Source organism: Canis lupus, chromosome 5 (assembly GCF_048164855.1).
Source record: "Canis lupus baileyi chromosome 5, mCanLup2.hap1, whole genome shotgun sequence".
Classification (NCBI taxonomy): Eukaryota; Metazoa; Chordata; class Mammalia; order Carnivora; family Canidae; genus Canis; species Canis lupus.
Genome location: NC_132842.1, coordinates 22,399,602 through 22,643,394, shown reverse-complemented (window position 1 = coordinate 22,643,394; position 243,793 = coordinate 22,399,602). Strand labels below are relative to the sequence as shown.

General features: G+C 41.0%; 1 protein-coding gene, 2 long non-coding RNA genes and 1 pseudogene across 7 annotated transcripts; 2 read left to right on the top strand and 2 right to left on the bottom strand.

The window, feature by feature from the left end:
• Positions 1–1,345: 1,345 nt before the first annotated feature.
• Positions 1,346–72,285, bottom strand: FAM107B (family with sequence similarity 107 member B). Of its 5 annotated transcripts, none has more exons than XM_072825730.1 (4): positions 72,139–72,285; positions 12,726–12,909; positions 5,154–5,304; positions 1,346–4,142 (listed from the first exon to the last, which is right to left on the bottom strand). In XM_072825730.1, the coding sequence occupies exons 2-4, from the start codon at positions 12,851–12,853 to the stop codon at positions 4,026–4,028; spliced, it is 396 nt and encodes a 131-aa protein (XP_072681831.1). In that variant the 5' UTR covers positions 12,854–12,909; positions 72,139–72,285; the 3' UTR covers positions 1,346–4,025. The 5 variants fall into 5 exon arrangements, with proteins under 5 accessions (XP_072681831.1, XP_072681834.1, XP_072681833.1 ...); XM_072825733.1 differs by lacking the exon at positions 72,139–72,285 and adding an exon at positions 71,476–71,622; XM_072825732.1 differs by lacking the exon at positions 72,139–72,285 and adding an exon at positions 71,480–71,498.
• A 137-nt stretch (positions 72,286–72,422) lies between these two features.
• LOC140633349 (uncharacterized) lies at positions 72,423–154,817 on the bottom strand. Its single transcript, XR_012030965.1, has 4 exons — positions 154,670–154,817; positions 131,809–131,866; positions 72,730–72,807; positions 72,423–72,558 (listed from the first exon to the last, which is right to left on the bottom strand). It is a non-coding gene; the product is annotated as an uncharacterized lncRNA (long non-coding RNA).
• On the top strand, positions 121,336–127,406 carry LOC140633350 (uncharacterized). The gene is made up of 3 exons (XR_012030966.1): positions 121,336–121,462; positions 122,460–122,685; positions 126,604–127,406. It is a non-coding gene; the product is annotated as an uncharacterized lncRNA (long non-coding RNA).
• Positions 154,818–230,911: 76,094 nt separating the features above from the next.
• On the top strand, positions 230,912–231,847 carry LOC140633345 (small ribosomal subunit protein eS6-like; annotated as a pseudogene).
• Positions 231,848–243,793: the final 11,946 nt, after the last annotated feature.

Below are 243,793 nucleotides of genomic sequence, written 5' to 3'. Positions count from 1 at the left end.
AAAGGCAGGAGGCAGGTTACTTACTGCTCCTTTCTCTCAATGCTAGAGAAAGGAGCCACAATTATGGAAACTGGAAAGTGAGAAAGTACTACTAGGTTAGACTTGAGAGTATTAATATGAACTCATGATTTTCAACAACTAGAGATATAAACCTATCAATGCAAATGTGCAGAAAGATACTTACATTGACACATACAAACATATTCCCTAACCTTGAGGGGTCTGGGAGCCTCAACATCCCAGCAGCACACTCTTTCTTAGTAAATAACCAAGGGTCCTTATTACCAGACTCTAGCTGGCCATTACCACCTTGCTAGGACACCCAGGAACAAGTGGGAAGACATTCAAAACATCCCTAGTTCATCATCATCAGACTGCATCTTCTCAAGAGCAAACAGAAAGGAAGAAATTATAATTGTGAGGCTACCTCATGAAGATTTTATTTACCCTAAGACCTTGGAAAGAAAACACTTCGCTTCTTATTATACTAGTAAATGTAAGCCTGGCAGTTTTAGTCTAAGAGTTTTTCCCTACACTTGGCATTTTAAATGTTATCAAAGACTTTAATTGCCCTCTCTTTTCAAATCTAGGAGTATTACTCTAAGTAACAAACAAGCACAGCGTGGCTCGGAGCCACAGCCTCAGAACTGCCCCCCTGGGGAAACTGGCTGCTTGCAGCCCAAGAATGCAACTCTAGCTCAGATCATCTTGGAGCCCATCTTGGGCACTGGCCTTTAGAACTCATGGCAAACCCTGAGAGGTAGGAAACCTGCGCTGCCCTGAGTAGATCTGATTATCAAAATGGAGTCCAAAAACACCAGGAGCTGGGTAATCAAATGGAGTAGTAATTAGGGGTTAGAAAATAAAGGCAGAGAGAGACCAGAACCTCTGAACTACTGTAACTAATAGTACAATGTAATCAATGTGTACAGTTTCCCAAAGTAACTTTTTGAGGCTAAGGTTCATTTCCCTTAATAAGTAGAATAATCTCATGGTCACAGTTCAGGTATGTCACACGTTCTAGGTCACAGCATTAAAAAATGGCCCCTACCAAAATATACCTCCCACTGTCCTCCCCAGCCCTGAAGATTCAGAATACTTTGAAGGAATGGCAGTGGCTAAAATACCACATTCTTTATACAAAAAGTAGATGATTTCTAAGCATGAATTTGACACAGTGAATTGTCAGCCTGAAACAAGGCAGAGGTAACTGATTTGGGGCGGGGAGGGGGTGGCGGTCACCAAAGGGAGACCCTAAAAGCACCTTCTCTGCTCCTTGAGCTGAACACAGCATCCCTACCTGTAGCGCCAGACATCCATCACCAACAGATCAGACAAACACAGCTTCATGGTCCAAGCATGTGGTGATTTTTATTAAGAATAACTTTGGTTCTAAGAATTCCACCCTCAAGTCTGTAATACTTTCCATTAAAAACAATTGTACAAGAGCAAATACAAAAAATATTAAATTATGAAAACAAATCCATTAAGGCTCCCGTTATATATATTATATACACTCAAACAAGTCAAGATTTTTCGGAGTAGAAGAATAAAGTCAACTGTTTGCTGTAGCTTAGAAAGCAACGCTACTTTACTACCAGGAGACTATAAAACAGTGAACTATTTTAAGAAAACCATAGAGTGGAAAAATGGAGCCATTCTTTGTCAAAAAGTGGCTCAAAGCACAAAACTGCTCAGATGTTCACGAGTCCTAGGAGTTTGGACTGTACAGTATCAATGTGTGGAGCGGAGACGGGCGCCCTGAAGCTCAGGCCTGTGAGCCGAGCGGAGCAGACAACTTCGCAGAGCTCCTCTACCTGTACATTCCACTGTCCGGTCCCGAGACATCACTTCACACTATTTACAAGTCTTTTGGCCAGACTTTGTACTACTCACTACATGTCACTGTGCAGTCTGGTGAGTGCGATTGGGAGGGAAATGCTTTTATAATTTTTCTTCCCGGTGAAGAACGAATTCTAGGTGAATCGTGGCAACAGAAGCAGTCCTGCTACCGGGGCCTGTCAGCACCCTTGAGAATGTTATCAAGCAGCAGAACTGCTTCAAGGGCACAGGACTTAAGATCCAACATCCAGTCGGGTGAAAGGCTATGACCAGTCCTGAATCCTCACCTCGCAAATCTCATCATGAGTCCAGATGCACAAAGAAAGCATTCCAGTCAATGTGCTATCAGAATGTATTTTCAAGATGATCATTTAACAGACTTTCTTCTTGCAAAAGCTAGAAGGATGGAAAAATAGTTACCGTTCCATCCTTCGAAAACAAACTATCATAGAGCAACATTTTATCTTAACCATCTCATATTCTCTTCAGAGATATTTACTGAGGAGAAGTCAGGTGTGACTGACCTGTCCTCTGACTAGCAGTATATTGTCATCGTGTTTACCTTTATCTAGTTCACATGAGGATTGAATATGAGCCTGTTGACTATGAAAACTAAAGCATTCTCATAGAAAGCTAATTTCTACAATGCTTATTAGGATTAAAAGCTCAGGATCCAGTTTCCTATGGAGCCTTTAAAGGAAGTTTAAGACGACTCTTCGATGTGAGAGTGACTGGCCGAATCACCTCAATGGAAACACACAGAATCCTCTTCAATTCCTCCGATCACCTCATGTAGAATATATCCCTGCCCAGACCAGCAGTAAAAAAAAAAAAAAAAAAAATGCACTCTGCATCAGGACTTTGCTGCTGGACTGGGACTTCACTTTGGACCGCGAACTGGCTAGCGTGCAAACGCCAGGCAGCCTCTTCCCTTCACCTCAGCACTTCCTGAGATGCAGTACAGTAGTCGTCACCACCAACAGAGCGGTGAGCAATCTTCCTTCACAAGAAAAAAAAAAAAAAAAAAAAAAAAGCAAAGCAGTATGTGATCCTGAATCTGGTTTCCAAAACTTGGGATTCTAATGAAAATCAAAATGTACAAATGCTACCACCGACCTTTCAGCTCGGCCTCCTGGAGACCAGCCTACGTTTGTTTCACATTAAAATACCCAAAGAAGTCCTCCTTGCCCAGCTTCTCATGGGAGCTTTCCCCACTCTGTTCTCAAAGATCTGGACCCTCTACTTTTGACACTGAAGCTGCGTTACATGGACTCATTTTTCTTCTCTGAAGGATCGGGAGATTGTTTCATGTATAAAAGGACTAGCTCAGCAAGAAATTGAAAAAGCAAACAAAATTCTTACCAGTTATCAAAACAATAAATGGATTTATATGATGTGCCTTCTCTGAACTGGAATAATCACTGTGGAGCATTCTAGTATCAGAGAACCAAAAGGAATTAAAATAAGATCAAGATTTATGTGGGGTTTTTTTTCCTATCTTTTACATATATTTGTTTCCGAATTTTTATGTATTTTTTTCCTCCAAATTTTTAAAACTTCTCACCCTCTTCCTGAATCTTAATGCCGACTAACGTTAACATCTGTGCTCAACATTAACATTGTCAGGTGTCGATCTAACACAGGTGAAAGCATAACCAAACAAGAAAATTCTAGATTCGCAAAAGGAAATTTACAAATACTGGATGTAACAGATCAAACACCTTCCTATGTGATTTAAATGATCAGATAACTAAAGGAAGAAACAAAACACATTTTCTTTAGATTTAAAAGAAAAAAGGCTCTGTGCCCCGTTAAACCTGGACTGGAAGAAAAACCAGGTAGTGCAACTCTCAAGAATTTATTCCAATGTCCTCTTTCTGTTCTGCTTTGTGGTGTTTGTGTTTTTGTTTTATGTCTTATGAACACAGGTTCATTTATCCCAACTTAAGTGCTGGTCAACGTCCTTCGTTTGGTGAATAGGAATTGCAACCATCACAGATCATTTATCCGCCTAGATTGTAGGAAAATCAAAGCCAAATCTTTTTTAAAGTAACAATTCTCTGCTGGCTGGGGTTCTCTCCAGGGGCTCTGGCCCTGAGATTAAGTGTCGAGGAGGCGCCTGCTCACGGCTTCCCCACGGAGTGAGTGGGTGTGGCGCATGTGTGGTCTCTTGTCACCAGGGCCTAGGACTCCTGCACTTGTGCCACTTCTTGGCCTGTTCTTCTGAGATTTCCTTTAACCTTCACAAACTCGGGGGCATTTTCTTGTTCTTCTTGCAATTTCTGCTTCTCAAGTTCTTGCTAAATGAAATTCAGAAACAGGAAAATTATTCACATACTGAGAGGCTTTGCAAATATTCCTCCTCTTTCCAAAGTCCCTAACACCTTCTACTTCCCAGTGGGAGAAAGTTTCCCCTGGTCTTCACCTCACATGTATATAAAAGGGCATATGTGTACAGGCCCTGGAGTCATCCTGTGCAGGAACAGCAGCTCCCTGGCTGGTACTACCAGCAATGCCAGAGATGATGAGAACCCAACATCAAGGCTAACCAAACAAGATCCTGAGACCAGGGCACAGTTGACTCTGCATGTAATCTCAGTGAAGTTCAATTTCACTCGACTGCTTGTGCTCCCAATGCTCCGTTGTGAGTTCAGTGATATTTCCCAGTCTGGGCTTTGCCTCCTGAATCTAGGTCCTCAGCAGAATCTTTGTCTTTACTTTGAATGTATTTTAGCCCCTTTGCTAACACTGTGGCTCATATTTTCCTTTTGTGCAAAAAAACATTTACATCGCCTATGTCTGGCAAATTCGGCTTGTTCCAATATCCTTATTTCTCAGGACAAAAATAATAACATTTGAGATGAGTCAAACACAGACAAATACTGCATGATCTCTCTCATAGGTAGACTCTAAAGATAACCACTAAAACTGTAAAGGAGAGTAAAGTGGTGGCTTCCAGGGGCTGGGGAAATGGGAGAGAGATTGTTTAAGGGTATGTACTTACAACCAGTAGCTATATAAGTCCTGGAGACCTGATACACACAGTACAGTTTTGTTGGCTGCAATCAACAAAACTCTACTATGAACATTCAACTTGCTAAGTGACTGGATCTCAACTGTTGCCAGCACCACAAGAAAGGGTATCTATGTGATGTGATAGAGGGGCTAGCTAAGCTTCAGGGGCAGACATACCACAACATAAATGTGCCAATTCAACATGCTGCATGCCTTAAACTTATACAATACTTGATATATATGTCAAATATAACTCATTAAAGGAAAAAGACAATCTTCATCCCCAGTACTCTCACCTGTTCCAGCTTCTGCTGCCGTTTTAATAGTTCTATTTCCAAGTCAGATTTCTTCTTCTGTGCTTCTTCTTCTTTCTGTTTTATTACTTGATCTCGTTTTCTCTTTTCCATCACCTTCTGCAGTTCCGGCTTGTTCTGAGGGGCAAGACCCCTGCAAAAAATAACAAAAAGATAACAACAAAACCTAAAAAAAAGGGGGGGTTTAATCTAATGGACACATCCTTCATAAACAGAAACTTAATTTAAGGTGTCAGCCACGGAATATGAGCCTACCAAGTTAACATTACTATGATGCCTGCTACCAGTTAGTCAATACTGGAGGTATGAGAAATTCAAACACGAAAAAAAGGGCAAGAACAACTTCCAGGAGTTAGCAAAATCCACTCACTCAATAAAAATGTATTAAGCACCCACTATGTGCCAGATACTAGCCTATGCAAAGGTTTAGAGTGGGGAAGGTTGGAATAGCATGCTCATTCAATCACTCATTCAATCACGATCACTCATGATGATGAAGACAATGGAGATAGCGGAGATGGAGAAGATAAAGATGGTGGAGATGGCAGAGAAGACAGAGATGAGGCATGCCAGGGTAGCTTAGCAGTTGAGCGTCTGCCTTTGGCTCAGGGTGTGATCCCAGAGTTCCGGGATCGAGTCCCACATAGGGCTGCCTGAGTGGAGCCTGCTTCTCCCTCTGCCAGGGTCTCGTCTATCTCTCATGAATAAATAAATAAAATCTTAAAAAAAAAAAAAAAGACAGAGATGAAGACAATGGAGATAGTGAAGAAGATAATGATAGAGATGGAGATGGTGATGATAGAGATGCCCAGAATATGAGGTGCCTCCACTTGAAGTTTTAGGGAAAGCTTCCCAAGATGGAGCCCCTGATCCCATGTACTAAAAGCAGCCTAAAGATAGGCCAGCACAGAAATTTAAACAGCAAAATGGCACTGGACCCTTCCAAAATTCTCAACTTTGTCAGAGGGTTCTTGAATATCTCCAGAGATGTCTAAAATGTCATCAATCCTGGGGATGTGTGGCAGCAGGGAACTCTGATCCCATCACCCCCAGGGCTCCTCACTATGGAACCACTTCAGATGTGTCGTTTTCTACTGATGGATGGAAACCAGGTTACAGGAAGTTCTACATTTCTAAGAGATAAATTAGGCTGCCATCTCTTTAGATGGGAGAAACAAAACCAAAACTTAGACCATTCTCTACTACCCCTCCACCCAAAATGTCTGAGGTAAGTCAAGGGCATTTCCTTAGATGGAATGTCTATGTTTAACCATTAGCAAGGACACTCCTTGTCTCAGTTTTCTACCATTTCCTTAAGACTTCTGTAGGACAGGCTTTCAAGGTGCTCGCTCAGCCAGCCTCTCTTGTCTTCCCTTTCTCTGTAGCAAGTCTCCACTAGCTTGTAAGTCATCTCAACTTGATATTAACATTTAGTAAGAACATTTAAAATGAAAATGAAACCACAAAACAGGAAGAACACTGTCAATTTCAGGCAGCACATGGTGTAAGTGATGGTGCGGGTGTTTACTCTCATGCTTCCACACACGTGCACACTTGACCTGACAGTGACTCAGGCTTTTCTGGGCAGCAACAAAAGGCCCTGCTGAATCCACCCAGAACTGAGATGAACCCGAGCACCTTCCCATGCACCTCCTGGTCCTGTTGATGGTGATTGCTAGTCTGTTAAATCAGGAATGTATACCTGGGTGGTTGTTCTCTACACTATGTCAATCAACCAATGGGTCTCAGCATCTAGGAGTCATCTAAGAAACTGTTAAATAATTACTAAAGTGTGTGCTCTGGTTGTAGAAACTTAACAACACACTCATCTCAGAGTCTTTCAAGTACACACTACCACATTTACAAATGAATTCTTAATTTCACACTGCTTCATTTATTTAACTACAGTTTTTAAAAATTCTGGCATCTCTCCTATCTACATTTTTTTCAAATCAGAAAATTTTCAAAATTGTTGTTTACAGAGTAAAGATCAGTATATTCCATCGATAAAAGATAGTCAAAATAACATATGGCTCCACTTTGCCAATTTTCACTAGAACTTTTGATAAAAAAGAAAAGTATTAAAATTCAGCCAAAAAAAGAAGCAGCAAAAGACATGTGTAACTTTTATAATTTATAGTTTGTTTTGCAGTTATTAAGATCTTATAATATCTACAGAAGTATGCAGAGATGATTCTGGAAATTAAATATGTGCAAAAAAATATTATGTGCTTATGGTACTTTGCTCACAGCAAATGTAGGAAAACTTGTTTGTAGATAATCTGAGTAAAGACCCACTCAGTTTCAGGACTATTAAAAAGCCTCAGTGTGATACCACAGACAGAATTAAGGGATTTAAATTTTAGGATTAAGAATTTAGCTATCTGTGTAATTTAAATTTCAAACATTTTCCTTTCCCTTTATTTTACTGACAAAATTAACCTCAATGGTTATTAAATTCTTCTGGATTATGCAAAGGCTGTTGAACAAACTTTGATGTATGAACACTAAGCTGACATTCTGTTGCAGCCTATGAATGGGTTTAACTAATATCCAGTATTCATTTTCTAGTCAAAGATTTTACACAATGGTGGCAGTAAGACAAAATATTTAGTCACAGAAGGCTCAGGAAAATGGTGCTTATCTGATAAATGTTCTGCACTTACAGCAGTCAAAAGTCATACAAATTTAGTTAATATTTTATCACAGCAGATCACTTCACTTTCTGGGCTGAATGGAAAAAGTCAAGCTTTGCCCATATGATTATGAGTTGAAAACTGGATCAGATTGCAGAAAGCGTGCCCAAAGACGGAAATGAGCCTCTCCAAATCTCATAAAGACTACAATGTCATTCTGTGCTTGGTTAACAGTTGATTAATGCTTTAATCAATTCTGACATATATAATTAATAAGTACTTTCAATTCCTTTATGACTGACAGGTGCTCAAGTCCTGGTGGCTTTGAACCAATCAACACCAGCAGTTATTTCTGAGTCTTTCAGTGGCCATGACATGACAGAGGCCAAGACAATTTTTAAATTAATATGTGCTCTAGGGGTATCTGCGTGGTGCAGTTGGTCAAGCATCTGACTCTTAGTTTCAGCTCAAATTGTGGTCTCAGGGTCATGAGATCGAAACCTGTGTCAGGATCCCCACTCAGCACAGAATCTGAAGTTTCTTTCTCCCTCTCCCTCTGCCCCCCCCCCGCCCCCAATAATTCCCTCAATAATTTCCCTCCTCCCCAAAATAAATAAATTAGAAAAATTAGTATGTGCTTTTTACAAAAAAATTGGTTAGGAAACATAAATATATGTGAAATAAGGAGTAAAAGCACACCCAAACTATTCCTGTTAAACCAATCTTGGGAGTACCACTTACATTGTATTCTTCTATGTGGACAGAACTGTATAAGGTACACCGTGGTGGCCCTTGTCCCACAATGCTTCCTGTTCCTACACCCAGAGATAACTAAGAGTTTGGTCTGTGCTCTTCCATACTTTCTATAGCCTTACAGAGCTCTTCCTCATTCTTCCCAACATCTGCCCAAGATACCACAGTACAGAAATGCCATAATTTTCCACTCCCTTGACAGACATTTAGGCTGTTTTCAATTGTCCCCTATTAAAGGCAATGAGGCAATGACTTTCCTTGCATGTGTATACTTACGCTCCTATGTAAGTATTTCTGTTGGCTAGATTCACAGAAGTAGAACTGCTGAATACATCCAGGGGTGGAATGAAGGGGTCTACACTCACTCTACCTCCATCCCAGATGCAGAAAGCCTATGGAGCCAGAGGCAAGGGCGGGTGCAAACCCTAACAGAACAAACCCCCTACCCACCCAGCCAAACATCTCCTGGCCTAATCTTGTTCTTAGGGTGAAGGGGGAGGGCTGCCTTTGGATTTCAAGCCCTTGACCTTTAATCTTGGAATCTCCTGGTATGGCTTGTCTTTTTTTTTTTTTTTTTTTAATATTTCATTTATTTATTCATGAGAGACACGGAGAGGGAGAGAGAAAGGCAGAGGCACAGGCAGAGGAAAAACTGATCGAAGGATTTCTTTCTTTTTTGTTTTTTAAAGATTTATTTATTCATGAGAGACAGAGAGAGAGAGAGAGAGGCAGAGACACAGGCAGAGGGAGAAGCAGGCTCCATGCAGAGGGCCCGATGTGGGACTCTATCCAGGTCTCCAGGATCAGGCCCTGAGCTGAAGGCGGCACTAAACCGCTGAGCCACTGGGGCTGCCCTGGCCTGTCTTATCTACATTTTTGGCTTGAGCCATGTCTACCTACATGGCTTATAAAAGCAAACATTTGTAATTCAACTTCCTGTTATTTTTTTCCATGTGGTACAGCAACAAGTATTTATTGAAGAACTCTATGACTAGCAAAGCATGTAAAATGATCAACTAAAAGCATAGAGAACTGGAAACCACTGACTGGAAGGTAAAGTCAAATAATTTAGGGATTTTAGGGATATGTTTAAGTGACTGGATATTCTATATTTGTGGCCAAAAGTACACTTAGTAGAGAAAACAGAACCTCTCTAGGTTATATGAGAAATATCTCTATTTAAGAGACCTCTTGAACACCCATCTGTCAACTACGAAAAATAATGCCTCTTGAAATGATGCCATTGTAACACATACAGAACCTGAGAACCTGACCAAGGGTCCTCAGAATCAGACAAAATGGCAGACTGTCACCAGTTTAAAATTTAAAGATTTTTAATCTGAAACTCAGCTAGGTCTGAGGATGCGAAGTAGAGGAGCAGAATTAGATCCTTGAAAGGGTATAGGTTTCAGAGCTAAAATACTTAGAAGTAAAAGTAGTGATGCTGCTTTTATCTTGATTTCTAAAATGTAACCTGAAAAACTCTGAACCACCTGCTCCAGGGCTGTGAGCCATATTTGTGCATATGCAAAGGTGCAGGGCTTCACAGAACACCTGTTGCATGCTGATCTCACTGCTGTCTCCACTCTTTTCTCTTTTTTTCCCAATAATATTACTTGCCTTATCTATATGAACTGCCTTTAATTCCATGTTTATTCTGAGTTTTCTCTTATTTACAGATCAAATAAGGGTGACCCCACGATAATACACGCTGGGTTACTGGAAAGATCACTGGGTAAGATAAAATACGGGAAGGCCCTTGACTAATTGTAGGAAAGTAAGCAGACTTTTGTTACGATCTGAACCGGTAATCAAGTATAATTATCCTGTATAACCAAACACACATATTATCCATGTGAAACTTCCTTTCATTTGGCACAAAAATTTAGGAAAAAAAAAAAAAAACCAAAGTCCCTAGCAAGTACATGATGGAAGGTGAATAAAGAGAAGAAACCGCTGGAGAGGTTTCTCACAAACCAGTTGTAATTTCTAATGAGAGGACCCCCACCAAACTACGATTTTTATCTTGAAAAACCTGGAAACATAGGATGAGATACATTCATTTTATTTGGAAACCTGCCTTACTGCCTTCCCCCTCCACCCCTCTTGATGTACTTCAAAAGCCATACCAGCGCCCCTCAGAGGAAAAGAGGGAGAAGCAATGGGGATTTCCTGAAGATGCTCCCTGAGAACAGACCATGGATGGCAGAGTCATCTGTTTGTTATATTTATTATACACCAGTCATCTTAGTAGGACTTTGGACCTGTTATTCTTTAAGTTTTAGAAGAAGGATCTTTTTTATTCCCCACTTTATAAATGAAGCCACATCTCAGGAAGGCGGATCTTGTCCAAGGTCATAAAGGTAGCTCAAGTCAAATGGCAAACCAGGATCTGGAGGATTTCCCTCTAACCTCAAAGCGACATCCTCTCTACACTGTGGTACTCAAGGGAACAGACTGATCTCCCAGATTACTTGAGCTGGGCCTGGCTAGAGTCACCGTGTGAACAAGGACAAGGGACCTCAGGCCAGAGAACATCAGGCAGAAGGGAGGTCCATTTTCACAAAAGTGTGTATTCTAGAAAATCTAGCAACAGATTCTCTACTTTCTAGAGATATATAACCCAGGGTGCTAAATACATTTCTGTGGAATAATTTGTAGCCTCTAATTCAGAGAACAGTTGTTCTGCCAATGTTGGTTTTACCTTTGCCTCTATTCTGACTTGGAGCCTTTATTCATAAATAGAACAGAAAAACAAACCAACCCTTGTTTGAGAGAAAATGTCCCTCAGAGATCAATGGAGTCCCCTATTCCCGTTTTACAGATAAAGGAACTGAGGTCCAAGAAGGAAAGTAGTTAGTGCTGACTGCTCTTCTTTTGGAGCATATCAAACTTGTGATCTTCGTATCAAAATGCAGGCATCATTTCCCAGACAAGACTGCCTCCAAATTCTGTGGCCTACTTAGGAATGTACATATTCTTGTTTTGCTTTGAGCATGATGATACCAAATCTGTATTTTTTTTTCCTTCTATGTGACAAAGACAGTTAGAAGCTAAGCACTTATTCAGAATGGATCAAACTTGCATTCAATTTCATCAGCATGAATCCAATGGCATACTAGTACATGCTGGTAACAAAAAGAAGGTAGTAAGTCACATTCCCAGGCTGGAGGAAGGGCGATTGACAATGAATGCCTCAGCAGGAGTTACAAATTCTGGCAGGGGTACATGAGGGAAGGAGGACTGCCCCTTCACAACCTCTTTATATTTTTTTGTTTTTAAATTAGGCCTTCTGTCTAAAACATGACCCTCTGCTTACCTTGGTCTACATATCCTTCAGTTCAATGGTTAGCTAACTAGGGCTTGCTTGGCAAAGAGTGAGGGGATGACTGACCTGTGGTCCCACAATTCAGATCGACAATTTCATTGTGAAGGTCTGAGAATAGCTCTACAGGAAGCTTAATAGGTTTTGGACAATGTAAGTAATTTTGTGTCCTAATACATAAAAAGTACCTTTGTATCTTCAGCTCGCCTAGTCAATTGGCCCTGCCCAAAATCACTTAAAAAGCAGACTACGTCAACCCAACATCCAAACATTTTTGTCATTTTATGACACATGTAGAGCTGACAAATGGTCTACAAAGAAGATAAAAGGCAAATGTTTTCTTCCCTTTAAAAAAATTAACAATAAAAATGATCATAGTAATAATTTTAATGTTACTTAAAAAAAAAGAAAGGGTTCTTGTCTATTATTAAGTTGATGTAGTTCTAGAGACTTCTTGCCACTCACAAAGGCTAAAGCAGGCAGTATTACATGTGATTCCTACATTTCCCCAAACGTAAGGAGCAAATTCAGAGTTTTTACGAATCCAAGAAATAATGTATTTCTCTTCAACTTAGGATATTATCTTTTATCCTTAATCAATCCCCTTCCATCCAAATTCTACAATATATGTCCATCTGAGAAGGCGACAGAGTCCTGTAGATCATGGAGTAAGAGTGGTAGTGGCAGCTACGCAGATGACCTTATTACATGGAGGGATGCCCTGGGTCAGACTAGAAGGAATAAGACAGCCTTAAATATAGTCAAGAAAAGAATTAAAAAAAAAATCTCTGAAGTCAAAGTCCCCAAAGTCAAACTTTGCTTGAGAAACCACTATAATACCTTTTTTGATTCATGAGAAGTTCTCTGTGAAGATCCTGATGGTTGCGGGACGTTTTGACAGGATTGACTAGTTTCTGAGGCCTAATTAGCTCAGGATTGTCATCTTCTATGTAGTCTGGCTCGGCCATGATGTTTCTTGGGATGAGATATGTATCCTTAAGGTCGGTATCCTCAGATGGGCCGTCTGAAATACAAAGGGGAGATAATCTATAAGCTCTTCTGCTGAAACATCCTGTGTAACACACTTGCCCTCAAAACAAATCTGGCCAACATGTTATCCTTGTGGGCCCACTTGGCTGCTTCATGGAAAAATATGTGAAGTTTTGTGAAAGCCATGGGAAGAAGAATGGCTTTGTTGTTTTGGGTTGCCCGTGATTAAAGCAGAGGGGTCCCATAATCTGACTCTGGTCACAACTACTCACACCTTGAGGAATTTCAGGTCACATAGGATGCTTCCCACCAACACGTCTCAAGTCCAACTTAACCCCATAACAAGCAACACCCTGGCCACCTGACTGAAGTGCTTCATTGCTTTCCACCGCCCCAAATGATTATGCACTGACAATGTACAGACACCTGATATCCATCAACATCAGGAGGTTTCTGGAACACAGAGCCCTCTGTTCCTTATGCTGCCACCGGCCGGGGTCTCCTCTCCCCTCTCATGAGCACCCTGTTCACATCTTCTCAGGTCCCTCCTCAAATGTCACCTCCTCAAAGAGGTCTGACCTCTTACCACCACACTTAAACCTGCAATCCCAACCCCCGCTCTTCCCTGCTTTGCCAATACTACAGATTTTGCTTGTTACTAGCTCTCAAAGCAAATGCTTCTGGGGGCAGTGGTTTGGTCTTACCCCCTGCCACACACACACACACACACACACACACACACACACACACACGCCCTAGAAAAGTTCCAGGAAGGAAGGAAGTTCCAGAGAGGAAGAAGGGAGGATGCCTTGTATTGAAAGCCTATCCACACAAGTTTTTTAGTAAGGAGGACAAGCAGTCACTGGAGTACAGAAGAAGAAAAATTGATGTAATGCCTAGGCAGAGACACACAGCCTTTCCGGTTTCAGATTCCTGACCAGTACGGTGAAATGAACAGATGATAATCCCTAGGGTCCCTTCCTCCATGTTCAATTTGAGCTGCTCATCCTAGGATTCAAGTGTACATGACCTCCCCAATAAGAGATGCTCCTGAACAGCAGGACACATACCCCTGTAGCTATCCGGGGGCAGTGTGCAGCACAAGGTGAGTGCTCCATGAACATATGTGATCCTTAATGAGACATAAGAACACACTCAGTGAGGGCAAGAGCTGGGAGCAAGAAGGCTAATGGGCATCCTGCTGGAAGTAGCCCACAGGTCCATCAGGCAGGCATCCCATTGCTGTAGACTCCTAGGTTCTTCTCTTGATGATGACCTCAATCCTGTTCCCTTGCCCTCAAAACAAATCTGGCCAATATTTCAAGATAACTAATGTGGCATTTTCTGCTTCCCTGTTCCTGCATGATGATTTTATTTCCCAAACCAAAAAGGAGATGCAGAGCCAGACTAAGGCAGAGTATTTGACATTGGGCCTTTCCTTGGAAGTCCAGAGAACATGCTTACTAATCCTTTGGTCAGCTTTATGACCTTAAATGAAACAGTGATCACAGAACAGGGGAAGTTTGGGAGGAAGATGTGCATGTGAATGGGCTCACACCCAATACTGCCACCTTGCCCCACCTCCCCTGGGACAGCAAGATAATCATCACCTACGTGCCTTCCCAGTCCAGCAGTGGTGGTGATGTACTTTCGTCATGAAATGCACCGACACAGGGTAACCACATGTTTCTGTCTATTCTCCCCAAGAACTAGAACCACTTCTTTTGTAGTTTTAAATCCCCGAGTTCAGCAATGTGCCTGGTACATGGTAGAAGGTGAATAAATGCTGAACCAAATAAAATCTGGTCTAAACTGAAAAAGTAGAGAGGTCCTCCAGAAATAAGCTCCTTAACGGAAGACAAGCTCCATCTTTATTTCTGCCCATGACATCAACCCACCGAGCAAACATCTAAGTAACTGTGTGCTTATTTATATGCTCACAGACTAAAGGAGGAGAAAACACATGGTATGTTTCCATGGACTCTGGACAAGGGGTGTGGGGTAGACAGTGGAAAGAATAAAGAGGTGTTTTCAACTAAAAATTTTAAAACAAAAACAAAAAATGGGTTCAGTGGTACTCAGCTACAAACAGGAGTTTTGCTTTCAAAGTCATTAAAGATGTCTTCCTGAACTATCCCAAAACACCATTGTACTCTTCCACATCCAAAGGGAAATGCGTTCCAAGTGGCAGCCAACAACTACTCAGAGCCAGTACCTAACCTAGCAACACATACAACATGCCACATCTGATCCTAGCAACAACCCAACGAGGAAAAGAATTAGAATCTTTGCTTTTCAGACAATAAAATGTAGAAACAAACATTAAATAACTTGTTTATACTAATAATTACTAGTAAGGTAAAGAACTAAAATGAATGCCCGCTGGTCTCAAAACTCATGCTCTATCATATTTGCTATTTTTATAACGAATCTTTTGAAGATTATGTGAAAATAAAGAGGTTAAAAATCCAAAGAATAAATAAATCAACTAAAATAGCAACATTGCAGATGTGTTATTCATTTATATATTTTAGGTTCAAGGTTCAGTTTAGGTTCATATATTTTAGGTTTAGGTTTATATATTTGAGCCTCAACATAATTGAGGCTCAAAATTACTAAACATTGAGACATATATAACAAATTACACCAAGTGTTCCTTGAACACTATTTGCATTGATCTTTTATTTTATTTATTTTTTAAAAGATTTTTATTTATTTATTCATGAAAGAGAGAGAGAGAGAGAGACAGACAGACAGGCAGAGGGAGAAGCAGGCTCCATGCAGGGAGCCTGACGTGGGACTCAATCTTGGGTCTCCAGGATCATGCCCTGGGCTAAAGGCAGCACTAAACCGCTGAGCCACCCGGGCTGCCCATGCATTGATCTTTTAAATAAGAACGCCTGGGATCCCTGGGTGGCGCAGCAGTTTGGCGCCTGCCTTTGGCCCAGGGTGCGATCCTGGAGACCCGGGATTGAATCCCACGTCAGGCTCCCGGTGCATGGAGTCTGCTTCTCCCTCTGCCTATGTCTCTGCCTCTCTCTCTCTCTCTCTCTCTCTCTCTCTCTCTCTCTCTGTGTGACTATCATAAATAAATAAAAATAAAAAAAAATAAATCTTTAAAAAAAAAATAATGAGAACGCCTACCACCTTCAATGATTGGAGAAACACAAACCTTGCAAATGGCGAATTAGTGAACCAATCACAGCCGGCCTGCCTTTAATGCACTGCCCCACACAAAATTGTGCTCCTTGGATGAAATGTGAAATGCACCATACACACCTCTGTGCAGTCCCAGTTGTCTTTAAAAACCAACAGTAGTTTCATTCTCATTAATCAGTAGATAAGAAGGCCTAAAGGATTCCATAAAAGAATCTGTTTCTCTGCTCTAAACCATGGGTAACCTCCATGACACCAAATCAAAACAGATTACAGCCTCCTAAGGTATTACATACAGGAGGGTGAGCCCTGTGGACTTGTGGAAAAACAGCACTCCACAGAGAGGGAAGAGCTCATGCCCAGGCCATGAGGTAGGAGTGTGCCTGGTGAGTACAAGAAGAAGCAAAGAAGCCAGTGAGGCTGGAGGCAAGGGAATGTCGGTGAGGATACAGAGGTAACAGCTGAGGGAGGGAATGGGGGTGGAAGGGCCAGATGTTGTGGGAGCATGAGGGCCACCGTGAGGACTGCTGGCCTTTACTCAGGAGATAGTGGAAAAGCCATTCAGGGTTTGAAGCAGAAAAGTGACAAGATCTGACTCCTATTTTTAAAAGACTACTCTAGTTACAGAATTTAGAATAGCAGCAGCAGGCAGGGAAAGAACTAGGCAGGAAGCTATCTCCATGATGAGGGTGACAGATGGTTTAGACCAGGGTGCTTGCAGCACAGGTGGGAGGACAGACGGTCAGGATAGACTCTGATAAGAAAGCCTCCGGGACTTCCTGGAGGACTGGATATGAAGTGTGAAAGGCACAGGAGAATCAAGGGTGACTCCGAGGTTCCTGGCCTGAGCAACAAGGAGGTCAGTCCGTGCTCTCAGGCAGGGAGGCCGGAGGGGAGCTGGACAGGAGATGAGCCCAGGAATCCCGTTTGGGAGACACAGAATTTGAGGTACTTGCCGGACAGACATCCAAGCGGTGACAGCAAGGCTGTGAAGGCAGTCAGTACTCAACCCCTGGGTGATTCTTTCCTTTGTCTCACTAATCTGACCTCCACGGTTTCTCACTTCAGCCATCCCCGCCTTGCCAGCCCCCATCCTCTGCCCCTCCATTCACCTGTTCTCACTAGCAGAGGCAACATAACTCACCCTATCTCTCCTGTCAGCACCGGGGTACAGGCATCATCTTGGTCCCTGGTGCCAAGACTCAGAGAACTTCCAGTGTGCAGAATGAAAAGGCTTCAGTTCTGAATCTAGAAAACAAGTTCCAGCTTGGAAACTTTTCTGATTCCTCTTTAGATTTAGTATCTGGGAAGTGCTCTTCTCCCAGAGGACCAGTGTAGGAAGGTGGTAGCGTGTCTCGTACTGGACTCAAGCAGACACCCTTGCAGGTGGAGGAAGGGGTGTGCAGGAGGAGTTCTGCTGCAGGCGAAGGTGCAAACACTTCCCTTCAAATTCTTTCCTCACTGACTGGCCCTTCTTCACAACCGGGACTGGGACATGAGAGACGGAAGGCTCTCAGCCTGAGTCCAGTGTAGCTCTGAGGCTTCCTTATAGCCCCTCATGAAGTAGACCAGGCCGGAGTCTGGGCAAAGGTCACTTAGGAAGAAGGGGGTGAACTGGCAGGGAGCAACCTCTATAAAAGCTCCATCCAGTACTCGTGGCAGTGGCTGCGAAGGATCTGGATTCTGGTCATCTCTCAGCGACTTCCCCCCTGGAGCCAAGACCAACACGTGGAATCTACATTCTTATTCAACTTTCTTCCCTCTGCCAACCATCTTCCTCATCGCTACCAAGACTGGAAAATGCCATCCTGATCCTAAGGGAACTCTTCCATTCAGAGATCCTATCTTCCAATTGAGCTCTACTTAAACTAAAATAAACATGCACTGCTCCCCCAAATTTTCATTTCCCTGCATTCCTCACCGGCATGCCTTTGCTAGCACCATTCCTTCCAGCAGAGATGCTGATCCTCTTCCTACCCTATCCCAGAATTGCCACAAAGCCAAATCTCACTCATCCCTTCAGATCCAGATAAATGTCACATCTTCCACACTTTTCCTAATTCCCCAGTTGCGATTAAAGTCTCTGACTTCTCGGGGATCCCTGGGTGGCGCAGCGGTTTGGCGCCTGCCTTTGGCCCAGGGCGCGATCCTGGAGACCCAGGATCGAATCCCATGTCGGGCTCCCGGTACATGGAGCCTGCTTCTCCCTCTGCCTGTGTCTCTGCCTCTCTCTCTCTTTCTCTCTCTGTGTGACTATCATGAATAAATAAAAAAAAAAATAAAATAAACTAAAGTCTCTGACTTCTCAACAACAAAAGAATTTTCTGTTTCCTCTTCCTACTACTCACCAATCCCCAAACCTACTGTTCCAGCGATACAAATATATATCGTCAACTCTTCACTGCAAAGACCATATCTGTTCTATATTCACGTTCCTCAGACTCCCAGGACTGAGTCAATAAATGTTTAAATTAGGTAACAGAGTCCTGGGTTAACTCCCAGTAGAGGGAGCCCCTGAGCTGTCTGAAGTCCTAGCAACAAGGCCTTTGTACAGGGCTGAGAATGGAGTTGAGAAACCAGGTCTCCTCACGGAGAATCAGGCAATCCAGAAGCCTGACAGACAAAAAAGATGAGACAGAACTATCTGGAAGGAAAAGTACTTGGCATTTGGGTATTATTATTACTACATGAAACACTCTTCCAGAAATAAACATGAAGACATTTTTGTCATACTCCCCTGATCAGATAAAATTTTAAAAGTTACAAATCAGTTTAAGTTTCAAGTTGATAAGGGAAAACTAGTGCTGGCTCAGTGTAGGAGAAATAAAACTGGCTTGAAATCTTGAACAGAGCTTAACTTCCCTGACTCCCCGTTCGCCCATCTGTTAAACTCACTGTTGTAAGAACTGGCTGAAATGTAGATTTAAGTACTCTGTACAATCTCTGGCATGTCTGTGGGAGCTCAACAAATAGAAGCTATTATTAAATAAACTATGTGACCAACACCATGACAGAGTTTATTTAGAGGTCTGGGAAACCTGACATGCAAAACTTCACCTCTATAAGCCTTGTTTTCTTCAAAAACATAAGAGTTTGACTAAATGACCCACAGACCTCACTGATAAGAGTCAATGGTTCTAAGGCCCATTCAGGCTACAAATATCAAGAACCTTCTGAAAAGTATAAAAAGGTTGATCACACCTTCAAGGTGCTCCATGGAGTTCTGAATGGCTCAGAGTATAGGGAACAGCAAGAAACAGGCCTGACAGAGAAAAAAGGACCTTTTATACTGCTCTGAGACAAAGGGGGTTTGCTGAAATATTTTAAGAAGTTGAATAACAACACAGAATTGCATCTTAGATACTAAGTACATCTGAGGCAGATATTTGAAGCAAACCTAAAAACTCAGTCTTAGACCAGGAAGAGGCAGGGACACCTTCTAGTACCCAAAGGCATTAGACGAGAGCCTGGAGGACCTTTGAGGCCGCAGGCCCAAATGGCATACACTGAAAAACACCACCTGATGAGACTTCGGCCTTTAATTTCTGCAAATCAACAGAAGTCGTTACTAAACTCTGCTATTCCCGAGGTCAAGAAATCCCAACATTATAATGGATTTTGAATCCTTGCTTTTCATTGTTTTCCCTACCGGAGGTTGATTCTGGGCCCACTCCATGCCTACACCAGGCATCCTGTGTTGATTGCTTTCCAGAGGTAAATAACCATTCCCACAGAAAAATTATATAGATTAATAAAACAAGTATTTCTTGGATCATATTGCAGTTTCCTCTTCATACTATTTTGGACATTAGTAGTTCATCTGCATATAAGAAAGATAAAATTTAAAACCTAATCCTATGAGATTTAAACCTCAAATTTAGAGATTATACTAAGTTTTACGTTTACCTAAATATTTAATATCAAATTCTACCTAGAAGCACTAATAATTGAAGTCTTTTAAACAACACCTGAAACATGGCAATGAATGCAGGTGTCCTACAGGTTACAGCTATACTATAACCAGTCAAAGCAAAACAATTAAACTTCTGAATCGCTACAACTACTTCTGCCAAGTTAAAAGTAATTCCAAAGCATTTTTTGGGAGTGGCTGTTTCACAGGCTGGCTCTAACAAATTCTAGTGACCCTCTGACAAAACTCTGATAGAGCCAAGTCACTTCAGATTGCAGGCAGGCCAAGTCCAGGCCCAGGTCAGCTAAGGATGGAAAGCCTGCCCTCGGCACCCACTATTCCCAGAAGGGCAGCAGCTGTGAGAAGAACGTTGTGAAGCAGAGTGAGTTAAGGCAAGAATGGTTCCCCAACAGCCAAGGGTTTCACTGACAAACTCCTGACTAGCCTGGTCCTCAGGCGAACCTGCAAATTCATCAAGAACAGTGACAACTGGTACCCTAAGGCGTTAGGACAGCCCAGGGGGCCTTAGTGGCCACAAACCTAAACTAAGGCTTAGAAATGACAGCCAACCAGAGCCATCTGCACAAGCACAGAAGCATTACTTTTTCTGCTCTGCCCACTCCACTACTGTCGCCACTTCAAACTTGCAATAAATTGGCTGCAAGTATGCTGCTGTACAAATGCCAAACGGTGACGCCCTTGGGAAAATACCAAACTCATTTTCTCATCAGTTTTTTCATTCCCTAAAAATGTATTTTTATTTTTAAAAAAAGGCACATATTTTATATTTAGAACATGGGAAGGGAGGCAAGAAACATCGGGAAAACAGAACACAGGCCCTTATCAAAGCTAAGCAGGTCTGGCTGAGGTGAGACCAACCAGAAGGTGGCGACAGCTCCACGAATAACCAGGTGTTCATCATCAAAACCACAACCCAGAGAAGAGCAGGGACGCCTCACCCTGGCCCTCAGCACTGTGAGAAGTACAGGCTGAAAGCACAGAGATATGCCACGAAAGAAATCCGTTTGGGAATCCCTGTGCATCTGCCCTAGAAGGTGTACCTAAGTTTCTCCCCATATTTTAATCCTTGATGAGGCCCTATGAGGTGAGGGGTTATTACTCCCTATAGCCTACAAAGGGGGCTCAGACAGCTTCAAGAACATGGATTCCAGATCACATGAATAGGGTCTAAATTCCAGATTTCTCACTTACTGTGTGTCTTTGGACATGTCATCTCACTACTTTTTAAAAAAAAAAAAAAAGGCAGATTATCTCCTAGGGTTGTTAGGAAGAGTAAATGCAAAATGTATACCAAAGGTAGGGACTAGAAATCGCTAACCTTCAGTAGATGTCATCTTTTATTCGCACTGTCACTGGCAATAAATAATAATTAGTAATGATAACACTGTTATTTGCTGTACTGCATCACATGGCTACTAAAGAACAGGACTAGGATTTGACCTTGGGTCTGATTCCAAAAGGATGCTCTTTGGGCACTCCATTCTTCTGGACCGGGATAATGAATAGAGAGGGAAGAACGGAGTTTCACTTTAAAACAGGATGATTTTTCTCTCTTGAGAAGATTTTGGAAGCTTCCCTACCTAACATCATAGCTTTATAACACCAAACTGAAAACATCTTGCAGAAGCTATCACATTAAAGTGAGGACAGAAGGAAGTGAAAGACACATTTTCCTTAAAACACATAAAGGCTTTTATAAGTCATTCACAGCGTGGCTATTGACAGCTCCACATCAGAAGTGATCCAAATGTCCATTATCAGTAGTATCGATAAGTAAATTATGGTACACTGACAGTGGACTACTACACAGCAAGGGAATGAATGGACAATTGCAAGGCTGAATCTCACAAGCAGAATATTAAGCAAAGGAAGCCAGACACAAAAGAGTCCATACTGGATGATTCCATATATATAATGTTCAAAAACAGGCGAAACCAATCTTTGGTGTCAGATGTCAGGATAAAGGGTATCTTTGGAGTGGGCTAGGCTTAGAAAGGGATAAAGGGGGCTTCTGGGGTGCTGATAATGTTCTGCTTCCTGATATATGTTCTGGTTATACAGGCTTGTTCATTCCGAAAATTCACCAATTACTACAGCTTTTTGGCTTATGCCCTTCTCTGTATGTACAGTATACTGGGTTCAATGCAGTACATATTAAATTGCTATTAAAATTACTATCTAGGGGTCATTTGGTTGCTGCTATGTAATTAGAACTTTGTTATTTTATACTTTGTTCAGTCTATGAGACGTAATACAGTATATAATGGAAAAAGAGACCAGGTTTCAAGACCACCTATTCTGGATTAGAATCCTGGTTTTGTTGCTCATCAGTTATGTGATTTTATATAAATTACTTACTACATTTACAGAGTGGTTATAAGCATGAAAGAAAACCTATGGAAAACATCCACCGTACACCATACCACCTACCCTGCGGCAGCCACTCAATAAGTTAGACAGTTTAATAGTTCCAACAAATTAATTCATTAATCTACCCCTCCATTAACTAATGTTTGGTCAAAGTGAAATGAATGACCATACACTACACGTATACTAGTTCAGACAAAGTTTAATGGATAAACCCAATCTTGGTCTCTGCTCTGCTCACCTTTCCAATTTGGACTTACGTGACAGAGAGGGACATGGGGGGCCAGGGGGGCAGATATGAAAATGCCAGACAGACGAGGCCAAAGCACAGAGCAGAGCCCACAGCCTGAGTCTGCCAAGGCCCTGAAAATCCTGATAATTTCCCAATCTCTATGCTTCAGTCTTCTTATCAGCAAAACTGGGTGGTCATTTATCTCCCCTTTCTTAGTAGTCTGTTGCAAATAACTTTTCTGAGCACAGAGCAATCATATGTTGTTTTGTTTTGTAGATCAAAACATAACATACAAAAACAAAACATCTAGTTTGGCCTGATATGAAGGGTAAAACTCTTCAAACATCAAGACAACCTTACTAATAAAGTTCACAATTTTGCTTAATCTCCTGTGGCCTCAGATAAGACTTGAATTCTGCACATTCCCTCCTTCTACCTCCAGGGCAGATTCTAGAACTCCCTGGTGGCCTGCAGGACTACCCTACTTCTGTGAGGTGTAAATGATGGAGGGGGAGAAATGCTCCTCAGCTCTAGCCAACAGCAACACACATCTGAAAGGACAGGGACAACCAAGCAACTGGCATCACCACCAAGGGTACTGACATGCAGCACAGCTGCATACCACAGGGCATGTCAGAGCCTGCTGTGCTTCTGGTGCCGCATGTCCCAGCTACTTAGTCCTACCCAAAGCACGAGAGCACAGAATGGTTTCTCAACCAAACAAGTACAAGTAAACAGCTGGGCTTGAGTTCTAACCCAGAGATATTTTAACCTGAGAAGGGGGCCTCCTTATCAGCTGCTATCCACAGGGCTGACGTTCAGTCAGGGTTCAGTCTAGTGTTCTTTCAGGTTAAGAGGTCCTGTGCTCCAGCCCTCAGGTCTGTTCACAAGGACAGCGATCTGTGAGGCAGCCAAGGACTCACCAGTGGATCATTAACAGGTCCCAGAGAACAAATTCTGAGCAGCGATCACTTACTGCCTGCACAGCATGGTCCTATCGGCAAGGCATCCACACACAGGGCTTCTCCTCAGGGCTCTTAGGGCTCCTGGTTTCTTCTCTTGAGCCCCTCCCTGAAATTCAAGCTGTTGTCCGTCTCCTCCTTGATGTGAAAGCCAGTCCCTTGTACAATGCTCTCCTGGTTTTCCCTTACCTGTCTGCCCAAGCAGCCTCTTCCTTCCCACTCTCTCCCACTGTTCTCCAGGAATGAGTCCCTAAGCTCTCTAAACTCTTGCCTTTGGTCACCCCACGTGGCCTTGGCCTTTCTGCTACGTGAGCCATTTCTAGAGCATATGTAGACTGTTCCCTTCTCCCCAAGCTCCAGGTCACAAACTCCAAGTGCCAACTGGTACTTCACATCTGAAGCAACATGCTTGAAGTTGAGCTCAACCTTGCTGGCTCATTCACTGAGTGCCCGTTATGGACCAGATAAGGATAGAACACTGAACAGGACAGAGCAGGCCCCTTACATTCTAGTGGAAACCAACCCAGCCAAATTTACATTGAAATTACTGTTTTCCAACAGCAACAAAGAGGACACCACACACACCATTCTTCCAGTGTCAGAAATAACCCTGTTGCCTTCCCTCAACTTCCTTATTTCGCTATCAGCCAGGCATCTTTTAAATCAATGTTATCTCTGCAATGTCCTAGCCCTCAGCCTTGATGATTGAACATTCAGTGTTTCTTTCTCATAAGTAATTGAACATTCAGTGTTTCTTTCTCATACTAAATCCTTGAGACCATCACCCATTGCCGCTGCTTTAATCCTAGTCCACGCTTTTATCCCCTAGTCTCAGGATGGAGCGCCTGGCTCTTTAGAGCCTCTGCTCCCCCTGGTCACTCTTCCCTAATCCAGCTGCAGCCTAGCCAAATCCAATACACTGTTTAATCAGATCAAGAACCACCAAGCCAAGCATCACTGAGACACCAGGATAAAATTTTACTTTCTGCCTAGTTCTTAAGGTCCCTCAAACACCTTCGCAAACCTCTGGCTCCTACACTCCAGCTTTAACCCTCTACTCTGGCAAACAAATCCACACAAACCCATACATGTTCCCATCTCCACCTCTGTTCCCGATTTCCTCCCAGGTGGAATTCCCTCATCAAAGCCAATGAAAAGCCCAGGCACTTTGCAGAGACTCAGTTCTAAGCTCACCTCACCACAAATCTTCCCATACCAATTGCTCAAGAGCCATCTTCCTCTTGTCTGGACTGATGGAGACAATTCTGCTTGTCAGCCCCCTGTACCCATGAATCTGACACTTATCATGAGATAATTTTTCCTATATATCCATGTTGTCTCCCTTCAAGAACAGATGTTCACCCCTTTGGCAGGGAAGAGACTGACTGATTTATGTCATCCCCAGAGCTCTAGCACAATACCTCAAACAGAAGGCATGAGGAGGAGAAGCAGCACACAGTGACTACATGATGCAAAAGAACCAGGAGAAGGCAGGGGCCACTGGCCCCTTGTGCCTTTGCTGCAGACCATGGGGTCAGTGACAGATCTGGGTTCACTCTCTACCGTGTGCCCAGCACCATGCTTATGTCCACTCTACAAACATATACTGAATGACGGGAGCCAACACTGAAGGATTTGAGTGTCCAAATGAAGTAGCTCCTTTCATGATGCTTTTCCTGACTCCTCATGAGGGATCCTTCCCCTCTAGCCCAACAGGACATTGTTCATGTTCTTCTTAGGCTACTGAAGTCTACTCCTATTAAAACTATACTTGGGGGCACCTGGGTCAATCAGTTGGTTGAGTGTTTCCCTCTTGGTTTTGGCTCAGGTCAGGATTTCAGTGTCATGAGACTGAGCCCCATGTCAGGCTGAGCTCAGTGGAGAGTCTGCTTGAGATTCTGTCTCTCTCTCTCTCCCTGTGCCCCTCCCCCTGACTCACAAGCATATACACTTGCACTCTCCCTCTCGTTCTCAAATAAATCTTAAGGGAAAAAAAAACAACCCTATATTTGAAGTTTTCTTATCCATCACATCAAACACACAAAGGGAAAGCCTGACTCTTATTTCTCAACTCTGGAAACATCTCAGTGTGCTTTCCACATTCTCCATCCTCATTTGATTTTGAAGGAGCCCAGAACGAGTTATTGGCAAGTCTCTTCTCTTAATACAGATCAGTATGGGGAACCAAATGTCCATTTTTCTAACTCAGAAGATTACATTCCCTCTTGAACAAGATGACCCAACAAAACACTCACCAGAAGTCCATACATTAAATGCTGAGTCTTTTGCCCCAAAAAGATAACTTAAATTGCTGTCTGGTGAGAAATACATTATTAGTCCGTTGGCTTACATAAAAATTCCCATAAAGTAATTAGTACTTCATTAATATGCTGCCTGCTAATCTGAACAAACCTCAAAGCAATTAACAGATCTCTTTAATAATTGATTACCTTAAAGTCATTGGCCTTAAAATTGCCTTAGATAGGAAAATTATACTTATCAAATAACATTTGATACATGACCATTAAGTGACTCTGAGCCTGTCTCTCTCCTACAGAAAGCAGCTTAATGAGATGTGAAGTTCAAGCACTCTTGCTTTTTCCCAGAGAAGACTGTTCTGTGATCTAACAGTGTCACCCAGTGGTAGTAGGCACAGTTTGTGTTCAGAGCAGCTGTTGTTTTTAAAAAGAAGCACTTGTCACATGTGTTTACTAAAAGGGAAAAAAGAAAACCACTTTTCTGAATTGAACAAAGGAAACTAGTATGTGTAAATTCTGGAAAACAGGGGCTGGTACAAGAAGAGAGCTACCCTATAGCCAAGGTTACTTTGAAGCCCTTTGGAACCACACAAGAGTGTACAGATCTGAAGAGAGGCACAAGTGAAGCTCCTGTGACTCAGGGGTAGTGCAGGTTTGACTTTAAATCAGTTCAGTGTTCCAAGGCTGAGCAACAGGACCGCAGTCACCCCTGCCATCTGCTTTATTGTCTATCATTTGGCCACTTCAGTTCTCAAAAGCTTAGATCTTTCAGAACAAGGAAAGAAGAACCAGCCAATTCTGTTCCAAGGCTGGCTGATTTTAAAAACTTATGAGGTGAAGTTTAATTGAAAATAATAAATTATTTAACATCCTTATCTGTAAAAAGAGAAGGCTGGACCAGATGACCCTTGAGATCCCTCACTAGTTCTAACATTCTGATAATACAGAAGAGTCCAGCTTATCTGGGGCTCTCAACCACAGAGGCTTATAGCCAAGGGCTACAGAGCTTGGCCCCATCATTCAAGCCAGATGGACTAGAGGAAGGTGCTCCCCTGATACTCCACACACATTCCACCTTGGCCTCCACTCCAACTCACCCCTGTTCCCAAGAACCATGGACTTCTCCATGTGAAATCTACAGTGAGGAGGTTTTCTGGTAGTGATACTAAATTTCCCCATAGGCAGCCACCTTTACTCCAAGTCCTCTGAAATCTCATCTGCTTGGCCTAGAGCTAGAGACATGCACATAGGAATGGAGCTTGAACCAGACTTCAATAAACCAAAACTCCAAATCCAGGGGGGGGATTTGATATCCTGATATCCTCCTTGATATCATAGTGAAGAAACACACATACACCATAGAGGGTAAATTAAAATCTATTTATTCCTCTTTGCATAAAGTCTCCTACATCAAGTATATAATTGTACCATAATTGAATATATTCAAGTCTGAATGCTAAAAATTACCCTAGGATCATGCCACAATTCATCCATTACTTCCCACCTAGTTTCTATTTACACATCTTTGTCTTCTTTATAAGTTCATAGATATTCTTCTTGCTAATTCTTGCCAAATCCCAAATACCTAGTAGTTTTATGAAGTTAATTATACTTTTCTCCTAATTCTCTTACATTCAGAAAATCACTATCTACTCTCATGGACCACTTATCAGAAGATAAATTTTTGCTGCATCCTTTCTGAAGAAATTTGTTAGCAGTCTGTGGCAAAAGGCTTTAATATGTACACACCCTGGAACTGGGTAATTTCACTTCTAAGAATTTACTCCAAGATGATAATCAGAGATTCAGACAAAAATATATTGTATAAGAACATTTATTAGGGATCGCTGGGTGACTCAGCGGTTTAGCGCCTGCCTTCAGCCCAGGGCATGATCCTGGAGTCCCTGGATAGAGTCCGACATCGGGATCCCTGCATGGAGCCTGCTTCTCCCTCTGCCTGTGTCTCTGCCTCTCTTTCTCTGTGTCTCTCATAAATAAATAAAATCTTTAGAATAAACAAATAAATAAAAATAAGAACACGTATCTATAATCTATGATAGTGAAAAAATGGAAGCCACTTAAATATTTCATACTGGGTTACGATGTGGCTTAAACATATTTTTAAACAGTAAAAGGGGAAATATTCACCATGTATCACACAGAAAAATATCAGGTTTTAAGATGGTATACCCCCTAGTTTCTAGTATGTGTGTCTGCATGTACAAAAGCTATTCAAAACACAGTACAAGGCCCAGCTGCCATCAGCACCAACAAGGAACTTGCTAAATGCAAACGCCCAGCCTCAGAGCTACTGAATCAGAACTGCTGTGGGCAGGCCCAGCAGTCCATGTTTCATGCTTACTGTGTGCCACACAATCTTTGAGGTAAGATACTGAAATTCACCCTATCAGACTGAGGCCCAGAGAAGCTGGGTAATTCAACTGAGGCCAAAAAGCTAATAAGTGGGCAGCATCACACAGCTAGCCCCAGAGTCCATACTCTTACCCACTTTGCTCTAGAGGCTCTCCAGATGAACTCATATTTCAAAGTGTGCTCCATGCTCGTTCCCTTAAATGAACAGCATGATGCATTCCACTTACTGGTTTGCCTATTTCACTGTGTTTTAGTGCTTCTGTTACAAAGCTACTGCCTGGAGTGGAGGTGTTTTGGTACGATCACTGGCACCACTGTAGACACACCTCTTGGTGAGCATCTGCTTGATATCTTTGAAGGCTATCGAAAGATCTTTAGATTGAAGTGCATGTTAAACTATCAGTCCACACTGGCAAACGCCTCAATGCCCGCCAGCAAAAGACATGGACCACGATACCAACTAAACACAGAAGGCCTGTCTACTGGCAGCTGAAATGAAGCTGTTGTGTGGCAGTCCCAGACACACACTTTACAAACTGCCTGCCTTACCAGTTTTGAAATGATGCAACTTTATATCAGTTTCTTTTACTCTTCTGGTTTCTGCATTATTTCAAAATTTGCATGTAGTACATTTTTACATTACACTATTTTATATTCACAAAATTTGAGTTTAAAAAATGACTATGCCAGATTTTATTCCCAAACTGCAAATTCCTAAGGAAAGAGGCCTCCCTCAGCACCTTTATTGCATGTTATTTTCTAGGAAGAAACACCTCAGTCATTCATGTCAGGAAACTACAAAGGGGGTGCACTGGAAGATGGGCTGATTTAGGCCTCATCACTCCTGAAAGGAAGGAAACTACACAGACTACAAAAAACATCCAGCTGGACTAGCTTTCAAAGCCCTCAAATATTCCTGCCTTCAAGAGCTGAATAATAATTCCATAAAATTTATGACTTGGCCCAACCAACCAACGAAATATTTTAAAAGAGAAGGCTATCTTTAAAAGGACTCTAGTGACAGAAACTTTAAAGGAGCACAGGGGCCATTTGTTCAACTTCCTGTTATTACAGATGAGGAAACTGAGGCCCAGGAAACTGAAAGGGCTTGGCTAAGTTCACAGAGAAAGGGACAATGCCTGGACTAGAACCAATATCTAACTGGTCCCCACTGCAGTGTTCCACACTGGCTCCTTCTCTCACTTCTGGCAACCATACTGAATTTTCTCAGTTGATGCTCTACATTTTCTACTCATTTGGCACAATCTCTAGCACCACCATTAACATTACCTCTTGATCAATAACTGAATAGCATCTTTGAAGACGCTTATATGTTTGAATTTTAAGGATACTTTAATAACAGCACCAACACTCTATCTCCTTCTATACCCTGCCAGAATTTTCTGGAAGAGTACAAATTCATTATGAGGATTTAAAAAAAAAAAAAAAAAAGCCTCAAGGCAGGAGAAAACTATTGATTTGACCTTTAAAAAGAAAAAATTTTATTTATTTAAGTAATCTCTACACCCAACTTGTGGCTCAAACTCACAACTCTATAATCATACATACACTCTTCTAAGCCAGCCAGGCACTTCTGCCCTTTTTTAAAAACCTGAGATATTAGCACTGAACAACGTTAAAAAAACAAAAAGCAAACACACAAAAAAATACCAAAAACCAGTGACTGCTCAGACACAGTAACTTCAGACATCCCCTTTAGACTCCCCACTTATGATCTTAACCCTCTGTTAAATCCTACCCTTCCTCAAGCATCAGGATTCAGGATAAAATTAAACTACTGGAGAAGTGAAAATCAGCCCTCCTGACAACTGGAGAAGACCAACATTACAAGCAGTCCCCAATGCTGCCACCAGAACATAAAGAATGCTCAGAATGAGACCCAGATGAGCCCACAATGCCGCCACCAGAAAAATGACAAGACATCCCTCTTATCTCACTAGCAGGTGTGATTGCTAACTTTTTACTAAGTGACAGCTCTAACCCTACATTCATCTCCTGCTTCCCAGATAAATATTGTTAGTATACCCCATCGCTGAACCGTGCCTGCTTCCTGACCACAGCCAACCCAGATCTGGCCCCATTCCCCCAACCCTGCCTTCAAAAGCCCCTGCTCAAGCACAATCCCAACTCTGCTTTCCAAGAGAATTTCAACGGTCTTCTGGGGTGCATTCACCTACAGCAGCAAGCTGAATGAACCACACTTGGGTCTGACCACACCTGCTCCTGGCTGTTGCTGGTGGATGGGATTCAACACACTTTTGTCTTAATAAGGTACCATTACCATGTGGCAGAGTAGAAAGAACCTCAAAAATAAAAAGCCCACAAACTGACATCACTTTTCTGGGTCGATTCCTTACTGATAAAATGACAGCCCGTAAACCTTTCACTTTCATCTCAAATCTGCTAAATTTCTGCCATATTGTGTGTCAAACAGATTTGTTTCTATGGAAGAGCGTGAGCTGGCTTCCACTCGCTCAACTTACCCTTCCACTGATAACAGTTTGTCTAGAAAATTTCATTTTTCACACTCAAAAAAAAAAAAAAAAAGTGTGTGATGGAGGAGGGGAGAACTTCATACCAAAAACAGTGGTTACAATTACGTGTTATTTTCCGAATGGTTAAAATGTCTCGTAATTATAAGAGTATCAGTTGACTTTTATTTGATTTCTGCTTTCACGATGAACATGGGGCTCTGTCTCCGTCTGGTTCTTCAGAAGACTGTGTGCCTCTAACTAAGCCCCGGAGAGCAGCCATTTACACAGCCCAGGTACTTTTAATTAAGGTTTGTTCTCCCCCTCACTCCTCTCCGGTTCCCTCCTGGGCTTTCTGTGAGCAGCAGCATCCGCCGGTCTTGTTTTGGAAGAGGCCGAAACCGAGACAGGAAGGGGCCGCCGCTGGGGGCCGCCATGTCCCCGGCTAGGGTGAGTCGGCTCAGGCCCCGAGGGTGCGGGTGCGGGTGCGTGTGCGGGGAGACGCGGTCCCCGGGGCCCAGCTCCCAGCGAGCTGAGCCCTGAGCCCTGAGCCGGTGTGATATCCAGGCCTCAGAGGCGTTCCCCGCACTCCTCCTTCCGACTCCAGGTGCTCCGTGAGAGGACGCCGAGGCACGCGGACCGCTCAAACCACAGGCCCTCGGGGTTAACTCACACAGGAAGCCGGCGCGGACCGTCCAGGGCGGCCTCGGGGCTCGGGGGTGTTACCAGGGACCGCGGCTGTCGCGGCTCGGCCCCGCCTTGGCCGCCCCATACCGCAGCTCCTCCCAGGAGTCGCCCCTGCCGTCTGGGGGAAGTCACTCCCAGGAGCCCCCGGGGCTGCCTCTTGCATCTGATTGGTCAGAACTACGTCATGTGCTCGGCGGACACACAAAGGAAGCTGGGAAAGTCAGCAGCCCGCAGCCCAGAGCAGGGGCCGTCGGGCAGAGGCCGTCCGTCTCTCCCGCCACCCCGATTCGTCCGGTAGAGCCCTAGTCCCCAGTGTAATGGCACCTGGGGCTGACTGGAGGAGGTCACCGCGGCGGGCACCCTGTGAGGCCAGTGGGCGAGAAGGCAGCCGCCTGCAAGCTGGGAAGGGCGTCGTCCTCCTCGTGGACCGCCAGCCTCTGGAACTGTGCGAGGGACACGGCTGGGCTGTCCCGTAAGGCGCCCAGCCTAGGGTACTTTGCCATGGTGGCCGGAGCGGACCGCCACGTACCCGCGAGGCACCTGCCTTCAAGGGCACTCTAGCCTCCCGACAAGAGGCTTGCTGGGCCCTCTGGGAGAGGTCCTTTAGCCACTCCGGACCCGGGCTCCAAAGCTGAACGGGAAACCCCAGCAACAATAATGTCTTGGAAGCGTATAGTCCTTGCAGCACGGGTAGTAAAGCTGCAACAAGCAACAAAGACAGGAGGCCTTTAATGGAAACCCGTTTATCCTTAGCTTTTCTTTTCCATCTACACAAAACCTCCCTTTCTACACACGGGGGGGGGGGGGGGGGGGGGAGGGGTTGGAGGGGAGAGTTTGGCAAGAGTTCAAGTGTAAACACATGTGTTGGGGATGTGGAGCCTGAAACAAGGGAGTCAACGACCCCGACTGGTTACTTTCTCGGCTTGAACTCTGCACATTTATCCAGTTCCCTCCGGACCCCTGTCATTCTAAGACCGCGGACCTTGCTATTTCTCAGAGCTGTCGTGCAGAGTCACAGGAAAACAAAACACGGTGTCCCCAGCTCCAGGATGCATCTAATTTCCCACAAGCCATTACTTCAGCCACCCATCTCACAGGCACACCCAGTCTCCGGCGGAGCTACACTGAAGCCTTGACTATCTCTCTGTATGATAACAGGCAGAGAGAAACTTTCAAAACGAGCTTGGGGGGAAAAAGAACAGCAACCAACCTGGCAAACTAGGAACACAGGAAAATGAAAGCCTAAGAACAAGCAGCCTGCATTCAAATGAGATCTCAGGTGCCATAATGTCTTAAAAAAAAAAAAAAAGTGTAATGGCCCTTATTCTTACTGGAATAGGAAGGAAGCTCGCTGATTTGGAAAATATTCAAGGTTTCAAAAATGCAAACATATTTCTGGAGTGGAGGCCTTAGAGAAATAATCACTTACTTTTAGCAGTGAGGAATAGATACGTGAGTCATAATCCAGATCCTATAGTAGTTGAGAGATTTCATTCATTCCCATTCAAACAGGATGCTTTTAAGACCGATTTATAACCATTGCAATAGTCTCCTATTTACTTTATAGCTTCCACTCTAAGTAAATTCCTTCTTAAAGTGAATCACTCCTTCTTCCTCCTATGCAAGCATGCAAGACTCAAACCATCTACCACTGTGTCTATAGCCCTCATGGCCTCAGTCATCAGGATGAGGACTTATGCCCCAAGTCTCAACATATCCTCCATCAGGCTACTTATTCTGGCATTTCAATCAGATCTGTTACTACCTAATAGTACTAGTCAAATGACGTTTTCTCCAATGTTGCCATACCATCAGGCCACTTAAATTCTATAGCTGCAATAGTGATAAAGAACAGGATAGGCTGGTAACAGTAAACACACTGCCCAATGCTTGTTCCATATAAAATGGAGAATTCTGCTTCTCTCACCCTGCAGTTACCGAAGTTTTAATGTTTTCACTTCTCTTGTTGCTAGAGGATTCATTACTCAAGAACTCGACATCCAGAAACTTCTCATCAGTTTTGACTTCTCTCATATCTCCTGTCAAAAAGTTCAGAACTTTAACAGTATCTGTTTTAAAACCCACACAAGTAGTAGCTACTGTAATTTAATTAAATGAAAAGGGGAAGGGCAAATGACTTGTCAACACATTCACAATGAAAAGTTGTCTTTTACTTACAGCTGGTTATAAAGGAAATCATTAATTGCTTCCAGAAGAACAATTATAAAATCATTCTCTAACAAGAAACTACACCATGATGGCTATTTCTCTTATTCCTTTAAAAAAAAAAATCTGAAAAGCTTAATAGGAACAGTTTTACCTATTTACATAAAGTATTCAAAATTAAAAGGCAATTATGAAAAAATGAGACAATTCTTTAAAAAAATTTTCAAGGCAATTCAGGGCTCGAAAAAATCTAGAAATAAGTATTCTTTAGTTTGTAATCTTACAAATGTCAAATTGAACAAGATTCCAAGTATTTGGGAGTGAAGTTTATCTCTGATTTAAAAATTCAGTTTATAGTACAAAATCTACAAACACAATGGTACACACGACATGGTAATTAAGTAGGACATTAACAACTTTATTTCCCTAATTTCATCCGTGACTCTTTGGAATTAAAGTCCTAAGCCTTCTTTCCTCTTTATAAAATATATTAGTTCTAGAAAAGATTTGTTGCCATTCCTAAATATCCTTATACCCATAGCAATACACACAAAAAAATGTTAAAGACGGTTATAAGTACTTTCCTTCTATGCACCATAAGACTTGCTCTAAAATTGGTAAGCTTTCTAAAATACCTCAAATCAATGGCTTTCAAACTTGTGTCTGAAATCCTCTTTGCACTCAGTGACCGAATACACACCCACACTAAAATTAGCTGAGGCAGAAGTTTCCAGAAGCAATATGCCACCTTTACTACATGCTATACACTCTAATATTTGCATTGTCTTTTTTTTTTTTTTGTAATGCTGGTCGTGACCCACTAAATTGATTTCATGACCCATTAATGGATGTAGCTTAAGAAATCATGCCCTGAATCATTTACTCATTAAACTTGCCACAATAACTTAGCAGCACTCTGAAGCAACAAGAGAAGGCACCTGAAAACTTCCAACAGCAATGTAAATTGGATGAGCTGCCGTATGCCAACTGTCATCATCTCTCCCAAATAGAAAACACTTAAAATCCGTTACCTTTTAAAAGTTTTATTTGGGTTAGTATGGGTAATACTAAAGTCATCACCTCTCTCCCACCTAATCTTTAAACTACCCTAACTACAATCATTAAAGAATAACCTCAAATCCTTCCAGCTGTGTGTGAATGAGTAAAGGAATACAAATTAAAAGATTACCTAGAGAATTCTGTTGATAGGTAAGTTTTTTCTCTCTGCTTATGGTAGAAGGTAGGGAATAGAGAAGACTGAGGAAGTATTGTATTTTCTCCTCTTAAAATATTTTTTATAGACTTTATTTTTTTAAAGATTTTATTTGAGAGAGAGTGTGTGCACACATGCGAGAGCATGAATGGACAGAGGAAGAAGCAGACTTCCCACTGAGCACAGTGCCTGACAACTTTTGCCAAACCCAGGACACTGAGATCATGAGCTAAGCTGAAGGCACACACAATTGACTGAGCCACCTAGGCACCCCTCCCCTTCTTAAAATATTGTTAAAAAGCAGTTTTCATAATTTCTCTACCCACAAATAAAATTATAGATACAGTACATCAATATTTAAAACTTGAGTGGCATTTGCCTATTTTTAAAAAAATGACAGTGCAACTCAGCTCATGTTTCTTAACACCAAAATAATAATTCTGTTTGCATAATCTTGTAAGAAGCAGAACAAAATTCCATAAGGGAAGCTAAAGTTAACAGTAAGAGGAAGGGCTCTCATCCCAGGTATCTGGAACCAAGGATAGGCCCTTTAGCCCCACCACCCAGGAAACTGTGTAGAATATGTAAGGGAGAAAATAAAATTGACCCATTTTTCTTCCTGGTCAACAGAGGTAAGGCTACAGTAAGGGCAGAATGGAACAGTAGAGGAGCTTAAGCTTTAGTACCTGAGAAACTTAAACACAGCTCTAAGCACACATTAGCTGTATGACCTTAGTTCAATCATAAAAACACTTAAAAGATAGCACTCAATAAATATTAGCTGTGGGCAAGGACCCACCAACTCACTGAATTTTCACAACACCCTGAGGTAGGTTGAGGGACACAAAGGGACTAGGAAACTCATCCAACTGCAGACAGTTAGTCATAAGAAGGCCAGAGTTCAAACACAGCCCAACTCATCCCAAAACCTTTGTGATGGTTGTCTTCTGAGCCCTGGTTTCCTTATCATTCCCTCTCAGGGCTGCTATATGGATTAACACCTTTATCTGGCCTGTCAGATAAAGACTCATCACCAGCAGGATCCAGTGACAGCTGCCACCAGCACAGGGCACAGACTGTCTCAGGTAAGCTGACTTCACCTGTTCAGTCACAAACTTTGATCTCTTCTTCTACTCTCTCACTGCCCCACCCCTCAAACACACCTCCCCCACAAATACCTTTCACTGACCTCAGGAAATATGTACCAGAGGTAGAGCAGTATAACCCCTGTGAGTATATTTACCAAAGGAAGGAAGGGAGGTATGTAATGTTTGTAAGACAGGGCAAAGTAGTCAGGCCTAACTCAAAGCCAAGACAATGAGAGCAGAGAGCTACAGAGGACTCAGCGCAGTGGCAGGAGTGTGCCAGAACGATCATCAGGGTAATGCTCATTTACCGAGCAAGGAAGATCTCTACCACCAACAGCACGAAGACAGGAGGGAGCCTCAGTGGGCAGTGCCAGAGTGGGATGGACTGGGCCAGTTGTGCAGTTGTGGCGGGGGGGGGGGGGGGGGGGGGGGTGGCGCTGGCAGAAATCCGAGGGCAGGGCCTCAAATATGCCAGGAATTCTGCTGAGGGCAATAAACCACCTTACAATGCAAAGCAGGATTGCATTAACATCAGTTTTGGAAACAGGAAGTACTAGTATCAAGTAGCTAATAAGTGTTGACAGAAGTTTTCAAAATAGAGTTACATTCTCCCTTTCTTTCCTGTCCATATGCATTGGCAAATGCCATCCGCTCCATTTCCTCACAAGAAAAGTGGGTAAACAGAGGCAGACTCACAGGCTCAATGGGCCTGTGGACCTCAATGGACCACTCAATGGACCTAACCAAAACACATCAATCAAGTTTCCAAGTTGCTGAAAGATATGCCAGTAATACACCATCACCCACTTACTGATTCAGGCCATTTTTTAACACAAAGATCGAGTAACTGTGTATGTACGCTCCTATGGTGTAACAAGGGAGCAACCAATGTCAGAACTCAATCATTAGTTGTTGTAGCAACAGCAGACAACAATGCCTGCTCAGATTGGTAGTTAGAAATTTACCTGTTTCACATTATACATCTATCACTACTTACTATAAAAACCACCTTCTGAGTATTAGGTTATCACTAGCTTGCCATACCAAGAGGGAATATAACCAAGGAGCCTGACTTGGAGGAAAAAAAAAAAAAAAAAGCACTGAAAGGTATAAATGACATAAATTGAATTTATGAATGTTCAGAAAATAAGACATTTTTACTATAAAGCCATTTAATAACCTCAAGAGATACATTGTTTTCAAACTTTGGAAAAAAATTAACGATGAAACTAACTGCCAGATTACTATTATCTAACAAAAGCAGTTTACAAATACATCTATTATGTTAATTAAATGAAGTACTGATGACACTGTGAGCTTAGAACCATTAATGTCACTCCTACTGAAATTATCATTTAATGCCTGATTATAAAATAAACACAAAGTATCCTAGACTTTATTTGTCTTTAGTTTTATTTTGCCTTTTGTGCTTTTTTTAAAAATAAATTCTGTTTCCACTTCATTAGTAAGAAACAAATTTTGTTTTCTCTTAAAATGGTTCACTGCAGAGATAAGAAAGATTTGACTCCAGGACTTGGAAAAATTGGACATTATTATCCTCATTACATCTGTTACTGACCCTTTCCTTTATAATTACCTAAACACTCTTTGTCAGAGGGCACAAGCTCAAGCAAGTGCCTGGTCCCATTCCCAAGTCTGTCACCCCAAAGGCTTGTGCATTCAGAAAATGATCATGTCCCTTTGGGTCAGTTTCCTCACCTGTGAGCCCCAACCCAGATCAGAGGTTCTCAGTAGTCAGGACAGTGTGATCTAAACCTGAGACTTACACACACACACACACACACACTCAGTGCTGGGCAACAAAGTCAGGCTCCATGAGACAGGTCTTTCAAAGCCACACACACTCCCCCATCCCCCGAAAAATGAGAAATGTGAGAAATCTGCTCTTTACCTATATCTGCAGCTATAATACAATTAATAGGGTGACCCCTAAAATACCTATGACCCATAAGGAATGCATATTAAAGCTTGAGTATGAAATGCAGCCCCTCATTGCCACCTTGGGGCTTTCAACAGTCAGAGGTGATCTGGCAGCAAGAGAAAGCAAACTGCAGTAACACAGCATTACATTCTCCTTTTTCAATACTCAATGTAAACAAACAGTAACCACAAAACACGACTTGATTAATAACAATTATTTGAAAATGGCCTTCCTAAGAGTCCTTCCCTGTCATCAGAACTGACAGATTTGAAAGTCAGTAATTTGATATCAGAGATCTACAATCAAGGAGTCCACAATTACTCCTCTCCAAGCACAGATCTACAAGTGCTGATCACAGAGTTTCTGCATTGTTCTGGCTCAGCCAGGATGCTGTGACTGAAGAAGGAAACACACCAGTCAGCGCTCTGCAGGCCAGACAGCAGCCTGAGCACAAAATTCTCACCCATCGCAGTCCTGATTCAGAGTTCTGCTCTTGACACAATGGAGCTGTACAGGACCTCTGACTTGATTAGCAACCCACCATGTGTTCTTCTCGATGGGAATCTACAGACTGTGTCTGGGCCGCAGCCACCAGCCTGGCTTCACTGGCAACAATGCAGTTTCAGGGGAAAATCTGCGAAGGCCACTCTGGCACTGCCACTTCTCAGACATACTCAGATACCAACAGTTCCATAGCTAAAAAAGCAGTGCCAACATTTTCATTATTAAAAAGAAAAACGTCAAAGCGGGACACCTGCTCTAAGAATGGACCTTCTTCCCAGGCAATTATCTTAAAAGGTAAATTAGGTCAAGTCCCTGGCACAGTAGCTTCTCTGAACCCCTGGCAGTGGCCCTCACATTCCCTACCACATTGGACATGGGCCTACGCCAAGCTCTTCCCTCACCTTGCTCCATGCACTCCAGCCACACTACCCATCCTTCATTTCTTACCCAGCTGAGTCTTCGCATAGGCCATTACCCCAACCCTAGAGAATGCCCTCTCAACCCTTCCCCAAACTCTCCTTATATGCTGGCTCATCCTTGCCCTTTTTATCTGTACCTAAACATCATCTTTCCAGAGCGCCCCACCTAACAGGTCGCTCTACCGTCAGTCTTTGCCCTAACCAATGGGGGAGCTTGCGTCTCCCTCTCACAATCTGGAACTCTTTATATATTGCTAGATATGTTATTTGATCATCTCCCCTCTAGATACAGAGCTACCTAAGGGCCACAGCCATTTCTCTTGTAACCACTGTATCTCCAGGGCTAAAAAATATACTAAATGCTCAATTATCATTTGTTAAGATGATTCAATATCTCAATAAATTTTGCATGGAGAAAAGATGCAGCCCATAAACATTTTTATTTGTTCTAAATTGGTCAGGGTGGAAAAAAAAGTTATTCACTGGTATTGAGATAAATTAATTTCTACTCTATTTCTCCCACCTGTGGTTGGGTCTGTGCTCTACTGCAATTTCCTGATTAAAATGAGATTTTGAAAAAAAAAATTTGAAATTTGTAATAGGAACTATATTATCAGTGATGGTTGGGTCTCAGGTAATCTATAGAAATACTCCTCCTACTAGCTTCCACTTATTCAGTGCTTACTATGTTCCAGGCACCGTTCAAACACTGGGTAGTTCATCTTACGTAACCTCCAAGACAGTTCCATGAGAGAGGTATTCTCATGCCTACTGACAGAGTAGGAGCAGATGCACAGAGACTTAGCAACTAGCTCAAGGTCATGCTGCAGGAAGAGGTGGGTTGGTTGGGTGGGGCGCTGTGAGACCTGGCCTCCTCACTACTGCCCCATCTTTTTTTTTTTTTTAAAGATTTTATTTATTTATTTTCGAGAGAGAGAGAGAGAGAGAGAGAGGCAGAGTCACAGGCAGAGTGAGAAGCAGGCTCCATGCAGGCAACCTGATGTGGGACTCGATCCTGGGACTCCACAATCACGCCCTGGGCAGAAGGCAGGCGCTAAACCATTGAGCCACCCAGGGATCCCTGCCCCATCTTCTATCCCTCCTAGAGCAGTCCACTCCTGGGGGAAAGAGAGACAAGGTAGAACTTTCTCTTTTCATTTTGGAACCAGGCCATTTTTTGTTGTTGTTTTCTGGGGTAAAAAAAAAACAAAAACTCATCTTGTGACCCACTTGGCCTCAGTCCAGCTGATTCTATCCTAATTCCTCCAGCTAGCCTCCCCTATTCCCAGTGTCTCCTACTTCCCTGACCTGCTCCTTCATGCATCTCTATGCTTTGGAATTCATCACACAGTCCATAACTACTTTCTGCCCCAGCCTGTGCAAGTGTGTGAGTGCTAAGTGTGCCCACAATCACATGTGCATATGCAAATCCCTTTCCAAACTCCAACTTGTTCTCTCTAGCTTTTAGAAGTCGGAAGGTAAATAAGTCACCTAAACTATTCATTCTGAGGTATAAGACGAGGTAACAAAAAACTCCTTGACCTTCCTAGAGATGCTAAAATACATAACATAAAAGGTTACGTGTTCACCAAGTACAGTTTGAATTATTACAGAGCCTGAAAATGACCAAAATTAGGTGGCAACTTCAAGAAGTGTCCAGGATGATAATTAAATCAAGTGGCCAACTGGCAACCACTCACCTGACGGTGATTTTTCCTATCTATGATTCCCTGTTTCCAAATCCAGAGTCCAGGCTGCTCATAACTATATTTCTGGAGAACACACAGGGAGGAATGGAAAATTGATGTGTGGAAAGAACACTGAACAGAGGATTCTAACTCCAGTGTTTGCAGCTGGAGGCCGCCTACACTTTGTTGCTGAATTTTTAAAAACACTTCAACACCTTAATAATATGTGTTGCCAGGTATAATAAAAGTGTACCCAAAGCGCTTGGATTCTTAAGCTGCCAAGAGCTAAACGTGAAAGGAAGCCTGAAGTAGCAGATGAAGATGTAGGAGAGAAAAAACCCTTCAACTACTGAGTTTTGTATGGCTCCCATTAGAGAGTAGCAAAATAACGCATCCCCCAATAGGCCACGCTGACTCCTTATTTACATGTGAACCACCTGAACTACCAGGACCTCCATTTTCCTTCAAACACTCCACAACTGTGGTTTACAACCCTGGCTTGCACATTAGAATCATCCCGGAACTTCAAAACACAATTCCAGGGTCTGCTCCATTAGAGAACCACGAAAGGAGAATCAACCATGATCAGCCACTCGTCGTCCAATAGGGCCTGTCCCAACATGTAACCATGTAAAGAGGGAGGGCTGGTCAGGATTCCAAGAACCAACTAGTCCTCGAGTCTCCTCTTCCTTCCCCTCCAAGACCAACCACCTGAACCTACTATCCATCCATCCATCCACCCGTCCCTGAGCACCTCTTGTGCCAGCACTGTGTACCAGAGACACGTAGCCGACTACACTGGCAGACCTGCCCTCAAGGACCTTCCATCTAGTGAAATCACACCAGGGAGATTTAAGTTAACCTATTAAAAAAAAAAAAAAAAAAAAAAAAGGGCAGCTAAAAAGGTTCCCCCGGTTTCCAGCAGTTTCATTGAACTGAAGTCCTTTTAAACCACAGCTTCTCATTCGGTCCTCAGAAAAGTGTTTTGTTGCATTGTGCTGTGCTTCAGCTGGCAGGCCAGGCACTACCCAATGGATTGCTCTACTCAATGGCTGGATCCAGACAATCAAACACTATTTCCTCAGTGCCCCTGACTGCGCCCACATCCTCAGGATGACTGGAATGTTCCGAAGTCAAGTTTGTCCCATTACCATGCTGGGTCTCATATGTTCTCTTTTTCTCATGGTCTATCACAGGCTTGGGGACATATAAAAGACCTCCAAAAATCCCTCTCAAAGAGTATTTAGTCTTTTTGTAAAAACTAAACTAAGATATATAACATATTAATATTACATACTGATTCAGAACTAAACTGTGGAAGGAGTAGGGAATATCGATTACTTAGGGTGTGAGCACTCCATTGAAGCAAGCTCTGAAAGAAGGGTTTGGCCAGGCATAGTCAGCAGTGACCAAGCAAGGTATTTTAAGGATCACCATGAGCCCAGGGATGAGATAAATAATGGAGACATCAGCCTGACTGAATCAAGGAGGACTCATCAGGTCAGCGCAGGAAAGGCTATATACAGGTAGGAACAGTTCAACACGGGGCACTGAATCAGATGCGGTCCTATGACCCTGTAAAGACATGGCCCTGAGAAGGAAAGGAGTAAAGCACAGATGGAAACTGTCTTAGGCACATGGATAAGACAGCTGTCATTAACTCTGATTCAGCCTATAATGAATATCTGACACACCAGTTATTTTCAACAAGAATGTCATCAAAGTGGTTCAGAACACTTCCATTCCTACTATTAAAAAATCAAGCCAAAGTATGCCAGAGTCCAAATATTTACAAATTAGAAAATCAAACACCGACCTCCTGAGCTTTTTCGTGCCCCATCTTCACCATCTGCAGAGCACACTTGGTGTTCTGGGAACCACTGAGAGACACAGACATGAACAAACAACTATCTGGCCATCCATGTGTAATTTTGTTCCGTGACATGTGACCATCAACTGTGTGTCAGGCACGGTGTTTGGCACAGTTCGAATCAAGGTCTAACAACAGCAAGCCTTTCATCCCGGTCTTTCAAAGGAGGTATATAATACCTGGAAAGCAAATACAATCTGTTCATAGCAGTCCACAACAGAGATTCTGGTGAGTTCATTCTTCCATTCATTCACCAAGTATTTATTTCATGTCCATGAAGTAAAACCAGACACTATTCCATACAGTGTGGAAGTGGCAGCAAAGGACACAAAGCCCCGCCCTGATGAAGCCTACATGGAACAGTGGGGTGGGCAGGCAGGCAGCCGGCAAGCAAATAGAAAGGTTGCATTTATCAGACAGGAAGTAAGTACTATGGAAAACACACACAGGTAAGGAAATAGGTAGTGTTATTCTGGATATTTGGGGAAGACTGCATTGAGAGAGCAGACACTTGAGTGATATTTGAGCAAAGAGCCAAATGAAGTGAGAGAGCAAGCCAACCTGCTCTGTGGGGCCAGAGTTCCACTCCAGGCACAGGCAGAGTTATGGGCAGGTGCAGGTGCAGAAGCTGAGATGAGACAGCCAGGAGGCCTGGGTACAGCACAGGTAGCAGGAGTGGCACAGGGTGAGTTGGGAGAGTGGTCAGGAACAAGATTATGGCAACAATACCACAGGCAGGCAGCAGTACAGCACCCCTGCAGTTTACAAAGTTTATGGTCATGGTAATACAGTAATAATAACAGTCTTCATTACTTCCTTAGAAGCTACAGATCCTTCCAAGTCTGGTCTGTTACACAAAAGATGAAGACGGATCTGAGAAATAAATTCAATGCAAAGAGCAGTTTCAATAATAAAATGAAGAAAAAAGCATTAGGTATATTTAGAGCATTCCCCAGCCTCCAAAATGTTCAACTCAAAAATCTGATGGAAATCAGAATACTTCTAATTTAATGATGGCTTTAACCATTAGGGATGCCCACAAGTAGAACATTCTCAGCTGTTTTATAGGCAGAGGATAGAATGGTCTTTTAATGTAAAACAGTATCAGAATAGGCACTGACATAGTTTCCCATCACAGTTTATACTTCAAAGTGAGCTGTGCCTTAGTAAACAGTCTTGGGAGAGATTGCAAACACTGCATGTCACTAACATATTACCTAAAGCCACAGAACTGTATGCTCAGCTGGAAATATCAAAGGGCTGTTCTCATCTTTAAGATGAGAAGTGGAGGATGCAAAGCTGCTAATTTCCTGCTTTGTGGATGTGTTGTAGCTTCTGTAGACATCTTAATAATCACTTAATTATATCATAAGGAACATAAAACAAAACAAAACAAAAATGCCAACAGGATGAGGTCTTCCATTTTCAGAAAAAAAAAAAATCAGCAGATTTGGATTCCTGTCCACAGACTGAGGACAAAAGCCTTAAAGCAGCAATATTTTAGGACAATACTATTTCAGGGACATAATAGTGAGTAAACATCCTTTCTAAATCCAGGGGTAAGCAGGGAACTAATCCCTAGACGTGGGCTGCCCTCTACATTTCTATAAAGCCACTTCAACTGCTAGCCATAAAACCATAAAGACAAATGTGACAGACACAACAGTGACAAACTACTCAGAGGCAGTAAATGAGAGGTTAATTACATGCTGATTTCTAGGATATTTCTCAACTCCGTTCTATCACCTAGGACAAGATCCTTTTGCCATTCTACTTAGATAGAAATAGAACTTGCCTGGGGTGCAACAGAAATGAGAAAAAACAAATTATGTCCCTGCTGTATAAAGTTCAACAACTAATATTTTTCTTGAATAATTCCTGAATAAAGTTTCTCTTATAAACCAATTAATTTCCACTGAAATAAAGAGGAAAAGTTCTGAGGCTTAGAACAGCCAAAGAGGTTACACTGGTCTGTTAAATAAATAAAACTTAACGGGGAGAAATAGATCCTGCTACCACTCCAACTGGAAATACCAGCGTGGTTCTTATAAAAGGTGGCTTATGAATGAGGGAAATAGCTTAATAGACGTATTTATTCTCATTTTTAAAAATCTTATTTTCCCTTGGTTTTAGAAGCAACGTGCGGATTGTAGAAAATTTGGAAAATACAGAAAAGTATAAAGAAAATGAAATATCATCCATGAACACATCCCTAAACATATCCTTATTTTGCTATATTTTCCTTTCAATTAATACAAACACACACACTCTTCATTCTTCAGCAAAATCAGGATGAGACAACTTATTCCATTGATAAACATTTTATCTGTGATAAAATACTTTTTAAATATGGTTGCATAATATTCCATTACACAGATGTGTGGTAACTGACTTAACCACCCCCCCTTCCTGTTCTATTCACAATGCAAGATAAATTAATGAATTATAAGGTAACAGATTTGGTAAAAGATCTGTATTATGGTTTCAGAATCTACATTATACCTAACCTTTAAAAAACTACTACTAGTTATGTTTTAGTGTAGTATCAAAGAAGAATACCCACAATTATCTGAAAAGGTTATTTCAAGACTCCTACCTTTCACAATTACACATCTGTGCAAGACTAAATTTTCTGCACACTTCCACCCAACTCATTTACAGACCGCAGGGCAAAGCGGACCAGAGAACCCACTTATTTTTTTTAAAGCTGTTATGAAACAGACTGCAAACAATGTGAAACAGTGCCACTCTTCTCACTAAATGTTTTTTGGGGGGTTGGAAAATACTTATTTTTCATTAAAAAAAATAATTGTTAGAGACTGCCACAAATGTAAAATGATGTCGTTCCTGTCACTACTTTTTTTGTTCCAGAAAAGTTATTTTCATTACTAATGGTCTTTTTGTTAAATGTTAACGAGTATATTGTCATTTTTAAGTACGTTTTTTAAATTTTTTGAGTTTTAAGGTCTAATATAGTAAATATCAATACACATTACAATAGAAAAAGTTCTTTGGAGGTCCTCAAACACCTTTTAACAGCACAAAAGGGTCCTGACATCAAGAAGTTTAAGAATCCAAGGGATCCCTGGGTGGTTCAGCGGTTTAGCACCTGCCTTTGGCCCAGGGCGTGATCTTGGAGTCCCGAGATCGAGTCCCGTGTTGGGCTCCCTGCATGGAGCCTGCTTCTCCCTCTGCCTGTGTCTCTGCCTGTGTGTGTGTCTTTCATGAATAAATAAACTAAAATCTTAAAAAAAAAAAAAAGAATCCAGGGCTGTAGAATGAAGGATCTCTTTAACAAGTAAGCCCATGTATTATTTTGTTTGCTTGTGACTGATTTCTGCTTAAAATGAGATTGCTCCATGACCTTTGAGAGATTCGTCGTGTCTGCACTGAGTGGAATTCTTCCTCTCCTGGCCCACATTGAGTCTCTAAATAACTAGGCTCCCAAATACTTAATCCATTTCAGCATTGTATTGCCAAATATTTTCTTAAAGCAGATAGTGCAAAGAAAACAGAACTCCAGAAAGAGATATAGATCTCTAACGACAATTACTTCTCCACTTGCTGGTTAAACACAATAAAACAAAAAATTATCAAAATACATCTGAGGTAAGAGCAGAGTGATTCAGATGATGATGCCTAAGACACAGTCATCAACTGTTTTTACTTCCTCTTACAGAATTACAAAAGCAATTCTGTGAATTGTAGAGACCAAATTATACACACATACACCCTTCTAACCAATAGTGCCCAGAACTCCATGGAAATAAGAAAATATCCACTTAGTTTCTATTACAATGTTACTTTCTAATCAACAACAATCTAAAGTCCCAAAACTATTCTAGCATTACAGATATTCCTAGTATCTAAAGAACTGCAATGCTACTCTCCCATTGTCCTGGTCTTCCATAACATTCGGTTTCTATAAAGAAAATGATCCCACTTCAAAAAATCAGGTTGAATATAAAAAAGCCTTTCATTAGAATATATATTTATCCAGTGTGTAGCAAATGCCCAGCACACATCAACACCAAGAATAAAGCAGTGAACAAAACAAAGCCCCTGGTCTCATGAGGTTAATATGCTAACTAATGAAGCAGCAGCGAAGTGCATTGGGTTTTAAGAGAAGCAGCCTGGGAAACCCTGAGAACAGGCCACCAGGATGATCTTCGGGATGAAATACAGGTCCAGCAACCAGCCCTCTGTAGACATGCGGCAGTGCAGATCTTGAGCATAAGTTTAAGATTAATCAGAAAAAGGAAAGAGCTCGAGAGCAGGGGTGTATATGTATTGAAGTCAAAACTCACCTGGGGAGACAGTGAAGCCAGACACCAAAATGGAAAACACTGAGAGGAGAAACGAATTTGGTGGATCAGAGAACATAAGAAGAGTTTTAAGATATGCTGCATTTTTGATGCTCATAATGCATGTTAGTGGACATATAAAGGAGGCACTGAGCATAAGTGCTCAAGCTGGGGAGTCAGATATAGGCTAGATACACAGACTTGGGAACCAAAAACCCACAGGATGGGTAAAGTGGAAGAGCCAATGAGGGAGACTGAAGGGGAGTATTCAGGAAAAGAAGGGAATCCAGGAGAGAGCAAGGTCTCAGAAGCTCAGAGACAGGTTGCACAGAGGCACACCTTCTCAGCAGTAGTAATCTCTGTCAAGCAAAAACTGTGAAGTGGTCAATCAAGAACACAAGGAAACACCCCCTGGACTTCACAACTGGGAGAACAGCTTTTCTGCGAGGCTGGCTCTGCATGCCTGGGCCCCAGACTTGCCTTAATGCTTTGCTGTCACCGTCTTGAAATTCTTAATAATTTTTGAACAAGGAGCCTCACATTTTCATGCTTAAAATGAGCACTGAACTCTGAACACTATATAGCTAATTTTGCCTTTGAGATCCATTTCAGTGAAGTAGTAGGGATTATAAAAAGAATATAGTAGTTTGGGGGAGTGAACAGAAGAGAGCCACCTGAGACATGTGGTGTGTGGTGGACACACTAGGGTGGCCCACACTAACCTCTCCTGGTATAATCCCTTCCCTCTGGGTGGGGGCAGGACCTGTGAGTCACCTTTAACCCACACAATACAGCGAAGGCGATGGGATATCACTTCCATGATTATGTCTTGCTGGAGTCTCTCTCTTGCCAGCTGTGAGGAGCTGCCATGAAGTCAGCGGAGCCCCAGGTGACATGGAAGTGCAAGAGAGACCTCTAGGAACAGAGGGCAACTTAATGCAACTTAATGACTGGCAAGGAAATGAATTCTGCCAACAACCTCAGTGAGCTTAAAAGCAATTCTTCCCCAGTTCAGCCTCTGATGAGACTGCAGCCCCATACACACATGGACTGCAGCCTGAGGACAGCCTGAAGCACAGGACCCAGATAGGCTGTGCCTGGATTCCTGACCCACAGAAATGGTGAGATAATAAATGCATGTCACTTTAAGGCACTAAGTTTATGATAACTTGTTATGCAGCAGTAGATAAGGTACAAGTCAGAAGAAGTTTAATCAAAGAGTAGAGAGAAAGTAGTAGCCAAAAGAGGAGGACACCAGGGAAGGGATGGGTTTCATGGTGTTTGCTCTTTCTATTTTGGTTTTAAGATAGGAGAGACTTGAGTATTCACAAATCCTTATGCGACAGAATAACACAATGAACTGGGGGGAGGCGCTAACCAAACACAAAAAGCACAGTGAGCTCACAGGTGCCAGGAGGTATGATGGTTACTCAACAGGTAAGGCCTGGGAAGGAAACCAAAGGCCCTTTGCCTCCTCGCACACGGTCCACAAACAAGCTCGCTCTCCCTGTCAATTCAAGCCCAGGTTTCATGACAGAAAATGGGACTTTGCTCTCATACCTCAAGGGTGCTTCTACAGTCCCATGACAGCCTCAGCTCAGCCCCAACCACAAGCTGGCTCATCAAAAACCAGAGCACAGAAACTGGGTCTATTTCCTACAGATGCAGTTCCCAGTCAATAAATATTTCTAAATCAGTTTTGTTAGCTACAGAAAGAGAATTCTTTTATCAACTAAAGCTTTCAAAAGTTAAGCCTGTATTACTTCAGCTGGGCATTTGTCTCTGCTACCCAAAATTTAAAGATTTTTTTTTTTTTAATTTTTTTTTATTTATTTATGATAGTCACAGAGAGAGAGAGAGAGAGGCAGAGACACAGGCAGAGGGAGAAGCAGGCTCCATGCACCAGGGAGCCCGATGTGGGATTCGATCCCGGGTCTCCAGGATCGCGCCCTGGGCCAAAGGCAGGCGCCAAACCGCTGCGCCACCCAGGGATCCCTGCTACCCAAAATTTAATTTATATATAAATAAATATGAATGTGCCCAAAGTAGATCAGGATCCTATGTTAATTAGCATAGCCCGTATTTTTTCTCAAGTAAAAACACACTGCAGGAGCACCTGGGTGGCTCAGAAGTTGAGCACCTGCCTTTGGCTCAGATTGTGATCCCAGATCCTGGGATCAAGTCCCACATCAAGTGCCCCACAGGCAGCCTGCTTCTCCCTCTGCCTTTGTCTCTGCCTCTCTCTGTGTCTCTCATAAATAAATAAATAAATAAATAAATAAATAAATAAATAAATAAAATCTAAAAAAAACAAAACAACAACAACAAAAAAACCCAAAATATACTGCAAATGCACCTATCAAAAAAAAAAGAAAACAAACCAAAAATTTGTGCGGGGGGGGAGGGGGGGGCGGATCTGTCCATCTACATCAACTTTACATTGTCACCAAATATTTGTACACACCTATGCCAGTGAAGAGTGTGGTGAAGTCGCATATAGCAAGGAAAGTCAGACCCACTGTGCAAATTACAGCACGATGAAGGAGAGCATTTGCGTCCCTTTTCTTATCAGATTGGTACTAGCAGAGACTGAAAATACTATTTCCTATTGGACACCCAAGAAACCATCCTTCCTGATCCCAACCAGGGAAGAAGCAGCAAATTAAACTCAGAGCATATCAGAGCGTTTTGTTGTTGCTGCGCACTTGTGTTTTTCACATCCACAGTTACTAGGGAGGAGGCGAAGGCAATGAACCAAACAACTTTAAATCAAGTGCTATTTTGCTAAAATGCAATACTTCAAAATACACATCAGTCCTATAATTTTCATTGGATAGTCACTTTTTTTTTTTTAACCAGAAGTATGTATCTTCAAAGAAATTGCACAATTTAGCCATCAGGATCCCAAACATGGAATAGAGGACAGATAAATACATGGAGATAAAACTTACTGGACACAAAAAAAGGTATTTTAAAAAGGTAAGCAAAGTACAACTCATCCAGAGTATGCAGAGATGGTTGGGCATCTGAAGAAATCTTAGGGGGTAAAAGTCTAGGACTCTAAGAGAGACAGCCTCTTACAGAGCTCTCTCCCTGGCAAAGATATGATATGATGTCCAGAACTATAACAAGAGGTGATTTTTTTTATTTGGCCTTGTATCATACAGGTCTGCTATTCTGTTAAACACACATATTTAAGTTTATACAGTTTCTAGTCCTTCAGGACTAGATGATTCAATAACCCGTGGGAAGATCTCAAGGTTTATTATTACTTCAGATACACATTCTCTTGTTTATGCTTTACTCATGCTCATTCAAAGCTTTGAAAAATCAACCTCTAGTAAGACAAAGTTGCCCAGGAAATTGCCCTATACTTGTCACCTAATTCAAAGCATAAGCAACAAAAGGTTATTGAGAATAAAGGTTAAACTCCGGATATTTGCAGGCTCCTCACTCAATACAACAGATTTTTTAAAAACACTTGCACTACCAGATAGCAGTAGTACCTTTAGGGGAAAGAAAAGCCCCCCAGACAAGACTTTACCACCACTACCTGTTCCCCTACCAAGAAGCCCTCCATCTGGAACTCAAAAAAGACAGAATTCAACTTCAAAGGGAGACGCTGTGGCAAATCCAGAGAGCAGGAAAGTTGGCATATCCATCTGCGTGTGCATATGAATGACCTCATGAGGCATGGAAACAAGAGCAAACAATGCAAAACAAACTGTTCCAACTCTGGTACCAGTTACTGACCTTCCAGACCAATGGAACATGCTATCTCATGCTGAACATCAGCTACTCTGCTCGAAGGCAAATACCCTCTATACCCGTTCACTGAAATCTAATAACAAAGGCAAACACTTCCACCTATGAATCAGCGTCCTCTCTGAGTGCTGTGACAATATACATTTATAAACAAGTCAATGCCTGTGCACAGTCCCCAGTCCAATATTCATACACCTTAATCATGCTCAAGTCACCTCTCCAACAGCTTATAAATACCCTCTCCAACTACAAGAGGCTGAGGTTTAATACTCATTATAACACCACGGTGATACCTGTAGCACAGATGCTTTAAGACACCTAAAACTTGCACTTCTAAGGATAATAATTCAGGACATGAGGGCCCACTTATGAAATGTGCTCGAACTTTCTATTTTGGGGGAAGTGTTTAAGATAATGGAAAAACCACAACCAGGGGAAGCAACAAAACAAATGGGATGGCCTTGCGCCATCCCAATTCTGTCCAACTACCTGCGTGAAATTCTGGGCTGGGAAGCATCCACCTCTCCAAACCAAAGAAGTTTCCTTTTAGGCCTAGGTTAAGTTATTAGGAAATATCAAATCTAGACCAAGGTGCAGGGTGTGAAAATTACAATTGCAGATGCACACACAAGACATATTTAGTGACACCTGCTCCCACACCAAGCCCAACACATAACAGTGGCACAGAGAGAACCAGCAAGGCTCCATGGACAATCCCGAAAACTGTTTATAAACCATGCTGCTTGGCTCATATCTTATTCACTAGAATTCCTTCCAAGTGCATCACTGTGGACATGAGTCAGTTGATCCTGCTCCTTCTATCTGCCTCTCCCATCACAAAGGAAACACTGCACACCTCCCCATGTGAAAAGTGTCCTAAGACCTGGTAGATATTTAGGAGTTCAACCCCACTCCACCTGTGAAAACAAGGGTTTAATATAACAGACACGTTTCAAAAAATGGTAATACCTAATACAGCATACATTTCCTATCACATTTTATGTTATAAATGTACTGATTGTGACCCACAGTATAAAACAGATCCATCAAAGGATGGATGTGTGTACAAAATGTGGTACAGACATACGGTGGAATATTATTCAGCCTTTAAAAGGAAGAAAACTCTGACAGCTGCTACAACATGGACGAACCCCAATGACCATATGCTGAGTGAAATCAGTCAGACACAAAAAGATAAATACCATATGGTTCCACTTACATGAGGTCTATAATACTCGAATTTATAGAGACGGAAGGTCAAATGGGGGTTGCCAGGGCTGGGGACAGGAGAGAATAGGGAATTTGTGTTTCAGGAGTACAGAGTTTCCATTTGGGAAATGACAAAGTTCCGGAGATTGATGGTGTGATGGTGGCACAACAATGTGAATGTACGAATGTCACTGAATTGTATGCACTTAGCTGACTGAGCCACCCTGGTGCCCCCTAAGTGCCTATTCTAATCACAAAGTATAAAATGCTTTTGTTCAGGGTGCCTGGGAGGCTCAGTGGTTGAGCATCTGCCTTTGGCTTGGGTCGTGATCCTGGGATCTTAGGATCGAGTCCCACATCGGGCTTCCCAGAGGAAGTCTGCTTCTCCCTCTGCCTACGTCTCTGCCTCTCTCTGTCTCTCTCATGAATAAGTACATAAAATCTTTAAAAAGAAATGTTTTTGTTCAGATGGGTGCTAAAAAGGACAGCCTTGTTCACAAACTTTAAGACTATGAAAATTTTAACAACAACAAAGGAAACAAAAGAAAAAACACATTTGCTTTCTATTTCTACAGGCGTCTTGGAAAAATTCTGGTACCAAACAGCAGGAAAAGACCCATTTTTTTTTATATTATACACAAAGTTCAGGTTAGTAAATAAACTGATTTTCTAAAACAGAAGATACTTCTTTCATTGCTTATGAAACAGTTACCAATTTGACACGCTAATTTTGAAAACTAATTTATTAGAATGTAAGCTTCTCAAAAGTAGGTTCTGCTATTAAGCATAAACCTAAACCTCCATAGCAACTAGTGTAAACCTTGGAACACAGGAAGGCACAGCATTACTGAGTGAAAGGACTCAAATCCTCTGGAAATAGCAATGTTTAAGAAATTGTATTTTAATATTCAGAAGCTAGTTATCTGTTTTCCCTATTACAGTGCATATTCCTTTGAAAGCCTCCTAACTGCAAAGTAACCAAAATCTTACAACTAGAATAATCCAGATAAAGCCAGAGAAATTCACCTAAAAAACCCTACCCTGATTATTTACCTCCTACCTGACTGGCCACGACCCTAAAATTGCTTCCCTGAGCTTATCAGCCAAAGAAATGCAAACTACCTAAGTAAACACAGAAATTTTTGTTAGCAGCATTGCCCAAGTAGCAACACACAGAGGTAACAGTCTCAAAACCAAGTTGGCTACTCAAAACCTCTCATTAGGAGATGAAATGGGGATAAAATTGTTTTGTCATCCCCTGGTTCCTCTCAAAGATATGGGGTACCTCAAAATAAGTCCTATGTGCAACTAAATACATAGAATTTAAAAGTTAAGGTCACACTACAGAAGGAACAGCAAAAGTATGAACAATGAACAACAATGTGAACAATATCCCTTATCCATTTGCCCAACCCCAAAAAAGCACATGGAACACATAGCTATTTTCTATTTAAAACAAAAACAAAAACAACTTGTTAAAGGCCAAAGGCAGAGGATTATGCCTGGCCTTTAATTCACTGGCCTTTAATTCATTTTAATTTACCAAAAGGAAACGCTAATGTGATCCTCATACTTGGCCTCCCAAGATCCTGACTTCATACCAAGATGGAACTTAAAGTAATGTATTCTGCAGAATTTTCTTCCCAAATATTTTCTTCCTTACTGAGAAGACAAATGATTTTTGTTATACTCCGTGATTAAAACCTCAATAACTCTTATCCTGCATTGCTCGGCAGCATGAGAAGACATCACATCCAGGGGAAGGACACCTGGGGTTACAGCAAACCAAGAACAAAGCAGAGTCCCTGTTGCTGGAAACACTGGTTTCTCAGCCTTTATGTTCTACTGGTGTTGCAAGGGGAGGGCAAGGACAGGAAACAGCGGAGCTCATGACGGAGCTCATGACGTAACTGTCTTGCATCTGGCTAAGTGGTAGCAGGACAAACAAAGCAGGGTGAGATGGTACAGGTCAGGTGCTGATTTCCTAAGGGGTGATGGAGAGGCCTCAGAGTATCTGGGATGAGCTTTCCAGAGAGCAGATCTGGAGAGCCCCATAGGCCCTGGGCAAGCGTGTGCTTGGCATGTTTAGGAAAAACAGAAAAGAAGCCAATGTGGCTGGAGCGAGGGAACGAGGAAAGTGGTTGGAAACTAGGTTAGGGGGATGGCAGCAGCCAGACCAGCTTCTGATTCACTCCAACACTTGGAGCAATGGTTGATTCAGAGATCAGAGTTCTACACCTCTGAATGCAGTGGAAATCAACCGGCCTGACAGATGCTCAAAGTGATCCACTGGCCCAGCCTTCTAAGGCCATCTGGAGGGTTCCCAGAACTGTCTCACTTCGGCTTCACCTGTAGGCATCGGCGCACGGTGGTATTTGTGAACCAATGCCCTGTTCCTGTAAGAAGACACACAGCAGGGCGCTCAGAATTAATGCTGGAGACTGTGTAGGCTCCTTGCCCTGGCGGATGGTTTCCGACCTGGCATACTGCCCACACACTCTTTGTGACAGCAGCTGAAACTCCAGGTTATGGTGTGTTAGAATAAAACTCCTGTCATCTTCATCCCACCTGTCACAGGTTATCAAAGAGATGGGGTTTTCTGGGACACCCCCAACCTCAAATACTCTTCCCTATCATCCCCATAAATGCATGTCTTATTCTCAAACAAATTACTCTGGTCATGATTAAAGAACACACAGTGACCACACCTCTAGGAGACAGATAAAAATTCTTCTAAAAACAGTACCAGAATGTTAAGGCTTGCATTATTAACATTCCCATGTTTTTTAACATTTGCCTGAATGCTTACTACATGCAGGCACACTGCTAATGCACTGGTTGTATTTCTGTAAGACTCTATCAAGCCTATACTGTTGTTATTCCTATTTTATGATAAAGCTAGTAAACTAAAGACCCAGAGGGTGGGCCCAAGCAGTCTGATCCCAGAGGATGCCAAATCACACTGCCTCTCTTTAAAGAAATCGTACAGTGAGAATTCACTCATTGACCAAAGTTACCCACATCCTTTTCCATTTAGCTAAAAATGACAGTCTTGTGTCTTCTTTAAGATCTACAGTCAGTCAAGACTCTTTAGGGAGATATATATAACCTAGAGCTAAAGAAACTACAGGGAAGAATCTACTGCTCATTAATAACAAGTGACATGAAATGCGGAACCACTGTGTGGACCACAGACCTCCACAAACAGGATGCAAGCTCACGTTCCTGGGCACCCACCTACTAGCCACCCTCCTTCTACATTTCCGCATCCTTTCATCTGGGGAAGAGCACAAGCTTGTCGTGTAGTTAGTAAGTTAGTTAGTTAAAACAAGGGGTCACAGGGCAGCCCCAGTGGCTCAGTGGTTTAGCGCTGCCTTCGGCCCAGGGCGTGATCCTGGAGACCTGGGAGCCCCACATCGGGCTCCCTGCGTGGAGCCTGCTTCTCCCTCTGTGTGTGTCTCTGCCTCTCTCTCTCTCTCTCTCTCTGATGAATAAGTAAATAAAATCTTTTAAAAAATAATAATAAATAAATAAAACAAGGGGTCACAAAGTTGTGGCCTGACACACCACCCCACCCAAAATTGCAAAGACATGGTACATGGGGGTGGAGGAAGAGGCTCAGCCCCACCAACCTGCACGTTCAGTTGCCTATACCACTGCCACGGAGGAAGGGGAAAAGTTCATAATGGAAGTAAGCAACTGATGCAAAGGGAAGGCAAACACACAAACCTGTACCATCCACTTACCAGGAGGATCATCTCTGTTATCTCAACATGGTTGAGATTCTCTGCAATTATCACAAGGCCAGTTCTTGAGATCTGGGGCCTGGGGACACAGCATCAAGTACAAGACTTTCCCCTAAAAGGATCTGTCAGAGGTGCTGTTGGTGTCAGGGAAAGAGGTGGTAGGTTTCAAGGCCAGTCCTTAGGAGGGAGGGTTTTAAGCACAGGAAATATGGGACTTAAATGACATAAAACCATATGTAAAAGGATGCCTTTGAAAAGGAACTCCTAGCACTCATGAGATCTCAATGCTGACACACAGTGAGCCTGAAACAAAGGCTGAGTAAGAGGCCACACACACTTCATGCGCTTCATGAACGGCGTGACTGAAGTTAGCCTTGGCTTCTACGCAGCCTGAAGCCCGTCCATCAGTCTGACCTGGGAACGGCACAGCAGCACATAGGAAGAAGCACTTGGAGGCCACGATTAGGATGACAGGGGCCCCATCCTCAGTTTCGGATCAGAGATGAAAATATGCAACTCGTGATAAGTGACGACAAAGAAACCTGAAGGAGGAAAGCACTTCCCAACAGGGGCAATGTGCAGTGAGCTCTGCTTTCTCATCCCAGGGCACCCAAAGGCCCGGAGCCTTTCACTCCACTTCATCATAAATGAAGCTGTCTCACAACAGGACAGTACACTGCGTGATGCTGGCATCCACATCAAATAGTGCTCAAGGAGCTTCAAGAAAAAACATCCATTCTTCTAGGGAATGAAACTCTTACCAGAAGGGACAGAGAACCCATGCCAAGGGGAACAGGAAACACACACAGGATGCCTTATCAACAGCACCAAGATGGCCCCAAGACCTGCTTACCTCACTCACCCCCACCACCCCCTCGGGGCCCCAACTGCCAGGCTGGCAAGACTTCCCAAAGCCCTTCTAATCAGGCCGACCAATAAAAGGAGGCCAAGCATCCTTTCCCTCCTCCCTTCCTCTCACTAGTCCTGCCGCTGAGGTGTTATGTGGAGCTCATGCACTGTGGGGAGCCCCACAGAAACCACAGCCCCCAAAGGAGGTGCAGCCAAAAAGGTGCAATTAGGGTACTGCCAGGTGTGATTGTATTACCAGGTACAACACTAGTAGCTCACTCCTAAAATAGATAGTCGTTGAAAACAAACCCAGAGTGAAAAGAACGCTGAAAAATGTAATGTAGAATGTTCTTCAGAATCCAAATAATAAGCAAAGAGATAGGGGCCAACCTCCCCCAATGAGGCAGGGAGACTTGGGATTCCCAGAGAACCTTATGTCAATCAACCTTTTGATCAAGGATCTTTATTCAAACACACAACAAACACTTATCTGCCACCAAGGATATATGCCCAGGGAAGCTAAATTATTTGTCAATGATAGCAGGTCACTGTGGAATCTGGATGAAGGCTCTACTATTAACTACACACGACATAAAAGACATAAACAAAGCTTAAACCAGACAAACAGATCATCCCTATGTAAGGGGTACCTGGTGGGCTGCTCTACCGCCATTAACCACTGACCCTGGACCCCTCAACTAGCAGTCAGTTCCTGCATTTACAGGAGCCCAAGACCCACAAATGAACCAGGCAACAATCCTTACTCAGCATCCCTGCCAAGTAACTCTTGGTTACTGGTGACCTAGTGACCTGATTTTCTTCTCTGGCTGAGATTCCCGACTCACTCACCACATCCTCCTCACTTACACTCCCATGCTGGAGCACTGAAATTCTACCTTCTCTGCATAACATGTCTTTGTTTCTAAAAACCTTGCCTGTTCATACATTTTAAACCTCTCTTCAGATTGGCCATTGGTATGGGCTGGATGTTTCTATCTCCCCAAAATTCTGATGTTGAAGCCCTAATGCCCAATATGATGGTACCTGGAGGTGAGGCCTTTGGGAGGTGAATGGGATTAGTGTCCTTGGAAGAAGAGACACAAGAGAGATGACTTCTCTCTCTCTGCCAAGTAAAGATATAGCAGGACCGCCATCTGCAAACCATGAAGGGGGCCCTCATCAGACACCAAACCTGTCAGCATCTTGATCTCGGCCTTCCAGCTACCAGAACTGTGAGAAATAAATGTCTGCTGTCTATGCCACCCCATCTATGGTACATGTGACAGCCCCTGGGCTGACAAAGACAGCATATCCATACCTTTGGGTTCAGTTTTCTTTCTTCCAGCCAATGTTCTCTCTTCCACTCTCCCAGGGTGGGCCCCTCACCTAGAGCTTCTTAACCCAACTCTCTTCTCTACCACGATTTATAAAACTGACTCAGCACTTCAGGTACAGAAGGTCCACTAAGACGACACAGGTGAATAGGGCACTCACCCCAAACCTCAGGGAGACTCTGAGTCTAATGGAACTGAACGGTTTTATTCCACTGGGTGGATGAAAACAGTCCTGTATAATGTCACATCCAGATACCAGCTTGAGGAGAGCAGGCAAAGTAAGAACGCTAACATCTCTTAGCACCTACATGCAGGCACAGAGCCAGGAGCTTCACCTGCATTACCTGCCTGAAATTCCCATGGTAGAAATGAGAAAACTGGAGCTCACAAAGGTAAAAGAACTTACCACACACCACCAAGTCTACCTAAAATAAGGCACATGCTCTTTCTAATATGCCAGGGTTGGAATGAATACTAACCAACACTTTAAAAAGCCTTGCAGGGGGGTGCCTGGGTGGCTCAGTTGGTTAAGCATCTGCCTTCAGCTCTGGTCATGATCCCAGGGTCCTGGGACTGAGCCCTGCATTGGGTTCCCTGCTCAGTGGGGAGCCTGCCTCTCCCTTTCCCTCTGCTGTTTCCCCAGCTATGCTCTCTGGCTCACTCCTCCTCTCTCTCTAAAATAAATAAAATCTTTAAAAAAATAAAAATAAAAAGGCTTGCAGGGAAAGGTAATGTGAAGGGCTTTCTTCCACAATCATAGAAAGAACTCATACATTTGTTCTTAGAACTATATTCTAAGTTATTCTTATTTATAAAAATACGCTCGTATATTTATTTAGAAAGAAATTATATATGTATTTACTCGTAGGAAGTTGCCTGCACTACAAGTCAAAATGTGAACAGACGAGAGTTCGCAAAGATAGTTCTCCTACATTCAAATGAGTCCCTAGGCTTTCTCAGTGTCTCAAGTAACTACACTTAATGTTTTTAAGACATTAGTCAAAACAAGAGCTAAGAATGCACACATCCCCCCCAAAAGGGCAGTTTTTTACGATGACAGAATTGTGTGAGTTGCTTTTCTTCTAACATTCTTTTTCTGCCATAAAATTGTCATCATCATCCCAGTATCTAGGAAGTTTCGATCTTGGGTTTTTGTTTCTATTCCTCAGCAGTGGCAACAGGTGCAGTAGGCAGGGTGACTCAAGGTGGGTGACACGAAGGAACCTGTATTGACTCAGGGATGGAGGAAAGATAATTCAAGTCCTATGCACACACTCAGGAGCTGTGAGATGCTGGTCTAGTCGGCACTCCCGGGCTTCTGCTTCCCAGCCAGAGCTCCACATCATGAGGCCTCATCTCCTAGTCAATCCCATGACAACATGGGCTCACGACCAGGGTGACCACACTTCCAAGAAACAGAGGGTATGTGTTTAAAGGAGATTAGGGAGTGAATCATCCATGAGTAAAAACTCATTTACCTCCATTTAGAGAGTCGTGTTCGTCAACAAGAGGTTCGTAGAGGGAACATCTAATGTTTTACAGTTCTCCTGAAGAGGCTATAAATAGGAGTGTATGAAGTCGGGCAGCTACGGCTGACTTAAGGCTCACTGAGAAGCACATGCATGCAACATGTTCCAGACTCTTATTTGTAAGCTGGTTTGTTTCTAGCAAAAATGGAAAAAAAAAAAAAATAAAAGAAAGGAAAAAAAAAAAAGCCTTGTACATCCAATCATTACAGATTTCAGCTGTGCAAATCAAACAGGAAGCTCATGAAAAATGCAATTTAGAAGCATTTAAATCAAACAAAACCCCCCCAAAAAGACCTATTTCGGGCATATATATGGACAGCTGCAAAGCTAACTGTGTTTTTGTTTAACCGCAAATTGTTTAAAGTGACCAGCGGAGCACAGTACGAGAGACATCCAAGTGGACATTTCCCTGGACGTTACCAAGGTCTCCACGTTTCCCCTCCCTATGGACTCACATAACCCAGACCAACCAGTCTAATAAATGCCTCTGTGACACCCACACCATGCTCTGTGGGGACAGCCTGGACAGAGAAAGAGGGGAGTCTTCCAGTCAGAAGCAGCAAGAGGCCAGTGCTCAGAAAACCAACACCAAACACAATCTCCCATGTCTAGTGGGCTGACTACTCACCAGCACTGCCTTCTGCCCACCACCCCTCGCACAATGGTCCCCACAAGAAGAGTCGCTTTTGATGAGATCTGTGCCATAGGACTCCTAGGGTATAACTGAAGACAAGAAACAAAGAGGAGGAACAGGAGAGGAGAAAACTTCTGCTTCTCAGACCCCACCTCCAGCCAGTGCCTCAGAGATGTTTCCAGCGCTAAAAGATGAGGGGCAACTGGTTTTAATTATCAAAGGAATTATACCTTTACAGCTTTGGGTGGGCACAGGGTATTCATCAAAAGAAAAAAGCCCTCCATTCACACCTACCCAGACCTCTTCTAAGAGTCCTGAACCATCTACCACCTAAGAGCTCCACATACTAAGGAGCCAAGTAGAACCACTTGTTAAATAAGCAAAGCAATTATTTAAATACTGATTATGGCAAGTGCTTCATTTTCCATTGACCATATTTACAATAAATTAGAGCTTATAGATTTTTAATATAGATCTTTAGAGTATATGGAAGGCTCTAGAGCGGTAATGTTATGGGCCACAAGGAATAGAGCATTCCTTGAGTGAATAATAATAAAGTTTAAAAAATAATAAAAAGAAAGAAATGAGGAAAAGAAAAAAGGGGTGAAGAGAAGGGCAATGCCCCAGGGTGGATAAGCGTGCATTGTCTGTAGCGAGTGTATGGAATTCTAGTGATCTTGGATCAGTTACTGAAGGTCTGTATATACCAATGTCCTCTTTGGCAAAATACAATTGCGGGATGGATGAGGATCCAAAAAATGATGCACATAAAACATTCAGCATGTGTGCAAGAAATTAAGTATTAGCGACCATCATTCTGGACTGAGTTCAGTTCCAACTCCACCAGTAATTAGCTGTGTGGTCTGAGGCAAGCTAGTCGCCATGTCTGAATGTTGGCTTATTCACAAAATAAGTGAGTCTGGGTTAGATGATCTCTGTGGCTTCTCCAAGCTCAAATCCTCTCTGACAACGTGATGTGCTTTACCAGGTCAAACGCCTTTATGCTTCTAGTACCCACACCTTTCTTTTGGGATTTATTGGTCCCAGCCATGACTGGATACCAAAGGTGTGGTCACAAACACAACTCCCCATTGTGTGACTGTGCTTAAGGGAATCCTGTTTTGTGATGATCCCTCTCACAAGTGGTTTCCAGGAACACACAGTGGCAAAAGGAAGGCCTGCCTGTGCTAGGAGGAATCAATAGATTTCCATTCCTGTGGCTTTCAAATGTTGGGGCTGTCCCCAAATCAGGATGTGGTGTAATGTGTCCTGGTGTGGCTTGGGAGTGAAGGAGCGTGTATGTAAATTAAATTCATTTGCTGTAACCACCCTTCTTCATAAAAGGAGCTCTCAATTATTTCCTGCTGAAAACACTGCAAGAACCTATCCTTCCTAAGCTTAACAATGAAGTCGAAAAGCAGCCACTAAAAGTCCATTTCTCTTAAATCTGGGTGGAACAGCAACTATTTCAGATTTATCATTCTCCCCTCACTGTTTTAAACTCCTCAGTGACACCTCTTCTAAGGAAAGACAGGGCTTTAACGTCCTTACGAAGCAGGAGATTTATAATGATTATTGAAAAGGATAATCTGTCATGGTGCGCACCATCACACGGGATTCTGTCTCATAAACCCACACCATAATCTCCTAATTTAGGTGGCAGGTTGTTTACACCCACATTATGTAAACAACAGGGCAGATCTTAATGCTGCTGCTAAGCAAGATTACAATACAATTAACCTGACGGAGTAACACTCGTAAAAAAAAAACAATGGTAATCAGCTGTACTGACAGGAAATATCCGAGATACCTGGAGGAAACCAGACCAATCTTTACTTCTCTATGAGTCATCTGGATGTCCCTAGGCTGCATCAACACCACTGGTATTCCCTGACCCCTGGCCCGTTTCAATTCCGCCTCACTCTCCCTAACAATGTCCATGTCCATGAAGAAAGAAGAATCAACAACCTGTCCTGAAATCCTTAGTTTGGGTAACAGTCCCCAGGGGATGTTAGCAGACATCAGGGGAGAGGAAGATAAGAAATTCACGATGAAAGGATTAAGAGGCCACCCTGTGAACTCAGTGACCTGCCTCGGTATCACCCCAAGGGAGGTACCCAGACATTCTTCTCAGATGATGCAACGTGAAGTACACACCACCACCACCAACAGATGGATCTCACCCAAACAACTGGACGTGGATCTCATCAAGCTTTAGGGCTAACTTCCAGTTTACAGACATTACAGAGACTGGTGGAACAGGTTAAAACCAGCTGCCAAGTCCAGAATGTGGGCCACTTTCCAAGACAACTGACCTGATTCTTCAACAAATCAACAGCTCTGGAGAAAAGGGTGGGGGAAGAAGAGCTGCTCCAGAGTTTAAAAGCTTCGGGAGATGTAATAATCAGATTGCAAGTCTGGACTCTATCCTGGTGCCAGTTTGAAAAAAACTTACTGTAAAAGACCTTTTTAAGCTACTAGGCATGAGGTCAACCCCGGGCAGGTGGAAGTTCTACAGACCCCTGCCCTCTCCCAGACCTTGCCATCTGATGCTCTGGAACTGTGTGTTCAGCCACTCCACAATGAAAGGGCAGGGCCCATAGGGAGACCAGGGCACCAATGGCTGGGCCTCACCAAGCCCCATGCGGAAAGGGGAGACTCGCAGGTAAGATTCGGAAGATTCACAGTTGGTAGAACAAGAGGCAGTTAGCTCCTGGGGTTACCTAGGGAGGAAATGGACAGGTTCCTCTACGAACAAGTTTTGCCAATAGGTTTCCAGCAGCCCCAAGCTCCATCTGAAACCCATCATGTAAAAAGCATAAAATCACTGCTCTGAGCAGGAAAACCAGCATCTGAAACAAGCAAGTTACCTGTGCAATGGGAGAAAACACACAAGCAACACCCAAGTGGCAACTTCACGTTTGCTTTCTTCAGCCGTTCTCCACTCCTGCCTCTACTCCTCGGAGAGTTTGGTTGAGTTTCCTTTTGTTTCTCATCTATTTTCAAATCTATCTAATGGAGGCAGAACATACATAATGCAAATGGCACACATTTCACACCATTTCCATCACTTTTCACTTGTTGCAATTTTAGTTTTATTTGATTTGTCTTTGTACTATAACATCCCCTTTCCCTAAGGCTAAAGAGCCAGCCAGAAGCCAGCCTGGGATGGACAAAGAAACAGGTTGGGGCCTGTTTCCAACTTCCAAGCTCTGCACACTGGTGGCCTCGGCAGCTGAAATGTGCCGTCCAGCCAGGGTACAAACAGTAAATGTGAACAGACGGCGATGGCAAGTGAAGATACGGCTTCTTCACCACACCTTCTGAGTCTCTAACTCCGCCCCCAAATCTGACTTTCCCAGAGTTTCTAGCTCAAGTTCTAGGGCTTTTAACCTGCTGCTGCTGCTGCCCAAACTATCCCAATGGCTGCGGAACAGGGTTTCTCTCCTTTCACCGGTTTCAAAGACCTGCCATTTTACTGGTCAATCTTCTTTTAAAACACAGCGGACTCCCCCATGGTTCTAACTGTATAGAGACTTTTTAAAGATTTGAAGGAAATCTTTTTAGATCAAAATGCAAAACTGTTCATTTGTTTCACTCTTCAAACCAGGTATTCTAAAATAAAGAGTGGCCTTTTTGTTTGCTATTTTGAACTAGTAAACTGGGTCCATAATTAAAAATCCCTAAAAATGAAAGATGTACTACACCTACAGAGTTAGCTTAACAATGCTGTAATTCCGTTTTAGAAAGTCAGGAAGCTGGGAGGCCAGTAAAAAGTGTCTCAACAGAAACCAAAGTGTAAAGTTAGTCCTATTCTAAAGAGGCTATTACTCATGAGGGTAAAATTATATAACCAGCTCTTATCAAGCTACTTAATAATCTTTAAAAAAAAAAAAAGGTAAATAGAAAAACACACAGGAGGTGTTTAAAATGCTTTGAAAATGTTCAGAATATTGGGGATACACAAAGAATTCCTCTTCGATAGGGAATACAAAATCCTCCAATATGGATTATATGTGAATAGAAAAAAACACTGTTTGAATACAGAATTGTTACAAAGAGGGGAAAAATGTATTAATGTATAATATAATTATATAAACATCTTGAAAAATGCATCATGCCTAATTAAATTCCATCCATTAATAAGGCAGTAGCCTGGGGATAGTTTGTACAAAAATGGCATTTCTGGTAAATATAATATTTAAAACACTACTCAAATATACAAGCACTGTCTTATGACATAATTATGTGTTTTTAATTTGGCACCATCCAAACATGAGACCTAAAAAAAAAAAAAAAAAAAAAGACAAAAACAAAAAAACAAACATGAGACCTAAAAGAAAGCGACTTCACAAACAAATCACGTTAAGATGCTATAATTTCCATATGGTAATGTCAAAGTAAAAATGCAGTACAAATATTCTCCTTAAAACTATGATTTTGGATTTATCTGGCAAGTGCATTACTCCCATTGGGATCCCAAACTCCTTCTAAAGTTGGGAAGTCAAACGTGTTATCCACACAGGGAATACAGACATGGTCCTGAGAGAGAAGGCCCAAGTGTGATTCCCAGCTCTCAACCATAACCTTGGACAAGTTTTTAAATCTCTTTGTCCTGGGCAGCCTGGGTGGCTGAGCGGTTTAGCGCTGCCTTCAGCCCAGGGCGTGATCCTGGAGACCCGGGATCGAGTCCCACGTCGGACTCTCTGCATGGAGCCTGCTTCTCCCTCTGCCTATGACTCTGCCTCTCTCTCCCTTTCTCTCTCTCTCATGAATAAATAAATAAAATCTTAAAAAAAAATCTCTTTATCCTTTAGTGTCTCATTTGTCAAACACTAGTAATGCTACCTGCCTCAAAGCATCACTTGGAAGATCACAGAAGACAATGAATACCACCACACCTGGCATAAGAGTAAACGCTCGGTAAATGCCAGCTATTACTATTTTTATCATCTTTAAGACCCATCTCAGTGGAAATCATTCTTATCAATACAGAGCACCTCTTTCTGACAAAGGCAAAAAAAAACACATGCCTCAAAAGCAAGATGCATGGAGCAACAGTGGGTGAACTGCAAAGACAAAGCCAGACAAAAAGGTCACGTTGTGTACAATTCTCTGTGGATGAAATGTCTAAAAAAAGCAACATTCTAGAGACAGAAGAAAGATGCGTGGTTGCCTAAGACTGCGGATGGCAACAGGAATGGACTCCAAAATCTGGGTGACAGTCGTTTAAAACTGCATAATCTACTGAGCGCTATAGAGCGGCACACTTTACTATGGGCAAGGTGTATGAATGTAAATTACACCTCGATAAAGCCACACTGATCTAAAAAAGAGAGGTTTCCAAAGCCTTGGCACAGGCATTTTCATACCACTCCGTGAAAATAGCAAATTCAGATATTTTACCAAGGACAGCAGAAATGGTGGAGAATGCAAGCTTGGGCAAGGATCAGACTTGGATCCCAATCCTAATCCAGCTTTGCTCATTTCAGGGCAAACTCTTCACTTCTCTGGGTATCAGCTTCTATATCTGTGAAACGGGAATGGGAATCCTAACAATATGACTCTCAAAGGCTGCTGTGGGCATTACATCATCCTCCCCTTACCCCTCTCCAGGGTTTCCCAGATCAATAAATGGCGCCACCCTTCATGAAGTCGCTGAGGCTAAAAGTGAGTGTGGATGTCATATCTGACTCCGTTCCCTCTCAAATATTAGCTCCAATCCATTAGCAAGTTCTGATGGCTCCATCTTCAAACTGTATCAGGTACCCAACCAGTTCCCACCAGTTCTTTCCCAGTCATCACAACATCCCCAGGGACTCACAAAAGCCGCCTACTGGTTGGTCTCTGGACTTCCATTCTGGCCCCTCTGCAGGTACCACTGCACTCCATCCCAAAGGGGTGTATGTTGAACTCAAGGCCAAGCTCTATCATTCCCTGTGCAGTCCCTCCCATGACTGACTAGACCATGGCCTCCAGGCCCCACACAATCCAGTGTCCACTCGGACTTCAGTTCATGTCCCACCCCACATCCACAACTGGCTCCATCCACCTGGGCCTTCTTGCCATTCCCCAAAAGCAAGTTCCTCCCGCTTCTGGGCTGTTATTTGTACAGAGAGATGGGGGCGAGGTTCATCCGTTCCTCCCTTAAGATCTCAAATTATCCTCCGAGATGGGCCTTGCCCTATTAAAACCACCACTTCCTGCCCTGCTAGACTCTAGCCCCTTCGCCTGATTGGTTTCTTCATTGCATTGCTGTTCCCTAGAATCACATACTGTCTTCCTGCTATAGTGAAAACTCCATGTAGGCAAGGATTTTGACAGTCTTGCCCACTGTCCTCGTCACATACCCGGAGTCTGGCACAGAGCCTGGCATAGAGGAAACTTCATGGAAGAGGAAACTTAAATACTTTCTGAATGAAGAGATCTCATAAAGCACTTAGCCTGCCAGGTAGGAAATCCTCCAGAATTGTAAGTTAGTAACAATAAAAATATTATTACACATTTATTGTTATTTTATTTCACAAAAGAATATGGAAGCCCTCCTAGGTTAACATGCCAATAATCCAGGTAGAACTCTAAGTATGCCACTTTGGTACTCAAGATGCCTTCATCCCATGAGCACAGAGTAACATGTTCTCACTCTGGCAGGAACATAAAGGATGATGCAACTGATTTTCACCATCCTTCTCTGCCTCCTCTGCCTTCAAAGATCACCCCTGTCCTAACGGGGTGACCCGGGTGCCACAGAACCACAGGGGAGTCCCTCAAATGACAACTTAAAGAGTTATGGGGCCCTCCACCAGCTATAAAGCATGCGAGCTTCACCTCACCCTCAAGACAGCTCTATGAGGTAGGCAAGGGTGATTGATTTACCTCCAGTTTACAGATGAGAAAGTAGAAAAACAGAAATAAATGACCCACTCAAAAATCATACTACTAAGAAGCTTGCATTTAGGATTCTGAAAAATTTAAAAACCTAGGTGTCTCTCTCTCTCTCTCTCTGTCCCCCCACACACTATATTACTCTGTGCATCCATTAAAAACAGCAAGAAAAATAAAGACCACAGCTTTAGCTATTTTAAATGACATTAAGTTATAAGGGAAATGAATATTGTAAAGCCTTTCTAAATATACATATCCACAATAACATTCTTAACTTCCTGGAAATTTGAATTCATCCACATGAGACATTCATAAGTAACTTCTGATTATTTACACTACAGGAAGTTTATTTTTTATTTATTTTTTATTCTTTTAGATTCTATTTATTTATTCATGAGAGACATAGAGAGGCAGAGACATAGGCAGAGGGAGAAACAGGCTCCCTGCAGGGAGCCTGATGTGGGACTCGATCCCAGAACCCTGGGATCATACCCTGAGCCGAAGGCAGACGCTCAACCATTGAGTCACCCAGGCGTCCCTAACACCGCAGTTTATAATAGAACTGTCGTTTCATAAGCTCATTAGCATGCAACAGGCCCAGGTACCTGAAAAACTTGGATAAAATGTGAGTTTTCATCTTACCTCTCATGGAGTATGCTCCATGCAGCACCCCATAGGTGCTCCAGGGCAACCCAAGTGGGCATTGACAACAAAGAGGATAATCAAGAACGCTCCAAACCACATGTACCTACGACCAGCCAGGAAGCAGACAGCTGGTCCATAACCTGCATTTTCTCAATCCTGTTTTTGGAGGAGACTTCACAACACATACTCACCCCAGAAGGCTACGTACGCTAGACATCCCCTCTATTTAAGACTTGTGGGCCTAATGACTGAACTCATGATACAGAAGCATAAGCAGGAAAAAGCACTGTGCACAGCCCAGAGGCCTCTGATGTTTCATGGCCTCTAAAGGTGGGGGAAGGGTGCTTTTTTTTTTAATAGGCGTATCCTTTTACACCGCAGAACCCCAAGACTTTGGGGTGTAGGTGGAACATGACTGTTACCAGACCATGCCTCCCTCCCACTTCCCCACCCAGCACCACCACAGAGCAGACTACGACCAGTGCTTCACAAATGCTTGGTGCCCACTGCTTCCCCTCCACTGAAATCTTTGGTAACACAGCTAACGCGGTCACCTAGTGCTAAAGCAAATTTCTTCCTTTTTCTTTTTTTTCTTTTTTTTTTTCTTCTTTACTTCCTTTTTCTGAACCTCTCCCCTTCGTTCTCCTGCCCACAGTTCACCAGACTTTGAAAAGCATGAAGTTAGAATTCCCACAACTTCCCCCACAAACCCCATCTTATCTTCTCATCTGTCCAGAACGTCTGGTGGGCACACCTGTAGCCAGCTACCCCCATCCTCCCGGATGACACCAGCCCTCGGCTCCTGGGAAGCCTTTGGAACAGCTCAGGACCAAAAGGCCCCACCACAATTGGTTTCCAAGGGCCATCAGCTGTGACGTCTATGTCCAGCAAGAACATGAGAATACCAGAGTTTCCCTCTCTCCTGGATTCCACACTACAGACTGCCCCAACCTCGAGGCAGCCACACTTGAGACAAAAATGAACAGTCCTCTTCCTGTATTCAGCCACGCCCCTGCCACCAGACTCTTAAACTGATCAGCCCTGAGCAAATGACACTCATTTCCCTCCCACGCCTCTCCAGTGCCTTCACCTTTAAATCAGAAACCCAACCCCTTAGCTTTAGCTGTGATTTACATCATACTCTCAGATACCTTAATTCACAGCCCTTACCATGACTGTCAGTAAACAACTTTTTAAGAAATTTTCTAAAAGATTTTGTTTATGGGGGGGGGGGGCATAAGCAGGTGGCAGTGGGGAGGGCAGAAGGAGAGGGAGAAACAGATTCCCCCACTGAGCAGGAGAGCCTAACCCAGGGCTCAATCCCAGGACCCCAAGCTCATGACCTGAGCTGAAGGCAGAGGCTTCACTGACCCAGGAGCCGCAGTCATTAAACAACTTTTGTGTCATTTTGTGCAGTCCTTTAAATACTGTCCACACCTACCCTGCCATGAGGACATGACCCCCCCCCCCCATCAGTCTTGTCAACTGCAATACACCCCATGCTAGGCCAATCCCCGGGCACAGAAGAGGCTCTTTGTGAATGTCTGTTAAATGAAGGAGTGAATGAAAAGCAAAAGCTCCCCCACCAGTCTTAGAAACAGCCCCTATTTACCATGGCTAAATGGCAACCTACATCAGCTTGCCAAATTATTTATTTTATTGATGCGAAATGAAATAAATAATATCAGGTGGGTAAAAGCTCCAATTCCTTTTCAGCTGAGTTCCCTAAGTATTGAGCATAAGGAAAAATTCAGATAGATAAGGCCCAGCACTTTCCGCACTAGGAAAAGGGGAGAAAAATGACTTGCCTTCACAAAGGAAAAGCAAAAATAGGCCAAGATAAGACAAGGAAATTATACAAGAAAATGAAGCCTCATCAGGACATCCCAGCACTACATGGCCCTGAGCTGTGCACACAGACTTCTCGTCAGCACCAAAGCTTCCCCAACACACACGCCCAAAATGAGTTGCAAAAATGGGCCAGTGCCCACAGCTACTTTCTCTAGACTCACTCCCCAACATATATGGGGACTTCTACCAATGCCTGAAATCTAGAGCTTACTGAACCAAATGTCCTGACCCATTTTAAAAAACATTCTGCACACAGAATCCTGGAGAGAATAAAGTGCAGACAAGACATCATGAATAACACGAAAGCCACATTACTAATCTACTGGAGTCCCTCTTTTCAGAGAAAAATCCTCCACCCCGCAACCACTCCCAAAGAAAATCAGTGTAAATCTTTTCCACCTTTACTTGTGACATTTTAAACAATTAAGAAAACAAAGATAAGGATAAGAATATCCAGCCTACCACAGCTGAGGAAGAGGACTTCTCATAGCACTTCTCTAAAACACAAACCAGGTCTACTTTTAAACACCTGAAGAATGGATTCTGCGGCCCATTGGGGCAAGAGGCTGGCCATCGCAAACAGCCATAGCCAAGTCCATGACACTGGGCCACTCCCAAACTTTTCTCTCCTCCCCACGAAGCAACATTATAGAAAAAAGGCAAAGCTACTCAACTCTGACCTCTATTCCAGGTGGGCTTACATTGCTTACAGTGTTGTCCAAGGCCACAGGATGGTTGAAAAATAATATCTAAAAATTCTGATGTTTTTTGAGTTTCTTTTGACTTTTGCATGTGGCAGGATCCCCTTGTTTCTGAAGGAACACTGATCATTACAGCCCACTACATACTTTGCACCATATACTTCACATGCTGACTTAGAAGTGTCTACTGCATGGCAAAAGCTCCCTGTATGCATGTACCCAGATTAAGGAGCCCCAAGTCAGGAACAGGAACGAAGATTGCACCTAATAGAATAAGGCCACAACTTCCTTCCTGTAAATTCTAACTTCGAAGAGTATTGCATCATCCTCATGATCAATCTACTTCCAGTTGTCTCCAAGACCTCTACACTTTGCATGGAGTAATGAAGATGTCCAAAAATTTTACAAGTGGAAACTGGAGAAATGAAATGTCCGAAGATTTTACAAGTGGAAAATAAACGTAGGTAATAACAAAAGCATTCAATGACAAATCTATGGTTGAATAATGTGTTGTTTTCTGGCTTTTTTTTTTTTTTTTTTTAACAGAACACAGGCACTTGAAACCACTCACTACTCAGGGAAATTTTTTTTTTTAATGTTCAGAAGTAAACATGTTATCTGGCTATCAAATATCTCTGTCATTCCGTGTTCTACAAAAAGGGTGCCTTTCCATCACATATTTCTCATAAATCACAGAATTTTACTTTTTAAATATTTTAAAAGCTGAAATATTTCTTTTCTTAAAAAATGATCAATCCAAAACTCCTGAATTCGAAAGGACAGTCCCTAAAACTTTTCTGCCGGTTCATTCTTCCAAATTAAGTGGAAAGTACCTGTTTTTTTCCTGTTTCTTCCCTTCTCCCTTTTATGCAGGTAGTTATTTGTTAGGCTATAAGAAAATACTATTCAGACAACTTGTTGGTATTAATCCTATGTGAAAAGTGGCAAACCACTACTGTAGACTATGGTTATTAGATGTATTTCAGTCTGATGTGAATGCTAAAGGCTAAGAATCTGTAACTCCTTCCTTTATTCACACACACACACACACACACACACTCTCTCTCTCTCTCTCTCTCTCTCTCTCTCTCTCTCTCCCTCACACAATCACACTGTGGCTGCCAAGCCATGAATCAGGCTAAGATGCCTTCAACCTCTGGGTGTGTTTGGGTGGTAGACATAAGTGACCTTCTTTTCTGTGTTCTTTTCAATTTTATAATACACATACATAATTCTGTAATTAAAAGTTTTAAACCTGAAACTACTAACACTAAGGAATCTCCAGACAGGCACCCCAAATACTATTTCAACTTAAAGCTATTTGGACAGCTAACATCTCCAAAGTAGTGGCTCGTGGAACATGGTCAAAGAAGAAAACATACCTGTAAGCAAGAATTCCTCAAGGTAAAGAATGTAAAGTCTAACAAGCCTCACTTCATTTTTCTGTTATTTCCCTTAAATATCACACTCATTCTAATCAAATAACTTTGCTCTACTGATTTTTTTTTTTTTTTTTTTTTGAGGAAGGAAGGGTATGGTGTGTTGCCTCAGAGATTAACCTCTGCAATTTATCGTCTCAAACAGGATTGCTTTTCACATTTCAGAAGGGGCTGTTACCATGCCCGAGGCAGCATGTCAAAACTTGGCCATACGCGGCCGTGCCATCCCCAAGGGACCCGAAGGGAGAAATTAACGGGAACCCAATTTTCAGGACTACTTGGGCCGCAGACGCCACCCCATATGCTGGGTTGACTGCAAGGGAAGGGAGCGTAAAGGAGTCAAAAATGGAAAAGTTACTACTTGCAGACTGTTGGGCAACAGGGCGCCGGTCACCGTTATAGCGGCGGGGCAAGCCCCCCGCGGCCCCTCCTTTGTCTGGCCAGGCCCCGGCTCGCGGCGGCCCCGCAGCCGGCTGCTTCCCCCCCGGGCGCGTCCGCAAAGCGCGGGGCCGACGGGGCGCCGGGGGCTCGGCATCTGGCCGCGCATCCCGCCGCAGGCAGGCGGGCAGGCGGGCGGGCGGGCACGCAGGCAGGCAGGCAGGCAGGCAGGCGAGCAGGGTCTCTCCATTTTCAGGGCCGACGAGGCAACAATAAGCCGAGCTGAGCGGCCGCCCGGGCTCCCCTTCCTCGCGGCGCCCCCCGCCCCCCCGCGCCCCTCGGGCCGGGGGCCACGCGCCGGCCCCGCCCCGCCCCGGCCCCGCCCCCGGGCCCCCCGCACGCCCGTCGCCCGTCGCCCGTCGCCCGGCGCGTGTCCGTCCTCCGGCGCACGCAGGGACCCCCGCCCCACCGCCCACGCCGCGCGGGCGCCGGGGAGGGGACGCGGGACGCCGGCCGCCGTCTCCGCCCGGGGTCCCTCGGGCCGGGGGTCGGGCTGCGCGGTCTCCGCGGTCTCCGCGGGGCGGGCACCCACCTCCCCCGAGCTCCCAGTCTTTGTGTGCAAAGTAAGTGCGGGCGGCGAACCTACCTCGGCGCGCTCACAAAGGCGCGCGGCTCCCTCCCCGGCGCTCGCTGCGGGCGGCCGCGGCGGCGCCCAGCGGCCCGACTTCTCTGGGCGGCCCCGAGGCGGCGCGGGCGGCGGCTCCGACGGCGGCGCGGCCCGTCCGGCGCAGGGCGGCTCTTTCACACCCCGCGGCCCCGCGCGTCCGAATTAAGCGGCGGGGCGGGGCGGGGCGGGGCGGGGCGAGGGGCGGGGCGGGGGCGGGGGCGGGGGCGGGGCGGGCGGCGGAAGGCCCGCCCCGCCGCGCTGGCTGCGGGCTCGGCGCTCGGGACTCGCGGCGGCCCCGAGGGGAGCGCGCCCCCGGCCCCGCGGGTCCTCGGAGAAAGTCCGAGGATTCGGTTCCGGGAGGTTTCCCTTCTGCTGTTTGGGTCCGGTTGGCTTCAGGCACTTGCAAAGAAGAGAGGCAATGTTGGGAGAAAAAAAAAAACCCTAAGTGTCACCAGACGAGAGAGAGAAATGGGGACTCGAAGGTGGCGGGAGTAGGGTCAGGAAGCCCACAGGGAAAGACCCTTCTCTCCCTCCCTCTCCTCCCCCTGTCTCCGTCTCTGTCTCTCTCACGTGCTGGGCTGGTGGGTGTCCGGCCTCCATCTCCAATCCATGCTTGTGAGGCTTAGCGAGGCTGTCCCCATTGAAATCCTGAAAATACGTCACAGGAGAAAACTCAAAAGGAATCGGGGAGGAAGAGGAAGCAGATCTGTACTAATTGTATAAATTTACTGTCAAACCAGGACTTCAAACCCAGTGACCAGGAAATTTACTCCTATTCCTTCCCTGTCCCCACTCATCAAAGAGTCATTGGGGATTTAATTTGTGCGCCAGGAGGAAAGGTTTGTCTCCCCTCCTTTTTACCCCCTCTCTGATTTTCCTTATTTACAGCTCTCCTACCGTAAATTGCTTCTCTGCCCAACCCTAAGACTCTCAGGTTACCATGCACCTGAATCAGGACATAGAACAAAAAAGAGAAATATCTAATTCAGAGTAGCAAAGGAGGACAGCAGGTTGGTGGATTTTAGATCAAAACCTTTTTAATTTTCTTGGCAACAGATGAATGAGGTGTTTTGTTTTGTTTTTTAATTGGGAAATTTTTCTGACTAAAACAGCTTGGGTCATTATCACAAAGAACAGTCATATCAATTACAGATTTTGGTAAACGAATAACTTAACTCCAAAGATGCTCTAAAGCCACAAGCCCTAAATGGCCTGACCAGCCCTAGATCCCTGAAGCCCACTGAGGGGTGGAATCACTTGATACAGGGTTTAGAGAGAAAGCAGTTCCTTCCCAGCCCGAGAAACTGCCCTGTGTGAACTTTATCCATAGTGTTTCCTACATATCTTTCTTTTCTCCCAGTCCTTGCATTGTATTGTTTCTGTAACTAACAAAGGGTCTACCAGTCGCCAAACCAGAACCTGGGATCCAGCCCAGGATCCTAGGACCTGGGAGCCAATCCCAAGTTCTAGGAATCCTGCAGGAGGCCTAGATGCCCACCTCTCCATCCCACTAATACTGCCATAGTTGGCCTTTGGTGTCAGTCATCACACTGGCCTCCCAACTGACCCCAGCTTCCAGTCACACACAATTTTTTCCTCCAAACTGCTTCTCAGTGAACTTCCCAAGTGCAAATCTGCTCAGGTTAAAACCCTTCAACAAATACCCAATTCCTACTACATAATCAAGTCCAAGCCCCTTGCTATAGTACCCCATAAGGTAGTATACTTTTTGATATCATGTGACCTCTCCCATGTGTCCTTCTTACATCCCCCAGACAACCACAGAGCTTCACTCAACCAGAGTGCTATATTTGCTGAATGACCCTGCTCTGTGAATATAAGGACTGAAGGAAGAGCCTGTTATGCTCTTCCACACACCTCCCCTCTGCCTAGCATACCTTCACCCCACTCCACCCCCCAAGGTTCCTCTCCTCTCTGAGGCCCAGGTTCCTCTGAAAAGACTTCCCTCATTTGTTCAAACTGGATGGACCTTCTCTCCCATCTCATGCCTGGCAGAGCCTGGTAATTATTGTGCTTTACAGTAAATATATGTCCTCCTTTTTTTAAAAAAAAGATTTTATTTATTTATTCAAAGGTTTGTCTTTGAAAAAGAGGAGACACAGAGAGAGAAGCAGAGATGTAGGCAGAGGCAGAAGCAGACTCCTCTTGGGGAGCCTGATGTAAGACTCCATCCCAAGACATTGGGATACTGCCCTGAGCCAAAGGCAGATGCTCAACCACTGAGCCACCGAGGCAACCCAATATATGTCCTCCTTGAACTGAGTTTATGCTTGATACATATATCTTTACACCCTCATGCTTAACATAGTTAGGAACTGAATTGTGTTCCCTCCCCCTCACCCCAACAAATTCATATGTTGAAACCCTAATGCTCAATGTGACTATATTTGGAGATAAGGCCTTTAGGGAAGTAATTAAGGTTAAATGAAGTCATAAAGGTAGGGACCTAATCTGTAGAACTGGTGACATTACAAGAAGAGGAAGAGACACTAGAGACTTCTCAGAGAAGAGGTCATGTGAGGACATAGCCAAAAAAAAGCAACCATGTGCAAGCCAAGAAGAAGCCTCATCAGAAACCAACCCTGCCAGCATCTTACTCATGGACATCCAGCCTCTAGAACTATGAGAAAATAAATGTTGTTTAAGCCACTATCATGGCAGCCTGAGCATGCATTAAATTCTAGATTCTAACCTTGGAAAAGCACTAACCCACCAGTGAGCCTGTAATGTCCCCTTCTAGCAGCCTGAAGCAAACTTCTAAGATGCTAGGACAGCAGGTAGAGTGTCTGGATGTGAGAAGCGACCACATAGCATTTCCTCTGCCCTCCGAGAGGAATATGTAGCTCATTCCATAGCCTGGGGTATAAATGCCCACAGATTCTTAGCCATCACTAAGATACAAGCCTACCCTTGTATCACAAAACATAATTTAAACAAAAACAGTAAGAGGAGATGAAATATATCTTTGAACTTCTTGGGTCAAACCCTTCTTAAAAGAAAAGACACCAATACCCACTTACTGAATCTACTGTTTTGGGCTGAATATTTCACATTCTGGGAACCTTAGGGGAATTTTAATCCAGGTAGGATCAAGTATCCAGTTTGGTTTGGGGCTCCTATGGATAGAGCTCAGAAGTAAGAACTTTAAGGTTAAGAACTAGAGTGATATTTATATTTGTACCCATACCATCTACCAACAGTGCCCGGAATATAGTGGGTACATGGTAGATGTTTGTAGAATGAATACATTTAGATTTTCAGGGCACTAGTAGACTTCCCAGGGTTATGCCAGGTCACACCAACTCTCAGCCCAGGTATGATGTTCTACAGATTCCACATTCTGGATGTGGACAGGACTCCAAGAAATGTCAGTGGCCTAGGCACCTCCTGTGCTCTGCTTGGGTTTCTTGCTCCTGGGATGACACGGATTATCAGGCGACAGACATCAAGGACCTTTCACTTGCTTTTTTTTTTTTTTTTTTTTTTTTTAAGATTTTATTTATGTATTCATGAGAGACAGAGAGAGGAGGCAGAGGGAGAAGCAGGCTCCATGTAGGGAGCCCGATACGGGACTCAATCCTGGGTCTCCAGGATCAGGCCCTGGGCTGAAGGCCGTGCTAAACCGCTAAGCCACCGGGGCTGCCCCACTTGCCTTCTCCAAATACAATATAAAGAAAATACTCCTCTGAAGGGTTGAGTCACTTAATATGTTGGTCATAGAGTCCCTAACCTGACATTACTAGAAAACGTGGATGATAATTTCCTATCCTATAACACTTACCCACAAGGTCGCCCATGCACTCAACTTTAACCTCATTGTTGCTTTCACATCTAGAGGCCTTTTAAAGTTATTCCTAAGGAAAACTGAAGAAAGCAGTGATGAACATCTGGGGCATGAAGTAAAACAACGCAAATCAATTTGGAATAAGATGTTCTTTAGCTCCTACTTTGGTCACTTTTCCCTATGTATACTCTTGAAATTGTTCCTTTATGCCCTACCTATTGTCCTGAAGAGCTCCAGAGAGATGAGAAAGGTTTCACAGTGCCGTGAAGGCTGGAAATTCATTTTATGTGTATACTCTCTTTTGTATCTTAAATTTTGTACTGTGTATGCGGACATTCAAATAGATAATCCATTAAAAAAGAAATAAAATTTTAGGGGCCCCTGGGTGGCCCAGTTGTAAGCATCCAACTCTTGGTTTCAGCTCAAGTTGTGATCTCCCCATTGGAAGATCAAGCCCTTGTCAGGCTCCACATTCGGCGAGGAATCTTGTTTTCCTCTCTCCCTCCGCCTCTCTCTCTCTCTCTCTCTCTTTCTCCCCCTCTTTCTCAATCTCTCCCTGAAATAAATAAATCTTTAAAAAAAATAAAATTTTAATTTTAAAATAGTATTGTAAAAGTCATGTTCTTTAATATCTGTATCAGTGAACGATTACTGTAGAATAAATTACCTCAAAACTTAGTAGATAAGAATGAATGATTTGCTCACAATGCTAGGGTCTGGCAACGGGGACCACACTCAGCTGGGATTAGCTTCTTTCTGCTCCATTTGGTTTTAGCCAGGCTCTGTCACATGTTTGACGTCCGTTGGGAGGCCTGCCAAGGCCCAGCATGTCCCCAGTGGCCTCAAAGTCCAGATGTTACCTAGAGCTGTTACATGGGTGCCTCAGAGGCCCTCCACATAGCCTCTCAGCAGGATCCCTGAGACTTCCTCACGGGGCAGCTGTGTCCAAGAGGGTGAAAGAGGAAGCAGTAGGGCCCCAGGAGGTCTAGCCACCAGGTCATTCTGTGACATTCTAGCATTCAAAAATAGCACAGAGCCAGCCCTAATCTGAGGTTCAGGGAAATAGCCCCCACCCCTTGATGGTAAAAGCAGTGGTCACATTACATAGGGACCTGAGCACCCAGATCCAAGGATAGGAGGAATTGTGGCAGTCATCCCTGCAAAGAATCTTCCCCCAAGTTGGAGTTGAGGAACCAGAGTGGAGGGTAACTGTGACAACTGAGAATGGTAGTCTCAAGGGATATCATTCTGATCTATAAACAAGCCAAAAGCCACGTGCAATTGAACATAAAGCTCATAATAACAGGTTCCATAAATTGGTACTGGCTTCATGTCCTGAATTGATAGATCAGAGTAAATACTTGATTTCTGTTTATTTGTTTTGGCTTTCAGGTAAGAATGAGACTAGAGGTAAAAATAGCGTTAGGTCTCTAAACAAGCTAAGCTTAACCAAATTCCACACCAGTGTATTAGTTTTCTCTTGCCACATAACCAATTACTACAGACTTCGCAACTTCAGACAGTACCCATAGATCAGCTCATCTTCACTTTCTTCAGGCATGGCCTGGCTGGGTTCTCTGCTCAAGGTCTCCTCCCCCCCCCCCCCCCCCCCCCGCCATGCCAAAATCAAGAACTTGGCAGAGCCCATGGCCCATCACATCTGGACCGCAAAGGTCCTCTTGGCAGAATGCAGTTCCTCGTTTGTCCAGTTTGTCCAGTCTGTATGACCAAGGTTAAGGTTTCCTTGTTGTTTCCTTTCTGGCTGTCAACTAAGATCCACTCTCAGATTCTAAAGGCTGTCCATGTGCCTTACCATGGGGCTCTTTCCATTATCAAGTTGGCAAAGACACATCAAATCCTTCTCATGCTTCCTATCTCTGCCTCCCTTAACCTCTATCTCTCTCCATCTCTGCTCCTAGACTCTTTTACAGTGCTAGTGTGATTAGGCCAGCCTGACCCAGATCGCCTCCCTATCTTAAGGTCAATGGGCTTGAGACCTTCCTTATCTCTGCAAAATCACTTCACAGCATAGCTAGATGTACGTACCTTTTAAAATTAGTAGGATCTAGGAAAGATCAGAAGAAAGACCCAAGTCAAAATGAATGTACTGTAAACAACATCATGAGGTCTTACATCAAAATAGCCTCTTTGCATGAGCATTTGTGAACAAGAGTGGAGCCACTTCATTAAATATGCTAATAGGACCAATAATAAAAATGAATTTTATCCCCTTTAGTAGTGAATCTGCTACAAAGCATTTTGCAAACTCTACAACAAAGCTATAATTTGTAATGTAACTAAACCCCTGCCCTTTCTAAGGAGTTTAAAGTTTAAGAGTTTAACTTCAAATTTTCTAATCAATGTGTTGCCTAAAACGTTTAATTTAGTTTTTACAAAACATTCGCTCTTTGCTATTGATAATTTTAAAATCAGAGGGACTTTATAAAATAGTGATTAAAATCTAACTACATATAACCTAAGAGGGGCACCTGGTGGCTCAGTCGTTTAAGCATCTGCCTTCAGCTCAGGTCATGATCCTGGGGTCCTGGGATCCAGCCCCATCTCAGGCTTCTCCCTCTCCCCCTCCCCCTGCTTGTTCATCCTCTCTCTCTCAAATAAATAAATATAATCTTTTAAAAAATATTACCTAAGAATCAAGAGAAACAGCTGTTAGCCACATAAACAACTCCTGAATGATGTGAAGATCTGAGTTTTATGTCTTTTTCCTCGCATGAATCCAGCACCAGAAAAGAGGATTTCCTGAGAGGTCTTCCTGTATTTTAAAACAAAAATCTCTAAAAAGCAAAGAGAGAGAGAAAAATCCTCAAACCCTCATCCTGTCAAAAATATGATATCTTAACAGTAGATAGTAATGAGTAAACAAACCATCTCATATTTGAGCACAATAAAGATAATTCCTATATGTTTACTAATTCAAATAACTATTGTGTAAAACAAATGGCCAATTCATTGAGAACATTCTACATTTCTCTCCAACTTTCTTTTCTTCTTTCTGAAATGCTTTTCATATACATATATTCATATACATTCACTGAAGGCTGTTTCTTCTAGATTTAATGGTTAGTGGTTTTATAGTGATTTATATCCATATCTATATCTGTCTATATCTTCTGTAAACTGGTGGTAACCAGAGGGGAGGTGGGCAAGGGGATGGGTTAAATGGGGATTAAGGAGTGCACTTAGTGTGATGAGCACCGGTTGTTGTATGTTAAGTGTTGAATCACTAAATTCTACACCTGAAACTAATATTACACTAAATGTTAACTAACTAGAATTTAAATAAAAACTTGGAGAAAATTATGGCACTTTTATATACATAGAGACGGACATCACGTTTCTCCTATATGGAAATTTTAGCATTAATGGTATTTCTGCTGCTGTCCAGGCTTTGCTAGATAGGAGACTGCTCTATCCACTTTGAGCTTACAACTAAAGTCCAAACTGCTACTAATGTTAAATCTTGCCAGAGAAGGTTTGCTTATTAACTCTGCTTAGAGAATGGTATCACTCACACATTAGAAATGCTAAGAATTACTGGGCTTTAAAAAATGCTCTTTGGGTGATAACATTCTTTTAGTTGTCCCACTACAATTTAACATGAATTAAAATTCTAACTAATGTTAGCTTTTGCTGGATAATGTTGATAGAGTTAAACTTTAGAAGGAAAAGGGCAGAGTGAATAACAGGACAGAGTCCTTTTCAGGCAACTGAAGGCAATTTCTGGAAGTGTTTTGTAATTCTGCCTTGTTCACCTCTCAGACAGCACCCTCCTTGCTCAGGACAACCTGCCCTGTCCTGGTTCCAGCTTTCCCTAATGACCACCCTTTTGCAAGTTAACAGCTGAGACACATGGCAGGAAACAGTACTTTGACACGCACTTGCTTTCCCCAGGTCATTTCTCTCTAGAACAACTGCTTGTGCCATCTGCTATCATCCATATCACAGCATAAACAACCACTTAAAAGGGAGAAAGAAAGAAGAAAGAAAGAAAGAAAGAAAGAAAGAAAGAAAGAAAGAAAGAAAGAAAGAAAGAAAGAAAGAGAAAGAGGGAGGGAGAAAGAAAGAAGAAAGAAGAAAGAAAGAAAGAAAGAAAGAAAGAAAGAAAGAAAGAAAGAAAGAAAGAAAGAAAGAAAGAAAGAAAGAAAGAGAAAGAGGACGGAAGGAAGGAAGGAAAAGAGAAAGAGTTGAACAAATAAATATAAGAAATTTTTTCTTTGCAAGACCAATACAATTGACAAATCTCTATCCAAAATGATGTAGGACAAAGACACACAGAAAACAAAAAAATATTAGGAATGAAAATGCTGAATAAAAAGTGAATACAGAAACACTATGAGCAACTTTATTTGAAAATTTAGATGAAATGGAAACATTCCAACAAAAATACAACCAACTGAGGATTAAATAGGAAATCTGGAGAGTCCCATAAATTCTCAATGAATTGGATGAGCAATTGGAATTTTCTTATGGAATGGGAGGAATCTAGGACTAAGGAAATTGGTTTTATTTACTTATTTTTTAGAAGATTTTATTTATTTATTTGAGAGAGAGAGAGTGAGACAGCATGAGCAGGATGAGGGGCAGAAAGAGAAGCAGACTCCGTGTTGAGCAGGGAGCCTGATGTGGGGCTCCATCCTAGGACTCTGGAATCATGATCTGAGCCAAAGGCAGACACTTAACCAACTGAGCCACCCAGGAGCCTCATATGGAAATTGATTTTAAGAATTATTTGCTAATGACAATTCTTAGCTCAGTTAGAGATCTTCTTAATCTCTTTGAGAGAAAGTTCATCAGTGGGACTAATGAAAAACAGAATTGGGATCCCTGGGTGGCGCAGCGGTTTGGCGCCTGCCTTTGGCCCAGAGCGCGATCCTGGAGATCCGAGATCGAATCCCAAGTCGGCTCCCGGTGCATGGAGCCTGCTTCTCCCTCTGCCTGTGTCTCTGCCTCTCTCTCTCTCTCTGTGACTATCATAAATAGATAAAAATTAAAAAGAAAAGCAGAACTGTTTTCACTCCTAACTTCCCCACTTACCATATGCCTGCCACCTTACGAAAAGGACGCTTGATGGTCTTGAACCCACAGACATTAGGAAAATCTTCATTTCCTCTCAGGCCCTACATCCACTTAGCTCACAAAACCAAGCCATTACTTTCCCTATTATTTCTCTCAATTTCCCATTTTCTTCTTCATTTCTATCAAATTCTGCCCAGACCACAGATACTTAGTACTCATTGAGTGGACACCCAAGATACTCTTCTCCTTCCATTTGCCCCACACAGTAAACACAGTAAACACTACTGTCCAAGCCATAGCTCCTCCCGTAGGCCACATCCACCAGGCTAATCCAGTGTAACAAATTATACGATGCTTTCACCCTCTAATTCAGAGCATTGGCTTTTCTTTTCTTAAAATTCAGTTACTTCTTTCTTTAAGAAATAGTTTTCTTAAAAATAGAGCTTCCTTATGATTCAGCAATCTCTCTTCTGAGTATATATGCAAAGGAAATAAAATCAGTACCTTGAAGAGATATATGTATTCCACATTCACTGCAATATTCACTTACAATATTTCTTCTTTTATGAGGTTTTTCTGATCTACTGTACTACTTTGGATGATTAATTTAGTTCCTGATTTTTCCTATCTTATCAAAATAGAACTGAATCACAAAGTAAAATTTTTAGTAATCTATAATCATGTGGTTTTAGAATTCATATTTTCTTTTATTGTCCTTATTTACTTTTGAGCAAGTTTGAACTCCCAACGATAGGAAAAAAATCAAATGTTTCACTGTCATAGAGAAGTCATCAAATGACAAAATACAAAATGCTTTGAAGAGTGGCATAGCTTGTATAAGATAAAGATGCTTACTTTGCTTACAGAGAGCCAAATATTACAGTGGTTCAGTTCACAGTCCAACAGATGTGATTATGCGTCTTAGATCCCCTGCTTACCAGCTGAGTGACTTTGGCTAAATTATTCATTTCTCTAAGACTCAGTTTTCTCACTAGTAAGGTGCAGGTTTACTCATTTATTTAACAAATATTTCTCAAGCACATTCTTTGTTCCAGGAACTGTTCTACTCCCTGAGAATACAATAGTACACAAAACATTAAAAAATCCCTCCCATTATGATATGTATATTCTAAAAGAAGGAATCAAACAGGGGGTAGAAGGAATGAAGGAAGAAAAAAGAAAAATAGAAAAGCATATAGTATATTGATAGCATTCATTATTGCTATGCTATAGAAAAACATAATAAAGCTGAGAAGGGTATAGAAAGTCATGGTGGGAATTTGTGGTTTTAAACAGAATAGCAAGGGAAGGTTTCTCTGGGACAGTGACATTTAGGCAAACACCTGAAGGACATGAGGGAGTTCCTCGTGCAGGCATTTGGAGGACAAACTCTCTAGGCAACTAGAATAACAAATGCAGAGGTCTTGAGGCTGGCACGCATGGCAGATTCCAGGCATAGCAGGAGGCCAGTGTGGCTCAAGAGCATGAGTAAGGAGGGATGATAGATGATGAGGTCAGAGAGGCAAGTGGAGGTGGGATGGATAGAGGAACAGAGGATATAAGGCCCTGTAGGCTATTGCAGAGAAAGGCTGGCTTTTTCTCTGAGTAAGCTGGGAAGCCACTGGGAGGTTCAGAGCAGAAGAGAGACCTGGTTTAATGCACATTTTAAAGGGATCACCAGGCTGCTGGGTTGAAAACAGACTGCAGGAGAGCAAATGTGGAAGAGCACTTAGAAGGCTTTCAAGGTGCCTAGGTGGCTCAGTCAGTTGGGCATCCAACTCTCGGTTTTGGCTCAGGTTGTGATCGCATGGGTCCTGAGATGGAGCCCTGCATGTAGCTCTGCAATCAGCAGGGAGTCTGCTTGGCAATTCCCTCTCTCTGCCCCTCCCCCCCACGCACATGTGCACTCTCTCTCAAATAAATAAATCTGAAGGAAGAAGAAGAAGAAAGAAGAAAGAAAGAAGAAAGAAGAAAGAAGAAGGCTTTTGTATTAATCCAAGAGAGAGAAGGTGGTGCTTTGAACCAGTAATGGGAAATAGCCACATGATAGATATTTTGAAGGTAGAGTCAACGGGATTTGTTAATGGATTAGATGTGGAAGGAGAGGGGGGAGTCATGGGTGACACCCAAATCTTGGCATGAAGACATGAAAGGATGGAATTCCCTTTCTTTAAGAAGGGGAGACTATGAGAGAAACTACTTTGGGAGAGAATATCAGGAGTTCATTTTGGGGTATGCCAAATCTGAGATGCCCTGAATGATCTAAAGATACCAACAAGTAGTTGGATATGAGATTATAGCTAAGAGTGATGGGCCAGGCCAGAGCTATGAACTTAAAAGTCATCAGCAGGCATATGATACTGAACATGAGATTTCATATATCACCTAGTAAATGACTGAGGTCTGGTCCCTGGGCCACCCCAACATTTCGGGGTCAGGGAGATGCGTGGACACAAGAAACTGAGGAGGAATGGCCAATGAAAAAAATGAAAAACAGGATAGTATGGGTCCTGGTGGACAGGTGAGGCCAGTGATTTGAGGAGGAGAGAATGCTCACCTGTCTCAAACACTGCTGGCAGATCCAGGCCCAGGGAGGTGGGGGCTGGGACTTGACTAGTAGATTTATCCACCCAAGCATCACTGGTGGAGCTGTGGGCATGGAGGCCTTACTGGAGGGATTCCAAGAGAGAGTCAAGGAGAGGAATTAGAGGCAGCTGGTATAGGCAGTGTTTTTTAGGGAGGGGAATATGGAGCCAAGAAAGGTTCTGTTTGGTTTGGTTTTTAAAAATAGAAGAAATTAGGAATCCCTGGGTGGCTCAGCGGTTTAGCGCCTGCCTTTGACCCAGGGTGTGATCCTGGGATCGAGTCCCACATCAGGCTCCCTGCATGGAGCCTGCTTCTTCCTCTGCCTTTGTCTCTGCCTCTCTCTCCTCTGTGTCTTTTATGAATAAATAAATAAATAAAATCTTAAAAAATAAAATAAAATGGAAGAAATTAGGGGTGCCTGGGTGGCTCAGATGGTAAACCATCTGCTTTTGGCTCAGGTCATGATCTTAGGGTCCTGGGATCAAGCCCTGCATGAGACTCTGCTCAGCGGGGAGTCTGCTTTGCACTCTCTTTCTCTCTCAAATAAATAAATAAAAATCTTTTTAAAAATGGATGAAATTAATGGCATATTGAGGTCTGTGTGTAATTCTTGGTATGCTCTTTATAAGCTGATGGGAATGATCCTGTATTGAGAGGATTAGTGATTATCTTTATTGGCCTTCTAACCATTAAACCTTGAGGGAACGCTCTGCTCCAGCCAATTTTCCTTGCACCTACTCAACACACTAGCCCCCACCTCTGAAACTCATCCATGTTCTTTTCTCTGACAGGAATGCTGTTTCTCTCTTTTAACAGATCCAAATTTTACCAATATATTAAGTTTTAGCTCAAGTCTTGCTTCTGTGAGACCTTCCCTAACTTTTGTAATCTGCATTAATTGTTTGCATTTTTTCCTTCTTATAACACTTAGTTTTTCTAACACAATTATTAAGTATCTCTGTGCGTCAAGGACTGAGCTAGATTTGGAAGAATAGGTTAAACGAAATAAATGGAAGGCACAGTATCTACACTCAAGAAGCTAACAAACTTATTATCTGTCATACATTACCATTTTTTGTGCATATCTTTTTTCCCTAATTCCCTTATAGATCTTGGGGGCAGGCAGCATTTTCATCCTCTTGGGGCTTAGCTCCATAAGAGAAGTTATAGATATTTGTTGAATAATATTAAAAATCACTATGATAAAATTACTTAAAGTATTATTATATCACCTCCCAATTATATGAAACAATCACACAAAAAACTTAGCTTAACAGCTTATCTCTTCAAATATTTTCATTTTTTAATTTATTTTTAGTTTTTATTTTTTTTAGAGAGAGTGCAGAGGGAATGCAGGAGGGGGGAGGAGCAGAGGGAAAGAAAAAAAATTTTTTAAGATTTTATTTATTTATTCATGAGAGACACACAAAGAGAGAGAGAGAGAGAGAGAGAGAGAGAGAGAGGCAGAGACATAGGCAGAGGGAGAAGCAGGCTCCATGCAGGGAACCTGATGCGGGACTCGATCCCTGGACTCCAGGACCATTTCCTGGGCTGAAGGCAGGCACCAAACTGCGGAGCCACCCAAGGATCCCCAGGGGGAAAAAAAAAATCTTAAACAGACTCTGTGCTGAGCATAGAGTCCAATGGGGCACTCAATCTCACAACTCTGAGATCACAACCTGAGCCAAAATCAAGAGTCAGATGCTTGACCAACTGAGCCAACCAGGTAACCCTCTTAAACATTTTTATAGTCATTATTTTAAATCTTTCTAAGATATTAGGTATTTCCCTGCTGTGTTATGCAAAGGTCCTTGGAAACATTATTTTTTTAAAAAAATGATTTCAATCTGCTTGTGGAATGCAGAACTGAGTGTCTTTATTGGGAATTTTGATAAAGCTGAACTTAGGACACATTGCACATTTGCAGAAATAACTGTTCTTAAGACTCGCTTTTATATATAGGAAAAGAATCTGGTTAGCAGTTCTATGCAGCAATTGGAAACTCGTATTTCAAAAACTATCAAGGCCAATGAAAAGACAAGGGGCATTATCTTAATTGAGATTTCCACAATTCTCCACGCTCTCCTGATGACAGAGAGTAAGCCCGGGGGACTACTAATGAGGTGGGAAATATGAATATGCATGAGCTGGAACCACCCCAAGAACCCTATATAGGGTATTGTTCCTCCCTACATCTGCCTGGCATAGAAAAGTGGAAGGCCCCAGTGAGTATACTGTGGGCAAGTTTGTGGAGATCTTTTGCAAGGCTTCTCGGAGAACACCAAGCTTTATTAAATAAGAACAGCCTTAATGAAAAATACACGTGAGTCCCTCATCACAGTCAAAGAGAGTGGGGAAAATACAAAATATAAAATTGACAGAAGATGGTCAGGTGGGCAGATGGGAGCAGGAGGGAGAAGTGAGAGAAGAAAGGACAGAGAAAAGGGAGTGAGAAGAGGGAAGAGCAGACTGGGACTCAAGTAGGGTGGGAGGGAAGAAGAGGAAATGGAGAGGCGGGGAGGAAAAGGAAATTGGCAGGGAGAGAGACATGGGATATTTTAAGATTTTTTTTTGAAGGTCAATCCCTGTTTTCACTGTGAATTAAAGCCTCAGGAAACAAACCTTCCTGTTGAGACATGTGTGTGATTCTTGTTATGTTCTTTTTCTTTTTTTAAGATTTATTTATTTATTTACTTATTTATTTATTTATTTATTTGAGAGAGAGAGAAAGAGAGCATGGGGGATGGGGGTGAGAGAGAGGCAGAGGGAGCCAGAGTCCTAAGCAGAGGAGCATGGAGCCCAACCCGGGACTCAAGCTCACCACCCCAAGATCATGAACTGAACTGAACCCAAGAGTCGGATGCTTAACCAACATCACCACCCAGGTGCCCCTTCTTATTTTCCTTTTAACCAGTTGCTGCAAATTAAGAGAAGCATATCTGTAAAGAGGGGGCAGTTGTACCTGAAGGTGGGGCCCTCTGGTTTTGATCCCTGGGAAAGACACTGGACTCTTAATCTTGAAAGACAAAATGAGAGAGAGCACTCCGGTCTTGTTCAGAAAAGGAGTCACGCACTACTGGAGACACAGACTTAAAGAAAAACCGTTGTATATCAAATATGACAACATGAAATTGTATGTTCTATCATGTGAAGCTTAACATATCACAATTTCACATTTGGTAGGAAACATGAAGTCATTTATCTATATTTGAGTGCAGACCAAAGCAGAACAATAAGCCCAGAGCAAGACAGGTGAAAACCAAAAGAAGGTTGTCCTGGTAAGGGAGAGCAGAACACAGCCACGTCCTGGGAAGGGCTGTCGGGAAAACTAAGTCGGGAACATTCAGGGAGATGCTGAGGAAAGAGCCCAAGGTGCTCTTGGAGCTGAGGCTGGCAGCCTCACTGCTGTTCAACATGACGGCTTTCCAAATCTCTGTCTTAAGGGCTGCTCCCTGAAATGATCTGAGGGCCATTTCCCCCAAAGGACAGACCCTGGCTCTTTGGAGATTTCCTTTCTTGATCTCCAGTGGTGGGAAGCAATACTGATGTTTGTCGGTTAATCCTAATATGTATAACAATCTTTGTTAGAAAACTTAATTCCTCGAATTAGAAAAGTTTATAGACAGATCACCTACAGTGAGATCTCAAAGAATCTTGGGTCCTATTTTTTAAGTACTTTTGATTTTCAAATGCAGTACCTGAGAATATTTGTAAAAATCAGTTTAATTGAGGTATAATTTACATACAGTAAAGATTACCTTTTTTTAAGATTTTATTTATTTATTCATGAGAGAGACAGATAAAGAGAGAAAAGCAGAGACAGGCAGAGGGAGAAGAAGGCAGGGAGCCTGATGTGGAACTCGATCCGGGGTCTCCAGGATCACACCCTGGGCCAAAAGCGGCGCTAAACCGCTGAGCCACCTGGGCTGCTCTAAAAATTACTCTTTTGACAGATGTATGCAGTTATATAACTACCACCACAATTTTGATGGAGAGTATTTTCATCACCTGAGAAAGTCACCTTTTGCTGCTTTAGGATCAGTACACTTTCCCTACATCTGGTTCCTCTGCTTTTTGCCTTATAGTGATGTCTTTTCCAGACTGTTGAATAAATGGTAGTTTGCAGTCTTTTCTGGGCAGCTTCTTTCACTTAACATCGTGCTTTGAGAACCACCCATGCTCTGGGATGTATCAGGAGTTTGGCCCTTTTATTGCCAAGGGGCATTCCACCAGATCAATGTACCACATTTATTCATTCACAATTGATGAAGGTATGGGTTGTTTCCTATTTTGGAAAAATAAAGCTGTTATAAACATCTCATACAGGTCTTTGTGAGGACATTGTTTTCATTTATCTTGTGTAAATACCTAAGGATGGAGGGGTGCCAGAATGGTGTACTTGGTTAAGGAACTCTTGATTTCAGCTCAAGTCATGATTTCAGGGTCTTCAGATTGAGCCCCACATTGGGCTCTGCACTCAGCAGGAGTTGGCTTCAGGATTCTCTCCCTCTTTCCTTCTCGCCTGCCTGTTTATGCACACATACGCTCCCTCTAAAATAAGTAAATAAATCTTTTTAAAAATACCTAAAGATGGAATTGTTGGGTTGAATGGTATTCTGAGTTGAATTATGTCCCCTCAAGAGAATGTTGAAATCCTGATCCCCTATACTTCAGGATGTGGCCTTATTTGGAAACAAAGTCACTGCAAATCTAATTAAGATGAGCTCATATTGGATTTGAATGGCCCTGAATCTAATGACTAGTGTCCTTGTAAGAGTAGAGGAGACATAGAAACAGAGACACAGAGAGGAAATACGGCAATGGAAGCAGAGATTGGAGCGATGCATCTATAAGCCAAAGAATGCCAAGGATTGCCAGCAAGCACCCATAGCTAGAAGATGCAAGGAAGTATACTCCCCTATAAATTTCAGGGGATCTTGGCTTTACTGACCCCCTGATTTCACCCTTCCAGCTGCCGGAAGTGTGAGACCATAAATTTCTATTGCTTTAAGCCACTCAGTTAATGATTCTTTATTACAGCAGTCCTAGGAAATTAATACATGTGTGAAGTATATATCTTGCTTGATAGGAGCTGTCAGTTGTTTTCCAAAGTGCCTGTATTTACATTCCCACCAGCAATGCACGGGAATATTGGTTGTTCTACACTGTGTTGGCACTTGGTGTTGTCAATGCTTTTTATTTTAGCCATTCTTATAGATGTGCAGTGATAGCTCACTGTGGTTTTAATTTTCATTTCCCTAATGGCTTATGATGTCAAATCTCTTTTCATGTGCTTATTTGAAACTCATATATTTTCTTTAGTGGAGCATCTGTTCAAATATTCTATCCAGTTTTTATTGGTTGTGGGTTTTCTTAGTGATCAAGATGTACGAATTTTTTTTTAAGATGTACCAATTTTTTTATCCTTTATTAAGTATATGTCTTGTGAGTGTTTTCTCCCTGTTTGTAACTTCTTTTTTTATTTCCTTAACAGTGTCTTCCAGAGAAGTAAAAACTTGAGGTTTCATGTCATATTCATTCATTTTTTTCCTTTTGTGGTTTGTGTTTTTATGTCCTAGCTAAAAAAAACCTTTGCCCAAGCCAACGCCCCAAATACTTTGTTTTCTTCTAGACATTTTTTTCGTTTTTACCTTTACATTTAGATCTATGATCTATTTTTGCATGTGTTGCTAGGTAAGGGTAAGCTTTTTGTTATTGTTTGTGTTGTTGTTTTGGCTTTTGGGTTTTTTGACCTAAGGATGTTCAATTGTTTCAGCTTCATTTGTTGAAAAAGACCGTTTTTATACACTGAATTACCTGGGTAGCTTTGTGGGAAATCAATAGACTATGTGAGTCTATTTCTGAGCTTTCTATTCTGCACCCTGTGCCTATATTTTTATTTTATATATTAAAACAAATATTTTATTTGTCTTGCCTTTGTAGTAAGTCTTAAAATCTATTGGTATGAGTCATCCAGCTTTGTTCTTCCTCAAAATTATTTTGGTTATGCTAAATCTTTTGCTTTTCCATACACATTTTAGAATCAACATGGTGATTTTTTTTCCCAAAAAACTTGCTGAGATTTTAACTGAGATTATACTAAATATATAGATCAATTTGGGAAGAACTGAGATTATCATAATATTTAGTCTTATAGTCCATAAACATGGTATATCTTTCCATTGATTTAATCTTTTCAGACTTTGCTCATCAATGTTTTATATTCTTTGGCACATGAAACTTGCACATATTTTGTTAAATTTATTCCTAAGTATTTCATGATTTTGATGCTATTGTAAATGATATTTAGTTTCAATTGTCCATTATTTGTTGCGAGTGTACAGAAATACAATTGATTTCCTTGTATCCTATGAATGTGATAAACTTTCGTATTAGTTTTCATAGCTGTTTCTGCGAATGCTTTGGGATTTGTAATGTAGATAACCATGTCATTTGCAATAAAGAGAGTTTTATTTCTTAGGTTCTCTGTGTTTTTTAACTTGCAGTTGCTTCTAGGGGACTTCAGGGGAAGGGGCATGCCTGTGGCAAATGAGTAGAATGAGATCCATTCTATATTTCTATGCTTTGAAAGCACACATTAAACTGTCGCTTACATACATAGACTCATTTTATAATTTTTCTGTTAAACTGTGCTGGTGTCATTTGTGTCTGTGACTGATTCCTACTGCAGACTCCTAGGTTCCAAGCTCTGAAATGTTCAAACTGTAATGCTCACTTTGGATGAACTATTTCCTCTGGTGGGCCACTTTTTAAAATTTATACAAAAATGGAACTTTTTGTGGCTAGACATAAGCCAAATGCCACAGGGCAAGGGGAAATTAAAGCAAGACATTTGATTAAAGAGTTAAGACCAAGGAATCAATGAATGTAAAGGACAAAAAGGAATAAAATGCTTAGCTTAATTATGCTACAAGTCTATTAAAGGAAACAGATACATGGCCTTGAGAACTCCCCTAGATTCCCAAACTAGAAGCATATGTTGATTTGAAGTTGGAGAAGAGAGAAGGAGAATAAATAAATCCTTCCTTCTGAATGGAAAGATACAGATTCTTTGAGTTTTTCTCAGCTGATATGGGGTGGCACCAGCTCTGCTCCACAAGTTAGTGCTGGAAACAATACAGCACATGAAGAGCAAAAAGAGGAGGAAAAATCACACAGGGTGAAAAATACAAAAATATCTTGTAGTTAAGTGAAGATGTGTCAAGACAATGCACACTAACAGTAAAATATATTCAAGTTGTTCTGTGATCTCCATGTAGTTTCTCTTCATGCTCATTACATTACATATCTTAAATCCCAGAGAAACAATCATCTTCTACCCACAAAATTTTTTCATAAAGTAATACCTTGGTTTTTTATCTTGGTTATTTCATAAACACCTGTAATGAAGTGTAGATTTCAACATTCATGCAACAAACATTTGTGCATCCACATAGAGGTCATGCAGTGTTTCAGGAGAATATTAAAATGAGAATATTTTAATAATATTAAGCACAAATATGGAGACATTAGAAATGAGGTCACTGCCCTCAAGAAGCTCACAGTCCAGGGGAGGAGATAAACAAGCAAACCAGTTATGAAGTAATAAAATGCTGTGATGGGCAAACAGGTAGGAACTAAGACGATATTTTTAATCCAGACTTGAGAGTCAGAGGAAGCTTTCAGAAGGATACAGCACACAGGAAGTATGTTAAAGGATCTGTACACTAGGAAACCTCTTAGTGGCTATTGGTTCAGGTAGATGGCCAATTGATCAGTGCAGGAAATCACATAAAAATAGTCTTTGCCTTCCACACTTAATTTAATGTAAACATATATTGGGTATTTGTTTACTCATTGACTTGATTATAGGGTGAAGTTTTCCTTCTAAATGTAGGTCTTCCAATGGGACTTCCCTTGACATTTTTTCCCCTGCATAAATTATACCTACAATGCATTAACAACACAATTTCCTATTTGTTTCTTCAAATGGGAGCAAGAATATGAAGAGAATTGCAAAGCAATCTAAGTAAAGAAGACTTCTTAATTTTTACTACTTTGCTTGTCTTATTTAATTCTCTTGCCCACACCTAATTTGATAGCAATTTGTCTGAAGCAGCTCATCTTTGTTCTTTTCCAAGCATTTGATTAGATTTTCATAATAATAACCCTCTTTCTTTTGGGATTCATGTTTTTTTTTACTTATTTAATGTTTAATTATATTACAGTGTTACAGTAATAAGTAATCAAGCATAAGCAAGTTTGAAGCAAATAACATCTTATTCTCAGTAAGCAAACCACTCAACCAGTAGAAGCAGAAGAGTGTGAAAAACAGTCTGTCAGCTGCAAGAGTCTAGCATGCCATGAGACTGACCCTGTGTATTTTACAGAAAGAATTTAGCGACAGTTCCTCAGTTCACCCACAAGGTACTAAGTGGAGATTCATTAAAAGGATATCTACTGGGGCACCAGGGTGGCTCAGTGGTTGAGCATCTGCCTTTGGCTTAGATTGTGATCCCAGTGCTCTGGAATCAAGTCCCACATCAAGCTCCCAGCAAGGAGCCTGCTTCTCCCTCTGCCTGTGTCTCTGCCTTTCTCTGCGTCTCTCATGAATAAATAAACAAATGAAATGTTAGAAAAAAAAAAGGATATCTAAAACAGAGAAGGCACAGACGTCCCAAGGAGATTAAGCAGCCCAGAGATACGGAGATAGGCACAAAAGCAACACAATTTCCAATTTGTGGAAATTTCACAATTTCCAATTTCCAAAAGTCATGTGAAGGATAATGATGGGCTCAGACTTCAAACTAAATATCTCACAATTGGGCTTTGCATTTTAGAGGCATATAAAACAGTCCATTTTCCTTCATACTACTATTGTTTAACAAAAATGTCAAACTCATCTTTCTCAATATTAGCACTCAACATTGCCGAGGACACTGCATTTTTAAAGAACTTGCCAACATCAGTTACAAAGCATTCTTCTGAGTAATGGAGTATTATAAAATGTCAGTTGCCCCTGTCATCAACTTCCATGGTACTTAGCCCCAAATGGTTCAAAGCAAACATAAAACAATGTAGAGGGTGGTGAAGCTGGTGCCTGATTCAGAAAACACATGGAGGATCATTAAAAAAAAAAAAAAACCAGTGGAAGTGCTGAAAGAGACCTACTAACAATCCAAACAATGTAGTGGTCCTAAGAATAATAAATACAACCATGAAGCCCATCAGAAGATGTGAGAAGTATGGAAAAATTCCAACATGGTTTGAAAAGGCTGGAGAAGAAATGGCAGAGCCAGCTCCTGCTGAGCCAACGAGTGTTTAGCCCACTTTATCTCAATTATAAAAACTATGAGGGTCAACTCCCAAGGAGCTTGAAGGTCCCTGAGTATTTTTCCATATTTGGGACAAGCTGCACTTATCAACTGTAGTAAAATAATTCAAGCAGCTGCCAACGTAGGGAGAAGAACACAGGATGGTGCAACTGTTAAACCAGTAACACAAAGGTCTTAGAAATCAAAAGCACATACATAAAAAAATTTATTAATCTTGATCAGTAAGTATTCAAGAGTAAGAAACATTTGTTCCTGGTGGCCCCTTGCCCTTGATGCATGACAATAATTCTGTTGATCAGAATGTCACTTCTGTGTGTGTGTGTGTGTGTGTGTGTGTGTGTATCTCTTCTAGCCCTGCCAATTTTCCAACTTGGCACTAAATCTCTGCCCTGTCTCAGGGTCATCCTTCATTCCTTCTTTGACCCTCCAACAAAGCCTCCTGGAGCTCCACACACCTTCCCAGGACAGCAAGCAAAACTTGGTCCCTATTCTGAAAAAAGGACTTTGTAGCCACTCCAGCCAGGGCCTGACAGTCATAAATATGACTGTTCTGGCAGCCCTGCAGGGAGCTCATAAGAACAGGCAAACAGGAGGGACCAGCCCTGCTTTGCAGCTGTGACATGATGTGCCAAAATAGGCATTAATGTCGCGTGGAAGAGAAGCAGGCGTAAGGGACAGAAAGGATTTGCTTCATATTAGAACTGAGGTGTAGTTTACAATCCAGATCAAATTTCTTGGTCATTTTTATGGTGAAATTCTAGTTTCAGGATCTAGTTGTTATTGCTTAGAATAAGAAAAAATCAGCACAGAGGAATAATTAAAGTAAATAAATATTCAGGAGTGCTTTAGCCCAGACCCACTCAGTTTGACACTACAAGCAAAATCGTCCAACCCTGCATGCAGCTGCTCATGGATAAATGAACAGCTAATTTCAACAGGGCTGCTGAATAATCAAGGCTTAAAAGGAGATGTCCTAATGGAATCTGATCTCTTGCCTACCTCATTAAAAAAACCTACAGCTGTACATCAAAGGCAAGCACATCCTCCTCTCTCATTAGGGCCAAGAGGAGGCTTGGGATACAGGGTCCCCAAAAGTACACTTGGGACTCTTTTAGGACAGCGGTTGTTTTGAAGCTGGCAAAGCAGAAGAGAAGAGAAAAGCGATCTCCTGTTATGGTGGTGATTTTATTTAGTGTTTTCAGGGCTGGTCACTGCTGGCCACTGCCAGTCTCTGGGTGGCCTTGGACTTACACAACACTCTTCTTGTAGCATGAGTTAGCCGAGATCCCTCTCCCCTCTCTTCTGTCTTCAATATACAATTCATTAGGGGAACAATAAAAACAATGCTGTTTTATATTTGAGTGGCAATTTAGAATTTCTATTGTAGTGTATTATCCAAGAGCTGGAAATCTTGAAATTTAGACACAAAAGAACATATTCTTTTCCAACACTTCTGCTATTTGGTTTCTCATTTGGGGTCACAGTTATCACTGGCCCTGACTTTCATGGAAACAGATGGTGGCATTTGGGATGGATCTTTAGGTGTCTTGTCAGTCTTCGTGTATCCCTGCAAAGCTCTTTGGGTTGTGCATGAAAAGTACCACTGAGCCCATGATCGTTGGCCTCTGAATTCATTTTTGATCACCTCCCAGATCCAATTTTGACTTTCTTTGTACCTCACTCCTTCTCTTAGCCATCACATTATAAATCCTCACTTACACATATTTTCTTTACCAATTGCCTATGCTTCCTGTTCTCATTAGCATCTCTCTCTCCATAAGACATTCTTAATTAGGTATGACCATAGCCTGAAGGTGAGCTGCAAAAATGAAATTTACCAAGAAGGCACCCATTACCACCCAGGCAATTAGATAAATTGCCATTGCTCAAACACTGTAGCCTAAATTGTGGTCCTAGGATTCAAAAGGAAAATTTCCTAAATGAATCGTGATTATTTTGTAAAGTATGGCAATCTGATTCTACCAAAAATATTTTTATCACAGTCCAAAATTTCCTACCTCCCAATGTATTTAATATTATATTTAGAATATTATAATTAGAATGACTTTAGAAATTGATCACAGAGCCAAACAGACAGCAGAGCCATGCAGAATCTGAAGGATGTCATCCAAATATCTGTTTAGAGTAGCAGCTCTGCCAGATAGAAAGAATGCACAAAGAATTCAGAGTATAAAACCACATTAAAAAGATTGGTTGAATCCAAATAGGTTGTGAAGCAAAAAGCGGGAACAGAATTGAGGTTTAGAGGAAAGTTCACATCATATCATTGGACTTAATCAAAGGACACAATTGAGAGTAATTAGTAAAGAATGAGCATGAAATCAGGGGACCTAGAGCATACATAGAGCATTAGCTTGGAGCCTGTGGTAGCAGAAGCTATTAATAAAAATGTTTCCAACTGGGGAACCTGGATAGCTCAGTGGTTGAGTGTCTGCCTTCAGCTCAGGTTGTGATCCCAGGGTCCTGGGGTTGAGTCCTGGGAGCCTGCTTTTCCCTCTGCCTGTATCTCTGCTCTCATGAATAAATAAATATATAAAATCTTTCAAAAAAAAAAGGTCTCAAACATCATTAATCATTTGAAATGCAAACCAAAACCACAATGAGACCCCTTCTCATTCACAAAGATGCTATATATATTTTTTAAATGGACATTAGCAAGTGCTGGTGAAAATACAGAGAAATTGAAACACTTGTATGTTACTAGTGGGGATGTAAAATGCTTCAGCTGCCATGGAAAAGTCTGGTGGTTCAAAAATCTAAACCATAGAGGGGCACCTGGGTGGTTTAGTGGTTGACCATCTGCCTTTGGCTCAGGTTGTCATCCCAAGGTTATGGTATCAAGTCCTGCATCGGGCCTCCCACAGGGAGCCTACTTCTCCCTCTGCCTATATCTCTGCCTCTCTGTGTGTCTCTCATGAATAAATAAGTAAAATCTTTGGGCACTTGAGTGGCTCAGTGGTTGAGGGTCTGCTTTTGGCTCAGGTCATGATCCCCGGGGTCTTGGGATCAAGTCCCATATCCGGCTTCCTGCGGGGAGCCTGCTTCTCTCTCTCCCTCTGCCTATGTCCCTGTCTCTCTCTGTCTGTGTCTCTCAAGAATAAATAAATAAAAATTTTAAAATAAATAAATAAATAAATAAATAAATAATAAATAAAATCAATCTTTTAAAAAGATCTAAACATAGAACCACCACATGACCCTGCAATTCTGCTCCTAGATATGTACCCCAAGGAAATAAAAACAGATATCCACACAAATACATGTACAGGCACATTCATTACAGCATTATTCGTAATAGTCAAAAGGGAGAAACAATCCAAATGCCTATTAGTGGAGGAATTAACACACAAATTGTGGTATCTTCACACAATAGGATATTATTCAACCATTAAAAGAAAAAAGGATGGGCACATGCTACAACGTAGATGAGCTTTAAAAACATTATGTTAAGTGAAAAAAAAATACAGACCAAAAATTCACATAGCATGTGATTCTACTTATATGAAACACCCAGAATAGGTAAATGCACAAAAATAAAGAGCAGATGGTGGTGACCTGGGGCCAAGGGTAGCAAGTAATAGGGAATAGCTGTTTGTGAATACAGGGCTTGATTTTTAGTGATGGAAATGTTTTAGAACTAAATAAAAGACATGGTTGTTCAAGAGTGGAAGTAGAAAAGTATAAGTACATCAAGTAAAGTAAATACAAATGTGTAAATATACTAAATGCATCTGATTTTTTTTAAATTTTAAAATGGTAAATTTTATGTGACATGAATTTCACTTCTTTTATTTTTTAAGGTTCAATATAGCAGTTTATTGGTGAGAAAAGTTATGCCAAATGTCTGAATTTTTTCATTTCACGCCCAGGCCAGTCTTTCTAGTTTGTGCGCAGTCAGCCTCTGAGAAGGTCACCCCACTGCACCTGGAATGGAAATCCCACTTCCTTGGAACAACATTCCCCAAAATACTCAGAAAAAAACAGTTGGAAAGAAAAATGACATCAGTGTAGGATTCTGTAATTGGTTCCTTGATGGATATGTTTGTTTTAACCCCAGACCCACGTAGAACTAAGTCTAATGATAATTATGTAAGCATAACTCATAGTATTTTTTTTTGTTAAATTGCATGTACCTTGTATTTGAAATGATTATAGTGTTTCAAAGAATAATTGGCAAAGGGATCCCTGGGTGGCGCAGTGGTTTAGCGCCTGCCTTTGGCCCAGGGCGCGATCCTGGAGACCCGGGATCGAATCCCACATCGGGCTCCCGGTGCATGGAGCCTGCTTCTCCCTCTGCCTATGTCTCTGCCTCTCTCTCTCTCTCTCTCTCTGTGACTATCATAAATTAGAAAAAAATTAAAATTAAAAAAAAAAAAAGAATAATTGGCAAGGATAATTGATTTAGACTTCGGATTTTTAAGTTGACAAGGAAATACCCAGTTTGTAAATAGTATAAAAAATTAAGGAGAGTTTAAGATTATTCATATAACTTACATATTATGATATTATATGTGTTAGATTTATATTACTGAAGTATGTTTTGGGACGATTTTGGGACAAGAGACAAGGGAAAGACTAAGAAAGCTAAATACATAAGCAGTAAAAATAGAAGTGTAATTCAAAGATTTTAAATGGGACCAAAGATTAATTGAAGAGCCTTTAAAGTGATTTTTAGAAATGTATCAGCATTGTACATGACAAAATGAGATTTTATAAACTTAAGGAAAAATCGTGACTTTTAAATTGTAGAAATGCAAATAATCTTTTTACCCAAGACACACGAAAACACAGACAATATGTTCTTTGAGGTTTCACTGTAAATGAACAATATGTATGATGGCAAAACCCTTTGATGGAGCTTTATCTCCTTCCGCAGGATGCTACATATGGATAGGGTTTTCCTTGGCTGCAGAATTTCCTGTTCTCCGTACCTCAAGCTCAGAGCAATGATCAAGACTTTTAAGAAAACATGCAAAAGGCACTTCTCCTGCTCACATCAGCAGTTTGTATTAAATTTAGCACTTTATGTCTCATATGCAAAGTTAAAGTTTGGTTGTTGAGTACAATACACTACCACTTCTTCCTCAGTGTTAGAAGACTCAGTGGGAAAAATTTATGGAAAGAACCTGAATTGTAAGACTGACCATAGTAATCATTAGAAAAATATACGATTGCTTACAAATGCCCATTGCTCCCAATGAATCCCAACAAATTATCAATAAAACAATGCACCTGGCAGCCCTGGTGGCTCAGCGGTTTAGCGCCTGCCTTCAGCCCAGGGTGTGATCCTGGAGACCCAGGATTGAGTCCCACGTCGGGCTCCCTGCATGGAGCCTGCTTCTCCCTCTGCCTGTGTCTCTGCTTCTCTCTCTCTGTGTCTCTCATGAATAAATAAATAAAATCTTTAAAAAACAAAAAACAATGCACCTAGGCAGAGCTAATTTTTACATATATGTACTTTACTCCATTCCCATTTTCAAAACTGTGTTTTGAAATGAACTCTCTTCTATGTACTCAAAGAAAGAACTTCAAGGAAAAAAAAAGAAAAAGAAAGGAAAGAGCTTCAGCAAATGGCCTTTGAACACTCTGGTTTGAAATTTAATGGGGTCTAGTCTGTCTGAAATGGCTTACCTGATGGATTTTTATTATTATTTATTATTACTATTATTATTTTTTTATTATTTTGTATTATTTAACATTTATTGAGAACCAACATAACAGTTGAACCAAAGGGCATATGCACGAATTTGCAATCTCAACTCTGCCTCTTGTCCTGTTTGTCATGCAGATTATTACAAAGACCTTTCTATTTAGATCAACACAGACCATTTTTTTCTTCTGGAATAGTTTGCAATGATCTCACACGTGTTCCTCTGTTTCCTTCTTACATATGAATCTCAGCGTTTTTCCTCTCCTGCCTCCCTGCCATCCTAGCACCTCTTCAACAGGTCCACATCAAGATCCTCTCCCAGGTAACTGTCCCAGGATTTGCTTCCTGAACCACCACCATATATCATTATAGCCAGCAAAGTACCTTTCTGCCACCTCTAATTTTTGCAGGGTAACTTTTTGCTCATGGGATAAACTGGGATAAACTTGGGGTTCCTGGGATAAACTTGTCTATGTTTTATATTCGGTTACAGTTCAGCTGAGAGATGAGCAAGCGTATAAATTCTATGGCAGGGCTTTTAGAATCAATCTACTTTTTAGAGATAAATTCCTTTCTGGAATTTGGCAGGGATTCCTCAAGAGTAGATCAGAATTGACTATGATCATGTGAATGGTTCCACCATCAATTTACAAGAGGAGGGCTCCCACTATGCCCTCCAACTCCGTCCTTGTAATTTAAGAAGATTCCCAGGGAAAGGAGCACACTACTGAAAGATGATCCGATCTTTCCTCCTTCCACAACACTCTGGGTCCCCACCCTTCTCACATCCTAAATAGCCCTGATTGTCCCTTTACTCTCCCTTGTTGAATCACACAGCTCCTGACTCACTAAGCATCTCTAACACAGGACTGGCTACATACATTGTGGCGTCCAGTGCAAAATGGAAATACGTAAAAAAAAAAAAAAAAAAAAAAAAAAAATGGAAATACGTGGTCGTGGTCCCTTATTAAACACACACACACACACACACACAGCAAAAAAACAACGATGAAGCATTTCAGGAGGGACACAGCATAGCGTGAATCCCAGTACAGGGCCCTTCTAACTTCAGGTCCCTATCCAACTATGCAGGTCATAAGTCCTTGAAGAAAAGTGCAGATTCACGACCATCAGAATCAGAAGCCCCTTCGTAGGATTCCGAAATCTTCATTTACAAATTATTGCATAAAGAAAACCCAAAAGTAACTTTTTCTTAGGGAAAGGAGGGGTATGAACAAAGGCTGTGAGAGAGAAGATAATGGGGAGAGACGCAGCAGAGGGATGGAGAGCCCGGCCAGCAGAGGATAGAGACAAGGGGGAGCAGGATAAGAAGGGCCCGAGAGGGAAGGTTCAAAGAACTGGAGGCCCATGTTCAGAAATAAACAACCGATTTGAAATCATACAGCTAGGGATGCCTGGGTGGCTCAGTGGTTGAGTGTCTGCTTTCAGCTCAAGGTGTGGTCCCGGGGTCCTGGGATTTGTTCCACATCAGGCTCCCTGCAGGGAACCTGTTTCTCCCTCTGCCAAAGTCTCTGCCTTTCTGTGTGTGTGTGTGTGTGTGTGTGTGTGTATACACACAATTATATATATATATATATATATATAATTTTTTAAATAAATAAATAAAATCTTAATATATATAATCATACAGCTAGTCAAAAGCCTCTGAGTGAATGAAGGCTCCCTTCAGGAGATCACAGATAATTTGGATAGATCTTTAATTGTGAAACTGACCAACAGACAAAAGCAGCTTTACTTTATACTGTAAGAGAATCTGTATGCATACATGTGAACTCCTGGTTCTCAAATAATAACACAAGAAGATATAATGAATCCAAAACTAGCCCAAGCAAAACAATCAACTTGCTATTTCAGAAGGGATGAAGAGATCTTGCAGAGCCTTGGAATAGGAATTCATTAGGAGTTTATTGATGAATTACATTTTTTCACTGATGGATTTATAAATTAACTCAATTAAATTTGTGAATTAACTTCTTGACAAATGAGAGTGTGAACTGGTCAGCTAGTTCCTAACATACAAATAACTAAATTAGCTTTCATTAAACAAATGCAATGAAATGATATATAAAAAGGCTCCAGCAAGTATTAGTTGAGCAAATGAATAAATGGGTAAATGCAAACAAATCCCCTATTAGCCTGCAAATCTTGGCAATTCTAATTTTCCAATCTGAAACCTGACAATGTTTTTTTCGCAAACAAGGCAACCAGAGAAAATACTGATTCAAAAGACATTCGGTTTGCAGTATTAACCCCATATTTCTTTACTTCCCACACAGCAAGAAATTTAAAATATTTCTGGCCAATCATTGTGACACTTTGTGGAGCAAAAATAAAGGCTAGGGAAAGGATGAAAATGAGTTGAAAAATTCAAAGCCTCAGCTCACACGCCTGGAAGTAAGGAAACACTGGAGTGTTTTCTCCTGGCGTTTTGAAGTGGACTGTGATTTTTTTTCTGTAATTATATTTTCAAGACATTGTTGTTGATTTTTTGTTTTTTTAAAAGATGTTATTTATTTATTCATGAGAGACACACAGAGAGAGGCAGGGCAGAGACACAGGCAGAGGGAGAAGCAGGCTCCTTACAGGGAGCCTGATGCAGAACTCTATCCCAGGACCCTAGGATCACAAGCTGAGCCAAAGGCAGACACTCAACCACTGAGACACCCAGGGGCCCCTGTTTTTGGTTTTTTAAATCATACAAAATAGCTATTAAGATTTCAAAATATATGCTCAATGTCCAAAGTTTGGATACTAGGTGGACAAGCTGGATTAATTTACACAGCAGTAGCAAGAGGAGAAGAGTGGATAGGGAGAGAGATGATAAGGCCTTCCGGAATGGTTGGAGTCACGGTTCCCAAGGAAAACAACAGTGAACTTCAAAGAAAATCCAAAACCAACTCCCTGAAGGCTTGGTCAGCGACCAAAAAGCAGGCAGAACCTGGAGAGGGGTCTACATTAGGAGAAGGAAAAGCACTAGCTGAGTTTCCCTCCTTTACAGCTTTAAGCCTGAAGTTAGATGGTGCCTTTGGGATGATGGGGAAGGGGAAGGTAGCTAAAACTGGAACAGAGACCCACAGTCTTTTTGGCCCAAAGAACCAGAGGACCAAGGACCACAGCAGCTGGAAATCTGAGAAAGGAAAGCAAGAGAGAGACCTTCTTTGCATAAATTCTGCACATAACCTCTAGGCTGACGTCCGAGCTACGCCTGAACCGTTGGACTTTTGAGGAGCCCCCACTAAGGCTAAAAGCTAATCAGAGATTTTAGCTGTTGTTCACTGCTTACAAAGACAAAAGAAAAAAGAATCAATATTCTCTGCCAGTGGTTCTCCAGTGAGTGGCTGGGATAGTATTACCTCCTGCCATGTAAGAGACAGCCACACACAGCAAGGATTGTTTCACTCAAAATGTCAGTTGCCACTTCACATCCAAAGGATGGCTATTATCAGGAAAGCAGACAATAACAAGTGTTGGGGAGGATGTGGAGAAAGTGGAACCTTTGTGCATTGCTGGAGGGAATGTGAAATGGTACAGCTGCTGCAGAAAACAGCATGATGCTTTAAAATTTAACACCAGATTTAACATATGATCCAGCAATTCCAGTTCTGGGTGTATACCGAAGAGAACTGGAAGCAGAAACTCAAACAGATATTTGTGCACCTGTGGATATAGCAGCATTATTCACAACAGTCAAAAGGTGGAGGAAACAACCTAAGTATCCATTAATGGATAAACAGATAAAGAAAATGTGGCATATACAGACAATAAATAGAATGTTCTTCAGCCTTTCAAAGTAATGAAAGTCTGACACCTGTTACAACATGGATGAACCTCGAAGACATCATGCAGAGTGAAATCAGCCAGACACAAAAGGACAGAAACTATATGATTCCATTTGCAAGAGGTATCTACACCAGTCCAATTCATAAAGACAGAAAGGGGAATGGTGGGTGGCCAGGGCCTGGGAGGAGGTGGTAATGGGGAGTTAGTATTTAGTAAGTCCAGAGTTTCAGTTGGGATAATGTCTGGAGATTGGTGGTGGTGACATTTGCACACTATGAATATACTTACTGTCACTGAACTGTACCCATAATAGTAGTTAAAATGGTAAATTTAATGGTTATGTATTTTTTTAAAGATTTTATTTATTTATTCATAAGAGACATTGAGAGGGAGAGAGAGAGAGAGAGAGAGAGAGAGGCAGAGACAGGCAGAGGGAAAAGCAGGCTCTATGCAGGGAGCCTGATGTGGAACTCGATCCCAGGACTCCAGGATCACGCCCTAGGCTGAAGGCGGAGCTAAACTTCTGAGCCACCCAGGGATCCCCTGGTTATGTATGTTTTAACACACACGCATCGGTGGTGCCACGTTAAGTGCTGCTCCAAGGTTAAGTGCTGCTCTAAGATTCAGAGACACTTCAGACCTCCCTAGGTAGAACTTGGGATGGATTTTCCTAGTGAAACATTGTTATGAAGGGTAGCTAATTCTGATTCAGGCACAAGATGGGTTAGTCTTTAAACCAGGACTAGAAATAATACTGATACTTATAATGTTGCTTTGATGTGAAAATACATTCTGATGTTCTATTTCACATGACTCACTTTGGCACATCTTAGAACATAACCGTGTAGGATATGCTGCTTCTGCTTCAAGCTCAGCTACCTTCACCAGTTCACCTGGCTGCCCCTCCCGTCCTGAGTCCTGAACACACAGGAGCAGTACTTCATGCCTAGTCAGGATAAAGTAGCTATGCTGTCAGGATTTTCCCATATTGTTATTCTCAGAAAAAGAAAACATCAGCCTAAGCACATATTTCTGATGGAGAGAGAGAGGAGAGAAGTTTACTGTTAGACGCCCACAGAATGAAACTGATAATATATTCTGCTCTTTCTCAGCATGTCTCCAGCCCTTTCGGAGGGAAAGTATGCAAACTATTTGATAACTCAAAGTAATTATGTCCAGTTTTAAGAATAAGAATCGTAGGAAAACAAAGTGTTGAATACTCTGTAAACCAAGTTTTCAGCTTAATTACCTCTCTCCCAACTCATCAGTTTCATTCTAAATAGGCAAGTGTTATTTAAATTTACCTTCATGTTTACCAATTTACTTGTTCCTCTTATTCTTTTTTAAATCTTCTTTCTTTTTAAAAAGATTTCATTCATTCATTCATTTAGAGCATGGCAGGGGGAGGGGCAGATGGAGAGGGAGAGTGAGAATCTCTAGCAGATTCCACACTGAGCACAGCCTGACACTGGGTGCAATCTCACGACAATGAGATTGTGACCTGAGCTGAAATCAAGAGTTGGATGCTTAACCAACTGAGCCACCCGGGCACCCCCCGTTCTTATTCTTACATCTCTGATCTTCCTTCCAGTTTAATTTCGGTTTCCCTGGAACCCCTCCAGTTTCTCTTTCCTTGCTTGTTTGTCAGCAGTAAACTGTCATTGTTTGCCTAAAAATGTCTCTATATTTTGTCTTCATTTTTTCCCTCACACTTAAATAACAGTTTAGTGAGATTCAAATTCCAGGTTGATAGTCGCGTTCTCTTATCCTCTTAGCTCTCTGGTGAGGTTGTTTGTTTTCTTCTTTCTTTCCTTGTAATTGATAAATCTTCTGTCACTTTAAGGGTGGCTCCTTTTTAAGTATTCTCTGCCCCCCAACCCCTGCACCAACTCTCCTCTGGTTTATTTCAAGACCTAGCCGTCTTCAGTGTTCTGCATTTTTACTAGAACATGCCTCAGCGTGGGCTTACTTTTTGTTACCTTGCTTGGGACTTCATTTGATTCCTGCATCTGAGGATCCATGTCTTTAATCAATTCTGGAAGATTCTCAGCCCTAACTCATGTGTGCTCCACTGCCCAGTACAGAATGCCTATGAGATGTACCTTCTACCTTCTCAGGTTCTGTTCACTCTTAACCTCTCTTAACCTCTCTTTCATGTTTCTGTTCTCTTAACCTCTCTTTCATGTTTCAAATCCCTTCATCTCTCAGGGCTCTATGCTGTCTGGGTAATTTCTTCAGATTTATTTTATGATGCAGTAATCCCTTAATAATAAAATCTGTTTTGCTAGCTAGAAATTCTACTTGATTCTCCAATAAATGTGCCTGTTCTTTTTTCCCTCTCATTTAATTCTTATGTTTTTATTCCTTTGTTTATGCTCTTGATCATTTTTAACGTTCTTCTTTTTTAGCCATTTCCATATTGTATTAGTTTTCTAGGGCTGCCATAATAAAATGCCACAGACTGGGTGGTGTAAACAACAGAAATTCATTTCTCACGGTTCTGGAGGCCAGAAGGCTGAAATCGAAGTGCTGACAGGGTGGGTTTCCTCTGAAGCCTCTCTTCTTGACTTGTAGATAGCCGCCTTCTCCTTGCGTCCTCATATGGTCTTTCCTCTATTTGTGTCTGTGTATTAATTTTGTCTTATAAGGATACATTCAGATTGGATCAGGGCCCACCCAAGGGGCCTCATTTTGAACCAATCACTCCTATAACGGCCCTATGTCCAAATACAGTCATATTCTTGATACTGGGGGTTAGAGCTTCAACATATGGATTTGGGAGCTGGGGGACACAATTAAGCCCACAACACATTCTCTACTCAGCTCTTGGAGACTTAATCCTGCAGTTTGAGACTACTACCTCTAACTCATAATGAATTAGCTTCTCGTAGGTTTTATGAATTGGAATTGTGATCTTTATCTTCAGCGAGGCTTTATCTGTAAGTATCCTTCCAAAAAAGGACTTGCATTTGTTTTTGCCAGGCACTCTGGGTATTTATTGATCGAGGATATTTTGTATGTTCGTTTTTCAACTTGGAGAGTCACTGGGCTCTGCTCTAAGCTTGCATCTCAAAACCATGCATCATGTAGCCTGCAATCATGAATTCCCAGGGAGATTTTTTTCCCCCCATTACAGACTGTCAGAACACAGATTTCCTTGGCATCTCCCTTGGAATGAGGGTGTGGTTCCTCAAGGTCCTAGCTTAATGAGAGGTTTCATTTCCAATACCATGCCTCTCACAGCGTCAGGTCTTGCACTGAGGTGGTCCAGTTTTTGGGGTGGTCCTTGATGATCTGTGGCTCCTATTGTTGTCACACCCTTGTGAGCTGTCTTCCCCTTAAGTATGGGCAGGACCTGTGTCTGCTGCTGGCCAACAGAATATGGCCAGGTGATGGTGATAGAGTTGGTTAGACACCAACTATAGGTCAGGGCGGTGATAAATAGGTGACATGTTAGAAGCCTGGGGGTACATTCTGGCCTTGTAGCTTCTAAGACCTCAGGGCTAACAGACCAAGAGCCACAGGTGCAGAACATGCGCTCTCCTCCTCCCCCCTCTGCCCCAGGGTAACCCCTACACTCATTATAATTCATTTGCATTGTGGTTTTGAATCCTCCCCCCACAATGGGGGACTGTGCCATGATGGTTCCAGTACAAATATTGTAGGGTGGAAAACTCCCTCTCCCAACCTGGGAAGAGCCCCCCAAGTGATTGGAAAGCAGACTCCATTAGAAACCACCCCATCCATGACCCAAGACCCCAGCAGCCTCAGGGCAGTCACATCTCTGAACCTGCCCATTCTCCCATCTTAAGAGTTACTGTCCTTAATAAACTGTATCCAGTATGCAACAGATGAATCACTAAATTCTACGTCTGAAACTAATAATACAGTATATGTTAATTAAAAACTTAAAATTAAAAATAAATTAGTAAATAAACTGTTTTTGCTTTCTATTTTTCTTCTGGCTGTCTTTATTTAAGTTCAGATCCTCACATAAATCTCACATGAGAAATCCCAGAACCAAGACCTCCATTTCCACACAGCAGAATCTCCCACCCATAACAATGGTGAACATACAAGATTAAATGTATGTGATGAGACATACATGATGACATGGGCAAGATTGTAGTACCCATCCTGCTGGAGCCAGACTCTCTCTTCCTTTGAAGAGGCAAGATGTCCTGTTGGGGTTGTCTATATCAGGAAACCTACATGGCAGATGAGGACAGCCTCTGGCTGATAATCAGGAAAAACCTGAAGCCCCTCAGTCCTACAACCATAGGAATTTAATTCTGCCAAGTGCAGCTCGCTAGGGAAGGCCCTAGTGGAGACCTCAGCCCAGCTGACACCTTGAGTGCAGCCATTGGAAGCCCTGTGCAGAGGACCAGCTCAGTTTCTTTTTTTGTTTGTTTGTTTAAGATTTATTTGTTTATTTGAGGGGTGGGACAGAGGAAGAGAGAGAGAGGGAAAGAGAGAGGAAGAGACTATCTCATGCAGACTCCATGCTGAGCAGGGAGCCCAATGCTGGGCTGAATCCCACAACCCTGAGATCATGACCTGAGCCGAAACCAAGAGTCAGATGGTTAGCCAACTGAGCCATCTCAGCATCCCAACCAGCCCAGGCTCTTGACCCAGACACTGTGAGATAACAAATGTGTGTTGTTTTTAGCCAAGTCTGTGTAATTTGTTACCCAGTGAGCCATAACTAACACACCCCACCCTCCCCAGCTCATGTAGGCATCAAACCCAAGTGCAGAGATTTCCAAGACCTCCACCCCCAGGGCAGCCACACCAATTTACAAGATTGTTATCTGATTTTCAATTGTCTCTTTGCTCTGGGCTCCTAGGGCTTTCTGCAATTTTCTCTAACAATTAGCTGTCCAGTCACACACACACACACACACACACACACACACACACACACACACGTGTGTGTGCGCGCGCGCAAAAAAAATCTTTGTTATTTTTGATGAAGCATATTTAGGTTATTTTTCAAATTTTGTTTGTTTTCAAGCTAGATGGCTTCAGGGTTATAGTCCTCCTTGTGGTTAGAAATGGAAGGACTCATTAAAGATTTCCAGTCAACTGGAAGCATCATGTTCTTTTTATATTCTTTCCACAGAAAATGCATCTACTCCCAAAATTCAAATACGACCTCTCTGGGGAAGACGCTCAAACTTTTATCTCAGATGCTAACCTTTCCCTCAGAACCCCAATCTATATTTTCCTCTGCCTTTTAGAAATACTTTTCCCTTGATAGTCTTATCTTGACATTAAGGCAATTTATTTCCTTCCCCCCCAACCCCCACACACAATCTTTCAGATGGATTATTTCTTAATCAGCTTCCAATATGTCCTTTCACTCACCCCTTTACCCAGCTGGTGGCCAAGAGCTTTTTATTTGTCTTTACAACGCTTCCCACATCCGCTTCTTCCTTTCATGGCTATCGCCAGCCCCTTACTATAGGCTCCCATGATTGCATGTCTAGACGCCTGCAGTATTTTCTTTTGCTTTCTCATTTCCTTACCTTGGCTCATGCTGGTACTTCCATCCAGTCTGCCCAGTCTGTCAATATCTTACCTCTTTAAACATCCAGCTCAAAGACAGCTTTCTCCAGGAAGCCTTCTGGAACTAACTTGAGCCCAAGCTCTCCTCCTCCTCTGCACTCAAACAGTATCTGAAACCTTAGGGTTGAGAACTGCCATGCTCTACTTCTGTGTATCTTTGCCTGGTAAAGTGCCTTCCAGAGACTAAGTGTTCAATACATTTTAAAAGACTGTGACTCTGATTTGAAAGGCTATCTGATCTCTGGCTCAGAAAAAGTAGTAGGAAGGGAGTCAGGAAATCTCATAGTAGAAAGCCACAGGGAGCTAAGATTCACAAAAGATGCAAAAAGTAACAAGATTTCTTATTGCCACCAGCCTAACTCAAAGATCCACCAGATATCCAAGCCCAACCCCACTCCTGACTTCTTTCTATTTCAAATAGCCACTCCCAGAGTGGCTCCAAACCAGAAGGCTCACAGAATATAGCTTAAAATCCCAGCTTCACTGACACTGAATACCCCCTATCATGGAGCCCTCCATAACAGCACCTACTCTTCCAACTTCACCTCCATGAGCTTTCTCCTTTCATCTACAGTCCAGCCATTCTGGATTAGCCACTGTCTAAGAGGAAGATTTGTGTCTTTCTCCATTAGCTGACACTGCACTGGAATGATCTTTCTCCTTTGTGAAAGAAAGGCTTATCTCATCACTGAGACTCAGCTGGAGTCACTTCCTCCATGCAGTTTGCCCGACTGCCACCTCCTTCCTCCCTTACCTATTGTTATCTTGTCCATTTCTCTGAGTTCTCATTTGTATCTAGCACAGAGCTTGGCCATGGTACACATAGTACTGATTGAAGGATTTCTTTCTTTTCCTTTTTTTTTTTTTAATATTTTATTTGGGGCGCCTGGGTGGCTCAGGTGGTTAAGCATCTGCCTTTGGCTCAGGTCATGATCCCAGGGTCCTGGGATTAAGCCCCGCATCAGCTCCCTGCTCAGAGGGGAGTCTGCTTCTCCTCTCCCTCTGCCCATCCCCCCACCACCTTGTCCATGCTTGCTCTGTCACTCTCTCAAATAAATAAATAAAATCTTAAAAAAAATATTTTATTTATTCATGAGAGACACACAGAGAGGGGCAGAGACACAGGCAGGAGGAGAAAGAGGCTCCATGCAGGGAGCCCGACATGGGACTGGATCCTGGGTCTCCAGGATCACACCATGGGCTGAAGGTGGCACTAAACCGCTGAGCCACGAGGGCTGCCCTGATTGAAGGATTTCTTTTTCTTTTTTAAGATTTTATTTATTTATTCATGAGAGACACAGAAAAAGAGAGAGAGGCAGAGACACAGGCAGAGGGAGAAGCAGGCTCCATGCAGAAGCCTGACGTGGGACTCAATCCCGAGACTCCAGGATCACATCCTGGGCTGAAGGCAGGCGCCAAACCACTAAGCCACCCAGGGATCCCCAATTGAAGGATTTCTAGGTGTCAGGTGCTATTCTCAATAGCTGGCATGTATTAACTCATTTTATCCCTGACAATGAGCTTTTGAGAGGATGACTGCAGATGAAGACACAGAGAAATCAGTAGTTTGCTTGAGGCCACAGGGCATGAAGTAGTGGAGCTGGGGTTTGAAGCCAGGGCATCTGACTCCAGAGCCCAAACCATTAACCATATACTATACTGCCTTTCAGTAAGCATTGACTGAATGAGTGTACAAATGAATGATTTCTCCAGAATGATTGGAGGGAATCAACAGTCCTTTTTCATTTGCCTTCATTGCTCATGTTAGCACATTCTACGTGAATTCTTCTTGGATTCACATCTCTGGGGAAGGTTCTCATCTGCTTTGGTTCTCTTGGAAATAAAGCAGAGGACTGACCAATTTACGGCCAGTAGAGCTCTCGTATAAGCCCAATATGGACCTGGCTGGATGGCAGATACTGCATAATAAAGAGGTGCTTTCCTTCAAGTGAAATAAAACTTGAGAGTTTTCTTGTTGCTTGCTGGATATCCTAGAATAGCATCCTGCATAATTCCTAGCCAGCATTATGGAATTTAAGAGCTGGAAGGGCCTTATAGTTGCTGCATTCCAATCCCTTAATTTAATAACAAAGAAATCGAGGCTCAGATCAGCAAAGTCATCAAACTTCCCTTGGCCACAGGTTAGTTAGTGATTCCCAGACCAAAGGCCAGAGGAGACAAAATACTCCACAATCTATTGGTGTATGTTTTTTCTCCAAGGAAAATGCCTGGTTCTGACATTATTTCCCCACTTTTTTTTTTTAATAGAAAACTTGCTTTAACGGAGTTGTGATCCAATTGCAAGGATTTCACCCTTTCTTTATGTAGCATAATTTGCTCACACTTCCACGTGGGCTTGGATCCAAAAGATTTATGGTGGTTCTGTAATATCCTACTAGATGAAGGTCCTTTTGCTTCATAAATGAAGAGACTACTTCGCTTTTCTTACAGCAGCTCTAGCAGAAGGGCAAATGGGCTTTAACCAAATGTGTTTCCTTAAATAATATAATTGATCATCAACCAAGTTCTACCACACTCTGTAGTTTCTTGTTAGGTAGATAACCAAGTTGTTAGAAAGTCTCAACATGGTTATTTATCTACCTAAGAAGAGATATAGACAATATATATCCAGTATGTTACTATATATAATCATTACATATTATATTGATTGTGTGTGATTATGTATTATAAATAACTACCATTAATATAATAATATTAATTTTGATAGGTAAACCGATAAGACACATTTTTGGAGTTTGTGATCCTCCATGGCATGAGATTCCTGACTAATTGAAGCCAGTAATGGTTTGGTAAAATGTTAGGTGCTCTGCTGAGCCCTATGTGTGGGTTAGACAAATAGATGTAAAGCCACGTTAAGCTGGTTTCAGATGACTGACTTTTGGGTACAGGACCTCAGCAGACATTGCAGACAGCCAGGAAATCATTCTAGAGGGCAATTCAAAGGCACTTTGGGCAAAGACATAAGAAAACAGCTGTCCAATGTAAGATTTTTTTTGAAGCTGTTGTCATATTTCTTACTTGAAAATTACCTAATGCTGCAACAAGGAGAGATCAAGTATAAGCAGGAAGAATATTTCCTCCTCTTCTTGGTCCTCTTATTCTCTCTCTCTCTCTCTCTGCCTATTCCTGTTATTGCAAAAACAGAGCTGTGAAGGGAGAAGCTAACTTATATTGGGAATCTATGATGATACAACAACAGTAATAACGATGGCTAACATTTATTGCATGCTTACTATATTCTCATTTAACTCTCTGTTGAATTCTTTCCTGTGTACCTGGCATTGTGCACTCTAGGTATTACTTTGTGTTATGCTCATACCTAGCCAATGAGATATTCCTAGCTTTCTCCCATTTTACACTGTAGGAAACTTTCCAAAGTCAAACAACAAACCAGAGGTTGAGCTTGGACCCTTATCCAGCTTGTCTGATCTGGAATCATGACCTGTGCCACTTACTCTGGCTGCCACCTCGAAGGCCCATCAGCACCACATACATTAGCAGATATAAATACTGCGAACATGGCTGATGTTTTCTTCTCTGCTAGAAGCCAGAAAATGTGAGGGTGTCATCTTGGTTTTGCTTCACATTTGCCAAGGGTCCTTAAGCAAGTCATTTACTTTCTCTGTGACTCAGTTTCTTTACCTGTACAGTGAAAATTTTATCTGTCCCACTTTGTCAAGGTATTTAATGACAGATCCAATAAAAGAATTGTGAAAGTATCATGAGGAATGTTTCCATAAGCAGGCATTGGTATGACTGTGTTTACTATAAAATGCAAAACCAAAATACAAAAACCTTTCTTTCTCTTTGACAGACAGGAGAGGTCTTTCTTATATACTTCTCTCTCATCATTTTCAAGACCAGCTATGTGAAGCTGGCAATAAATTACCCCTTACTTATAAAAAGGAATAAATGTAGAGCATCTGTCTCATAGGTACTCAATAAACATTAATTTCCTTACTTTGAGCATAGGAGGCAAAGTTTGTGCAATGGTTAATTATGTGTCAACTCAACTGGACCACAGGATGCCCAGATATTTGGTTAAATGCTATTCTGGGTGTTTCTGTGAGAATGATGGGTTGTTTTTTTTTTTTTTCAGTATTTTATTTTACTTAAAATTCCATTGTGGTTAAACTACAGTGTTATATTAGCGTCAAGCATACAATATAGTGATTGAACAATCCGTGAGGGTGTTTTTAAATGAGATTAACATTTAAATCAGTAGACAGAGCAAAGCAGATTGCCCTATTAATGTGGGTGGGCCTTGTCTAATCAGTTGAAGGTTCTAATAGACCAAAAAGTCTGACCCTCCCCTGGAATAAGAGAGAATTTTTTTTCTGCCTTTGAACTCAAACAGGAACTTCAATTCTTTATGGGTCTCTAGCCTTCTGGCCTTTGGACTGAAACTATTGGCTCTTCTGGTCTTTGGTTTGCTGTCTTACTCCACAGATCTTCCAATCTTAGGTCTTACCTCCAAAATCACATGAGCCATCTCTTTTTAATAAATCTGTCTCTCTCTCTCTCTCTCTCTCTAAAGATACAGGCATAAACATATATATATATATATATATATATATACACATATATATAATTGATTATATTATATATACAATATATACATATATATTATATGTGTGTGTATATATATATACACACACACACATACTGATTCTGTTTCTCAGAGAACCATGACTAACAGAGTCTGGTATATGCTCACTCAGTGCCACAGGAAAGATCTGTTTGCAACATCCTAAAACTAATAATCAGCCATGATTTTCCTGTAAGCAATTAGGTTCGAAATTGAAAATCCTGGGGATCCCTGGGTGGCTCAGAGGTTTGGTGCCTGCCTTTGGCCCAGGGCGCGATCCTGGAGTCCCGGGATCAAGTCCCACGACGGGCTCCCAGCATGGAGCCTGCTTCTCCCTCCTCCTGTGTCTCTGCCTCTCTCTCTCTGTGTCTATCACAAATGAATGAATGAATGAATGAATGAATGAATGAATGAATGAATAAATAAATAAATAAATAAATAAATAAATAAATAAATAAATAAGAAATTGAAAATCCTGAGTGTGGTGAGGAGGAAGAGCTGTGCCCTAGGAGTCACTTAACTACATCAGAACTCTAGCTTCATGATTCAGGACATACCCTTGGGGAGCTCACTACTTGTCATGGCTGGCACCTCAGTGTCCTTTCTGTTCTAGGGTGCAAATCACTTATTTGGCTACAAAAGACTATTTTATAGTCTGTCTCACATTCTCTACTTCATAAATCTTCAATAGGTGCCAGCTCCACAGAAGGCAGTGGCTTGATTCAATAAGTCTAAAATGGTCCCCAAAGGCTTATCACCTGGATATATGAGGAATGGCTTTTAGATTTTCACCCTCCTTTAGTCTAAGCCAGCCTGAGAAAGAACACACCATGTCTGTCTGATCTGGGGGCTTTCTTCCCCTCCTCCACATCTCCAGTGATTTATAACTCATTTTTTTTCTGACTAACCGTGACCATGGTCATGACCATGCATACTACTCTGGACGGACTCCTCAGCTTATCAAGGGGATATGGCTATTAACAAGAGAGCTTGGCTCCCAGAGGGTTTGACTCCTGAGATGTATTTTTCTTCCTTTCTCAATTACTAGTGGAAAATAAAGCCTGGGAGGAAAACAAGATAAACAGTGGCAATTCAAATTTCCCCTAAGCTAGGGCTTATTTTTTATTTTTCCCAGATCTCAGATAAACTCTCCCTGGTTTCTGTTTTATGTCACTTTGGCTGACACATGTCAAGCTCTTAACATTGATTAAAAATAGACCATTTGGATGGAAACAGACTATCACAACACAAGGGGATTTTGCTGTTTCATTTTGTAGTTTTAATAAGTGTAAGGGGAATAAAGAGACCTAGGTGAATAGTCTTGGAGACCAAATCCTGTTTATCTACAGAACACATATACCTTCTCATCTCCCCTTCCTTATACTCTACTTGATTACTCAGAAGGGTGGGTTCAACCCTACCTCTACCACTGGCCTCTCACAGAAAGAGTCAATTAAAGAGAATGTCTAGAATTGCATGGATTATCCTTGTTTAGGCTACAATCTTGCTTGATAGTTGTGTGGGTACATATCTTACTTCCTCTGTTAGATTGAGACCTATGGTTGCAGACAGTGTCGTTCATGTCCTTCCCACAAGACACAGCATAGTCTCTTGACACACGCAGGAGACAATTGATTACAAATATTTGTTGGTTAAACAAATGAGTGAATGAAACTATTTTAATAGGCGTAGATGACAAGCCTTTTAGGAGCTGTTAGGTTCAATTATAATTAGACTCATGCTGTCATTCATCACTAGCAGTCTTGGCCAGATATTCAATGCTGCCAATTGATACCAGCCAATTGGTAAGTAAGGCTGTATAACCACCTCCTAGAAGATCACGATGCTTGTCCAGATTGCTGTTTGAAGATGAAACAAGGCGTTTCCACTGTAATTCTGACTCCACGCTAGCACTATGTGGTATGGTCTCTGCAGATTTACTTTCTCAAATATGACCCTGGAGCTGGAAAAAGAATAGGATCAGTGGCCCCAGTAAGGATATCTGTTTTCTAGAACCTAGTATTTTGCTAGACTGAGGCAATGTCATAAGAAGATACTTTATCATTGCCCCTCTCATTCTTGCAGACTCAACTACAATATCGAGATGCTGACATGTATAAGGAATGAAGAATTTGTTTAGCCTTCTATGGGAAAACAAAGTGAGAATAAACCCTTTAGCAAAAAAAAAAAAAAAACCAAAACCCTACTAAACTTTTTCTTAAGAGATTTAGCACATTTGAAAAAAATGTACAGAAATGAGTATTTTTTTCCGCCAAAAAAACACCTCAGTTCACGTTTTCTTCAGGAGCCTCAAAATTTTCCATTTCTGGTCAAGATCTGAACAGCAAAAAAGGAAGTATGATCTGAAGTAATTATGGTCTGAGCAGGAGCAAAATAGGCCCCAGACCTCACGAGGAAACTTGACCAAAAGAGGAACAGTGCTCCTGACTTAGAAAACTGAACTGCTAGAGTTTAACCAACTGGCCCTAATTCAGAGCAGGTGCAATCACTCCAGCCGTTTGCTGACAGGCAACATGGAGGAGAGAAAACAAAAAGAAGGGAGAAGCACTGAGCGCTCAGAGGCTTTCAGAGGCTCCTGTTGCTAGGGAACCACTTCCTCTGTGCTCATACACAGCTAACTCAAGCTATTCAGATATCACTAGAATAATCTTTCTTAGGCTTAGGAAGAAAGGAAACAGCTCTCAAAGCTCAGACGTCATGGTAACACCAGGCAAGGCCTGGCTTTTCCAGCAGGCACCAAAGAGCCAAGGATGCTGGGAGAGGACAAGAAGTGAATGGGCATCTTGTCTTTCTTTTTTCAGAGAGTCAGAGGGCTAACACCACCCCCCCTTCTTCTCTTTCTACCCAGGTGTGTCAGTTGCAAACAGCGACAGCATGCACACACAGGAGCACACACAGTAATTTTATTATCAATTCTTTGAGAGCAGAGACAAGGCTTTATTTATCTTCAGATGCCAACATCTTCCAATCCAGCTGCTCTACACTCAGTTCTCCGTATGTATTGAATTCAACTCCTCTTTTCACAAAGATTTACTGAGGATTCGGTTCTATGTGCACTATGTGGCATGCTCTGCTGCAGACAAAAATGAGCACATATACTCCTCCCCTCAAGAAGCTTCCTGGTCTTGTAAGAGAAACACATGCAAGCATGAGGGTTGGCTACAGATGACAGCAACACACATAACAGTAGTGTAAATAAGATAGAAAGTTGTATATATAGTTTTTGTTCTTACACATAAAAGAAGTCTGCACGGAGGCAGTGCAGAGTTGGTATGGAGCCCCATGGTCACCAAGACCCAGTTTCTCCTGTGTCTTGCCCCCACTATCCTTGGATAAGAGTTTCATCCTCAAAGTCACCCTGTGATCCAAATGGTCACCATGATATCCTGCCAATGTTCCAGATGGTTAGGAGGGGAAGAGTGTTCTCTCTTGAGGGAGATTTCTAAAAGCCCCACAGTAGTATTACAGCATTTGATGGCTTTCTATGAAAAATATAAAGCCCCCTCCTCATGTTATTGCTTGAGGGGTGTGAAATCAGTCTTATTTATATATAGCTCCATTTTTGCTTTTTTTTTTTTTCTTTTTAAGATTTTATTTATGTATTCATGAGAGACAGAGAGAGAGAGAGAGTCAGAGACAGGCAGAGGGAGAAGCAGGCTCCATGCAGGGAGCCCGATGCAGCACTCATCCCAGGTGTCCAGGATCAGGTCCTGGGCTGAAGGCGGCGCTAAACCGCTGAGCCACCCAGGCTGCCCCCACGTTTTCATTATGGAAATTACAGCATCTTATTACAGCAATTTTGGAAAATGGATTAATTGGTCCTTAACACCAATACTTAACAAATATTTATTGCACGCTATCACACTAGGAGCTAGGACTGTGAGAGTAAATAACTACTATGGGCATTCTGGATTTTTTTTTTTTCTCCGTTTTGTAAAAATGCATCAGTTTTTGTGTTTTGTAGTTGTAATTACAGTAAATAATTTCATATCCTACTTTTTTTGCTTAACATTAAATCATTAGCTTTTTTCCACTTTATCATATGACTAAATTTGTAGCAAGCAAATATGTTCCCAGTAAAAATTAAATGTTATTTTTAAAAAGCCATAAAACAATGAGATACCACTACACACCTATAGAGTAACCAAAATACAGAACACTGACAATACCACATACTAGTGAGGATGCAGACCAACAATAAGTCTTACTCATTGCTGGTGGGAATGCAAAATGGCTCAGCCACTATGGAAAACATCATATTCTTACCATAGGGCCCAGCAATTGCACTCTTTGGTGTTTACTCAAAGGAGCTGAAACATTATCCACCAACTTTATCCACACAAAAACCTGCACACACATGTCTGTTGCGGTTTTTTCATAACTGCTATAACTTGAAAACAATTAAGATATCCTTCAGTTGGGACGCCTGGGTGGCTCAGAGGTTGAGCATCTGCTTTGGCTCAGGGTGTGATCCTGGAGTCTGGGGATCGAGTCCCACATCAGGCTTCCTGCATGGAGCCTGCTTCTCCCTCTGCTGTGTCTCTGCCTCTGTGTGTGTGTGTGTGTCTTTCATGAATGAATAAATAAAATCTTATAAAATAAAAAAGATATCCTTCAGTTGATGAATAAACTATGATCCATCTAGACAATGAAATATTATTCAGCACTAAAAAGAAATGAGCTATCAAGCCATAAAAAGACAAGGAGGAATCTTAAATGTATATTACTAAGTGAAAGAAACCAGTTTGAAAAGGCTACATATTGTATGATTTCAACTAGATGACATCCTGGAAAAGGCAAAACTATGGAGACAGTAAATGCATTAGTGGTTGCCAGGGGTAGGGGAGCAGGGAGGGATGAATAGGCAAAGCACAGAGGATATTTAGGACAGTGAAAATACTCTGTATGATGGATACATGTCCTTATACATTTGTCCAAACCATAGAATGTACAACACCAAGAGTGAACCCTAATGTAAACCATGGAGTTTCAGTGATAATGGTGGGTCCATGTGGGTCTGTCAATTACAACAAATGTTCCCCTCTGGTGGGGGATGTGGATAATGGGGAAGGCTATGCATGTGGGGCAGTGGGGGCGGGGGAGGGAAGGGGCATATAGGAAATCTCTACCTTTTGTTCAATTTTTTTTTAAGATTTTATTTATTTATTCATGAGAGACACACACACACATACACAGAGAGAGGCAGAGAGAGAAGCAGGCTCCATGCAGGGAGCCTGATGTGGGACTGGATCCCGGGACTCCAGGACCACACCCTGGGCCGAAGACAGGCACTAAACTGCTGAGCCATCCAGGGATCTCCCCTTTTGTTCAATTTTGTGTGAACCTAAAACTAGTCTAGAAAAAACTGAAGTCTATTAAAAATAAATCTCAGCCACATTCCCTTGCTCTTGCCATCTTACACACTGTCCCAACTTGAAACTGCCAGTACCTAAGGTACATCCCATAGTTCCCTGGTAGGATGAAACTCCAGACACTAAAAGTGATTATTTTCTTAATAATCAACCCTTGATCGACTGCCTGTCTTATGCTGTCTCACTTCCCCTCCTTACCACATGTGCATCCTGGGATCTCCTCCAAACAAGCTGTACTAGAATCCTTGTCCCAGGATCTACTTCTGGGGGAACCACATTAAGGTATCTCCTGACAACTTGGCTTATATCCCATTGGCCAGACCTATCTGTAAGGGAGGCTCGAAAACATACTTTTATAGCTGGGCTTACACTGCACCCAACAAAATCAGAATCCTGTGGCTAAAGAAGAGAAGATGAATATTGGATAAACAATTGGCAGAGATAAGACATATCCACACATAATTGTAAATTATGGGCCATAAGAGAGGTATTAGAGTAATTCCTTCTCTGTAGGTATTCTATCACTTCATTAAAAGTACAGAATTTGACTTGGACCTTCAAACCCATGTATAATAGCTGAATAGATCTGACAGTGATATGTAGAGTGGGTAAGAGCAGGTAAGGTCTAGATGCAGAAAGACCAGATAGGAAACTATTAAAATAGTTTGGTCATGGGGGAATAATCAACTAACCTGGAATGTGACAACAGGACTGGAAAAGTTGGAATTGATACAAGAAATATTGCAAAGAAACCCAATGTAGAGTTTAAGCGGAAAATAGCAATGAAACATGACTTTGAAGCTGAAAGCCAAGATGAAAGGTGACAGCATAAACAGGAGTCATACAGTTGGAAAGAAGAGCCAGATCTGGGGGCGTTCATTTTTGTCTTAGATGCTGCAGGATTTCAACCTAGTATCCTAGAGCGAAGCAGATTAAAAACAAAGATACTAAATTTCACCAATCTTGGGGAAAAAAGTAAAGACTCATTTCTTTACTTCATCTCAATCATCTCAATGACTTTATATGCCTAGGGCCAATTCCAGGAACTCGCCCCACCCCAGTGTGCCCTCTTTACAGAAAACCAGGATGGTTAGCCTTTCTAAAAGGCACCAGATCTAAGATCCCTGCTGATAAATGTCCTCAAATCAGAGGCAAATAGAATCTACCCTCTCCACGTGTGGTACTGCTCAGAAATTCTCAACTCTGTCCAGAAGATATACTAGTGTTTTGTTTTGTTTTTAAAGATTTTATTTATTTATGAGAGACACGGAGAGAGGCAGAGACACAGGCAGAAGCAGGCTCCATGCAGGGAGCCTGACTCGGGACTCAATCCCAGGACTCCAGGAACATGCCCTGGGCTGAAGGTGGCACTAAACTGCTGAGCCACCCGGGCTGCCCTATACCAGTCTTTAAAGAGTTGCTGAGATGGCTAAGAGTATAGAGCATTGGACTCAACTGGGCCTCTGTTGGGATGAATTAACTTTTTAACGCTGAGTTTCCTTATTTGCAAAGTGGGGATAATATAGACCCCAGAGGGCTGTTAAGAGGATTAAATAAGAAACTCACAAAAGCACTTAGCATAGCGCCTAATGCATTGCAAGTACTTAATAAATGTTAGCTGGTGTTATTGTTGAGTATCCGGCAAGCATGCTTACCAGACACTTTGTGTTCAGTTGTTAGAAAAGGACAATTCAGCTAATGTGATGCTGAATACACTCAAATCAAAAACGGCAGCTGGACCAGGTGAACCCCGAATCCAATCAATGGGGTGTAGCTTGGTATGGAGCAGAGAAAGTCATAGTTACCTGAAGAAAGTAAAACATTTTCTTCAAGGCTTTCCAAATGGTTGGAGAGAACTCCACCCTGTGAACCCACTTAGAGCAGGGCAGGCATAAAAAGAATGCGGGCACAGAGAAAATGGCTGGAAACACAGCTATTGGGGTTGAGTGCATAAAACCAACAAGGCGAGACTTGAAGCCCTATATCTCAGTGCCCAGCAGAGAGGGCAGTCTCCACAAACACTTGTTGAACTCACCAGACAAGTTAACTGTGTAAGTAACCAAACGAACTGATCTGATGCCTCTGTGTTTATAATGACAGCCAGGCTAGCAATGGGCCTCCGCCAAATGCGCCCTGGCTCTTGAGTCCTTGGTCTGGTTCTGCTTCTATGGCTTGGAAAAAGCCAAGGGCTGTTTGTCCCTTTTGTCAGTTTCTCCTTGGATAGGAAAGCTGAAATTTTCCATGATTACTATACACACTGGAGTCATGCTTGATCAAAATCCATCTAAAAGGTGCCAGGCACACAGCCAGACGGGCAAATGCACACAAAGGAAATTTTACATCAGCCTTGCTGAGCCAGAGCAGAAACAGAAGTCCATCAGGGCAGCCCTCTCGGTGAGAACACAATGACCCCTTAGTTCCCATGAAAGGAAAAGACCCAGAGAAGCAGCTGTGCCCTATTGCCATCCTGAGTCCTCCACCGTCCTGTGTCGTTAAGGTGGGAGCTGCAACTACACTTCTAGCTGTTCAGTCACACCCATCCATTAAATGTTTCCCTTTCCTAGGGTACCCTTCATAGTTGTTATTGTCCATTACTGAAACCACGAGAAGCCTCTGAATGGTGTAGCATTAGCCTGTGACACAGAAGAAAATGTAACTGTGGGGAGCTTCAGAGAACGGGGTAAAGATCACTGGCCTGAGGTCAGCGCGCACCAGCTTGACGCAAGCTAGTGCATCTCGTTTCCACAGCAACGGCCCCCACGCCATCTCACCTGCTCCTCCGACACAGGCATGTTGGGGAGGTAACCTGGCAGGGATGTGATGTCACCCCACTTCTATTGTTTTATCACTTGGGCATGCAGGCCTGCTCTGTCAGTTTGTACAATTTCTCAAGAACAGATAGAACCTAGATTTTTACAGGAAGTTTTCCAGATTTTAAACATTGGGAACCGAATTTTTAATTTTGAAGAAGACTGCAGGCCAAACAAAATGTATCTGAGTTTGCCCTGTTGGTAACATCAGTCCTAAAATATTAGAAGTCACTTTTCAGGGTTTCAGAATTACTCTGTTTTTTTTTTACTATCTGTGTGGAACATGGACTACATACCAATCCTTAGCCATAATTCGTTAGAAAACTCATTAACATTTTGCTCTCATACTTTGTTGTCTCTTTTTCTCATCATCTCTCTGTGATGAAGGATAAAGATCCAGAGGCATTGTTTTCTAAGCTGTTTTTAAAAACAGGCTCAAAATAGGGTAAATGATGATTCAAGTTTCACACCGATCCAATCAGTAACTCAGCCAAACATTAGGGCTCATGTTTGGGGCTTGGAAAGAAATGATTCTGTGACTCAGATCCACTCCTCAATTCATATCAAGTAAGTTCAAAATGAGTCACAATATAGCAGTATCTAAGCAAATATGCTTTGTGATGGTCAACATCAAGTTGGAAGAGTCTCCTTCCTTCTTAATAATCATTTAACTTCCCCCAATTAACAGGTAAGTACAGAATGCTGCATTCAGAAAAGGTTGGAGAATTTTTAAGAAGCTGAGGAATGCCACCATTTTAACAAGTTAATAATTTAGTGATCAGAGCAGCTATTTCGCATTGAGGTTTTAAAACACTTTTGTCAAAAGGTTTTTAGTTTTTCTTTTTTGAGATCTCAGGTTCATTGATTCTTTTGAATATATTACACTGTGTTGAATGCTCTGATGGTGCCAGGGTACCCTCTCTGATTATGGGTCCCCCCCCCCCGAAAGCTGTTTCTGTGGAAGGTGAGGGAAATAGCAGGTGGGGTGGGGTGATAAGCCAGGAGGAGAGCTATCAGCTACTTCTGTGGCTTAACCCCTGGGAGCAACTCTGGGCATCAGTGCAGAACATGTGGCCCACGGCTGGCCACCCCAAGGGGTCAATGAGTGGAGGTATTTATTCATCAGGTCCCAGCAGTGTTTGCTTGAGGGCTACTCCTGAGGGGGTCAGAGCAGGTTCTGGAAGAGAAAGCCCAAGGCAGACACCTGTAGGTGTAGGAAGTGGAGCCAAGGTCTATAGAAGCAGAAGCTGGGGTATGGTGGCCACCCTGCTCCCCCAAGCTTCATCAGTCCTGCCTCCCCTAATCTGGAATCACGAGAAGCCTCTGAATGGTGTAGCATTCAGAGTAGTGACATTTTCTCAATGAAGTATAAATAACTTAGGAGAAGTCCTGGTTTGTCTTTTCAACCACATTGCTTGAGCTATGCTCCTCCTGTACAGATTCTAGAGCAGTGGCTCACCCACTGGGAGTCACCTAAATGGGTAGTAGGGCATGACTGCCACAAAGCCATGTTGAACTGAGGTGTGGGAGTGAGGGGAATAACGATGCTGACTTCAGGGGACCCCTAGGATCAAAAAGCCACTTCATTTAAATGTTTGCAGGGAAACATGGGTAAACAGCAACAAGAGAAACACCACCACCAATCTTTGAGATTCCAAAACTTTCCATTTTCTATCTCACCTAAGGGCTTTGGTGACAATGACCAGCTGGAACCTCTACATGATGATTTCCGCTATCTGTGTCCCGAGAACGGGAGGAAGGGTACAGTCCAGGGAAAGAGTGTGCTGGGCATCCAGAAGCACAGTATGCAGCGCAAGCTCCTGCTTTCCATTCACGTGCGGGGACGGGAAGTGAGAAGTGGAAGTGGGTAGAGGGATTCCTCCAGAATGGAGACACCCAAAGACCATCCGTGTATGGTTTCACTTACTTAACCTTAGAGTTGTTCATCACTGCTGCTCTTGTATATTAGTGCTGCCTTCATGATTCTTTCTGCTCTGAGGGATTTTTACAAAGGCTGGATAAGAAATTTTAAACAGGGAAATAATAGAAGAAAATAAAATAGCATTGAAACATCGTGTGGGGGACACACACACCCCACACATTAGAAAATTCTGCTCCAAGTATTGCCAACACTGAGCATTTCATTCCTAGTAACTGATTCATTTTTATGACCTGGATAAACTTCTAGGAAGCCCTGTGCCTCCAGGGTGCTAAGGGGACTCAGGATTGGATAAAGAGTAGTATCCGATAAAGCTACCAAGGTGTCTCATGTGGTGCATGGGCACAATATCTAAACCAAACATTTGATGTGCAGGTGCATTTCTGCTCCTCTTCGAGAAACAGGTGCCTGGTTAGTCGACAACACATCAGGTGTACCTTGATTGCAGAGGACTAAATCAAACTCCTTTTTATTTATTTGTGTTTTTTCATTTACAAACAATAAGTGGTCTATTGAATTTCCTGAATAAAAAAATCTGGAAATGATTAGCTCTCTGTCCATGGGGAGAGGAGAAAAACCAGAAACTGCTCCCTCAGTGACCCTGAGGAGTATGGATATTGTGGTTTCAAAGCTGTGGGTGGTATTATTGCTTAATAGATGTTACTAAGACAGTGCTGAGAACCTGGAAACCGGATTCATTAGTCTGACACCTTCTCAACATGAAATAATACTGAGTTAGGAGCAGACTGGTACAACTTAAGCGGGCAGGCCAGGAAGTTTCCCTTCCTGCTTGAAAGAACACTCTTGCTGCCCTGCCCTGCCGAAAACAAACATTACACTCACTCCCACCCCAAGCATCTCCTTGGATTCAAGGGCAGGGCCAGCTGATTTAACAGTGAAGAAAATCTAGCTGTGCTCTCCCCCACCCCATGACTTCCTCCTATGTACACTAATATCTATAAAAGCCCATGCATGGTATCCCATCCAGTGGTGTTTTAGTTCTTGGGATGGGGAATATATCACTTTCATAGGTGCATATTCCTCTGGTAGACCTTCACTTTGTGGGAAGAATTTACATGATAGTGAACATCCAATCAATTATCATTTGAAGTAGAGACTAAGATTAAATAAAATCTCCTTAGACTAAAATAAAAGCATGGTAGCCAAGTCCCATACAGGAGTTTGGGGATCAGCACTTTGCTAGAAGTCATGTGCAACCTCAGCATCATTTTCTCTAATAAAAGTCCCCTAGAACCCAGAGACTGTCCTATAGCCAAGGGAATGGGAAGAAGGTAAAGGAAGTACATTTAGTTCCTTGAAGACAAGCCCTGTGTCTCCCTCATCTTTGACTTCCCAGGGATTAGCGTGGTCGTCTTCATGTTTGTTAAAGCCCCTACTGAACAAGTCTTCAATATCAAAAGTTGTACTGTAAACCACACTTGGTCATTCACGCATTCATTTATACTTCAGTCAAACAGCCATCTATTTTGAACTCTTCCATACTCCAGAACATTATGCTGGGAACTGGAGAAAAAAAAATAGAAAAAGATTCTGTGTATTCAGCTTCTGGTAGAGCCAACTGCTTTAGTAGCAAGAGTTTAAAAGAGAAGAGCAATCATTCCTTCTTTGTCCAACAAATCTTTATTGAGCATCTACTTTACATAGGGCTCTGTTCTGGGCATTCATTATTTACAGAGCAGCATAACATATGCTCAAACACCAGAGCTTATGGAGCTTACATTCTAGACGATGAAGACTCATAAAGAACAAGGAAAGGACATAGTGCATCAGAGAGTCATAAGTGGTTTTCAGACAAGTAAGATGGGGCAAGGAGGTAAGAGTTATAGACAGATTACAGTTCTGGTCAGGGTGGTCAGAGAAAGACTTACTGAGGGCAGAGACCAGTTAGGAGGTAGGGATGGAAGCCATGCAGACCAACATATTCATCCCATATGGAAATTTAGGGATCAGGTCTTTGCTGGAAGACATCTCCAGCCCCCAGCAGCATTTTCTGTAATAAAAGACCTCCTAGGACCTCAGATGGTCTGTCCTAAGGTTAAGGGGATGGAAAGAAAGTAAACTCAGGATACAGGAAGCACACCACCTTCTGTTTTCCAATGTCCCTACCTGAACAGTTTTCTATTCATTCTTTAGCCAGGGCCTTAGAAAAATCGGTAAGGAAGATAAATCACCTTTTTTTTTTTTTTTTTTGCACAAAGTGAGGCATGACTGAAATACAGTTGGCATGGGGTAGAGACCTCATTTTGACTGTTCTACTATGACATGACAGTAAAAGCAAACATTTTAGTTATCTGAATTACCAGAGAATAGGTCATTCTCTCACCTCCCATGGCTCCCAGCCAGAAGTGCCACCTTCCTGCAGGGGGCCAGCCTCACACACACACACACACACACACACACAGCAACATCACATCTCTTAAGAAGCTGCTCAATGGAACCCTGGTCTCACTTCCTCACAAAGGTTACAAAAATACATATATTTTTTTCTTTATTGCTTTCATTTTTAGTTGAAGAATTTTAACTGTTTGGGGTTTACTTCACACATAAGAAACGTTACAAACCACAGGAAATGAAAGCTTGACTAAATGCAGATGACACAGAAGGCCAACTCTGAAAGTGTGCTGGGCCTCCCTCAGCCTTAGGTGACCTTTAGCAAAAAGAATGTTCCAGTGAAATGTTCTGTCATAAAACAACATTGACTTATAAGATTCTCCCCCATTATGATCAGAGTGTAGCAATCTTGAGGCCACAACAGCACACAGGCTGATAGCAACCAAAAAGATAATAAGGATTCTACAAAGTCTTCTTGGATTTTAAACACATTTGAAAGTTGTTTCAGCATTCAAAAATACTTGGCCTGCATCTAAAGCAATACACGGGCAACAAAAAAGGCAAGATCCGGCCAACATTTTAAAAACACATTTTACTTTCTTTTGAAACATAGCCACCAGAAAGGGTGCAATTCATTAAAAAAAAAAAAAAAAAATTCTCTCAAGAAAATATAGCTGGCCCATCCATTCATCTGTCTCCCTGTCCACAAGGGAATGAATGAATAAATGAAGATATGATGTGCTAACTCCCTCTCACAGGGATCCCTGGGTGGCTCAGCAGTTTAACCCCTACCTTCGGCCCAGGGCATGATCCTGGAGTCCCAGGATCAAGTCCCACATTGGGCTCCCTGCGTGGAGCCTGCTTCTCCCTCTGCACCCCCCCCACTCTGTCTCTCATTAATAAATAAATAAATCTTCCTCTCACTCTCCCAAAACTGATACTACATAATTTCTATTCATTTGGCTAGAGATAAGATTAGTTTGGGCAAGATCTGTAGTTTCTTTATGTCAACTCATAAATCTGAGTCTCTGTACTAAAAAGGTAACGCTCACTTTTAACCTTATTCAGTATTGATGCCTTTTATAGGCTGTTGTATTTGTGGTGCTTGGCTTGTTCCAAGGACCCTACAGTGAAACAGAGATTAAAGGAAGCCTCATCACAAAACTTCTCTAAAATGACAAGTCATGGAAACCACAAAAGGCTCTAGGAAAGGAACATATCCTATGGCAATACAAAAAGGAAAGACATGCCACAGAAAGACAGACCTGGGAGCAGGTGGCCAAGTGAGCCATGCAAACCAAAATGTCTGCCAACTTAGATGTAGCAGCTGCTGAGAAATGAGGTATAAATCCAGGTGAGAACATGTAAACTCTTCTCCTGTCCTCAGCTACTTCTAATAACTGGCTTATCTCAGACGGTCATATTGCCAGGCTTTGAATTGTGCCTTCTTGCTGACTTAGAGATTCTTCTGTTTGGAACTATGGCCTCCTTCTTGCTACTATTATTAAAGTATTGTTGTTTTTTTCTCTATTTTTCAGACAACATCATGGTACCTCAAGGAAACTCTTATGTCTGGAAATCTTTCCTTCACACCTCCATTCCTATCACCATTTTTCATGGGTCTATTACCTCATTATTCCTTCTCCCTGTGCAATGATAATGATGTTATACAAGAAGGATGCAAGATGTCTCCAAAATGGCACCTTTGGATAAAAGATCTAACCAAAATGACACCTTTTTGGATAAAAGATCTAACCTTACTTCCAAAGAGATATAACCCCTGTTTTTAAGGAACACATAGCCTGATGGAATCTTCATTGAGTGTCCTCATGATTCAGAGCCTTATTCAGGTCAAGAAAGTAGCTAACCACACGTGTGACTACAGCCAGAAAGGCCTCCTCTTCTTCACCTGCTTGCTAATGTTTAAAATCCCTTTAGCAGCCACTACATTTTTTCATTCTGTAGGCAGATTTGCAGCTTAAAATACTAATAGGCTAAAGAGTCTTTTTTTATTAAAAGATTTTATTCATTTATTCATGAGAGACACACCGAGAGAGGCAGAGACACAGGCAGTGGGAAGCCCGATGCAGGACTCAATCCCAAGACCCTGGGGTCACAATCTGAGCCAAAGGCAGACAGACGTTCAATCACTGAGCCACCCAGGTGCCCCTACATGTTCTTTTGATGGTAGCAAAGCTGGGGATGGAAGGTAGTGAGGAGGGAATCCCACTGAGGGGGCAGGGCATGGAAACGGCAGGCTGGAGGCAAAAATAAACTTTATCTTATGATGAACCTACCCAGCAATGGTCTTGATGAAATGAAGCACCAGCTGACAGCAACTCACAATGTATCACATTAAAAGGGATTTATTATAAATGGGTTACCCTGTCCACTCAGTTAATATATCCATGAAGCCAAGGGGAAGTGCCACCTGATTCTGAGTAAGCAATAGGGTTCTGTCTATTACAGGCAGATCACTTAATTAGAAAAAAAAAACCCTCAAATGTACAGACACTAAATTATTAGACAGCAAAGGACAGGTAATGATGGTAGTAAAGTTTAAACATACTCCCAATTAACCTGTCATAGCCCCTGGGTAGACCCTGCAAGTAGAAATTACAGATCTCAGGATAAAGTGACAAATGCTTAAGGATTAGGTCATCAGCCACAAAAGGGGCCGGATACCGAATAAGTATCACTTTAGATTCAATTTGCAGTATTTGGTTTTCACTTTATAAATAGCCTGGCTAATGTGTCTTTCTTCACAAAAGGATTTCATATCTATCCTTTGAGACCCAGCCTATATGCCACAAATCCTTGGATAACTTCCAGGATCCCCCAAACTGAATTTCTCTCACCTCTTTGGATCTCCATCCTCCCAATCCTGCCTGCGTTCCAGCACATACCATATCCTACCCGTGGTCTTAGTTCTCTGTGTTCATGTTTTAGAGACACTATTTAACTATAAGCTCTACAGGCAAGACTTTTCTAGGACCCTGCTTTCTCAATAACTTATATTTTACTTGTTTAAGCCTATAATTTCTCTATAATTTACATTTTCCTTTTATTTATTTAATGGTTGTATTTCTCATTTTCCCATAAGCTCTGTGAGACACAGAGTCACATCTGTCCTAGTTACCACTCTAAACATAGCGTAATTCCCAGCACAATGTCTAGCAATACTAGTTATTCAGTAAACATTTCTTAGTCAATGAATTATGTTCATACTTTTCAAATGACCTGGCAGACACAATTTATAACAGAATTTCAAAGAATATTTAATAAGCACAGTAGGTCTCAACTGAATGAACTAAAACTACAGGCATAAACACACTAATGCCACACGTTTGGATTATCTCGGCTGGTCCAATGTAATCACAAGGGTCCTTTCAAGAGGAAGATGAGGCGTCAGCATCAGAAAAGGCATGATAATAGAAACACAGGAAAGATATTGGAAAATACTATACTGGAGGACTTTAAAGATGAAAAATGGGACCACCAGCCAAGGAATGCAGATGACTTCTAGAAGCTAGAAAAGGTAAGGACATGGACTTTCCCCTAGAGCCTCCTGAAGGAACAATGAAAGCCCTGCCAACCCCTAGATTTTAGCCCAGTGAGACCCATTTTAGACTTCTGACCTCCAGAATTATAAGATTATCAATTTGTGTTGCAAGGAACTAAATGTGTAGTTATTTGGTAGAGCGACAAGAAAAATAGTACATAACTTTTGCATTAAGTAATTAACATAGGAGATGGCAGAGAGTGGTGGTGGCAGAAATAGTAGAGAAGTAAATAAAACTGATATGTATTTTTTCCTAGGCAGATCTGATAGCATAGGCATTAGATTGGATCCATGAGTTTTGACTCAAACAAGTAGCTAATGAAGATAAGTATTAAATTGGGAAAACAGGGCAGCCCCAGTGGCGCAGCGGTTTAACGCCGCTGCCTGCAGCCCAGGGCGTGATCCTGGAGACCCGGGATCGAGTCCCACGTTGGGCTCCCTGCATGGAGCCTGCTTCTCTCTCTGCCTCTCTCCCTCTCTCTCTCTGAATGAATAAATAAATATATAAATCTTTAAAAAAATAAATAAATAAATTGGGAAAACAGGTTGGGTGAAGAACGAGAAAGGGAAAATACAGTTTATTTTCAAAGTGTTAAGTTTTGGGATGCCTGGGTGGCTCAGCAGTTAAGCATCTGCCTTCAGCTCAGGGCGTGATCTCGGGGTCCTGGGTTCGAATCCCACATCAGGCTCCCTGCTTCTCCCTCTGCCTGTGTCTCTGCCTCTCTCTGTCTGGTGAACCCAAGTACTATTTTAGAAATAGTGAGAAATTTTTGCATTTTGTGTTTGAAATTTCTACTTAAAGAATAGGGCTATTAGGTGTTTTTGAAAAAAAAAATAGAGGAATACGCCTTTTATTCATAATCCAAAATCTAAAGCTATACTATTCAACCACAAAGAAATTGGGATTACAGATTTCTAACTCAATGATGTCCCTTTTGCTGTAGAATTCTGTTCATTGGGGTCTCTGACTCCAAATGAATTTGTGGAGGGAAATCTTTCCTACTACACTACGTTTCTAGTCACACACTCACACAGGGCTTACAGATCTAAGATGCTAGCAGACTGTTTCAGAAGTGGATTTCTGATTTCTCACTTGGAGATTTCATGGTAGGACCTGTTGGATTCAATTCATGTCTTAGAAAAGCCTTGCAGAGTAGCTGTGTCTTCACAACATGGAGGATAATCAAGGCTTTGGATATCTTCAAAATCTAGTGGGCAAATGATACTATTTATAACAGCAACCAGAAAACTCAAAATCTCTTGGCCAAATTTGCATGGACCCAGCAATGGCCATAAGTCCAGCCTCCTCTAGCTGAGGAACTGACCATCAAGAGTAAGTGTGCAAAAGTGGCACTCAGAACAATTTTCAAGGGGTATAATATGCAAGCTTCAACTCTGCCTTCCTATGTCCCTACTTTCAAACTCCAAAATTCCTAGGGCACCTGGGTGGCTCAGGCAGCTGAACATCTGATTCTTGGTTCTGGCTCAGGTCAGGAGATTGATCTCTGCGTCCAGCTCCACACTCAGTGTGGAATCTCCTTGTCCCTCTCCTTCTGCTTCTTCCTGCCCCCACTCATGCCCTCACATGCCCATGCATCTGCATGCATGCTCACTCACTTGCTATCTCTAAGATAGATAAATAAACAAATAAATAAATAATAAAATCTTTAAAGAATCAACTCCAAAACTCCTTATGAGCATCATCAACTCAAGGAGACTTCTTAGATTCTACTTCTACAATGCTCCCAGTGGTGTTTTAGTTGTGCCATCTTTTCACATTATTTCTCATGTTCCAAACACATCTATGCCTTAGACATTTACTTTCTTGAAAGGCATGGGTCCTGTCTTATTCTCCTTTATGGGTCAGAAATCTAAAATAGTCATAGAGTTTGCCACACTTAATGCATCCTACCTGCATCTCCATTACACAGGGAAATAAAATGCCTTGCATATAGTGAACACGAAGGACTCAATAAGAATTTACTGAATGACTACTAGGTGCCAACCACTATCCAAGGTGCTAAGATACCAATAAACAAGATAGGCAAAGTTTCTCTCTGGGGGACAATAAGTAACCAAATCAATCCATGGAAGGATGATTTTAGATTGTAATAAGAGTTATGAAACAAATAAAATGGGCAATGAGATAAAGAGTGATTCGAAGGAATGATAAAGTAGTCTCTGGGACTGGACATTTCAGCTAATACTTGATTGATGAGAAGGAGCCAGCCATACAAGGATCTGCAAGGGATCTGCAAGGGGAGCCATGTAAGGATCTCCTAGGGAGAGGCATCAAAGTAAAGCAATGTTTGTTACTGTGGGGGGTAGACACTTGGGAGGAGTATAGAGGGAGACTGTGGAGCTGCTTAATTGCTAACTTTCCTTTCTGCATCTACATCAGAGCAGGGTGTCACCTTTCCACCATTTTGCATATTTTTTCATTACTATTTCCATTTTCTCAATTCTGCTCCCCCATTTGCCATTAAATTACAAGAAAACGAGCCTCTGCCAGCAGCAAACACATCTGGAGCCCTCTTCTAACCCCTTAATGTCTAAAATACCAAACAAAAAGCCACTTGGATATAGAAGCAGAGAGTATTAAGATTTAGCTTTCATTATTATAGGTCCATTCAACTAATGTTTATTTTTATGGCCATTATATGTCATTATCATTATACTGATCATAGTCAGAAACTAAGTTATAAATTGACTTATCACTGTTTCTTCCCATATTATCACATAGAAAGTCCTATTATGGGGTAAATAGCTTTAGCAAAGCTGCATATTTCACTATATGCTAACATAAAAAGAAACCCAGCAAATGCATCTAAATAACATTTTCCAAGGTAATCATAAATACTTCAGCAAAAAACTACATTACTTATTTTAGTATTCCCGAATTTGAAATTTCTTCATCATTATCATCATTTACTTCACTGCAAGTGTTCATCAAGAACTGTAATCAATAAAAGAAAGAAGAGAAGCAGCTAGTTTCTGCATCATAACCAGATTGTCTAGATGTCGTGCCTGGAATCCATTACTAGTGACATTTTTAGTTGTGTTTCCAATCATTTGGAGCACACAGACTTTCTTGTGCAACATGCAAAGCTTTTGGATGCTGTAGGCCCTCCTGTCAGCAACAGCAGCCCAGAAAAGGAGGCATCTCACTGGTGTACGCTACCTGATGCCATCTTCTGTTCCAACTCGAGGCATTTAGGCTCCTCCTGGGATCCTTCTTCCTGAGTTCCAGTCCCGCAAACCAGAAAAACAGAGAGAAAATAAAAATATGCATTAATTTACAGCAACAATTTCTGCAAACCTACTGAATTAATACGAGATCGAGAACAGAAAATATTAGGGACACCTGGGTGGCTCCATGGTTGAGCATCTGCCTTTAGCTCAGGGCACGATCCCAGGGTTCTGGGATCGAGTCCCTCATCAGGTTCCCCACAGAAACCTGCCTCTCCCTCTGCCCCTGTCTCTACCTCTCTCTGTGTGTCTCTTGTGAATAAATAAATAAAATCTTAAAAAAAAAAAAGATTGAAAATATTAGACCAAGACTATGAACTGAGGCTTTGGACAAGCAACAAAGTCAACAGTAGATGTTGAGGGGGGTGCTGCATTACAAACTCCAGGGCTGTCATTCACACAGAAGTGTCTATGGATGCTGTCCCTGAAGCAGTACAATCCAGGGACTCTCTGTGACTAATACGTTTGGGAGCATCAATTATTAGATAATAGTGGTGGTGGGTTGCTCCATAAGACAAAAATTCTGCCAGTATGGTGTAACAAAGATAATTATGCTTTACTTTTCATAATTCAAAGAGCTGATTCATTGTATTTTTGAAAATTCAATCACAATTTAGTTATTTTTATCTTTGGAAAATTGAGTGAACACATTCTTCTCTGACTTCTGGGATGATATTCTTTAATGACAATCGTGACTCCTATAAGCATTGATAAAGTAGACCCAGCTAGGAGTGAGGGAAGTATATTAGGTGGAATATCTACATGGTGCCTTTCTAATTTTATCTGCAAGATAACTTTATGCTGATTCCTTCATTTAGTTTTTTCCTTCACCAAACAAATATTTGTTGAGTGCCTTGTAGGGGCTATTTCTGTGGGACCTTAATTTCTATGCAAGATCCCTTCAATTACACTGCAGACAGATGCCTACTCAGCTTCCTTCCCAGTCTGGCACACTTTCTGCACATACTTGTTCCTCGGGGGAATTTAGCCAGATAGAAGAATTTTGCACGACAATAAAGCATGTGGGTGAAGAGTTGCAAAAATGGTAAATGAAGCTACTCTGTAACCAAAGTAGAACTAACAAACTCAAAAATTGATTGTAGGAACACTCTCCAATTTGTTCTAAGTTTGCACCTCCTAAGTAATATTTCACCCAGATGAGAATCCACCAGACTCTCAAGCTTGGTTAGTAAGATAAGACATCTCTTTTCAATTCATAAAGAATAATTTCTTTAAATCATCATCAGTATCAACTCTTATAAGTTGATTTCACCTGTGTTGGGAACAAATGTTTTTCCAGAGATCAAAAATTCTCTTCAAATGTTCATCAGGGACTAGTTCCAAAAATATGTCCTACTTTTAAAACCCATGAACCAGTACTGGCATAGGCAATTTGGGTAAATAAGCCTTCAGTTCAATTAGCTCAAATGTATATGCTTTAAGAAATTTTTATGAAAATTGCTTTCAGAATTATATCTCTAAAAATGATATGAATTAATATGATGTTAAGGGACATGTAAATGATAGAAAGCTCCATAATACAGAAATTAAAATCCTCAAATAATTTCTTGTTTCATAACACCCAGCGGGACAGTATATAATGAAAACACAAGGAGTTATTTTATAATACAGCCACAAAGGAAGTCTCTTGAGATGCCCAAATAACCAAATAAAGTTGTTTCATGGATGAAAGGATTCTCCTTTGAGCCAATAAGACTGTTTACTTTTTATTGCTCTGAATTCCAGAATTGTGAAATAATGTAGCTCTTTAGCTTTCCTCCAGACATATTTATTATTTTATTTTAAATTGTCCTTCCTCCAATTTTCTCATTAAATAGTAAAAATTGCAAAGTCCTGGAATTATCTGCAGATGGAAGGATATTTGGAATCCTCTTCGCTGAAGAGCTCTCAGCATAGAATAAACAAGCATCTGTCTTTGATAGTGTAAACTATGTTCTATTTAGAGAAAAAAGACCCAGCTCCTCAGATTCTCGTGTTTCTTCTCTTCAGCGCAAGTCTGTGATTTGCTGAGTTTGTTCTTACTGGCTTTTTCCCAGCAAAGCTAGAATAAAATGACAACAGTCCAACTGTAGTAGACATCTGTTGATTTTGCTGCCTGGCATTTACTCACTCTATCTAGTAAGTGTGTCCTAATTTCCTCTTTAAAGTCATCCTTTCAGACTTTAACCAACTGTGGTTCCTATGAAACCAGCCCAGAGCCCCACGCATCTCCCTCCTCACCGCCAGGGCTGGTTATGTGACCCAGGCCCAGGCCCATCCCTCCATCTCATTTCCCTCACTGAGGGGTTTAGAGTCATCACGTGATCTGATCAGGGCTATAGAGAGATTTTCTCTGAAATTCTGGGAATTTGACTCCTATTCTAACCCACTGAAACCTGAAACAACTATGAGGGTTGGAGGCAGCTGTCCACACAAAGGAAGGTAGGACCAAGAGATGGACTGATACAGAGGCCTAGTGATGTCACGGGAGGCCCAAATCTAGGTATGTCAGAAGCAAACTTAACCTTGGACTTTTAATCCTAAGTCAGCTATTATATTCTATTTTTTAAAAATACATTGATTTTTAAAATAAAAACCCATTTGGGGGTGCCTAGGTAGCTTAGTTGGTTAAGTGTCGGACTCTTGGTTTTGGCTTAGGTCATGATCTCAGGGTTGTGAGATAGAGCCCTGTAGGCTCAGTGTAGAGTTGGGCTGTATGCTCAGTGTAGAGTCTGCTTGAGATTCTCTCTCTTCCCCTATCCCTCCACCTGGCTCTCTCTCTCTCTCTCTCTCTCAAATCAATCAATCAATCTTTAAAAAATATTTTAAAAAATCAGGTTTTCTGTCACTTCTAACAGAACCAGCTGATGTACCTCCACTCTCGGAAGCCAGAGTGGGGTGTGTTGATCATTGGCTTCTGTCCCTCACACACTATGGGGTACTTTAATTAAATGGAATGATAGGGATGATGCACTGAGGAAATGCTCAGAGGAAGTGCTAGTACAATTTGACAAGCAATTGGGCTTTTCATCTATGTCTTATGATGTCTAATGCCAGGATGTTTTACTGAGAGGCCATGAGTTTCACATTCTTCACAAGATGGTCACTCAGGTACGTCCACAAGAAAAGATAGAGGAGAGAAAAAAAAAAAAAAACAGAAAAATCAAAGTCTATCACCCTTAGGTCCTAGAGAAGGAGGTGCAGCCTGTCTCTTAGGGCCACATGAGAAATACCAGGGTAGTGGGGGGCAGAAGACAGGAGCTAGGGGAGCACTTCGGCCACAGCCTTTTTTTGGGGTTTTTGCACAGGAAAGGCAAAGTAGGTGAAAGTAAACAGTTTAAGGTTGGCTAGTTTAAATAATTTCCATGGGCTTTGAGCAATAGAAATGATCCCTAGTTGCTTTTACTTGGCCCTGAGATAATTAAAGCAGAATGATATTGCATCCTGAGACACACAGACCAAATAGAGAATGTTCAACTCCAGGTTGGTTAGTATTCCTAGCACAGGCATAGGCATTCTCCAGGCTGGAGAGGATGTCAAAACATCCTAATATGTTTAGGATGTAATAGAGAGGATGTCAAAACATCCTAATATACAGAAAATTTTAATTTTCTGCAATAAATCACGGTAAACCACAACCTGAGTATGTTTACAATGAGTGAGTTCAAGGTATGTTTTAGCACAAATAAGTTTCTTTTTTTTTTTTTTTTAATCTTTATTTTATTTTTATTTATTTATAATAGTCACAGAGAGAGAGAGGCACAGAGACACAGGCAGAGGGAGAAGCAGGCTCCATGCACCGGGAGCCCAATGTGGGATTCGATCCCGGATCTCCAGGATCGTGCCCTGGGCCAAAGGCAGGCACCAAACCGCTGCGCCACCCAGGGATCCCACAAATAAGTTTCTTTTCCCAAGATTCACCGCTTGAGCAATAGTCAAAAAACAAAACAAACAATAAAAAATTAATTAATTAAAATATTAACATAGCCTTACTGATATACTTCAAGTCATTTTAACTTGGTCTTATAGTTTTGCAACTTTGGCAGCTGGCTTTTCACTCTAGGAAAGCAAGTTTAGAAACAAAATGATAGTTTGAAAGAAAAATTGAATTCTTAAGCGAGAATTAAGGAGATCTGGTCCCATTTGTCTCTACCTGTTGCAATAAGTACATGACTGACTCTTGGCTTCAACTATTTGGAAAATATTTGGAAAATGGATCTCCATTTGGAAAATGGATCTCAAACGTAACCATTCCTCCCCAAGAAAGTTGAATTCTAATTTTAAATGACTGTTCCTGTAGCACCAAACATTTGAGGAGTCTTCAAATTTTCTCTATTATAGGCTACACTACAAAAAACATCTTTCAATGTAAGGATTTTCATTATTTCAAATTATTTTGGATTAAAGTTTCAAGGAGAGGATTCTGGATCAAAGGTCATGAATGTTTTTGAGACTATAAAACTCCCCCCAAAAATATTGCAGCAAATTAATTTTAAATTAATTTAATGTAAAAATAATTAATTAATTTAATGTTAAAATGTGACAGTTTCATTACACCTTCTCTAGAAACATCTAAGTTCACATTTTGATGGATATGAAAAGTCACCTATTGGAGGTTATTTTATTTTTTTAAGATTTTATTTATTTATTCATGAGAGACACAGAGAGAGAGAGAGAGGCAGACACACAGGCAGAGGGAGAAGCAGGCTCCATGCAGGGAGCCCGATGTGGGACTCGATCCCGTGACTCCAGGATCACGCCCTTGAACCAAAGGCAGGAGCTAAACCGCTGAGCCATCCAGGGATCCCCTGGAGGTTATTTTAGAAACTGATATCCAACATTCACCACAATCCAGTGCCAAGAGTCTCTCCTACTGCACTGCATTGCTACTAATAAATATGTTTAATTTCTCATGGAATCCAGCATTAAAGCCTTGTCTATCCCACTACAGTGCAGGATCTTTCAGAGCAAAAACTATACTTCCTCTTCAAGTTTCATTCAGGCTCTACCCTTTTTGTCAACAGATGCTTGTTAAACAATTGTTGAATGGATTCAATTGTTCACCTACTTTACATTTTTGTTTAATGTCTAACCTCATAACACATCCCACAATAAAAAGTCAAGCATTGTCCCTCCTAATAACAAAGATCAGGTGGCAGTTTCTTCAAGAAGACCTTCCTGAAGCAGTCCCCATCTCCATTCCAAACTCTACCCCATTCAAACTTTAGGATGTATAGTTAGCAACAATTTCTTGGGTGCTTGCAATGTGTCAAACTGTACTGTATGTGTAGAGCTCATTAGTCCTCAACAGCTCCCTGAGATAGGTGACCTTATTATTCTCAGTCCTGGTTTATGGATAGAGAAACAGAGGCTCAGAGGGGCTCATTCATCCTATAGTGGACACTATGATGTGCTGCCTGGAGGCCCCTTCAGGACTGAAAGATTTATTGTCACAGCTACAGGAAATGTGGTTAAGAGACAACACTCAGCTGTCAGCATCCTGGGAGAGAGCTGCAGTGCAGGTGGCACTCAGAGTTGTGGACTTGAGGGCAGAGAGGCCTTGCCCCCTCACTCCATCTCAAGACAACTCTGAAGGGCCCTCCTCCCTTCAGAGCTGCCTATGACATTGGTAAGGCCTTCATTGAGAAACTTCATTGTAGCATATTATCCTCTTCTCCTCAAGTCACACAGCTAATAAGTGAGTCTGAAGACAAACCCAATAGAGGAGTGCCTGGGTGGCAGTAGGTTAAGCGTCTGCCTTCAGCTCAGGTCATGATCTCAGGGTCCTGGGATTGAGCCCCTTTTTGGACTCCCTGCTCAGTGGGGAATCTGTTTCTCCCTCTACCTCTGCTCCTCCTCACCCCCGCTTGTGTTCTTCCTTTTTCTCTCTCTCTCAAATAAATTAACAAAATCTTAAAAAAAAAAAAAAACTATTGTGTCTAGAGTCTATGCTCATAATCACCTCTCCATACTGCACTCCAGATGACTTGTTCTCTCTAAATTTCCTAGTGTGGAGATGGAGATAATAATGGTATCTATGTCCATGGGTTGTTGTGGCGATAATATATGTAAAGCATCTATTTAATACCTGCTGCAGAGGAAATATATAGGTAATGCACCTTCCCTCTTCCCCCAGTGGAAACACATAATTGGCTTTTATGTCCTTTTTTTGTCCATAGGACCACTAAGATGAAGATTAGAGGTCATCCACCAAAAGCTCTTTCCTGACTATATGTAGAACCTTGCAAAATTCACTTTAAATCAGTATGCATTTACTGAGAAATTTCCATGTTCATGGCATTATGCCAGAAAACATGAGGAATAGTACAGTGAAATAGGACATAATCTTGTACCTCCAGAAACTCATAACCACAGGAGAGAAATTCAAAATTTCCCTCATTTTCTTAGGGAAAGTAAAATCTTAATTCTAATAAATAACTTTCTCAGCCCCTCCCCTCCTCTTCATGTGGTGTAGTGTGTAGCTCCTGGAGAAGACAAAGAGTTTCAATATTAGAACCTGAGAGAAAGAGCTCGATTGGCACTTACAGGAGAGGAAAGAGTACTATAAATAAAGTAGGCTCACCCGTGTCCCTAGCTTCCTCTTTCTGAGGGAGCAAACCCACAATTTCAAAGCAAGCTCTAAACAAGCCTTCGAGCTTTCAGAGAACTGACTCTGGACCCCAGTACACAGGTTAGAAGCATCTGGTCAATTTTAAGACATGCCATGTAGTTGTCATTTTAAAGAATTAAGGCAGCAGATACAACTATCCTGAAATGTGCCAAGAACTATAGCAAGTGGGCGGGGATAGAAGGAAAGCCCACTGGCTTCCCACAGGGTGGCGAAAGGATGTGGGCCCTGGAGTTAGGGAGTTCAGACTTCAAATCCTGGCTCTGCCTTGTAGGAACTCTGTGAGCCTCTGTTTCCTCATCAAAATGTAAAGGTCATCACTTGATGTCCTCACAGGATAGATGCAAAGATTAAACAAGGTGACAGATGCAAGAATGTCACACTAGTCACTATTAATGTGAAATGGAGTGGTCTCCACTCCTCTAGCAGCCCTTCTGATAAGAATTGCCACCACCTGGCCACAAGGATTAATCCAGGCAAGGGGATATAGCCTAATTTAGGCTAGATATCCTGACTTAGCTGAGACTTCTCAGTTTGGAAGGAGTCTCAGAGCTAGTGACACATCCCCTGACAGAGCTCAAGCGAATGAACCCAACATTCGATGAGAAGCAAAGGCAAAAGTCAAAGAAGGAGCTATGATGAATGGTCCATGTGTCCTATTCTGTGGTTTATTATTAATTTCTATGTTCCTCTGCCAAATTTCTATTAGTTTAGGCTGCCTCTAACTTCTTGCAGCTCAGGGAATGTCCTTCAGATAACTGCAGATGCAGGGGAGCCCAAGAAAATTGAAGGTGTCAATTCTCAACTATTTCAGTAGCATGCTCCAGCCACTGTTGGATCCATAGAGGATACTTAGGAGCAAACATGCAATTCACTAAGTGACCCAAGATCGGGGAGGCTCTGGGACCTTGATCAAAGACCTAGTTCATTGATCAGAGACTTGGCTCATCATGGCCTATATAGTGCTTAGTGCTAAGTGCTTTTCTTCATCCCTACTTATAGGAAAACAAAGTAGTTACAGCAACAACAACAATCAAAAAAAAAAAAAAAAAAGGAGAAGTATTAGATTCCATGCTTGTAAAGCTAGTAGATCTCAGACCTGGGTATATATCCAAATTACTTGGAGGACATGGCAAAAATACAGAAGAGGAGCCAGCCCTTGTCCACTTGGACAAGATTGGGCCTCTGGATTCCTATTTTTTTTTAATGCTTTATTTACAGTGTTTTATTGCAGTGGAAAAGCACATATATTGGAGTCAAATGAATGAGGTCAAATCCTAGCTCTCCCATTTACCAGCTGTGGGATTTTACTTATTTACTTATTTGAGAAAGAGAGAGTGAGAGCACACAAGAGAGCACACAAGGGGGAAAAGAGGCAGAGGTAGAGGGAGGAGGCTCACCACTGAGCAGGGAGCCCAATGCGGGACTTGATCCTAAGACCCTGAGATCATGACCAGAGCCGCAGGCAGACACTTTGACCAACTGAGTCACCCAGGATCCCCTGACAAATATTTTTTTTAAAATCTGTTGTTTTGCTTCCTTTTGTTGTCCTTAAAGAAATCCTTGAGAGATGGTAGTTACAGATGAAAAGATGTCAGGAGTCATCTGACTTCCCTAAGTGAGCCTGTTTTCTTTTCTTGCATATTTGCCAGTTTCTAAAATGTCATATACAAAGGACTTTCATTAATTTATTTTAGGCACATGGTTACAGTTCAGTTCATTTCACTGTCTGGGAAGTTCCCTAACAATCAGACTAAAATTTCTCATGTTAGTGACTCATCAGTTTTTTTATTTTAACATATCATAAATTTTTTTATCAAGTTTTAAATTTTAATTATAGTTAACACACAGTGCTATATTAGTTTCAAGTGTACAATATAGTGATTCAACACTTCTAGGCATCACTCAGTGCTCATCACGACTAGTGCACTTTTAATCCTCTTCACCTCTTTTCCCATCCCCCTACTTTCCTTCCCTCTGGCAAGCATCTGTTCTCTGTAGTTAGAAGTCTGTTTCTTGTTTTGTCAGTCTCTATCTTTTTTTCCTTTGCTTGTTTTTTTTCCTTCTTAAATTTCACATATGAGTGAAATCATATGGTATTTATCTCTCTGACTTATTTTGCTTAGCATTATACTCTCTAGCTCCACCCATGTTGTTAGAAATGGCAAGATTTCATTCTTTATGGATGAGTAATATTCCATATATATATAAACATATATATATTCCATATGTATATAATACACACACACATCACCTCTTTACTCACTCATTTATCAATGGGCACTTGGGCTGCTTCCATATCTTGCTACTATAAATACTGCTGCTATAAACATAGAGGTGCTTGTGTATCCCTTTGAATTAATGTATTTATATTTTTTGAGCAAATACTCAGTAGTGTGATTCCTGGATCATAGGATAGTTCTACTTTTAACTTTTTGAGGAACCTCCATACTGTTTTCCAGTGGCTGCACCAGTTTGCATTCCCACCAGCAGTGCACGGGCTTCTTTTCCCGCATGTCTTTGCCAACACTTGTTTCTTGTATTGTTAATTTTAGCCATTCTGACAGGTGTGAGGTGACATCTCATCGTAGTTTGTATTTGCATTTCCCTGATGATGAGTGATGTTGACCACCTTTTCATGTGTCTGTTGGTCATCTGTATGTCTTCTATGGAGGAATGTCTATTCATGTCTTTTGCCCATTTTTTAATTGGATCATTTGTTTTTTAGGTGTTGAATTATATCAGGTCTTCACACATTTTGGATACTAACTCTTTATCGGATATGTCATTTGCAAATATCTTCTCCCATTCCATATATTGTCTTTTTTTTATCATTTTATTTTTCATCATGATAAGTGGACCTGATTAGCTCTCCTGGTGATGCTGATACACACCCAAGTGTAAAAATCACTATTGTAAAGGATGGGAATTTGGCCTGGTGCTCAGACAATATCATAAGAGCCCTCTCTTTTTCTGTCTCTCCATATGCCTGTTTCTGCCCATAAGTCTCTTCTCAGCTGACTTCATTGCAGAGCCAACACCACTGGAAGTCCTGAGGCCACATCCTTTCAGCTCATGTTTCAAAGGAGGGACAAGGAGTGTTTTAGACTCTGCATTCAGAGTGTAGGGGACGATCCTGATTGGTCCATCTTGGTTCACACACTCATCCCAAGTTTCAGCATCTGCCTATCAGAGAATGGAGACTATGATTTTTCAGACTCATATTATTGCCCATCTTAAGAGCTGCTGGAGAGAAGGTTACTGTAATTGGATTGGAAGGCTCACCAGAACCTCAGAAAGCGGAAAGGCACAGTTCCCTAAAGGAAGGAAGGCTGTGTCCTGAAGTGGGGGAGGTAGAGATACTGGCCACATTGCAGTTGAAAATATATACTCCCAGGCTGAATTCTCCAAAGCCACAGGACTAAAAATACCTACTGCTTTCTTAGGGTCTAGCATATGCTAGGAGCATCATGTATGCTACATGTGTATGAGATGATATCCAAAATATTTAACAGCATGGATTAGCTACCAGCTAATCAGAATGGGGAGGGTCTTGGAGGTCCTGGGGGACAGGCTTTAACCCTTTAGTTCCTGGACCAAGCAGAGTTCAGGGGTGATGTGGGAGATGGATGCCACTTAGAGATTGTAGAGAAATTACATACCAGTCAATACAAAGGTATTTTGATATTTGAATAGTCAACATATTCTTACTGATGTATACTTGCTGAATATATTCAGCCCTCAGTATCATCTTATAAAACACACTTCTAAATTAGAGGTACATCCTGGAAGTATGTTGTAATATGCTAGAGGTATGCAAACCTCTCTCTGGAACATCATTTCATTCAAAGACTTGGGAAAGAAAAGCATTTGCATATTAGTTTTTAAAAGATTTTATTTATTTATTTAAGAGAGAAAAAGAGCACGAGCAGGAGGGAGGGGAAGAAGGAGAGGGAGAAGAAGACTCCCCACTGAGCACGGAGCCTGATGCGAGACTAGATCCCAAGACACTGGGATCATGGCCTGAGCCAAAGGCAGACACTTAACCAAATGAGTCACCCAGGCACTCCATTATTTGTATATTAAAACTCCATTATTTGTATATTAAATATGACTACATTGCAGAAGGGTGTGTAGAACAGACAAATATTTAGGATGGCCATTGAATGTCAAAAGAATTTGGACACAGGGTCCCTGACATGGGGGTACTTCTGTAGACAAGACTGGAAAGCATTGGCAATGATACTGCAGTGTTGATACTTGTGTCCCCATTATACAGAAAGGGCCCTAACAGGTTGAGGACTTTGTCTAAGAATACATGTTTTAAATGGGGGTAAGAGTCCACACCATCTGTCTGAGTCAGAGCCCTGGGTATCTCAGCAGTACCACAGGTTTACTCCTAGAGGGTGTTATTTTTACAAACTTTAATCTTAAGTGGAAAGAACAGCTAGTTATTGAATAGCTATACTTGAAAGGACTAACTGAAGAGCACTTTGGGTAGGGAAGAACTTAAGGAGGAGCATTGCAAAGGAATGAGCAATTGTTCCTCATGATTAAGGAAGGCCATTTCAAAGATGCGCCATTGTGTGTTTCAAGGTTTAGGGAGCTCCAGGCCAAGAAAACCACAGAACAAAACAACATTTGTCACATGGTGGAAATTTCAGAGCTGGAAGCATAGGAAAGTTTGACACAATCTTTATGGCTGTAATTCAGTATGCTTGTCCAAAATTTAAAGTTGCATAATGACTGCAAAAATATTTGAAATAAAGTAAACTGTCAGACTCCTGGGGGAAAGTAAGAGGTAAAACCAGTGGCCTGTACATGTGGCTAGAGACTTACCATTTGAGACACCCTCAAATTTAGATGTTGAAATCCTAACCCCCAAGATGATGGTATTTGGAGGTGAGGCCTTTAGGGGTGATTAGGTCATGACCCCAGGGAGCTCCTGCAAGGAGCTGTGTGGATATAGTAAGAAGAAGGCCACCTATGTACCAGAAAGCAGGCTGTCATCAGATACCAAATATGCTGGTATCCTGATCTTGGACTTTCAGACTCCCTGTAAAAATACATGGTTATTGTTTAAGCCATCCAGTCCATGATGGTCTATTATAGCTGCCTGAACAGACTAAAACCCTGATTAATTTATTAACTTAACCATTATACATCCTGCATATAGATTTGTATTACACATTTTTTTAGAAAGATTTATTTATTTATTCAGAGAGAGAGAGAGAGAGGCAGAGACATAAGCAGAGGGGAGAAGCAGGCTCCATGCAGGAAGCCTGACACGGGACTCGATCCCGGGTCTCCAGGATCACACCCCAGGCTGCAGGCGGCGCTAAACCGCTGCACCACCAGGACTGCCCTGTATTACAGATCTTGGATGAGTGACAGGCGAATCATAGAACTCTTCAGCTACTTAAGCATCTAATTCTACTTCAGAGGCACAATATAAACATTTGTTGAATGAATGAGTATATAAGTGAATACTTTAAGTTTTTCCAAAATATCTTTTCTTTTTCCTGTAAAACTCAAGCTCCAGGAAACTATGTGTGGATATCATGTGGCTTCAAGCACTGGAAGATGATATAAGTTTGAGAGACACTGTATACCAAAAGGATTTCATACACACATTGCAAATGACAGAAGGAGAGTTTTTGTTGGAAATCAGGACATGAGTTTTTATTCTGTCTCCACATTGGTTCACAAAATTAGTAGTATCTCATATCTGCTTAGTACCTCTCACAATTTATAAAGAGGTGTACAATACATGGTTTATTTGACTACTTCAACACCTCATGTGGTGGGCAGAGCATTGTCTCCCTGTTTAGGGAAAATGCATGGTTTCCTCTGCTCACACTTACAATACTTCTGACCCAGATGTGTGCATTTTTTCCCCAGAATAATTCTCTGACACCAGCTCAGTGTTCACAATTTATTTCCACACTAATCAGAGTTAGTGTAGACCTCACAGGTTAAGGGCTCAGAACCCCCAAGACTGGGTCCACTTGAGATGCCAATCACTAGTAGGTCACCAGGTTACCCACAAATTCTGTCCCATTTGGCTACAAATTGCAGGTCACCCAATATCCTCCTTGGGCTTAATAATTTGCTATAGACCCCAGAACACAGGAAAACAGTTTACTTACTAATGTTGATTTATTACAAAGGATATTTTAAAGGATATACATGAACAACCAGATGAAGTGGTACATAGGATAAAGTTAGGGCAGGAATTTCTGTCTCCATGGAGCTGGGGTATACCACCCTCCCAGTAGGTAGAGGTGTTCACCAACCCAGAAGCTTTCCAAAACCTGTACTTTGGGGATTTTTATGAAGACTTCATTATACAGGCACAGTAAGTTATTAACTCCATTTCTAGCCCCTCTCCTCTCTCTAGAGAATTGGGGGTTGGGGGAGCTGAAATTTCCTTGCTTCTAATCATGGCTTAGTCTTTCTGATGACCAGTCCTTGGCTATTGTTGCCTCATTAGAACAAAAGGACCTCCTATCAGCTAAGAAATCCAGGGATTTAGGAGTTCTATGCCAGATGTTCCTACCACTTCAGAAAGTACATTAATTAAGAGTTCTGTCTCAAGAACTCAGGTCAAAGACTAAATATTAGAACAAAAATTCTTCTAGCATCCTTATCTACAAGGTTTTTAGGAGCTCTGGGTCAGGAACCAGGGGCAGAGACCAATATTATATATCTCTTTCTTACTATTTCATACTCCCATTTTCCACATGAGGAATTTGGACCCCATGGTCGCACAACTATAAAGAAAGGCAAGACCAGACACTTTGCTCACTAGCCACTAAAGGAACACTTTCCAGTACTCCTGTCCATCCCTCAGATTTGAGGCAGAGGGATCAGAATATAGAAGGTCTCCTAGGATCAGAATATAGAAGGTCTCCTAGCAGGGATCAAAAAGTAGAGAAGGAGGAACAGTGCTGCCAGAGATCTATGCTGCACCAGTGAGAATACATTCTTAGAGCTGTCTTGAGAATTCTGGAGTGACTTCTGAGCCTTGGTTCCATGTTCCAATCAGCCTCACTTTCAGAATTTATTCTAAGCCAAGACATTTGTGAATGCTGGAATTATGTCTGTGAGCAGAGGTTACACCCTAGGAAGTGACACCCAGCAACTCTTTCGATTTTCTGTAGAACCTTCCAGAATAAGTAGACATTTGATGGTGGGCTTTTTTGGGCAAACCTAAATTTTTCTAGTCCTATCTGAAGCTAAAGCTGTGGTAAGGAAATTTAGACTCAATGTCCGGCACCCAACCTCTTTTCCTGAAGTTCAAATTGACATGGAGTACTATTTATAAATTGTGCAAATGAGCTTAAAATATTGTTTAGACTCATCTTGGAGGGAAAATGCTAAATTGGGGTTGCTTGACACCCATTAAAGAATGCAAGAGAGGGAGAGAAGGAGAGAGCCAGTGACCTGCTGTCCTGTCCTCTTCTGGGCTCTAGCACTATGCAGGGTCCTGTTGAAGCATACCTCTTAAAGCACTTTTAAACATGATTTTTTAAATACAATTGCACCAGCTTTATTTTTTTAATTTTTTAAAAAGATTTTATTTGAGAGAGAGCATGTACACACTAGTATACACGAGTGCACCTGCATGCATGGGAGGGGCCGGAAAGAGGGGCAGAGAGAGAGGATCTCAAGCCAACTCTGCCCTGAGCTTGATCAATTGGGGCTAGACGTGGGGCTCAACAGGGGGCTTGACACAGGGCAACAGGGGCTCCACATGGGGCTGGATCCCACCACCCTGAGATCAGGACCTCAGCCAAAATCAAGAGTCTAACACTCAACCAACAGAGCCACCCAGGTCTGCATCAGCTTTTTTCATTACAGCAGTGTCATGGAAACTCATAGCTTTTCAATTTCCCTCACAGAAGCTTTATGCTCAGGGGATCCCTGGGTGGCAGTGGTTTAGCGCCTGCCTTCGGCCCAGGGCATAATCCTGGAGTCCTGGGATCGAGTCCCACATCAGGCTCCCTGCATGGAGCCTGCTTCTCCCTCTGCCTGTGTCTCTGCCTCTCTCTCTCTCTCTCTCTCATGAGTAAAAAAATAAAATCTTAAAAAAAAAAAAAAGAAGCTTTATGCTCAAAAAGACCTGTATAGCCAGAGGGGATTGAGTATTTCCCTGAGTCAGTATATACCTCTCATCTTTCCCACTGTGGTCCCAATAAGAAAATTTGGGGGAAAAAATAATGGTCATCCACTAGTTCTCATGAACATCATTTTAGAAAGACAGTGACATCAGATGGGAAATCAGAGTGAGAAGAGCCACCTGGCAGTCCTACATAACTGTGTGAAGCTGACCAGGTTCACACTGCCCTGGGCCTTAACAAAATGGACAGAAAGGCAGCCCTTCTTCACATCATAGCAATACTTCCAGAAGTATCCAGAAAAGCATCTTGAGCTTTCTTAACAGAAGTTTTCAACATTCTTGTTATTTGGAAAGAGAGAATTAAAAAGGTGTCTTTTTGCTTCACCAAAACCCAGGCACTGCTGTGTAAATACAGAATCAACACAAATGGATATAATTCTGTCACCTTGCACTCAGTGGTCCCCCGGCCAGTATTTATGGTTTGTGGGTTAACCTCACCACACAGATAACTGCAGTTGTGCTTGGAATGTACAGAAAGCTCAGCAAGAGAAGGAACAGCTTGGAGGAGGCAGGTTATAACAAAAAGTGCTGCAAGAGTTCTTTTCTTCCATTTTCATACCCTTCCTGCCTATAAATGTTTCTCTGCCCAATTCTCACGCATGGATAGAACCTGATAGATCCACTCCTAGACCATAAGGGTCAAGGTCATACATACACAGACACTCAAACACACACACACACACACACACACACAAACACATAAACACATCAATGAACACACAAACACAAATACATACAATACATACACTCCAATGCACACATACGTACACAACTCAAACACACACATATACACATGCACATAAACACACATACACAATTAAGTACACTTACAAAAACACACACAAACACAAATGCATATATACACACAAAGACATACATACACATACATACAAATACATATGGACATACTACTCAAACACAAATATAAACACACATACAAACATAAACATTTATACATAAACAGACACAGATGTACAATATACATGTGCACACACCATACATGCATGTACATACACAAACAAGCACACATATAAAAATGCACACAACCTACACAGAGTGAACAACACAACAAGGAATAAGCCTGGTAAATGAGATGCTTCAGTTGCTCAGCCTCCCCACACCTCCTGTCCATGCCTTTAGGCTTTCTATCAGGATCCATGCTGTTTCAGCACCTCTATTGTCAGAGCTTCCAGAAAGAGAAGAGGAGTTACTGGAAATCTGAGTGTTAACTTAAGCAATGCCCAAAGTTCCTTCACAAGGAATTCATAACCAGAGTTCCCTTCTTCCAGATGTTGCTCCACAGTCTGAGCGCCCCTCCCCCCACCTTCCTGCTGGCGGATGCTTCCCGCAGCCCCTGCAGACCTGCTCCAGATGTACTCTGACCAGTTTCTGCTGGTCTTCACTTGTCTACTCCTCTATGGATAGATATGAGATACGCTTACCGGGAAAGGGTCAATACTGAGCTTTAATCTAGAAAACCAAGGGAAGAAGTATTATCATCAAAGGGCAAGCATTCTTTCATTTCATGGGAAACTTAGTCATTCAACAAACAGGGACTGAGCACCCACTGTGTGCTTGTTGCTGGGCTAGGTGTGGAAGAGACAAGGAGGACCAATATGTAGCCCTAGCCCACAAGGGCCCCCTGGAGGAGGAAACCAACCATTAGAACAGGATAAGTGCTAGGGAGGGTAAAGAGAAAGGGGCTCAGGAGTCTGCAGGTGACAAGAGGGAAGAAGCAGGAAGACTTCTCAGGGGAGATGACACTAAGTACCAGAGGAGGATGTGGTTTTCCTACTAGGGAACCGCTTCAAAAAACAAAACCCTTGGGTACCTGGGTAGCTTGGTAGGCTTAGCATCTGCCTTTGGCTCAGGTCATGATCCCAGGGTCCTGGGATTAAGTCCTGCATCGGGCTCCCTGCTCAGTGTGGAGTCTGCTTCTCCTTCTCTCTCTGCCCCTCCCCTCTGCTCGCGTGCATGGGTGCGTGCTCTCTCTCTCAAGTAAATAAATAAAATTGTTAAAGAAAACCCCCCTCTGATGTTATTTTTTCAGTTTCAATTTCTTCTTAAAAATTTTAAGGTATGCTTATACCTTGTATTTCAGAGATAGCCCATGTGCCCCATCATTCTCTGGCTGCCTGCTGATAAATCACAGGTTCCCTTGCCCTGTGGCCTCCCATGGGGCTCAGCCCATAGGACTGAGAGAGGGAGGAGAGTCAGGTCAAGGCTTTTATTCCACTCTCCCATCCAGGCAGTCTTCTCTAGGAAATGCTCTTTTTTTCTCAGTTCCTGTTGCAGCTTCCTCTCCACCCTCATCCCTTGGGTTTAGAAGTAGTAACAGCTCTTGCTCTGATATTAGTATCCCTTGTGGTTCCTCTACATCCCACCCACACTTTACAAAAGTTGCCTTATTAAACTCTCCTTGAATTATTCTAACTGGACGGCCATCTGTTTCCTGCTGGGATCTTGAATGATAGAGCAAATAGCAAATATATTAGGGAGGGCAGGATGCAAAAATTATATAAATATGTGTGTGTGTGTGCGTGCATGTGCACATGCGCACATATATGCCAGGGATAGTAATGATGCTATCTGATTTATTCATTTATTCCACAGACATTTATCGATGGCCAACTCTGTGAAAAATACAATGAGTGAGGAAATCACACTTCCTGTATTTTATGAGACACTGTCAGTTACAACATTTTTTGTTATGGTCAGATTATATATTTTAATTTGGAGCTCATAAAATATGACCTCAATAGCTATGGGCAAGGGGAAGATGAGTACAATGTAATCTGTACTCTTAGAGCTTATACTCTAGTCTAGCTTAATTCTCCAACGTCCAAGTCAATAAAAGAAAAAAGCACGTGGAGACAGTCCAAGGTATGATCAAGTACTGGATCTACATTTTGCAGGTCACACTATGGGTAACACTCCCTTGCCTGCTGAGAGGTGAGACTGCTGCTTTGGGGTCAAAGGCCTCAATGGTGACGATGAAGGCTCACCATGAGCCAGGCAGTGGAAGAACAGATTTAATATCTCTTCTTTGTGAAAACCTCTATAAAACAGGCATGGTTTTTTTCATTTTGCAGAAAGCCAAGTCTTAAAACATTAAGCAGTTAGCAGTGTTAGTTAGCATCTGGATAACCCAAGTTTATATCCAAGGTCTATTCCCTCTTAACTACTCGGCTCCATCATCTCTTCCAGGAATAGACAACTCATGGCCAAGACCAGAGGATGTTTGGTGAAGAAGACACAATTACAGGTTTGAAGACAAAGGGCTATCTTGCAATTTTGGCTTACTCTCTGTTATTATATCTGCACAGTGAGAAATGGGCTGGAGAACCAACGTTACTGGAATCTCCTTTTGATTCTGTATGCTAGAATCAGATCTCAGCTAACAATTTACTCTGGGATTAGAAAGAAGGTCAAGGGACAAACTAAACCAGTTGTACCCAGGGGCATGCCAGGATTTGCTTCTGTAGAGGCTATGGCTTCCTCTAATAGGATCTAATAATTATTAGTTTATGGAGGTAGTAGAGATCAGCATGTCAGTGGGAGGGGTGGTGAGGGACACATTTAAGGCTGTGCTCCCTGTAATTAGCTACACTGGGGCTAGGGGTGAGCAGCTTTGACCTATGCTTCCTTTGGGAATAGGAGCAGCCAACCTAACCACACAAGAGGGTTTTTATGAGTGGTGAGCAATACAAATGCTTATACAAATTTAAAGTAACCCATAAATTTTGAAGAATTCAAGTTTAAGACCTGTTGATGCCCTTATAAAAGCCTACCTACTTTCCCCCTATACCTTAAGTACCTATATATCATGGTTTATGCCTGTTGTCCCAGAACAATTATAATAGTGTCCCCTTTCACTCTCAAAAGTGTTGTTTTAGATGATAAATTATCACTTTACCTCTGCTATACGTTACTGATCAATAAAAGAAAGTGAGGCAGTGGAATCCTGAGCTTCAAATACCCCAAGTTTGGTTTCAAAATAAGTGTTGTCTTGCTGCATGGGTCTAGATTACTCAATTAACCTCTCTGATCCTTTATGTCCCAAGTGAGAATAAAACATGTGGCTAGTGACTTTTATGACCAATAACAAATAGAAATAGTTCATAAAGTTATAGAATTTTGGAGCCAGAAACAATCTGAAGAGATAGTTTAGTACACAAAGGCTATGAAGAGCTGTAAGAAAGTCACAATGATGCAGTCAGTCGTCCCCCAACAGATCCTCTGTTGTTTTGGAGAAATCTAGCAACACAACCCAGCCGAGATGGGGCAGAGGGAGAGAAACTCTGTCCCTGAAACAAAGAGCTGATGATGGCTTGGAGACTCAAGCCTTTTGTCAAGTGAAATTCTAACAACTGATCAGTCAGTGTCTGTTTGCCTGCAGTTATCATAAAACATCCAGTGGTCCCAGTGACCTATTAACAGACCTCAGAAAGGTGTCCCTCCTCGATTCAGTAGCTGGTTCTGAATGGGACTGCAACTCATCAGTAGACTTCAATAGAGAAAGGTGGGATGGGGGGGACCCCAACCCAAGGGCCTGTCAGCTCTAACCAGAGGCACCATGACTGGATCCAGGGATGTGTTTCATTTTAGTGTCTCTAAGGATTGTCACAGTCTGCTCCTCTGTCTTGTTTACCCTTGCCACAAATCAACTGTGTCTCAAATGCCCACTCCTCCACCAGGCCGAACAATTTTACTCAGATCATGTCTGAAAATTATCAGTCTAGAGGGAAGAAGGGGTGGAGAGGTACAGAAAGAAAAAATAAGTCACCAAAGCCTAGAAAGTCTAGAAAGCCAAAGCCTAGAAGGGGAGCTGATCCTGTTCTTAGGCCTCTACTGAGGCTGCAGACAGAAAGGATATGATACCTCAGCCACTTAATGGACAAACTAGAAAAGGCTGCCTTGGTTCCTCTGTTCCTTCTTCTGCTTGTGACCTTTCCTTGTCTTTACTCCACCCTAGACCCCCCCAACCCTGCCGCCTGCAAGCCCAACTGAGTCCCAGAGATGACAGTGACAAGTTCCTTCAGAAGAAGTTGCCGTGGCTGGAATCTGGAATCATTTCCAAGGAAAGAACCATAGGTTTTTTTGTTTTTTGTTTTTTGTTTTAATAATGCAGGGCTTGGCACTCATGGAATTGGAAAGTCTGCCATGCCTGCCCAAGAATTATTCATAGACCAAATTCAAATTTGGGTGCCAAAAATTTTATAAAGTACTGCATTCCAGAATCTGTTTTTCTCCCTCTTACAACAGCTTTAGAGGAACTGAGGAGGGGCACATAAAAATAGCTACTTTCCAATGTGTTCAGTTCACTTCTAGGCAAAAATGTAAGGGTATCCTTGAAAGCTATTTCACTCCTCCGCAAAAAGAGGTGCCTGTGGGCTTCAGTGTGAGCAACCGCTATTTGTACGCACAGTTTGTGCCATCCGTTGCAATGTACTTTCATCTAGACTGTTTCTACAATTTTGTACCTTTGTTGCTATGGGGCCATTTGCCACACATTGGCTCAGCCCCAATTCAACTTTTGATCTTAAACACAAATACCAAGATTAAAAATAATGTCCATAGTCATTTTAAAAACCATGAAAACAAATCATTCCTGTGGTAGTACTCCTAAGCCAAGTTAAATCATGGTGGATTTGCTAGGAGGGAGACAGAAACCTACTGTGGGTAGTTCCTTGTGTCTTTCTAATTTAGCAATTGAAGGCCCAATTAAAAGTTGTTTGAGTAAAAGGAGAAAAAAAAGTGATCATTTTAAGTGCAGAGGATGCTAATACAATTCCTAGTGAGAAGGATATTCCTAGAAGGATTCCTAGTGATTCTGATAACCCCTGTTGTGGAGAATTTTGGAAACAATTTGCAAACTTATATATTTAATTCATCAAATTCTTACTGTTTATACTTACATGTGTATCGTACTTTATAAAAGATAATTCAGGAAGGAGCCTCGGTGCCCATCGAAAGATGAATGGATAAAGAAGATGTGGTTTATGTATACAATGGAATATTCCTCAGCCATAAGAAATGACAAATACCCACCATTTGCTTTGATGTGGATGGAACTGGAGGGTATTATGCTGAGTGAAATAAGTCAATCGGAGAAGGACAAACATTATATGGTCTAATTCATTTGGGGAATATAAAAAATAGTGAAAGGGGATAAAGGGAAAGGAGAGAAAATGAATGAAAATATCAGTGAGGGTGACAGAACATGAGAGCCACCTAACTCTGGGAAATGAACAAGGGGTAGTGGAAAGGGAGGTGAGTGGGGGGTTGGGGTGACTAGGTGATGGGCACTGAGGGAGGCACTTGGCGGGATGAGCACTGGGTGTTATGCTATATGTTGGCAAATCGAACTCCAATAAAAAAAAAAGATAATTCACGTATGTCATCATCTTACATGAGCTATGTAATGGCCCTTCAAGGAAAATACAGTCATACTCATTTTACACTTGGGCATGCTAAGGCTCAAAAGTTATTATGTGACATGACCAAGATCATAGAGCTAATACTCAACTCCAGATTTGTCTGTTTTTCAACATGGGGTTTATTTCACTATATCCCTGCTGACTTGCTTCTGCATACTGTATACAAACCGGTATGCCAGCTTTCAGGGAATTACAGATTAGAAAGCATTGCCCTGCCCTCTTTGAGGCTAAGACATAAACATGAATAACTTTAATACAAAGCAGATGTGATCACTGTACAAGTGGCATGAGTACAGGCTGTGGAGATTTTGAAAATGATATAATCTTAACTTTTGGGGTGACCGGGAAAATCTTGATGACAGAAATAGGTGTGCATTGGAGCATGGAAACGGGGGACACTGTGAGCAGGTAAAGTGGGTACCTTGCAGACTAATGGGAGAACATGAGGAACAGCAGGGAAACTACGTGAGTGATGAGAATAATAAGACATGCGTTCTGGCCAGAGAGCATTTGTACGGGAGGCTGAACCACATGGTAGAGTGTTTGAGTACTTTTTATTTAATAAGGCTTTTTATTTAATTCTCCAGGTTGTGAGAGGCCCACATTGGAGCAGAAACATTGTCCATCCAGGTTAGTCTGGAAACAGTGTGCGCAGACTAGATTGGCACGAGGAGAGTCTGTAAGTGGGGAAGGCAGTGAAGAGTCCATTAAACAAAACAAAACAAAAATGCAGTAATGGCCACTGTGATGCAGAGAGAGTAGCAGACTAAATGAGGTCAAGCAAAATCTAAGAGAAAATCAACCAAGAGTCAAGAAATAATCCCCAGTGGAAAAGATTATTCTCTGACGGCGAGCCATCTCTTTAGGCAATTTGTGAAGCTGGAGGGAAGCATCGGCACAATGAACGGCCATTAAGCCTGGCATCCCCTAGGGCACCTTGGGAGATAAAGGAGCGCCTGGCTCCCTGACTTCCAACTTTCAGAGCTCCAGAAAAATGGAGTGGATGGCTTCCTTCCATATGGAAGCCTTGGGGGCATTTCAGCGTCTGCACAGAATTTCATGTGGGGAGAGTAATTAGGGCCGACATCAGAGGAGAGCCAATAAAAAAGATGAATGTCCTGATTCTGAAATGACAATAAAAATGAAGGTAAGGGGGATCCCTGGGTGGCGCAGCGGTTTGGCGCCTGCCTTTGGCCCAGGGCGCGATCCTGGAGACCCGGGATCGAGTCCCACGTCGGGCTCCCGGTGCATGGAGCCTGCTTCTCCCTCTCCCTCTGCCTATGTCTCTGCCTCTCTCTCTCTGTGACTATCATAAATAAATAAAAATTAAAAAAAAAAAATGAAGGTAAGGACGGGGGTGGAAGCTAAAAAATAAAAATAAAAATAACCCTTCATCCTGAGCTTATGTCTGTAGCCTGAGCTAGATCCACGATGCACAATCTGCTGCGGTTCCCAGCGCATCCATTTCCTGCCGTGAACAGCAAGGACCTTCTCCTTCCCAGACGTCGAAACAGGCTACATAACCTCCGACAGCCCAAGTTACCTGAGATCGCACCAGTCCTGGGTGGACTCGAGGCCCAGCCGGTCCCTTGGACGCTGCGAGGAGGCGGGAAACAAACCGCCGCGGGAGCGGTGCCACTGACCTTCGCCCGGATTACAGGCTCACGCGGGGCACGCGGGCCCACGCACGCCGGACGTGCACGCAGACGCACCACGCACGCAGACGCACCCACGCACGCACGTGTTCACGTCGGCGTCTCACCTCGCTCGGGACGTGGGCTTTGTCACGTGCTCTAAAGCAGCAGGACTTCCTGTCCGTGCCGGGCGGCAACCGGAAGCGGAACCCAGTCGTATTTTCTGTGGAAACCTGCCTTCCCCCGCTTCTGGAGGTAAGCACCGAGCGCCTCTCATTTGAAGCCCCTGCTATGAAGACATTCTTTAAGGGGCGCCTGGGTGGCCCTGGGGTTGAGCAACTGCCTTTGGCTTGGGTTGTGGTCCTGCATGAGGTCGAGTCCCGCATGGGGCCCCCGGGAGGGAGCCTACTTCTCCCCCTGCCTATGTCTCTCTCTGTCTGTGTGTCTCTCATGAACAAATAAAATCTAAAATAAATAAATAAAAAAAAAATTAAAACAAAACATTCTTCAATGTCTTAACTTGACCTCCGGTTCCCTGACGTTCCGCTGATCTGGTTCAGCTCTAACAAACTTGTTTCTAAACATCCTCATGCGGGGCCAAATCCTCAGTTGTAAGTGGTAACAACCGCCCAATGGTACTTTCTGCCTCTCGCAGAATCCTTGAATGTGGGAGCAGAGAAGAAGGCAAAGGCTTTCCAGTCTGTCGGCATCAGGAAACGGAAGCCAGACGGCATGGCTGACCCCAGGCAAGTAATTTTTTTGTTGTTATTATTTCAAACAGGATGTGTGAGGGAAGAGGGACTCGTGTGGTGCTGTAATGGTGACCGTCAGTAACACTAGCCCGTTAACAGACTTGTCCTCTGGTGGCCCTTCGAAGGCACACAGTGCAGCGGTCCTTAAGGAAGGAGGGCTGAAGGGGTGTCAGGAATAGGTAAGCACACCCAAATGCACTTCTCAGCAGACGAAACAGAATGAAAGCAATGGTACCATCAGCAGCACTTTGAAGCCTACTTTCAGAGGGCCAGGGTTCCTGCGCCTGGCAAGAGCAGGCCACCCGAAACAAATGTGGCAGAAGTAAAAATTCTTCTCTAGAATAGAGAATACGCTGATAAATGCAAGAATTACGACAGTTGGTCCTACAAAAAGTGCATCTAATGAAATATTCTTTATTTACTTATTTATTTATTTACGATAGTCACACACAGAGAGAGAGAAAGGCAGAGACACAGGCAGAGGGAGAAGCAGGCTCCACGCACCGGGAGCCCGACGTGGGACTCGATCCCGGGTCTCCAGGATCGCGCCCTGGGCCAAAGGCAGGCGCCAAACCGCTGCGCCACCCAGGGATCCCCTAATGAAATATTCTTAAGCGAACAAAGAAATACATAGTTTACTAAGGTACATACACAATACTGTATGTACATTTAAGATACATAAATGTGTGCATATCTAAAGAGCCTCTCTTATGCTCAGCACTTTTCCTAGGCCACATGTAATAAACTTCTGTTGTAGATCCTCAGAGAACGTTCAATGATTAAATGAAGTTCACCTCCCCAAATTAGGACTTAAGAGATATTAAGACTTAGAAGGAATCCAATCACTTTATTTTCTCCAAAGTTGTAAACATTATAAGAGACTTAATAGTAAAGGTTTCAGTAAACTGCTGTGCAAAATAAGTTTAATAAATGATTAATCCAAACAAAGTAGCAGGTTTGAACTGATACCTAACAAGGTGTTAAAAATTGTGGGAGAATCTGCCTGTGTCTCTGTGCCTCTCTCTCTCTGTCACTATCATAAATAAATAAAAAAAAAAATTGTGGGAGAATCTGCTAACAAGTGGTTTTGTACTATTTGCTCTAAAAAATGTTGAGATGTTATAACCTATCCTCAGAAAAGTGGGTCTACCTAGAGACAGGTCCCTGACAAAATCAGGAAAAAAATACAGGGGACACCTGGCCTAGTTGGGTGGTTAAAAATTAAACTGGACACATCTGAGGCAAAATCAAAACAGTACAACCCATTGAATGGGAGAAAGTATTTACAAATCATATATCTCATCAGAGCTTAATATCCCGGACATATAAAGAAGTTCTACAACTCAATGACAACAGCAAAACGAAGAACAACCCAAAACGGGATCCTTGGGTGGCTCAGCGGTTTAGCGCCTGCCTTCGGCCCAGGGCATGATCCTGGAGACCCCGGATCGAGTCCCACATCGGTCTCCCTGCATGGAGCCTGCTCCTCCCTCTGCCTATGTCTCTGCCTCTCTCTCTCTCTGAGTCTCTAATGAATAAATAAATAAAATGTTCAAAAAAATGGACAAAGCTGTTTAATAGATATTTCTCTAAAGAGATATACAAATGTCCAATAAACACATGAAAAGATGCTCAGCATCATGTGATTAGAGAAATGCGAATCAAACCAGTGAGGTACTGCTTCACATTCATTAGGATGGCCATAATAAAAAAAAAAGCATTGATGTGAATGTAAAGAAATTGAACATTTGTGCATTATTGGTGAGAATGTAAAATGGTGCAGTCACTCTGAAAAAACAATATGGTGAGTCCTCAGAAGGCCAAATATAGAATTACTATATTCCCCAAAAATTCCACTCTTAGGTATATACCTAAAGGAATTGAAAGCAGGGACTCAAACAGTTATTTGTACACCCATGTTTGTAGCAGCATTATCACAATAGTCAAATGTCCATCAATGGATAAGTGAATAAATAAAATGTGATATATACATACAATGGAATATTACTCAGCATTAAAAGGAAATGAAATTCTAGCACCCGGCATGAGACTCTTAAAAAGAAATGAAACTTTGGCATATGGTACAGATGAATTCTGAAGACATTATGCTAAGTGAAATAAGCCAAACAGAAGGGCAAATACTGTATGATTTCTCTTTATGTGAGGTACCTAGAATAGCCAAATTCAGAGAGCAGAATCGTGGTTGCTAGGGACTAAGGAGGGAGGGGAAATAATGTTTAATGGGTAAGGAGTTTCAGTTTAGGATGATGAAGAAGGTCTGGAGGTGGATGATAGCTATGGTTGCAAAACAATGTGATTGCACTTAATGGCACTGAACTATACACCTATGAGTGGTTTAAATGGTAGATTTTAAGTTGGCTATAATTTGCCACAATAAAAGAGCTTGAGGGACGCCTGGGTGGCTCAGCGGTTGAGTGCCTGCCTTTGGCCCAGGGAGTGATCCTGGGGTCTGGGATCGAGTCCCATATCGGACTCCCAGCATGGGGGCCTGCTTCTCCCTCTGCCTATGTCTCTGCCTCTCTCTGTGTGTGTCTCTCATGAATAAATAAATTAAATATTTTTAAAAAATAGAAGAGTTTGAAAAAATGACTTTAAACAGTCTAGTTCTGATCCTGTCACAGCCACTTCATAAGTGAGTTCATAAGCTATCAGAGCTACCTTTCATCTGTTTCCCTTAATTGTTCCCACAATTCTCCTGAAGGATAGAGAGACTGGACTTCTGGGTCAGGTGCTCATCACATGGAGCAGCTCAGAGAGTTTGTGCTTCCAGGTTACTTATTGGAGATGTTTACTTGGAACCAGGATAAAAAGAGCAATGATCACCAGCAGAGTGTCCCTGAGATTGAAGAGAAGTGAGCCCATTACTGCAGAGGAAAATGCTCTGCCCTCAGGGCTGTGATTTTCAAGGGCTGCTATTGCAACTCACAGAACTCCAGTTTCCCACGACAAATAACTCCCCTCTCTTCTGTGAGCTGTGGCAGCTGGGATAGATTAAGGAGCTACATTACTGCTGTAAGTAGGAGGCCCACATATTTGTTTTACTTTGCTTTTTCATTTTTCATTCCATTAAAATCACTTTACTTTTTCCATCCTTAAACATGGTTCCTAATCCTCACTTTACTATAATAATGAGATATTAATACAGTTTGGATTTTTAAAAGATTCATGAGGCTGTCAGTGAATCCCATCTTGTGGAGGAGACAGAAAGCTTATGAGGAAAAAAACAAAAAACAAAAAACAAATTCAGACCAGGCTATGGAAAGCATAGCACATATTAATGGCTATGAATAACAGGACTTCAGTCCCTGGCATGGCCGACAGACATTCCAGCTGAGGCACAGTGTGTCCCATTCTCCCTTCCATTTCCCATCTGGCCGTCACTTTTTATGACTGCCCAGTCTCTTCACCTTAGAAAGTTTGAACCCAGATCAGGGTGACCATTTCCCTTTCTTATGACTTCATGGGCATTTCAGGCAGAAAGGATATGATAGATGATTCCCACCTATATCATGATCTATGGAGCTGAATTTCCCAAGGAAACAGCCTTTCAGATCAGAGGTGAAGCCAATAGGCAGCCAGGCCATATTTACTCTTTTCTTTGGGCATTGAATCTCATCACTGGCAGTATGTTTGAAAAAAAAAAATGGGTAAGTTGGACTTTATCGAAATTTAAAATGTCTGAAAAAGATACTTCAAGAGAATGAAAAGACAAGCAATAGCCTGGGAGAAAATACTTGCAACACACATATCTGATAAAGGACTGGTATCCAGAATATACAAAGTTCTCTTAAAGCTCAACAATAAGAAAACAACCCAATTTAAAAATAGGCTAAAGATCTGAATGGAAACTTTTCCAAAGAAAATATCCAGATGGCAAATAAGCACATGAAAAGATACTTAGCATATATTATCAGGGAATTGCAAATTAAAACAATAGTTCAATACCACTGTACACCTATTAGAATGGCCAAAACCCAAAACACTGACATCATCAAATGCTGGTGGGGATGTGGAGGAACAGAAACTCTCATTCATTACTTGAGGGAATGTAAAATGTTACAGCCATTTTGGAAGACGTTTTGGCAGTTTCTTAGAAAACTGAACAAACTCTTTCCCCCTGATCCAGCAGTTGTACTCTATAACATTTAAACAAATGAGTTGGAAACATGTCCACTTAGAAACCTATACATAAATGTCTACAGTGTTTTTAATCATGATTGCTAGAACTTGGAAGCAACCAAGAGATTTCAATAAATGAGTGGATAAACAAATTGTGGCACATCCAGACAACAGAATATTATCCAGGTGTAAAAAGAAATGAGCTGGGCAGCCCAGGTGGCTCAGCGGTTTAGCACCGCCTTCGGCCCACGGCCGGATCCTGGGGACCCAGGATCGAGTCCCACATCAGGCTCCCTGCATGGAGCCTGCTTCTCCCTCTGCCTGTGTCTCTCGTGAATAAATAAATAAAATCTTAAAAAAAAAAAAAGATATGAGCTACCAACCCATGACGTGGAGGAATCCTAAATGCAAATTACTAAGTGAAAGAAGCTAATTTGAAAAGGTTACATGTTGTATGTTTCACTTCATGATATTTTGGAAAAGGCAAAACTCTGAAGATAGTAAAAAAGATCCATGGTTGCCAGGGTTTCAAAAGAAGGAGGGAGAAATAGGCCAAGTACAGTGAATTTTTAGGACAGAAAACTCTTCTGTATACTACAATAGTGGGGTACACATCATTATGCATTTGTTAAAACTCATGGAATGTACAACACAGAGTGAATCTTAATGTAAAGCTATGGATTTTAGTTAACATAATGTATCAGTATTGACTTATCAGTTAACTGTAAAGTAGTACTAGGCTTAAATCTAGTTTCTTGCCAAAGAGCAAGAAATCCCTCCAAGTTACCAAATCAGGAAGATATGATTTTCCAGACCAGCATCATCACTTAAGAAAAATACACATACTTCGATACTTTTAGGACTTTTAGGAAATACACATTTATACTTTTAGGAAATCACAGAAGTAAGGGAGGCTGACTGGAAGTCAACATCATTGGTACAGTGAGTCTGAGGCTTAATGATTTCCAAATTATTGCTGGAAAAAGGTTTAAGGAACAAAATGGTCAGAGCCTTGGGTGATAAGTGGCTTTTATACTAAATTTCTTTTTCTCAGAAGTTCCTAGGAAGGGCTTTGTTTTAGAAGATGAGCCCAAAATTCCTATTTGCTTTGGGCTGCAGTTTAGAGATTTCCTTAGTGGTGACTGAGACTAGAAGTGTGCTCCCCTTTCACTTTAGGGCTTCTTGTTTCTTTGGACTTCTTTTCCTAAACTGGGTTTCTGGAGCAGCCCTGGCCTTGGCTACTGAGACTCAGTGGACACCCTGCTGCTATTTGCTCTACAGACAGGTTTAGAATCTCATCAAATCCATGGTCTCTTCTGGCTAATCAGATTAAATTTAAACTAACTACATTGTCATATTGGAGGATAAAGGGTATTATCAATAGTTACTCTGTCTCCCCAGTTGATAGTATGCATCAAAAGCCTCTATATTGTTCTTGTCCCTTGGCCCTGCAATTCCATAAATGTCAGCAAAGGTTTATCTATAAGGATGTTCTCTTTACAGCATGAATAATGTTACAGAAAAAATATTTTTTTAAGATTTTATTTATTCATGAGAGACACAGAGAGAGAGATGCAGAGACACAGGCAGAGGGAGAAGCAGGCTCCACACAGGAAGCCCGATGTGGGACTCGATCCGGGGTCTCCAGGATCAGGCTCTGGGCTGAAGGTGGCGCTAAACCACTGAGCCACCGGGCTGCCCCACAAAAAACATTTTGAAAATATTTTACAGGGGACCACTCTGCAAAAAATGTCCCTGTAACCATTTGCCTTCATGGTCCCAAGGAGAGGAGGGAGGAAATGCCACCTAGAGCTGGAGGAAATTTGTGATACAGAGAAGTCTTTGAACAGGGAAAAGTAATGCAAATCATTTGGCATTTCTGGAAAAAAGGGAAGAAGTGTAGGGAACTCTAGAGGGGAGCAGGACAGGGATAGGCATATGTGGGTGCTCTGGTTTCCCTATTCTGCACCGATGTTTTGATGCAGGGCTTGTTAAATGGGTTGAGCAGAAAGTATAGAACATCAGGGTTCATGGTTGTCTGGCTTAGAGGTTTCTGGAAGCATCTGGGGGAAGATTCTTACTCAGCCACATGCCACATGGAGCTGGAGTGCTGCCGGCTCAGCATTGGTGGTAGGAGGGGGCTGCGTGGATACCCCAATGACATATTGCTGGACTCCCTCAGTCTCTGTTAGCCCAGGGACTTTACAGGTGTCCGTGTGCTTTAATTTGGGCCCAGAGGATTGGTGGGCTGGTGGCCTTGGCTCAGGACACAGAGGTGACAGAGTGATGGGACTTTAAGATAAGATGCAAATGGCTAGTACCAGGACATTACTAAGACCAGAGTTCAGGTCTTCTCAGGGTCCCATGGCACTTAGCTGGGATGGGAAGGTATGAGTCTTCACAATCAGATGATGGCATCAGAGCAGGGTCCCTGGCCGTCTGATTTGATGTTCACTGGACAAAGCCTGCCCCAGTGACATATGCTCAGGCATGGGCCTTAGGCCTCAGTTTAGCTAAGGATGCATTCTCTCTTGCCCATTGTTTCTTGCCTCTGAAATAAGAATCCTGATCTACTTGGTTAGATTATCATCAGGAAAGAGATAAATATTTTTAAATTAGAAAAGTGTTTATAAATGTCCTAATATGACATAATAATACTTTGCCTTCAATGATGCATTTTCCTTTTGAGAACCTAAAATAGTATTTTTCCATTAACATAAATATTTCATAGAGAATGAAAGATACAAAAATGTTAGTAATTTGCTCTGGAGAACCACACAAGTCATTTGCCTTTTCAGATTCATTCTTCTGCTCTTCCCCCACCTATGTTTTTTGGGCTCCCTTACTCTCTAGGTGAGAGGGGTTAGTGGGCATGGTTTATACTCCCCTTCCACTTTGAAAGCATAGGCCAGTGCATGGTCTGGGCACCCTAACCAGCTGCCATCTCAGTAAACCCTGGGGCCTTAGCCCAGATCAGCCCTAATTGTGCCACCAAGATGGTCACAGAGTAGTGTCACTGGGACACCCCTGGTTAGAGCTCACTACAGCCCAAACCTTTGTGCCAAGGTGATGCAGACACAATATACCCAAGAACACTCCAGGACTATTTTCACTTTGGGTTTAGACAGCTTGCTAGGATTCCCTCAGTGCAGAGCACCCCCACAACATCTCAGTTGGAATCTCCTTTGGATCCACCCACCCTGTAGGGTGACACCTGTGAAGAGTGCCCCAGGAACCCCAGGCCTCTGCCTCTATAGGTTTTAGCCACCTCACAAGAGCACCCTCTGTGGGGAGTGCCCCAGACCCCTCCCTCCCATGCTGGCCTCAGCTCTAGCCACCTGGCTACCTGTTATGCTGAACACCTTGGGATACTCCAGCCTGCACCCAGTCAGTTTCAGCTGTCCTGCAAGGTCAACCTCAGTGTGGGAAGCCCAGGAAACCCTGGCATGCACTTAATTCAGCCCCAGCTGCCCTGTCAGGGTACATTTTGCATGGACAGCCCAGGGACCATATTGGCCCATGCCTATTTTAGCTTTAGCTGTCCTGCCAGGACATTCCCTGTGCAGAGTGCCCTAGGACATCCTGGCCTGAACCCCACCTCAGCTTCAGCAGCCCCTTCGGGGCACTCTCAATGTGGAGAGTCTAGGAATATCCCTATTTATATCCACTTCTGCTTCAACTATCCTGCCTAGGTGCCCTCTCTATATATGGAGTCCTGGATTTCACTGTCTTGCATCCACTTTAGTTTCAGCTATTCTGCTAGGGTACTGTCTGTGCAGAGAGCTCAAGAACTTCCTGGCCCACATACACATCAGCTCCAGCCACCCCATCAAGGCACCCCCTGCACAGAGCACCCTGGAACATCCTGGATGGCACCTATTTCAGCTTCAGCTGCCTTGCTAGGGTGCTCTCTGTGCATAGAACCCTGGGACACCCTGGTTTGCATCCAACTCACTTTTATTTTATTTTATTTTATTTTGTTTTATTTTATTTTATTTTATTTTTCCAACTCACTTTTAGCCCTGACAGGGAATGCATAATGTGGAAAGCACAGAACCCTCAGCTCATGACAGTCACAGCTCCAGCCAGCCAGCAAAAGTCACTAAGTACACACAGTCTACATAGGGGACAACCAAACATAAGACCATTCTTTGAAGTTTAGGAGAAGTAGCTATTCTGCTTAATCTATAGAAACAAGCACAGAAGGTCAAGCAAAATGGGGAGACAGGAGTATGCTGCAAAAGAAAGAACAAGAAAAAATTTCAGAAAAAGAACTAACTGAAATGGAGATTAATAATACGTCTGATTAAAAAAAGACAGTACATCTGATAAAGTAATGATCTTAAATCACAGGCTGGAGGAAAGAGTGGAAGAGCTCAGTAATACCTTCAATAGAGGGATAGAAAATATAAAAACCAATCAACATTGAAGAATACAGTAACAGAAATAAAACAAAAAAAAATACCTAGAGGGAATTAACAGCAGACCATATCAGCTATCTGGAAGATAGGGTATTGGATTGTACCCAAGCAGAACAGCAAAATAAGAAAAGAATTTTTTAAAAAGAAGATAGGTTAAGGGATCTCTTGGACAATATCAAATGAACAAACATTCATTTCATAGGGGCCCCAGAAGAAGAAGAGAGAGAAAAATGGGTAGAAAACTTACTTGAAGAAGTAATAACCAAAACCATCCTAATCTAGGGAAGGAAATACACATCCAAGTCTAAGAAGCATTGAGTTTCAGACCAGATAAACCCAAGGAGGTCCACACTGTGACACATAATAATTAAAATGTCAAAAGGTACAGATAGAATCTTAAAAGCAGCAAGAAAGAAACAAGAATACCTTGTAGGTAACTACCTAGAAGGGAAAATCTATAAACCTATCAGTTGATTGTTTAGCAGAAACTTTGCAAGCCAGAAGAAAGTAGCATAATATATTCAAAGTGCTGAAAGGCAAAAACTTACAACCAAGAATTCTCTACCCAGCAAGGTTAACATTCAGATTTGAAGGAGAGATAAATAGTTTCCCAGACAAACAAAAGATAAATGAGTTTATCACCACTAAACCAACCTTACAAGAAATGTTAAAGGCACTTTTTTAAGTGGAAAAAACTGGTCATAATTAGACATAAGAAAGTTATGACTAAAAAGATGTAAAATATGACAATAGGTACATAAAATGTGGAAGAGGAAGAGGAAAAGAAGAGGAAAAAGGAAAAGAAAAAATTCTTGAAGAAAAGGAAAAAAATGACCATCAAATTAATGCAGACTCTATTTACTTAGGATGGTTATTCATGGTAACCACCAACCCAAAACTTATGACAGATACACAAAAAAAGAAACTCAAACATAAAACAATAGAAGCTCATCAATCACAAAGAAAGAGAGCAAGAGAAGAAAAGAACAAAGAAGAATACAAAAAACAACCATAAAACAATAACAAAATGGCAATAAGTACACATCTATCGATAATTACTTTGGATATAAATGGCCTAAATGCTCCAATCAAAAGATATAAGATAACAGTAGATAAAAAGCAAAACCTGTCTATCTGCTGCCTACAAGAGACTCCCCTCAGACCTCATGACACATATAGACTGAAAGTGAAGGGATGGAAAAACATTTATCATACAAATGGAGGAGGAAAAAAGCCAAGGTATCAATACTTATATCTGACAAAATAGACTTACAATTTTTTAAGAGAGAGAGCATGTGTGCACGAGTATGGAGGGGCAGAGGGGACCAAGAAAGAATCTGAAATTGACTCTGCGCAGAGCCCAATGTGGGCCTCAATCCCATAACTATGAGATCATGACCTGAGCTGAAACCAGGAGTTGAACACTTAATCAACCCACATGCCCCTGACAAAATGGACTTTATTTTATTATTATTATTATTATTATTATTATTATTATTTATTATTATTTAAATATTTTATTCAGGAGAGACAAACAGAGAGAGGCAGAGACACAGGTTGGGGGAGAAGCAGGCTCCCCCCAGGGACCCCAGGATCACGCCCTGAGCCAAAGGCAGACACTCAACTGCTGAGCCACCCAAAATGGACTTTAAAACAAAGACTGTAACAAGAGAAAATAGGGCATTACATAATGATAAAGGGATCAGTTCAACAAAAGAATATAACAATTATAAATATCTATGACCCTACACTAGAGCACCTAAATACAGAAAGCAAATATGAATGGACATAAAAAGAGAAATTGATGGTAATGTACAATAATAGTAGGAGCCTTTAATATCTCACTTATATTAATGGATAGATCAGGCAGAAAATCAACGAGGAAATGACATCTTTGAATGACACATTGGACCAGATGGACATAACATATACATACAAAACATTCCATCCAAAACCAACAAAATATACATTCTTTTCAAAGGTACATGGAACATTCTCCAGATCACATATTAGGCCACAAAAAAAAAAAAAAGCCTCAATAAATTTAAGAAGATTGGAATTATGATATATATTAAGGGTATACAACTAGAAATAAATCACAAGAAAAAAAACAAATACATGGAGACTAAACAACATGATACTAAACCAGTGAGTCAAGAAAACACTCAAAGAAATAAAAAAAAAATAGTTGGAGACAAATAAAAATGAAAACATGATGGTCTGGAATCTTTGAGACACAACAAAAGCAGTTCTAAGAGGGAAATATATAGCGATACAGGCCTGACTCAAGAAACAGGAAAAAAAAAAAAAAAGAAACAGGAAAAATCTCAAATAAACAATCTAACCTTATACCTAAAGGAACTAGGAAAAGAACAAAGCCCAAGGTGAGTAGAAGAAAGATAATAATAAAGAGCAGAGCAGACGTAAATGACATACAGACTTAAAAAAAAGTAAAAACATCAGTGAAACTGAGAGCCAGGTCTTTGAAAAGAGAAAATTGGTAACCACACTCATAAAAAAAGGAAGGAAGGAAGGAAGGAAGGCAGGAAGGAAGGCAGGAAGGAAGGAAGGAAGGAAGGAAGGAAGGAAGGAAGGAAGGACCTAAGTAAACAAAACCAGAAATGAAAGGAGAAATAACTAACACCAGAGAAACACAGAAAATTATAAGAGAATACTATGAAAAATTCTATGTCAACAAATTGGACAACCTAGAAGGAATGAGTAAGTTCCCAGAAACATACAATCTTCCAAAACTGAACCAGGAAGAAATAGAAAATCTATATAGACTGATTATAAGTAACAAAATTGAATTGATAACCAAAAAGCTACCAAAAAATAAAAGTCCAGGACCAGGCAGATTCATTGGTGAATTCTACCAAACATTTATTTTTTTTTTTCTACCAAACATTTAAAGGAGAGTTAATACCTATTCTCAAACTATTCCAAAAAAATGGAAGAGGAAGCACAGCTTCCAAATACATTCTATAAATCCAATATTACTCTGATATGAAAACTAAACAAAGACACTACAAAAAAAGCTATAGGCCAATATCCCTAATGAACATAGATGCAAAAGTCCTCAACAAAATATTAGCAAACCAAATTCAACAATACATTAAGAAAGATCAATAAAAAAAAAAAAGATCAATCACCATGATCAAGTGGAATTTATTCTGGGGTTGCAGAATGGGTCAATATTTGCAAATCGATCAATGTGATATACCACATTAACAAAACAAAGGATAAAAATCTAATGATCATTTCAATAGATGCAGAAAAAACATTTGACAAAATTCGATATCCATTCATGATAAAACTCAACAAAGTGGGGTTAGAGGGAACATATCTCAACATAATAAAGGTTATAAGTGAAAAATCCTCAGCTAACATCATACTCAATGGGGAAAACTCAGAGCTTTTCCTTAAGATCAGGAATATGGCAAGGATGTCCACTCTTGGCACTTTTATTCAACATAATACTAGAAGTTCTAGCCATAGCAATCAGACAAGGAAAAGAAAGAGGCATCCATATTGGTAAAGAAGAAATGAAAATGTCACTATTTCCAGATGACATGATACTGTATGTAGAAAATCCCACCAAAGACCACCAAAAAAAAGACTATAAGTAATAAGTGAATTCAGTACAGTTGCAGTATATAAAGTTAATACTCAGAAATTGGTAATATTTCTATACACCAATAACAAGCAGAAAGAGAAATTAGGAAAACAACACTATTTATAATTGCACCAAAAAGAGTAAAGTACCTAGAAATAAATTTAACCAAAGAAGTGAAATATCTGTATTTCAAAATGTATAAAACATTGATGAAAGAAATTGAAGGTAGCACAAATGGAAAGATATTTCATGCTCGTGGATTAGAATTAATATTGTTAAGATGTCCATATTACCCAAAGCAATCTACAGATTCAGTGCAATACTTATAGCAATAATTGTGCTGTGGATAAACCTCATTGGCTATGATACTGTCACTGCACAAAGCTGATTCAGTGCAATCCTTATAAAAATACTAGCAGTAGAACAATTAATCCTAAAATTTATATGGAAACTGAATGGCCAAAGGAATCTTGAGAAAGAACAAAGTTGGAGGCATCACAATTCCAGTTTCAAGATATACCACAAAGTTGTTGTAAGCAAAACAGTAAGGTGCTGGCACAAAAACAGACACAAAGATGAGTGGAACAGAAAAGAGAACCCAGAAATAAACCCACAACTATGCTATGATAAAGGAGGCAAGAGTATAAATTGGAGAAAAGACAGTCTCTTCAATAAGTGGTACTGGGGAAAATAGGACAGCTATTTGTAAAAGAATGAAACTGGACCATCTTTTAACTCCATACACAAAAATAAACAAATTGATTAAAGACTTAAACGTAAGACCTGAAACTATAAAAGTCCTAGAAGAGAACGTAGGCAGTAATTTCTATGACATTGGCTATAGCAACATTTTTCTAGATATTTCTCCTAGGGTAAGGGAAACAAAAGCAAAAATAAACTCTTGGGACTACATCAAATGAAAAGCTTTTGCACAGCAAAGAAAACTATCAGTCAAACAAAAGGACAACCTACTGATTGAGAGAAGATACTTGCAAATGATATATCCAATAAGAGGTTAATATCCAAGCTATATTGAGAACTTATGGGCAGTCCGGGTGGCTCAGCAGTTAAGTGCTGCCTTCAGCCCAGGGCCTGATCCTGGAGACCTGGAATCGAGTCCCATGTCAGGCTCCCTGCATGGAGCCTGCTTCTCCCTCTGCCTGTGTCTCTGTCTTGCTCTGTCTCTGTCTCTCATGAATAAATAAAATCTTTTTTTTTTTTAAAGAACTTATACAACTCAACACTGGAAAAAAACAGTCTAATTAAAAAATGGCCAGAGGGCCTGAATAGACATTTTTCTAAGGAAGATATGCGGATAGCCAACTGACACATGTAGAGTCGCTTAACATCACTAATCACCAAAGAAATGCAAGTCACAACCACGATGAGATATTACCTTATACCTGTCAGAATGGCTAGAATAAAAAAGACATGAAACAACAAGTGTTGGAGAGGACATGAAGAAAGAGGAACCCTTGTACACTGTTGGTAGGAATGCAAATTGGTGCAGCCACTGTGGAAAACAGTATGGAGGTTCCTCAAAAAATTAGAAATAGCATTACCATATGATCAAATAATTCCAGTTTATTGTAGCATTATTTGCAATAGCCAAGATATGGGAAACAATCTATGTGTCCACAAATAGATGAATAAATAAGATGTGGTACAAATATGCAATGGAATATTACACAGCCATAAAAGGATGAGATTGTGCCATTTGAGACAACATGGATGGACCTAGAGGGTATTATGCTAAATAAAATAAGTCACACTGAGAAAGACAAACACTATATGATTTCACTCATAAGTGGAGTCTAGATTAAACCAATAAGAACAACAAATGTATAAACAAACAATGTAGAATCAGACTTATAAATACAGAGAACAAACTCATAGTTGCTGGGGGTGGGGTGGAGTGGGGTGGTTGGGGGGTTAGGCAAAACAAGTGAAGGGGAGAGAGAATAACAGGCTTTCAGTTAAGTCACAAGAATAAAGAGCAGAGCATAAGAAATATAGTCAATGATATTGTACTAGTGATATATCAGGAGAGATGGTAGCTACACTTGTGATGAACATAGCATAATGTATAAATTTGTTGAATCACTATGCTGTACTTTTGTAACTAATGTGACATTGTGTGTCAACTATACTCAAAATAAAAACAGGAAGTGTAAGCCCTCCAGCTGTATTCTTTTTTATAAAAAGATTATAGTCCAAAAACCAAAAAACAAAAACCAAAAAAAAAGATTATAGTCACTGTGAAAAACTGTATGGAGTTTCCTTAAAAAGTTAAAAATAGAACTACCCTATGACCCAGCAATTATATTAGTAGGTGTTTACCCAAAGGATACAAAATACTGATTCAGATGAGACACATGCACCTTGATGTTTATAGCAGCATTATTAACAATAGTCAAATTATTGAAAGAGCCCAACTGTCCATCGACTAATGAATGGATAAAGAAGATAGATAGATAGATAGATAGATAGATAGATAGATAGATAGATAGATAGATAGATATAGATAGATAGATATAGATAGATGATAGATAGATAATTACTCAACCGTTAAAAAGAATGAAATCTTGCCATTTGCAATGACATGGATGGAGCTAGGGTATATCCTGCTAAGTGAGGTAAGTCAGAAAAAGACCATATGATCTCATTCACATGTGGAATTTAAGAAACAAAACAGATGAGGGGTGCCTGGGTGGCTCAGTCAGTTAAGATCTGCCTTCAGCTCAGGGTATGATCTTGGGGTCCTGGGATCGTGCCCCATATCAGGCTTCCTTGCTCAGTCAGGAGTCGTCTTCTCCCTCTTCCTCTGCCCCTCCCACTGCTCCTGCTCGCCCACTCACTCTCTCTTTCAAATAAATAAAATCTAAAAAAGAAAAGAAGAAAAGAAAAGAAAGAAAAGAAAAGAAAGAAAAAGAAAACAGATGAACATAGGGAAAGGGGAAAAAAAGAGAGGGAAGCAAACCGTAAGAGACTCCTAATAATTGAGAACAAACAGGATTGATGGAGGGGCGGTAGGCAGGGGATGAGCTACATGAGTGATAGGTATTAAGGAGGGCACTTGTTCTGTTGAGCACTGGGTGTTGTGTGTAAGTAATGAATCACTAAAATTCTACTCCTGAAACCCCTGAAAATTTTTTTTTAATTTTTGAAAAAAAAAAAAAAGACAAAAAAAAATCATGTTGAAGGTCATTGTCAGAACAAAAAATAAAGTTACAAGGAATGGAAAAAACTGTTTTTGGTTATTGTGGTTCCCTTAAATTTTAAGATCAGTTTGTCAATTTCTGCAAAAAAGATGGCTGGAATTTTGAATTGTGTTGAATCCATAAACCACTACAGGAAGTATTATATACATATATTTTTTTTATTGGAGTTCAATTTGCCAACATATAGCATAACACCCAGTGCTCATCCCATCAAGTGCCCCCCTCAGTGCCTGTCACCCAGTCACCCCAATCCCCTGCCTACCTCCCTTCCACCACCCCTTGTTCGTTTCCCAGAGTTAGGAGTCTCCCATGTTCTGTCTCCCTCACTGATATTCCCCACTCATTTTCTCTCATTTTCCCTTTATTCCCTTTCATTATTTTTTATATTCCCCAAATGAATGATACCATATAATGTTTGTCCTTCTCAAATAGACTTCACTCAGCATCATACCCTTCAGTTCCATCCACATTGAAGCAAATGGTGGGTATTCGTTGTTTCTAATGGCTGAGTAATATTCCATTGTATACATAGACCACATCTTCTTTATCCATTCATCTTTTGATGGACACCAAGGCTCCTTCCACAGTTTGCCTATTGTGGACATTGCTGCTATAAACATTGGGGTGCAGGTGTCCTGCCGTTTCACTGCATCTGTATCTTTGGGGTAAATAAACCCCCAGCAGTGCAATTGCTGGGTCGTAGGGCAGTTCTATTTTTAACTCTTTGAGGAACCTCCACACAGTTTTCCAAAACGGCTACACCAGTTCACATTCCCACCAACAGTGCAAGAGGGTTCCCCTTTCTCCATATCCTCTCCAATATTTGTTGTTTCCTGTCTTGTTAATTTTCACCATTCTCACTGGTGTGAGGTGGTATCTTATTGTGGTTTTGATTTGTGTTTCCATGATTGCCAGTGATGCAGAGCATTTTCTCATGTTGGCCATGTCTGTGTCTTCCTCTGAAGTGTTTCCATCTTAATAAGTCTCAATCCATTAAAATGTCTGTCTTTCTGTTTATTTAGGTCTTTTTAAATTTTTTTCAATGATATTTTATAGTTTTCGGTGTACAAGTATTGTGCTTATTTTGTTTAATTTATTGCTAAGTATTCTTTTGATGCTCTAATAAATGGAATTATTTTCTTAGTTTCATTTTTGGAGTGTTGATTGCTAGTATATAGAAACACAATTTATTTTTATATATGTATCTTAACCTACAACCTTGTCAAACTTGTTCACAGTTTCAATAGTTTTTTTAGTGGATCATTAGATTTTTCTATATATGATATCATGTTATATGCAAATAGAGAAAATTTCACTTCTTCCTTTCCAGCCTGGATGCTTTTTATTTCTTTTTCTGGCTTAATTGCCCTGATTAGACCCACCAGTATCAGGGCATCTGGGTGGCTTAGTGGTTGAGCATCTGTCTTTGGCTCAGGTCATGATCCTGGGGTCCTGGGATTGAGTTCCATATGAGGCTCCCCATACGGAGCCCGCTTCTCCCTTGCCCTATGCCTCTCTCTGTGTGTCTTTCATGAATAAATAAATAAAATCTTTATTTAAAAAAAAAAGAACCACCAGCATCATGTTTTTTAAAAGATTTTATTTATTCATGAGAGACAGAGAGAGAGACAGGAGACAGAGAGAGGCAGAGACACAGACAGAGGGAGAAACTCTCTGCATGGAGCCTGACATGGGACTCGATCCTGAGTCTCCAGGATCACGCCCTGGGTTGAAGGTGGTGCTAAACTGCTGAGCCACCCAGGCTGACCCAGCATCATGTTTAATAGAAGTGGCAAGAGTAGACAGACATCTTGGTTTTTTCCCTGGTAGTAGAGCAGGAGCCTTCAGTCATTCACTATTAAGTATGATGTTAGCTGTGAATTTTTCATATGCTCTTTATCAAGTTGATAAAGTTCCCTCCTATTCCTAGTTTTTTTAATGTTTTATTAAAGGAATACACTTTTGTGTCTTGCCCTAACCCATAGATCTTTTAGCCTCTATTACCCTAAATGAATTTATTCTTTTAGTTCCATGGAAATGACAGCAAATAGCTACCACATTTGATCTCTTCTTCTTACTAACTAGCTTATTCCCTCAGTTCGAACAAAGCAGTTTCTTAGAATAAGTATTTAGGATGTTCTATAATGTATAAAGCATACACGGTACTAAACTTTAAAACGTAAGCAAAGAATAAAATACTGCAGTAAAACAAAATCTCTATTTTATTAATGCCACGAGTCTGTTGTTGCTTGAGCCTTTTCTTCCTGTTATCCCACAGCAATTGGCATTAGTTTGCTTGTCTCAGTCATTTGTGGGATTGAGGTCATGCTTTCTTAGCTGTGTAGCCCAGAACAAATTACTTAATCTCTCTGTACCTTAATTTCCCCATCTGTAAGATGATCCTGAATACCTAACTTATGAAGAGACATGTATCTGTGTTAAGTATTTAATTTAGTGCCTGACACTTGGCAAATACACAGTAAAAGTCAGCTCCTACCATTATTACTATTACCAAACTTAGCCATGTATGAGCTTCATGTCTCTATTTCACATTCCGCAGATAATTTAACATTGTATATGAAGAATAAGTCATTTAGGAGGCTGAGAGGAAGTCTGTTATAGTCTAATAATCATCATGACAGCCTCCACTTCCAGTTAGTATTTACTGAATATTCAGCTATATCTGAGTCTGTGGGTTTAGAGGTCTTGGACATAGAATCATTCAAAGTCATTTTCAAAATTCAGGCCTATACCATTTTTACTTTATCCTCAGAATTTTCATGAGTTTAAAAATAAAAACGTTTTCCTAAAATAAAAAGAAAGTGATGTGCTGTATAGACATTTCTTCTCATAAACAGCAGAAGCATGAGCCACTTTCCATGTCCCGGAGGGAGCAGTTCCTTCCACAAACGTACACTCCCTGCTGCTGCAGTGTGTGCAAGGCTGGGAGTGTTGGGGAGGGGAGGGTGGGCTGACCCTGGGGTTGATCTTAGATTTTCTTAACTCTGAAGGTAGGTACTTACCTTACCACCCTTTCTGGAAATTTGAGCACTGAACTTTTCTTGGCTTTTCTCGAAGAAACAGATAGTTGTTCCCCAAAACACTGCTCCCTTTCCCAAGGTGGACTTACCACTGGAAGGTAGCTACCCAGCCAGGTACCACATTTCACACAGCTGGGTGCCACCATGTAACTGAGTTCACTAATGGAGTGTCCACAGAAGTGATGCCACTTCTTGGGCTGCTCATAAAATTTTGTGGAGCTCTCCATATTCTTACTTCTTGGATGGAATATAATTAACCTCTAAAGAGTTAAAGATGGTAAAACCTCCATCAGCCTTGATCCCTGAACAACTGTGGGCTGCTCTGCTGACCTCATCTATCAGTACTGTTATAGGAGTGAGAAATAAAACTCTATTGTCTTAAACTTCTGAAAGTTGAATATTTGTTTCAGAGGCTAACATTACCCTAATTCTCTCACTTTTATAAATCCTGAGTATTTATATAATCAGGCTTGTTTTTCAAGTGAGCATTTGTCTTAGTTCATTTGGACTGCTGTAACAAAATACCACAGACTGAGCAACTTATAAACAGCAGGAATTTACTTCTTTCAACTCTGGAGGCTGGAAGTCTGAGAACAGGGTGCCAGCATGGTCAGATGAGGGCCCTCTTCCAAGTCAGACTCCTTGCTTTGTCTTTATATGGTGGAAGGATCTAGTTAGTTCTCTGGGGTGTCTTTTATAAGGGCACTAATCCTTTTCAGGAGGGCTCCACCTGCATGACCTAATATTTTCTCAAAGGTCCTTGGGCATCAAGTTGTCAATATATGAATTTGGTGAGGAGACAAATATTCAGACCATAGTAGCATTTATATGGGGAGAAAGTCTTTTTTCCTGAATAGAGAGGGAGGGAGGGAGAGGGAGAACCTGATTTATTTTAGAACCTGGGCTTATTGAAACATGTTGAGATTAACATGCATGCACATGCATGAATATGTATTTATAGTCATATATGTTTGTTTATTTTTATTTTTAGTCATATATGTTTATGTGGATTTCTCTTACCTACTGAGTAGTCATCAGTTCATTCTTTAAATATCAAATGCTTACAATATGCCAGGCAGTGTGTGGACATAGGAGAACATAAAGGTTAGTAAGATATGGTCCTTAGCCTCCAGGGGCTCATAGAGACCTAATTTTAGTTTCTAGCTACCTAGAGCCTAGTTTTGCAGCTATCCCATATAGTCAGATAGTTCACCTCCTAGAGTGACAGAATGCTAACTCCAATGGATCATTTGGATCAACTCTAAAACTGTCTGGAGCATGTGCTCACATTCCATTTTCAGGAGGAGAGTATTCTCTAGGATGGGAAGCTTAGACCAGAATCCTCTCAGAAGGAAAAATCAGCCCTCACATGGTCTTCACACAAATTCCCAGGAAGCCCAGTACTAATAAAGATAGGGAAAAGACTAAAGAAGGACCCAGGATGACAGAAACTCATCTGAAAAGTAGAGTAGTCCATCCTTGGGCCTTAAACAGAGGGACTCCAGTCTCTCCCATTCCAGGGTCACTTGCTTGAGAAAATGAAGCATGGACATTTCTAAAGTGAGTTTGAGAATGAAATCACAAAAATAAACATTTGTGGAATCCATGTATAAGGTTCTGATAACTTCAAAGGATTGCAAGGAAACAACATTGCTATGAATTTGGTGTAAGTGAAACAGAAATATATGATTTAGATTTCCGTAAAAATAAACCCAGCTCCACAGAGGGAATAAAAGCAGCACCTGAAGGGATCCCTGGGTGGCGCAGCGGTTTGGCGCCTGCCTTTGGCCCAGGGCGCGATCCTGGAGATCCGGGATCGAATCCCACGTCGGGCTCCCGGTGCATGGAGCCTGCTTCTCCCTCTGCCTGTGTCTCTGCGTGACTGTGTGACTATCTCTCTCTGTGTGACTATGATAGATAGATTAGATAGATAGATAGATAGATAGATAGATAGATAGATAGATAGATAGATTGATTGATAGATAGTACCTGAAGGCCATATGCCTTTGTATGGGCCTTTGTGTTTGTAAACCCATAAGGCTCACAGAAAGAGTAGAGATTGTCAGGCCCTAAGCAACATCCTAGCTCCCTGCAGAGCCAGTCTCACTGAGCTGGGTAATGAAGCTTGGTTGGGCTTCCTAGAGGCTAGAATCTTTACTTGGAATTTGAGATACTTAGGGAGTCACTTAAAGAAGACAGTAAGGCAGAACAGGTGGAGAAGGAGAGATTGAGATTCACTCCTTAAAATGCAAGGTTTATGACCACAGAATATCTTTTACTCTGGATTTCATATTCAATCACTGCTCTCAATCAGTTTGGGCTACCATAATGAATATACCACGGATGGGGTGGCTTAAACAACAAATACTTATTTCTCACAGTTCTGGAGACTGGGAAGTCCAAAATCAACATGCTCATAGATCCAGTGTCTGGTGAAGACCACTTCCTGGTTTGTGGGTGGCCATTTTGTCATTGTATTCTTACACAGTTGGGGTCTGGGTTGGGGAATGGGGGTAGGTGGAGAGGGAAAGTTCTCTCATGTCTCTTTTTATAAAAGCACTAACCCCCTCACGAGGGCTCTACTCTTATTAGCTAATTACCTGCCAAAGACTCTACCTCCTAATACTATCATATTGGAAGTTAAGATTTCAACACATGAATTTTGAGAGGACATAAACATTCATTCCATAATAGTTCCAAGTCAAATCTTGGGGGAAGTGAACACAGAAAAATGTTCACTGGGAGGCATCTCCTGTTACAAACCAGGTACAGTGGTTTGCTTTGCGTACTGCCTTAGAGCTGAGTAGGAAAATATAGCAGGATTGGATTAGATGTCTGCACCTTAAAGGAAGAAAGGAATGAAACCACAGCGTAGGATAACATAGAACCAAACTGAAAAGACATTGTTTGTTAGATCTTTGAGGGGTATATTTTTTGGGTAATATTCCATAATTAATGACAGTAGTGTAATACTTCCCCCTAGAAATCATGTTTACCTGCATGGCAGCTAGAAATCTGTACAACTTTTTGCAAATGGCTTGACCCTACACAGCAGGCACTTCCCAAAAGGGCCAGTGCAGCTTAAATGACTCTTCCAGGCTTCCCAAATTATTAGCTGCATATCTTGTGCCTTCCTATATAAAAGGGTTTTTAACACTCTGATCATTCTCTGATCTTCAGAAACAGATATGTATTATTTTAGAGATAGCACCATCATGCTTTGGGCTTTGGTCACTGCCAGAGCCATGTCTCTTGAGTCTTAACTATGACAGTTTGTTCCAACCTGGACTTCCAACTGTCAGTAGCTGCATCTCCATGCCGTGGCGCTTTTTCTAGGACTAAATACTGTAACGTAAGAGTCAGCACACCATAGGTACCTGGAAATTAGCACCTCTCATTAGCAGCTCTTAACTGATGACTCTTGGGTGTTGGTGTGTAAATACCCCAGTTCCCTTAATCCTCAATGGGATTATACTGAGGCATGTGTTTTACACACTTCTCAGACTCTCTGCAGTATTAAACTCCAGTTGTCCTCTGTGGTGGCTAATTTAGTGTTAGGCTTCCTTTCCTTGAATCACTTCCCCACTCTTTTCTTGAGGCTTCTGGGGAAAACCTACACTAAAATAGACACTGAAATGCTTAGCTAAATCTCCATGCTTTAGCAGCCCACCTCACTTCCTAGTTTTAAGCAAAACGTTTAGAAAGTGATTACAGCAAATTTTGGGTACATTTAAAAGCTCTAAGCAGATGTAAGAAGATGAAATACCCTCTAGCAAACTCTTTAAATTCCAAAGTATAGAGGGCTGGGCTAAGCATGGGCAACCTCTATCATCATTCTCTCTCCCTTCCTCTCTCCCTCTCTCCCAGCCCTTCTTGCTTATCCACTGCCACACTTGATCTTAGCCAAAAGGCGGAGAAGCAATTCCACTGCCACACTTTATCCTCCTATAATTATGGAGCAAGGAAGCCTTACTGAATAACCCAAAAAGTAAATGTCCAGCCAACACAACACTTTGTGAGCTGCTGGGTAGTCTGAGATCTGAGCCCAAAGCCATGGGCTGGGTTATTTATTTAAATCTTTAAGATCAATTGCATTTGCACTTTTTTTTTTTAAGCAAAGTTTTCCATTGATAAAAATCACTTCAGTGTACCAACTTTCTTAAAGAATAATCAACAATTATCTTTTCCTCTTTTTGGTTATTTATTTCTTTGATGATGTGGTTTTTAGTGTGTGCCTATATGTGTGTGTATTTTCTTTTTAACTGCCAGTGGTAGATGTCATAACGTGAAAGTAAACCAGTGAGAAATATAAAGACAGAGCACAGTAAATAGAGATGAAGGAGAAAGGAGAGGAGAACCACCCCCAGGATATCAATTCCAAAAGATATGGAAGCCCAGCTGGTCCAGCAGGGGTAATTTATGTGAGCTATCCATCACTGAGGGCCTTACGAAATATATTTCTTTTTCAACAGCTTCACCATCCTGATATATCTATATAGACTAGGATATTGGGTTGGGGATCATATTTTCCTTTCACTGCATGGTGATTTATTTGCAAAATTCTGAATCACAGACAAGTTTGCAAAGCAGTCAGCTGAGGAGGATACAAATGCTTTTAAAGTATCTAGTCATCATGTAACACTACTTATATTCACCTACAGCTTTTTTTTTTTTTTTTTTTTTTTTTTTACCATGCTCACTTGCAAGTACCCAAGAGGAAATCCAAACCGAGGCTAATATTATCCAAATACCAATCAGTTCATTTATTTATTGAGCACTTACTAGATGTCAGGCACCAAAAAAATAAGACAGAGGATGCCTATCCTTATGGGGCTCTCAACCTAGTAGGACAGAGGAATTAAGTCAATTAATTTTACCAAAAAAAATTTATTTCTCAACTCATATACTCCTTTGTTTTTACCACGTTGCTTCCCTGTATACTATTATATCAAAGATTACCAAACATCTGGTTTCCCTGGAACATTACCAATTTACTCCTGCTATCCCAATGTAATTATTAATAATGACACATTACACTCTCAAAAATTCCCCAGTTTCTATGGTAAATTATATGAAGACCTAACAATAACTACCCTGTCTATACCACCTCAATCCTACTATTGATTTTCTGTGTTCATTTTCTTACAACAGCTAGCTCTCCACACAGACATCACTGTTCAGGGGTTATTGACTACATCCTGAATACCCCATGAGCAAGAGCAAGGAAATGAGGCAAACCTATTTTTTCATTCTATAAACCAGTCTCTCCCAAAGATGGACAATTAATCAACTTGTCAGACAGGCAGTGCTGTGTAGTGGGAAAATATTGATTGCACCAGGAGTCCAAGAGCTGTTGTCAGTGATGGCTTTGCCATTTACTAGATGTTATTAAACTTGCTAGAGCCTTAATAAGTGGCCTTATCTTCAAAATGGGAATAATAACACCTGCCTGGACTATTTTAGAGAGTTGTTTTGAGAAGCAAATATATGTGAAAGTATCTCTAAACTGTAAAGTGCTATGCACATGTAAAGTATTGTAAATATGAAAGTAGAATACACTTGATATTTATAATTGACATGCTTAATCCAAATTATAATTCTTGTTAATAGAAACATATACTGTGTATAAAGTACAAATATTTTGAAGGCATGTATACTACTGATATTATTAGAATATTTAATGTTTTATATAACATTTCAAAATATTAGGAGCAAATCTGATACTCTCTTTTTTTTTTTTTTTTTTTTTAGAGGGGGAGAAAGAGTGAGCACACAGCGGGCAGGGAGATAGGGAGGGAGAGAAAGAGAGGGAGAATCTTAAGCACGCTCCATTCCCAGCACAGACTCCCATGTGGGGCTCGATCTCATGATCCTGAGATCATGACCTGAGCCAAAATCAAGAAGACTCTGATGCTTAACTGACTGAGCTACCCAGGTGCCCAGTAAATCTGATATTTAATGTGTTTTGTATAATATTCAATTTTAGATATTCAGAAGTAGAATAAATTACTGAAATTGCATATAGTATTCTAACTAATGGCAGCCATTATGCCAACTTCTTTCACATTAAGCTATAGTACTGTATAAGCTATAGTACATGTAGTTACCTTCACCCAACTTTTTGAGATAAAATAGCCTCAGAGGCCACCTAATATATCTACTTTAGTTTTGTCAGTGGACATCACATTTTCTCTCAACTTTGTCAGCCTCATGAAAAATCTCTGATTTATTTTGTTAATAAAATGCTGTCAAATTTCATACAAACCTGACTAAAGTTAAGTAAAAATATATGTCATGCAAAAATGACATTCACCAAGATAGTATTGTTTTACACATGATGACAAACTAGTTCCTGAATAAAAAGGTATAGTGACAACAGCCTGCCTGTCGTGCCAGGAAATTTACACTAGCAATGAATATATCATGGGGCTCTTGAAATATTAGAGTAGATACATATAACAGTGGGGAAAGTTTGTTCATGTGAATGATAAGGCAAACTGGTAAATTCAGCTTCTATTCGATCACTTATCTTACACTTTGAGAGGTATTTAACCATGAGAAAACTGTGGCTCAGAGAGGCTGTGCAACTTACCCAACATCAAACAGCAAGTAGCCAAGTCAAGATTCGACTCCAAGCCTTTCTGGCTCCGGAGTTTATGTTCTTTCCAGAAAACCACACTGCTTGTCAACATTTTCTTCTTCGGTAGTTGTCTAATTTGATTATATTAACTGCATATACCGTTTGGAATTAATTTCAGTGGATGTCCCTATATTAATCAGGATTTGCTAGAGATAAAATCAATAGGATATAAAGGGAAATTTATCATGAGGAATTGATTCATACAATTATGTAGGCTGAGAAGTGCCACAATCTGTCATCTGTAAGCTGGAGACACAGGAAAGCAAATGGTGTAATTTAGTCTGAGTCTTGAAGGCCTGAGACCCAAGATTGATTGAAATCTTCACCCAATAGCAGAGGATGAGATGTCCCAGCTTATGCAGTGAGGCAAAAAAAAGGGGGAAAATTCTTCCTTCCTCTGACTTTTTGTTCTGTTTGGGCCTTCAACAGATTGGATAATATTCACCCAAACTGGGGAGAGCAATAATCTACTAAATCCATTGATTCAAGTGCTAATCTCATCTACAAATATCCCCACAGACATACTAAGAAATAATGTTTAACCAGGTACTGGGACGTCCCCTAATCCAGTCAAGTTGACGCATAAAATTAACTATCATAGTCCCAGAAGTTTCTGGTCACCTGGTGTTTATAGAGAACTTTGGTAAGGACAACTGGTGCTAAACCAATGATGTCATTACTTGAGCCATTGACTCAAATAAATGGACTGCTAGCCACATCCACATAAATTTGGGACTAGATTTATTCTAGACACACACTTAAACTTATTTCAATAGAGTCTTCTTCACTGGAAACAATTTAATTTGTAATGAAATTAAAACGTTAAGATAACAGGAAGAATAAATGTCCTGCTATACATAGTCAAAGATCCATTGTTTTATTGCTTATTAAACCGTGAGGGAAAGTGAATTGAAAGGCAAGATGAAGAGTTTCCAGAGCACTCAGAGACACTAACATTGTCAGACAGAAGCTATAGCCCAAGTATATTTTTCTTACATTGGCCCTACTGGATTAATAGGGAATTAGAAGCATCTACTAAATGATTATAAAGATGATTATGAAGAATTAGCAGGGCTTATTCACCAAAGCTTAGGACACACCTTCATTGCTCAAAGCTGAGCAACATTTTGAGTCTGTAGATTTACCACTGCTCTTGGCATTTCCTTACAGTTCTGTGCTTTTAATAGTTCATTTTCTGGTACCTTAGCAGTGAAATGCAGTGGGTACAGTTTTACAAATCCTCAAAGAAAACAAATTAATATACATCATCTCCCCCTGTGGCACATGGAAGCCCATCTGTCCTAGCCTAACCTGCCAAGTCAGCTTAGTCCTGAGCCAGCCAACATAGGCTGTCATGTAGGCTAGTGTCCAGCAAGACGTCGCCCACCTGCTGTCTCGAGGCTTGTATTGCAAAATTGGGTTGTATTTCAGTGTTTGGTCATTCTAAACTGTTGTGCATGCTGCCTGGAAAAATAAGTGGAATTCTTATCCCCCCAAATCCAGTGACCTTCCATGATGGGGCCAGATACCCATCTCTTGGAGCTATGTAGGAGTGGCCTTGACTACAAGCAGGGTGATAACTGGTTAGATGGCTCCTCAGGATGTCTGTCCGCTCGGTAAAGAAGAAATAACTTGAATTCTTAATCCTTTTAAGAGAAATGAAGCATTAAAAAATAAGCAAGAAAATTTTGGGCAAAAGACCATATGCCTATGAATGATTATAGGAGGAATTCCCCCAATTGCAAGGGAGTAAGACACTGTAGTACATTATTCAGGGAAAGAAGATTGGGAAGACTTCTTTGCAAAGGATTTAAAGCAAAAGGGTGTCTAATGATCTGCCAAGCTTCTCTGAACCAGGGCATGAACTGAAATGCCATTCATACTCAACTTCCACAGATCTGTGAATATCTAGCTTAATAGGATTCTAGAATTCCTTCCTTAGAAATGTAGTAATGCTAACATCTATTTGCATATTACTCTATAATTTCCCAAAGTACTATTATACATATTACCATATTTTATTGTTATAGGAAGGCTAGGAAGAAAATAGGGCATGATTGTAGTTTAAATGTAATAAAATACCTCAAGAGGTTTTAGTTATGCCCAGAGGTGGAGCAGTATGGAGAGGGAGCAGAGACCCAAGATGGAAGTCCTCAAAAATGTCTCCTTGGCAAAGTACGTGTGTTCCTCTAAAGTATATTATGATAGCCAGCCTTAAAATGGACAACTGAAAGAGACCTGAGATATCAAGTTCATTCTCCAGCTTTCAAATGAAGAAAATGAGCCCATAAAAGGGAAGTGATCAGGCCACGTTCACATGTCAGGAGAGAGGCATAAAGGAACAAAAACGCAGGTCTCATAACTCCCAAACCCTCTGCTTTTTCCACTTGTCCACAGTCTACCTTATGATCCTCATATCTTTCGGTTTCATCCTCATTCTTACCAGAAACCTGAGTTTAAAACTGATCATAGGGCAGCCCCGGTGGCCTAGGCCTAGCGGTTTAGTGCTGCCTTCTGCCCAGGGTGTGATCCTGGAGACCCGGAATCGAGTCCCACGTCGGGCTCCCTGCATGCAGCCTGCTTCTCCCTCTGCCTGTGTCTCTCTCTGCCCCTCTCTCTCTCTCTCTCTCTGAGTCTGTCATGAATAAATGAATAAATAAATAAACAAACAAACAAACAAACAAACAAACAAAATAAATAGGGATCCCTGGGTGGCGCAGCAGTTTGGCGCCTGCCTTTGGCCCAGGGCGTGATCCTGGAGACCCAGGATCGAATCCCACGTTGGGCTCCCGGTGCATGGAGCCTGCTTCTCCCTCTGCCTGTGTCTCTGCCTCTCTCTCTCTCTCTGTGTGACTATCATAAATAAATAAATATTAAAAATAAATAAATAAATAAATAAATCATCTTTAAAAATAAATAAATAAAATTAAACTGATCGTAAATGACCAAGAAATCATTTTAACTTACTTTCTAAATGAAAAATACTGTATGCATCATTTTAACTTTTGTTAGTTTTAAAGAACAAAGAAGTAGGAAAAATTTACTGATAGTAAAAATTTTTTGAAATCCAAGAAAATTTTAAAATTAGAAGGCAAGTCCTGTACCCACATTCACTATTTTTATTTTTTATTCAATGGTAAGTCTGTAAAACTAGTTATTAAATATTTCTGAGTGCAAACCATTTGCCAGTAACTATGGAATGGAACAAGATGACAATGAACAGGATAGGCCCCACCAGAAGGAAGTATATGTGCAAAACCAAAAAAGCACAAAGGAGCAAAATACTCTTGGGTATGGTTTAGTGGTTGGTAGTGTAGCCTAGAATGTTTATGTGTGTGTGTAGCAAAAGATAGAGCTGTAGATGTGTGACCAGATGGTGGGAAACCTTACATTGCCATACTAAGGAATTTGATGTTGATTTTTAAGGAGAGACAGATATGGTCAGATTTATATTTCACAAGGAATAATACAGTGGTGTAGAAAGAATGCACTGAAAGACTGGAGACCTTTTAGAAGGCTAAGGAAATTGTCCTCTAGATTCTTCAGTCATTCCTTTTCAGTGACTTTTGGTATTCTCCTCTACCTGACCCTTAACATGTTGGGGAATTCATTGCTCTGTCCTTGCCACTTTCTCTTCTCTAGTTACACACTTCTTGGGTGATCTCATTCAGCTCTGCGATTTTTAGTATCTTAACATTTTTAATATTTAATAATATTTCTGTGCTCACAATCCTCAAATCTTTATTTTCTGTGAAGACATGTGCAATATATCACTGATCATTATGAAAGTACAAATTAAACCACAATGAGATACCAGCCTATACCCATTAGGAAGGATAACTGTAATAAAAAAGATGTACATTAACAAGTATTGGCAAGGATGTGAAGAAGTTGGAATGCTCATACATTACTGGTGTGAATAAAAAATGGTGCAACTACTTTGAAAAACAGTTTGACAGTTTCCTGAAAAGTTAAATGTAAGTTTATATGATCCAGCAATTCCACTCATAGGTATCATCAACCCAAAAGAAATGAAAACATACATTCATATAAAGATTTGTATGTGAATGTTCATAGCAGCATTATTCATAAGAGCCAAAAAGTAGAAACAAATGTCTATAAACTGCTGAATGGATAAACAATGTGGCATTTCAATGCAATAGAATACTATTCAACAATAAAAAAGAATTAAGTATTGATATTATTGTTATATGTTACAACATTAGTGAACTTCAAAAATATCATGCTAAGTGAAAGATGCCAGACACAGAAGACCACATATTATATGGAAATGTCCAGAAAAGACAAATACGTAAATAGAAAGATTAGTGGTTGCCTGAGGCTAACAGTGGGAACATAGGTTAATGTAAATGGGCATGAGGGATCTTACTGTGGTTATGGAAGTGTTCTAAAACTGGACTGCGGTTATGCAACTTGGGTAAACTTTAGAGAGAAAGACAAACCATTAGAGACTCGTAACTGCAAAACAAAGTGTTGCAGATGGGGAGGGTAAGTGGGGGAATGGGGTAATTGGGTGACAGGCACTTGAGGAGGGCACTTGATGGGATGAGCACTGGGTGGTGGCAATTTGAATTTAAATTTAAAAATATTAAAATAAATCATTAAATTGTACACTTAAAATGGGTGAGTCTTACCATATATAAATTATACCTCATTAAAGTTAACTTTACTGGAATCTGTTTCCAACCCTGCCATCTTACTGGAATACAGACTTCTACATCCAGTTGATTACTTGACATCTTTGGATGCCTAATGAGTATCTTAAACTTAACATGGCCCAAAAAGAGTATGTTTTAAAATGAAGTTTAGCTTATATAGTTATACAAATCAAGTGTGTAACTTGATGAATTATACCCCTGTAGAGCCACTACCTGGATTCAGATATTTCCATCAGACCAGAATATTCCTTCACACTTCTCCCCAGTCAGTACCTCTTTCTACCTCTCCAGAAGTAATCACTTTTATGATTTCTATCAGCATTGATTAGATTTGCCTGTTCTTGAACTTCTTATAAATTGGGTCTGGCTTCTTTCACTCAACATGTCTATGGGATTCTTTCAGGTTGTTGTATATATAAGTTGTATAATCTTTTTCATTGCTGTTTTTATTGTGCATTCTATGTATGAATATATCACAATATATTTATACATACTCCTGTTGATGGCCATTTAGTTTAACTACCATTTGGATTATTATTAATAAAGCTGCTGTGAACATTCTCATGTGTCTCTTAGTAGCTATAAGCATTCATTTCTATTGGATATTTTCATAGAAGTAGAACTGCTGTCATAAGAGATCCTTGATATTTCCCCTTAAAAGTTATCTTTCTTGAATTTCCCCATATCATAAATACCACCGCTACCTATCTAATTGTTCAAGCTCCAGATACAACTCTTATCTTACCTTTTACCCCATTACTTTTGTCCTTAATTCCTTCTCTGCATAGCAGCTAAGGTTTTAGAAAAGTCAGATCATATCATTCATTTACCTAAAACCTTTTTTCCTCCAAAATTTCCAATAAAGTCTATAAACTCCTTTCCTGAGTTACACACCCCTGTTTTTTCATCTGGCCACTACCTACCTACCTCTGAAACTTTATCTCTTGTGCATGGTGTTCCAACTGCCTCCAAACTTTCTTTTTGAGTACACAAAGCTCATTCCCAGGGCATTGGTATCAATTCTATTCCATAGCTGAGAGTACTAGTCCTCTGATCTTTGCATGATTGACTCCTTCTGTTCATTCAGATTTCAACCCAAAAGTCACTACATCTGAGAGGCCTTCTCTGAACCCTGAATTTGGTATAGCCATTTGGTCACTAGCTTTTACAGTAATGTAATATAGTTCTCTGTAGGGAAATTATGGCTATCCTATTTTTATTCTGTTTATTATTGTTTGTCTCTCCATAAGAATGTATGCTCCACAGGAACAAGGAATTCATCTGCCTTATTTATTACATGCTAGTGCTTTATAGAATGAATGTGTTACTTCATTGACAGTTACGGTCCAATTGTCACTTCCTTCAGCAGTTCTTAGAAACTCACATCCCTGGGGATCCCTGGGTGGCTCAGTGGTTTAGCACCTGCCTTCGGCCCAGGACGTGGTCCTGGAGTCCCGGGATCAAGTCCCACGTGGGACTTCTGGAAGGGAGCCTGCTTCTCCCTCTGCCTGTGTCTCTGCCGCTCTCTCTCTCTCTCTCTGTGTGTGTCTCTCATGAATAAATAAAATCTTAAAAAAAAAAAAAAGAAAGAAACATGTAGAGCTGGAGAAAATGGATAATTCAAGTTGTGGGTCTGCCAGGTGGATGGCAGGAAATGAAGATGTTGAGGGTGTTGGCAGGAGAATGCCAGATATGTTATACCCCAGAATCCAGGCTGGAAAGTAAAAGGAAGAAGCTATGTGGGAAGAAAATATGATTTAGAGGAGACTGGGAGGGGGGGTGGAATCTGACACAGCCAAAGAATATTTATATCCAGATTATATTGACATCTGAATCAGAAAGAGAGGCCAAAATAGCTGAAGAAGTAAGTATTGGGACTTACTTGCTCTGATAGTGGTTCAATAGCATGATTGAATCTTCCTATAAAAACTTATTTTATGTGGTCAGTACTTGGCGCTAGTCAATAAATATTTGTTGAATAGTTTGATAAATTAATGGAAGGATAAAGAAACAGCAAAGAGATGGTAATAGTTAAATGAATGAATGATAGAGTACAAAATTCATGTTCTACTGTGTTGCTTCTGGAAGTTAAAAGAAATAATTTCTTGCCATAAATTTGTCAACCTATTTTCAGCTCTCCAATGATATGAGTAGTCCCACTCCCCACTCCCACTCAGTCTAAGGGACAAGCCAAACTGTTTGGGAGAGCTTTCCTATAGACTCACGATTAAGACTATCCATTTGTATATTCTTCCTATTCCACTAAACTGAACAATACTTTATATAAGTACAGTAAGTTGGCTGTAAAATAAAAACCCCAAGCCCAATTATCACTCAGTTCTCCTTCACTGGCTCTATAAATCAGTGCTATTTTCTGAGTCCAAGATATACTAAAAACCTTACTAAGTACAAGCATCATAAATCATTAACTGATAATTTCCAAAAATTTATTTTAACTCCAGCCAGGAGTAACTCTTACTGGGATTTATTTTCACTCGCCGGCATGCAATATTATTTCAGGGTAGTTAATGCTGTAATGTTGAAATGATAAACTAAAAATAGATTTTAAATGAATGCAATAGGAAATGTTGGCAGTAGAATACAGGGTGAATGTTGTAGCTTAAGTCTGCAGAGGAATCCATTGGAGCCTTGATAATGTCATCCCCCAGCCCTCAAATAGGAAGGCAGCACCAGGTAGCTTTGCTGACAGCCTGGGAAAGATGTCACTCCCTGAGAGAGAGTGAAGAGAATAAAGTTCTTTGAACTCACGGTAGGACAAAGGAATAAGGAAAGGAGAAATAGAGGAGGCAGTAAAGCAATTCCCGAGGAATTCCCAGAGCACGATGGAGCCAGAGATCTTGTCAGAACTCTTGAGAAAAAACAGAGAGACTCCATTCATCTCTGCTTTACAGTAGGCCCTTTTGTTTGGCTCCTATGGTTGGTTTCTTTTTTCGTATATTACAGAGTTGGAGTCAGGATGATCTGAGGAAAATAGGAGAGAGAGGAAAGAGGACATAAGAATGAAAGAAAGCACTTCCTTTCATCAGAAAATAAAGTATTTTATTTCCACAGGGAAATGTTCTAAGATAAATTTATCTTCCCCAACCAAGAGACTTCTCTGGAAATGCTCCCCAGGCCAGTAGGCCAGTTCATCCCTGTGGATTTCTGCTCTCTCCAACTAGCTCATTGGCTTTACTTAGACTAGGTACCAGTTCAGTGCCTTAGCTTATCTTTTTTCTCCATCTGAAAATGTAATTTACACCACGGATTGATAGTGATGTTGTAAAACTTGCCTAACGTTTTGGAACATGACTTGTTCATGGACAAAAGCTTTATCTCTGGAAGCTTAATTCTCCTGACATTCAGCAGCAGCTAGTGCCACCACTGTGGAACATTTATCATGTGCTAGTATTATGAGAAACAGTTTACACATAAAACCTCACTGGAAATTAATAATATTTACACATACAAATGTAGAATGACAGGGAAGAAGTTTTCCCCATTCCGCAGCTGAAGAAGCAGAAACACAGGAAATGCAATTAACTTATTACAAAGGTAATAAGTGGCTGAATCTGGACCTGAATCTACATCTGACTCCAGAGCCCAGGTTGTTTGAAAACAGTCTTAAATTAGATGAGATAAAACAGTGAGAATAGTGAGTTTGTTGGGAGGCAGAGTTAGGGAAAGACAAAGTTATCCACACTACCACTGAGCTCATGCATTTGTACAGAGAATTGATTGTTAACTAGAAAGTGATGTGATGGTTTTCTTGGATTCCAGGCTAGGCTATTTCTCTTGACCATAGCCACACCCCTTAACCTCCTTAGTCTGCTCAGATCTTATCTATAAAATGAGATGGTCTCTCAGGGCCCTTTCAGCTTCAAAACATTCCCTTAGGATTCCCAGTGGTAGCCTATTTCTGGGTAGCCTGAAGCATGTCACACACCATTTGAAAAAAGGAGATTAGATGCAAAAATACAAAATTAGGTCAGTAGCACCCTAAGGACCGCCTGTAGGACTAGTGACTGCTGAGTGTCCGAACATTAAAACTAGCAAATGTTTGGGACTGAATGGGTTGGTGTGCTAAGTTTCAGTTGATCGTATTGTTATACTAGTTGCTGTCTATTCTGGATATTATTGCTGTGTAACAAGCAACCCCAAAGCTCATGGCTTAAAGCAACTATTTATTTTGCTCACAATTGTGGAGTCACAAATTTGGAAAGGGCTTAGAATGGGCTCTTTAGCCCTGCCCCACATGTATCAGCTGGGGTGACTGGGGCTAGTGGATACCCTTCCAAAATGGCCTTCTTACCCATATGTCTGGAGTCTCTCTCACATAGCTTCTCATCTACTTGGGCCCCTTTGTATGGCTTAGACTTCCTCCAGCATGGTGGTGTCATTATTTGTAGTTCTAACATGGCAGGTAGCTTCCAAAAGACCAAGACAAACCTGCTAGTACTCTTGGAAGCCATGCCCTAAAGTAGAATGTTACTATTATACCTATTAAAGTAATCACAGAGGAATCCAGATTCAAAGGGAGAGGAAGGGGCACCTGAGTGGCCCAGTGCGTGGAGCATCTGCCTTTGGCTCAGGTCATGATCCCAGGGACCTGGGATCGAGTCCCACATTGGGCTCCCACAGGGAATCTGCTTTTCCCTCTGCCTGTGTCTCTGCTTCTCTCTGTCTCTCATGAATAAATAAATAAATAAAATATTTAAAAGGGGGGGAGGGGAAACAGCTTCCCCCTTTCAATGGCAAAGTGTCAATCTGCCATAGTGTCCTACCTACCTCAAGATTTGGCCAGAAAGGAGCCACGTAACTATCAGATTTGGAGAAAGTGGAATGAGTCAGGGCAAAGAACTATAATCACCCACTGGGAATGGTATACTTAGCAGTTTGCCTGCCTAGCATTCATGATCCAGCCAGCTCTCTTCTGGCAATAGCACCTTGGGCAACCTGACCTCCTCAGCTCCTAACTCATATGATTTGGATAAAGGATAGATTTTATTCCTGAAATATGTGACTTGGACCTGATCAAACATCTTCAGTGCTTAGAACAGTGCCTGCCACATAGTAGGTGCTCAATATGAATGAATAAAAGAAAAAGATTGCATTCCTCTGGCCACAGGGATTATTTCAGGGATACATGATTCAAGTTATAGGACTTTTTCTAGAATGACTAGGGAAGAACTATCCTCCTTATGCTGGACTTGGAATCTTAAGTATGTAATGCAAAGTTATTGAGAGATACCACAAGGTAAATCCCTGCAAGAAAATAGGACTGGCCTAGTGGAAAGGAAAGCTGAGAGATGAAAAGAAAAAGGCAGAGTCTTGATAACATTGTTTGACATCCAGCTAGGCCTAAAGTTAGTCTGTCTCTTAGACTATTCAACTAACTAGCCAAAATCCAAAACACTGACACCAGCAAATGCTGACAAAGATGAGGAGCAACAAAAACACACTCATTGCTGAGAATGCAAACTGGTACAGCTAGCCATCTTGTAGGACAATTTGGTTGTTTCTTAAAAAGCTGAACGTAATCTTACTGTTCAATCTAGTAATTTTGTTCATTTACCCAAATGAGTTAAAAAAATGTTCACACAAAAACCTGCACATGAATGTCCATGGCAGTTTTATTCATAATTGCCCCAAATTGGAAACAAACAAGATTTTCTTTAATAGATAAATGGATAAATGAACTATGGTACATCTATTCAATGGACTATTTTTCAGATATAAAATAAATAAGCTATGGAGTCACAAAAAGTCATGGAGGAAACTTAAGTGCATATTGTTAAGTGAAAGAAGCTAATATGAAACAGCTAAAAGCTTATATCCTGTATTATTCCAACTATATCACATTTTGGAAAGGGCAAAACTATAAAAGGGCTCAAGTGGGGGGAGAAAGGAAGGTATGAATAGGTGTAGCACAGGGCATTTTTAGTGCAGTGAAAATATTCTGTGTGACATTATATTGGTGGATATGTCCCATTGTATATTTGTCAAAACCCATAGAATATACTGTACAGAGAATGAACCCTAAGATAAACTATGGACTTAGTTATTGTATCAATATTGGCTCATCAGTTGTTATAAATATACCATACTAATACAAGATATTAATAATAGAGAAAACTACTCAGGGGACAGATGGTATAAGAGATGGTATATGGAGACTCTTTGCTTTCTGCTTTGAAAACCTAAAATTGCTGTAAAAAATAAGCTACAAGTCAATACATCTTCTTTTTAGCTTAAGCAAGCTTAGGTTAGTTTTCTTTCACTTGTGATTTTAAAAAGCTCTAAGGGGTGCCTGGGTGGTTCACTTGATTAAATGTCTGGCTCTTGACTTTGGCTCAGGTCATGATCTCAGTCATGAGATGGAGTCCCATGTCAGGCTCTGTGTTGGGCTTTATACTGAGCTCCTCTCCCCCTCCCCACCCTGACTTGCTCTTTCTTTCTCTCTCTAAAGAAAAAAAAATTCTAATAGGTCTTGAGATGAATCTGGTTTAGTGGCCGGGAAATGACATGAGAAAACTGTGACAAGACTCAATTGTGCCCCAACAGCAGGCAGCATGGGATGTGATGATTTCCCAACAACAGGCAGCACTATGGTCAGGTTCCCCATGACTTTGGTGATTAGAGAAGTGCAGACAATATGCCAGAACCAGGGTGCCCAGTCAGGGGTGAGACTCTGAACTAGAGAACGGAGAATGGAAAGAGCAAGATGGGAGCCAAAGTATTGAAGAAACTGTCAAGACAGTCCCAAGGAACAAGGCAAAAGCCAGATATCAAGAAATGGAGGAGGCTTACAGTGTCAGAGTAATGATGCCTCCACCAGGCCCTGATCTGGAGGTGGAAGGAGAGTGAGCTTGTAAGAGACGATTGTCTGCCCCACCCCTAGAGGGCAGGAGGGAACAAAGGAGGAGAGGAGCTCTGTGTTTTAGGCAAGACAGCACCCAGTTTGATTGCCACACTAGCCTACAAAAAAAGTCTGTTAGGAAAAGCAAACTGAATGGAGAAAGATGTCAATCTCTTTATCTCCAGAAAAACCAGAGGGTACCCTCTGCCTCCAAACACAGACTCCATGAGAAGAGTCCCCTTTAAATATAATTCCTGAAAGCCCACTAGTTTCTTTAAACCCAGATCCCAGCACTGTTAGTTCTTTTCTTATGACAAGTTGATATTATTCTTCCTCCCTTCTTCTTTCCACACGTAACTGCCCAACTTTCTGAATAAGTTTTGTATGACCTAACAGGTGCTACAGAATCATCTATTAGCAATGTTTTAACTGTTTCTCCAAAGAAGCTTGGACAATGAAAAGAACCTGGATTTCAGCACCAGGCTCAATGTGTGTTTTGACATCAGGTAATGCTAATAAAGTACATTATTGATCTTGGTTGTAATTAAGAACTCTCCCTGTAGGCAACCAAAATGATCTCTTCTTTTTTGTTAATGACTTTAGTTTAATAAACTGATGTTTATGTTTAGAGAGATAGGTTAAAAAGCCCACCAATAGCTCTTCTCTTTCCCCCCCAAAAAGAACTGAGTCCATGAAATACAAAGATATATGCACCATAAGGATTGAGTAACGTGGGAAGGGTGTCTTTGAATGAAGACATAGTTTAATCAACAAGGAGAGGCTTGACCTGAATAGAAGCTCCTCAAATTTAGAGACCTAGCACTGTGATGCAGTTTCCCAGGGAGACTGATTGGGCAACAAGGGGAGCTTTGAATCCAAGAATGGCTGTTTTTGTATTTTATGTATTGGTGTTTCAAATAAAATTTCCATTGAAAAGGATATTTCACTAATTTCCCTTAAAAACAAAACTTTAAAGACATAAAAATCACTGCCCAAGACATATTAGTTGAATAAAGATACATTGCTGCTGAGACTTGGGAATGAAAAGGAGCACCTGTGTCAGTGGTGGTCTTCTTGAGTCAGTAGAACCACTGGCACTGTGATCTTCCATTCTTTGATTTCTGCTACCTGTCCAGGGACAGTTAAGAAGTTTTCCTGGACTTGACTCACCTTCAGGGTTTTGCTCAAATGTCACTTCTCAGTGAAGCCTACTCTGACCAGACTGTATAACATGTCAAACGCATGTTGCCCAATAGGTACTCCCAGTCACCCTTACCTGATTTTTCTTTTATTCCTTAGCACTTTATCACTAACATACTATATAATTTAATTACTTATTACACTCCCCCTGAGACCACCTTGACTAAATGAAAATAGCAGCTACTATCGATTTTGTTCATTGCTGAACCTAAAACCGTGCCTGGAATATGGTAGGTGCTCACTAAATATTTTTAAAATGCTGGATGTGTTGTTTCTCTTTTCACCCTTGGCTGAATCATGGGAGAGAAAATGAAGAGGAACAGTATACTACATGCATTCAGAGATGAGCATTTGGCCAGGTAATATAATGCTGGATTGGTTCATTGGCCAAATTTTAGCAATTCCTCTCTGGATTTTATATAACTCCTTAGCTCCTGTGTTCTCTCTCTCTCAATCTCTATCTCTTTCTCTTTCATAATCAAACTTACTGGAGAATAGTCTACATTTCTCATCTCCACTGTTTAATCATCCTTCTCTCCTACATTCATTGTAGTTCTTGCAGTGAAACAACTTTCTTGAAGATCACTAAAGATGTCTTTTACCGAAACCAATTGTACAGTTTTTAGTCCTCTGACTCTTGACCTTTCTACTCCCTCCCACTTAAAAGTGTCTCTTCTTTGGCTTTCATACTCCTCTGGTTTTCTTTCTTCCTCTGTTAGTTTGACCCCTCTCCAGTTCTTCACAGGGTCTCTTTACTCTGTTCTTGAAATGCTGGTGGTCCATGCCCATGTGGTATCCTTGGACCTCCTTCATCCATCTGCTCAGATTCTCCCTACTGATCCAGTTGCTCTATGACTTCAACAATGCCCAAGACAATAAGTTTCCAAACTCTATCTCTGGTTTAACCTACCCTCCTAAAGTTTAGATCTACACATTCCTCTGCCTCCTTAGCCATCTTTACTCTAGTGCCTCATAGGCACCTCAAACTCAACATGTCCAAATTCAGACACATCCTCTCCCTCCCAAATCTATAACATCACTTTCCCCACAATTGCCCAGCCCCTTAAGCTGCAAATCATCTATAACTTCTCCTTCTCTTATAAATACCACATTTAATCAGTTATCAAGTCCTATCAATTCTCTCTCCAAAGCATCTCCTTAATTATATCATTCATGAATCTATCATTATTTATTCCCTCAGTTTTTATAGGAACTTCCTAAGTGGTCTCCTTAACTGGCAACTAATTTCCCATGATAAAGTGATGTTTCCTTGAAATTCCCCGGTAATTCTCTATGATCTTCAGTCTAAAATGCAAACTCCTCAGTAAGGCATGCAAAGCTTGTTATAAATATACCATATTTATTGCTCTTTCAATATGAATTTATCAAATGAATTTATCAGAACATGATCTGTTCTGTCACTCCACCCCTATGCCCCACCAGGCTCCTCCATGTCACCATATGCAGCTGTAGTGAAATTTTTTTTTTCTGAAACACCCTCACTCACCTTTGCTCTGGCAGTCCCACCTGTCTTTCAAGATTTCATTTATTGTCAGATCCTCTGATTAGGTACCCCAGTGCTTACTTATATCAAACACCTATTGTTCTTTTCTTATTTTCAGTTTTGTCTGCCTTCCCAACTAGATAGGGGGCTACTTGAGAAGAACATCATTCTCATTTACCTATATATTCCCCATCCCTACCCCTAAAAAGTAGATACAGTGCCTGCTTCCTAACAAGTGCTTGATAAATGTATATTGAATGAATGAATGTCTTCAAGCTGGGAATAAGTACATGGGGGTCAAGACAAGATCTGAAAAAGGGTAGTGGACATCTGTTATTCTTTTTGGCCACCCAGTATCTGAACCTTCCTCCCACGTCTGGAGAATTTCTGACTCTTAGTGGGAGGCAGAGCCTACCTCACACTCTTGATGCTGCAGATACCAGCAACTCACTATCCATCTCTTGTAGCTGTGGCAAAGGCTCTAGTCTGACTTCCTGCAATGAAATGGACCGTCTTCTCCAAGACTTTGAATGGGAAACTTGCACTTCAGATAGATGGAACTGAAAATGGTGGCCATTAGGCAAAATTTGCATTCCAGGGCTACAACAGCAGTGGTGCAAGTAGTAGCATCTAGAGTCTGGTCCCAGAGGTTTCAAAGGTAGAGTAGCATTTAACCAAGATACAGTGCAAAAGAAGACCAGGTAAAATTCCAGGGGCATCAAAGTCTTAGCAGGACCAAGTGGGACTGCATAACCTGCTTGCTCAAGTGCCAGCTGGCCTGAATTTTACCCCTGTCCTTCCTCAAAGCAAGGTTAAGAATAGATCTGATTATACCTTTGGGATCTGGAAGTAACCTTTCTTTAAAAAAGAAAAAAATCCTGAATGCTTGTTGTAGAGTCAGAGCCTGTGTATTCCGTGGCATGCCTAGAGTTTAGGGCCAGATGAGACCTGTTAAAGGCTAAAAGAGAGCTGGAGTTTGGTTCCAGCCAGCCTTTCTGGGAAGAATGAATCGCTGAGGTAGAATGGCTATATTTGTGAGCCAGGGAACAATGCCATTTAAGAAGAAACAAAAGCCCAGACAGACCATGTGATCTGTCAGCCTCTTGGAAGCCAGTTTGTCTGAGGACTTGTCACCTGAGTGACACTTCAGTGTGGCTGGTGAGTGAAGTCTTTCCCTGCTCACATGGTCTAATGCACTGTTTACTCAGCACATCTCAATGAGATCCTTGTGTTTTGACATTCCTCTGCCAATCTCCTCTTCCCCCTTCAATCAACCTGACTTCTGAGATACTAGTGCCTCATTTCTTCCTGGTTAAAATCTACTCTGTCGATCAAAACTAGATTGTGAGCTAGTCTGTTAAGTAAGTAAAAAACACACTTCATCATACAATAATTTTCCCTGGCACCAGCACCCTCACTCCATGGTCAAATGAATAATGTAGTGGCCTTATTAGAACTGAGGCATGACCAAAGTTCATATCCTAGTCTTAGTGAGGTCTTTATAGAGATGTGAAATGAGTCAGAAGGATAGCAGTTACAATATACCAATATTTATCTGGGTAATTTATCACCATGGGCTTTTTTTTTTTTTTTTAGTATGTATGTATGTATGTATTTATTTATTTATTTATTTATTTATTTATGAGAGAGAGCAAGAGAGGCAGAGACACAGGAGGAGGGAGAAGCAGGCTCCATGCCGGGAGCCCAACGTGGGACCTGATCCCGGGACCCCAGGATCTCACCCTAGGCCAAAGGCAGGCGCTAAACCACTGAGCCACCCAGGGATCCCTCACCATGGGCTTCTAACATCCCAGGGAGCAGAGGTACCAAGGGCCCACCCTCTCCAGTAATATACTCTGTATCAATACACTGCAGTGCCTAAAATCAGTAGCAGTAATGTCTTTGAAACAATGCGTAGTTCCAAAACTACGATGACAATGCCCCATGTGTTGTGGGAGGAATCATTAACAGCCACTGACACATCCACAGTAGTAGACCTTTAGGGAATTAAATCTAAGATAAGGAAGAAGACAGCTTGGAAAAAGAAAAGTCTAATCCCATTATGGAAGCCAGTCATGGAAGCCAGTTATGGGTGAGGCACCACACTGATCATCCTGAAGAGCCAAGGTACTTGGGAACTCAGAAAGAAAGATGAGTCAATAGCTCAAATAAGGAGAACAATCTAGGAAAAGCCACCTGGGGCCAGGAGAACAATTTGAAGGCAAGGCTAGTATGAAAATCCATTGGTAGCATCTCCAAGGCCTTTCTTATGGAATTTAAATGGGTCTCATTCACAAATGTCTTCTAAATGCATCCTCCCCTGAAAACTACTCCCCTGAGCCACATCTTGGAATATAGGACATCTGAGATGTTGGAGGAGATCATCAAGAGGATATGACCATAAGCTGACCTAAGAACTGGACCTGGGCAATCAGAGGCTCCTCATCCCTCCCCTATCTTTGGAATGTGCATTCTTCCCACTGTTGCTGCACTAGGAGCCACTTCAAGGATACAACCTTGAGAGAGTAATGAGAGAGTAATGTGTTATTTAGATTATCTTGACTGTATATGTGACTGAACCCCAATTAAGGCCTTTATATAATCTCTAAAGGTGCTAGTTCATGGGTGGAAGATCTATTCTTCTTGTGGCCATCAAGACAAGCCATGTACATAAGCTCCTTTGCTTATTAAAATGGCCAACTGCCAATCTGGAAAGGTCTGCTTCTTTCTTTAGTCTCTCCTTGCCCTCCATGTATGGAGACCAGTTTTGGATGTCATTTGGGGAGCTCCCAAGGCTGTGAACCAACAGTGTAAACCAAGGGAACTGAATCAGAATGGAAAAGCATAAAAAATTTAAAATTCCATAAAAAGTAGAATTCCCTGGAAAAGCACTTTTAAAGCACTCTAAAACTATCAAAGATGACAACACTCAAGTCTAAGAAAAGTAAAAACACAGAATATGACTTTTGCTGTTATTGTCCCAGGGATATCATGAAACTGAATGTGTTACGGGAGGAATCATTGCGTGCAGAGGACCCTGAATCCAGCCCTTAGACCCAGGCATCCAGGGTCTCTGCCGGTAGCACTTTGCTCTAGAGAATTCTACTCAAGGAGTCCTAGGCCAAAAGATGTGCACACTTAGCACCTCTCCCCTTCTAGATCATGCTGCAGGTTCTTGGGACCCAGGAATTCCCTAACTAGACTATCCTAGGTGGAAAACTTTCTTCCTCAAATCTGTAGTGCTGAAGGACCAAATAGCAGATGTGTATATTTCCAGTCAGGAGGAAGGTTCAGAGGGTAACTCTTTGGGGAAGGATGGGACAGCATTGGAACCTGCAGGCTGAGAAGTACAAATGCATGTGCTAGTGACCCCTGAAGGTACAAGACAGAATCAGGAGTGGCACAAAGAGGGAACTTGGCCTCAGACTTGTTTTTATTCTTACTCCAGTCCTGCAAATATTAGGAACAAATCTGCCTAATGCATTATTTCTGTGTCAGCACATCTGCTAAGGAATGGGCCCCAAACTGTTGGACATCCGCTAGGTAATGAGAATGAGGAAGATGACAGGCCTCAGCTGGGCAGATGGGATGTGCACATCTGCTCCCTTACTTCCTCATTATGATCTCTGGGGAAAGGTTGAATCTAAACACAGAGACTCCTCCACCCCCAAGTCTTCCCAAGAGAATGTTCCAAAGCAAATCCATAAATGAGGATTTTTAAAGAAACTCTCTTTGCAATTAAAACTAGAGGACATTATGGGAAACCATTCAGTTTTTATGTAATTTCTGATACATGGCCCTTGTCCTGCAAGGGGCTGAGCATGCTATGTAGACAATTTGTCTTCTGCATCTCTTTTTGAGCTTACCAGTCAATACTGAGAAACCACTAGTGAAAAAGAAAGTCTGCAAGACTGGGATATTAAGCATTGAGTAGTTCTTAAGGGAAGAAAATCAAGTGGAGTGACCTGATACGCTAACCCTTTGAAAATGTGGAAAGTCCTAGAACATTGATAGTTCTGTAGACCATTCCCAATTACCCCCCGCCCCCAGAGTTGTCTCTGGGTATCCATATGCCCTGGCCTTTGGCTCTGAGAGTTGCAGGGACAAGAGGGCAAGGAAGGGTCAGGTTCTTCAGAGAAGTTTATAACATATTTAGACTGAAGTCTACCTGCCCTATGCTCATACCTCCACCTCCAAAGAAGGTAAAGACTTGTTAATAAGACCAGAAAGCTTTTTCCCAGTGGTTGGTAAGAGAAAGAGGTTACAAAAACAGTGAAAGGAATTAGAAGAGAGATTTAATCCACCTCATCTCTAGCTCTGGGTTCCAAATGTTTTTTTTAAATACCCACCAGTCTTCCTATTTTAATATTTACAGGGCCATGGTGGATTTTTCCATTTCAGGTTGATGTCATTCCCAGGCTGCAGGTTTCCCGATATCCCATCTGCTAATGCAGTTGACTCCTGCAGACACAGACCCATTCACTCTGGTCTGAGAGGGCATCCTTCCTTCCTGTTTTTGCTGCAGCCTGGAAAGTGATGCCTGGAAAAAGGGACTGAACTTACTGCTCATCAAATCTCCGTGACGTCAGAGTTTCTTTCCTTTGGCTCCTCACTCGTCTCTTCAAAGGTGGCCCTCTAAACCACCCTGACCCTGTGTCCCTGGAAGGAACAGAGAGTCTGGAATAGACCCAGCTTTACACTCCAAGATTTCCCTGTCCCATTCCACTTACAAAAATTTCAGAGATGAGTTTTACCTCCTCTCCAGGGACAAGTGCAGATACTGAGACATATAGCATCTAGTAAACCTTGCATTGTTAGTAATAAGAGTTTGATATAGGAGATAAACATCTAACTCCAGTGGAACTAGATTTGTGCCATATTGTATAGCCTCATCATGTGTTGGGGTACCTCCTTGTGTGTGACAGTACAATCGTCTGTTGACGATTCTAAGATGGGATGGATAAAGCTTATGAAAACTTAGCCATTCGAACAATATAATATAAAAGAAAATTTTAAGAGCAGGCAATTTTTATCAGTCCAAGTATAATTTTAATAAAGTATGAGTGCTCCCAAAGTACAAAGCTGACTCTTATTCAAAACCTACTTATGACATTATTGAAAGGGTAGCAATGAAAAGAATGGTAATAGATGTCTGCATGCATGTACACAAATACACACACACATACACAAACACATGCACACGGACAACAATCAAGTTCTACTATTTGCTACAATTGAGGATGGTGACAGAAACTAGAAGTTGGGAATGGGAGTTTAAAATCCCATTACAGGGACACCTGGGTGGCTCAACGGTTGGGTGTCTGCCTTTGGCTCAGGGCATAATCCTGGGGTTCCGGGATCCAGTCCTGCATCAGGCTTCCCGCAGGGAGCCTACTTTTCTCTATGCCTTCTCTCTGTGTCTCTCATGAATAAATAAATAAATAATTTTAAAATAAAATAAAATCCCATTACAATGTAAGTTCTTCCTCCTGATGCCCACACCTTAACTGTGGGCAGATCTTCTTCAGACTTGTTGATGCTTAGGAAAATTCACAACACATAGAAGGAACTTATGCATTTATCATAGAGAGCCATTGTAATTATTCAGTACTTATTAAAGGTAAAATAGAATGCTTTTTTAGTTTCCTCACATCCATGTTATATTTATTGTGTGGATGGATGGAAGAAAAATCAGAGGAAAGCAACGGGATGAAGGGATAAAGTTAAGTATTTAAATGACTGACTTTTTAGTTTATTCCAATTTTTTACTTCACATATACTCTTCAGTGATAAGGAGAAAATTTTATTGCTTCTCAAACAAGAAAAAAGTACATTCAACTTTTCCATTTTGATAACAAAGAAAGTATTTTGTTAGCTGTTTTCCAAATGTTCAACATTCTCCTCACCCGTATAAAATTTCAGGTACCTTGAATTCAACTAATAAATTTTTCATATCAAATATTTTAAAGGGAAAGTGAATCCAAGTAATTTCTGAAATATATATGTATTAGACATTGAGCCTCCCCTGAATTCATTGTGCCCCTGCACTGATAAACAGCAATATGTTGTGAATAGGATGGCCTCACATCCAGCCCCAGAGGTAGGATCTAACTTGTCAAGCCAAGTAGAGTAGTTCCATCTCCTTCTTTGTACATCATGGTAACAAAAGTCCAAGACTTGTTCTGATGGAAAAGAAATACTCTTTCCTCTCTGCCTCTCTCTCTCCTCCAGCTAAATGAGGATGGGAAAGTTTGAAGCCCTGGCGGCCATGTGGTGACTGGGGGAGCTAGCCTTTAAAACAAAATGACACTGTGAAAAGCAGAGAGGTGACACACAAAGAGTTGGTCTTTGGTACACCTTTGAGCAAAGCCTGCCCTGACTCCAGACTTTTCAGTAATAAAAGCTGTACTTTCTTTAGTCATTTGAGTTGGGATTTCTTCCACTAAGATGCAAATGTACTATGCCAGATACAGCACATCTACGTGTCTTCAACCATGTGGGTTATTTTATTTTTCTTATAGAAATCCATCATATACTGAAAATTATGAACTTCTTTCCTTTGAAAAATATTCAGTCAAAGATGAAATGCAGATCTGGAAAAAAATGGAAAATATTTCTTAACACCAAAGGTTGGATTAAATTCCTAATGACACGATGTAGTAAGTAAACAAGCCTGAGGTCACCCGTGCTTGCCAGGGCCAGGGCTTGAGTTAAGACCTGTTTTATGATATTTTAATTTATCAGTCAACCTTTTCACTGTCAGGGGAAAGCATATTTCAGAGGGATAGAAACTTGGAAACTGACCATCTGAACAAAGTCAGCAAATCTATAGGTTTGACAACCTGACACTTCTAAGGAGCATTTGACCTGACACTTCTAAAGAGCATTTAACACCAACCATGGTCTAAAGTAAGCATAAAATGATTTAGCGGTCCCAGAGAAATCTCTTTTGAGCAAGAACAGGTGACACTAGGTAAAAGGCCATTGTCAAGTCTAGGAGAGTAAAATTACCAGCAGTGGAATTAAAAGAACTTCAAGATCCCCAAAGCAAAGGCTCTGTAGTCAGAGCACTACAGCATTTTCCTCAATGGAAATATGTCCAATCAATTCCTGCTTTCTCCAGAAAGCATTCCATCGATTTCTTTTCCATCCATTCCATGAAGTTTTTTCTTTCTTTCTTTCTTTCTTTCTTTCTTTCTTTCTTTCTTTCTTTCTTTCTTTCTTTCTTTCTTTCTTTTTTTAAATTTATTTATTTGAAAGGGATACAGAGCAGGAGGTGGGGAGAAAGATGGAGGGCAAAGAGAGAAGCAGACTCCCCCCTGAGCCGGAAGCCGAATGCAGGCTCCATCCCCGGATCTTGGCATCATGACCTGAGTGGAAAGCAGACTTTTACTGACTGAGCCAACCAGACGCCACCATGATGTTTTTCTCCTTATCAAACTCTTTGTGATAGTCTTATGTGTCATCTTGATTAAGATGGCACCTAGGCCTTTAATCAAACACTAATCCAGGTATTGCTGCATAGATATTTTGTAGATACCCTTGATATCTACAATCAGCTGACTTTAAGTAAAGGAGATTACCCTTGGTAGGGTGAGCAGGCCTCTTCCAATTACTTAAAGGCCTTAAGAGCAAAGACTGAGGTTTCCTGGAAGAAAAGGACATTCTGCCTCAAGCCTGCAGCAAGTCCTGCCTGTTTCTAGCCTGCTGGTCTGTCCTGTGGATTTTATTTTTTTATTATTATTATTTTTTAATTAATTTTTTTAAAGATTTTATTTATTCATGAGAGACACAGAGAGAGAGAGGCAGAGACACAGGCAGAGGGAGAAGCAGGCCCCACGCAGGGAGCCTGATGTGGGACTCTATCCTGGGACTCCAGGATCACACCCTGGGCCAAAGGCAGGTGCTAAACTGCTGAGCCACCCAGGGATCCCCTGTCCTGTGGGTTTTAGACTTGTAGGTTCCCACACCTTTGTGAGCTGATTTCTTAAAATTTCTCTCTATATATAGATGATCAATGGACACATGAGAAAGAGTGATGCATAAATAGATAACATACATAGATGAGTAGATAGGTATTTAGATAAAAATACATAAATATACCCAACATACATGTATTTGTGCACATGCATGTACATGTGCATGCACACACACACACACACACACACACACATATCTTGGTTCTGTTTCTCTGGAGAGCCCTGAATTATATACACTATTCAATAAGCCAGATAGGACAAACCTAAAATTGCCCTGTTGAAAATCAAGAAATTGAGAGAGAATCCTTGGGATGTAAGAAACCACTATTCAGTGACAAAGGGAGACAGTGATGTATAAATAAGACCTCAAAAATGCCGTTTGATAGAGTGGAAACCACAGAGAAAATTTTCCACAACCAGAGAAAAGATTTTACCATTGAGACTTTCTTAAAACAGGCAGCCATTTTACTGATAATGTCCATAGATAAAGGAAAAACAACAAGCTCTCTAGTTGAAATAATTTGGAACTAGTTACATAGAAGGAAGGATAAGCTCACCCATCCTTCTTTTCCTTATTCTGTACACAAAACCATCTGGTTCCTTCTTCGTTGTTGTTATAATTTTATTACTAATCACATAGAGCATAAATTTATGGCAGGCTCCCTTAAGAGGGAAAAAGATTGCACAGAGAGTTTTAAATTACTTATATTATCCCTATAAAATTAGTTGATTAATGTGTCAGTACAGTCCAAACTCAAGTCATGTGTCCATCACTTTTTGTTGTCTATATTAAGCATTTGTTGTGTACCCCATGCTATGCCAGGCCATAGGAGCTATGGGCTTGTTTTCAAAGAGCTTATTTTCTAGTCAGGGACAAAGATGAACCTTTGAAAAGCAAAATGAATAATATGACTGAGTGTAGAACTGAATGCTAGCAGATATAAAGAAGATGCTATCTACCATTGGATTTTGATAAAGATGATTATAAAGGACTCAAATTCTCAAAGAAGATTTCATAAAGAAGACATGTACAGATCACTAGTAAAGATGTAAGATTCTTTGGCATTAAAACAAAATTCCCAGGGTGCCTGGGTGGCTCAGTAGGTTAAGCATCTGCCTTCAGCTCAGGTCATGATACCAGGGTCCTGGGATCTAGCCCCACATCGGGCTCCCTGCTCAGCAGGGAGTCTGCTTCTCCTCTTCCTCTGCTGTTCCCCCTGCTTGTGCTCTCTCACTCTCTCTGTCAAATAAATAAATAAAAATCTTTTTAAAAAATTCTCTGTGATTTAACCCAGAGTTATTTAACCCAGTTTAGCCATAGCATTCTGTCTGCAAAATGGAAACAGTGCATCTTTCTGGATCAGAAATGATGCTTTTAGCTGAAAATTACAGTGCCTAATCATATTTTATGTGCTTAACTATTTGCTAGGAAAAGAAGTGAATGGATGGGAATTATGTCTGGTTTGGGAACTATCTATATAAAGCAATCGAAAAACACAGTGGTAACAATGCTAATGCTGTGCTTGGGCGAGCTGTCAACCTTAATTTGGGACTTGTCACCATCTGTGTCCTGAAAGTGAGCCACACATTGGAAGATCCCTTAGGAATAAATAACCTAGGAGGTCATTCAACAAGGAACCTCAGAAACTTGAGAAGAAGGGTTTCACTTTTGGCCTCTGGAGAAAATGAGTATAATCCAGATGATCAAGCAAGAGAGGTGGTACCACCCAAAAGCATGAAACGTACAGAAACTCTTAAGTTGAAGAACTGGCCAGAATGACTAGATAGTGAATATCTCAAGCAAACATGGATTTAAAACTAACCTGGGACAAGATATCTTGTTTCAGAGGCCGGAAGCTGAGCAGGCATTTAGGAGATAGGTTAGTGATTGTGCCTCTCTTAGAGTGTCTGCAAGGAGTAGGAGTGGAGTGACACACAGTTTGCCCTAGGTGCTGAATTTGGGGTCCCCATCTGTAGGATATGTTAGCAGGCTGATCCCTGAGGAATTGACTGATGCAAAAACTTTCATTTGAAGCCAGAAATCTGGGCTGGGATGCTGCAGCTGCTAACATGCATTCTCAGGTTAGTTGGAGAAAAACAACAAATAGTGCCAGCAAATGGATTAAAAAAGAAAATCTGTGCTCATTCAGTTCAACACTCTCTGTATTTGTCTCATTTCCCTTAACTTCTTTTTTAAAATGTTTAAAATTTTTAATTTAAATCCAATTTAATTAACAGATAATCTATTATTAGTTTTGGGGGTAGAGTTTAGTGATTCATCAGTTGCATATAATACCCAGTGCTCATTACAAATGCCCTCCTTAATGCCCATCACCCAACTACCCCACCCCACCACCCACCTCCCCTCTAACACTCACAGTTTGTTTTTTATAGTTAGGAGTCTCTTATGGCTTTCCTCCTTCTCTATTTTCAACGTATTTTTCCTTCCCTTCCCCTCTGTTCATCTGTTTTGTTTCTTAAATTCCACATATGAGTGAAATCATATAGTATTTGTCTTTCTCTGACTTATTAGCTTAATACTCTCTAGTTCCATCCATGTGTTGCAAATGGCAAGATTTCATCCTTTTTGATGGCTAAGTAATACTCCATTGTGGGTATGTGTATGTGTGTGTATACCATATCTTCTTTACCCATTCATCTGTTAATAGACATCTGGATTCTTTCCATATTTTAGCTATTGTGGATATTGTTACTATAAACATTGGGGTAAAGGTGCCCCTACAAACCATTATTTTTGTATCCTTTGGGTAAATACCTAATAGTGCAATTGCTGGGTCATAGGGTAGTTTCATTTTTAATTTTTGAGGAACCTCCGTATTGTTTTCCAGAGTGACTGCACCAGTTTGCATTCCCACCAACAGTGCAAGAGGGTTAACCTTTCTCTACATCGTAGCCAACATCTTTTGTTTCCTGAATTGTTAATTCATCATTCTGCCTGGTGTGAAATGGTATCTCATTGTGGTTTAGATTTGTGTTTCCCTGATGCCAAGTGATGTTGAGCATTTTTTCTCATGTCTGTTGGCCATTTGTGTGTCTTATTTGGAGAAATGTCTGTTCATATCTTCTGCCTGTTTCTTGACAGTATTTTTTGTTTTTTGGGTGTTGAGTTTGATAAGTTCTTTATAGATTTTGGGTACTTGCCTTTTATCTGATATATCATTTGCAAATATCTTCTCCCATTCCATAGGTTGCCTTTTAGTTTTATTGATTGTTTCCTTTGCTGTGCAAATGTTTTTTATCCTGATGAAGTCCCAGTAATTCATTTTTGCTTTTGTTTCTCTTGCCTCTGAAGACATGTCTAGCAAGAAGTTGCTGTAGCAGAGATAAGAGGCTGCTGCCTGTGTTTTCCTCTAGGATCTTGATGGATTCCTGTCTCTCTTAACTCTTAAATACAAGTTTCACTGGAAAAAAATCTACCTATTTTGAGATAGATTAATATGCCCCAGAGTACTAACTGGGCTGTGACAGTGAGAGAGGGTCTGCCCACATACTGGGTCACAAATAGGGTCTGAACTGATAACAAAAGATTGGGATCGTCCCCTGCATATTCTCAGATCATAATGCCTTGAAATTAGAACTAAATCACAACAAGAAATTTGGAAGGACCTCAAACACGTGGAGGTTAAGGACCATCCTGCTAAAAGATGAAAGGGTCAACCAGAAAATTAAGGAAGAATTAAAAAGATTCATGGAAACTAATGAGAATGAAGATACAACCGTTCAAAATCTTTGGGATGCAGCAAAAGCAGTCCTAAGGGGGAAATACATCGCAATACAAGCATCCATTCAAAAACTGGAAAGAACTCAAATACAAAAGCTAACCTTACACGTAAAGGAGCTAGAGAAAAAACAGCAGATGGACCCTACGCCCAGTAGAAGAAGAGAGTTAATTAAGATTCGAGCAGAACTCAACGAAATCGAGACCAGAAGAACTGTGGAACAGATCAACAGAACCAGGAGTTGGTTCTTTGAAAGAATTAATAAGATAGATAAATCATTAGCCAGCCTTATTAAAAAGAAGAGAGAGAAGACTCAAATTAATAAAATCATGAATGAGAAAGGAGAGATCACTACCAACACCAAGGAAATACAAACGATTTTAAAAACATATTATGAACAGCTATACGCCAATAAATTAGGCAATCTAGAAGAAATGGACGCATTCCTGGAAAGCCACAAACTACCAAAACTGGATCAGGAAGAAATAGAAAACCTGAACAGGCCAATAACCAGGGAGGAAATTGAAGCAGTCATCAAAAACCTCCCAAGACACAAGAGTCCAGGGCCAGATGCCTTCCCTGGGGAATTCTATCAAACGTTTAAAGAAGAAATCATACCTATTCTACTAAAGCTGTTTGGAAAGATAGAAAGAGATGGAGTACTTCCAAATTCATTCTATGAGGCCAGCATCACCTTAATTCCAAAACCAGACAAAGACCCCACCAAAAAGGAGAATTACAGACCAATATCCCTGATGAACATGGATGCAAAAATTCTCAACAAGATACTAGCCAATAGGATCCAACAGCACATTAAGAAAATTATTCACCATGACCAAGTAGGATTTATCCCCGTTGAACCAAGGCTGGTTCAACACTCATAAAACAATCAATGTGATTCATCATATCAGCAAGAGAAAAACGAAAAACCATATGATCCTCTCATTAGATGCAGAGAAAGCATTTGACAAAATACAGCATCCATTCCTGATCAAAACTCTTCAGAGTGTAGGGATAGAGGGAACTTTCCTCAACATCTTAAAAGCCATCTACGAAAGGCCCACAGCAAATATCATTCTCAATGGGGAAGCACTGGGAACCTTTCCCCTAAGATTAGGAACAAGACAGGGATGTCCACTCTCACCACTGCTATTCAACATAGTATTGGAAGTCCTAGCCTCAGCAATCAGACAACAAAAAGACATTAAAGGCATTCAAATTGTCAAAGAAGAAGTCAAACTCTCCCTCTTCGCCGATGACCTGATACTCTACATAGAAAACCCAAAAGCCTCCACCCCAAGATTGCTAGAACTCATACAGCAATTTGGTAGCGTGGCAGGATACAAAATCAATGCCCAGAAATCAATGGCATTTCTATACACTAACAATGAGACTGAAGAAAGAGAAATTAAGGAGTCAATCCCATTTACAATTGCACCCAAAAGCATAAGATACCTAGGAATAAACCTAACCAAAGAGGTCAAGGATCTATACCCTCAAAACTATAGAACACTTCTGAAAGAAATTGAGGAAGACACAAAGAGATGGAAAAATATTCCATGCTCATGGATTGGCAGAATTAATATTGTGAAAATGTCAATGTTACCCAGAGCAATGTACACATTTAATGCAATCCCTATCAAAATACCATGGACTTTCTTCAGAGAGTTAGAACAAATTACTTTAAGATTTGTGTGGAATCAGAAAAGACCCCGAATAGCCAGGGGAATTTTTAAAAAAGAAAACCATATCTGGGGGGCATCACAATGCCAGATTTCAGGTTGTACTACAAAGCTATGGTCATCAAGACAGTGTGGTACTGGCACAAAAACAGACACAGAGATCAATGGAACAGAATAGAGAACCCAGAATTGGACCCTGAACTTTATGGTCAACTAATATTCAATAAAGGAGGAAAGACTATCCATTGGAAGAAAGACAGTCTCTTCAATAAATGGTCCTGGGAAAATTGGACATCCACATGCAGAAGAATGAAACTAGACCATTCTCTTACACCATACACAAAGATAAACTCAAAATGGATGAAAGATCTAAATGTGAGACAAGATTCCATCAAAATCCTAGAGGAGAACACAGGCAACACCCTTTTTGAACTTGGCCACAGTAACTTCTTGCAAGATACATCCACGAAAGCAAAAGAAACAAAAGCAAAAATGAACTATTGGGACTTCATCAAGATAAGAAGCTTTTGCACAGCAAAGGATACAGTCAACAAAACTAAAAGACAACCTACAGAATGGGAGAAGGTATTTGCAAATGACGTATCAGATAAAGGGCTAGTTTCCAAGATCTATAAAGAACTTCTTAAACTCAACACCAAAGAAACAAACACTCCAATCATGAAATGGGCAAAAGACATGAAGAGAAATCTCACAGAGGAAGACATAAACATGGCCAACATGCACACGAGAAAATGCTCTGCATCACTTGCCATCCAGGAAATACAAATCAAAACCACAATGAGATACCACCTCACACCAGTGAGAATGGGGAAAATTAACAAGGCAGGAAACAACAAATGTTGGAGAGGATGCGGAGAAAAGGGAACCCTCTTACACTGTTGGTGGGAATGTGAACTGGTGCAGCCACTCTGGAAAACTGTGTGGAGGTTCCTCAAAGAGTTAAAAATAGACCTGCCCTACGACCCAGCAATTGCACTGTTGGGGATTTACCCCAAAGATTCAGATGCAATGAAACCCCGGGACACCTGCACCCCGATGTTTATAGCAGCAATGTCCACAATAGCCAAACTGTGGAAGGAGCCTCGGTGTCCATCGAAAGATGAATGGATAAAGAAGATGTGGTTTATGTATACAATGGAATATTACTCAGCCATTAGAAACGACAAATACCCACCATTTGCTTCAACGTGGATGGAACTGGAGGGTATAATGCTGAGTGAAGTAAGTCAATCGGAGAAGGACAAACATTATATGGTCTCATTAATTTGGGGAATATAAATAATAGTGAAAGGGAATATAAGGGAAGGGAGAAGAAATGTGTGGGAAATATCAGAAAGGGAGACAGAACATAAAGACTCCTAACTCTGGGAAACGAACTAGGGCGGTGGAAGGGGAGGAGGGCGGGGGGTGGGGGTGAGTGGGTGACGGGCACTGAGGGGGACACTTGATGGGATGAGCACTGGGTGTTATTCTGTATGTTGGTAAATTGAACACCAGTAAAAATTTAATTTATTAAAAAAAAAAAGAGAGAGAGGGTCTGCTTAAGAGTCAGCTTGTGGCATCAGGATACACTGTCTTTACACCATTCTGTCCCTTCATTTCTTCTTCTTCTTTTTTAATTCATGAGAGACACCGGGAGAGAGGCAGAGACACAGGCAAAGGGAGAAGCAGGCTCCTCACAGGGAGCCTGGTGTGGGATTCGATCCCCAGACCCGGGATCACTCCCTGAGCCAAGGCCAACCCACCCAGGCATCCCCCTTTACTTCTTTCAGCAACTATGAAGGCAGCTGACCTCTGGACATATACTTCTATGGAATAAGACATATCCTTCTGTTTAAGCCAATCAGAATCGGGTTCTTGGTCACCTGCTGCTGAAAATGCCTCTGTCTTTTTCACCTGGTGAATACCTTCTCAGCTTTGAGACCCTGCTCTTGTCGCATTGAGTCACTGCCTACCTTCTTAATGCTCCAGATTTCTATCATGGCACCTCTGCTCTTAGGGTTTATTTCTATCTCTGTCAGCCAGACAGTAAGCCCCTTAAGAGAAGGAAGTTACTCATTTTCCCCCCAGAATTGAAAGAGTCCCTGGCACAACAAATGTGAATGAATGAACGAATATGTGACCTTAGAGATAGAGATTCTCTGTGACAGCAGAAATGCTGAAATGTAATTATGAGTCAAGAGAAAAGGAAGCAAGAATAATAAAGGACAGTGTGGAACAGGGAGTGAGGAGAGAGAAAAATGGGAAAAATAAGAGACTGTAATTATGAGAAACTGATATATGATCAAATTAAGGTTTATGGAAATTCCATTGGATGGGAAAGAAAAAAGTGTGTCTAACTGTATAAATGCTTTTACCAATAAGCCATAGAAATAAATATTAATGCCATTTTGGCATTTATCACCTCATTCCATAGCTGTGGATTTGCCTGACTCCTGTGCTAATAGCAAGCAACACAAAGGCAAGCCAAGCACTTGGATCTTCATGTCATGCCCAGCACCTAACACAGTGTGTGTCAGGTCCTCATTAAGATCTGTTGAATTGAGGATCGAATAAAGACTTTAAAGCTTCAAAGTTAGCTCTCACCCTGATTACTGAAAGCGCGGAAGAAATAACCTGTTGAACATTTTATTTGAAATTATTTGTTCCTTGTTAAATCGAATTACTTTTTTTCTCCTTTAACACTCTCTAACAATAACATGTAAATCATGAGCTTTTATTTCAGATTTAGAAACTTAACCATTAAGTACAAAAAGCCTGTGCTTGATACTTAAACCAGTTTAACTAATAAGGTTTAATATATATATATTGTGTGTGTGTATATATATATATATATATATATATATATATATATTTTTTTTTTTTTTTTTAGCCAAAAGCATTGTAAAGCCAGAACTAGAAAAAAAAATTAGGCCATTCTTAGCAATGTCTTTTGTACAGCTTGGTGTCTTATTAATGTGAACAGTATTATTTCTATACTTCTCCACATGCTATTAAAGTCACACAGAGTACTGAGGTGAATGTATCCCTTTGTTCTCTTCTGCTCCCATTTTAATGGTATCATTACTTGTGTTATTAATATCCTATATTTCCTCCTGTAATGCTTGAAGTTCTGTATAAATAGTCATTCTTTCCAATCTGGTACTAGAATTATAAAAGCTCTCATTATCCTCATTGTGCAAATAGGAAAACAAGCATAAAGTGGCCCATTCTTTGCATAACGTGGTCCCAAAAATAGAGTATAAGGACAGTTGAAAGGAGACTTCTGGCTGAGTTCACTTCAAAATAAATTTGTCTGGGTCTATTGTCTCTAACCTGAGTAATAAACAGCTCACTCTTCAGAGAGATACATTCTCTTAGGCCCTACTCCCTGGTGTAGTCTTAAATTATTTCCACCAATTTCTAAAATGACAAATGTGTCACAAATATACAGGCCACACTAAACAAAGTCCTCATGATAAAAATATGTGAAGGCTCATGTAACATAAAACTCTCCTCTAATTTTGATTTTATTGATTCATCTTCTATGTGCCAAGTACTGTTATAGGTGCTATGTATAATAGATAAAAAGAAAAGAGGATATAGCGCCTGCCCTAAAGTTCTTCACAGCCTAGTGGAGAGTCAGACACATAAACTTGGTACAGTTTAATAAATGCTTTAATTGAGGTAAACACCAAGTGCCAGGCTAGCCCAGGACAGAGCACCAACCGGGAACAGAGTGTTGGGGATGGTGTCAGAAAGTGGGGACAGAGAAGGGAAGAGCAGTAGGAGAATGAGCAGGATATATCCAAAGTGCATGGAGGATAATGGGGGAGGGAGGAAGCACGTGGCCCAGCTATATAATACGGTAGTTATTGTACCACCACAAAGGGAAGCACTTGTAGGGTGAAACCAGTGTTATGGATGACTGAGCAGAGAGACAGAAGAATCTAGATGCTCAGTGGCTTCACTGAACTGCTGAATCAATCAACTCTGAAGTCACCCCACCCTGAGGCTTGTTTTTAAATGAAATAATACACTTCCATGTTGTTAAATGGAATAATACACTTCCATGTTGTTAAATTTAAGTAGGGTTTTTGTCTCTTGCAGCTAAAAGTGTCCTGAGCAATATGTGGAGGAGGTTAAGGGGGAAAGATAGTTCTTTCTTGCAAACATTGAATTTGAGATGGTTGTCAGTCCACCTGGAGATTTCCCAAGGATAGGTAGGTCCAGTTACCCTTGCTGAACAGTTTGCTATTATTTTAAAATAGCCTTAGCATACATACTTTGAGTATCTATACCCTTACTATAGTATCTGTAGTATATGCATAGTATATATGCACTTGAAGTAGCTCGATGGTATCCTCAACCCAGGTGCTTTCTTGCCTTCCTGCTTTGCCATCTCTAGATGATTTGCTTTTATTTATAGCTTTGTCCTCTCCTGCTCACAAGATGGTTATAGCAGTATCAAGCATCCCATCCACACCCAGCAACATCCAAAGGCCAAGTTAGAGTACATTTTTCCTTGTTCTTTCTTGAGAGCAAACCAAGTTTTAGAGCTGACGCTTAGAGGTGGTTAGTATTTGAAAGACTCTAATCAGGAGTCTGTATTCATAGGCACCTATACCAAGTGCTTCAAATGAGGTTTAGCTAAATCTCAACAACAGAATCCACTAAGTAGGATAAGAGATTTTAGAAATCATTTTTCAATCATTTTTCACTTGTGAAGTGATTGGTATTCAAAGTATGTAACTGATCTGCATTTCTGCCTTTGCAAAATGAAATGTTTAAGAATGTGGTGAGTTCATAAGTCCAACTCCTTTATACTAGCATCCTGGATCTTGAACTTCACTTCGCCCTGGATTCTCATGAGCAGAGGGCACCTTCATCCCCTGTCTGAATAGATGGTTTGTTGGTTTTGCCAATAGAATATTGTTGCATTCCTATACATCATTTTAGTCATGCAAGGGGCCACTGTGTCAAAGACTAGAGGCTGGGGAACCTCTTCCAGCATATAGGGTCAGGGAATATGCCCTTTTTGGCCCGCTTGCCAACACTTGTACCTGTGAAAGAATTCATGTGAGGCTTTCTTTATTGCAGTGTATCACTGGGGATCAAGTTGTGAGTGTGTATGCATTCAGCCCCTACCTGCCTTGTATAGTTGGAGGACACCATTGTTTACTGGATAACTTGCAACAACACCACCACTACACCAAGTTACTTCTCCCTGCAGAGACTCAAGTGTTAATGCATTCAGGTCAGATGAGTCCTGGCAGAAACTCAGTCAAAAGAGCAATCTTTCCTGTAGACAGATCTCCCAGAATCCTAGGATAGGGACCAAGAATGAGAGCCTTCTGGGCAAGCCACTGCCTTACTCCGTACCAGAGTCTAATCAGTTGGTCTTTTTCTTCCATCACTGCTTCATGTGTGTCTCTGCTGCAACACCCAGCTCAGTCAAAAAGGAAAAGAATTCCCAGATTAGAAGAGGACTTCTTACTGGTTCAGGGTATATACATGGCTGCTCCCATTCAAGGCTTCCTTAAATAGCATCCCACACTCCCTTTATTCGGCTTCTACTGCATGACTTTCTCACACCCACTATTCACAATCAGCATCCTGAGGTTCTCTAACATCCCCCTTGAATTACTATGCCAGAAAGCAGATCAGTGAGAGTGATGTTTTCCAGCTGTATTGAAGAATGATTGACAAATAAAAATTGTGTATGTTTCAGGTATAAAATGTGAAGTTTTGATATAGGTATACATTGTGAAATGATTACCTAGTTAATTAACATATCCTTTATCTCACATCATTACCTCTTTTTTTGTGGTAAGAATGCTTGAGATCTACTGTCAGCAAATTTCAGGCATACAATATGTTGTTATTAACTGTAGTCATCATACTGTACATTAGGTCTGCAGAATTTATTCCCCTATAACTGGAAGTTTGCACCCTTTTCCTGCCACCATCCCCGGCCCTTGGCAACAATCACTGTGTTACTATAAGGGCAACATTTTTGGCTTTCACATATTAGTGAGATCATACAGTATTTGTTTTTCTGTGTCTGGCTTATTTCACTTAACGTATGTCCTCCAGGTTTATCCATGTTGTCACAAACGACAGGATTCCATTGTGTTCTATTCCACTGTGTGTGTGTATAATCACATTTTATTTATTCATTCATCCACTGACAAACACTTAGAGTGTTTCCATGTCTTGTCTACTATGAATAGGGCAACAATGACCTTGAGAGTATAAAATGTCTCTTCAAGAAAGTGATTTTATTTCCTTTGGTTATGTAGCTGGAAGTAAGACTATATGGATTATACGGTTCTTCTATTTTTGATTTTCTGAGAAACCACCATACTGTTTTCCTTAATGGCTGTACTAATTGACATTCCCATCAACAGTGTGTAAGTTGTAAGTGTTACCTTTTCTCTACATCCTTGCCAACACTTACCTTCTCACATTTTTATAATAGCCATCCTAACATGTGAAGTGATGTGTCGTTGTGCTTCTGATTTGCATTTCCTGGATGATTTGTAGTACTGAACATCTTTTCATATACCCATTGGCTATTTAATGCAATCCCTATCAAAATACCATGGACTTTCTTCAGAGAGTTGGAACAAATAATCATAAGATTTGTGTGGAATCAGACAAGACCCTGACTAGCCAGGGGAATATTGAAAGAGAAGACCAGAGCCGGGGTCATCACAATGCCGGATTTCAAGTTGTACCACAAAGCTGTGATCATCGAGACAGTATGGTACTGGCACAAAAACAGACACATAGATAATGGAACAGAATAGAGAACCCAGAAATGGGCCCTCAATTCCATGGTCAACTAATATTCGATAAAGAGGGAAGATTTTATCCACTGGAAAAAGGACAGTCTCTTCAATAAATGGTGCTGGGAAAATTGGACAACCACATGCAGAAGAATGTAACTAGACCAGGGACACCTGGGTGGCTCAGCGGTTGAGCGTCTGCCATTGGCTCAGGTGGTGATCCTGGGGTCCTGGGATCAGGTCCCACATCAGGCTCCCTGCATGGAGCCTGCTTATCCCTCTGCCTGTGTCTCTGCCTCTGTGTGTGTGTGTGTGTGTGTGTGTGTGTGTGTGTGTCTCATGAATAAATGCATAAAATCTTAAAAAGAAAAAAAAAGAAACTAGACCATTCTCTTACACCATACACAAAGAGAAACTCAAAATGGATGAAAGATCTAAATGTGAGACAAGAATCCATCAAAATCCTAGAGGAAAACACAGGCAACACCCTTTTTGAATTTGGCCACAGCAACTTCTTGCAAGATACATCTATGAAGGCAAGGGAAACAAAAGCAAAAATGAACTCTTAGGACTTAATCAAGATAAAAATGGACCCTTAGGACTTAATCAAGATAAAAAGCTTCTGCACAGCAAAAGAAACAGTCAACAAAACTAAATGACAACCTACAGAATGGGAGAAGATATTTGCAAATGACATTGATATGATAAAGGGCTAGTATCCAAGATCTATAAAGAACTTATTAAACTCAACAGCAGAAAATAAACAATCCAATCCTGAAATGGGCAAGAGACATGAACAGAAATTTCACCAAAGAAGACATAGACATGGCAAACAAGCACATGAGAAAATGCTCCGCATCACTTGCCATCAGGGAAATACAAATCAAAACCACAATGAGATACCACCTCACACCAGTGAGAATGGTGAAAATTAACAAGACAGGAAACAACAAATGTTGGAGAGGATGTGGAGAAAGGGGAACCCTCTTGCACTGTTGGTGGGAATGTGAACTGGTGCAGCCACTCTGGAAAACTGTGTGGAGGTTCCTCAAAGAGTTAAAAATAGAGCTACCCTACGACCCAGCAATTGCACTGCTGGGGGTTTACCCCAAAGATACAGATGCAGTGAAAAACCAAGACATCTGCACCCCAATGTTTATAGCAGCAATGTCCACAATAGCCAAACTGTGGAAGGAGCCTCGGTGTCCATCGAAAGATGAATGGATAAAGAAGATGTGGTCTATGTATACAATGGAATATTACTCAGCCATCAGAAATGACGAATACCCACCATTTGCTTCAACGTGGATGGAACTGGAGGGTATAATGCTGAGTGAAGTAAGTCAATCGGAGAAGGACAAACATTATATGGTCTCATTCATATGGGGAATATAAAAAATAGTGAAAGGGAATAAAGGGGAAAGAAGAGAAAATGAGTGGGAAATATCAGGGTGACAGAACATGGGAGACTCCTAACTCTGGGAAACGAACTAGGGGTAGTGGAAAGGGAGGTGGAAAAAAAAAAAAAAAAGGAAAGGGAGGTGGGCGGGGGGATGTGGTGACTGGGTGACAGGCACTGAGGCGGGCACTTGATGGGGTGAGCACTGGATGTTATGTTATATGTTGGCAAATCGAACTCCAATAAAAAAAAATATACAAAAAAAAAAAAAAAAAGAGAGAGAGAGAGCATTTTACCCATTATGTATTCCTGCTGTCTTTGGTGAAGATTACTTGAACACATATGAGTGATTTTTTTTAAATGATACAACTTTGAATTAGCTCTAATTACAAGTGTATGTATATCACATTTGAATTTTTAGAAGACTATGCATTGTTTTATGTAAGAAACAAAATATTTAAAGTTAGTTTACAATCTGCAGATTGCAGTACATTAATTACCATTAGTAATAAATAATGTATGGTACATCTTTTTGAGATTCGATGCCTTAAAGTTACAGAAACGGATCCTCTTCATGGAGGTGGCTTATTTGAGAAGTTTCTCTTTCTGTGGACAACCAAATCATGCCTATGTATTTAGGTTCTGACATTTGCCTGAGTTGTCATTTTCTGTTTAACTGAACACGAGATACCCACAGACCAGCTTCCCATAACAAAATTGTAAACACTTCCCATAGCAGTCCTGTGCCCTTTGTGGAGACTCCCCCTTCCTCTAATTCCTCAAATTTCCAAACACTCCCCTCTCTTGGTGCAGAATTACAAAACCAAGTACGTCAACCTAATATCAGAAAAAGTGTTAACTTGATGAACTCTATTTTATTTGGAAATGAGGAACTGTGAGTGTAAAACTAAAGGCAGTTCAGATCAGGTTAACACATGTCCTTGGCTGAGGAAAAAAAACAACAACCCTCTAACTTACCATGATTAATATAGCATATTCATTCAGCCAGCCCCTGTGGGTCTTGGAGCATAAGAAATTTTAGTTTCCAGCATACCCAGTGAGTAGAATAGTGGAATTTTTTTTTAACTGAAGTAAAACTGCATGTTATGTAATCAAGAGAATGGAAATTCCAACTCTACAGATGCAAGTATTTGAAGAAAAATGGGTCCAGTCAATGAATTGGCATCTTCTTGGTGGCTGTTTGGTTAGACACTCCAGGCAACTGATTACAAACAAAGTAAACCTTGCTCTTTCATTAACCACCTGTGAAAATGAGGGCAAAGGATCAACTAGGTCATGGGCAGATTGCCAGATTCTCTCTGATGAGCTAGAAGTAGAGGCTGCTCAAAAATGGTCCGACCTCTTTCTTTTGTACTTCTCTCTCTCTCCAACATATCAACACCTACTTCGATAATATTTATTATTCTTATCTAAATTGTAAATTCTAGAGTAACCTCACTTGAAAATGATGCTTTAACATTTCATGAAATTATACACTCAATTCTTATTTCTTAGCTTGGAATATATATGCCCTTCCACTCTAAATTTTCTGAAAATTTTACATTTTTTACCATCCTCTATAGTCTTTTATGGACAGTCTCCAATAGTCAAATCTGTACAATGTAAATTTTCTTGGTTTTATGAGGATAATTAATTCATTTCATTCCAAGAGAAGCCAGAAAACGATCTCTTTTCCAGTTGGGATGCAACTGAATATCTGGATTGGAAAATTCCTAAGTACACTGGGTATATCATGCAGTCTCATGCCACTATATTTAACATCTTTTGAAAGTAGAAACCTAACATAAGAAGTTATTAGGACTTAAGAGGAATGGGATGGGATTCCCCCCAGTTCATATCCCCTTGTTCAGAAATAGGGAGCATGAAAGGGGACTAGAAAATTAATATTTTCATGGATTTATAAGGGTTTTTTCCTTAAAAACATCCCTTTATATCAAGGGGTGTCTGGGTGGCTCAGTTGGTTGAGCCTCTGCCTTTGGCTTGGGTTGTGATCCCGGGGTCCTGGGATCGGGCCCCGCGTTGGGCTCCCTGCTCAGTGGGGAGCCTGTTTCTCCCTCTCCCTCACACTTGTGCTCTCTCGGTCTCTTGTCTCTCTTTAAAATAAATAAACAAAATCTTTATTAAAAAATCTTTATATCAAACCACCTATCTAGCAGAAAGCTTCCTTAATAGGATATTTGTTTTTATAGGTAGCCTGAAATTCTGTTCTCTTCTATTTAGGCCCATAAGAAAAGGAAGGAAAGATGTCATTCTAAATAAATTCAGGCAAACTGGTTTGTATCAGAAAATGGAAATGCAGCCTAGCAGCATTGCTCTCCATGATGCTTATACAAGGGGGGGAAGCAGAGTTAAGAGTGAGATGAGGGGTGATAGATGTTTACACACAAGTTTACAATATGCTCCTAAGTAGTACTGCCCTCCACAGATAGTACTCTCAAGGCTCAACTTCAAGACAACTTTAAGACATTGAAAATAAAAATAAATTTGTTGAATGAGATCAGTTGCCTATAGAGGCAAATACCTCCAAGAGCTTTTCTGTTAGTATGTACCCAGGAGTCTCTCCAACACCAAATTCCAATTAGCACGGCCTTGATGTAGCCCTGACAGAATATGGCTGGAATCTGATTCTAACAAAGGAAGCGGAAATCCAATTAATTAAACCACCCCAGGTCTCAACAAAGACTGTGCCAAGAAAAGAGGAAGGATGGGTATGGAGTCTAGACAAGAACAGCAGAATAAGTAGCTATTAGGTTATTGGTAGCATGAGTTCTACACTGCCCAAGGAAGTCATGCTTTGACGGTTGAAGTGAACTTTCTGGTCTGCTGAAAGGATTACCCTTAGAGTGGAAATTACTCAGATGCTTACCTCCACTGTGTCCTAGTTTCCCCATCAGTAAGAACAGTAAGAGATAAGTTCTGAGAAGTCATGGGGGATACTTTGTATAGGACTGATGGGCCCCTGTGAAGACCTGACTTTTAAGATTAGGGAACTGGGGAGCCATTGAAAGGTTTTGAGCAGAGGAGTGATTGAGATTATCAGGAACTAACATTGTAAAAGGATAGAAGGACCAAATTAGCTGATCCAAGTAAGGCACTTAGCACCATGCCTAGTGCATTAATAGTGCTCAATAATGAATAATCATGATTATAAATACTATACTTCAGTAAAGCTGTCAAAATAGCCCTTCTTCATCAAGAATAAATCGTGAAGAAATAGAAAATCTGAATAGACCTATAACTAGTAATGAGATTAAATCAGTAACCAAAACCTCCCAACAAAGAAAAGCCTTGGACCAGATGGCTTCACTGGTGAATTCTACTAAACATGTAAAGAATTAATACTAATCCTTCTCAAACTCTTCCAAAACAAATGGGAACACTTCCTAAATCATTCTGTGTGGCCAGCATTACTCTGACACCCAAGTTAGACAAAGATGTAACAGGAAAACTAGAGACCAATATCCCTGAGGACTATTGATGCAAAACTCAACAAAATCCTAGAAAGCAGAATGCAACCACATGTTAAGATTACATGATGACCAAGTGGGATTTATTCCTGGAATGTGAGGATAGTTCAATACACAAACTATCAATCACCATAACACATCAAATTAACAGAGTAAAGGAAAAAATGATTAGATCTATTGATGCAAAAAAAGCACTGACCAAATTTAACATTCTTTCATGATAAAAATACACAATAGAGTAGGAAGAGAAGGAAAGTACTTCAACACAATAAAGTCCATATATAAAAAACTCACACTGAAAAAACAAAACAAAACAAAACAAAAACACCTCACACTGTACTCAAAGGTAGCACCATATACAATGGTGAAAGACTGAAAGTTTATCCTCTAAGATCAGGTACAAGACAAGAATGTTAACTTTTGCCTTTCTATCCAACTAAGTATTGTTGAATAGCATTGGAGGTTCCAGCCAAAGCAATTAGAGAAGAAATAGAAATAAAGGCATCCAAATTGGAAAGGAAGAAGTAAAATTATCTATGTTCACAGATAATATATTCTTATATGTAAAAGCCATAAAGATCACACACAGACACACACACACACACCATTATAAGTAATAAATAAATTAAACAAAATTGCAAGACACAAAGCACATGGACAAAAATCATTTGCATTTCTATACACCAACAGTGAACAATCTGAAAAGGAAATTAAAAAAACAATTTTATTTACAATAGAATCAAAATTGGAGATAAACAGCCTGAAACAAAGAACTTTTATACTGAAAACTATAAAACATTGCTGAAAGTAATTAAAGAAGACACAAATAAGTAGAAAGATAAACTGTATTCATGGATTAGAAGACCCACTATTGTTAAAATGTCAATACTATCCAAAGAAATCTAAAGATTCACTGCAAATCCTAACAAAATGCAAACAATTTTTTTTGGAGAAATAGAAAAAAAAATCCATCTTGAAATTCATATGGAATTCAAGGGACCCCAAATAGCCAAAACAATCTTGAAAAAGAAGAACAAGCTTGGATGTCTCATGCTTACTAGTTTCAAAACCTACTACAAAGCTACAGAAATCAAAACAGTGTGTTACTGGCATTAAAACAAACAAATAAACCAATGAAATGTAATAAAAGAGCCCAGAAATAAACCCTCACATATATGGTGAAATGATTTTTCACAAGGGTACCAAGGCCATTCACTGTGGAAAGGACAGTCTTTTCAACAAATGGTGTTGGAAATATCAGACATCCACATGCAAAAGAATGCATTTGAACCTTTACTTTGCATCACATACAAAAATTAACTCATAATGGATTAAGACCTGAACATAAGTGCTAAAACTATAAAACTCTTAGAGGAATACATAGAAAAAAACTTGATGGTATTAGATTTGGCAATGATTTCTTGAGACAACAAAAGCACAGGAAACAAAAGAAAAAATAGATAAATTGGATTTTGTCAAAATTAAAATTTTTGTACATCAAAGGACACTAATTCAACAACAAAAAATAACTCCATTTTAAAAATAGGCAAAGGCCTTGAATAGGCATTTCTCCAAAGATCATAAACAGCCAATAAGCACATGAAAAGATGCTCAACATCACTAATCATTAGGGAAATGAAAATCAAAACCACAATAAGATATCACCTTATTCTCATTGCAATAACTATTATCAAAACAAATGAACAAAAACTTTAGAAACAAGTTGTGGCATGAATGTGGAGAACTTGGAGCCCTTACGCATTGCTGGTAGGAATATGTGGTACAACCACTGTAAAACACTGTATGTCAGTTCCTTGAAAAATTAAAGACAATTACCATATGATAGGGCAACTCCATTTCTGGGTATATTGAAAACAGAGTCTTGAAGAGATATTTGTAAACCCATGTTCATAACAGCATTATTCTCAGTTGCCAGAAGGTGGAAATGACATAAACCCCATTGACAGATGAATGTGTAAACAAAATGTGGCATATACATATGATGGAATATTATTCAGCTTTAACAAGGAAGGATATGCTGATACGTGTTTCCACATGGATGAACCTTGAGGACATTATGCTGAGTGATTTAAGCTGGATGCAAAAGTGTGATTCCACTTATACAAGGTACTGAGAATCATTAAATTTATAGAGACAGAAAGTAGAATGGTGGTTGCCAGGGGATTAGGAGAAGGGTGAATAGTGAATGGGAAGTTACTGTTTTATGAATATAGAGTCTGAGTTGCAGAAGATGAAGAGTTCTGGAGATGGATGATAGTGACAGGTGCACATTATTATGGACATACCTAATGCCACAGAACTGTATATTTTTAAATAACTAAAATTATACATTCTATGTTATATATTTTACTACAATTAAAAATGTAGCCTCCTTCCTCTGAGTCATATTTTGAGATTTTATTTATTCATGTGAGACAGAGAGAGAGAAGGGCAGAGGGAGAAGCAGGCTCCCCACTGAGCAGGGAGCCCAATGCAGGACTCAACCTAAGACCCTGGGATCATGACCTGAGCTGAAGGCAGACACTTTGCTGCTTAGCCACCCAAGTGCCCCATCTGAATCTTTACTCTCCAACCAGTTTTCTGGTTATCATTTCTCTTTATGTATAATTTTCCTGTGGCAAAAATACGTGGCTTAGTAAGCCCTACCCTGACAATTTCAAGGCTGACAACTAAACAGTTGTTCTGATTTATACATCAGGCTCTTGTAAGTATGAGTATCAAGGAACTACATCTTACAGAAGGATGACTGACAAAACTGGTATTACTCAGACCCTAAAAAGCAGTGACAGTCAAGCGTAGACTCTAGGGAAGTCTTGGTTACCACTTCTCTGTCTAATAGCAAAAATGGCCTATTATAAAAAGCAATGCAGTTGTCAACTGCAAGATAGGCCTTGTATTCCCTTCCTTTTTAGAAAACGAACTTTTAGTCAAAAATACCCAGGAATGGGCCACCTGGGTGGCTCAGTCACTTGAGCGTCCAGCTCTTGGTTTTGACTCAGGTCATGATTTCAGGGATGGAGTCCTGCGTCAGGCTCTGTGCTTAGCGAGGAGTCTGCATGAGATTCTCTCTCTCCTTCTCCCCCTGCTCCTCCCTCAGTTCGCACCTGTGCATGTGCAGTCTCTCTCTCTCTCTCTCTCTTTCTCTCTCTCTCTCAAATAAATAAATCTTTAAAAAAATACCCAGGAATGATTTCCCAACCCACAGTTACTTTCTCTTCCTGTGTCAGGCAGGCAACTTTATAGAGTAAGAACTGAATAAAAAATTAACCACTGCTGTAGAAAGTCTCTGAAACTACCAAACTCCTCTGAAGCTAGTTCATGTGGAAACCATGTCTTTCTTACGCTGCCAACATTGTGAAGGAAGAGTGAGAAAAATAGCACCATTCAACTAAGAAGCCAATTTTAAAAGAATAAAGTAGAAACCCTTCGCCTCCATATATTCTAGTCTTCCCAAGGCTAAGATAGGAGCTTCTTCCATGTGCTCTTCTGGATGTCCATTATTGAGACATAATGATTCTCATATTGCATTGACACCAACAGTTTACTCTCTCTCACTGGAATGGAAGCAACGTCACAAACTGTATCTTCAGTCTTTTTCCTTAGGGCTAGGGCTGTCCTGGCACATAAGAACACAATAACTCTTAGCCAGAAAAATAAACAGCACACTGCTGTGTTTCATTGACTCTACAATCCCAGTAATTATTAGACACTTCAATTGCAAGACCACTAAGAAAAAAAAAGTACAATCAGAAGATAGCAGGAGTTGTAAAACATTCCAGTGTTAGGGTTATTATCACCTTGATTTCAGGCCTGGAACAAGGAAGAGATGGCCACGAAAAGGTTGAAGACTAATTGGTATCACTTCGTAAATACAGATATGTGCACATACATTTATACAAACAAAAACCTTTTTTTAATTAGTTCACTTGGCCTATCTTGAGCTTTTCCTCTTAGACCAGATGTTGCTTCAGATTTTAAAGAATCACCCTCTTGTCTGAACTAGGTAACTAAAAATAGAGAGGAGGACTTGTCCCCATTTCTTAGCTATGGTTATATTGTAAGGCTGAGTCCTAAAAAAGAGTATTATTTGTTGTCTCTACCAAGCCAGTTTAAATGATGAGGATCAGTGCATTAACGGGGAAATGTTTTTGCCTCCAGGCAAGGCTGTAATAAAAGAAGCTCATTCATCTGTGGAGGGGAAACACATCACTACAAAAATTACTAGGTAATGAAAATTCTGGGCAGTCCCATGGCACTTTTAATCAGAAGATCTCTAAACAACCCCACCATGTCATCAACAAAGTCCTGTCATCAGCAGGATGCAAAGTGGAAAATCTCCCTTTCCATAATGTTAATACCATTAATCTAAGATTTTTAAGAGGTTAAGCAAATTAATAAAAAGCAAATAATAATGATGATGGTTATATACACAGATACATTTACATATAAATACATACACATACACACACAAATTTAATTTGATTGCATATGAAGTGAGATCATGTGTGACTATTTGATTGTAAATCCTCAAACACCATACAAGCAATAATAAGGAGCTGAGTTTCAATCCTGGCTCTACCACTTTCTCCCTCTGTGACCTTAGGCAAGTGTCTTACCTTATCTAAGTGTCAGGGAATCATAAGAATATGCACCTCACTGTAACCAAGGTCCACGGGATGCTCCCTATAAAGCACTTAGAAGAATGGCTGACATATGGCAAATGTTCTGTAAATATTAGCTTTCTCCATTTGAACTATAATAGGACGCCCATATACCACCCCCACAGGACCCACTTTTCCCATACAGCCTGGTCTTAGTTTTATAATGTTTTCATTTCATCACTCCCAGTTTGGTCTCACTTCCCTCCTCACGTGGTCTGAGACCCATAAAACTACTGCATTTGTTGTCCCTTGTGGTCCTTTCTTCTTTGGTCCTCCCACTTCACCTCCCTGCTATTCTTTTTTTACAATATCCTCAAGCCTAGATCATTACAATGACCTCAACTCCAAGTCTTCTCAACTCTAACCCATCCTACTTATGAAATCCTAAGCATGACCAAAAATTTGGTCTGCCCAAAATTTGGTCTGCAATTTCTCTGCCCAAAATTCTCAAAGCTTCCACACTGCCTACTAAGTTCACTTCTGACCATAGCATTCAAGACATCTCACTTTTGGCTTCAATCTACCCTTCCAGGTATCTCTCCAACTTAGCCAATCTGATGTACATATCCCTAAGCTACATTCCCCCACATCCATGGTTTTGTTCATACAATTTTCTTTTATTGCAATGTCCTCCCATTCATCACTGCCATAAAAATCCTAACCCTCCTTCTAAATCAATCTCAAATTCCACCTCCACTACAGTGTACTTTTCCAACCTCCTTCGACCTATCTTATGTGTGTCTTGAGACACTAGTATTTAACCTTACATTGGGGTCGGTTCCATCGTAAGGCCTGTGTCACCTCTGTAGTCTATCCATGACTTGCTCATACTAGTGGACAATAAATATGGATGCTACTTCACTGTGTTTAATTGGTTATATTTGAATATGCATATTTACTTTGAGTCCCTGTGTCACATATTCCACTAAGACAGGAAGATAAAATCAAATCAACCCCTTGTATTCACTGCTATATTTAGCAATATAGGGTGGGTCCTAGGTTGTTCAAATCTCTACCCAACAGAACCTTCCAGCTCATAAAACCAGTACATCATTGGGTCTTTTAAGATGCAATAAATAAAAACCCAGCCAGGATGTCCACTTAGCCTACTATGATACCGCTAACAATATCTTCATCTGGACGTGGATACAAACTGAAAATTGAATAATACATGTTTTTGCTTTTGGTTGTTTGCTTGTTTTGGGTTTTGATTTGGTGATGCTGGGTGGGGAGGAGAACCAAACCACTACAGTGCTTTTTTTTTTAAGATTTTATTTATTTATTCATGAAAGACACAGAGAGAGAAAGGCAGAGATGTAGGCAGAGGGAGAAGCAGGCTCCAGGCAAGGAGCCCGATGTGGGACTTGATCCTGAGACCGCGGGATCATGCCCTGAGCCAGGGGTATTCACTCAACCACAGAGCCAGGTGTCCCCAAACCACTACAGTTCTTGCTATAACAGAGTGAAATCCTCTGTCCAATCTCAAAATAGAAAGATTTAGACAATAGGGATAAGCTTCAGTAATTTAAGATAAGCCTGTAGAATATCAAATGAAATTAGTTTTAAAAACATGTGTTAACCTTATCTTCACTGTTTAGCAGTTTTCAGTACTAATGAGGCCTCTTGGTCAGCAAGTCAGACAAAATATGATTTGTTAAACTAGATGGAAAACAGTGATTTTTGAAAATTGGAGTATCTTAGTAATGGATCCACAAAGACTTCTCAGTTTTTTAAGTCTGGTCCTAAGCTACTTGGCCAGGAATATGACCGAAAAATGCTCAAAAGGTATCTCTGGAAAACAGCATTCAAAAAACCCTGTCTCTTGAGATTACCAAGAACTTCAGCATGGCTGTATAGCTCAATCCAATCAGAATAGTCAACAATTAAAATTCGGTATTGCCCCCAACAGGAAGACAGATAAATAAATATTTCAACATGATGCCTTTGGAGAGCAGCACTTTTTTGTTTTTTTGTTTTTTGTTTTTTTTTTTTTTGAAATAGCTTCATTCTCCTGCCTGAGTTGGGAAACTATTGCAGGAACACCCATATTACGAATAGTTTTACAGGTTGGTTCCTTTCTTTACTACTATATATACAATGATCATCATTTCCAAATTTTCCCAAACTGCCTTGGTACCATTTTAAGTAGGGGAAATTCCTTAATTCTATAATTAAATCTTTTATATTGTAGATTTTCATATAAATAAACTCATGTACCAGTTAAAAAAAAAAAAGAAAAACAAAACAAAAAAGCTTTCCCAGACTATCTTACCCCTAATCTGTTGAGACACTGTTGACTCCGAAGCACCATGGGCAGTTAATTAAAGGCCAGTTTTGGCCATTGCTAAGGCCCCAGTGCTTATTATCATTGCCTCCCTTTACATCCTTTGAGGTCCTTATGAGAATTTAAAAGGCTTTATTTTTTTTTTTTTTTATATTTATTTATTTATTTATTTATTTATGATAGTCACAGAGAGAGAGAGGCAGAGACACAGGCAGAGGGAGAAGCAGGCTCCATGCACCGGGAGCCTGATGTGGGATTCGATCCTGGGTCTCCAGGATCGCGCCCTGGGCCAAAGGCAGGCGCCAAACCGCTGCGCCACCCAGGGATCCCTAAAAGGCTTTACACACTTCCTCTCACCAATAAGAGTTCCCCTCAACATATTATTCACTAACATTAAACAAGTTTGTTTCCTGAAGGCATCCACCAAATAATAAGAACACTCCTCCAACACCATTCCTTCTATAATAGCATTGGGAAAACTCACCGCTGGCATTTCAATAATTGATGGTCTGGGGATAGAAGTCTGGAAAGTAACTGCCTCACAGTCCAACTTATCTTCTGGGTTCCCAGGAGAATCTTCAGGGGTCTCAGCAGGCTGGTTGACAGTGTGGTTACTTGAATTCAGATTTGTGCTGCCATTTTTCTCTGAACGGATGCCAGAATCTCGCCTTTTCTCGGGAATTCCTTCTTCCCCTTTTGAGTGACTTGCATGTCTGCTCGCTTTGGCCATGGGCTGAGTATAGATGGTGGAATGAGTATCAGCTGTGCTGGGCTGATCAAAGGGTGCATTCTCCCTTGTGTTCCCAAAACAAGCAAGCAGAGCTGAGCATGGAAAGGGATGCATCCTCCTAGATGGAGATTTCAGTCTTTTGGTGAGCCTTGCTTTCCATGTGGACATGACCTGCAGGGAAACATTGCAAAGTTCAAAGCAGGAAAACTCTCCAGGGGTTCACATCACCTCCAGTTTCCTTATAGTAACTATTTCCTTGCCTGAAGAGAAGGGCTTTCTAGTGGTTACTCCTAAATAGAAGATTAGGAGATGGCAGTGCCACCCTCCCTTGGAGTCATTTAGCAGCCAACTCCCCTTCGGGAAGCGTCTGTCGCGGGGCGATTTCACGCTCTTCCTTCCTTGATGCTGTCAGTGGCTAAAGAAAGCTGTCTGTGAGGCATGTGTTGGCTTGGGTTACAGTCCCTCAGCAGGGCAGACGCTTCAGTGTAAGGTAGTGCCAAGTAAAAAGACAGTTGCTTCAGGTTACCTTGAAGGCATAAAGATAATGTAGCCTGATAGCGTCTGCCATAATAGTGTCAGCCTGTGTATCAATAACATCATAACAGCAGCATAACCTTCTTCTATTACTCCCTTCAAATATTTATTCTCCCAAACAAAACAAACACCACTCAGTTATCCATCACAAATGAGGACCCCTAGAGGGTCCTCGACCCTGGCAGCTGTTTCATTATTAAAATAGGAGGTAGATTTGAATCTTTTGTCTGGAGAGCTCCATGTTTGGGTTTGATATCACAGGGGCTTTCCTGGATCTTTCCTGAATCTTCCTCAAACAAGCTTCCTGGCTTTAGGATCCATATTCCTCCTCTGGTAACTATAATTGAGTCTTTATTAATTTTCTTTTTCACTACCCATGCTAAGTCCATGACTAATGTTCAACAACACTGAAACAAAAGAATAATTAGCTAAAATGAATAATTAACACAAGTATGTATGTATGAATGTGTGTTCTATTCATTTACTGTGTATATTAATTTTGGAAAATAACCTCCTTTTGAACTTAGATCTGTTTTTTCAACACATTAATGTGTGAATGGTGAAAAATAATAAATTATAACCATATTCTGAGAATATGCTGAAAATTGAAATTTTTTTCCTTAGCCAAGCATCTGCTAGAAATGTTGGAGAAAGATAATACTGTAATGGTTCTACCATTAATAGTGACTTTCAGATCAAGATTTCAGGGTGTATTACCCACTCTAATTTATTCATTTTCTCTCTCTTTTAATTTAATGTCAAGATGTGCTCTTAAGCCCAAACAGGTGGTAGATACTATAGTACTAATCTCCCATTTCACAGAGACAGAAAATGATTCTTTGAAATTTCAAGATACTGATACAAGGTTATGCTATTGAGAAGAACTGGTAGAAAGTCTAAGATCACTGCTACCCTATCTGATCTCTGAGGCTCACTCAACTTGACAATCATCTTATTGACATAACAGCTGTACTAGGAACATTGCAGTGAATGGGCAGTTATGGCCATCATACATCAGGTCAGATATAGCTTGAAGAAGGTGGATAAAACATCAAATGCAGACTTTATTCTAGTCTTTAGCAAAATTTAGAAATATAATATAAAACGCTGCCATTACTGAAAGGTTACCATGTAGCAAGCCCTGTGCTAAACCACCTATACCAGACTTCCCAGTCATGAGGGATCATTCTCCCTTTAATACTGAAGTATAAGCAGTGTAAATCCTTCTCTCCACGATAGCGGGAAGTTGAGGCTTTTAGTAGGCTCCTCAACCAAGTGTTCCTGAGAAGCCCTAGGAACTGTGTTTTGTCTCTCCTGCCATGGTCACTATGATCCCCTCAGGCAGAGTGACTTTAAGATGCTTCCCTCACAGGCTCCTTTGTGGTCCCCTCCCTACCAGGCGTGTTTACAGTAAAGCAAAGATGGCTTGCAGATGGCAAGAGGGAATTAAAAAGAAGTAAAAATAATTCTTAAACTTGGTTTCATTCACTCATTCATTTATTTACTCAACTATATGGCAAACACTGTCTAAAACTAGAGAGACAGCAATTAACAATGCAGCTTTCAAGTGGCTACAGTTGGTAGGCTCCTGGGCAAAAAAGCTCTGAGCCCTCCCCAGACCTTTTGTATCTTCTCTTCTTGGTCCTGTGCTCAGGAACTCTGGCCAGAGTGCCAGCTCCAGCCCATGCAGGGCAGTGGCTTCTTTTTAGCTAGCATGGTAGCTAAGTCTTACCTAAAATAACAGTAGTAACAGATAATGGTTATTGAGTGTTTATTATCAGTCATGATTCTCAACAAATTAACTCATTTAATCCTCACAACCCTAGGAGAAAGGTGATATTATTAATTCTCATTTTTACCCATTAGAAAAACAAGACACAGAAACTTAAGTAACTTGCCCAAGGTCACAGCATTGCTAAGGAAGAGAGCCAAGATTATGAGCCCAGGCAGCCTGGCCCCAGAGTTCATGCATTTAATCACTATACAATATCACTTTCCAAAACTACACACGTGCTCCAAAGGGGAGCTTTCCAACAGCCTTCAATCCAACACACTACCTCTAGAAATTTATTCTACAGATATACAATGCATAGAGATATATCCAGAAATATTCATTGCAGCAGTATTTGGAATCACAAAATTAACTGCTAATTAGTAGAAGACAGGTTAATATATATTTTAAAAATCCAGACAATTTTACATTATGCAGCTATCAAAAAGAATGATGTAGAGACTGCAGGTTTAATATGGTAGGCTAATTAAGCACATGTATTTATATCCTCTTTCTGAGAAATTATTAAGATAATAGTAATGGAATTTTTTAAAGACTTAAGTTCACAAAGAGAATAGGAAGAAGGCTATTAACATAAAAAGAAAACTCAATAAATTCCTATAAAACAAAAATCAGATGAAATATTAATTAATGAAAAAAAAAACAACAAAAAAACAGAAAGCCAGCATGGAACAGCCATATAATACAACCACATGGAACCTCTTGGCTTGGGCAACAGGTACAATGGAACTTAAGAAAAGTCCTGAAGGACACTTGGGGTGGCTTAGTCGGTTAAGTGTTTGCCTTCAGCTCAGGTCATGACCTCAAGATCCTGGGATTGAGTCCCACATCGGGCTCCCTGCTCAGTGGGGAGTCTGCTTCTCCCTCTACCCCTCCTCCCCCACTTATGCTCTCTCTCTCTCTCTCTCTCTCTCAAATAAAATACGGAAAAAAATTATATATTAAAAAAGGGAAGGCCTGAAAATATGGGATTAATTGAAGGTCTATGAAAATCAAGTTTCTGCTCTTTTTCGTGGTGCCTCCGAGGCAGTATGCTGCTTCAGGATGAAGCTGAACATCTCTTTCCCAGCCAATGGCTGCCGGAAACTCATTGAAGTGGATGATGAGCACAAACTGCATACCTTTAATGAGAAGCATATGGCCACAGAAGTTGCTGCCGATGCTCTGGGCGAGGAATGGAAGGGTTACATGGTGCGAATCAGTGGTGGCAATGACAAACAAGGCTTCCCCATGAAGCAGGGTGTCTTCACCCATGGCTGCGTCTGCCTGCTGCTGAGTAAGGGGCATTCCTGCTACCAACCCAGGAGGACTGGAGAGAGGAAGCGCAAATCTGTTTGGGGTTGCATTGTGGATGCCAATCTCAGTGTTCTCAATTTGGTTATTGTGAAAAAAATGGGAGAAGTATATTCCTGGGCTCACTGATACTACTGTGCTTCGTCACCTGGGGCCCAAAAGAGCCAGCAGAATCTGAAAGCTTTTTAATCTGTCAAAAGAAGACGATGTCCACCAGTATATTGTTAGAAAGCCCCTAAACAAAGAAGGTAAGAAACCTAGAACCAAAGCACCCAAGATTCAGCGTCTTGTTACTCCACGTGTCCTCCAACACAAACGTCGGCGTATTGCTTTGAAGAAATAGCGTACTAAGAAAAATAAGGAAGAGGCTGCAGAATATGCTAAACTTTTGGCCAAGAGAATGAAGGAGGCCAAAGAAAAACGCCAGGAACAGATTGCCAAGAGACGGAGGCTGTCCTCTCTGAGAGCTTCTACCTCTAAGTCTGAGTCCAGTGGAAAATGAGATTTTCTAAGAGTGACAAAATAAATAGGATCAGACACCAAAAAAAAAAAAGAAAGAAAGAAAAAAGAAAGTCAAGTTTCCTATACCTTCCTGTACCAGCAAGCAGGCTACAAAATGAGTGGGTGAATAAATAAAATAAGTAAGTAAACAATAAATAAATAAAAGTTAAGGTGTGGAGTCAGGGTCTTATTTAAACATATCTTTAAAAACTGCCTAATTGGGGCACCTGAGTGGCTCAATCAGTAAGGTGTCTGCTCTGGTCATGATCTCAGGGTCCTGGGATTGAGCCTCCAAGTCAAGCTCTCTGCTTAATGGAGAGCCTGCTTCTCCCTTCCCCTCTGCCTGCCCCTCTGCCTACTCTATCTCTCTCTCTGTTTGTCAAATAAGTTAATTAATTAACTAACTAACTAACTAAAAAAAAAAACCCTGCTTAATCAGTTCTTGCCTAAACTATTTGATGAACTGTCTAAAGAACTAACAAGGGTAACTAGCCTGGATGTCACTATCCAAGAATAAAGGCCTTCTGCTGCTTTATTTCAGCCCTGACATTATAGCCAAGAGTTTTCTGTCCACTTAAAGTGAACCCATAAGTTAGTGAGTCTCATCAACGTTTACAGAGTTGCCAATCTTCAAACTCTTCCCTCATGTGAAAATACAAATAGATCATAAGACATTTGAGAACTGCCAACATCAATAAACAAGGAAAAAGAAAAGAAAGAACCTAGCAAGGAAGAATGAGGGAATGGCAGTGGGGTAGGCAGCAACATCTGCCATTAAAAGTATGGTACAAGTATGCAGCTGGATTCTGAACAATGGGAGGAGAGTAAGGAGAGAGACTCTTTGCAATTTGACACTGGGAACATTCTCTTTGGGTGCCATACAAGAGGTGATGAGGGCCCCAGAGAATTTGAAAACATTAATTTGCTCTGCCATGAAAACTGTTTACATAGCTATCATAATATAAGTACTATTCCAATTTTTTCAACTTTTAGAATTAATATACAGACCAAGAGTTGCATAGTGGTTACTCTCACGCAAAATTAGGCTTAAAGATGTGTTTTGTTTGGCTCTTGACATTTAAAAAAATTTATCACATCACTGTTAGATCACAGAAACTGCCACTCTCTGTATGTTTCACGGAGTCAGTTCACAAGTTTATGTAAACAGAACACTACAGACATTAGAGTTTGTGGTCTAGGGTGGGTATTTGTGGTTGGTGCCTCAGTATCTTTTCCTTCCTTTCTTTTGGTAACAGTATCCTGATTTCCTTTTGGGGAACTCCTTCTGTCCTTTGGGTAGAACTTTGGGCCTGGTTCCAGAAATGGGAGTTAGGTAATCAACATCCAGAGCTGCTGATCACAGTGATGGGTTCAAAGATATACATGAGAACACATTGTTCCAATCAGGATAAATCCCAAAATTTGGCTTGGAAGAAACTTTCTCATCTTCTCACTGATTAACTCAATTTCAACTTGAGAAAGTATAAGACTGGAGCAGCTGCCAACATCTTGTGTCCTTGAGAGAGCTTTTCCAGGATGGAACCAGCACAGGGCAGAATTTTAGAGATGTAGAGAAAAAAACGGGTCCTGAAAATGCTAAGTTTTGCATAAGCCACATTTTCCCCTGGATTTCCTTTACTGTTTCATTTGCATGAGCTGAGTTTTCTGTCACTTGCTACTAAGAGTCCTAATCAGTATATGACCCACAGGTACCAGCAAATCACAGAAGATCATTATGGTTACAGAATAGGGTGAAAACATTATCCACTTGACAATACCAAAGTAAAAGAAGAGCTGAGAGATTCTGAGAAAGGAAGGGTTGTGAGGCGGTGATATGTTGAGAGAAGAATAGGCTTGCTAATATTCTTACATTTCAAAGTCAGAAGGACTCCCTATGGTTGCTGCAAAGAGGAACAGTTAATGTGTGGTGTCTGAGGCTGCTGAGGTGACCAGATGGGGAACTGAAATAGAGATCGAGCCACACCGGGAAGATATAGGGCAGAACTAAATGCTCACCTGTCTTACTAGAAAATTTATGGTAATGTCTAGAATTGGTAAAGACAAAACCATATTAGCAGGATAAATGGTCATCTATCATACCTGAATGTCAATAGATAATATTTCAACTCAATAAATTAAGAAACAGAAGCATAAACATGTTACTTATGATATGGTGCTATCCACCAGAAAACCAAAGACTGAAACAGGTAAAAAAGGTTGCCTTTAAGGAAATAAGGATAGAGGTGAGGATATGAGGGAGATGAGTCTCTTCTATTATAAATCTTTATATATAGTTTAAACTTAAATCATATGTATTATTCTAATATGTTTTTTAAAAGAAAAGAATGTAGTAATTTGCATATGGCAATATGGAAAATATTCAAGATATGTTTTGAATGACAAAACCAAATTGAAAAACAAGGTATATGGTTTGCTTCAAATTGTATTAAATATTTGCATACATCTATAAATATGCCTATATAAATATATACATGTATGTGTTTATACTTATATAGAAAGTTTATGGAAATATGTCTAAGAAGTATCTGCCTCTAGAGAGAGGGCACTAAACATCTGGCTGGGAAGAAAACACTTCTCATGGTATGTCCTGTTTGACTTTTTTTTAACCATATGTAAATATTAATTTTTCAATTTAAAAAACCTGGCATAGAAACATTCCAGGGTAACATGGCACCAACATAATTATTTCTAGGCAGGGTCACAGATAAAAGTCAAAAGTTTGGTTCAAGTGATCTCTCTAAAGAGAAGACTAACAAGGCTTAGGTCTTAACCTAAGAGTGAGTGAAGTCATTTGGTGCCACTGTTAGAATGCCTTAAGAATATTAGTCATTTTCCATATAGAACTTATAGGTGTAACACTAACAATGGGACTCATTTATTCAAACGATGTTTATTGAGAAGCCATGACATAGCAGATTCTGAGTTAGGGGCTACTATGGGGATTCTTGCTTTCTTAGAGCTCAAAGGCCAGTGGGGCATGTAAGCAAGTATGCTAAATACAATAGGGGAAACCTACTGGCCTCCAGAAATGACATAATAACTTGTGTGGGGAAGGATAGCTGCCCTCACAGTCCATGTCCTTGTCTGCTGGCATTCACTTTCTCCTTGGGAATCCTACTTATCAGTATCTTGCCACAACAACCTTGGGAGGCACTGCCCTCCCCTTTACACATACAGCCCAAGAAAAGGCGCACCTGTCCCTTCTCCTCCATAGTTCAGCTGGTACTAGTATATGGTTCTGATGATTCACTTTACATACCAAGTTGACTGGGTGAAAGGATGCCCAAATGGCTGGTTAAACAATATTTTTGGATGTGTCTATGAAGATGTCTCTGGAAAAGATTACCATTTGAAGTAGGAGGTTGAATAAAGACCACCTTTTCCAAAATGAGTGGATATCAGCCAGTCCACTGAGGGCTGAAATAGCACAAATAGGCAGAGGAAAGGCAAATTTGCTCTCTGCTTGAGATGAGACATCCATCTTCACCTACCTTTGGGTATCAGTGCTCCTGCTCCTGATTTTGAGATTTAGATAGGGATTCACACATCAGCTCCCAGATTCTCAGGCCTTGGGATAGACTGAATTATACCACCAGCTTTCTCAGTTCTCTGCCTTGCAGACAGCAGATCATGGAACCTCTCAGCCTCCATGACTGTGTGAGCCAATTCCTACAGTAACTCTCCCCTTATGTCTATCTATCTGTCTAGTAATGACCATTTTACCCCCTCAAGTTCATCTAGACACCTTAGAGACCAGCCTCAAGAGACAACACCCTGAGAGAGAGAAAGGAGCTCTCTCCTTCCTGAGAGCTCCCTCTCTAGGCACTTCCTGTACCAGTGTGACTGACACTGGAAATATCCCCTGCCCTGAGAAGACTCCCCTTGCCCTTAGGTGGTAGCCCATGTCCCAGCAAGACAAATAATCACAACAGAATTCAAGGGTCCCGTATGAGTCCCTGAAAGTAGCAGGAGGAGCCAGCCTCCTTCTAAGTGTTGAGAAAGGAAGGTGACCCAACCAAGAGAGGCAGGGCAAGAAGATGCAGGAAACAGGTCACTCAGGTGTAAGACCCACAAACACAGCCATAGTTCTAGATGAGGCCAATGTCATTGTTTGATTTCACATCCTCCTCCTTTCCTCATATTTATTTTAAAATCAAAATGAATTAAAATGGGGGTTAAACTTCCTTGTTGTTGTTGTTAAACATTTCTCAAACATTTCTTTCTTTTTTTCCTCAAACATTCCTGAGACTGTTGAAAATGACCTACATGTTGCAGAACTAGATTTGACTGTCATGGGATGTGCCTCAAACTAAGACTGGCCTACCTTCACATTTCCAGAATTTTCTTTACCCTTCTTTGTAATACTCACAAAGAAATCCTGCCTAATTACAGTGTGATCTTCCCTAGAAAGCATAAGCAAAAGCGTGCCTGCTTTCCATTCAAAAGCACAGCTGAAATTCAAAGGGCTAATGTGTCAGGTAGACTGAAGAAAGCAGACGTTCTCTGTTCAATGCTCAGTAAATCTCTAAGCTTCAGGATTATATTTATATCATTATAGCTTCCACCAGTACTTCTGAGGTAATACTGATCTATCAGGTTCCTAATTAGATTCCTTCAATGGGCCCCTAATCTTTGGGTGGATTCAGAGATTCCCCACATGGGCCCATTTCCCAGCCCAGTTTACCATTCTTCATGTTCCACAGCCTGCCACTCAGAGGTGTTTTCACCCCCAACCCCCTGGGGTGGGGGTGGGGACAGCTGTAAGAACAGGCAGTGGGTATTGATGGCAGTGGTGGTGAGTGAATAAAGACAGATGGAGTTATATCCTTATGAGAGTGGCTAGTCCATCTCCTGATACAGTCATTAGGATGTCTTATCCATAGGTAATGTCTAGATATCCATAAAGTTTTGCTCCAGCAGTTTCAGAGTAAAAAAGCATCTTCCCTAAACCACAGGTGTTATGTCCTTTCCAAGTAGCTGTACCTTGACCATGATTCATCCTGTACTCCGATCCCTCCTCACTTAAAATTCACAGCCTCTGGCAATTCCCCTTCTCTTTGGCAGTGGGTGTGCCAGCCATACTTGTTTTCTTGCATTGTATACCACAGGCAGGTGGTGACAAAGGAATGAGGAGGGCAGGTCCCCTGGTAGGTTGACCACAAACTAAAAATCTTTATACTCTACTAATTAAAAAAAAAAAAAAGATTATAAAGCATCCTATATGATCTAATTTGTTAAAGAGACACTGAATTTGAAATAAAAAATGAATATATTTCCTGACATGGTTCAAAGCTCTACTCTAAGTTCTAAGCAACTAAAGAATATTGAAATGATAGTAAGAGAATTTAACTAAAATAACAGTAAAATAAGACCTTAGCTCTGGCTGCTCTAAAAAAATATCAACTGGATGGTTTAAACAGCAGACATTTATTGTCTCACAGTTCTGGAGGCTGGGTAATCCAAGGTCAAGGTGCCAGGCAATTCAGTTCCTAGCTTACAGATGACTGCCTTCTCACTGTGTCCTCACATAGCAGAGGGACAGAGTGAGTGTGAGCCAGCAAGCTCCAGTCTCTCTTCCTGTTCTTTCAGGGACACTAGTCTTATCTTGGAGGATCCCCTCATAACCTCGCCTAAACCTAAATACCTCAGAAAGGCCCCATCTCCAATACCATCATATTGGGGGTTAGGGGTTTGGGAGAACACAAACATTCAATTCACAACAATAATCTAAAGGGTTTAAATCCATAAGGACAAAAAAAGAGAATAGAAGACAAGAAATAGAGGAAGCTGGTAGAAGAGTGGTAATTGTCCTTACTGATTGAAACCCACATATCCAAGGATACAAGATGGTAAACAAGTGAATCTCCATTGAACCACCCTTCCACCCAACTCTCCACTTCCCCACTCCTTTCAAAGGTTTAGAAATTGGGAACAGAAAGTAATCTGGAGGTTGCAAGGAGTGGGGGATTATTTGGGATTTTTTTTTAAGTTTGTATGTTTGTTTATGAGAAACACAGAGAGAGGCAGAGACATAGGCAGAGGGAGAAGCAGGCTCCATGCAGGGAGCCTGATGTGAGACTCCATCCCAGGACTCAATCCCAGGACTCCAGGATCACTCCCTGGACCGAAGGCAGGTACTAAACCGCTGAGCCACCCAGGGATCCCCCTATTTGGGAATTTGTTAAAGAACACTTAGACACCATGTCTTTTCTCTAATCCAGGCAGCCAAGTTGCTGCTCTCCCCCGACCCCAGCCCTGCCCTCCACCCCCAGAGAAGACGGTTACTCTCCAGAGGAATTGAATCACAAAGTTTGTGGGCTTGGGCCAGGGGAAAGAGGAAAGCATGGAAATGAAGATAAGAGAGAAGACAGGAAAAAAAATATTAAATCAACCCATGAGATTCAATATCTACTGAATAGAAATTCCAGAGAGAACATTGAAAATAATGGGTAAGAAATTACTAAGAAAGGAGGGAAGAACAACAGGAGGGAAGGAAAAAGAAAAAAAATTAATCACTATCAGCCTGTCACTGTCTTTCTCCAAGTCATTGATTTTCTCCAGTTTTAGCTATCTAATTCCATATTCCTTATAATTAATAATTCCCAATTTTCAAAATATGTCTAAAACATTACACTCACACATACCTCCAGTGCCATCACTTCACTAGCTCTGATCCCTAGTCCATGCTAATAAAAAGTTAAGCAATGGTAATATAGCTGCACACCAGGGGTTGTCACTGCTCTGTCATCACGGAGCTATGCAGCTATTGCCAGATGGCTGGTAGATGATCCCCCATCAAAATTCAATTCTGGGGGAGGTGGGTGGGAGGATGGGATAACTGGGTGACGGACACTAAGGAGGGCACCTGATGGGATGAGCACTGGGTGTTATACTAGATGTTGGCAAATTGAATTTAAATTTTAAAAAAATTCAATTCCAGAATCTGTTTCCTAGAACCACACCACCAACCAACTCTTCAGGTTGGGTTTGTTGGCAAGCAGTCTGAGTTGGAGATTGATGTGTGGAAAACTTATCAAGGAATACTTAATACTTAAATAATTGTAATTAATAATGATATACAAATCTCTGATCTGTAAACACACCACCTCTCAATTGTTGTAATACATGAAAGGGAATTATGATGCATATGAATTTAGATGGTGAAGAAATGACCCAGATGGACCAACAGTCCTGTCCTGGGTGTAGGGTCACTGAAAGTGTCTTGTCAGGAGCAGTTATTAGTTTTTCCAGGAGATATTTCTCTGTGAAGCTTTACCTTAGAGGTTCCCAGTTTCCCCCCTGCCTTTAGGAACTGGCTGTCAACTGATGAGTCTGCTTCTCTAAAATCATATCACCTTTACTAGATGATAAAATAAAAATAGAAGTCCTTTTGCTTTGAGTCTTGATATCCTTGGCTTTTTCTTCTTCCACCTGAATTAATTGTACTAATCAGAGGCATATTCAGGAGGTTTCAAGCCTCTTAGGCTAGCCTGAGGCTAGCTAACAGGCACTGTAAATGGATGCAACCAGCATCTATTAAATTTCCTCCCTGTTCACATTATCGTGTTTCAAAGTCCCCTCTCCACTGTCTTTGTAAATGTGTTTCCCTGCCCACTGGAAAGTTATGGCATCAGTTCTTAAAACCATCAGTTACTATGGTTTAACAGCAAGAGAAAGACAATTCAAGATAAAATGGTTTTAGCAAAGTAAGACATTTGTTGTCTTACATAAGGAATATAGAACTGGCTTCAGGCAAAGCTATACATAGAGCTCAAGTGTGTTTTCAGATCTGGGGGGCATGAAGAGTATTACAGAAGCACTCAAGAGAAACATCTAATATAACTCTGAGGGGTCAAGCTTCCTGGAGCAGGTGACATCTACAGTAAATCCTGAAAAATGAGTAGGATGAATTATACAGGAAAAGAGAGAGATTGAGGGAAGGAAAAAAAGGACATTCCAGGTAGATGTGGAAGCACATGGTGAAGTCTGGAAGCAAGGAAAAGCAAAGTTCTTTTAGGGCATGGCCAGCCCTATAAATGGCTGAAAGGTAGAAGAGGTGAGAAATAATGCTGTAACAGTAAGTGGTGTATAGATGAAGTTGGTCTTCTGTCATGCTGAAAATATGAGCCTCCTGCTGAAGGCTCCGGGAAGCACTGAGAAGGACAACTTCAAAAATAGAAGGTGTCATGAAAACTGAGCCAGGAAAAATGTGAAATGAAGAACAGGCAGTCCTATCATCTGGTCTAATGATTGTGATGGTTTAAGGTAAAAGTGGATATAGAAGCACCTAGTCCTGAGAACTGCTTTCCCCACTCACTTTCCAGTTAACTACTTCTATAGGATTCACCAAATCCTAGACTACTAGTTGAATATTTTTAAATTGCTAGAATAGGAGTATTAGTAATAAACAGAAGGCTTTGATCTGTGCCAACAAGAATCCCCGGTGACAAGTATGAATCAACCATCCAATTTCATTGTCACAAAAAAAAGAGAAGAATTTATGGATAACTATGTAATATATCACCCAAACTGTTACAACTTTTTAAAAATCAGATGTCTTGAGTTACAATTTACATACCATAACATTTCTAAATTCAAGTGTTTGTTTTGTTAAGTGATGATAAATGGCTAAAGAGATGCAACCACCACCCTAGTCAAGACATAGAATGTTGCCAGTACCCCTAAAACTTCCCTATGCCCCTTTTCAGTGAATCTCCTCATCCCATCCTCCAATTCTGACAACCACTGATTTCTCTGTCACAATAATCTGGACTTTTCTAGAATTTCATATCAATGGAATCATCTAAATATTAATCTTTTGTGCTTGGCTTCCTTCATTTAACTTTTGAGATTCATGCACACTGTTAATTTCAGTAGTTTCTATCTTCTTATCAGCAAGTAATATTTCATTGTTTGGAAATACCACCAGTTAATGTTTATTTTTTCCACGTGGCTAACTAATTGTGCCAGCACAGTTTATTGTAAACACTATTTTTTTATTCATTGAATTATTTCAGCATTTTTGTGGAAAATCCATTAATTATACATGTTTGGGTCTATTTCCGGACTCCGTTCTGTTCCATTGATATATATGTCTAAATTTATGCCAATAAAAATAAATTTAATAAACACTGTTCTGTTTACTGCAGCTTTACAGTAAGTCTTAAAATCATGTAAGTATGACTTGTCCAGATTTGTTCTTTATTTTCAAAATTATCTCATATACTCTAGCTCCTTCACAAACTGTACCATCAGTTTGTCCATTTCTACCAAAAAAACTTTACTGGGATACTGATTGGAATTGCACTAAATCCATAGATAGATTTGGGGAATATAGTAGGCTAAATAATGGCCACCCAAAGATGTCATGTCCTATTCTCTGGAACCTGTAGATGTTGCCTTTTACGGCAAAGACTTTACACGTATGCTTCAGGATCTTGAGATGGGGAGATTATCCTGCATTATCTTGGTGGGCCCTAAAAGCAATTATGTGTACCCTTGTTAGAGGGAGACAAGAGAAGGCAGAGATTAGGGGTGATGGAGCCACAAACCCAGAGATTACAGCAGCAACCAGAACCTATAAGAAGCAAGGAATGATCTCCATGAGAGCCTCTGGAGGGAGTGTGGCCCAGCCAACACTTTGCTTTCATCTCCAGGAAATGGATTTCAGACTTAAGGCCTCCAGAACTGAGAGAGAATATAAACTTCTCTTGTTTTATACCACCAAGTCTGTGGTAATTTGTTATAGCAGCTATAGAAAATTAATACATGGAAAATCAACATCTTAATAAAATTGAGCTTTCCAACCCAAGACCATAAAATATGTCTCCATTTATTTAGATCTTCTTTATTTCTTTCAATATTTTAGTTTTGAATGCACCAATTTTGCACATATTCTGCTAAATTTATCCCAATATCTTGCATGTTTTTTTGAGGCTACTGTAAGTATTTTTATTTTTCTTTATTTATTTTTAAAGATTTTATTTGTTTATTCATGAGAGACACACAGAGAAGCAGAAACATAGGCAGAGGGAGAAGCAGGCTCCCTGCAGGGAGCCCGATGTGTGACTCAATCCCAGGACCTAGGATCACTCCCTGAACCGAAGGCAGACGCTCAGCCACTGAGCCACCCAGGCATTCCATAAATATTTTTAAAATATCAACTTACGATTGTTTATTTTCAGGGACACATGGGTGGCTCAGCGGTTGAGCGTCTGGACCTTGTGACCTTCTTAAACTTATGTATTAGTTCTGGAAGATTTTTTTGCTGATTCCTTAGGGTTTTATACTTAAATAATCATATCTGTGAATAAAGAATTTTACTTCTTTCTCTCCAGTTGATATGCCTTTTCCTGACCCTCACTCCTTATTAATTTGGCTAGGAAGTATAGTATAACACTGAATGAACGTGTCAAAATGGATATTCTTGTCCTGTTGCTGATCTTGGGGGGCAGGGGGAAGTGTGCATACAGTCCTGTACTATATTATATTGTGTTAGCTGTGGGTTTTCTAACATTCTTCTATTAGAATGAGGAAGTTCTCTTCTATGTGTAGTTTGTAAGAGTTTTTATCATGTCTGTGTTGAATTTTGTCAATTTTTTTCTTTTGGCATATATTGAAATGCTCTACTCATTCTTTTCTAGTCTATTAATATGGTGGATAATGTTAATGTTGACTTTTGAATGGGAAATTAACCTTGCATTCCTGGAATAAATCCCAGGTGGTCAAGATGTATTATCCACTTTGTAATCTGCTAAATTTGATTTGCTAAAATTTTTCAAGGGTTTTTTGTCTCTGTTCATGAAGGCTATTGGTCTATGATCTCTTTTTCTTGTAATGTTGATCAGGTTTTATAAGAAAATTATAAAGATTAAAGATTTCTGACTCTTGGCCAGTACTCTAATGTTTTTAAATTTTTTATGAAGCATAATATCCATACTGAAAACGTATATATCATAAATGTACAATTTAATCTATTTTTATAAATTGTACACACCCTTGTAACTGGCACCCAGAACAAAAAGAATAGTACTAATGTCCCAGAAGATCTCCTTGTGCCAGCTTCTTTTTACTACCCCTCCCCAAAGATAAACACTATTTGACCTCCAACACCATAGATGAGTGTTGCCTTTTTTAAACTTTATGTAAATCCAATTGAATAGTCTGGCTTATTTCACTCAACATCATGTTGCTAGATTCATCCATTTTGTTGTGTGTAACCATAGGTTGCTCATTCTCATTAGTGTGTAGTGAGTACCGTGGAGGGTCAATACAATAAAATACCTGTTCTACCAGGAATTTGGGTAGCTCCCAATTTGGGTTCTGTTGGGCATAGCCAAATATTGCGTTATGTCATAAATTGTCACTAGTGTAGAAAAAGTGAGCATGAGTATTAAAGAAGTTAAAATTTTAAAACTACTAAAAAATTGCAACTGAAATCAATCAACTTGCTTTAAATACTAAGTAAAGCAAAATGTCACCCATCGTTTCTTTACTCTCATAATATAATGGTGCCTCCCACCAACCTCTTCTTTTTTTTTTTTTTAAGCTTTTATTTATTTATTCATGACAGACAGAGAGAGAGGGGCAGAGACACAGGCAGAGGGAGAGGGAGAGAAGCAGGCTCCATGCAGGGAGCCTGATGTGGGACTCAATCCTGGGTCTCCAGGATCACACCCCGGGCTGAAGGCAGCACCAAACCGCTGGGCCACCAGGGCTGCCTCCACCCACCTCTTCTATCCGTGCTGCTCTGTCACTTCAAACTTATCATTCTATTCATGTTCTCGCTACCCTGCACCTCCTCCTTTCCTCTCACACTGCACTGGCCATACCCTCCTAACATTTAAAAGTTAAGTTGGGGGATGCCTGGGTTGCTCAGCATTCGAGCATCTGCTTTTGGCTCAGGGAGTAATCCCAGGGTCAGGGATCGAGTCCCCCATCGTGCCCCTGTGGAAAGTCTGCTTCTCCCTCTGCCTTTGTCTCTGCCTCCTTCTCATTCTGTCTCTCATTAATAAATGAATAAAACCTTAAAAAAAATAAAAGTT

What these genes read in the sequence shown, in the direction of transcription:
- FAM107B (XM_072825730.1), bottom strand. Translation starts at nt 12,853, where the DNA reads ATGGCCGAGCCAGACTACATAGAAGATGACAATCCTGAGCTAATTAGG. An exon ending in CTTCTCATGAATCAAAAAAG is followed by an intron (nt 5,305 to 12,725) that starts GTATTATAGTGG and finishes TATTTTTTGCAG; the next exon opens with GGGTCTTGCCCCTCAGAACA. An exon ending in GGCAGCAGAAGCTGGAACAG is followed by an intron (nt 4,143 to 5,153) that starts GTGAGAGTACTG and finishes AATTTCATTTAG; the next exon opens with CAAGAACTTGAGAAGCAGAA.